Consider the following 288,358-nt stretch of genomic DNA (forward strand, 5'->3'; position numbering starts at 1 on the left):
TTGGCTTGCTCTCATGCTCGCAAACACGTCATGTTCCATTTCAGGTCTTTCTGTTAGGGCATATTAGTCATCCTAGAGACATCTGCCTGGCCTCCTTAGGATGCCAGGCTCCCTTCTGCAGTGTCAATAAGTCAGCGTTACAGAACTCAAGGCAATCCGAACCAGCTTCCTTTTCTAGACAGTGTTGCTATGCGGGGATCCTCCTGTCTCAGCCTCCCACTTGCTGCTCTTACAGCAAGAAGCAAAGCAGGCTTCAGACAGCCTTTCAGTGCCTTTAAGGCACGTGCAGGGAGGGGCTCTCTGCTTCTGAATCTCTCCATGCTTTCTTGCCTTGTGTTTTAGGCTTTGGGGTACACATTACTTTGCTTGTCATTTTTTTCTATGGGGTCTTTGGCAGTGATGAATTAAAAAAAAAAAAAAGAAGGAAAGATGGTGAAATTGGCATCACCTAAGTTTAGGAATTTTCAGTCAGCATCCCGAATACGTTTTCAGACATTTACTTTCAGTGTTGGTGGTTATTATAAATGAAAGAAGCCAGCGTTCACAGTGTGGCAGCAATGCAGACTGGTTGACCAGTTAGTTGCCATGGCTACATCTTCACTGGGGTGTCTAAGGAATGTAAGTCTTCCAGTGTTTTAAGTAGAACTTTGGGCCCCTTCCTTATCCTGTTGTTTCCATTCCATCCCTGTCCCTTAGTAAATGGCCACAAAGCTAGGGTTGACTCTCTTTCGTCTATAATACTTTAGTTTTCTCTCACTTATGGACCTCTATTCCTTAGGTAATTCATCTGGGCGAAATATGATTAGTATCATAGAGATCTATGATTAGTATCAGACTTCTTAGTTTCACTGCAACTGACTTAAGAGGCAGAATAATTATCATTTTCTGGAGTATAGCAGCCATCTCCTAAATATCTTTCTTTTCTTTTGTTTTCTTTTGTTTTCTTTTCTTTTCTTCTCTTCTCTTCTCTTCTCCTTTCTTTCTTTCTTTCTTTCTTTCTTTCTTTCTTTCTTTCTTTCTTTCTTTCTTTCTTTCTTTCTTTCTTTCTTTCTTTCTTTTTTTGTTTTTGTTTTTTCAAGATAGGGTTTCTCTGTGTAGCCCTGGCTGTCCTGGAACTCACTCTGTAGACCAGGCTGGCTTCGAACTCAGAAATCCTCCTGCCTCTGCCTCCCAAGTGCTGGGATTAAAGGTGTGCACCACCACTGCCCACCTAAATATCTTTCTTAACTCTAAACATCTGCTTATCAGCTTCTCACAGAAAGGGAAGTATAATGCAGCCTCTACCACGCCTTGTAAAAACCTTTCACCATCTGGACTCTTCTCACCTCTGATACTGTATCATACCACTTTCCCCAGCCACCTTGTCTATACTTCCATATGCCAGGTTTGCTCGAGCTGCCTCAAACACGCATACCTGTTCTCTTTGTCAGGAATCCACATCCTGTATCTCTTCGTGGAGATACAGTCATCTTATCCTTCAAATGCCAGTTCAAATGTTAGCACCTAAGAGATGTTTCCTCATCCACTGTAGCTAAGTAGCCTGCTACCCATCTTCCTGGTTCCATGGTCTGTTTAGGCTTTAGCACTTGTCACCGTAAGACAACTTATTACATATATGTTTATTGTTGGTCTCTGATTCCTAGATTATAAACCCCCTTGAGGTAGGTCTTTAGGGACAAAAATGGCAATAGTTTAGAACATAGTCCTGCTCTTTCTCAGGAAGTGATACCCACCACCATGTTATTTATAGACATCAACAAGGCTGTCATCAGATGACAATGTAGCCAGCTTGTCTGGTAAGGATGAACATATATCCTAAGGAGACACTTGTGACCCACTGTGGCAAAAAGACTATAGAAAGCATGGGCCTCTAGAAAGGAGAATCTGCTGCTGGAAGAAGAAAGGCCCAAAGCCCTGGGGCATTCAGAAGAGGAATTTGTTTCAGAGAGGAGGAACTTGTCTTCTAGAGAAAGATTTACATTTTTTTCTGATTACCTTGCAGGAGAGACTCACCTGGCTAGAGAGATTGGGAAATGAGACAAGGGTGGACTGGGGACCACACCTTGGTCAGATTGCATAGTTAAGCATAGCTTCTGCTTTCTATTTAAGCACCACCCTCCTGCCACAACCAAAGGAAGCCCTGTGTGTGTATATGGATTGCAGATCTCTTTGTCCCTCTTTCCAAAGTTGGAATAAATCTCACTTTTCCTGCTTTTCCACGGTTAGTTTGGCTCCTCGATTTGATTTAACGAGAACAGGTAACTAAGTGGCATCTTGGGGCACAGCCTGTGCCCCCATGTTCCATAATATCAGCATCAGTCTCTTGGACTTCTCACTTCCAGAACCATCTTCACAATCAACCTCCATTATAAATTATCCAGCTTGGAGTGTTTAGTCAAGGCAACAGAAAGCAGTGGGAGCCAGGACTCATGTAGTCATCTGGAAGAGGTAAAAGAATTCAGAAGCTAGCTCCCAACAAAAGGAGAAACATCCTTGAGGGCTTTGCTCTCTCGAGCATGGGAGGGAAAGGACAACTGCACAGATTAACCCACCCCAGAAGAGGCCACTTGGAACAAAAGCAGAAGCCAAACCTTGCACACAGTCCCAGATAACGTTTATCTTAGGGGTTAGTGACCACGCCTCTCAGTCTACTCAGATCTACTTCCTAGCACCCTTTACCTGTAACACTACACTCCAAAAACAAGTAAAAACACCCACTAGCACAATTTCCCCAGTATATAATTTCAGTGTAATTGTTAAAATGTATATGCTGAATAGTTTTATACCAAGAATGTATATAAAATAAATATAAAGAGATAATCATAAAGCTTATTTTTAACTTTTACGAGTTTTCATGAGTATTTTTTAACTTCCTTTTTATTTTTAAGGACCAGAAATCTTTGAGTTTGTAAGTAAAGTTTTTCCTTAACAATCAGTGTTTCTACAGATTAATAAAAGTTCTCTTGACTCTGGCTTTCATTTCTGTAACCTGAGGAGGGAGGGAGTAGAAGCAGCAGTAGATTAATCTCTCCTCTCTGTCTCTCTGTCTCTCTCTGTCTCTGTCTTCCCCCTTCTTCTCTTTTCTTTTTTCTTTTTTTTTTCTTTTTCTTTTTCCTCTGAGACAAAGGTTTCTCTCTATGGGCCTGGCTGTGCATTCTGGAGCTCAGTCTGTAGACCAAGCTGGCCTCAACTCACAAAGATCTGCTCTCCTTGGCCTCATGGCCCTCCCAAATGTTGGAGGGTGAGGCAGTGTAGGTGTGTAAAGCTATGTGCCACCAGTGCCCTGCCTGCCTTTAGTTTCTTACATAATGCTTTTTAAATCATATAACTTGGCCAGAGAACTAAAAAATAAAAAAAAAGTTAAGCATTGAGTGTTCTACATATGTAATCGCCATTTAAAAACTATCAGATGCCATCAACTAGCAAATGAAAAAGAGATTCACCTGAAGCTTACTTTTGTTTTGAATGAGCAAATGTCCCAGCCAGAGATAAGGCATTATTCTTTATGAAGAAAAAGGCTTTCAAAAATGGTTCTGTGGTATAAGTGAGGACTTGCTTCTACTTCTGGGTGCCTCTGGTAGATGGGAAAGTTCACTCTTCCATGCAGGCAATCTCAGGACTAAAATGTTCCCGGAGAGAGAGAGCTTCCTTCACAGTGCCTGCTTTACCCACAGTCTACACCTCACAGGACTATGGAGGGACCAGTTCATACAATGGTCACAAAGCATTTGGCAACGATAAAGGTAAATGTGGTAAAGCCTGTGCTTCTGGTGTATGACATGACATGGTGACTCAAATATCAAGACAAAACATGTGCTCTCACAGATCAGAAGTGGTTTTACCAGTTGGCTTGCTTGAGAAGACCACTAGATTTAAAGTTTTACTTCCAATCCTCCTATTAGGGCTCGCCGCAGATATGCAGACATGCATTACTTAAGGATTAATACCTGCTTATTCAAAGAAGTACAGCACATTTGTGTTGGAATACAGAGGTAATGAATGAGTCATGCAGTGATCAATGGCTTTATTTATGCAACCACAGAATAGGAATTAGCAGTGTTTATTGGGTAGATTTCTTGAGTGACCACATCGAGGACACAGTGTAATTACTGTGCTCAGCACACACTGGGTTGACTGCTCCTGATACATAGCTCTATCCATGAAGGAAGTGAAGTGAAGACTCGGGAAGTATCCATGTAGCAGGCTAAAAGTGCCATCTGTCCTCACTGATGCAAGAACACTGTTGTCACCTGAAGATGACAGGTGACAATCAGGTTGAGTCATGGGTCCTAACGCTTTCCTTCCCATTCTAGCCACGCCCAGCTGTCCCTGTTGGTCATCTCGAGCAGACAGCAAGAAAAGTACTCCATGGTGAACAGAGAATGGAGAGAGGTGTGTAAGACAGTGTCTTTTTCACAAAGAAAGTATATGTAATCCACGTGGAATTAAGACCTTGAGCAGACTCTTTTGTCTTCCCACAGAAGGTTACAAGCAGTTTTTTCACCCTACTAGACACCAGACAAAAGCAAGGAACTGAGGTGATGGCCATACTTTTGGCACCCAAGAGAACCCCTGGTTTTAATTTTTATCTTGTCTGATTTGTAGTAGAAAGAAACGAGGGAGGGAGCTGTCAAATCTGTCGGGCTTGTCCATCTCTTTAGTCTTCAAGGAACCTTGTGCGGTAGAATTGTGTTTTGTTCCCTTGAGTTTAATGACACATGCTACATCTCCCCATACCCCTAAGCCCGTTGTGTATGGTTATGCCTGTCATGTTTGCCTAGTGTCTGTATTTTAGGAAAGTAAAACTTGGCGATCAGGTATGTTTTTTTGGAATGTTCTTTTACATCAGGATTAGGGTTGTTTATAAAGATTCTGTTGGATCGCCAGTATCGGCTTAGACACTCTCTTCTGGATCCTTCCAGTAAACTCTAATGACCTTGCTCTTTGTATGTGATTACTCATCCTACTGAGGCATTCAATGGGTGTGAGCAGGGCTGTCACACAATGATGATATTTTATTTATGTGGAGTGTCTCGTGGGTGGGGTCAGGAGCTTGCTTCCCATGCAGTGCACAGGGTTACACAAACATTGTACTGCTTCTTGAAGATCAAGAGAGACTTTTCAGAGTCCCTGAAGAAAATTCAAGCCCTCTGATTACAATCTTCCAGTCCTACTCTCCTGCCAATAGCCTCTGCTCTTCATTTCAAGGGCTACCTGAAGTTTTCCAATGTCTGGCAGGCTGAGGAATAAAGATAAGTGTGAATTAGCAGAAGCTGGTCAGAGGTAAGATAATTTGTTTTACAACTTGGGGAAAATTGCTTGGAGAAGAGGAAAGAAAGATGTTTCGTTACATGGTTTTTGATAATACTTTTATTAAGAGCTTAACAGCAAAATAAATACAATTCATCATTTGAAATGGATTGTTATTTGCTTATGTTCAGGTTTGATAATAAAGATATCACAATTTGTCTGTGGCATTTCTGTCTCCAAACTAGAAGGTATCTTGGAATGTGGCTTTTGAATCAACACAGAAAGTAGCTTCTTGGCAAAGATACTGCTTCTTCATTCTCCCTTCTGGCTTCTCTTTCAACAGTGTACACGTTTTTGTTGAAGGAGATTTTACCTTTAGATTCAAATGTTTGATATTGCTGTAGAAGATGTAGGGAAGACTAGAAGAATGCTTTCCTTGTTAACACTATCTTAGTTAACATTAAAACTCAAGTTAAAACATTAAAAAAAAATGAGACAGGTTCTTACCATGTAGTCTGTCTGGCCTCAATCTCATAGAGAATCACATGTCTCTGCCTCCTTACTGCTGAGGTTAAAGGCACAGGCCATCATATCCAGTCAAGAAGAAATCATATTTTTAAGGATATTTTCTTAAGAAATTTGACTTGTTGGATATTTTGTTGAAAGACATTTTCTTCACACTGCATGAAGATTAGAATGTTATTAATAAATTTATCCTAAGAATATTAAGAGGAAGCCACGTAGAGCTAGATTCTAGGGCATGGCTGACTGGAATGTGCCAGCTACAGTTGAGGAGCAGGGTACCTCTAAAAACTGAATTCTAAGTTAGTTATTTGGTGTCTCTTTCTTCTTCCCAGAGGGAAGGGACTGGGAAGGCATACTCCTGCATACTAATAACATTTCACTTTGAGATAAACTGATGTGGCCCAGAGCTAGCACACGTCTCGTTAACGAATAGAGAGTCTATTACTTCCCAGCTTTAGGTTGGAGGAGAAGGATTGTCAATTTTAAAAAGAGCTGGGAAGGAACATAGGAAAGAAAAAATTGAATAGGAAGCACACTAAATGGCAGAAATAAAAACAATTTATCAACAGATATAATTGGTACTTATTCTAAGAGCCAAGCTGCTTGGACTATATTATACCTAAAGCATTAGTGTTGGAATTATTTTCTATACACCTTTGAGAGTCCTGTGTGTCTCTTTCTTCTTCTCAGAGGGAAGGGACTGGGAAGGCGTTCTCCTGCATACTAACAACATCTCACTTCGAAGGCACGAGTGCTTATCCCTGTGGTTATCCATACTTTGAGAAACAGAGGATTGAGCTCACAAGATAAACCATACTTGCACCACACTTGGGTTCTTCCACGCCACCAATGGGTAATAACGTCAGCCAGAGACCATCTGGGTGCAGCTTGAGGAAAATGGGCGCAATCAGGTATTGAAGAAAAAGCACAAACACAATGGTTTAGAAAGTTTCTATATAAAAAGATCAAAAGAGCTACACTACTACTACTACCAGGAAACCACTATCAAAACAAAACAAAACAAAACCCCAAGCCAGTCAACCAACCAACCAAGTAAAATCCCAAACAGCAACAACAAAGCATTGAAGGTAAAAAAGTCATAACATATGAGGAGTGGTTTGATTTACTAGGTAGGCTCAGTGCCCGTGAATGAGAATATCTATTATAATATAATCACAGACTACATAAAGCAAAAAATGACAGATGTGTAAGTTGAAATAGATAGCCCTATGGACACGTTAGGTATCTTAATTCACCTCTCCCTTTATTGAATCATTTTAAGGCTGACACCAGTTTAGTAATAGACATCACCACATTCATCATCAAGATCATATTTTTAGACTACCACAGTCACGAGATGAAGAATATTCTTTTCTTTTTCTTCTTCTTCTTGTGCTGGAGACCAAACCAGAACCTTGTAGATGGTAGGCAACTGCTCTACCACTAATCTATAGTCGGGTCCTGTTATGTGCTCCTTGTCAAAACAATTATAATATCTTGTTCTTGAATTACTATGGTAAGGTTATTGTCAAGTAGGAAATATTATTGTTGAAATATGATCTTGGGAAAATATAACAACCGATTTGAAATTTTGCCTTCTATAAACTTCTCTATTAGTAATGTTTTATAAGAAGCAAACATTACTAAAATTATACCATTGGTTTCAGTAGACATACCACTATGACAGGTTTATTCCAACTTCTTTTTCCAGTAATTTTTGATAAAATATGTATTTAAATCATATCTGTCTGTGTTTATTTATTAAGCCCAAATTATCACACCCTTTATTGTAGTTGACCTCAAATGTGATTGATACAGAGTAAAAATATGGCATTTTATCTTCATACTTAGTATAGCTTGAATAAGTATCAGTCTTAGACAGAGTGACTGTCCTTTTACATGATCCCAACTATGGACGGTGGAAACATTTGTTAGTGCTTTCTCACCTCAGACTAAGAGTTCAAGGCACAGCCACCCTAGGCAGGATTGTTTTCTCCGGAGAAGAATTAATTATAATGAAAGGAGGAACTCACACATTTCAGTAACACTTGGGGCAGAAGTGTGTTTTAGTTACAGAATTTATTCCAAGTCCTTAGAGTAAGCTGACTTGTTAGTCAGGCAGCAGAAAACTTTATATATATGGGAAAACCATATAAACATGGCCTAGTTGGCCCAATTGTGAAACTGAAATCCACTGATTTCTTCAAATGTCTCACACGAATCATGGTACTTTTAAACTTGAACAACACAGTCCTCATGTGATAGGTAAGTCATAATTCCCATTTTACAAATGTAGGAAGTGAGAAACTGAAGTTAAACATCCCACACCAAGCCAAGCTGTGACAACACAGTATGCACGGATAGAGCGCCTTTTTGTTTGGTTTTTCAATTACATTGGGATTTCATTTTTTTAAATAAGAGTTTTGTGGCTGTGGACTATGTCTTGCTATGTTGATGGAGCAACACCATTTTGGACAGGAAAGTTTAAGATCAAGTCTAGTCTTTATTTTCCAAGGCTCCGTGTCTGGCTTTTATGTGTCATGACTCATACCACATTCATACCACTTTGGTTTCCTCATTCTTGTACTTTCTGTGTGGATACAGTCTGAAGTAACCCTTACTGAATGACAGTCACTCCAGCCTTGTCAAGGGTGAATGTTAGCTGGGACAAAGCCTTCTCTGGTCCCTAGGGAGTCTGTGTGACTCTCCAGGCCTGGACAATGTTTTGAATGTCTACCATAAATCTTTCTAAATGTCTTCTTAGTAGATCCTGAATTTGAGACAGACGAGGCAATAAGAAGCCACAGTAAGAATTAGCAACAGCAGAGCTTGGTTAGATTCCAACTTTGCCACTGTCTTTTGCTCTGGATTAAGGTACCTATAGCTCAGGTGTCGAAAACACAAAGCCAGTGTTTATCATTGCTTACAGAAACTCATTCTCTGGAGTTCTGGAAATCAGGTTACACCTCCTCCATCCTTCGCGGTGCCCTCTCAGCTCCCCTAGAACGACACTCTAGGGGGCCTGCCACTGTGTGTTCAAAAGTTAACTCCCTGGCTGTGCTTCAGTGTCTGCGGCAGGAATGTGTTTCCCATATGTGCAGGCAACTGGAGCCTCTCCCTGCGCTGTTTTTGGCAGAGCTGGTTAGCAGGTGCATAAGCCTGAACATTCCTGAATCAGGAGGGGGCGGCTCTGGGTTTCAGAGAGCACTACCGGGGCCACCGGCAGGAGTGAAGCCCGAGCATCCACTTGAGCTCCCAATTTGCAGCGAATGGGAGTCGTGATGTGGGAACCCCGGGGCAGAAGTGCTGTTCCAGGACGGGGACTGCAGAAGCCGGTGGCCAGGACAGCAGGAGGGCAGGTCCCGCCCGGGGCCCGCGCGGCCAGGTGCAGCCGCAGGGCGCGTCCCCGTGCGCCCCCTCCCCCTCCCGCCGACTTCCTGGTTCGCCGAAGGTGGCGGAGCCGCCGCCGGCCGGGTCGCGGGAACCGAGAGGCGGGGGCAGGGGCGGGGGCGGCGTCGCCGCGGTGCTGTCCCCGCGAGGCCGCGGAGGGCGCCGTGGGCCGGCCGCCGCTCTGAGCAGCGCGTCCCGGACGGCGTGCGGGCGCGGGGCGACGGCGGCCCCGCAGCGACATGTGACCATGGACCGCAGGACCAGGTGAGCGGCGGCGGCGCCAGGCCTCCGCGGACCCCGGGTGCGGCCTGCCCGGTACGGCCCGCTGCGCGGCGGTCGGCGCTAGGCCGCAAAGCCTGCCTGCCCGCCCGGCGAGCCGGCTTCCCTGGGCCGGATCGGCCGTGCGCCGGCGGGCGGCTCGGCGAGCGGTGGTTGGGGAACCGCTCCCCTGGCGTTAGGATCGCCGTTGCTCCCTTTAGGGTGATTTTCCAGGGTGGCCTGCGTTGCTTTCTGATGTTTTCCCTTCGTTTAAATTGAAAGCGGTGTTTGTTTATGCAGCCGCTGTGTGTGTGCTGCTTGCAGAGTGGTCTATGCACTAAGGTGGCTCTTCACCATTGGCCATTTTACTTGTAGGGAGTAGGTAGAAAGCAATTTGAATAACGGTAGCGGCTATGCTTCGAGGTGTCTTAGAGATGGGTATTTGCTGCTTTTTCTCTGGAAACTTTACTTTGGGAAGAAATCTCGTCTTCTTTGACCGCCCGCCCCCTCCTCTTCCGTTCTACCTCACTTGTGTATTAGAGCCACGGTGAAAGGCCCTGTAGATTGCAGAGAAGTATAAGGGAGTATTTACCAAAGACAGTTTCCAAATAGCTTATGAAAATAGAAATGTTACACATTTTAGAATATGTCCTTTAATTATTGACACCATAGAGGGGAGGGTGATTAAAAAAATTACTCTTTGGACAATTAATTGTACTATGAGGGAACTAAAAAAAAATGTTGGAGCCTATTTTATGTTCATGAAACAAGTTAATAGCTGGTAGGATGAGGAAGGAGATGTGGATATTTATAAATTAATTTGTATGGCTTCTCTTTCCCTCCAGTTCTAAAGAATGTCATAATATGTGTGTGTGTGTGTAAATATTTAAAATCAATGTTTAGAAGTGAGAGGTAGCATTAACATCTTAAAGAAAGTATGTACTAAAAAAGCCAATATATAAAGGCACTAGACTTAACAGAAGTAATTGAAATATACATTATCACTTGTTTTCAATGTGATGTCCTTTTCTTTAACAGTTCCCCTGCCTCTCCCTCCCATTATGGTCAAACCCAAGGCTTCAAGCACTCTAGGGCAGATAGTGTGTACTGGTGAGCTACATCCCAGACTTAATCTTATACCGTCTGATGGAAAGAGACATTACAATACCGAATTTTTGTTTGCTTTGAGTATCTTAGTGTATTTCACTCTGCCTTTTGAAATGTAGCAAATAAATAGGTTAAGCATGTAGTTTAAGAAATTAGGAAGATATAGCAGGGTCCTCCGGAAGTGTCATGCACAGTTTTCTGAGGAACCGCCAGACTGATTTCCAGAGTGGTTGTACCAACTTGCAATCCCACAGCAGTGGAGGAGTATTCCTCTTCCTCCACATCCTCTCCAACACCTGCTGTCTCCTGAGTTTTTAATCTTAGCCATTCTGACTGGTATGAGGTGAAAATCATGGTTGGTTTGATTTGCATTTCCCTAATGACTAATGATGTTGAACATCTCTTAAGGTGTTTCTCAGCCATCCGAAGTTCTTCAGGTGAAAATTCTTTGTTTAGCTCTGTACCCCATTTTTTAGTATTTGGTTTTCTGGGGTCTAACTTCTTGAGTTCTTTGTATATATTGGATATTAGCCTTCTGTCGGATATAGGGTTGGTGAAGATCTTTTCCCAATTTGTTGGTTGCCGTTTTGTCCTTTTGACAGTGTCCTTTGCCTTACAGAAACTTTGTAATTTTTTTGAGGTCCCGTTTGTCAATTCTTGATCTTAGAGCATAAGCTATTGGTGTTCTACTATACCACTCCTGGGCATATACCCAGAGGATTCCCCAGCATGCAATAAGGACACATGCTCCACTATGTTCATAGCAGCCTTATTTATAATAGCCAGAAGTTGGAAAGAACCCAGATGTCCCTCAATGGAGGAATGGATGCAGAAAATGTGGTATATTTACACAATGGAATACTACTCAGCAATTAAAAACAATGAATTCATGAAATTCTTAGGCAAAAAGGTTGGAACTGGAAAATATCATCCTAAGTGTCATCCTAAAATATCATCCCAATCACAAAAGAACACAACTTGGAATGCAGTCACTGATAAGTGAATATTAATTAGCCCAGAAGCTCTGAATATCCAAGACACAACTCACATATCAAATGATTCTCAAGAAGGAAGGAAGGAGAGGGCCCTGGTCCTGGAAAGGCTTGATGCAACATTGTAGGGGATTACCAGGACAGAGAAGTGGGAGGGGGTTGATTGGGCAACTGGTGGAGGGAAGAGGGCTTATGGGACTTAGTGGGAGAGGGGAACTGGAAAAGGGAAAATCATTTGGAAAGTAACAATATAGAAAATAATAAAAAAAAAAAAAAGAAAAAAAAAAGAAATTAGGAAGAAAAAAAAAACCTCAAACTAGTACTTCTAAAGGAAGTGAAACAAACTTTCTGTTCTCTGTAGGGGATTTAATGAGGAAGCCAACGTCCAAATTCCTTAAAAAAATTGATATAAAGAAAATAGTTTTTGTTAGGTCTTGTTACTCTGGAGTGTGTGAACTTAGGAGTGTGTCTACTTTGAGCATGCCCAAGTAAAATAAAGACCTTCTCAGGAAAGCCTGTGCCAAATACCCTTATCTGTGGAGCACTCTTCTGTGAGTCTGGGATGCAGCAGGAATCAGGTTTTCATCCTCTGGGTTATGGCAGGCTCAGTGGAGAAAGCTGGACAGCATGTGCTAGATCTGTGACAGCAAGAGAAGATGCTTAAGGGCCTCCCAGCTTTCCTGTTTTGACTCAATAGGGGGGAAAGTACTGCTCTACAATGCTCTTTCCCATATTGATTTGATTTCTCTGTGTGGTGGTCAGGGCACATTAAAGGTGAGAAAGTGCTCTTACAGCTGACATACTTTGCCCCCTGATTCAGAACTCCAAAGTCTGAACTATAACTCTTATCAAACTGATAAAACATTTTCATTGATATTTCTGCTACCTAGTCAGGGAGTATCATACAATATGCTGAGGCAGGAACAGGATTAGATTTAGAGGTGGTGGTGTACTCAGGAGGCAGAGGCAGGCAGGTCTATAAGTTTGAGGTCAGCTTGGTCTACAAAGTTAGTTCCAGACAACTAAGGCAACACAGAGAAGCACTGTCCCAAACAAAAGAAGGAGGAGGAGGAAGAAGAGGAGGAGGAGGGAGGAAGAGGAGGGAGGAGGAGGAGGGAGGAAGAGGAGGGAGGAGGAGGAGGGAGGAAGAGGAGGGAGGAGAAGAAGAAAAGAAGGAGGAGGGAGGAGGAAGAGGAGGAAAAGGAGGAGGAGGAGGAGGAGGAGGAGAAGAAGAAGAAGAAGAAGAAGTAGTACTAGTAGTCAGTAAGTTATACGGATGGAGATTTTTAGCATGGATAGGCTCTGGGTTCAATCCCTAACACTACAAAAGTTCACATGTTTGGAAACATCTTTGTATAGAAGCTTTATAGATAATGGCTATTTTCTGTGCAAAGAAAATATAACAAGATTCCTTTTATTTTAGGGAAAATCCAGAAAGAACTTTTGACTTGGTATTGAAAGTGAAGTGTCATGCCTCTGAAAATGAAGGTATGTGTGTTTCTTTACTCCTAATGTAATCGAGTGTGTCAAAACAAGTGTTAATACTGTGCTCTGCTAGTGAATGATAGTATCAGGAACCTGACAGTGTCAGGTGTCTATTCCAGCATCTCAAATTGCTAGTAATAAAATAGATGCTAGGTCTTTGCTTTGGGGTTGTAGAAATCACGGATGTTATCTGTGTAGCTTGGATTTCAATGTAGAGCTCAGTTTTTTCCCCTGTTGACAAAACTGCCCTTGTTCATGGCGGGAAGGCATGCCTTTTCATTTTCTTTCATCTGTATTTGAAAACTCAGCACCATTAAACAGAAAATAATGCAGATTCTCCTGCTAGTACCAAAGGGACCTTCCCTAGTCCCGTCTGCTGTTTCTGGAGTGCAGTGTGTAAGGAGCCCCTTTGATCAGGTTTATTCTGGTTGCACAGAACTTGGGGGGGTAAACCCGGGTGACCTAACTTGGAAGGTTTTCATGGTCAGACCTACACAATTTTATGGAAAAGCAAATAGTTACTTTTTAAAGTATTGTGACTTCTGCCCATTTGTCATCACTTTTGCTATAGCATCTGTGGACATCTCCTTTTGCTTATTCTGTGCATGGTAAATCTTCACGGCTATGTAGAGTACATGGCTCATTAGCAGGATACTTAGCCCCAAATGGCAAGGCCGTTAAGTGTGGGGTTTTGTGGAAACTAGTTAGCCACCCTGAAGCTGGGAGGAAAGTTTCCAGCACTCTTAGTTCTAAGTCAGCAGTTACATACTTTTAAGTCATTTGGCTCTGCACACCTTGAAATAGAGGAGCCCAGCCCAACCCAGCTGTGGTGAAATAGGCACGGCTAACTTTAGGTAGGAAGTCACACACATTCTTGGCTCCAGGATGTCTGTGTGCTTCATTTCTGGTATGCTGGTACTACAGTTCTGATCAGGGTTGCCAGCTAACAAGAACTCCTAAGGTTCTACGGACCCTCTTCCAATTAGAGAAATCATCCTCATTGTGCTCTATGTGGTAAAATTTGTTCCCATGTGCTCTCCCTGGGCACAGCCACATCTTCTGTGCAGTTTGGGATTGTTATGGTGAACACACACAGGTGTGTGTATTAGTTTTTCAAGCCCTACTTAAACTTATGGTGTATTGATGGTCTGAGCTAGCCTTAAAAGAACTACCATGCTATTAACCTCAGGTGTGTGGAACAGTGTTCATCTGATAGGCTCTTCAACAGGAAAGGTTCTTACGGGAACCATGGGCACTTTATCATTGTAAGTGTGTGTTCTTCACGTCACAAAGCAGTCTTATAAAAGTATGAAACTGCTTCGTATAACAACCGATTTGCGCATGTGTTTGAGAATCTGAGACCTTCGTGTCAGGGCTCTGTGGTTTTGTCCTTGCTTCCTCCCTTCACTCCTTCTGCTTTTTATGACTGGTTATTCCAGGGTACAGCTGTTACTAACTTATTTTATTGCCATCTGTCCTTGTGGCTGCTGTAAAGTCAATTCTTTCCAGAGGCATCTTCATTTGTATTTTAGCAGTTTATATGGTCTGGCGAAGTTGGAGATCTCATAAATGGACAAGATAAACAATTTTAGCTCCTCTTCAAGCTGGTCAGTCCACTCCTTGTGTCTGTGATGTGTGCATGCATTAGTGTTTATGTTCCTGTGTGTGAGTGCTAGCACACACTTGCCGTGGTGTATGTGTAGAGAAGAGAATTTCAAGTGTTGACCCTTACCTTCTACCTTGTTTGTGATGGGGTCTCTGTTGTTCACAGCTATTGTGTACACCAGGCTAGCTGCCCTTGAACTCAGGGGTGGGCTTGGGGTTGTTTGTCTGCACCTCTTGTTTCCTCCTGGAGCTGGGATTATATATGCATACTACCTCACTGAACTTGAATTATGGGAATCCAAACTTTTAACATTTGTGAGGCTAGCTCTTTACCATCCATCTTCCTAGCTCAGAGAATTGTCAGGATTACCTCAAATCAACCCCTCCCCATCTCCCAACTTGGACACTGTTAGAGATTGAATTTAGTGCTGTATGTACATTCTATGAAAGTCTGGAACCTCTGAGCTGGAGCCTCTGCTCCTTGTCCATTCTAGCTTTCTACTGGACAGCAGCTCCTAAAGACTGTTTCTCACTATCTGACTACTGTAGCTCAGGTTGGCCCCAAACTTAGGATCTTTATACTTTAGCTTACTGAGTGCTGGGATTGGGGTGTGCCACTACACCTGGCTTAAAGACTTCCTTTAAAGCTGTATTCGACCACATCAAAAACATTACCTTTTCCCCCTTCACTGATGCTTTAAATACATATAAACATAATATTTTAGGTTCTATGAAGCTATGATCTTTTATGTCCTAAAAAGTCATGGTGCTCATAACTAAGTGGACTCTAGACATATAACTTTATGCCAAATTGAGAGATTGATGTGTCTATAATCTCTTATTCATTACCTTTTTTTTCTTAGTAAATATATAAAGGAAAATAAGTGGAAATTCTTTGAAAAGTATTGGAACATTTCTTTTTTTAACTGTCAATACGTGTCAGTTTTAACCAGACCCTGGGCTGTCTTTTGGCTTGTTTGGAAGTTTGTCTTGTCATTGTGATCGGCTTGGAGACTAAGCCCTGTAAATTAGGCATTTGACATCTGCATCAGAGGAATGCCATTAGGATGAGTCATCAACTCTTATTATGAAACTGCAGGTCCTAGCGTTTGAAGGCTTGGATAGTTTGTGGTTTCTAGATGACTATCCGCAGGCCTTGGAAACCCGCTTTTTTGAATATGACTACAGGTTGTGGAGGAGGGGACTTTGGCTTTTATGACTCTAAGAGCCAGAAATTTAAATCCCTCAGAAATGGTCTTGTTGGCCAGAGTTGTCATGGTTATGACATGCTTTGGAGGACATCATTGACTCTGTAGGATGGAGGGCTGTGGTCAGCGTCATTGTGATTGGCCTGCTAGTTAACAAGCAAGGAATAAATATTAGGAGACTAGCTGAAGTATTCTTGGTAAAGGGTTGTTGAGAGTATCACTTTGTTCTTTTGATGGTTTATCTCATCAAATTGAAAATGTGCCCTGGGTAAAAGTCTTTACTCTTCATGTCAAAATATTTGACATTCTCATTCATTTTTTCATCATATATATGGTCAGAAATAAGATTAAAAAATACATTTTATTTCTCTTTATGTGAGTGTATGTGAACACATATTGGTGCCTGTAGACGTCTGAAGACTGTTGGGATTCCCCTGGAGCTGGAGTTACAGGTGATTGTGAGCCAGTTGGCCTGGGTACTGGAACTGACCTTGAGTCCTGGAAGAACAGTGGCTACTCTTAGTTGGGGACTCATTTCTCCAGTTCCCAGAAATAAGTTACTGTTTTGGTTCATTTGGACTTGATTAGTTAGTGAAGTATAGCTTGACATACCATGTCTTCATCTAGTCTGTTGCCGTCTGCACTCGTTTCAAGGCATTTTATTCTGATTTCTGAACACAACACATTTTGGAATACCACAAAGTAAGTGTTTGGAGTCTCTACAGATTTGAAGCTTGCTCTGAGAGGAGCTGATGATGGTTCGCTATTCTGCCCCTGCTTTAATAGAGTTGTTTCTGGTGATGTCTTCATGTTGGCTTTGGCCTCTGTTTTTAAATGGAGATTTTCCTGGCAAGACAGTCTTCCAGTAGCTTGTATTCCAGAGCGCAGTGCCACAGTTTATATCTTAATGCTGTTCTTGGTGGCTCTCCAAGCTCACCGCCTTTGCCACCCTTCTGCTCACCCACTTTCCCACAGAGGCAGAGTCGAGAGCAGAGGCAGCCTCGCTGCAGTTCTGATACCAGAACGTACGCTACTCTGCTGGCGGCACGTTCCCCAAAGAGACTAGACAGTTCACAGAAATGAAAACAGCTCTTCCTTAGTCAAAGATGCCTTCTCTAAGACTTTCTTGACTGTGTGTTTGTAAGCAGCAGCAGCAGCAGCAGCAGCAGCAGCAGCAGCAGCAGCAGCAGCAGCAGCAAATATTTATGGAGTGTTTACTTGAAGCCAAGCACAAGTCTGTAGGTTTAAAAAAGATGTACTAGGTTCTTAAGTCTTACAAAACTCTTACGGGATAGGAAGTGCTACTCTCATGGAGAAATTAAAAGCTCAGAGAAGTGAAGAAACTTGTCTAAAGTAGCGCCCCATGCTCTGAGTTTAGTCACTTCAGTGCTGTGGCCTGTTTTTGTAACATGAGGTCACAGCGTATTAGTGATGTGTGCTACAGGGCATTTAAAACTTCAATATTGTGTTTTCTGAAGTTAATAAATTAATTATAATTCCTCTTAGAGCAATTATTTTCCTTGTCTAATTCTTTTTATAGACTGAGAAGATTGGATCTCCCCTCTTCATTTATAAGCTGATGTCTTCAAATTAAATCCCTTTGATCTAACACTTCTAGTTATTAGCAATTTCAGACACATCCTTAGCAAACTTTGTTTATTTTATTCCTGTATCATTATCTGGATTATTTCTGAGGATCAAGTTCCTTTGCTATACGGTTTTTATCTTATTTTACTTTGATAAGATCATCCAACTTGGTATTGAATAATCTACTTCTTAAATCTCCAACTCATTTTTTTAAATCAGAATCTTAAGTTGAATAATTTTTAGTTTCCCCCGTACATGTATAAAAAGGCATTTATTAACTTGCATTTCACTAATTTTTTTTCTCAGTAGTGTGATGATATAGTTTGTTGAATATAGCATTTTGGGACTTACTGTGTTCATAAAGAGTTTAATATAGTCATGTCTAACTGTAGAGGTGGCTTGATTAAATGTCTGTTTACCTTCTAGTAAATTCGTCATGAGCCACATTAGTTATTTTCCTAAGACAAAGCTCAGCACAGACTCTGACATCCTTAGAGACTACAGAATGAAAAAGTCTATCAGCTGGATCTAAGCTCATGCTGGCCACTGGGCAAGCAGCTGCCGAGTCAGCTAGTTCAGAGAGCTGTGTGCAGGAGTTATTTTAAAACAAACTGGCATGTCAGTAGCAGGAACACTAGTGAATGAGAAAAGAAAAAAAGAAATGCAAAGGAAACAAAAATGACTGTCTTGGGTTTCAGCAGCAAATGAAAAAAAGAATTAAAAAAAATACTCCTAGGTGTGGCAGAGGAGTATGCTTATTGTAGGTATGTAAGAGCGAGAGCGTCATTAACCACAGGGTGGGAGATGTTGTGTGGCTGAGTTGTACCACATGGGGAGAGAGGGGAACTAGCCCAGCAGCCAGGGGCCTCAAAGGTATCAAGAGAGCGGGCAAACAAAATGGCTGCATTGTATAGGGAAGAGCAGTCCCTTCTTCCTACTGGAAAGTTTAGGGTAGAGTATATCAGCCAGGAGTCCCCTGTAACTGGTAGGGACTGAAGAATGCAGGGACCATCTGGGGCCAGCCTCCACTTTGTTCCAAGTTTGAAACTTAACAGAAATATATATGTATATAGAGTGGGCATTGCAGTATCTCCTGCATTCTCGCATTCTACCATATAGTGAGACATATCTCAAAGTTACGTGCGCGCACCCCCCCCACACTCCCCCACCCTCCCACCCTACACACTATGGGTATACTTTCACACACACACATACACACACATACATGGTATGCATATACTTTGCACACATTATGGGTATACTTTGCACACACACTATGGGTATACTTGCACACACACATACATGCTATGCATATACTTTGTACACACACTGTGGGTATACTTTGCAAACACACTATGGGTATACTTTGCACACACACACATGCTATGCATATATTTTGCACACACATTATGGGTATACTTTGCACACACACATACACACACATGCACACACACACACACACACACACACACACACACACACACATACACACTATGGACATACCTTGATGTTCTCCGGGCTTAGGTTTCTCATATCAAGTATCATGTTTCCCTTCCTCTTCTCACAGCACAAGAATCTAGTCAGCCAAGGAAGTTAGAAGTACTTTAGGAGATTTGATGTTATTGACCATCATTGGAAATTCTGCAAGTCAAATGCATTTAGAATACCTGTCTTAGCATATTTGGTTTATGTTCATTAACATGTGTGTGCTGTGCAAATCCCTCCCATCCAGATGTACGAGGAAAAATAAGGGCAATCTGTCCCAGAAATATTTATATATTACTACGTGCTCAGGAAAATGAAACTGCTTCATTTCCCCGAAGATACTAACTGGGAACAGAATTCAATGTGATTCTTGCTGGGTGGTGGTGGTGCACGCCTTTAATCCCAGCACTTGGGAGGCAGAGGCAGGTGGATTTCTGAGTTCGAGGCCAGCCTGGTCTACAGAGTGAGTTCCAGGACAGCCAGGGCTTCAAAGAGAAACCCTGTCTTGAAAAAACAAAACAAAAAAAAATCAGTGTGATTCTTTAGAACCATATTCCAGGCCCCCTGGAGGCACTTGTGTTCATCATCTGTCCTGTGCTCTAGGGCTGGTTCAGTGCCCCAGTTTGTTAGGCTTTTCCTTGGATTGCTTTCCCTAGATTTTCAAGGTGATATGTTAGAATACTTGTGACAATAGTCTGTACCTGGGAGGTTTTCTTATGTTTTCATGCTGTTTCCCGTCTTTTCTGTAAATATGTGTATGTGATTTGTGAGTCTGAGGCAATATTTAATCTACTTAACACTTAAACACTTTAGATTTTTGTGTTGTAAGATTGAATTGATGTTTCAGGCAAAGTGGGACATTATTTGTATACAAATTCAGAATAAGCTGATTTTTTTTTCAGATAGCAATTAATTTTATCTATAGAAGAATGTGTATTGGTTCTTATTTGTGTAATGGGCCAGTCACATTGGCTTAGTGAAAAACTGTTTGGAGAGGTCTTTGTTTAGGAGGCCAGAGCTCAGCAGTAAGCTCTTGACTAGCCTGTGTGAGGCCCTGGATGGTATTAATGCTCAGGGTAGTAGAGTGAATCAGGGTTTCCTGCAGTTTCCTGAGGGGAAGTGGCTCTGTTGTTTTAACAGTTGTGAGCCTCTCTCTTCCTGTGGGGCTGTGGGGCAGTTACCTGCTGCCCAGGGCCATGCCAACCCCAAGCACTTTGTTATAAAATTACCCAGCTGCTCCCCCAACTCTTTGGATGACACATCAGGTGGGTGGGTGTTATCTGAAGGACTTAGATGAGTAAAGTCACAGTGAGGTGTGAACAACTGATAGACAACCCTCAAGGGAACACTGTACATTTAAAAAAGTCTTGTAAACTCAGACTCATCAAAAAGATACAGTCTTGGGCTGGAGATGTAGCTCTGTGGTAAGTACTTGACTAGCATGTGTGAGCCTCGGGTCAATCTCCAGCACTGCCTAACGGTGACAAAATAAGATGAAAATTGGGTGTGGTTTGTCATACAAGAACATTCTACATGGTCTCACTGTCTTTCTCCCAGCTTTATCAATGTTCGGTAACTTTTGAATGAATGGTTTTAATAAATATGTAAGTATATTTAGAATATGTGTGCAGTAAATTCATTAAATTTTGTTACGTGTATAACATTCCCAGTTAATAAAATAAAGATGTAGCATCATAGTTAAAGGCCCTTAATTATGCTTTTATTTGCCTGATTAGACTTCAAGCTAGATGTTTTATAGAAATAATAATAAAAACAATATTTGGCATTCATAATACATCAGGAAATATACCACGTGTCTATATTATATCCATATTACCTTTACTATAACTATAGAAGATAGAGACTATTCTTCTCAGGAAGATAAATGGAGGCTGAGAAAGGTTAAATCATTTCCCCAGCATATACAGCTTCAAGAGGTAGGACTGGGATTTGAACCTGTTTCTGTGCTATGGAGCCTAAGCTCTTAACCATTAGGTTTCTCTTAAATCAGTTCTTCCACACTAGTGAGATATTTCACAGTGGTGAGTATAAAGCCGTACATTTTTGAAAATCTGTAATAATCCTAGGTTTGGCTGCAATTATATTATTATTAATTACTATTTAATCTTAAAATGACATTCTTTATCCTTTAGTCATGTGGACATGCGCGCCTACACTGTGCATGGGTGTGAGGAGGTCGGAGGACCGTGTGCAAGCATGTTTGCTCACTGAGCCACCTCACTGGCCCAGAGTCACTTCTGCCATTCCTGTAAACAAGGTCTTGGGAAGATGTGCCTAAGCACCAGGCCAGTGCTTTTCCTTCCTGTCAGGGAGTCTTTCCATGTGCCAGTTAGAGTTAGGCATAGACAGAAAGATGGCCTTGTTGAGGGGGTGTCACTTTCTAATTGTAACAGTGCAGTAACGGCTGTGCTATGTAGCAGTAACTTGAATCACCCACCCCTCCACACTCGATTTTGTGTGTGAGTCAAGGACAGTGAAGCTGTGAGGTGACGGAGGGTGTGGTCATTAGACCATTCCCAGCCGGCAGGTGTGTATCAGGTGATAATCATCTTTTCCTCAAATTATTTTGAGTTTTCCTATTTAAACTCTTGTGAATGATTCTGAGGAGACAGACTGCTTTTGGTATGAAATGGTGCAGTGGTCCTCAGCTTGTGGAGTGCAAATCCTTTGGGGGATTAAATGACCCTTTCACAGGGGTCACATATCAGATATTTACATTACAATTTACAACAGCAGCAAAATTACAGTTAGGAAGTAACAACAAAATACTCTTATGACGGGTTCACTGCAGTCTGAGAAACTCTATTAAAGGGTTGCAGTATTTAGGAAGGTTGAGAACCACTGAGCTAAGGAGAATAACCAAGGACTCTGTCCTGCTGGTGTAGTTCAACCTGTTGGCTGGGTGCTACCGGCTCTTACAGGCTCATCAGTGTGCACAATGAGTTTAACACTAGGAAAGCACCTGTCGAGCCGTCTCAGGAATATTGTTATGTTCACTTATTTTTTGTAGCAGTGCTGGGCTTGAGCCCTACACTGAGCCACATGCCCAGCCTCTGGACATGGAATATTCAGCTGGTACTGAGGATTTACTAGTGGTTGGTCAGCAAACTTGTTTTCTTTAAAAACACATAGTTTGGAAAATGAAGTTATAGAATTTAAAAACAATACAAACAACTTTACAAATAATATAGGCCACTATATTATCCTGAGTGCTGTCCATTAGATTTTCAGCTGTTGAAGTCATGTGATTTTTTTACTCGAGACCTCGGGAAGGTCTATAGAAATGAATGGTGTTCAGAATTACTTGGCAAATTATCTCATGTTATTAAAGTGAAATTAGAATAAGATTGTCATGTACTCCTCAAGCCTAGTGGGGAGTCTGAAATCTTTAGAAAATGTCAATGTAAAAGACTGAAAGGTTGCAGATCTTTATCATCACGGCAAATGGGTCTCCATGTAAGACATTTGAAAACTGTTGATAAACCACAGACTGTGACTTGGTAGGCAGAGATGATAAAGATCAGACAAGGCCCTTCCTCTTTCAGTTCCTTCTTATTTGTCACTTGAACCCTTAAAAAAGCACATAGCTCTCAGTGTAGTATATTCAGTGGTCATCTGTTAGATGTGTAAGCTTCCAGTTGGTAGAAGATACACAGTCATATAAGGGTGTGTTTGGTCATCACATTTACAAGTAATTGCAATTAGGCAAGCTTAAAACTTTGTTCCCAGCCGGGCGGTGGTGGCACATGCATGTAATCCCAGGATTCTGGGAGGCAGAGGCAGGCGGATTTCTGAGTTCGAGTTCAGCCTGGTCTACAAAGTGAGTTCCAGGACAGCCAGGGCTAAACAGAGAAACCCTGTCATAAACCAACAAACAAACAAACAAAACAACAACAACAACAACAAAAAAACAAAAAACAAACCAAAATTCAAAAAAACCAACCCCCCTCCTAACCCCCCCCAAAACCCAACCAAACCAAAAAAAAAAAAAACTTTGTTCCCTGGGCAGCTGTAAAACACAGCTGACTACTATTGTTTTATGTGCATTCTAGGCCCTAACATTAGTTGGGTTTAGATTCCACCAATTTAGGTGTGTGTGCTTGTAAAGATTTATTATTTCTAATTATGTGAATATGTGTGCCTGTGTATGGGTGTGTGCACAGGAATGCAGGTGCCTGAGGGGGCACTTCATGAGGATCCTGGGACCTGAACTCTAGTCCTAGGTGATCGTTCTCAACCACTGAACAATCTGTCCAGCTTGATAGGTGTGATTTAATGCTTAGGAACAGCATATATCTTTAGGGTCTATGTATTGATGCTCCTGAGATATTATGCATAAAATGCTTTAGAAAGGAGTTAGAAATAGTTCTTGTTAGAGCCTAAGTATTTCAGGTCCCAGTTATGGAACAGGAAACTGTGTAATTATTTTGGGATTGTTTTTAAAGATCTTGAGTAACTAAATTTTTTTCTATAAATCAAATAGTATTTCTGTAATAGTTGTAAAGCAACTAATGGACTTAATTTATTTGGATTAGCAGACTATTACCACTTTTACTATGTATCTATCTATGTTGTATACATATACACACATATACATTTTTTTTTAACCACAAAGGATTAAACACTAAGATTTGGGGCCTTATTGTTTTGCTGACATATGTAGCTTCATGATGAATACCTGGAGTGCAATCTTGATGGTGAGGGGCAGCGCTTTTAATCAAGATTGTATGTTTATTGTGAACCAATCCAGATGTGTTGAAGAAATGGAGGCTGGGAATTGATAGGAAAAATTATAAAATGCTAATATTATAATGGCAGTTAGAGTATTCGTAGTAACATCGAATACTTATCCTAATAACAGTAATGTTAACATTCATTACTTGTTTGGACACAGGATTTAAATATGTAAATATTTGTCTGATTTCAGTCTCATAGTTAAAGGCATAGTTACATCCATAGTAACTATGTACTCTGTATACAGTGTGCCATTTTGCTGGATATGGTGTGTGAGACAGGTGTGGCTGTCCAGAACCCTTTGCAGCTGCCATGCCTCTGATAATGACTGCTCTACTGACTAGGAGCATGGCATTGACAAAGTCCTTTGACTTGTATTGCTTTCATTTTTGTATTTGTAAAACCTTTGCATGGCATATTCAGTTTTTAGGAGATCCAAGAACATAGTTGTGCAGAAGAATTTTGTAAGTTGTGCTGTTAAATGTTATAGAAAGAGAAATGTTTATCTGGTTTCTTAGCTCTGTGGTAGTTATCTGTGTTAAGATTCTAATCACTTGAATAAGAACTGTCAGCCTGGAAGAAGGGGCAACTTAAGGGAAGTCAGCGATTGGCTTCTTCTACCTCCCGTTTAGTGTTGTAGAAGCATTAGGAGCAGGCTGGTGAAGGCTCTGAGCTCAGAAGTTAGTTTCATGCTACAAGGGAAATTTGGCAGAGAAGTCTGCGTCATCATAGTGATAGCACCAGTTAAACTTGCCTGGGTTTCATGAGACACAAGGAAGACATTAGATGTGGCTCTGTCCTTCCCTCTTCTCTTCCCTCTTCTCCTCCTCTCCTCTCTTTGCCCCCTCTCTCATTTTCTAGCATGGGATATGGTCCTGGCCTTGCACATGTTAGGGACGTGTCTTGCCACTGCTGTGCCTCCATCAGGACATACCTTTCTTGTTCTCTCCCCCTCAAAAATATTTTCACTGGTGCACATCCTAGTAAGATGGGGGTTCCTTATGTTTGCAAGTTTTCAAACTTCTAAGAATTGACATTGAGAAGCTAAAAAGTTGTTATGAGTGCTGTTGAGATTGAAGACATAATACAAGTATAGGAGGGTACCAATTGAGGGATCTGAGGTAATCAGCTAAGTTCTATAAAAATCAAAATACTAACAAGAGGTTCTGAAATTTTTGGAAGGACTATTTTGCATTTCAGTTTTTCTAAATTTGGAATATTTTTTGTATATGTGTATAAACTTTACCTGTATGAAAAATAATTGAGTATCATTTTAGATTTTAAATATATATACATATATATAAACACACATACATGTAATATGTACATATTATGTATATACATGCATACATGTGCAGTATCTGGGAATGGTACCAAAATTTAAAATGGCTGAAATTAATTTATAATAAATTATATATGTACATATATATATATAAATGACTGAAGGTATACATATATATGTATACCTTCATCTGCACACAACACACACACACACACACACACAGCTTGTTTATACCTTTTGGTTTTTTGAGACAATGTCTCAGTCTATAGTCTGAATTGGCATGGAACTCACTATTTAAATCAGACTAGCCTCAAATTTCTGGCAATCTTTCTGTCTTAATATCCAAGTACTGGGATTAGTGGCTTGAGGTCAGATGTGGAATTTTCCATTTGTGATGTCATGCTAATGCTTATGGTGTCAGAGTTTTGAGGATTTATTCAGAGTTTTGGATTAGGAATGACAGTCTGGACTGCAGTTATATTTAGAAAGACAGTAAATGCAAGCCTATCCACTAATGATATCACTTCTACTTATCTGGATTTGTTTATAACTTTCTTGATTATGAAATTTAATTGGGGTCTAGGAATTGTCTTTGAAGTAAGATTTTGTTGAATTATTGATATACATCTTTTTTATGGGTAATTTAATAAATTTCATGGAGTTTTTATTTGCCAAACAAACAATTTGCTTAAGATTGTACATTATGTCTTGATTGTAGTGTTTCTTAATTTTATTTATTTCACAGAAAATACCAGTAGTTGTGTGGCACATCTGGGAAATAGACCTGCAATGATGGGGTCACTGGGCTGGCCTGGTCAGGGTTGCAGGCTCCTCATGGTCTCAGTCTTCTACCCCATTATTGACGTGCACTAGACTATTTCCTTCCTGGCCTTTTTGGTGAGATCCTACTTTTTTCCATTGCTTTCCTTGAGTGTACCACTGTAGAGTGGCAGAACGCTACAGTGAGAATGGACTTGGAAACATTTGGGCTAGAATGATGGCTTGATAAGCTTTTTTGAGCCTTATGTGTGTATATATGTATATATGTATGTCCATGTATGTGTGTGTGTATATATATATATATATATATATATATGCATGCATGTATGTGTGTATGTTTGCTTGTTTGTATTTATTTATTGGTTTTAAGGCCGACTTTCTTTGTGTAGTAGCCTTGGCTGTCCACCTACCTCTGGCTCCCAAGTGCTGGGATTAAAGGCAAACACTACCACTACCAAGTCTTAAAACTGAGAACAGTTAAAAGCCCCTTCTCTTTTTATCATAAAACTGTGAAGAGTAATAGAAATAGCAAAGCACACACACACACACACACACACACACACACACACATGTTTTAAACAGGAATTTTCATTATAATTTAAGTAACCACATTCCATTTAATATCCCCTTACTGCATTGTATGTATATATACATATTTAGTATATGTTGAGGTAATGATACAGTATACCAGTAAGGGCTTTTGATTTTAAATCTTGTACAGAGGAGAATTATAGGATTTAACAATGACAATAAAGATGAAGAATTATAAGGGTGCTTTGTTTGTATGGCCTTGAATCTACGAAGTAGGTGATTATATTAAATTTGCTAATCATGATTGGCAAAACATTCTATTTCTCAGTCATGTAGATGCTTTCTTCAGGATAATCCTTCATTATTTAATAAGATAACTTGCCTGATACCGTTGGTGACTAGTTTTCTGGTTTTCCTAGATGTCTGTAGAACTGCTGTGAAACCTAACAGCTGTGGTGGAGCTGGCCATGATGAAAGTGGGAATCAGGACATTTAAGTGTCTGCTACAGTTTTATCCCAACTAGAGCCTGAAAGTTTGATTGTTGAGACCTCACTTTCCCTCATGTTAGGAGGTGGTATAGTACAGTGATTGTTGTGTGTCATCAGTGAGGTCCTTTGGTAAGATGGCTGGACTATATGCTCTGTTTATCTTTTTGGGACACCATCTTGTCTACAAGTGTGAAAGAACAGCATGTTCTTTTTCTGGAAGAACTATTATTATTTCCTTAGTTCACGGAGGCACAGCATCTGTCCCCCAGAGTTCTGCTCTGCTGCTGCTGCCCAGGCGACTCAGTCCTGCTCACTCTGCTTTCGGTTTCCCTTTCTCCTCCTTGTCCTTTTCCTCTGATCCCATCTTCTCTTCCACGCTCGAGCTGGATGTATGTGCCATCTTTTGCCTGTGCTGGGAGCACAGTGCTCTTTCATCTTTAGTTAACTTCCGTATTAACTGTCATTCTGCCACTACAGGAGTGTGTCTTGTCTTCAGTGACCAGCTCAGCCTCCAGACATTCAAAGTATTATGTTCAACTCTAAGTCTCTGTGGCACATTGTTCCATTGGATGCTTGTTCGTCCACTGAACATATAGGAATGCCCCGTTATCTTTTGATAACTCTTCTTAATTATACAAATATATCAGCTCCACTGTGATGCTTCCATAGTGCTTAGATGATGTTTTGCTCCTGACCACACTGCCTGCTTGCATTTTGCTCCCTTCGCCTCTCCGGAGTCCCCTTCCCTGTTCTCTAATATTTTCTCTCTTACTGTCAAGTCGTCTGTTAAAATGTCACGGGATGCTGTAAGGAGTGCGAAGATGATCCTATGCCCAGTGACCAAAGAAGTGTGCAATTTAGTGAGGTAGAAATAAATGTAGGGCTTACTAAATTAGATTTTTTTTTAAAAGCTCCACATGAGACTGCTGCTCTCATAAAGACAGAATTCTTGAGAACCAAGTAATTACAACTAATGAACTAGTATACTTTGTTTTTGGCTGATTGAAATTCCCCTGCTATCGAAGTGTTTGCTGAACGCTGTCACTTCGTGTTTGAAGATTCCTAAGAAGGTGATGGGAAGAGGTGCTCTGAAGGAGTCAGTAACACTGGGACCACAGCTAGCCTTTGCCTTTGGTTTTTATTACATGGTTTTCGGGGTCTCTAGATTAAAAAAAATGCCTTCAACTTTTTTTTTTTTTTTTAATGCTGGATAAGGGAGAGGAGGAGGTGATAGGACATAGGACATTTATTTCCCAGTGACTTCTCTTCATTTCACTTTTGGCACTGTTTTAATAAACACTCAACACTGACTAAGTGTTACACTGAAGGACTAATTTAAGCCTAATGTATGTATGCTAGCAACATTGCATCTAGTAGCTACAGAAGGCCAGTTCTCCCTGGTTGTGACTGACAGCAGGAGGCACTCAGCCAGCGTCATTCCCACGGTCAGTGTGTGTTGGAACTTCTCATTGCTTTTATTGCGGCTCTGATACAGTTATGGTGACTCATACTGTGTATTTCTATTTTATTAACGTTTATTAAAAAGAGCAGAGAGGACAGAGTGTAGGTCCCTAGGGGTCGGGCGGAGGGAAACAAACCTTTGTGCGAGCATCTCTGGCTTGGCACGCACTTGCTGCCCTCCTTGCTCGTCTTGTCCTTGGCGGGCGTCTTGACCAGCTCCAGGCGGCAGCACGCAGTGCTTCACTGACGCCCCAGAGAGGCACAGAGCGCCTTCAGACTGGCAACTCCACCAGGCACTTGGGCTCAAGCATGTGATTCAGGCCTAAGATACCAGAAGTGAGAAAGTCCGCAAAGGTGAGTTTTCCCCATGTAAACTGTGGGAATTTCCCCAGGAGCAACGACGTTTGTTCAAGTTGTGTAGGTAGCTACCCCGAGCACTGCAGCTCCAGACTTTCAGGCCCCTGCTGTAGCAGAGCCATGCAAGCTGTGAATGGAAATCCATGGTTCACGTTTTCATGACGTCCACTCCTGTCTTCTTCAGTATCACCACACGTGTTGTGCTTACCAGTGAGGTAGCTCAAGGCTGCGTTCTTCGGGTGAGCTCATCTCATCTGTGAAGTAGGATAGTTAGGGAAACCCAGACCAAGCTTGAATTTCCTGTCCAGCTCTTGACTCTGGAGGTGGTCAGGAGCTTCCCACACATGCACATTTCTGCTCAGAGCCATCATCAGTGCACTCCTGGAGCCTACTGATGAGTGGCCAGCCCTAGGGGATTCCAGTAACCCAGAACCATAGATGACCTATGACAACAGGAAGGCTTGGGCTTTCTCTGATTCCTGGGTTATGGTATTGTCTGGCTGCTTGGCTCCATGTAAGTCCCAGTTCTGTATTGCGTTTATATTTGTGTGGTGTTCTAGTAAATTCCATAAGTCAAATTTTCAGATGCAGTAAATAATGTCCATGTAACTGAATTTCATATGCCTGGCGTGATGCTCTGTGTTTGGGAGGCATGGGGTGAGTGTGCTGATGGGTGATAGTGCTTACCTTTTACTACCTGTTCTCCAGCTCTGAAGATCAGGCCGTGTTCTCTGCTCATTGTTTTGATATTCCATATAATGTCTCCCTTATTTTTCAGTATGCTGCTCCTAAGTGTATATTACTATTACTACTACTACTTAAACTTAGAAAATATCTTTCATAATTATTCATTTGATTTTTGTCAATCATGTAATAGATATTAAGATCTTGAAGAAACTGAAGTATATAAAGATAAAGTGACCAGACTCACATAGATAACTGGGAAACTTAAGTTCTAAGACTTATTCTAATTTTAACACACATAGATTTACATATTAAAGACAAGTAAATTATGAGTGGCCTAAATGAGTCACCTTAGTGACTTTAAGTAGAAAAACTTGTTCTTACTAAGATAGGTTGGTTGTGAGTACCTTATATTGCTGGTGTGTGCATGTTGATCCATGAGTATAAATACTAACTTAGGCTCATCACATGTAATCCAAGTGAAGTAAGAAGATAATGGGAAGGAGCTAAGACCACTTTAAATGCCATCCCGTGAGAATGTCATGCTAATTATCTTATCATACCTTTACATAAATCTGTGTGAATATATGTGCCTCAGTATTTCACATTGTCATAAATGGGTTCGTCACCAACTGACAGCTTACCATAGACATCTTTGCAGTTCAGATGTGTATGTTTCTGACATAGTGTCTCACTATGTGGCTCTGGCTGCCTGGGAGCTCTGTGTAGACAGCTCTCACACTCAGAGGAAAGCCTGACTCTGCTTCCTAAGTGCCAGGCTTCCAAGTGTGCACCGTGTCTAGGCTTCCTGGTTCTGAAAACACATCTATTTGAGACTGAATTGCTCTGAGAACCCCATTGTCTCACTGCATATGTATTGTTAATTACTTTAAATAAATACTTAGGAATGTCAGTAAACTTTTAATACATGTGAGCTGCTTATCTCCTCACAGAAGATCTGCTCTTTTACTTTTGTGAATTCTCTGAGAGTTTCATACAATGTGCTTTGGTCATGTCCATCCCCCTCCTCCCACGTCTTTCAGATCCAAGTCCTTTCTTTTACCCAGCTTCCTGTCTTGCTTTTGTTTTGTTTTGACCCATTCAGTTTGTGTTGCCCAATCTTGGCTGTGTGGTCTTCACTCTAGAGAGAATGGTTGATGTTCCTGGGACTGCAGTCTCTCCCTGTCTCAGCAGCCGGCAGCTGCTGCGGGGCCCTTCATTCCACGCTGGGGTTCGGTCCAGCCTGGCTCGTTCAGGCTCTGTACGTGTGTCATCCACTCAACACTCTTTCAGCCTCTTCTTTCCCCGGGAGCCCTCAGAGGGGTGGCAAGATTATACACGGTCCCTTTAGGGCGGAGCATTCTGCAGTCTCTGCACATTGGCCAGTACTGTAAACAGTGCTTCTCAGCTGACGGTTGAGAGACGCACTGACCCTGGCTGCGGCTGTCCCTCGTTCCTAGGAGCTGCTTTCCTGTTGTGTCCAGTTCGCAAGGATGTGCCCTTTTCAGCAGTTCATAAGGGCTCTCAACCTCACCAGGTTTCACCCCTCGCTTTAAGAAATTACCAGGGGACAGGATAGGTTAGGGGGTTTTCAGAGGGGAAACCAGGAAAGAGGATAACATTTGAAATGTAAATAAAGAAAATATCTAATTAAAATAAAAAGAAATGTAAAAAAATTAGCAAAATAGTTTACTTTAGTATGTCAAAACACTTCAGTATCCCATCAGGGTTAAAGCATTACTCAAGTAGTTTAGAGTACTGGATAGTGATAATCTTTGAAATTATTTAAAAATTAGTTCTTTTAATTGTATGGACTGAACAGGTTATATTTATGAATAAGAAAAGGATGGGGGTTTGTTCTGACGAACTTTAATATTGTTACATTATTTTCTAAGTATACATTCATTCAGTAAAGTCTAATTGAGTAACATATACCATAAAATTTTTAAGTATAAATATTACTTTAAAAATAAGTTACATTTATGTGTGTGTGTTATATGCATGGATGCATGCCTGCCGTGGGTTCACAGGCAGTGACAGACAGTGGGAGTTGGTTTTCTCTTTCTGTTACAGAGGTTCTGGGATCAAACTCAAGCCATCAGGCTGATAGCAAGCAGCTCTGTCTACTAAGTCGACTCATTGGCTCAAAAATATTTTGTTTTTTAGAGAAGTTTAAAATTCATTAGGAAATGACTGTCTCATCTGCTGAATTTGAAACTCCTGGGAAGTCAGAGTCTCCATAGATTGCCCCACAGATGCAGAATGGCTGGCGTGTGACTTAGTGAAGAGCGGCTCTCGGGTGACAGAGCACCTTCTCCTCACCCAGCGTCTGTACAGACGCTATTGTTCATATTTCTGGATACGTTTAACAGATTTATAATGCTGTCTGTCCAAGGCCATAACATGATGTTCTCATTGACACACCACTGACACTCGCAGTGCACAGATGCTAACACATCAGCCTGGACAATTTTATACTGCTACATACCCTCTAGTGCAGCACCACACACAGTAGTCTCTCAGCCTGACAAGCCTGACAAGCCTGCTGCTTAGCTCCCGCCCCAACTGTGAATATTTTTACTGTTTATACAGTTTTTCAAAGATATTTATCATCTGAAAACTTATATATTATTTTTGGCTATTGTGCTAATTATAAAAGTTGATCATTTTTCTGTTGACATTTTGATATATTTCCTATTTTCATCCTCTGTACATCTGATACATTACATGTTTTTATTATATATCTACTAATGATTTTTTGTTTTTAAGTTTAGTTTTTACAGCCATGTTGAACTATGTGTATGTGTTTATATGTGAGTGTTCATGTATATGAGTGCACCAGTGTGTGGATATATGAAGGGCAGGTGATAACCTCCAGTCTTGTTACTTAAGGGTTGCTTTTTTTTTAAGACTAGAATTCTTACTGGCCCGGAACCCCTGTAGTCTACACGGCTGATAGCAAGCCCCAGGGACCCACTGGTTTCCTTCTCTCCAGCCTTGGGATTACATGTGTGCACCACTATACCCAGCCTGTTCTTAAGAATGTGGGTTCTGAGGATTTAACTCAGGTCCTTACGCTGCATAGCAGGTACTTTGCCCATCAAGTCCCTCCCCAGCCCCAAGTTAATTTCTATTTTTTTTTTTTGCTAATTACCAAAGATCTATTGAACATTAGGAAGACATCAGAAGATGTTTTGTGTGTTTCTGATAAAATTGAATCATTGCAATGATACCTTAACTGTGTAGAGAAATTCAAGTTAATTGAATTAAATGAATATAATTATTTGAGACTAAAGGTCTGTTTGCTGAATAATCTTAATTATGAATTCAATTTTTTAAAAGATAAAAAATCAATTTTTTTTGTATTTTTCTTGTGTAATTTTGATTAACTTGCATTTATTTTATGTTTTTTTGTTTGTTTTTTGTTTTTGTTTTTGTTTTTGTTTTTTTTGAGACAGGGTTTCTCTGTGTAGCCCTGGCTGTCCTGGAAATCACTCTGTAGATCAGGCTGGCCTTGAACTCAGACATTCACCTGCCTCTGCCTCCCAAGTGCTGGGATTAAAGGCCTGTGCCACCACTGCCCAGCTTAATTTGCATTTAATAAGTACTTTTCTTCTTCACTTAATTCTAAAACTAGTTGGGACAAAGCTGTTAATATAATTTCTTACTTTTAATTTTTTAAATATTTATTTAGTTTATGTATGTGAGTATCCTACATAATGTCGCTCTCTTCAGTCATACCAAACGAAGGAATCAGGTCCCATCACAGATAGTTGTGAGCCACCCTGTAGTTGCTGGGATTTGAACTCAGGACCTCTGGAAGAGCAGTCAGTGCTCTTAACTGCTGAGCCAGCTCTGTAGTTCCCTTATTTTCATTTTTTGCAGGCACTGGATCTGGAAAGATCCAGTTTTCTTCCAAGATTGATGATCTATATATATTATCTCTGTCTTTTAAAGGTATGTCCTAATTGCTAGCCAGCTTTATTGAAATTTTCAGAGAACCAATTAAAGATCTGGTTTATTAAAGCTGTTGTTTTTTAATGTTTACATTATTATTATTATTATTATATATTTTTAACAGTCTGTTTGTTATTTCCCTCCCGATCTACCCTCTGACATTTCCTCATCCCATTCCTCCTCCCAGTGTCCAAGAGGTTGACCCCATTTCATTCCACCAGACCTGCCCCCTCCCTGGAGCCTTAAGTTTTTTGAGGGTTAGGTGCATCTTCTCTCACTGAGGCCAGACCAAGCAGTCCTCTGCTGTGTATGTGTCAGGGGCCTCATATCAGCTGGTGTTTGCTGCCTGGTTGGTGGCTCAGTGTCTGAGAGATCACGGTGGGGGTGGGGTGGGGTCCAGATTAGTTGAGACCAGGTTAGCTGGTCTGCCTATGGGGTCGCCCTCCTCCTTAGCTTCTTCCAGCCTTTCCCTAACTTAACCACAGGGGTCCCAGGCTTCTGTCCACTGGTTGGTGTGAGTATCTGCATCTGACCCTTACAGCTGCTTGTTGGGCCTCTCAGAGGGCAGCCATGCTAGACTCCTGCCTGTAAGCAAAACAGTTGTTTTGATCCGTTTTGTTGTTTTCTGCTCGTTATTATTTTCTTTTTTATATTTATTTTGAGTTTAATTTCTTTAGGGCTTTTTGATTTGGAAACTGAAAGCATTGACATTAAATGTTATCTAATACAGTGGTTCTAAACCTTCCTAATGCTGTGACCTTTTAATACAGTTCCTGATATTGTGGTGACCCCACCCATAAAATATTTTTATTGCTACTTTTTAACTGTGACTTTGCTACATTACTGGATTGAAATATAAATACATGTGTTTTCTGATGGTCTTAGAGAACCCTTGTGAAGGGTATTCAATACCCCTAAAGGGGTTGCAACCCACAGGCAGTAGTTCAACTGCAACCCATAAGTTTGGGTATTTGCTTTCATAATTATATACTTATAAATATTTTCTAATTTCTGCCATGTCTTGCTTTTAATACATGCATTGTTTAGAAACGTAGCATTTAATTTTCATTTTTCTGATATATTGTTATTATTGATTATAATTTTTCTTTTAATTTGAATCAAAGCATATACTCTATATTATTAGTCCTCAAAAATGTATATTCTTCTTTATGGCCTCATAATGTGGCTTATCTCGGTGAAGATTCGCTGTGCCATAACTAGTGTTTATGTCCTGCAGTTGTGCAGATTCCCTGGTATATAATTGCCAGTTAGGTAAAGTTGATTGGTAGTATTTTTCAAATATTTTATGTCTTTTCTGACATTTTTGTGCCTTTCAGTTACCAAGAAAGGAATGTAAGAATTTCATGATTGTGTATTTGATTTTCACCTTTCAGATTCTTAGTGTTTGTTTTATGTTCTTTGAAGTTATCTGAGATGCACAGTTATGATGATGCACTTGGCCTTATGCATGCTGGCCGAGTGACTTGCCACTGAGCGCATTCCCTGTGCCTTGGCGCCTTTTGTTTCAGCGTCTCTAGGTTGGCCTGAACTTACACTGCAGCCAAGTCCTGTGTGAATTTTTGATCCTTCTGTCTCTGCCTCCTGAGTAGCAGGTATTGCAGGCTTATGTCCCAGCCTCTGCCCCAGCCCCAGCCCCAGCCCCAGCCTCTGCCTCAGCCCCAGCCCCAGCCCCAGCCCCAGCCCCAGCCCCAACCTCTGCCCCAGCCCCAGCCTCAGCCCCAGCCTCAGCCCCAGCCCCAGCCCCAGCCCCAGCCTCAGCCCCAGCCCCAGCCTCTGCCCCAGCCTCAGCCCCTTCCCCAGCCCTAGCCGCAGCCCCAGCCCCAGCCCCAGCTCTAGCCCCCACAGTTTATTTTATGAGCTAGCTCTTAATATATGCTATTTCTTTGTCTTTAGTAATACATTCTGTCTTCATTTAGTTTCATATAAATAGAATTTCTTTCTAGTGATTAGTGTTTGCATGAATTCTTTTCCTATTTCTGTTATAAAATTATATGAACTATTTATATCTGTCAGTAATATATATTGAATTTTGCTTTTAGACATAGTCTGACAGTTACTGACTATAATTAGTGTTTAGAACATTTACATTTTGATGCATTTATTGATATGATTAGGGTGAATTCTGCCATTTTGTCATTTGTTACTAGTTTTTAAAAAGTGGGTTTTAGTGGGGAAAGGAACAAGGAGCTTCCTGTGGAGCCCATCCTGGACTGATTAGAAACTCATGCTCTCCTGCCCCTGCTTCTCAAGCGCTGATTAACAGGGTGTGCTACCACACCAGCAATAGGTTTCAATGGCACCTCGGTATAAATGTTTGTCAGTACTGCCTTGTGTGATAATGTGCACCCCCTACTGCTTTCAGCATTTCCTCTGTGTGGGGAATTTTCAGAAAAGTGATTTTTCTGTGCTTGTCTAAGTTTGTTTTGTTTCCCTGTGAGGGGCTCTTGGATATGTACATTTATAGATCATAGTTTGTTTTCCAATAATTTTCCTGTACATCTTTTCATGCATGTATGTGTGTTAGGAACATACACAGCCCTTGCTTATTAGACTATCTGATGTAATTCCTCTAATCATAGAGGCCCTTTGTTCACTCCGTGTCCTTTTGCTTTGTTGCTTTAGTTTGTGCAGTTTCTCCCACTCCGTGTTCAGGTTCTCTGCTCTACACTGTAGCTGCCAATCTGCTGTTAAACCCAAAGAGTGACTTGTTTGTCTCAGAGTTATTGTTGTTATTTTTAAGTTCTACGTGTTCTATATGTTCTTTAGTTTGTTTTAGTCCACTGCCTCTTTATCTGTTCATGTATTCTTCTAATCTTTTCCTTTAATCCAATAAAGATATTTTTACTATTGTATTACAATATTTACCTTAGTTTTATATTCCTAATAGTGAGTTGGCTACGTTATATTTATCAGTGCTTGATGACTAAAAGTGTATACTCAGTATTGTGCTATCTAGGTTCTAATACTCCTAAAATTAGATACTAGTTTTTAATTCTTCAGAATAATATACAAATAGATATTCTGCAAATGTGTTATATTCCAGAGGATAGCAGAGATCTGAGAATGGAATACAAATGATGTCACCAGAATATAAAAACTCATATTACTTTTATGGTGCTGCAGAATAAGGAGGTTGTATGAAGCATTAGTTACAGGTACTTACTTCTAGGAAGTATGCTGATCAGTGAAAGGCTTTTGTTTGTGGGCTGAACCGAAGGCCTTGCGCCTGCTGAGCCAGGTTCTGCCAAAGTGCACACCTCAGCTGTCGGTGCCAGAGCTTTAGATGGACCATGCTGTGAAAGAATAAGCCTTACTATCAGTTTGTAGAAGACAGCCATATTTCCTTGTCTTTACCCACTTGAAACAGTGCAACATTATATTTTCCTGTGTAATTTAAATGTAACTTGTGGAGCAAAATGGGGTTTTACATATATAATCTTAAGTTAACTTTGAACTTTTTTTTAAAATTTTTTTTATTCGATATAATTTATTTACATTTCAAATGATTTCCCCTTTTCTAGCCCCCCACTCCCCGAAAGTCCCGCAAGCCCCCTTCTCTTCCCCTGTCCTCCCACCCACCCCTTCCCACTTCCCCGTTCTGGTTTTGCCGAATACTGCTTCACTGAGTCTTTCCAGAACCAGGGGCCACTCCTCCTTTCTTCTTGTACCTCATTTGATGTGTGGATTATGTTTTGGGTATTCCAGTTTTCTAGGTTAATATCCACTTATTAGTGAGTGTTTTTTTTTTTTTTTAAAGATTTATTATATGTAAGTACACTGTAGCTGTCTTCAGACACACCAGAAAAGGGCATCAGATCTCTTTAAGAATGGTTGTGAGCCACCATGTGGGTGCTGGGATTTGAACTCATAACCTTTGGAAGAGCAGTCGGTGCTCTTACCCACTGAGCCATCTCTCCAGCCCCAACTTTGAACTTTTTAACAACTCTATGTCATGTTTCTTAGCCGTGGCCTTTTACTGTTGGGAAACTATAGTTCCTTAAAGTTCTTTCATGCCAAGGTTTCAGAATTATGGAATGAATGGAAGAGCCAGGGCTAAAACTGTGTGCTATGTTGTGTAGATTGCCAAATAAATTTTAGTTAAGGTATTAAAAATATCTGATCTATGATTTATGTTTAAAGTTGTGAGTTGGGTAGTTAGGTTTAGAGTACTGTATTAAAATGTATTAAAAAGCTGGACATGGTGGTACATGCCTTTTATCCCAGCACTTGGTAGGCAGAAAGAAAGTGGATTATTATGTTTTAGAGATCAGCCTAGTCTGTTTAGTGAATTCCAGGAGAGTCAGAGCTACATTGAAGAGACCTTGTCTCAAAAATCCAAAAACAAGCAAGCAAGCAAGCAAGCAAGCAAGCAAGCACAATTCCCCATACTTATTAAAGGGCTGTAGAAATGGCCTGAGCAACAGAACACACATTTCTCTTCCAGAGGACCTGAGTTTGCTTCCCAGCACCCCAGTTTTAACTTCAGTAAACCTTGTGGTACACATATGTTAGTTACATGCAGACAAAACACCCATACACATAAAATAAAAAAAAAAAAACACCGTGTTGAAGATTATTCATTAATACATCTTTATATGGGATTTATTTTTATACTGCTTTAATGTTTTAACTTTAGAATCTACCTGAAAGCACTTTCTTGGAGTCTGCTTCATTGACTGTTTATCCCATTGGTAGGTGTGCGGAAGGTGGTCTCATAATCTCTTAGTGTACTCATTTGGCTCACATCTCCTTGGTTGGGTTGCAGTGCAGGTTGTATGGGGTCTGGGCCTGAATTAAGCTGGCTGCGCTAGCTCAGGGCTGGGAAGATAGTAGCGCTTAAGTGAGAGTACTTGGCAGGATATGTTATTTTGTATCAGCCAGTGGTGTTTGATCTTGACTGAAAGAAGCTAGCTCTATCCACACGTAGGATAATGATTTACTTCCCTTATCCTTTTGCCTTTGTAACTTTGAGAAATCTCAGAAAACAGAGACTTTTTGTTAGGGAGAAAATAGTCTTTATGTGTAAAGTTCTGGCCTCTTTTGTTGTCAGAACACAGAAGCTCTTTATCTTTGTGTCCATCGGGTTTATTATGCAGTAACCTAGCCATGAGCTTGGCCTTCCTTCACAGTCACAGGGAAGGGCTTTTGGACATCATAAAGTGACAATGACCAATGCTCATCTATTTTGGAGAAGTGCTTTGCAGCATTAGTCTGCAGTCTGTCCTGCATCTGTTGCTGCTGTGGACTGTGCCTGTAGAAAAGTTCACTGAGTGAGAACTACTTACATGACTTTGCAGATAGCATTTTTTAATGCCTAAACTACTTTGTAAATAAAAAAACAGTCTGTTTAATGCTCCTTTACGGTAAGCACCTCTAAGTATATTGTGCTTTCTACTACATCACAAATGATCACAGTTAAGATTTCATCTTTTAGTAATTCTTACAATACATTGTGTAGCACATTGGATGTAATAATTTGTATACAACTTCTTTCAAAACGTCTTGTTCTGCCCATAGTTCTCCTTTCCCCATTCACATATCTTTTTAAATTGGTAAATAAACAGTAAGGACTTTTCAAAGACCTATGTGGCCCTCTAGTATGCCATGCCTTGAGTCTCTCGACCACATTTTGACCTCATCTTTTGCGTCTTTCTCCTTGTTCCTCAGTTGCAGCCATCCTGGCTTGCTTGTTCAGCTTGGCACCTGCTGCCCACCCACTTGAAGCATCTTCCCTTGTGCTTCTGGTGGTCACCGCCTTGTTTGCATGGCTTGTCCTTCGCAGTCGGTCTCCAAAGGCTCTCATTCTCAGTGAACACTCATTGGACCAGTTTGATAAGGGTTCCTCACTCCCTTCTTACGGACTCTAGATCAGGTCAAGAAGCAGGCACAAGTAGACTGTGGTGATGATATAAGATTAGGCCCGAGGGCACACTGCGTCTCTTGCATGGGTACATGGCATTGCCAGCAAGATCTTAGCACACTGCTAGTCTGTGCCATGTAATGGGAGAATTGAGCATCTGTGGCTATCCATGGGGCAGACTGGAACTAATGCCACATAATGAGGAATTACTATATTAAGAAATTTCATTTATGCAGTAGTTTCAAAGAGACCAGCAATGGAGGGCTGGGCGTGGGCTCTGCATTCATTGAATGAGGAAGCTGTTTTCAGAATGGGTAACATAGCAAAGATATGGCAGTCACAAAAGGAAGGGGACAAAACCAGCAGGGCCTTGGATGTTTAAAATGCTCTTTCTGGAGCTAGGCAGAGTCTTCTGCTAATTAGAGAAACAGTGAAGCAGGTCTATTTGCAGAACATGTAGCAGAGCAGGGCCACTCTGCCCTTAGCACTGGGAGAGATACAGTTGCTATACCGAATAAGAATCAAATCTGACCTAACTTGGTGGTTTGTTTATTTATTTATTTACCTATTTATTTATCTATTTATTTATGATCATTTGTTTAAGACACAGACTTATATTTAGTCTTAGCTGATCTGGAACTTGTTATGTAGACCAGTTTTTCCTGGAACTCACAAAATCTTCCTGTCTCTGCCTCCTGAATTCTAGGAACAAAGGAATGTGCCAACCCACCTGGCTAAGATTATATATTTCGAATCTTGTGTATGCAGAGATAAGAAACTGAATTTGGGCTAGGAGATGACTGCCAGTAATGTGCTTGTGGTGCAGGCCTGGGACCTCACTTTGATTTCTAGAACTCATATAAGGTGTGTACCTGTGTCTTAGTTAGGGTTTTATTGCTGTGAAAAGACACATGACTAAGGCATCTTATAAAGGTAAACATTTAATTGGGGCTGGCATACAGTTTCAGAGGTTCAGTCCATTATCATCGTGGCAGGAAGCATGGCAGTCTGCAAGCAGACACGGTGCTCAAGAAGGAGCTGAGAGTTCTACATCTTCATCTGAAGGTAGCCATAAGAACTCTTATGCAGGCTGCCTGGAGGAGATTGGGACTCCACACTGGGTGGAGCTTAAGCCTAGGAGACCTCAAAGCTCACGCCCACAGTGACACACCCCCTCCGACAAGGCCACACCCACTTCAGCAAGGCCACACCTCCTAATAGTGTCACTCTGTGGGCCAAACATTCAAACGAGTCTTTGGGGGCCAAACCTATTCAAACCACCACAGCCTGTTACTACAGTATTGGACGAGTAGAGACAGGATAATGTTGAGGGCTAGCTGGATAGTCACTTGGTCTGAATCAGTGAACTACAGGTTTAGGGAGAGACCTTGTTGAAAAGAAAATAAGGTTAGAGAGTGATTGTGTATGACACTTCGCTTCAACTTGTAGTTTCTGTGCATGCACATATACAAGGAAGCTGAATTTTATCTTTCAGTTTTGATATGATGAAGTGATATTTCCATTTTGAAACACTGTCATGGTTTTGCTATTAAGGAGAGAACTATCTGTGTATCTTGTGCATTTTCTCATGTTGCTTTATGGAAAAGAAAGTCCATCCATCCATCCATCCATCCATCCATCCATCCATCCATATGAACTTGCAGCCTTTGTTCTAAAAGTACCAGGGGTACACAATGACATTAGAGTCCAAGTTATGCTGGTTTCTGGAGCCAGCTTTGAAGAACCATTTTTTTTTTCTGGTCCTTTCTCCACCTCCTGCGTGTTTGAAGATAATCCCTAAAGCTGTTTTTCTAAATCAGCTTTCAAAACTGTCCGTTCAGTTTTAATCTGTGTTCTAAAGAATAATGGCCAATCTGCTGGGAATGGAAATCCTCCAAACAGAAGCCTAAGAGAACGTGGAGGCTGAGAAGCAGGCGGCCATCTGGAGGGTGCTCCTCTGAAGTTTTCTAGGGCACCATGTTTCTTTCCCCTTGATTTTCTCTTATTTCTAGGCTTTTATTCTTGGCTGTTGAGTCAATGCCAAGGCACTAACTCCAAGTTCAAAGTATGACAGACAGGCCAGAGAAGCACTTAAGGAGGAGAATTCTTTGGCGTCCAGACAGGGGAATCCTTCATACTTACCTGGTCAAGGACTTGGTCCTTGACAATGCTTAGCCTCACTTAGAAGATTGGAAATTGTAGCTTTTTTTCATTGGTCAAGTGCTGAGGAAGATGGGAAGAGAACCTTTCTTTTTCTTTTTCTTTTTTCAAATTTCTATTTTTTTTATTGTTTTTTATTCGATATATTCTTTATTTATATTTCAAGTAAGTTTCCCTTTCCTGGGTCCCCCCTCCTCGAAAGTTCCATAAGCTCTCTTCCCTCCCCCTGTTCCGCAATCCACCCCTTCCCATGTTCCTGTCCTGGTATTCCCCGACACTGCTGCACTGAGCTTTTACAGGACCGGGGGCCACTCATTCCTTCTTCTTGGGCATCATTTGATATGTGCATTGTGTCTTTTCTTACGTTGACAGGCACTTAGCCATTCATGCTGTAGAATTGAACTGATGCCTGTGTGCCTTCAGGAGCTGACCCAGCGCCAGGCGTCTGACTACCTATATGGAAGCAACACAGGCTGTTCTTGGCCTAAAATTCTCCCTTCCATCCTTTCTTAATTTCAAAATGCAAGTTGCTGCATAGTTCAGGGGTTTAAAAAATTACAAGGGAGGAGGACATTACAAGGGAGGACTGGCTCAGTGGTTAAGAGCACTGGCTGCTCTTGCAGAAGATGTGAGTTTGATTGTTTGCACCCACATGGCTCACAACCATCTGTAACTCTAGCCCCAGGGGACCTAGCCCCTCTTCTGGCCTTCACAGGTCCTACATAAATGTACTGCACAGACGAAGCTGCAGGAATTCCTACCTATGCATAGAAAATAAGTAATTAAATATTACCAGGGAAAGAATGGTGGGAAGTAGCTAAATCTTCAGATTCTAGTTGAGCTTCTCAAGAATGTTCAGTTACACTTAAGTAGATAAACTATAAAGCTATGATGAGGCTTTCTGAAAATGCCAGCTGTGCCTGGTGATGTGTCCTGTTGATCCTCATCATTCTCATGCCTTGTGCTTACTGTGGTCGCTTTCCAGCTGTTTCCTTGTCTGGTGTCCACTGGGATGTGAAGTGTACTGCCAGCCTGCCATGCTGTTGCCTTCTCTGATGTCACAGTGATGGCCACTATCATGCTATTACAGTCTTTCTTGTAGACTTCCTTCATCTCATATTTCTCCTTTCACTACTTCCCTTTCTACATTTCTTCCTTTTTTTTTCTTTTTTAAATCTTAGAATGAGGGGGCTGCAGAGATGGCTCAGTGGATAAGAGCACTGACTGCTCTTCTAGAGGTCCTGTGTTCAAATCCCAGCAACCACACAGTGGCTCACAGCCATCTGTAATGAGATCTGATGCCCTATTCTGGTGTGTCTGAAAATGGCTACAATGTATTCATATACATAAAGTAAATAAATAATTTCTAAAAAAAGATTTTTTAAAAAAAATCTTAGAATGGCTTATGTGTAATGGCAAACTTAAAATTTAAAATTGGAAGATTAGTTCATGTTTATAATATACATTAATCAAATCGAGGCCACAATCACTTCTATCTCATTCATTATTTTGTGTTTGGAGCTTATTCTAGTTATTCATAAAACATAAAGGTTCCTGTCAATGGTAGTCTCCTTACCACACTGCAGAGCCCAGAAGGTATCACTCTACCAGTGTTCATTAGACCTTATGCACCCTCCGTCTATGTAGCTCAGCCCTTCCCTTCTGAGCCTCTAGGAATCACCAAGTTACACTTAGTAGATAACGTTTTCCAGCTTCCATTTATGAGAAGCAACATACTGTGTTTGTCTTTCTGTCTCCTTAGTTTATTTAACAAAATACCTTGCCGTTCCATTTGTCTTATGCAGATGTAACGCTATTGTTCTCTTCTGTGAGTGAGTCATATTTTGTTGTTCTTTCCATTTTATTTATCCGTCAACAGACGTCTAAGCTGGTGACATAGCTTATCTATCATGAATAGTGTAGCACAGCAGTAAATATGGTAGTGCATGCATCTTAGATATGTTGATATTCTTTTCTTTAAATCATATAGTAGATATTTAGATGTTGTTGTGGGAGGAGGGTTACAAGGGATTGATGTCGGGATCTCAGGTGTGATAAGCTGAGATTACTCTCAGCCCAATTTTTACTCTTTTCTTGAGAAACTTCCACACTATTCTTCATATTGGCTATAGTAATTTAACCTCCCACCAGCAGTGTTTAAGAATTCATTTTTCCTCAATATCTTCACCAACATTGTGTTTTTAGTGCATAAGTAGATATTCTTTTCTTTTCTTTTCTTTTCTTTTCTTTTCTTTTCTTTTTTTTTTTTTAAGACATGGATCTTGCCTGTGTTATTTTCCAAACTACTAGGCTCGAGCACTCATCCTGCGTGTCTCAGCAGCTGAGATGACAGGTATGCAGCACCACAGCTGTCATGGTGCTGATGGGAAAGTCAAGCCTTTCTATTGGTAAGATAATTCACAGAAGGAGAAGATATTTAGTGCTATGATGACAATCCCATTCAATTTTGTCATTTGAAACAGTTGTAGCAATCTGGAAACTTAAATAGCATTTATTTATTTTTAACATGTATGGTTGATTGCCTGCATGTATTGTTTGTGTGCCACATGCATGCAGTGACTGCAAAGGCCAGAAAAGATTGTCAGAGCTCTTGGGGCTAGAGTTACGGAAGACTGTGAGCCACCTGGAGGTCCCAGGAATCAACCCGGGGTCCTCTGCAAGAGCAGCCAGTGTTCTTAACTGCTGAACCATCTCTCCAGCCCCTGATTCTTTTTTATATTTATTATTTATATTATTCATGTATCATAGGTTTAACCAAATGCTATTTGGTTTTATTTAATATTTTCTTGTGAAATATATTCAATTTTTATAGAATTTTCCCTATTGTGGTAGAAATGAAATAGTTCACGTTTTGCCCATCGCTGTGTGCATTTGGTTCTGTACTCTTTGCCCTGAAAGCTTCTTTCCTAGGTTTAGATTTGCATGTGAACCTGAAATGAAGACATGCTTCTTTATTGTGCATAAATATTGATGATTTCCTAAGAATACATCTATCTCGTTTTTAATTATGATGCTCATTACCTTCTGAAATAATTATGGAGAAAAGTTTCTATTTTTCAAAAACATGGGGAATCAGTATATATAATTTTATATGCAGTGATTTGATTCTTAATGAATAATTGAGCTCAAATGTGTTATCTCAAACTGTTCTTATTATTCCATAAATTTTCTTATATTTTTTAAAAAAGTTAACCTACTGTGATAGACAATTTTGAAACCAGGTAAAATATTATTGTTATTGTTGTTGTTGTTGTTATTATTATTATTATTTGGGTTTTTAGATTTGTCTTTTTAGAGACAGGGTTTCTCTGTATAGCCCCGGCTGTCCTGGAACTCACTCTGTAGACCAGGCTGGCCTCGAACTCAGAAATACGCCTGCCACTGCCTCCCAGAGTGCTGAGATTACAGGCGTGCGCCACCACCATCCGGCTTCAGGTAAAATATTATTAACCACATTAAAAGCATCTACTTTTGAGCATCACCTTTATGATTGTATAACTGTAGATGTTGTTTGTTGTTGTGGATATAATGTATATGACAGTATTTGAATACGTGCAGTCCTTTTCATTCCACAGTAGGTATTTCTGAATTCATCTATGATTTGACATGGACATTTTTTTTTTACTCCCTCATATGATCTGATTTGTTCAATGTATTCACTATCTTAAAATTAAAAATAATTTATAAATCATTTTTGTATTTATGGATTGCTTACTATTTCTTTTCCAATTCTAACTTTTAGTTAATTACCTGTGTTTGTTTTTTTCACCATTGTTCAACTTTATAAATTAATATTTATGTCATAAGATAACAAAATTTGTCTTTTGACCTGTATTTTGATCAGTCCCTTCACTGATAAATATTTCAATAAAAAATTGAATCAGAAATATCTGTTCTAAAAAACTGCAAATAAAAGATAATTAACAGTAATTTTTAATGTACCTTTAGTTAGGCAGATTTTTAAATGCAGAAGAAGTGACATGATCAAGCCTCTTTAGGAGTGTATACAGATATGGGCTATACGTTAGAAAACATGTTGACTCACCCATGTGGGAATTAGTGACTGAGACTGTTAAGGCAATGAGCTCAAAGTTCTTCTCTTATCGCTATGTTAAACAGCGAAAAGTTTTACCGTATGGTGAAATCACATCTTCATCAGGTTCTCCACAGGATGCCTTAGTTAATTTTCAGCTGAGTGCCTGACAGGATTTTCTCTTTGCCTGGCTGGTTGGATGAGAGTCTAGACCCAGAGAGGCTTTCGGGCTTCTCAATTTCATAACTGTGCATGTTGAGTAGGAACAGCCTCCTCTGATGTGGGGCTCCACGCCCAAATAACAGGGACAAAGACATAGGCTTTGTTCTTGAAAGAGGAGCTAATCCGACTGCAGCACACTGGGAAAGCCCTTTATGGGAGGGGAAAAGCATCTCTTGGAAGGTGAAGGCTTAGCAGTTTAACCTCTGACCATAAAATCATGCAGAAAGCAGAAAACGTGTTCGTACAGCAGAGAGGGAAGAGAGATATTCATGCAGGTCTGTGTGCTGAGCTCCTAGAAGCAGGTCAAGTGGGTGACTGTCAGAGACTGAGCACTTGAATCTTAATAAGAAATGCAGATTCCCAAGTGTGCTTTTTGACTCAGTGTGCTCACACAGTTGTTTAACTTCTTGCGTGGAAGATCACGTGCAGCGGAGCCCAGTACAGATGCACAGAATGGAAGAGGAACCATTACTCTTCTTCTTTGTCCTGAGAGGGCTCATTGCAGACCTTTGCCATGTTCTGATTACTTACTGTTGGCCATTGTGAACAAAAGCCTTGTCACCCATTTTTCTCTTTGTTCAACACATTTTGCTTAATATGATGGAGCGTGTTTGCAGAAATAGAATCTGGTCACATTATGAGGCTTGTTTGGTCCTTGTCCCTTTGGATATTGTTTTGTTAATACAAAGATCTCCTAGAGATCACCATTGTTAAATAGGTAAAGGGAAGAGCAAGTTGCATCTTCAGCATGGAAAGAACCTAGAGCCTTCCGTTTGAACCTATATTAATATTATGAATACTGGTAATGCAGTTGTATATATAAGTTAGATTTGATAAAACTTAAGTGCTAATCCCTGCCGTCCTGACAATATGAACTAACTCTTCCACCTTTTCTTGCCAACACTGGCCCTCCTCATAGAGGAGTTTTGGCAATAATTACGATTTTGATTTGAGTCCCCAATTTGGTAATGAGAAAGTATGTAGGTTATCCTGAGAATAGCCGTGTGTAGATTACAGGTTAAGCGGATTTGACTATATTCTACAAGAACATGATCAAAGGAGATAAAGTATGTGTTGAAAGGGAGGAAGGGAGAGATGGTACTGGCTATACCTAGCAATGACAAGGAGTAATAATGGGAGAAAGAGAAAGGGGGAAGAGAGAGGGAACTATAAAGTGGACAGGCTAGGTAGGAACTTCTACTAGTGAAGCTGTAGTGTAATGCTCTGAGTTTGAATTCTACTCCAGAGAAGATTCATCAGGGATCTGAGTCTGGTGGCACATACCTGCAGTTCTAGCACTTAGGCTGAGCCAGAAAGATCAGAAATTCAAGGCTAGCCTGGGCTACATAATGTGTCCAGTCTCTTAGTCTGTTAGGGGATTGCTATGTAAAACAAGCATAAAAGCATGGTGGTATATGAAGCAAGTGGCTGGACTTTGGTGGGTTCTTGTGAGGGAGAGTGTGTATGCAGAGATGGAAAAGGCAGTCACCTGTCATTTTGGTTGGTGCATTTCTTCTCTTCAGCATGGCTAGCACTTCTTACATCATTCTTCTTGCTTTGCAGTGTATACTGCATGCTAATGATGGCAAACACAGTTACAAGACTTCCTAGGTGTTAGAGACTGTTCTGAGCAATGTGTGCTTAGAACATGTGTGCATGCTTGTGTAAAAGCCACTTTTATTCGCCTGTAGTAATTGTCTCAGAGGCCTACTGTCTGTCTGCTCACCGAGGCCTAGTCCTGGAAGCTTCTAGTCTCCACACAGCCTCGTTCAGGCATAGGATGTTTTCGACTTCCGACACTTGCTGTTGAATAAGCTCATCTCTTGCAGGTATTTCTGAACTCTCACTAGCTGGTTCAGCCCAGCTGTTTCGGTCCAAATTCCTTTCCAGGCTGACTAATTCAGTCTGGCTTTTTCTCAGTTTCTCCTGAACTGCTCTGCTTGACCTCATACTAACTCTACCAATCTGTTCTGATCTTCTGGCTCCATCTCATTCTCTGGCTTTCTCTCTTTCTCTCTCTCTGACCTGTTTCTGTACTATTATACCAGCAAACCTGTCTTCTATATTTCTCTCTCTCTGCACTGCTCTCTTAAGTAGCTTCCCTTTCCTCTTAGCTCTTCTTGTGGAGTTGGGCAGATCCTATCTTGTCAAGTCTTTCTCTGATTTTTCACTTTGTCTGCCACTCAATTAGACACAACTTTCAAACATGAGTCTTTCCTTCTACAAAATTTGCCTTCACAGTTGACATAGTTTGGCATTAAAGGTATCTACTAAGCGTGTCTATTTTCCAGCTGTAGGGATTAAAGATGTGTGCTAAGGGCTAAGCCACAGTGCAACTGGGAAAAGGTTTTTCCACAGCATACAATCTCTGGGTCACAGTGTGAACAAGTGTCCTGCCACGTGCTTGCCATCGCTGTTCATCCTACGTCCTTCAGGGAGGTTGCTCTGTCACCACAACCTTATGAGGCAGAAATCAAGTAGACTACCAAGTAACTTGAGAAGGACCACACACTACATCTGAAGTACAGTGTGATGTATCCAGATTGACTCAGCCTTCTGAACTTGGCCTTCTGTCTATCAAATTGAATTATTAAGGAATTAACTGAAGGTATAATTAAATGGCCTAAAATGTTACATTTCAGATGATTTGTCTTATTTTATAATTTTATTTCTTTAGATCATCTTGCTCAAATAGAAGCTTATTGCTCACTTCTGTAAAGAAAAGTCTGGCAAATATACAACTGAGTTCAAGAATTTTCTTTTTATTGCATCTCATGAAGTTTCTTTTATTTGCTTCCATGATTTTTAGTTGATGTTTATTTTTATACCTTTGTATTTTTTACATTTTGTATTATATATATTTTATATATTTATTTGCTTTGATATATACCTTTGTCTAGTTACTTTTGTTGTTTCATATAACAGATTCTCTTTGTTCTGATTCTTTTATGAATCCTTTTGGCTGTGGCTACTGAAGGAAGTCAATGAAATAAAGCAGAATTTGATATTCTCAGACTCCTCAGTGGCCAGTGTCCCATGGGGTACCAATTGCTCATACCACTGAATTGTTGGGTATCTTAGTTTTCTATTTCTATGAAGACATGTCATGACCATGGCAACTCTTAAAAAGGAAAACATTGCCAGGTGTGGTGGCGCACACCTGTAATCCCAGCACTTGGGAGGCAGAGGCAGGCAGATTTCTGAGTTCGAGGCCATCCTGGTCTACAGAGTGAGTTCCAGGACAGCCAGGGCTACACAGAGAAACCCTGTCTCGAAAAACCAAACCAAACCAAACCAAACCAACAACAAAAAAACCAAAAAAACCAAAAAAAAAAAAAAAAAAAAAAAAAAAAAAAAAAAAAAAAACAGTTTCAGAGGTTTAATCCATTGTCATTGTTGTGGGAAAAGTAGCTTGAGAGTTCTACATAGGCAGGAAGACAGTGACACTGGACCTGTCTTGAGCATTTGAAACCCATAGCTCACCCTCTTAACACATTTCCTTTAACAAGGCCACACCTACTCCAAGGCCATACCCTCCAATCCCCATCCAGCAGTGCCATCCTCTAATGACCTTCTTGTTCAAATGTATGCACCTATGGGGACCATTCTTATTCAAACTACCACACAGGATTACTGTACAATATCACCAGCGTTTGTGAAAGCTAGCATGTTCCTTTAAAGGTAGTATATTCTATTCAATTTGGAGATATTTTATTTACATAAAATAAATGTCTATAAAATTAAGGCATCTCAAAATGTCATTTCTATAATATGTATGTAGCAACTATAATTAAACAACTTGTTTCTGACTTTAAAAATGTAAGGTTCAAGTAAACTGGTTTGTGACCATCTGCTATATATTTATTTTTCTGAGTTTTTGAGAGAAAGTTTCTTGGTTAGTCTACACTGACCTTACATACTCTGTGCAGCAGGGTTAGACCTGGGACTTGTAGCAATCTTCCTACATAAATCTCACAAGTTTCTGGGATTATAGACATTTGCATCATTCCTGTTCCTTTCATTTGAAGCATAACCTTGGAATCAGCAAGAATTATACACATTCTCCATATTTAGTAAAGAACACTCAAATGAACTTAGAGAGCACACTGTCTTGATTCTAAAAGCCATTAGAATAAATTATAAAATTTCAAGTATGTGATTGGTTGGTTCCTTTTTGATTAATTTTTTTTTAAAGAAAAGATTTATTTGTATTTTGTGTGTTTGAGTGTTTTGTCTGCATATGTATATGTGTACTTTGCACATTACTGGCACCCAAGGAGGCCAAAGGAGGTTGTCAGATCCATGGAACTGGAATTATAGATGGTTGTAAGTAGCCATGTGGGTATTGGGAACTAAACTCAGGTCAAAGCTCTTAACTGCTGGGCAGTCTTTCCAGCTCCTCTTTAGACCTAAGGAAAGTTCATGGATGGAAAGATGACTCAACTGCCGAGTCCTTCATGCTCTGCTGCTCTCAGTTCTCAGCAACCATGGTGGCTCACGAGTGCCTGTAACTCCCGCCCTATGGCATCCTCTTCTGAACTTTGAGGGCACCTTGTACTCATGTGCACATTCTCTCAACACACACACACACACACACACACACACACACACACACACACACACCTGAAAGATAATAAAAATACTCAAATAATAATGTTTTCTTTCTAATTTAATTTTTCAGTGGTGAACCCACATTTCATATGAGTAGAACAGATAGTACCTGCTGCCCAGAGAAATGGCATGGCTCTGTCTTCTAGCACAGGTTTGCATTTTCTGTTGTGTTTGTAGATTTACTCCATTCATTCACACTATCCAAACATACCAGAACACTTACATAAGTAATCTAAATGTATTTAGCCTTGAAATAACCTCGAAATACTTTTTCTAACTATAAGGAAAGAATATATTGTTGTAGTAAATTACAGGATCTGAGAGATAGCTAGGTGGCTTAGAGCACATGCTACTTTTGCAGAGGACCCAGTTCATTTCCCAGCGTCCACATCGAGTGGTCCACAACCACCTATAACTTCAGTTTTAGGGGATCCAATATCCTCTGAATTCCTGGGACAACACACTTGGTGCATATAAATTTAGACAAATTTTCGTGTACACACACACACACACACACACACACACACACATGCACGCACAAAATAAATCTTAAAAATTATTTTCACTCTGCTTTCTAAATTCTGCATGCGGAACCTCTGTTTCTCAATGTGTGTAGTTTGGATACTATGAGTTACAGTTTTCAGTTCTTGCAGGTGAAGATTATTTTTATAATGATGCTGAAACATTATTAGTGTTTGTACGTCCATTTTTAAAAAGTTTATAGTGAACTTTTTTAGAGACTCATTTACATGATGAAGTTATTACTCCAATGATTAGTAAGATGTATGCTTGGGCTTTTCCTATTTTGCTACTTTAATAAGTTTTAAATTTTAGCATGGTAAACATTTGTTCTAATTCACAAAAATTCCAGCTCTTTGGTGACAACAGTGATATCTAAGATCTTAAAATTGATTCTGAACTTACTATGATATATGTTTCAGTTAAAAACACTTGGGACAAATTCAAGGGACAGTGTCTTCCTACTTTATATGTGTTCACCATCTCTTTCATAAAGTGTGTTGTCTTAGTAACATTGCTTTTCCTTGCTGATGTGCATGTTATTAGAAAAGCATGTCCTGATAACAGTGCAGAACAGTCTCCTCGATACCACCTGCTCATTACTGTCATAAGACACCATGGCCGAAAGCTACAGGACTTTATTTGGCTTAGACTTTCACATCCTAGTCCATCATGCAAGGAAGGCAGGGCAGGACTTCAAGGCAGGAACTGAAGTAGAGGCCATGGAGGAGTTCTGTTTACTGTTTTTTGCCTCATGGCTTGATCAGTTTGCTTTCTTGTATACCCCAGACCAACTGCCCAGAGGAGGTACTATCCCATATTAATTGAAAATATCCTACAAATTTTTCTACAGTTATTATAATATAGATATTTTTCACAATTGAGGTGTATCTTCCTAGAGTTGTATCTAGATGACCATCCTCTAGCGTACCACTATACCTGATTTAATTATATTTCATTTAAATCATAATCAATCAGATTTTATGTTAGATCACAATTGGTAATTCTCAAAATAAAATGACGAAATTTGTGTTCAATAAGTAGATATTTAGGGAGGGATTATATAAGTTCCTTGAATTGATAGAGAGTAAGAATAGAGAATAGAAACCTTTAATTAAAAAACCAAAAAGGTTCCTTTTATGCAACAACCATCTAGAGTATAAGACATGATTTTTGCCTGCAGAAGGTTTAGTTATGAGAAGATGAACTGTTTTAATTGCATAATGTAGGCTCAGGCAGTGAACGTGCCTGCAAAGGCAACAGGCTGCAGGTTAGGGTTTGGGAAGGCCTCATGGCTTAAGTTCAGAGTGGTGGTAGATCTCACACAAGTGTGCAGAAAGCCTTTCTAGAAAAGGTTTCGCTGTGTGTAGGAGTGTATACACTCGGAACTGGGAATAAATGTATGAAGGATAAGGTGCCTAGGCTGAGTAGACATTTATATTGGATAGGAAGGTTGGAATCAGGAAGTATAGAATCTTGCCACTATTAATTGGTCTTAATACATGGAACTATGTGTTGTTAAACACTGGGTCTCTGATAGAATCTTCAGTGGCAAGGTCCTTAAGGAGTTTTTGTTCATGTCAACAGCAAGGAGTCTCTGAACATTTTTTCCCCTATGGAGAACATCTTAGGATTAACTTCATGGCAGCTGTTGGGAGGAGCCACCTGTCAGGAAGACTTGTCAGGTGACGTGGTGAATTTAGTGTGGGATGGAGAGAGAAGAGGAGGAGCCACCTTAAGAAAAGGACAGTGGTGATTAGGAGCTGGTTAGACGCACAGGGTAAAGAAGGCAAGGCAGCATAAAGAACTGATTCTAGGGCTGCAGGCTTAGCTCCCTCTTCATTCCTAACGTGAGCTGAAGGGGCTGAGAGGTGCAGGCAGAGAGGGGTGGCCAACACCTGGCTCTCCCTCCGTGAGGATGTCTGCTGTGCTTAGGTCTCTGTAAACATTGCTGCTTCCTCTGTGACATGGCAGGTTCCAAGGATTTGGAACTACAAGTGTTTCTGAATTGGGAGATTTTCAGATTTTTGCATATCTGTATAGACTATTTGACTTTGCTAAATAGAAAATTAAAAGCCCAAATGTTGTCCAACCTGAAGCCTACTGAATGTGACATCGGCACTGTCTGCTGTCACTCTGGGTTTGAGTCGCAGTGTCTGTGGGTGATTGAAGTCTGAAGAGCATAAAAATCTTTCCTTTCTTTAAAACATTTATTACTTATTTACTTATTTAGATTTATTTACTTATTTAGATTTAGTATTTTTAATTTTCTATTTTATTATTTATTTTTATTATTTTAGATTTTATTTCATGTGAATGAGTGTTTCCTAGTGTGCATGTAATTGCAACATGTGTATGCCTGGCGCCAGCAGAGGTCAGAGAAGGGAATTGTATCACCTGGAAGTAGACTTACAGATAGTTGTGAGTTGGTATGAGGGTTTTGGGAACTGAACCTGGGTTCTCTAGAAGAGCACAAGTGTTCGTAACCAGCTCTCTCGCCTTGAGATTATTTTCTTTACAAGAAAATTAGGGCAGTGATTCTAAGTACAACCTGTTCATTTGGGGGAAGTAAAAATAAAATTGCAGATGCCTAATAATGTCTGCACAGGAACCAAGGGATCATTTTGGAAGTAAAGAAACCTTATTTGGGGAAGTAAACCACACCAAACCAACCAACCAGCCAAGCAACCAGCCAACCAACCAACCAACCAACCAACCCCCCAGATGCCTACTATTGTCTGCACTGGAGCCAAGGGGTCATGTTCTAGAAGTGATGTTCCTTAGGTCCTACTGTTGACAGGAGCTAAGAACACTACACTCCATGCAGGAAGTGATGTCTGAGGGAAAGGGAGTAGCTACAGAATGCAAGGCTTCCTTTAGATTACTGAGGGGAACTCCTCATTCGCCTCTTTGCCATTTCATGCAGAGAAGCAAACGATTAAATTATTTTAAGAGAGATTTAGTTTACTGTCATGCTGATTGGACAATTAGGAGGGAGGTTGGAACACCTGGAGCTACCTCTCTGTATATAGGGAAGATATATAACGTGTCTGCTTTAGTGGGACATCATGGAGCCTGACGTCTGTGGCGCCAGAGCTGTGTAAATATGCATATTTGTTCATCTGACGTGGTCAGCTGGGCTTCTAAACTGAGTGTTCTCCTGGAGTGCCTCAGAGCTAGTCCACACTCTTCCCCCCCCCCCCCCCCCAGGCAGATCCCTGGTTCCATTTGAATGCACAATTGACTCTTTTAAATTATAACCCCAATAAGTAAGAATTATGCAATAAGGAAAATGGGTTGAAAATTGCTCTAGGACTTATTAGTATGTTTGTTCAGACTATTAGTTTTTCCCTTTCTAGGAAATCAATTTTTTTTCTTTTAAAGTAGTGGCATTATATTTACTAGTCATAAAGCTGACTTCAAGGATTAAAGATCTGTGCCTATTTTTAGTTCAGGACAATTCTGAATACCTTCTAGGAAGATTTTTCCTAAGGTTATTTCATTTTATCTTTTCCTCATTTAAAAAACTGGTTCCTTTTGTGTTGGCTGATAGTTGCTTAGCCTAAGTTCTGCCCTAGAGTGTGGTTGGTTTACCCAGTGTCACTCTATTAGAGAAAATCGATCTTCCCATTCCTGTGAGGTGTCAGTGTAACCAGTTTCTTCATTAAGGACTTTTTCTTCCCCACAGTGAGGTTTTGTCTGGCGTGAGTTTGTACATATGTTGTGTATGGTGGTTCTTGAGTGAGCCTGTACTGCCGTGCCTGGAAGACACTCTGTTCTTGGAGTCATCTACAACCTCTGGCTCGTACAGTCTTTCTGTCTGCAGGAAACTTCTCTTTGCAACAAATGGAGATTGAAGTTATTTTTTTGTGTAAGGTGATAAATTTGGATCCAGTTTTATTTTTCTGTATGTAGATATCCAGTTTTCCCAGGATCATTTGTTGGAGGTTTTTTTCTCCAACATATATTTTGGCGTCTTTGTCATATGAAATTGCTGCAGTTATGTATGCTCAGTTTGGGTCTTTGATGTTGCTCATTGCTCTATGTCTGCATCTGTGCCAGTGCCAAATGTTTTTATTACTATGGCTCTATGGCTCTGTACCGTCCCTCCCTCCTTCCCTCCCTCCCTCCCTCCCTCCCTTCTTCCCTCCCTCCCTCCCTCCCTCCCTCCCACCTTCCCTCCCTCCCTCCCTCCCTCCCTCCCTCCCTCCCTCCCTCGTTCCCCTCCTCCAGGGTTTCTCTGTGTTGCCTTCTGCTGTCCTGAAACTCACTCTGTAGACCAGGTTGGCCTTGAACTCAGATCCGCCTGCCTATTTTCTATCACCTTTCCATTTTCTAGTAGTGTCTTTTTAAATATTTCTAGAGAGGGAGGTTTAAAATTTTCATTGTGGAGGTCTTTTACATTCTTGGTGAGGTTTATTCCTAGATACTCTCGTGAATGGGAAAGTGTCCATTCCTCTGTATGTTTTTGCTATTTAAAAAAGCTGTTCATTTGTGCAAGTATGTCTTTTACCAAATGTTATTCCTTTCAGTTCTGAAAGTGTATTTTGGATACATTCCTGTTCATATAGTTTTTGCGTAACTAACACATTCTTAGAGGTTTTGAGTATTTATTCCACTGTTTTGTATCTTTCATTACTTCTCTGAAGAAGTCTGCTGTCAGACCTATAAATACAATATTTTTCCTTTCTTGAAGTTTTTAGAATAGCCTGTCTTAGTTTTGTAGTGTCATTGTGATGTGTATCTAGCATCTCTCTGGAAATCCTTCTTGGCTTTGTTGTGGTTTCTCACTCTGCAGATTTGTGCCTAATCAGCTCTGGGGAAGTTTTTAATTCTTCTCATATTATTTTATTCCTTTCCCATTATACACACTTTTTTTTTTATCCAATCTTTTAGAATTCTAAGCAGATTTATGTTACTGTGCTGGTTAATGTTTATCAACTTTATACAAACTTTATCCCCACCTTGGAGGAGGGAACCTCAGTGGAGGGACTGCCTTTGTCAAACTGCCCTGCTTGCGTGTTGTGGCGTGTCTTCTCGATCACTGCTGTGGGGGAGCTGGGGTGCGATCCACTGTGGGCAGGGCCGCACTCAGGCTCCCCGAGCCAGCGGAAGACGCAGGCTGGTGATCAGCACCTGTTCCCCCAGGCCTTGCTTTCGTTCTGTCTGCTTGCCTCTGCCTCTTGCTCCTGCTCTGGGTTTTCTTGATGTTGGACCAGAGCCCGTTGATTTCATAGACTCTCCCATCTCCAAGTGGCTTTTGTTTAGTGTTTATCATAGCAACAGAGAAGCTGACTTAGAAAGTTAACATTTTGTGCTTTATTTTTCTGAGACTTCCCTTCCTCCCCTCCTTGTTTTCTTTCTTTCTTCCCTTCCTCTTCTTCCCCTATGTTTTCTCTCTCTTCCCTTCCCCTTCCCCCTTGGTCTCTTTCTCCCTCCTTTCTTTCCTTTTTTTCCTTCTTCTCCTTGGGCTCTCTCTCCTGTGCTTTCATCTCCCTGTCACTTATGTCTGTCTCAGGTCACCGTATCTCGTGTCTATTTAGCCTGCCTGCCTGCCTGCCTTCAAGTCCACTTTTTATAATTAGTATGTTTCTGATCTCTTCCTTAATTTAAAATGACTAAACACTCTGTTATGTATAGGATTTTGTTCTACTTCATTACCTCTGTGTTTAAAATGAAAGCTTTGACCAAAGTTGTGCTTCAACTCATAATATTTGGTGTAACATGAACATTACTTAAATTAATTATGAATAAAATAAATCTGCTTTGTGATAGATTAAATTTATATTTCAGAATGATAAAGTTATTTCTTGTAACTAGTTCAAAGAGTTAAATATCCTGAATATTGTGAATAATAGTATGTCTTTTAAAGTCATACCTTGTACAAAGAATCATAAACAGCTCACTGTCGTAAAGCATTACTTCTTACCTTTGAGGAAATCATGAAGGTAGGTGATGAGGCATGCTGTACTATTAGCCGGCTCTGTCAGGTTTGTGTCACAGAGCATCTTTCCATAAGCAAGCTCCTCACCTTTTCTTCTGTCTTCTTGTAAAAACTTTTGTGTTGGCTTTTAATGTTTGGTATCTGAAAAATGTCAAAACATTGATTCTCGGTTGTAGGCTCCTTGTCATAGATTAATCAAGATTGAACATCTGTGCTACAGCAATTCTTTCCCTTTTTGTTTGTTGATTTAAAAAAAGAAAAGAAAAAAAGAAACCCTCTCCTGAAGGGCCCTTGGGACAGATGGCCCCTCACTGTTGATGGTTCGATTACCATGATCACCCACAGCTTCAGAAGAGTGCGAAGAAAAGAAATTGCTTTCTTTGTCAAGGTGTTTTCAATTCAATTCTCACCCATTAGCCCTGTTTGGTTAAGTTTGGAATTACTCTATCAGGTGATTGATGAGGGTTTCATTTTATCATAATAGGTCTTGTATAAAAGGAATGGAGGAAACACAATGATGTACCTGATATGTTATGTGCTGCGTTATATTTTCATGAGGTTCTTTGAAGTTCTATTTCTATCGTCCAGTTGGAATTTGCTAATATATAAGCAAAAAGAACATTTTTATTTTGAGTTATGAAATGGATTTTATACCATTCTAGCGGAAACATTTAGAAAGGCTAGAATTAAACTTTTCTTTGTATGTTTGCAAAGCATACAGGGGTAGGTTGGTTGTCCAGATGACTGTTTAGAACGAGGCCATCAGCAAGGGGACATTGAATTGGGCTTTATGTGATAATTGCTTATGTGCATTTTTAAGATGGTGAAAAAAGCAGCACATTTAAGAATTGCTTTAAATATATGTATTACCTTTGTAAAGTGATAAATATATGTGTAATCTGGTTTTATATAGCATTAAAATAAGGTTTTCCACTCCTGCAATTATATATGATTTAAACTTATGGTTTTATATGATGACTTTATTACTGACATACTGAAATGGTGTTTGAGTGTTATTAGTGATTAATAGCCATTTCTAGGTCTCGTTACACCCTCGGGTACTGTTGATATGAAGTCTGTAGAATTTAAACTTTTTATTTGCATGAACTATTTAGTGTTTGGTTTGCTGAAAATATCTTCTCTTAGACAGTAATAAAATAATCCTACTTGTGAATGTCTTTAAGCTATGGCCCTGTGAGTGAGCAGAGAGCTGTGTTTTGTGGAGTTCAGCAGAGCAGCAGCAGAGGCAGACACCTGTGCCCCTCCATGCTGCATTAGTGCCTAGTGTGGAGACAAAGGACGCTCAGCTCTAGGTTTGCATGCAGAAAAGGCTGGGTGAGGCCTGTCCTTCATCCAGAACATTCTAGGATTCTGTCTTATCTTAGCCTGAACTTTTTCTTGAAAATATGAGTTAACAATGAAGTCAGAGCCCTTGGCTTTATTCACAGATGTTCTCTGTGGTCATCTACACTCCTGGTTATTCAGATGGAACTCACCATTTAAACAGCATGAAATAAATCATCCTAAGAGATACAGCACAAAGTACTTCCTCACACAGCTAAGAGTGTGACATACAGAGAGATCCCTCTTGACAATCTAGATAGTGGAATGCCTGTACATGTACATACACGTTAGGGACAGAGGGAATGTTAACCTAAGTGCACATATGTATACATGCAAGACTGGAGCCCTCTATGGTGGGGTGATGCCATGGAACATGTCAGGACCTAGAAATAGAATTATGATGCTAGCATTTATCATCATGTATTTATTAACTTCAAAATAATTAGTAGTGTTTTTTCTTTTTTTAATGTGGAATCATCTCCTAATGTAATTGCTGTGATTGGTGGTGGTTTTCCTAGTTCTGTGAAGACACGCATGTATATGTACATAATAAAGTACACTAGGGGTTGGAGAGATACCTCTGAGACTAAGAACACTTGCTTCACAAACAGGAGTGTTGGAGTTTGGATTTCAGCACCTGTATTACAAGCTGGGCATCCAGCAGACACCAGTGACTCCAGCACTGTGGAATCTCACCCCCTTCTTCTGGATTCTGTGTGTATATACACATAAATAGTGCTTCAAAAAATACACAGGATTCTGAATTATTGGCATAGCTTAGAGTATTTGTAGCTAATATACATTAAATTCTTCAGTGCTAACTAACACATCCTTGTAAGATGGATGTGGTCTGGTATCAGTTCTTCAGGTGTGATTCTTGTAGGATGATGATGGTCAGGGCCATATGGAGCATGCTAGATCCACGGCTTCGTGTTAGAAGTTCTGTGGATAAGACCCAGCGTCCTGGGCTGTAATAAGAGCTTTCCCCGGATTCTTATTGCACACTGATGTTAAGAGAACTGTTTGTGCTCTTACCTCTTACTCTTTTTTTTTTTGTACTTCTTTTTTTAAAAATTTTTTTTATTCGATATAATTTATTTATTTATTTTTTTTTTAATTTAAATTTTTTTTATTATTCGATATAATTTATTTACATTTCAAATGATTTCCCCTTTTCTAGCCCCCCCACTCCCCGAAAGTCCCGCAAGCCCCCTTCTCTTCCCCTATCCTCCCACCCACCCCTTCCCACTTCCCCGTTCTGGTTTTGCTGAATACTGTTTCTCACTGAGTCTTTCCAGAACCAGGGGCCATTCCTCCTTTCTTCTTGTACCTCATTTGATGTGTGGATTATGTTTTGGGTATTCCAGTTTTCTAGGTTAATATCCACTTATTAGTGAGTGCATACCATGATTCACCTTTTGAGTCTGGGTTACCTCACTTAGTATGATATTCTCTAGCTCCATCCATTTGCCTAAGAATTTCATGAATTCATTGTTTCTAATGGCTGAATAGTACTCCATTGTGTAGATATACCACATTTTTTGCATCCACTCTTCTGTTGAGGGATACCTGGGTTCTTTCCAGCATCTGGCAATTACAAATAGGGCTGCTATGAACATAGTAGAACATGTATCCTTATTACATGGTGGGGAGTCTTCTGGGTATATGCCCAGGAGTGGTATAGCAGGATCTTCTGGAAGTAAGGTGCCCAGTTTTCGGAGGAACCGCCAGACTGATTTCCAGAGTGGTTGTACCAATTTGCAACCCCACCAGCAGTGGAGGAGTGTTCCTCTTTCTCCACACCCTCTGCAACACCTGCTGTCTCCTGAATTTTTAATCTTAGCCATTCTGACTGGTGTAAGATGAAATCTTAGGGTTGTTTTGATTTGCATTTCCCTAATGACTAATGAAGTTGAGCATTTTTTAAGATGCTTCTCCGCCATCCGAAGTTCTTCAGGTGAGAATTCTTTGTTTAACTCTGTACCCCATTTTTTAATAGGGTTGTTTGGTTTTCTGGAGTCTAACTTCTTGAGTTCTTTATATATATTGGATATTAGCCCTCTATCTGATGTAGGATTGGTGAAGATCTTTTCCCAATTTGTTGGTTGCCGATTTGTCCTCTTGATGGTGTCCTTTGCCTTACAGAAACTTTGTAATTTTATGAGGTCCCATTTGTCAATTCTTGCTCTTAGAGCATACGCTATTGGTGTTCTGTTCAGAAACTTTCTCCCTGTACCGATGTCCTCAAGGGTCTTCCCCAGTTTTTTTTCTATTAGCTTCAGAGTGTCTGGCTTTATGTGGAGGTCCTTGATCCATTTGGATTTGAGCTTAGTACAAGGAGACAAGGATGGATCAATTCACATTCTTCTGCATGCTGACCTCCAGTTGAACCAGCACCATTTGTTGAAAAGGCTATCTTTTTTCCATTGGATGTTTTCAGCCTCTTTGTCGAGGATCAAGTGGCCATAGTTGTGTGGGTTCATTTCTGGATCTTCAATCCTGTTCCATTGATCCTCCTGCCTGTCACTGTACCAATACCATGCAGTTTTTAACACTATTGCTCTGTAGTATTGCTTGAGGTCAGGGATACTGATTCCCCCAGATTTCCTTTTGTTGCTGAGAATAGTTTTAGCTATCCTGGGTTTTTTGTTGTTCCAGATGAATTTGATAATTGCTCTTTCTAACTCTGTGAAGAATTGAGTTGGGATTTTGATGGGTATTGCATTGAATCTGTATAGTGCTTTAGGCAAAATGGCCATTTTAACTATATTGATTCTGCCAATCCATGAGCATGGGAGGTTTTCCCATTTTTTGAGGTCTTCTTCCATTTCCTTCTTCAGAGTCTTGAAGTTCTTGTCATACAGATCTTTCACATGTTTGGTAAGAGTCACCCCAAGATACTTTATACTGTTTGTGGCAATTGTGAAGGGGGTCATTTCCCTAATTTCTTTCTCAGCCTGCTTATCCTTTGAGTATAGGAAGGCCACTGATTTGCTTGAGTTGACTTTATAACCTGCCACTTTGCTGAAGTTGTTTATCAGCTGTAGGAGCTCTCTAGTGGAGTTCTTTGGGTCACTTAGGTAGACGATCATGTCGTCTGCAAATAATGATAGTTTGACTTCTTCCTTTCCAATTTGTATCCCTTTGACCTCCTTATGTTGTCGAATTGCCCGAGCTAGTACCTCAAGTACAATATTGAAAAGATAAGGAGAAAGGGGGCAGCCTTGTCTGGTCCCTGATTTCAGTGGGATTGCTTCAAGTTTCTCTCCATTTAGTTTGATGCTGGCTACCGGTTTGCTGTATATTGCTTTTACTATGTTTAGGTATGGGCCTTGAATTCCTGTTCTCTCCAAGACTTTAAGCATGAAGGGATGCTGAATTTTGTCAAATGCTTTTTCAGCATCCAATGAAATGACCATGTGGTTTTGTTCTTTGAGTTTGTTTATGTAGTGGATTGTATTGATGGATTTCCGTATATTGAACCAACCCTGCATTCCTGGGATAAAGCCTACTTGATCATGGTGGATGATCGTTTTGATGTGTTCTTGGATTCGGTTGGCAAGAATTTTATTGAGTATTTTTGCATCGATGTTCATAAGGGAAATTGGTCTGAAGTTCTCTTTCTTTGTTGGATCTTTGTGTGGCTTTGGTATCAGCGTAATTGTGGCTTCGTAGAAGGAATTGGGTAGTGTTCCTTCTGTTTCTATTTTGTGGAATAGTTTGAAGAGTATTGGTGTTAACTCTTCTTTGAAGGTCTGGTAGAATTCTGCACTGAAGCCATCTGGTCCTGTGCTTTTTTTGGTTGGAAGACTTTCTATGACTCCTTCTATTTCTTTAGGCATTATGGGACTGTTTAGATGGTCTAGTTGGTCCTGATTTAATTTTGGTATTTGGTATCTGTCAAGGAAATTGTCCATTTCCTCCAGATTCTCCAGTTGTGTTGAGTATAGGCTCTGTAGTAGGATCTGATGATTTTTTGGATTTCCTCAGTTTCCGTTGTTATATCTCCCTTTTCATTTCTAAGTTTGTTAATTTGGATACTTTCTCTGTGCCCTTTGGTCATTCTGGCTAAGGGTTTATCTATCTTGTTGATTTTCTCAAAGAACCAGCTCCTGGTATTGTTGATTTTTTGTATGGTTCTCTTTGTTTCTACTTGATTGATTTCGGCCCTGAGTTTGATGATTTCCTGCCTTCTACTCCTCCTGGGCGAAATAGCTTCTTTTTGTTCCAGGGCTTTCAGGTGTGTCATTAAGCTGGTAATGTATGCTCTCTCCATTTTCTTTTTGGAGGCACTCAGGGCTATGAGTTTTCCTCTTAGCACTGCTTTCATTGTGTCCCATAGATTTGGGTATGTTGTGTTTTCATTTTCATTGTGTTCTAAAAAGTCTTTAATTTCTTTCTTTATTTCTTCCTTGACCAAGGTATCATTGAGTAGAGTATTGTTCAGTTTCCACGTGTATGTGGGCTTTCTGTTGTTTCTGTTGCTATTGAAGACCACTTTTACTCCATAGTGATCAGATAGGAGGCATGGGATTAGTTCGATCTTCTTATATTTGTTGAGGTCTGTCTTGTGACCAATTATATGGTCGATTTTGGAGAAGGTACCATGAGGTGCTGAGAAAAAGGTATATTCTTTTGTTTTAGGATAGAATGTTCTATATATATCTGTTAAATCTAATTGGTCCAAAGCTTCAATTAGTTTCATTGTGTCCCTGTTTAGTTTCTGTTTTCCTGATCGGTCCATTGAGGAAAGTGCAGTGTTGAAGTCACCCACAATTATTGTGTTAGGTGCAATGTGTGCTTTTAGTTTTAATAAAGTTTCTTTTACAAAAGAGGGTGCCCTTGCATTTGGGGCATAGATGTTCAGGATTGTCAGTTCTTCTTTTTGTATTTTTCCTTTGACCAGCAAGAAGTGTCCCTCAGGGTCTCTTTTGATGACTTTGGGTTGAAAGTCAATTTTATCTGATATTAAAATTGCTACTCCAGCTTGTTTCCTGAGACCATTTGCTTGTAAAATTGTCTTCCAGCCTTTTACTCTAAGGTAGTGTTTGTCTTTGACCCTGAGGTGTGTTTCCTGTAAGCAGCAAAATGTAGGGTCCTGTTTACGTATCCAGTCAGTTAGTCTGTGTCTTTTTATTGGGGCATTAAGTCCATTGATGTTAAGAGATATTAAGGAATAGTGATTGTTACTTCCTATCATTTTTGACGTTATTTTTTAAATTTGAATGCTTAACTTCTTTTGGGTTTGATGAAAGGTTACTATCTTGCTTTTTCCAGGGTGAAGTTTCCCTCCTTGTATTGGTGTTGTCCTCCTATTATCCTTTGTAGGGCTGGCTTTGTGGATAGATATTGGGTAAACTTGGTTTTGTCATGAAATATCTTAGTTTCTCCATCTATGGTGATTGAGAGTTTTGCTGGATATAGTAGTTTTGGTTGGCATTTGTGTTCTCTTAGAGTCTGCATGAGATCTGCCCAGGACCTTCTAGCCTTCATAGTCTCAGGTGAAAAGTCTGCTGTGATTCTGATAGGTCTTCCTTTATATGTTACTTGGCCTTTTTCTCTTACTGCCTTTAGTATTCTTTCTTTGTTTAGAACATTTGGTGTTTTGATTATTATGTGACGGGAAGTATTTCTGTTCTGGTCCAGTCTGTTTGGAGTTCTGTAGGCTTCTTGTATATTCATGGGCATCTCTCTCTTTAGGTTAGGGAAGTTTTCTTCCATAATTTTATTGAAGATATTTGCTGGCCCTTTAAGTTGTAAATCTTCACTCTCCTCTATGCCTATAATCCTTAGGTTTGGTCTTCTCATTGTGTCCTGGATTTCCTGGATATTTTGGGTTACAAGCTTTTTGCATTTTGCATTTTCTTTAACTGTTGAGTCCATGGTTTCTATGGAATCTTCAGCATCTGAGATTCTTTCTTCTATCTCTTGTATTCTGTTGTTGATATTTGTATCTCTGTCCCCTGATTTCTTCCCAAGGCTTTCTATCTCCAAAGTTGTCTCCCTTTGAGTTTTCTTAGTTGTTTCTACTTCTGATTTTAGATCCTGGATGGTTTTGCTTAGCTCCTTCACTTGCATGTTTGTGTTTTCCTGTAATTCTTTAAGAGATTTTTGTGTTTTCTCTTTCATGAGCTCAGCCTGTTGACCAAAGTTCTCCTGTATTTCTTTAAGAGATTTTTGTGTTTCGTCTTTCATGACCTCAGCCTGTTGAGCAAAGTTCTCCTGTATTTCTTTAAGTGTTTTTTGCATTTCCTCCTTGTTGGCTTTTGTATTCTCCTGGATTTCTTTCAATGATTTTTGTGTTTCCCTTGCAAGGGCTTCTAACTTTTGATCCATTGTCTCCTGAATTTCTTTATGTATGACCTTCATGTGTTCCTGTACCAGCATCATGACCAGTGATTTTAAATCCAAATCTTGTTTTACTGGTGTGATGGGGTATCCAGGACATGTTGGTAGAGGAGAATTGGGTTCAGATGTTGCCATATTGCCTTGATTTCTGTTAGTGACGTTTCTGCGTTTGCCTTTTGCCATCTAGATCTCACTGGTGTTAGTTTATCTTGTCAGTGCTGGACTCACCAGCGCAAGCTGCCCCTTCCCAGTTGGCCTCAGGTGCACAGCTTACCTCCTGCACTGCTTGTAGACAGTGTGCTGCTGCCCAGGCTGTTCAGATCCCAAAGCAGGCACCCGAAGGCTCCTGCTGGGGCCCGCTGGATTCACTGGAGCACACTGACTTCTCCCAGCTGGCCGCCCGGAAGCCCAGCTAGCCACTTGCAGGACTTGGAGATGTAATGCTGCCGCCCAGACTGATCTGGATCCTGAAGCGGAGAGAGTAGAGCTAAGGGCTTCTGCCTGAGGCCTTGCCCCAGATTGTGTCTGTGGAGCAGATGGAGCCCGTGTGCACTCCCAGGGAGTGCCGACGGTGTATGCTACTGTGACCTCCCCTGTGTTCCGCTCACTCCGCTGGGCAGCCGATCTGCCAACCGGGCTGTCGCACACAAGGTTAGCCTGGCCGCCCAGTCCCTGAGTCCAGGCAAAAGCCTGGGAGGCCAAGGTCCGAGCAAAGTTCCCCTAAGGCTTTGACTGTTAATTGGGTTTGCCAGGTGACTAGGATGGCGGGCGTGTGCGCCCGCGCTCCCTGAAAGCGCCGGGAGAGTCTGCTTTGCTAACAATCACCTGGGCGGGTTAACTCACAGATGGCCCACCAAGCCGCCCAGTTCTTGGGGTCAGTCCTGTGCCTTTTGGGGCCTGGACCCCCCCTTTGTTAGCCTTAGGCTATGCCCGTTACAGGTCTGCCCGCCTGAGCTCTCTGTCGTCCTGCAGGCAAAATGGCGGCGGCGCGCTCGCAGGCCTGGGCAAAAAACCTCCTGGTTGGGTTGGCACCCCGATGGCCCCCCCGACCCGCCCAGGGCCTGGGTGCAGGCCAACGCCCGTCGGGCTCAGACCACCGCGGTGTTGGCCTCGGATTATGTTTGTGTACCTTAGTCTGTCCGATTCCTGGAGTACGGAACCAAGATGGATGCTCCTCTCCTGACTGGTGGGAGGCTGAGTTCTGAAGTGGCCTCCGTGCAGGAAAGGCGCCGCACAACTGCAGCTGCTTGCTGTCCGGCTGGTCAGCGAAGGTCAGTGGTCGTGGGCGCAGGGCCTAACTGGTCCCTGTGATGCCTTGGTTCCACTGCTGATGGCCCTTCAGCTGGAGCAGCCACTGCTGCCGCTGCTGCCGCTGCCGCCGCCTCCGCCGCCGCCTACTCGATATAATTTATTTACATTTCAAATGATTTCCCCTTTTCTAGCCCCCCACTCCCCGAAAGTCCCGTAAGCCCCCTTCTCTTCCCCTGTCCTCCCACCCACCCCTTCCCACTTCCCCGTTCTGGTTTTGCGGAGTACTGTTTCACTGAGTCTTTCCAGAACCAGGGGCCACTCCTCCTTTCTTCTTGTACCTCATTTGATGTGTGGATTATGTTTTGGGTATTCCAGTTTTCTAGGTTAATATCCACTTATTAGTGAGTGCATACCATGATTCACCTTTTGAGTCTGGGTTACCTCACTTAGTATGATGTTCTCTAGCTCCATCCATTTGCCTAAGAATTTCATGAATTCATTGTTTCTAATGGCTGAATAGTACTCCATTGTGTAGATATACCACATTTTTTGCATCCACTCTTCTGTTGAGGGATACCTGGGTTCTTTCCAGCATCTGGCAATTATAAATAGGGCTGCTATGAACATAGTAGAGCATGTATCCTTATTACATGGTGGGGAATCCTCTGGGTATATTCCCAGGAGTGGTATAGCAGGATCTTCTGGAAGTGAGGTGCCCAGTTTTCGGAGGAACCGCCAGACTGATTTCCAGAGTGGTTGTACCAATTTGCAACCCCACCAGCAGTGGAGGAGTGTTCCTCTTTCTCCACACTCTCTCCAACACCTGCTGTCTCCTGAATTTTTAATCTTAGCCATTCTGACTGGTGTAAGATGAAATTTCAGGGTTGTTTTGATTTGCATTTCCCTAATGACTAATGAAGTTGAGCATTTTTTAAGATGCTTCTCTGCCATCCGAAGTTCTTCAGGTGAGAATTCTTTGTTTAACTCTGTACCCCATTTTTTAATAGGGTTGTTGGGTTTTCTGGAGTCTAACTTCTTGAGTTCTTTATATATATTGGATATTAGCCCTCTATCTCTTGTAGGATTGGTGAAGATCTTTTCCCAATTTGTTGGTTGCCGATTTCTCCTCTTGATGGTGTCCTTTGCCTTACAGAAACTTTGTAATTTTATGAGGTCCCATTTGTCAATTCTTGCTCTTAGAGCATACGCTATTGGTGTTCTGTTCAGAAATCTTCTCCCTGTACCGATGTCCTCAAGGGTCTTCCCCAGTTTCTTTTCTATTAGCTTCAGAGTGTCTGGCTTTATGTGAAGGTCCTTGATCCATTTGGATTTGAGCTTAGTACAAGGAGACAAGGATGGATCAATTCACATTCTTCTGCATGCTGACCTCCAGTTGAACCAGCACCATTTGTTGAAAAGGCTATCTTTTCTCCATTGGATGTTTTCAGCCTCTTTGTCGAGGATCAAGTGGCCATAGGTGTGTGGGTTCATTCTGGATCTTCAATCCTGTTCCATTGATCCTCCTGCCTGTCACTGTACCAATATCATGCAGTTTTTAACACTATTGCTCTGTAGTATTGCTTGAGGTCAGGGATACTGATTCCCCCAGACTTTCTTTTGTTGCTGAGAATAGTTTTAGCTATCCTGGGTTTTTTGTTGTTCCAGATGAATTTGATAATTGCTCTTTCTTACCCTGTGAAGAATTGAGTTGGGATTTTGATGGGTATTGCATTGAATCTGTATATTGCTTTTGGCAAAATGGCCATTTTAACTATATTGATTCTACCGATCCATGAGCATGGGAGTTTTTTCCATTTTTTGAGGTCTTCTTCTATTTCCTTCTTCAAAGTCTTGAAGTTCTTGTCATACAGATCTTTCACATGTTTGGTAAGAGTCACCTCAAGATACTTTATACTGTTTGTGGCTATTGTGAAGGGGGTCATTTCCCTAATTTCTTTCTCAGCCTGCTTGTCCTTTGTGTATAGGAAGGCCACTGATTTGCTTGAGTTGATTTTATAACCTGCCACTTTGCTGAAGTTGTTTATCAGCTGTAGGAGTTCTCTAGTGGAGTTTTTTGGGTCACTTAGGTAGACTATCATATCGTCTGCAATTAATGATAGTTTGACTTCTTCCTTTCCAATTTGTATCCCTTTGACCTCCTTATGTTGTCGAATTGCCCGAGCTAGTACCTCAAGTACAATATTGAAAAGATAAGGAGAGAGGGGGCAGCCCTGTCTGGTCCCTGATTTCAGTGGCTCTTAGTCTTGTCATTCTCACCTCTCTCTTGGCCCTCTTGGGCTCTCCTCCCCTCCCCCCTCTCTCCATGTGGTCATGGCTGGCCTCCACTTCTCCTCCCCCCCCCCCCTGCTTTTCTTTGCCTCCACTACCCCACTTAACTCCCACCCTCTGTCCTAAATAAACTCTATTCTGTACAAAAAAAAAGGAGAGAACTGCTTGCCAAATCCTTAAGAAGTTAATAAAGTTTTGTATTAATGCTATGCTTTGCAATATATTTTAGTTGTCTTAGTATTTGTACACATTTATTGGGCAGCTCTGACATCTCAATAGATGTATTCAATGTGTTATGCTCAGACCTTGGTAATTGGCATGTCTGTCACCTATCATGTGTTAACTTTAAATTAACTTGTACAAACATCTGTTTATATGTTTTATTGGGATTGAAAATTCTCTTAATTTGAATCATCAGAAATAAATTTATTTTTAATATTGCTTGTGTTCTTAAGATGTCTGATGTTATATAATTCATAATACTTTTTTCTGAGTGGGTGTGTGGCTCTCAACTTTGTCTTACTGGGTCGTCAGAGTGAGTGATATCTTCTACCAGTCCTGTAAGGATATGCTTTGGTGTGGTGCCTCCTGGGGAAAATGCAAAGCAACGATTGTTCTGGTCTTCGGAGCTTCAACATGGACCCAAATAAGTGTATGGAATGATCTACTAAACCCTTTATATCCAGGTTGGATATAAAGTCATAGTAATTAGTATTTTGAAGCACTTTGGCAGATATGACAGAAATTAGAATTTTTACTTTGGTCATCTAAGTATATGCTTTTAAATATACTTATACAACAGCACTTGTACAAGAAGGGCATTTGTGTGACACACTTAGGTCAGCATATGAGGCTGTTCTTCAGTTTAGCCCATAGTGGGGAAGGTAGGTTGATTTTTGTGGATGTCAGCATGGTCGCTGATGGTGACAGAGTCATCCCAGTGCAGTGGGGCTGAGAGTCGGCCCTCCTAGGCCCACATTTGTTACGTCACTGTGCTTCCATTTGCTATCAGACTTCTCAGCCATAGTCTTCTAACAGTCATACTTCTGAAAACGCACTTGTGGATTTTAGTAAATACATAGTATTGATGGATTTTACTGAAAAAGTTTACTTCTCATTTGAAGTTAGTATGTGATAATTAATTCATAGTTATAGCAACTCACATATTTAAGTTCTCTTTTCATAAGTTATGGCTGACAAACTAGAATGGTGACTGAATCATCAGGTGTTTCTCCCACATTGGCTATTGATCATAATGGGAAATCCCATTTTGTTGGTCTTCAGTGCCAGGTTAAATTGTTACCTAAACGGAATACTGAGCATGAACAACTAGTTTGCTGCAGAGAGCTTCCTATAGCATGAAGGTATGGGGAGGAACCAGTATCTGTATACAGTCCTCCACACCAATTCCTCAATTTACTCAGAATTACGTCCCACATTCTCTTCCTAGAGCGGCAGAACACACTTGTGCTGCTGTCCCAACTCTAGGTTGTGCTGCTTAGGATTCCTCTCTCCTCTTGTTTTATTTTCTTTGTGTTTTTTGGTTTTGGTTTTTTTGAGACAGGGTTCTCTGTGTAGCCCTGGTTGTCCTGGAACTCACTCTGTAGACCAGGCTGGCCTCGAACTCAGAAATCCGCTTGCCTCTGCTTCCCAAGTGCTGGGATTACAGGCGTGCGCCACCACCACCCGGCTCCTCTTGTCGTTTTAAGGGTCTCCTGTCTCTTCTTTGCTGGCTTTCCACTATGTGACTGGTTTCTGCCAGGATGCATGAATACACATTGTTATCAAAGAAAGGGGGGTCCAGCTGACTGCTCTCTCTGCCTTCATCATGTACAGCCTTGCTTAGTTTATTTGCTTGGGCCAGTGCTCCTGCCCAGTGCTCATCCCGCAGCTTCTCTGTCTGCCTCTCTCCCTGGCCCTGCTGCTCTTTCCGTGGCTTTATGCCTGTAACTGTGCCTGTCATTCTGTGCCCATCACCTTGTGTAGCAGGCAGCACTTGGGAATTTTCTTTGATTTTTCTTTTTTGAAATTTTCTATATTCTTTGTTTTCATTACAAATGATTTCCCCTTTCCCGGTTCCCCCCTCCCCATAAGTCCCATAAACCCTCTTCCCTCTGCCTGTTCCCCAATCAACCCCCTCCCACTTCTCTGTCCTGGTAATCCCCTACATTGCTGCATCAAGCCTTTCCAGGACCAGGGTCCTCTCCTTCTTCTTGGGAATCACTTGATATGTGCATTATGTCTTGGGTATTCAGAGTTTCTGAGCTAATATCCACTTATCAGTGACTGTATTCCATGTGTGTTCTTTTGTGATTGGGTTACCTCACTTAGGATGATATTTTCCAGTTCCCACCATTTGCCTAAGAATTTCATGAATTCATTGTTTTTAATTGCCGAGTAGTATTCCATTGTATATATATGCCACATTTTCTGTATCCATTCCTCCACTGAGGGGCATCTGGGTTCTTTCCAGCTTCTGGCTATTATAATAAATAAGGCTGCTGTGAACATAGTGGAGCATATGTCCTTATTGCATGCTGGGGAATCCTCTGGGTATATGTCCAGGAGAGGTATAGCAGGGTCCTCTGGAAGTGTCATGTCTAGGTGTATTTATTCATTTATATCTCAAATGTTGACCCACTTCCCAGTCCCCTGTTGTAGAGTTCCTCCCCCATTTCTCCTCCTCTTTGCCTCTAAAAGCGCATCCCCACCCTAGTATTACCCAAACCCTGGTTTGCCCAGTCTCTGTAGGATTAGGCTTATCCTCTCCCACTGAGGCCAGACAAGGCAGCCCTCTGCTGCATATGTTTTGGGGGCCTTGGACTACCCAATGTATGGTCTTTGTTTGGTGGCTCAGTCACTAGGAGTTCTCGGGGTCCATGTTAGTTGACACTGTTGGCCTTCCTACGGGTTGCGATTCTCTTCCATTCCTTTAGTTCTTCCCCTAACTTTTTCATAGGGGTCCCCACCTCCGTCCAATGCTTGGTCTGTGGGTGTCTGCGTTTGTTTCAGTCAGCTGCTGGACAGAGCCTTTCAGAGGCTAGGCTCCTGTCTGCAAGTACAACATAGTATGATTAATAGTATGAGGGATTGGTTGCCTGCTGATGGGATGGGTCTCAAAATGGGGTGGTCACTGGTTGACCATTCCTTCAGTCTCTGCTCCATCTCTGTCTCTGTTTCTTTTAGACAGGACCAATTTTGGGTCAAAAGTTTTGTAGTTGTGTTGGTGTCTCCATCTCTCTTCTTGGGTCCTGTCTGGCTACTGGGGGTGGTCTTCAAACTGGAAAAGAAGAAGTCATAGTATCACTATTTCAGATGATTTGATAATATACATAAGTGATGGAAAAATTATATCAGAGAACTCCTTGAACTGATAAACATCATCAGCAAAGTGGCTAGATACAAAATTAACTCAAAATAATCAGTAGCCTTTATATAAGTGATAAAAGGGCTGAGATACAAGCTAGGGAAACAGTACGCTTCACAATATCCACAAATAACATAAAATACCTAGGTGTAATTCTAACTAAGCAAGTGAAAGACCAATATGACAAGAACTTCAAGTCCCTGAAGAAAGAAATTTAGGAAGATATCAGAAGATGGAAATATCTCCCTTGTTTGTGTATTGGCAGTTTTAGCGTAGTAAAAATGGCCATTTTACCCAAAGTAATTGACAGATGCAACACAATCTCCATCAAACTTCCAACACAATTCTTCACGGATCTTAAAAGGACAAGTTTCAAATTCATATAGAAAAGCAAAAAACCCAGAATAGCCAAAACGATTCTGAACAGTAACAGAACTTTAGGAGGAATCACCATCCTTGACCTAAAGCTGTGCTACAGAGAAATAATAATAAAACTGTATAGTATTGGTGCAGAGACAGACAGGTCAACCAGTGGGATAGGATCGAAGGCACAGAGGTAAAGCCACATACCTACGGACACTTGATTTTTGACAAAGAAGCCAAAACCACAGTGGAAGGAGAGAACATCTTCAACAGTTGGTGCTAGTCTAACTGGACATCTGCATGTAGAATAATGTAAATAGATCCATATTATCACCTGGCACAAAACTCAAGTCCAAATGGATCAGGATTAATGACCCCAATATAAAGCCACACACATACTTCTATCTAATAGAAGAGAAAGTGGGAAACAGCCTTGAATGCATTGGCACTGGCTGGCATGGCACAGGCACTAAGGTCGAGAATTAATAAATGGGACCTCATGAATCTGAAAAGCTTTAATAAGGCAAAGGACACTGTCAATAGGACAAAACAGCAGCCTACAGATTGGAGAAAGATCTTCACTTAGCCTTCCTGTGAAAGAGGGCTAATTCCAGAATATCTAAAGAACTCAAGGGATTCTGTTTTCTTTATTTATGTCTAAGGATATGCCATGTCCCTATGCCCAAGCATGGCAGCTGCTCTGTTCTCTCTAGATGTTCTTTCTTCTTTAGATGCTGCCACTTCTCTTGCCAATCCAGCCCCACCCCTTCCTACTTTTTTCCTGCTATATTATATTCTTTTTAAAATTTTTATTTTATTTATTTATATTCCACAAGTTGCCCCCGTCCTAATTCCACCTCCCCAAGTTCATCATCCTCCCCCCCCACAACTCCCCTTCCTCTGAGAGGGTGCTCTCCCACCTAGCCAGCATCCTTCTCTGGGGTATCCAGTTTCCACAGGATTAAGTGCTTCCTCTCCCAGTGAGGCCAGATAAGCCCGTCCTCCTACCCATGTGCTCTGGCCTGGGACTATGTTCCTTAGTTAGTGGGTTAGTCTCTGGAGGCTCCCATGGGGTCTTGGTTAGTTAACACTATTGTGCCTATGGGGTTTTAATCTCCCTCGGCTCCTTCAGTCCTTCTCCTACAGGTTCCCGACCTCAATCTAATGGTTGGTTGTAAGTATTTGCATCTGTCTCAGGCAACTGCTGGTTGAGCCTCTCACAGGACAGCCATGCCAGTCTCCTGTCTAGAAGCACAGCATGACATTAATAGTGTCTGGGCTTTGGTGTTCGCACTTGGGATAGATCCCAAGATGGGTCAGTCACTTGGTGGCCTTTCTTTTAGTCTTTGCTCCATTTTTGGCCCTGCATTTCCTTTAGACAGGAACAATTCTGGGCCAAAAACTTTGAAGATGAGTGGGTGGTTCCCTGCCTCAACTGGGGACCATGTCTATTTACTGGAGGTGTTCTGTTCAGTTTCCATCTTCCCACTGTTGGGCATTTTGACTGATGTCATTACCATTGAGTCCTGTTAGCCTCTCCCATCCCAGGTCTCTGAGATTTTCTAGAGCTTCCTCCAGGCCCCCAACCCACACCGCTGCTGCATATTTCCCCCTGACCCTCTGGGCTTCTCTCTTGGATTTGTTAGAAGCATTTTTTGAATTTATCATGTGAGGGAATCTTCAAATTGAGTCGAATTGTCCTATACTAATCTTGCTTAAAAGAATGCTTTGCAAAAAACCTAGACAGTTTTTGACATTTTGTCCAAGAATTCTATGGAGAATCATAATGGGTTTTTGAATGAAATAGGTAGACCTTAGTTAGATGGGCCACAAAGATATTTATTATTGGGAAGAATTTGAGGGTAAGTTCTCATTTACTCTCAGCCAACAACACTCCAGTCTTAATTAGCTAACTGTATAATGAGACTAAGAAGTTCTCAAGGTTGACTCCACTCTCCTTATACATATACTTCATTCTACAACACAAATGACTCAAGCATGAAAAAAGCTATAAGAAAAGAGCTAGAGAAATGGCTCAGCAGTTAGGAGCCCTGGCTGTTCTTGTAGAGGATCCCAGTTTGGTTCCCAGCACTTACTGGGTGGCTTTCGACTGTCTGTAATTCCAGTTTCAGGAAATTCATTGCTTTCTGCTAATCTCCTTGGCCACCAAGCACACATGTAGTGCACATACATACATGCAGGTAAAACATTTATATACATAAAGTAAAAATAAAAATAAATTAGTCCTCAAACAAAATACAAAGATACTATATTCTATTTTTTCCAGAAGTATACAGTGTCTGAGTTGTGGTTTTCTAAATCCTTATTTATAAAGAAACTATAAGTTTAATAATTTAATTCATCTTTGACTTCCTCAGAATTAGAGAGATTTTATTTATTTATGGAAATTAGGAATGTTTTTTAATCCTTTTGTTTTGGTAGTTTCGTGTAATCCACACTAATATATTCAGGTATTTGAATTTTTTCATTAAGGGCTAGAAAATATGAAATGTTGTATCAGAGAGTTTGTCTTATTTCCTATTTCAAAAATTATAATTTAAGAACATTGTGCTCATATACAAACTACTTTATGGCTATCTACAAGACTACTGATTTAAACAAAATCTGTGTACTTATGCTGTGATTTTGTGGGAATGAAGTTCCGTGTCCCCCCCCCTCCCCCCGCCCCTGCCACCCCCCCCTCCCCCGTCAGCAACAGTGTTTCTAGGTAGGGTGTGGTATCTCCCTGGACTGTGGCTGTGGGGAGAACAGCACGTGTCCCCCATCTCCACCACAGCCCCACCAACAGTTCTCATCCCTTCACCCACAAAATCAGCATAAAATCAGCCCTGACAGATCAGGTTGAGGATCTGAAGTTACCCTCAGGGAAGAGAAAGCTCACGCTTTGTTTGAAGTAGCAAAATTGGATTATTTTTCTCAGGTCTTTTGTTCCTTTGTAGTACTCTGAAAAGTTGCTACAAATCTGTAGCTGGACTCTAACCACGTAAGCAGTAACTAAATTAGTCCAGTTGTGGATGCACAGGACTCTAATTCTGTGTTGCATGCCTGCTAAAGGATGAGATTATGTTAATGAAAATAAATAGGATACTTTCCACTAGATGTTTAATCCAATAAACCTTTCCATATAATCATTTGTCTCACTTCTGTGAAGGTATACTGTATAGAAAAACAGCAATGGATGAACAAGGGGTGGGTGTGAGAAAGGCCAGGCAGCTAAAGCCCCCTTAGCCGTCTCAGTGACGTGCATGCCTTTGAATTAGCCGTGGGCGAAGAGGGAGTCTGAGTCTGCGCTGAAGCCAGCCGGGCGGTGCTCGGTGACGAGCCCGCTTTTCCTTGATGATCTGTTTTATTACCACCGATTGACTGTCATACTTTATTCATGAAAAGTCTCCTGCATACTTTTGTTTTAAGATATCCAAACATTGACAGCCTTCAGATTTGGTAAAAGTGCTACATAAACCTATACAATTTGGGAACTTAATTATCTATAGAATCTGCAAGACAATTCTGCCTGAGGGTCTTCAGTTGCTCTTGGATGTTTTCACAGGAACTTCAGGAATGTAAACATTTGTTTTATATGGATGAGGACGCATGATTGATGTTTGTCTTTGCAAATTTTTCACAAATTTCTGCTATGTTGTTTTATACTAGATGTTGTATATGGCTTGTTTACATTGATTTATGTGGAAAATTTTAATTACTTAGTTATTAATTTAAATTTTTTGTGGAAAGTATGGTTTGTTTGTTTGAAAGTTAAAATCTTAGAAAAACAACTTCATTCAACTTACAAGTGAAAGTATTGTATTAGTGAATGTTTAAAAGTCTTGATAGCTGCTTTATAGATTTTAGAATTAGCGGTTTTGAAATTCTGCATGCTGCTTTTTATTTTTAAAAATATACTGTGACTTTCGGGGAGTGGGGGTCCAGAAAAGGGGAAATCATTTGAAATGTAAATAAATGTATCAATAAATTAAAAAAAATATACTGTGAAATGGTGGAAACTGTGAAATAGATCTGTAGGTGTCCACTGACTGGATACAGAGCCGAGACAGTCTTTGGGCCGCCAAGTTCTTTATTTGGAGTGGAATTTAGATTTTGTCAGACTGGCAGCCTTTTCCAGAAATGTTATTAATCTATGTCAGTGACCTTTTAAAATCTCATTTGAAAAGTTTAGCTTTATTATTTTTTTTGGTCAGAATTAAGAATATGGTATTTATTAGTACTAATTAAAGCCAACAATATTATCCTTTGCCACCTTTAAAACGGGGACTTCAGAAATTTAAAAATAAAAACTTGTATGAATAAAGCTGTTGATTTTTTATTCTATGTCTAGAACTTAATATACATATAAATTATATTTTATTTCTTAAAATATATTGCAAAATCAAATTTATTTTTTAAAAAAATTGTCTTAAGTCTGCCTTGTAGCTTATGTATGATGTAAATATTACTTTAGAGTTTAAATATGAGAGTTTAAAACTGATAAAGAGCTGATCAGACATTCTTAATTGGAATGTAAATGGAATTTTTGGGCAGTTTGTTTTGGTTTAGTCTTTGGGGCTATGTTCATCATCATCATCATCATCATCATTTTACTACTTTTATAATTTTATTTTAAATCCAGTATGATGTTCTAATAAGTAGTTATATTGAAAATGTATTGTTCAGAACCTTAATATCTGAGTCATACAAGTAAATCGCTTACTAAAAGGAATGGATTTTAATAATTTGATTAAGTTGTAAATTTTATTTGACTCTATTTCTAAGATTATTTAAACCCAAATGTCAAAATATTTCATTTTGTAAAAAAGAGAAATGAATTACAGTTGTGTTTAAAAAAATCAGAATTAATCATTATAAGAATAATAGCAAAATTGTTGCCTTTAACATTTTCCAACTTTTCTTAATAATGTATGTCGATTGTTTGCAGATCCTGTGGTATTGTGGAAATTCCCAGAGGACTTTGGAGACCAGGTTGGAAACATAATATCATAATTTGAAATATGACATTATTAGTATGAAGTACTGATACTCTATATGAATAGCTGCAATTATTTTTTCTTGATCAACTTTGAGACAGAAATTGTGTCTCAAATATACAGAAGAGTTTTTAGAAGTGACCAAACGGGTATTAACTTTGTAAACGAGGCTGGCCTTGAATTCACACAGATCCCGCTTTGCCTGTCTCCAGTGTGCTGGACCTAAAGCTGCGCATGCCACACAGAGCATCCTCATGATCTGTAAAATTTATTAGTGCTTGTTCATCATGTAGGACACTAGGTTTCATTATGGCATTTCAAATCTCTGTGAATATGCTTTGATCGTCTTCAGTCCCCTGCTGCCATAGCCTGCTTCCCACATCCTCTATTCCCAGGCTGCTCCTCCTAAGACTCCTTCTATGTTCCTATGTTATTTCTGTTGTCTTTAATTACTACTGTTAGTATATACATACATGTAAACATAAACTTACTGAGTCAAGTTAGTGTTCAAATGTATGTTTTAGGGTTGACCACTTGGGATTGGAGAACAGATCAAGGGGCTCATCCCTGGGGAAGTTTGATTTTCTCTCTCATAGAGGTCAGTAGTTGCCTGTAGCTCTTAATCCAGTGGTGGGCTTTAGGAGAGTCCAGTCACCCACGCTGGCTTGCAGCCTTCACTTTCCTGGGCCATGTCTTATTTGTCTACCATATTGCTGAGGTTGCTCCTTAGTCTTAAAGCCCAGCTTGGAAGTTAGTTCTTCTAAGGCTTCCGTGAGCTTCTACAGGAACTTGTGTATGATCTGTAGCTCCTTTAGATACCCCAGTCTTCCCTGTTTCCCACCTCACTGTCTCATTTTTTCCCTGCTTTCCACATGCTACTGTGGCTGGCACATAATAAAGTGTGAATAAATGTTTGGGTTGCTGAGTGAGTGTCAGATTAAAGGAAGTTGAGTAAACTCATAATTTATCTTGACCACAGTGGGAAAATCCAGTGACTAATGTAGGAAGGCTAGTCCAGGAACTCTGTGTAAGCTTCAGCTTAGAAAGGTATCAGGGCCTATGGTAAATACGGCAGAGTTTCATTAGAGTGTGAATGAACGATGTAGCTTCTTGAGGAGATTGCAGCTTGAAGGTTAGCGTGCTCATCACTGGCTCGTGACAAGTTCCTGACAGGCTCCTCCTCCTGCCCTTAATTTCTGTTACTCTTAGAAATGCTGTTGAAAAAGGGCACACACCAGAGTCACTGTTACTGTCAATAAGTTAATAACATGCTGTTCATTAGCAAATCCTGTAGGAAGGATCTGGAAAGTTTAATTATGTTAAGTGTATCATAGGAAAAGAAATACTTCTTCGTGTTTGCACATCGGCTGCTAGGTGCCCGGCAGACTCTGGTACTTCACAGTCTTTTATGTTCAATCAAGTGCAGCTGCCGTACCGCGCGGTTTAGAAGGAGGGCTTTTTAAACACGTGACCATTGATTGTTGTAGTTATTCATTCATCTTTCTCTCCCTGTTTGATTTAAAAGGGATTTGGATAATGCAAAGATTTTCATTGATTTAAGCGGAGCAGCATTGCTACCTGGGTATTTTATAATTATTTATGAAGATTTAAATTATTCAGAAATTTATTGTTTCTAGCGTTAGAAAAATAATCAAGAACAGTTATGGACTATTAAATTAATGTTTAAAACTTTGGGTGCTTTAAAATAAATCAATTTTTGATATAAAAGGAAAGTTTATTTCACTATGCTTATGAGAATGTATATGCATACACATGCATATGTTTCTGTGTATACATATGACGAATTTGTTAAATTTTTAAGGATATAGGATTTGTAATGAGAATAGGTAGATATAAAAGGTTTTAATTGTATTTACATGCTTACTTTCTTTCATATTCAAAATATTTTGAAACTATTTTGGTAACCTTAAAATGTCAGTTCTGTCTTGTCAGTATGCTGTTGGTAGGAGTATACAGTCTTATGTTCTTCTTGTGTTGCCATGTCTCAAGAAGAGAGCCAGATTGTCAACTCTTATAAGGAGATTTATTTCCTCTGCCAGTAAAATGTTAGAGAATTTAATATAAATTATGGAACACTCTTATTTTACTATACACGTTTTATTTTGAATTGTTGAAATTAAAATTTTCATTGACAACTATAGGAAGCTAATATGGAAAGAATGATATTTTCTATATTTGGTTTTATGGATTAGGTTTTGAATTGCACTTTCATAAATTTGCAGTGAAAAAGTATTTAAGAAACGTTTGATATGATGTATGTGGAGCCCTGCAAAAATGACAGAGCCACTCTGCTGAAGGGTGCACAGTTAGTGAGCCTCTGAGAGGGAGGGGTTTATATTTACTTTTATGTCAGTGAAATTATTATATTCTAACTCTACAAATGATTTAGTTCAGATAGGAAGGCCTCACTGTGCCCTGCAGCCTATTGAAATAAAGTCATCCATGATGCAGGTGGGAATAAATACAAGTTTCTTACAGAAACAATTTTGTCAGCAAAAGTGAAGTTGGGCTTTAGTTGAACGTGTGCGAGATGCAGAGTGGGCAATGACTTTCCAGAGTCATGGAATCTCCCAGACAGATCGAGCAGTGTGCAGTCCTAGGTGGACGCTTTGCTTAGTTTGTTCAGAACTCTACATCTACGTTTTCAGTTAAAAAAAAGGTGAAGATGGTTGAATATGAAAAGATGGAAACATAGTTAGATACCTAGATGTTCTTGATGGAAATAATGACTCTTCAACTTGACATAATGACACTTCCTGGTTCACATGGACTGTCTACTGTATAGTCGAGCCTGGATGCTCTTCAGGTTTAGGGTGAACTGGGAAAGTTGAGTCCCCGCTAACTGGTTTCACCCTTCTGTATCTGATGATTGCTTGTTCCTTTCTCAGTGCACACGTAGTAGATAAGCTTTTGAAAAGAATAAGGTTGCTCATTGGTATTTAAAGTTTCTGCCTGACATGCATTTGGGGAGAGCAGGTGATGTGAAGATACTTTACTATTAAAAAAATTAGATTTAAAAATATTCTCCATCAGCGAAAGCTACTGAACGTGGTCAACATATGGTCCCAGCTAGCCTCATGCCCACCAGCTCTTTTGTTATCTTGTTATTGTTCCAGGGCTCAATGACAGTTGTAAGCCGTAGTTGGGGATACCAGGGACAGTTGTAAGCCGTAGCTGGGGATACGGGGGTTAGTCCTCCCTGGGGAGAAGAGGAGGAAACTGCAGTGTGGATTATGGAAATATGGATTGATCTCAAAAGAAACCTCCTTTTAAAGAAAGGGACTCACTCAAAGAAAAGCTCAGAGAAACTAGTGAAAAGATGATGGAATATGATGTAAAAATGATCACTTGAAATCTTCCTTTCATTCCCAGCTGCTGCATTTTGGAGAAAAGAAACACATTTGTATATTAAGGGAGAACTAAAAGATCCAGATGAATAGCATTATTTATTAGGTATATTTTCATGTTGATTCAGATAAATTATGTGCATTTTAATAGATTTTACATATGCCAGACATTCTAAATCTTGAAAAGTATAATGTTAGGATGTTTAATGTGAACATTTTAAGGAGAATACTAATTTTGGCCCCTTTTATAAAAATGTATTTGCAAAAATCAGCTTCTAGGTTCTTATATAATTAATATATTGACTTTTTTAACTGCTTGTACTAGTAAATATTTTATTTAAAATGTGAATTGTTTTCATTCTTTTAAAATTAACTATCCAAATATTATACAATTTGATGTTTATCCCATTTTGTTTTATCCATGATCATATCTTATTTTGATTTGTAATGAATAATAAAACATACCTTTTGTAAGTGACATCCTAAACCTGCTTGTAAGTGACAATAAATTCTAGCAGTCATATTTTACAAAACACAGACACAGGATTAATGTAGCTTTCATTAGTTTTTGATATACTTGGACACAAAGAAAATCGAGCTTGTGAAGTTTGAAATTCAAAACTAATGGAGAGATAGTGTTCAAGTGTAGGACAGAGGCATCTGCAAGGAAGACCACAGTTTTAAGGCCAAATGTTTTTAGTTTAACTATCCTAGATATTCTACTGCTGGTAGGAGGAGCGTGTAACTCCTCAGGCAAGGGTGGCATTATCGAATTCACTAATGTAAATAAACTTGGGAATAAGGTTTAAGGACAAAGATCTCAGAGATATTTACTTCTACAGCGCCCTCCACAGTGAAAAGGTTAGTTTGATAACCTTACTCATCATGGCTTTTTTATAGCTGTTTTTGTTCTGTAAGAGATAGGAAATATCCTGACTTCATTTATGTTTTTATGACTCCTGATGGCCATCTTGCACCATTTAATGGTTTGCATTGTAAACTGAAGAATTCACAAAGCCTTTTTTGAATTATTGATTGAATTAACTCAAGGGAAAAACTTTGACTAGATTATTGATCAGCTAAGGAATAAGAAGGGAGAAGAATCATTTTCTATAGCTCCAAGTTTTAAGATTTAGGGAATGGAAGAACTCACACGATCTGGCTTAAACAACTGCAAGAGAGTTAGTGTGAAAGAAATGAACTTGATGTTAAGACTACAAAAGTAACTGGTCTGGTTGATGAAGAACTTTGTGCCCATGCTTTCTGCTCTTGGTGTAAAAGAAATTAATACTGAAAAGGGCATTTAAGTAAGGTGTTTCCATACTCTTCATTTATGCCCTAGGAAGTGACCTAGGGCTAGGAAAAGCATTCAGACATGGTGACTTCTTTGACTGCCATTGTAGTTGTTCAAACTACACTAAGACTCATATAGACCACAGGAAGCACGTGTCTGCACTTTCCCCTGGTGTCTTGTTGTGTAGGAATAAGAACATGAGTTCTGTCCACTCTATGTGGTTCCTGATATTGTGAGCCCTGAGCAAAATGTTGCATAGACCTCTGGGACTTACTCAGCTGCACAACGGAATGTTATACTGTGTCTGGTGAGCACTGTACATTTCGTGCTTCTGTGAGCCTTGCTTATTTTAGGTGCTTCTTTGAACTTTCTGAAAGATGTTTATTTCACTTAGCGTGATTGTTCTCAGAGTCAATCTATGACTTTTTATGATACCCTTGGGCCTTTGACCTTTATAGCCATAAGCTGTTTTTGATCAGGATTATATTATCAGCCAGGAAATTCTCTTCTGTGGAGTAGGCTGATATCCAACCAAATAGCACTTAGTTATCCTATAACAGTAGTGCCAGAATTATATTAGTGAGCCCCTCGTATCTGGAAAGTCAGTGTTGCACCATGCATGTCCAGTACTTGAGAAACACCATTGATGTTTTTCTCTCTCAGAAGGTTGCACAGCATATTCCAGCCTCATGAAATCTAGCCAACAGGGAGGTGTTTCCTGGTCTGTGTAGCCTGACTTCTCTATGTCTCACAGGCAATGTGCATGGTACACATGCCTTTAAGAGTAGAGCCTTTCTGTGTGGTTATGTTGGGTAACCAAGGACAATGGCCACAACAGTGTTGCTCTGGAGGCTTGTGGGGATTCCCTATAATAACTAGTAGAAAACATTCCATTTCTGGCTCTGTGGCTTTTATTGACTAGCCTGTGTCTCCTGAGCACTATTGTTCACCCATGCAAGGTGAATCTTGTGAACCCCCTTTGTAAAAAGTTGTATTTTGAAACTGCCTTATTGTGCACAGTCTTTCTTTAATATGCCCTTAGTTTTGGTCGTCATACATAACGTCTCTTCCTTCTGCACATCCCCTTTCTCTACCCCCCCCCTCCCGTTTAACCCTGGAACTCCCATCCTTTATTTCCCATGTATTTTACTATCCCTCCAGTTATTTTTGGATTACAGTTTTTTACCTTGTCTTTTTGTTCTCCCTTTAGAGTAAACTGCCTCCTGTCTATCACACCTTGTCAATACCTCCCCCTTTTCTTTTCTCCTGTTTTTCTCTCTTCCACATACTGTTGAGTTCTGAGCATATGTGGCTTAAGATCAGTTGAGGGAAGTCAGGGTAGTATAGGTGTGAACTGATGTACTTTCTCCACCAACACAGTGCTAATTACTAATCTTGCTCTGTTTTTATTTTCTGTTTTGCTTCCCACTCATTCATAGTAACTAATGTATTATTGTATGCTTCAGTCTTATCAATGTTCCTTTGCTTCATAAATGATTAGCCTTTTTTTTGACTACTACTGTATTTTCATAATGGTCTATCCATTGATATAATTGTTTTTCAGACTGTAGTCTCTCACAATAATGCTGGCATCCCAAATAGTGTAGCAGGGAAAATGATACCTCAGTGTCACTACAATTGAGATTCTCTTGAACATTGTAAATATTTCATTATATAAGCATGATTAAAAACTATTTAGTCAGTGGCATAACCCCAAGGAAACAAGTCTCAGTGTAAATAATATAAGATATGAAAACTCAAGGCAATACTGCTCCTCTAAAAATTAATTAATCTAAAAATTAATCCCACAGTAATGGCTTCTAATAGGAATGTCAAGGTGAAATTTCAGGCAAATATTTAAGAAGCAATCAAAGAGAATACATGCAACATGGGCTAACACACACACACACACAGACACGCACAGACACACACACAGACACACACACACATATATATATAAATCAAAGAGGATACAAAAAGCAAATTCTATATAACAGCAGAACAGTTTATGTAATGAAAGTCAGTATAGGATCTGAAAAAAAAAATCAAAGCAACAGAAACATAGAAGAAAAACCAAACTGAAAAACTGGAAATGAAAACTCTAATAAGTCATGGAAAACCCAACAACAGAATGGATCACAGTGAGCACAGAACATTAAAACTGGAAGACAAAGTGAGGAATTGTAGCATACAGGTAACGACAAAAGAAAAGCTACTCAGGTGTGGAATGGCCCCACTTGATGTGTTTACTTATGGAAAAAAACAAATCTAGGTGTTATGGACATAGAAAAAGAAATATTTAATGCTAAAGAGAGACAAAACATAAATCACTGAAGAATATTTTCCAAATATAGATGCAAGGCCTGAAAACAACCTCTCCTCATTGTATTATAGTTAAAAGTTAAATACACAGAGTGAAGAAAGTATGGGGAGAATTTCAGAAAAAGTTGTCAAATGGAATGACAGGCCCAACAGGAACAGCACATTTGGCAGCAGAGATTCGTAAATGCTCGAGGTCTTAGACTGATGTATTCCAAATCCTTAGAGAAGCTGATGGCTGAGACTGCCCCACCCTCCAAAAATCCCTCTGTTATCCTTGAAGAACTAATTTTTCCTGACAATAACAGACTAAGAATTCATGACTTCTAAGCTGTATCTTCAAATATCTAAAATACATCAAGCACTCCTTTACACTGAAAAGATAACCATTCCAAGAAGCTGGAGGAGTACTAAAGCATATTAGAATAGGTTGGTGAGTTACTGAGAAAAGGCAGTGCACAAAGTCTTATAAAATCAACAGTATGGCAGGCAGTAATTTACACCTTTTAATAATATCAACAGTTTATCAACAGTTTTGGTTCCCTAATTGAAAGGTACAAACTAGTAAGGAGGTTGGTTGAGAACACAGGATCCGTCTTTCTGTTTCCCCCAAGAAGTGTGGCTCACTGTCAAAAGTGGAGGCTGCCTTACCCCGAAAAGGCCGCAAAGGTTAGTCCAGTACAGTCAGTGCAAATGGTAAGTGTTCTGCTCCTTGACAGATGCACTTCACACTAGACCGTCCAGGAGACGCGAAGACAGCTACTTCATGTTTCTTTAGAGGGGCATTTCATCTGGAGGACTTTAGAATTTTCTTTTTTAAAGTATTTATTTATATTATTTGAGTACTGTCTTTAAGTCATTTCCCACATTCTTCTTTGTCTATCCCTTCCTCCAAGTACCTCACAAATTATTTTTCTTTATTGTTACATATATTAATATAAATCTACAAATATAATCTGCTGATTCCTTTTAGTGTGGATCACATGTTATCTTTTCTTAGGGTTGACCACTTGATACTAAACAACAAATTAGAAGGCTCATCTGAAGGGAAGAGTGGTTCTTCTCTCTTATAAGTTATTTCCTGCTTGTAGCTCTTCATCTAGAATCTTACAATCATTCTGTCCCCTGTTCTATGATTTCCCTGAGCCTTAGGTGTAGGGAATGCATTGTAGATGGATCACTTGGGGCTGGCCCCCAGTGCTGGTTGTTCTCTGGGTTTTGACTAGTTGTGTTTTGACTAGTTGTGTTTTGACTAGTTGTGGATTTCTGTAATAGCCTGAGATTCTTCTCCTTCATTTTGCCTTCTCTGTAATTTGAAGATTTGGACTTTTTATGATGTCTCACAATTTCTACATGTTCCTTTCCTGTGCTTACATTTTTCATATATTTTGCTTATTGGTCAAATTCCTCTACTTTATTTCCAAGTCTTGAAGTTGTTTCTTCTACTTGATACACTCTTAAGACTTCCTCCTGAGGTTTCAGCTGGGTATTGACTTTTTCAACTCCATCTTCATCTCTGGTTGGGTTCTCATCAGCATTTCTGTCTCTACTGAATTCGAGTTCCAAAAGCTTGATTGTCCTTGTCATCTTATTTAGCCACATGTTTGTCTTTTCTTGTTCAATTTTTCAGTGTTCACGTGCTCATCGTTGGTTTTGGACTAGAGAAATGGGGGTGTGCACCCAAGCAATCCTCCCACACTCAGGCAGAGCTCCAGTAACACAGCTTGCACATGAGGCCAAACAGACCCAGCTGTTTGGACCGTAGCCATGCTTTCTCTCTTAACACACCCTGAATTGGAATCCCTATTTTCCTCTATTCCAAAATCTGTACTGAGTATGTGAAGGATTTACTGATCAGTTCTCCATACCAATTCTGAAATCAAAAGAAAATTGAACAAGACAGGATGGAGTTTATTTTTGTTCTTTATGTGACACAGTACTTAAACTCTTAGCAAGAGTAAGGACAGGAGAGAAGAAAATAGAAATGAGACAGGTATGAAAGGAAGAAGTCAAAGTGTCCTTATTTGGAAGAGATTAGCTTCTACATCAGAGCATAAAAGACTCCACTAGAAAATTCTTAGATCTGATGAGCAATGTCAGCAAAATGGAAGGACACAAAGAAAAATCAATAGTCTATATAGCATACCAATAACAGACGTGCTGAGAACGAGCCCATGCACATGTTCCATTAGCCGTAGTTATGCCAGCCAGCTAGAATACCTTGGAGTATATCTGCTTCATGAAGTGAAAGACATGTGCAATTAAAACTTACCACATCTTGCTAGACTTTGTGGCACATGTCTTTAATCCAAGCACTCTGGAGTCAGTGATGGGTGGAATTCAATGTTAGATTGGTCTACATAGTAAGACCTTATCTTAATCTAAAACCAAAACCCAAATCACTACCACAACTACCATCACCAGTAGTAGTAGCAGCAGCAGCAGCAACAAACCCTTTAAAATAAAAAGTCCAAGAACATACTAAAAATGGAAAGAGCCTCCATCCTACTGGATTGGAAAAGAGCAATTTGATGAACACAGATATCTCAGCAGAAGTAATCTAAAGATCCAATGCAAATCTGATTTTACACAGAAAATAAATCCCAAAATCATATAGTCTCATGGAAGACTCTCCATTACCGCCCCTAGTAACCCAAGTCATTGTAGAAAAATGATGATGGGGGGGGACTTCAAGTAATACTTTAGAGCCACACAACAAGAACAGTGGTACTGTCAGAAAACACAGATCAGTTGAATTCAATGGAATGTTCAAATGTAAATCCACACATCTGTAGTTGCCTGAATTTTACAAAAATTCCAGAAATGCAATGGTTTAAAGAGCCTCCTCAGCCAGCAATGCGGGGAACATTGGATACTCACACGAAGAATAAATGGGTCAATGATCTTAATGTAAACTCTAAAACACTGAAATTATTAGGGAAAAGGAAAGTATTTTAAGTTATAGGTATAGAGCAGAACTTTGTGCAAAGGACTCCAGTTGATCTGGAGTTAAGGGCAGTAGCCAATAAATGGGACCTCGTGAATTAGAAATTTTCGATCCAGCAAAGGAACTTGTTAATCCAGTGGAAAGATAGTTTATAGAATGGGAAAATATATTTATAAGCTGTACATCTGAGAACAAATTAGCATCAGAATACATAGGAAACAACTAATCAGCAAGAGGACAACTCGGAACATAGCTGATGCAATAAGCAGAGGTCACAAAGGATGCAGGGCCGGGAGAAGTTCAGCCTCACTGGAGCCTGCTAAGGGCGGCTTGGAACTCCTGTGAAATCCCATTTCGCCCCAGTCAGTATGGTCTCCAATAAGGAAGCAAATGACAACATATGTTGTTGAGAGTGTAGGGGTGTGCACAGAAGGGAAGCCTTTATGCTGTGTTTTTGGGAATATAATGTTGGTCACTATGAAAGCCAGTATGGAAGGTTTTTAAAAATGTGAAAATAAAATATTTATCCAGAGGACTCTAAGGTCACATACTGCAGAGAATGTGTGTCAGTACTTACTGCAGCAATATTCACGAGAGCTAAGTTATGGAGCCTGCCTAGGTGTGAATCTGCAGAGCACTGGATGCAGAACACATTGTACAAATACACGGTGAACTGCTTTGTCAGTCATACAGATAAATATAGCTATGTGTGATTCAGGCTCATAGATTAGACTCTAAGTAAATTTTGTGAATAAAGCTAATCTCAGATATTTGCATGTTTTTTCTCATTTGTGGATCCTAGGTTTTATATTGATGTATATAATATTTGTATATATTGATAAAAATGAAACTGCAGGAGAACAAAGGGGGCTAACGGGAGTAGGAGGGGATGAAAATGAGGATGGGCAGAATGGGGGTGCTGTAAGTCCAAGATAAACAGTATACACTTGTATGAAAAATTAAAAAATTATAAAACGCCAAACATTAAAGGTATCTTCTGATGGAATTTTTAACTAAAATCTCTAGATCCTCATTTGTTTTATATCATTTTCATACTTTTTAAAAGCTTCTCTTATTAAATGCATGGGAGGTAAAGAATTATGCCTTCTGTTGCCAAGGTACAGCACTTATCTCCTTTTGTGCGTAAGCATGTTTTGGGTTGTGAATTAGATCAATCTGAAATAACAGGAGACTTCAGAGATGTCACTGTATATGACTAACACACACACACACACAGACATACACACACAGACACACACACAGACATACACACACAGACAGACACACACACAGACATACACACACAGACAAACATACACAGACACACACACAGACATACATACACACAGACACACACACAGACAATATACACACACACACAGACACACACAGACATACACACACACACACACACACACAGACAGACAGACAGACAGTTTGGGGAGGAAAGCTTTATTTTATCTTACAGCATGCAGTCCTTCATAAATGTGGTACATTAGGGCAGAAGCAGCAGCCTGGAGGTATACACTGAAGAAGAAACCGCTCAAGAGTGCCCTTCATTGGCTCGCTCTGCTTTGTATAGCCTAGATCCACCTACCTGCCAGTGGGTGGCACTGCGGACAGTGGACTTTTTCTTCCCTTGTCAGTCGTTAATGGAGAATATACCCCCTGCCCCCATACAAGCTTTAGAGTCATTTTCTCAGTTCTGGTTCCCTTTTCCAGATGGTCCGAGTTTGTGTCAAGCTGACACAATCTTACCAGCATGGTCTCTCCTTAATACATCCCACACATCTCTTCACTGGCTGCATCTGCCTCATGAACGTTTGTACTGAAGTCTAATAGTGATAATTTATTGTGAAATCAATTAGAGTTAATAATCTAAACAATGTTAATATAAAAACACACAAATCTGTGTGACTTGAGGAAGGGTAAAGATGAGTTTCTAACTAAACAGACATACACACAGACAGACACACACACACTGACATACACACACAGACAGTCACACACAGACATACACACAGAGACAGACAAACACACACACAGACACACACATACAGACATACATACACAATTGTATGTATTCTAACTAAAAACATAAAACAAAACAGAAAAATGTGAAAACTAAGAGGAAAATTATCTTAGGAGGCTTAGCCTGTTTTCCCCCTGTTCTCTCAAGTTTTAAATAGACTGTGAGTTTAAAACATTTCTTAAAGGATATGATATTTAAATAGGCTCACTGTCATCTCCTATGCTTTCTCTGATAGTAAGGTGTGTCCCCGATTCAGTCACCACGGTGTGCCCATCGTCCCTCAGCAGAAAGTCTCCGACATTTTCCCTGGCATTCCCTCAGATGCCCTGCGCCATCTCAGTGAGCTCTGCTCAGTCTGTCACTCAACGCTCTGTGGCTGAGTTGTAGGTGATTTTATTATTGGTGTTTATTGTAGAGTTTATAGATCCCTCTTATAAAGTACAGATAGATAGAATGATTACATGTTATTATTGCATATTTGCTTGAAATTATATTCAAATATTATCTTTAGAAAACCATGCCCCTTTTTAAAACTGCCAAATAGAACTTTTTTGTTGTTGTTGTTGTGAAAGTGACTTTGGAAGTTTTTTTTTTCATAAATTACAATTATGGATATTGAGAACTATCCTCAAATAAAATAGTATTTATATTTACATTAAGAACTTTAATGTAAATTTATTATTTTATACTGTTATTATGCAGAGCCTTACAAACGCTAGTTTGCTGAAATTTCCCGTATCAAGATCATTTGAGAGCTAATGAGCCTGAGTCGTGGTAAGCATGTCTGTGGCAGGCGCGGCTCGCAGGTGCCCGCCTCCTTCCTCGCAGGTGCCCCCCTCCTTCCTCGCAGGTGCCCGCCTCTTCCATGGTGAGTTGAGGACGGGCTGGCTCGCCCAATCAGATGGCTCATAGTTGAGCTCTAGGGAAGTGAGCATAGGGCTGCTTCTTCACTGGACGCGGCTGTGTCACAGCAGCTGCTGTGTCCTTGTGTGATGCGCTGGAGCTCATGAGTCACTGTGCCAGCACATGGAAAGGACCAAAGCCAGCACGCTTACTAGAAGGGGTCAGGAGAGAAGACCCCTGGCTCCTGGGGAGATGTTAAGTTCAATAGTGACTAAATAATCTGCCTGTCTCCCCGCTTGTGTGTGTTCAACTGTTCGTTATTGTACACCCTGTTGAACCGTGTTCTAGGATCACTCATTACAGTGTTAACTGGAGGAGCAAGGATTTCTACAGGAAACCCTCAGGATTGGGCCTTTTGACCCTCAGAGGAGAGGACCCAGTCACTCTATCCTGCAGCTTCCCCAGTTGTGGGTATTTCCGTCCTAGTTGAATAAAGTCTCAGAAGTGGAGGTTTAGAGGTTAACTGAAAGAGGAACTCTGTCAAATGCGGCTATTGGGAGCAGGCTAGTTATGAAAGTGAACTAATGGTCTTGGTGAATGATTGGTTATGTATGGGAGAGAGGAGGGGTCTAGATGATGCCATATTTGTGGCTTGGGTATGTTTATAGAGGATTCTGTCATTGTGTTTCAAGGGCTGTAACTCAAGACAACTTGAGTTCTGAACAGTGTAAATGTGAGGTGTTGGACAATTCGGAAAGTGTATGTGGGTAACTATGGGCTTCATAAGAATGTCTAAGCTGCAGGACCTCACTGGTATAGAATGTCTGCTCTGCAGGGCAGGAAGGAGGGTTACGGAGCTTCAGAGCATCCCCGCCCGCGCATTCCTGAGGATGTGATGGGACCATGGAAGCAGGCTACAGAAACGATGCTTGCCACCATACAGCCTGTCCAGAGCAGATCTCGGGCTTCCTCGTGGACTTTAGAGTATTTAAGAAAAGGCTGTTTCTTAAAGGCTGTTTCAGCTTAGACCCTGCAGGGAAGCCGCCCTGCTGAGCCAGCGGACTGTCCATCTAACAGGGCGGTTTCCTTTTCACAGCAGTGGCTTCTTTCCAAGGCTCTAAGTGAGCCACATACATACACCCAATAAAGACGTTTCCATGAATTATTTCCAATCATTAATATGATAGTTAGCTGTCTTATTTTGGAACTTGTACAGACTAGCCATTATTGCACATTGGTACTTTCCTCTGGATAATTTCATATTCTAGTTCATTCTTTGTGTGATTTCTGTTTTTATCTTTGACATGTATTACCAATTATCTTTATGTGAGAAGAATATTTTTTTATTAAAACTATTCTAAAACTAAATATTTCCTTGGTTAAGGAAATTTCTGTAGAAATAAAAATTTTCAGTAGCACAGGAAAGTTGTCTCATGTTTATGGTGAGTAGTGTGGCAAACCGATGAATACGTATCTAGAAGTAACTCTCTCTCTCTGTGTGTGTGTGTGTGTGTGTGTGTGTAAAACCTCAGTTATTTCTAATATATCTAGAAGTATAATTTTCAATTATCACTATCATTAAAATGACTCAAGGAACAAAAGCTGAATCTGAATCCATATTCCTCTCCAATTCAACTCCCCCTTTGTAACTTATTTTATATTGCACCTGTAATTAAGGAAGAAATCATCGTCTTAGGAGCAGTAGGACTTCAGCTATTGATCTGTGTGTCCCCTGCTTATACTGTCAACAGCGTAGCTGCTCTGTCACTGACAGAGCTGAGAGGAGGGTTTTTTCTATACTGTTTATACACTCCTCTATAGACCTGCTGGCTGGTTGAATTTTAAAGAGTGAAGAGGTTTAAAGACTTGTCCCCTGAGGGATGCTCCTGCCAGTTGGGAAGCGAGCTATGGCTGCTTTGCAGAAGTGTGCTGCATGCATGTTGCTTATGGGAAAGAGGGACGTTTGTGAAAGATTAAGCAACCGAGTGAGAGGCTTCCTCTTTAATTTGAGCATTAAAATTGATGTGAAATATACAGCTAATATACATATATTTAGAGGCAGACACTGGCTTTGGGTGTTTTTTATTTTTCTGAATTATGTGCTTAATTTTGTAGGAGTTTATCTCACCATTATTTATAGGTGTAGTAAGTATAGTAAATGACTTTACATTACGAGATACAAGATAACGATTAAGCAACACCAGTAAAATGAAAACTTCTGTCCTCATTTGTAACAAGCCAATTTTTAGTCATTTATTTCATGTCTAGTAACTTCTTTAATTACATTTAGCAAAATATTATCAAGAGTAAAATAACTTTTTCTAGACATGGCCCTATACTCAGACTTTAATGGTACACATTCATAAGCAAGCCTGCCTACTTGCCTTAAGGCTTGAAGGCTTTGCTTTCTTCTTACTGGTCTGTGAGTGAGTGCTCTTGAAGGCATTGCTACAGTATTTATTTTTAACTGATAATTGCAATATATACATACACTGTGTATATGTGTGTGTGTATGTGTGTGTGAGAGAGAGAGACAGAGACACACACACACACACAGAGAGAGAGAGAGAGAGAGAGAGAGAGAGAGAGAGAGAGAGAGCGAGCCAGAGCCAGAGAGTATTGCTTCAAGTTAAGAAATTCTACTAGGAAATATTCAAAACTGTGATTCCATATGTTTGTGTGTTCAGATCTGTCTCATCTTACTGGGTGTTAGTTTCATTGGTAAAAGACATTTGTATAAGTGACAGCTTTGCTCAGATATTTGCTCCTTTGCTTCTTAATCGGAATTGTCTTCAGAGGCTGTTCCTTTATAAACTCTCCCACCTTTATTTGTATGATGTCTGTAAATATAGGTGGACCTTTAGATTCAGAGTTAAATTTTAATGTGTTGCTTAGATATATCAAAATACATCTTCCTTTATTTTTCCAGTTATCTGACTGTTGTTTGCATTTTGTTGTAATTTTTAATAAATATTATCTCTAAATTTTAATGAGATTATTATGTTTTAATAAAACATTGATTTTTATATTTAAATGCTTAATATTTAGCTATATTATACTAGATGCTTGTTTTAAGTTACACATTTAAGAGGGCTATTTGAAATAAATTTAGTAATAAGTGTTTTAAGATATAAATGTGTGTTTTACAATCTATACAAGATCTTTGAAATTTTTTTAGCACTTTTGTTGTGAGACATACAGAGAGTAGTCAGGCCTCTTAGTCATTCCTTCTGCTGCCAGCTCATTTCCCTTTCTCTGCCTGCATTTTAATTGAAACAACATTTATATTTCTGAGCCAGAATCTGTGGAAGGTCCCCGTGGCTAGCCTGTGGTACTAGCTGCCGCAGACGCAGCTTGCCCATATGGCGCAGTGCTCCTCGTGAGATCCATATGGCCTTGTTGAAGGGGATCCCAGCGGGATGTGAAGGGTGTTAATGCCCTTCAGGCCGGGCCTTCCCTCCTGGGGCTTCCCCGCATTGTCAGTGCAATCTGCCAAAGCACACACTTAATTCCTTTTTAATAATCAATTATTTCAGTCTGAGAACCTGTGCCTTTGTCTTAAAAATACTTCACCCGCCCCTGGAAAATGTCTCAAAAAAGTTTTAAGTGCGTGTTTAAAAACCATTCTAAAGCATCCTCTTTATTTTGAATTTGCATTTTTAGGAAGTTCTGCAGAGCGTGCCCAAGTTCTGTTTTCCCTTCGATGTGGAAAGGTATAGTATAAGTTAATGATTAAGATAATGGTATTCCTTGTTAGCACACATTTCAAAATGATTACATATACATTTTAAGAAGCAGGCATGCATCCTTGCTTTTCTTCGATGCAAATCTGGCAGGCGTGAGGGTCGGACTTAGATACTGCCTACAATGACACAGCCTTTCAGATTATTCTGCCCTTTGCTTCCTCTGCTGTGGCCAGATAGCTGTTCTTAAAGGAACCTTGGCCACAGGTTGTGTTTCTTCTCATTGTATTTCAGATATAGGTTGTAAGTACTAGCAGAGAAAAATATGTCATTGGTCTTTGTGACCTTCAGGTCTATTAAAACTAGTGTTTTACTGCTTGTTCCAGACTCATCCTGCTGGAAGAGCATCTGTGCAATGTTGTGAACTTGTTAGTTGTTTCTAAGAACAGCGTCACACAACAGTGTGCTTCTGAGGGTAGCTGTGGGAAACTTTCCCAGTAGCTTCAGCAATTTTATTGTGGTGATATTTTACTGTCAATACTAACTGAACTTGTATGAACTTGGAAGTTAGCTTAATAGATATCTTTTTGAGAATAATGACATTTATTGTTTTTCATGTGACTGATCAGTTTTATTATCAGTTTTATTTTAAGAATGTACTGTAAAAAAGTTTTAAAAATCATTTTATGAACACATCTTGCCAAATATTATTAGTAAGACTGAATTTTTAGTATATAGATTGTAAAGAGATAGTGGGTTAGTTAGTTGATACTAATAAACAAAACTGATGAAAAGTTATTTACTTACCTTATTTCTGGAGAATTAGTTGTTCTCCTGTCTAATTTCAAAATTATAGTATTAAACCAATAGTGAGAATAAAATAGAGGAAGAAAAACTGCAAGAGGATATTATAAATCTTGAAAACTAGATGACATATTAATTACTGGAGGACTTATCTGACATATATAAAACTAGAGATGTACTTGTCCTGGCTGCTTATATGAGTGCTTGTTAATAACTGTGGTTTTGTGACAAAATAATTTATAGTTTTAGAACACTGGTCATAATTTATTTAACTTCAAAATCTGATACTTTTAAAACTGCAGTTTATATCATCAATATTTTATTTTGGGGCAAATAACATGAAGTCATATTGTAGTTTTATGAACCAGTATCTAGAAGTATGTTTCTGCATTTTAAGCAGAGATAAAATATTTTTGTTTAGTTTTATGTCATCCCTTATGCTGAAGTGCAGCATGTAATTTGGTTTTATTCTACGCATTTTAAAATCAGATAAAACTCATTATAGACTGACCACTAGGAGGCTTCTTTAGCAGGAATTGTATTCTTTCAGTTGGAGTTTGATTATCCAGCTTATTGATAGTTCTAAAACTAACGCCTAGAAAACAACAGCAGTGCTTGGTGTGATGAACACTGGGTGAGAATGTCAAGAGAAGAAGCAATTCAGTATGATGGTGCCCACCTTTAGAGGATGAAGCAACAGGCAGTCAAAAATTGGGAAAAGTAGGATAATTTAGATAAGTGGGGGACTACTGGTGAGTGTAGGGACTGAGTCCCCAGAGCGAGGAGCCCTGACTGCAACCTCATGATGGATTTTATGGGAAACTTACTCTTCTGACAATTAGGATGAAATTTGACCTCCCCGGGGGTCATTTTGTGTTGCTGTGCTCCCAGTGAGCTGTTAGAACTCTCGGTATGCTCCGACTCAGGACTCAGGAGTTATTGCATATGTTCATGGCCTTTGTAGTCGCAGAACACCATTCCAGCTCCTACAACCATGTATTAGAAAGGTGAAGCCAATGCCAAATAAGTCTTGTCTTTTTATCCTCAAGGAAATCAGTACAGATTCAATACTCTGATCTTGTTCTGTCTTAGGGTGTCTCAGAATCAAATTGGACAGCACTTTACCTTCGTCCTGACAGACATGGAAAGTACGCAGCGGTTTGGGTTCTGTAGGCTCACGTCTGGAGGCAGGAGTTGTCTGTGTATTCTTAGGTGAGTAATTGTAATCAGAACATGGCTGCAGAGTAGACTGTGCCTCTGTCCTGCTTTATCATGCTTGACATCTCAAAAAATAAAAACAAAGCAACTTCACATTTTTTTAAAAAATTCTTTACTTGTTCAGTCTAAATCTAAGTAAGATGAATAATAGCCTCCCTTCTGTTCCACATGCAGAGTAAATTGTTTACGGGTAACATATTAGAATTTTTCTTAAAAGAAAGAATATTTTAAGGATAAGTTATTGTGATTTATTACTAAAAGTCAAATATTAACATGTGAGTTGTGATATGTGTAAATATGTGTGATATGTAGTAAGGTTAAGATGCTCTTTTCTGTCATTGATACACATGTGACCTTTGTGAATCATTTGAAAAGGTTTTAAGGCAAAGATTGCAAACTTGTAGTTGGGAAGAAGTTAGAGAATATTATTAGGCCACTGGGTATTTTAAAATATTTAAAAGATGTTGCTAACTTTACACATCTTAGGAAGTTTTGTGTAAAATTTATATTCCTAATTTATTTAGAGAAATAGGGAGGGATATCTGTGCATTGTAAATCTTCCCAGTCCCAGCGGGGAAGATAAGATGGAAATAAATGGGCTTTAGGAAGCGATGATCTTGCTAGATTTCATGGTGCCCTCCTGCGTGAGACTGGGATTGGACTTGTTGGCAGTTGAAATTAAAAGAATTTAAACTTAGTTCCTGTAAGATGTCATCCTAAACAAAGAATCCAAATGTAGCCTATAAAAGTATAACTCTTTATTATTATAGTATAGATACTGGTAATTCTACACTCAATAGATAATAACATTCAATTTATAGTTTAACATTTTATGAGGAAAGCCTTGTTTATTAGTTACTTTTGTATTGCTGTGATACAACACCATAAACAAACAACTTACAGAAGGAAGGGTTGGTTTTCATGTACTGGGAAATGCTATGCACACTGCCAGAGGAAAAAGTAGTCATCTGTCTCACCCAGTTGGAACCCTGTGTGCTACTAAATAACTGTCTTGGCATGAATGTCATGAGAGTAACTTCTTACTCCGTGATTGGATTTACGGCTTGCTCCAGCAGATGGAGCCCACACCTAGCACCATTATCACGCCCAAGAACCAGAGGCTGGGTCAGTCACAATGCCCTAAGAGAGAATGAGCTATACAGAGTCTGCTAAATGAACATAGCATCACCATGACTCTTTCCTAATTATTGACTACTAGACCCACAGATTAGTGCATCTCCTAGCCTTTATCAGAGAAGCTTTTTCATTCAGTAGGTGGAAATTAAAATGGGGATCCATAAGTAGTCAACGTGTAGAGAATAAGAGACGTCAGGACGTGCATATCTGAGATTTCCTGCCGCCACAGTGTTCTAGGGCCGTCATGGAAGAGGGGCTAAAAATCGTAAGAGCCAAAAGTGGTGGACGACTACAAGGAAACAATGTTTGTAAGACACAACAAGGATCTGCACATAAGAATTCATAGTGATTTTGACAGTGTGCACATGTGAGTGCAAACCCAAGCCAGATAAAAATCCCAGCGTGGAATGGGGAGGTGCAACCCTAGCCAGAGAACTATTGGCTGTTTATAGCTTTCGGAGAAATTCGGTTTTCTTGAAGAGTATGACTTCTGGGCTTGATGCCCCAGTATAAGGGAATGCTAGGACAGGGTAGTGGGAGGGGGTGGGTTGGTGAGCAGGGGGAGAGGGGGTCGAATAGAGGGTTTCAGAGGGGAGATAAGGAAAGGGGATAACATTTAAATGTAAATAAAGAAAATATCTAATAAAAAATTAAGAGTATGACTTCTGGTAAGTAGACTGACCATTCTCTCCAAGGCAGACCCTGCCCTAAAGAACATTTACACAACAAATACTGGAGTGAATAGCAAGGAAGGAAGGAAGGAAGGAAGGAAGGAAGGAAGGAAGGAAGGAAGGAAGGAAGGAAGTGAGCACAAAGTTGGGTGGGTGTGGGTGTGGATGTGAGGATGGATCTGGGACAAGTTGCAGGTGGGAGAGTGGTAAATGTGATCTCAACAAAATGATGAAATTCTCAAAGAATTAATGAAATATTATTAAAATACTTTAATAGAAATTAATAGTTTAATACATATTGGTTAAACAATTCTATATGGTCAGCCTGAAAACACATATAGACAAGTAACAATATATAGACTGATCAGTTGTTCAGGAATATAAATATATCTGTGTAACAACATTTAATTAAAAAGGAGGCAATGGAGTTTTACAAAGATCAAAGAGTTGTACATTATAGAGTTTGGAGGGAGGAAAGAGAAGGGGGCAGGGGAAACAATGTAATACTATAGTTCAAAAAAAAGAAGTATTATAAAGTTATAAAAATTATTTCATGTAGCATTTTACTGACATAAAATTCTAAGATGCCATCATTATATATGATAAAATATAATAAGAACTTTAGCCATTATGTTAGAAATTAGAGGGAATGTATCTATATCATCTGTGGTCCCGTAGATATATGTGGTGTATTTGTGGGATACACGTTATCTAACTATGCTGTAGTGAGTGGGCCCCCACAGGCAGACACTGCTCAGGGCAGTGCTGCAGAATAAGGGCCGAGATGGGGCAGTTGTGTTCCGTGCCACTGAAATTTAAGATGAGGATGTGAACTAATGAATGACCTAGGACAGAAAAGAACCAGACTGATGAGTCGACTATGACAGTTAAAAAACCAGCTGTTAATGCTTTTCTCTGATTTCCATGTAAAATGGAAATGTGTTTTCTAGGTTGAAAATGTGTTACATATTTCTAAAACTTTCCAATACCTTGAAGCAAGGTTTGTTAGATTTGTACTGTACACTGAAAATATACTAGGAAAAAGTTTGGGATAACACAAACATTATATACACATAAACATACATTATATACACATTTAAAGTTCAGAATCAATAGTAATTTTTGTTGAAAGCCAGGGAAGGACTATAAGAGTAACTACAGAGGTACTCAGAGTTTCGCAGTCTTTCCAGCTGGTGAGGGAGCAGCAATTTTGGCTGCCTAGATGCCAAGGAAGCGGTATGAAATGTCTACAGTGAGGTTGGCGGAGCCTCTGACTTGGAAGTTTGTACTTAATACAGCTGAAACTCACTGAAGAATTTGCTTTTCTCAGCAAGTCACAGAGCATACACATAGGTCTACAAAAAAACCCAGACCCTGTTTATATGTGATGCATGATGCTTTCAGTGTGCTGTTTATGTTGCGGACTTTTCCCCACATATCCAAAGTATACTTACATATTTTGTGCAGTTTATCCAGTTAAAGTATAAATTAACTGTCAGTATTTATAATTTTCAGAATGAATGGATATTTTTAATGTAGTTCCTAAGAGCTCCTGTAACTGCCATTTTCTCCTAGAACAGTCAGTCACTTTTGTTCTTGCCTGGTGATAGGTTGCAACTGTATGCAGGCTACTAAAACCATGTGTTGCTTTTCTCCTAGAATGATCGTATAATATTTGCCAGTTAATACTTTTTAAATTTCTATTTAAATTGTTTAATTTTTAGAAGAAAAATTAAAATTCAGTTCAATTTAATATTAAAATGATATTTAGTTTGAGGCCTGTGTGTCTGAGTTCTTTTTATGAAGTGTCTGTCATGGTTTAACAAGATTTCAAAGCTGTCCTCAGAGATCACTAACTTAGGTCTTATTGCTTGTGTTTAGAATTGCTTTCATATGCTAGCAAGGATTCAAGAAATACTCTTCCACCTCTAATTTCATTAACAAAAATTTACAACTATAAAAACGTCACCAAGAGTTCAAAATGAAATACTCTAATGAGGTAGGCAGATTTATGTTTAAGTCTTTTTTTGTAGTCCCCTTTGGTACCTATAACTCATACCAAACTTGAAGACTTCCCACTCTTCCTTTGGACAAATCCCCTAGAAGCAGAATGTTTCAGTTTTACACATTTTGTGTCAATTTTCTAGTGGACAAACAGCTGGTAGCCAGGAGAAGCTTTCCTGTCTCCTGAGTTTTATTTGACTACCCTGCATTAGGTTCCTGCTGACCTCTCAGACTGGTAACAGTTGCTCGACTATTTGACAAAGAGCATTTCCTTTCCTTTATTTAACCTTTGACTTTAGGATGTAAAAATTTTACTAGCACCATAGTGGAAACCCAAGCGTTGGGAAGTCTTCTGACCACCAGATGAACTCCTGATTTTGTGTATGTGTCTGTCTTTTGCCGCTTGTCTACAATGGAAATTTAAGACAGTCTTATAGTTATCCTTTAGACTCCTCCTTGTAGAAGTGTATATTTTTATGTTTATATATTTGTAAATCTATAATAGTCACACAATTTGTTGATGAGGTTATATGTTAACTTTGAAAATTTAAATGAAAAAGCAGTTTTGTTTTCTACATTTTGTTGAGTGTTTTAACTTTCTGGCATACTTATGGTTGGTTCTAAAAATGTTTGCAAGTAGGGGGAAATAGGGGAAAATGTAAATTAGTGGTAATTCGTTTAAGAATTTATATATTAGTGAAAATTAAGTTGAACATATATTACACAAGAAACAGCAAAAACTAAACAACTCAAAATTTCAAATCTATCATATTTCTTACTCTTGAAGGCATATGTAACTTATAATATTTATTTTATGTCTTACATTAAAATAGAAAAATTTAGACAAAATGTTTTTTTTTTTAAAAAAAAAGGCTGTTTTTTATTTTGCCACAAAACTGTGAAATAGAGTCTTGTTAAAACATTGGGACTATATCACTCTCTGTGAAGCATCAGAAAGTGTAGTTAGAAGTTTCTGTTAAGCACTTGCTTCCTTTATGAGTTGTGAATTAAGTTTTCTTCAGGGCTCAGTCAGGTAAAAGACCCAAATGAGAAATAGGTGTGGTGCCTCGTTGTAGGAAACTGAGGAAAATCCGTGCTCTGAACAGCACATGGCTGGCACGAAGGAGCGCCTCCCAGCTCCAAGATTTTGTTAGCGGATTATTGTGTGGCCAGATTTCAGTTATTATGATTTCTAGTGGAAAAAGAAATTAGGTTTTCCCAAGGTATTATCTGAGATTTAGACACTGACAGTTTATTACATTAAACAAAGCCATAGAACTGCTGGTATAGACAACGGAGCCCTGGGCTGGCTGGCTGCCACTGTAGATGGCCCGTCTGTAGCCGCTACTCTGCGTGGGTGCAGAATTGCAGGAAAAAAAGCCTTTGCTTTCTCAGGTTCCTAGGAGCACACCGGGTGTTTACAGACGAATTCCACTAGGTTCCGAGTGCTATTTTTATTAAAAATTGTGAATGATTTATTGCAATGAGCAGTTTGTCACTGAGAACCAGCATCTGCTTACACTTGGTCCTTTGTGGTGTTAGGATATGTTGATGTGTCAGGGAGTGATCTTGCAGAAATCTGAGTGTGTGTTAGTACTTCAAAAGTATATTATGTTCAGAGAAAACTGTTGGATGTTATTATGAGTATTATGATTAGGCTCATGCATTGACACACATGGTTCTCTGCTATCTTTACGTGTTGCAGGCTATGTCCTCTTCAAAACTTTTAGCAATACAAAGAATATTCAAGCAACCGAACCCAGAGATGGCAAGGTTTACCAAATTGTTAGACAAAATAATTAAACTGATGTGAGAAATTTTCACCTTCTGGACAAACTGTGGTTTGAAAAGTATAAAAGTAATGCTTTGAATACTAAACATACTTCGACCTTTGTTCTTGCTTCAATGGACGGAGACTACATGTTAGCTTAGTTAAGCTTAGTAAGCAGTGGCCAACCATTGTGGTGAATGCCTGCAGTCCCAGCACTTGGGAGACGGACTCAAGAGGGTTGCCACTTCAACACCAGACTAGGATATGTATCAAGAACCTGTTTCCAAAGGAATTAAAAGTTGAAAACAGATTGACTTGTTGCAATTTATTTAGCTGTTTGTAATGGACACGGACACATGATACTTGGTCAGGCTGAGCAGAGTGCCATTTGAGTTGAATATACTAAGATACGACAAACTATTCATGGTGACAAGGCTGTCAGACTTTAGAGCTTATTACTATAATGGTCGAATGAGCTAGTTCATATAAAATATATACCATTTGGTTCTCTGTATCTTTAGTGCTCTATTTTCAAGTTATAGTTCCTATAATGACAGTTTAGATTTTAGGATTCTTAGATTCTGCCCTCTACTCCCAGTGGACTTACTGTTGCTTCTGAGTTATACTCATAAATATAAATCATAGCAAGCCACAAAGCATGTGTTAGAATTACATTATAAAGATAAACCTTGTTCAATAATGTTAATCTGTTATAGACAAAGTCAACCTGGTATCAGGATGAGATACTGTGAAAGTTAGTATTCTTGGATGCTCACAAACAGTAAGATAATGTAGGTGCCAAATTCCTATCATAAATAAGAGCTTCGAAAAATTCTGATGTAATATCTCAATATGAAGATAGATTTTATTTATTAATATAATTTAACACTCAAATATAAGTCAATTGTCCTATTAGGTGCTTAATGAAAATTGAATTCTGTTTTCTCTTCACAATTTGAAAATAAATTGAGAGTGGTAGCTAGCTAATGCGAGCAATAACGCAGACGGGAGCCGGACGACAGAAAGGGCTGCGCAGGGCCGTGCAGGACCGCACAGGGCCGCACAGGCATCTTGTCCATAGAGAAGAAGGTTAACTAACTTTAAAATGGCTTATAACTAGGAAAATACAGCCTAGGAACCGGAAAGCAAACAATACCTTTCTTCTTAAGGTATTTGAGAGCAGATTAGGTCAGAGTTGTCTTACCTGGACACACATATTTGAAGCATGGGACATATTGCAATTTCCTGAAATAGTAATTTCTCCAGACTGATAAAATTGTGAATATGTGTGTGTGTGTGTGTGTGTGTGTATATATATATATATATATATATATATGCCATGTAGAGCAAGAAAGAAGAGGGGGAGGGAAAAACAGAATTAAAACCAACCAATCAACTAGGAAAATAAAAAACAAGAAGAAGAAGAGAAAAAGAAGGAGGAGGAGGATCAGGAGGAGGAGGAGGAGTAGCAGCAGCAGCACACAATATTATGAGACAAGGACCTTCCAAAGATGCTGTTGAGTACATTTTCTGTTGATCATCTACTACTGGATGTGCAGCCTACCCTTAAAGAATAAGTTTGTTTCCCTAGTACGATTCTCTTGGAGAAAACTTAAATTTTCATTTGCAGTGGTTATCACTTGGGGCTGGCTTCTGCATTAGGGACGGATGCATTTGCCTCTCCTGGGAGCTCTAGGACTCCATCTGGGGCAGCCCTAGTCATTCTGTCTCTTCTCTGGAATTCATAAGTGTGTCCATCTTGTTTTCTTGGTGTCTTCTGTTCTCTCTAACTCTCACAGTCTTTCTTTCTCTTCTTCTGATGGGCTCTTTGAGTCTGAGGATGGGGTGAGATTTGATGAAGTCTCACTCTTTGCATATTATATGGCTGTGTGTGTGTGTGTGTGTGTGTGTGTGTGTGATCTCTGAATTTATTCTCATCTGCTGCAGAAGGAAGCTTTTGTGATGAAGGGTGAGCCAGATACTGAGCTGTGAATATAAATAGCAGAAGGCTGTTAGGAGCCATTTTTATTGCTATTCTTCCTTTTTTATTTGATTCTTTTGAACAGTAATATTTGTTTTACCCTAGGTCTCTGACCTATTTAGTCTCAGGAGTTGGCTTTAAATCATATCAGATATTGGATGGTCGCTTTCATAAGCTTTGTGTCACCGCTGCTCTAACATTTTGCAAGTAGGACAGCTCAGAGGCTTTCTAGCTGGGCTGGCATTTACTTGTCTCCTTTGGTAGCATGTAGAGTACTTTCCAGTAAACTCTAGTCCACAATGGTGAAGGCTCTAGCTAGGCAGCACCTTGACTTCCTTGTGTTCACTGAATTGTGTAGGTGTTGTCTTCAGCCATAGAACCTTGCTGTCAGTTTGTGGAGGGCAGCTGTGGCAACAGCCTGGGTTCTCTGGGGGATCCCATAAAATCCCTTTGGTGTACCACTCAATTAGATGGAACTCATTCCTGGTACTGGAAGCTTCATTTGGTAACAAGAGATGTCCAGTTGGTACTCTGTCTCCCTGTTACTTGGTAATTTCATGTAGTTCACCTTTGTATGTATGTATTTTAGGACGCTTCTACTGTGGTAAGTTTTCAGGACCCTTGATCTTGGCTGTCTCTCCTCATATTCTGTCCTCTGCCTCCCTCTTCCTTCACATCTCCCTGCTTAACCCTCCCCTTCCAGTATCATTCTCTCCCCTTGCTCTCTGTCCATTCATTACTGTCTATTCTGTTTTTCTTTCCTAGGGAGATCTGTCTATACTTCCTAATCCCTCACTCTATTTGTAACCTCTGTGGTTCTATGGATTGTAGCTTACTTATTATAAATTAACAGCTAATGCACATATATAAGCAAATGCATATATTTGTCTTTCTGGGTCTGTTTTTCTAGTTCCAGCCCTTTGCTTGAGATTTCATGTTACATTCATGATATGCTCCAGAGTGGTATAGGTGGGCCTTGAGATAGGTCTGTTCCCATTTTCCTGAGGCACTGCCATACTGATTTCCATAGTGGCTGTAAATTTACATTTCAACCAGTGGTTGAATGTTCCCCTTATTCCATATCTTTGCCATCATGAACTACCATTTGGTTTATTGATCTTACCCATTCTGACAGATGTAAGATAGAATCTCAAAGTAGTTTTGACTTGCACTTTCCTGATGACTAAGGATGTTGAACATTTCTTTGTTTCTCAGTCATTTGAGTTTCTTTTGATAAAACTCTGTTTATATCTACATTTTATTTTTTAAATTAAATTGTTTTCTTGATATCCAGGCTTTTGAGTTCTTTATATATTTTGGATATTAGCCCTTTATTGGATATGTAGTTGGTAAAAATCTTTTCCCAGTCTGTAGTCTGCCATCTACTCTAAAGGACAGTGCCTTTTACTGTGAAGAAACTTTTCAGTTTCTTGTGGTCTCATTTGTTAGTTGTTAATGTCAGTATTTGTGTTAATGGTGTTATTTTCAGAATGATTTTTTTCTATGCCAACGAGTTCAAGGCTATCCCTCAGTGTCTCTCCTATCAGGTTTAGGGTATCGGGTTTTATGTTGAGGTCTTTGGAGTTAAGTTTTGTGCATGGTGGTAAGTATGGACCTCTTTGTATTCATCTAGTTTGACTAACACCATTTTTGAAGATGCCGTCTCTTCCATTGTGTTTCTTGAAGTGTCCATATGTGGACTTATACCCTCTACCACAATAAGTACCTTATTATACTCTGAAGCAGTGATTGCTTTGAGACAGGAATAAGTCATTTTGAAGAGGCTGTTGCCGTAAAATGGAAGTGGGTATGGCTAGTAGTAGGGAATGGGTAAAGAGAACCTGGGTATAGTTCTTCTCTGTTATCAGGATGAATAGCAACTCACTTTTCATTTACCTGTTTATTTATTGGTTCTAAATTTCATTTGTTTTATATATATCCATTTAAATTCTTCTTACAGTTACTTGCCATGGTTTGAAGTATATTATAAACTTCTAAATACTCTGGCAGATTACTTGGCCAAGGAACTGGTAAGCTGATTTTTTTCTCTATTGTTTTATTATGTTAAAATATGCATAGCATAGAATGAACAGTTTTTGCCACTTTAGATTATAATTTTATGGTATTTATCACAGTCATTGTTTTTAACCACCAATATAAGACACCCAAACAAACCCAAACTCTATATTCAGTGCATTATAATTTGCTATTTCATTTTCTTCTCATTCCACTCCACCCCCATGACATATATATGAATTCTTAACTGGAGGTCCTCACACAGGTGGACCTATGTCTGTCCTTGCTGACGTCACTTAACGTAGTATGTTTAAGGCCTGTGCCATCGTTGTACAGCTGGATGATTGCGTGAGTACATGAGTACACTAGAAGTTGTGTCCTCACTCATCTCCTAGTAGTCGTGCAACCAGCCTGTGTCTCTGGCGAATTAGACACTAACCTGGATGACCGTTTGGCTGCCTTGCGTCAGACCCACCTGCAGCGGCAGAGAGCTTTCCAGGCACATGTACATCCTCTAGTTCAAACCAAATGAAACAGCTTATTCTTGGAGTTACATTTGGGTTTGTTTTATGTCCCCTATATATCTGGAGGTATAACTGGAGAATTGGGATAATTGTGTGCTTCATTATTTGAGGAAAGACTATGCATATTATTGTCTGCTGTGGCTGTACCATTTTACATTCCCATTAGTAATATCCAAAGATATTCTAAATGTATTTGGTTCTTCAATATTTTAATTATTAAATGATCTTCTCTTTGTTTCAGGAAGAGGATTTGAATGAAACTCTTAAATCACTCTATAACCACCCAGTACCAAAGGCAAACACTCCTGTCAACTTGAGTGTGGTAAGTGCTTCATAATTTGTTTTCAGAGACAATTCATTCTCACTCAAGAATGCACACCTGATCCAGGAGTCATTTTCCAAATCACCCTGTTTCTATTAAAATGTCAAAGATGGTATTAGCCTTGCTTGGTGCTAATATAAAGAACTGATCCATGAATAATAAAATTTATTTAAATGCACACCCATACATGTATGCACACATACACACACACACACACACACACACACACACACTTCTAAAATAAGGCGGCTTCACAAGAGAAAGGTGGCATGTGCAGAAGAAATGTGCAGAATTTCGGCTAAAGTCCCCTTGTCTTTCTTTAAGTGCAAGCACACCTTCCAGAGTAGTTGTGATCCCTGGAACTCTGAGCAGCGTTTTTGTGAGCAGCACGCTCACTGTGCCAGTTTGCTTGGATACTCTCAGTGAACTTTACCTGTTACACCTACTTAGGTTGATATGCACAGAGTCTCCCTCTTCGTGTCTCTCTCTCTCTCTCTCTCTCTCTCTCTCTCTCTCTCTCTCTCTCTCTCTTATCCCTCTTCCTCTCAGAAACAATAACAACAGAAATGGAACCAAGGCTGTGTGCGGGCTGTGCGTGTTGTGCGGGCTGTGAGCCGGCTCATACAGTCTCTGTGGTGTCTATGTGTCAGTCACTTTGGGTCTGGAAGACATAGTTTACGTGGAGACATCCATCTTCTCTTGCTGTTAAACTCTTTCTGCTTTCTCTTCTGCAGAGATCTCTGAGTCTTGAAGGGAGCATTTTGATCAATAGGGAATTTAGGACTGAGTACTCCAGAGTCTCTCATTCTCTGCAGTGTCCAGCTTTGGGTTTCTGTGCTGGTTCCTATCTATTGTAAGAGCTGAGTGAGGCACTCATGGATGGGTATAGCGATATCTCATTAACAGTCATTTTATTACTAAGTTCCTTCAACAGAATAGTGGTATTCAGTTTTTCCTAAGAAAACCCACTCCATGAGATGGACCCCTTTCTGACACTACTAAAATGACTAATAACCTTATTTTATTTTTTATAATTTTGAGACAGTAGTGAGTGCATGGTGGCTATGAGCCTCACTATGTTGGCCTTGCTGGCATCCAATTTCCAATCCTTCCATCGTAGCCTCCTAAATATCCAGCATACCTCCATGCAACTTCCCAGTTTATATAGAACATTTCTAAACTTTTGGCTTTGACTTTCAGGGTCATCTACTTAGCATTTAGTTTTACTCCAAGTTTTTTTTTCTTCTGCCTCAGTAGTTCATGTCACACTTGTCTTATTGTCATTCTAGTTAGTATCTTAAGTGTACACCACCCTTTTACATTCCCGGCACAGCCCTTTGTAGACAGACGGGCTCTGAGCCTGCCCTGGGCCTGCCCTGTAGTCCGCACCACACACTTGACCGTGTTTGGCCTCCGCTTCGCCAGCTTCCCTCCGAGTGTTTTCATTGCTGCAAACTGCCCGAGTGGACTATGGAATGGAAAGCCCAGGAGGCTTGGGATTTTAAACTGGAATCTGAAAGTCTTCACCAGGCATAAATGTTGCTAAATATTGGAAGTATATAGGAAAAGCTAAGATCTGCTATCCCAGACAGAATATTATGAAAAAGAATAGAAATTCTGTGAGAAATAGAGAAAAAATTGAGTAAGGAGAAACTAAAGATTCCCAAGTCATTGAAATCCAAATAGTGTAGAGACCATGGTTAGTCAAAATGCAGTAGAGGGATGGGAGAAGTGAGGACAGCAGAAGAGCCCTGAAGTTCATGACAAGAAGATATCAGTCTCTTTAAACTATTGTGTTTATAGGTAATCCAAGCACTTGGTGAAAGTGATGGAGCATATTTATGCTTAATTGAATAATAGAAGCAGCAGTTGTAGAGGATTAATAAGTATTGAAGATGGACTCTGGAGCCTCAGAGATGGCTCAGCAGTTAAGACCCTTGCTACTCTTATAGGGGATAGCTTTATGCCTGGGACCCAATCAGTGGTTCATTGTTGCATCTAACTCTGGTTCCAGGTGATCTGATGCCCACCTTTGGCCTCTATAGACACCCTCACACATGTGCGCATAAATTCCAACACATCATATAAATTTAAATAAATCTTTACAAAGTGTACGCTATTCAAGGCTGTTACTGTATTTGGTTTTGGAGTGATACCCATGGCCATGTTATCCACCACTGAACTGTGTTCCAAACCCTTATTTTCTTTTTAATAAAATAACTATACCTGTTGATGTGCTATGTTGTAATATCTTGCTGATTCTATAAAGTATTTTTAGATTGAATATGTGAATAAAATCAAGGTTGTCTTGTATAATGAAACATTCTCCAATTTTTCCATATTACCAGAATTGACAAAATTTTACTCTTAATAGCTAGACAGTAGTCTGCCATGTTAGTACATGTGCATAAATAAAATTACCTTTAGAATGTATATCTGCTGGTGGAAGCTCAGGTTGATTTATTACTTGGCTGTTGTGAATAGTGCTTCTGTGAACAAGATTGTGCACTCACTGCATTGCGCATGGGCTGCAGGGTTACTGATATCCTTTCTTTTGAGTGCACACTCAAGAGTAGGATTGCAGGATCAATAGGACATTTTGACTTTACCCTTTGGAGAAGCCTCGATGTTGTTTCCCATAGTGGTTTTGCGTATTTCCCTTTCCACCAACTGTAGACCAGTGTTCTCTTTACAGTTTCCTCAGCACTTGCTCCTTTTTGTCTGCTTTAGAATATTTGCCAAGCTGAAGTGAAGTAGCACACTGCAGTTTTGGTTTGCATGCCTCTAGTGCTTGGTGATGTTAAACCGCCTTCTATATACCTAATGACCAGTTAGGCTTTTGGACTAGTAGTCTATAAGAGATTTCAAATCTTGTGTACTTGTTTTAATCTAATTTATTAGTAAAATACATCTGAAGTCCAGTGACTTATTTTGCTTTCAAGAGCAAATTGCTATGTGCCCAGTACTGTCCATTGATGGTTTGAAGAGGCAGTTCTCGGAGTAGAGTATTTGTTGTGAACTAGCCCTGGAGACTAATCTCATCTCACAGTTAAAACTGATGCTCTTCAGTGTCTTTACTGGAATTATTGGAAGTACTTATTGATCACTGGAATACTGCTGATTTCAGGAAAAGTTAATGTATATGTGATTTTTAAAAAGTACTTTAAAATGATTAAATATCCACTGCCTTTCTACACACAGTTCAAAACTTTGCACTGGACAGTTCTAGAATAGATTAGCAGGTCAGAATATAGAATTTCCTATATAATAAATGTCATTCAAACACTTTCAGTAGATAATATAGAAACATGGGTTTTCCTCAGTACGTAGGAATGTTTTTGTGCAAACTTCCCCTTTGGAGTAAAATGCTCATTTTTCTCTCATAAGAACCAAGAGCTCTTTATTGCCAGTGAGCAAGTTCTGAAAGATGACCCCTCACTAATGCCGGTGAGTGACCAGGGTGCTGACGTCTACAATCACTCTTCTGAGATCACTATGCCTTTATGATTCACTATGGTTCTTTGGAAAATGGAAATGGACTATTAACAATAATCAATTAGAATGTTTTTTGTTTATGCTTTCTTTCACCTAATTTTCTGAGGCACAATAATATGAAAGCCACAGCCAAATAAAGGTGTTTAATTGACCTAATCTTGCATTTTCTCTTTTCAGTAGTATGCTGAAATATATTCACTGCATGAAATTCCTGTCACAATTATTTCTTGTCACAAGACAATCTTGTGACTTATCTCATACTGTTCTTCCACCCTGGAAAATTATGCACTATGACTCTGTGAAATAGTTTCTGAATAGTTCCGCTCTGTTTAAAATACTGTTGAATATTTCGGATATAAGACAATATTAAATATATTCATATATAATTAAGGCATTAAAATAATTTAGCATAATATGAACAGAAAATAGAGCAGTTGGATGATTGCACTTTGATTTGGATAGATAATACGTTTTTTGGGGGGACAATGGAGTATAAAGACTCAGTATCCTTTTCATGTAAATAGTTGATGACATTGTTTTATTTATTCTGGAAGTAAATATTTATTTATTGGTGTACCCATCAGGTCATAGTTTTGGATAGCAAATACATCTTAAAATTTCAATTATTGCAAGATTATCTTTCATTGTTCTTTTCTGAAGAGTATACTTGCTACAAAATGTATTTACTATAGTTCATTATAAAAACTTAGGAGCTAGTACAGTTTATAAACTCATCAACTAGCTGGCTTTTATTTTTTAGTCTACATAAATAATATTTTGAAAATACATATTTTTAGATATCTTTATATATGTGTAATGTTTTTGTAATTTATTGTTTTTTGTCCCAATACTTGTACAGATTCTTATTATTATTCTGCTTCTGGCCAGTTTCAAAGGCTCCTATTGTGGGAGCATCACTTCTTGAATCATTCTTAAAGTTATTTAGATCTGCTGTGTCATCTAAGACAGTCTTCCATTTACCAAGTCCAGAATATTAGTCTGTCATTTTCACCAGTCAGTGTTTTTTCTTATTTTATTGCAAATTGTCTGGCCCATGCGATGTAACCTCTTCTCCTGTGCTTCATCTCTGCTGTCCAGCACTCCTGTTTCATCACACCTGACATAACTGGACTCCCAACGATACCCGAGAGTGTAAGTGTCTGCTCTCTACCTCTAGAACTGTCCCGTTACAAGTGTCTGTGACCAGGGTGGTTAGTTTAGGGACAAGCATGTATACTTAGCTCCTGAGCATGTCTGTCTGAAATGTGAGGAAGTGTCAAGGTGTGGCTTCTACCGGTGGGCTAGAATGCTAACAGGAACATTTTGCACTTTATAGTCATCCTAGTAAATGGACCATGAAATTTTAGACTTCCTCTTTGTAACTTCTTTTAAAGCATTAGTGTTCCAGTTGTTGATTGCCTGTTTTTAATTTAATGCAGTAAGCATTCTATTAGACTTGAGGATATTGTAAGAAATAATGCTGGTTACATTGTTAATTGGAGCTATATTGGAAATGCTTTGTGTATCTCAAAGATTATCCAAGTTATTTTTATAGGAGTTCTCATAGGTAAGTAGAAGTGATAGATATCCTTCCATGTTTGATAACTGTGGGAAAGGAAAAGACTCCCTTTAGTTTTTCTTAGAACATTAAAATAAATCTGTTATAACCATCAAATGGCAGGAGAATCAGCAGGAAGGGTCCTTCAGATGCCCTTGTGTTACCTCAGGTGGGTGCTGTTTGCCCTAAGTTACTTGCGTTTATCTCAGGTGGGTGCCATTTTTATACAGTTTTCAAATTCTTGTAACATTTGCTTTCTCAAACATTTGAGTAGTGAATGAAGGCAGAGAACACAAATGTAAATTCTCCTTGTGTGCATGGGTGCATGGGTTCGTGTGTGGGTACCCATGTGTACACATACATTATATGTGGGTGTATAAGGACGTGGGAAGTCTGCAGTGGGTGTTCTGTTATCACCACCTCATTTTGGGAGAAAGACCACAATCGATGCTCACCAGGCCTCCCAGGACCCACCTTCCTTCCCTCCTGCTGACTGCAGGAGTGCGCTCTGTGCTCAGGCTTGCTTGCCTGCTGAGGCTCTGAAGTCAGGTCTTCACGGCTGCATGGCAAGCATTCGACCAACTCCACCATCTCCCAAGCCCCCAAGTGCAAATTTTCTAATATCAAATCAAGACTATCAAATTCAAACTTTAAAAACGATAAGTCTTATGAATTCCATTGGAAGGGGTTTTCAAGTAAACCCTATGAAAAGCCTTTGCATGACCTTGATCTTACACTGTGGGCTCAGAATAAGCCATCCACACTCTCAGGTCTAATGATGAATCCTTGCCCTTTGTACCTGATTAGCACAGGATCATGGCTGCTTACTCTGGTCAGGCTCAGAGCCACGATCCTGTCCCTTTGTAGGTTGCAAAGGTAATGTTGTATATGGAGTTGAGTCAGAAGGTGAAGGAAACTTCAGAGAAAATGGGAACAAGGCTCCTCCCACCAGGTGACCACCACACCCTGAGCCTTTAGCTTTTGTTTATTTGAGATGCCACAGTGACAGTCTGTCTCTTAAGGCCCTTGCCTTTTACAGGTCTGAGAGATGGAGCTCTTCTCCTCTTGCTCAGAAACATTGCAGCCTTCTGGGTCTTTACCCACCATCCTCTGCACTTTCTGTGCTTTGTAATATTTGCTTCAGACAGACCCTAATAATGTAGCTCATCCCCGTTGTTCTGTTTTGTTTCATTGTTTTGTAGTGGAAGTCTAACAGGTATAATCTAACAGGTGTATTAACTTAAGGAATCAATCACAAAGTTATATTTGACTATAGTAGTAAAAAGGAAGTCAGACTCGGTGTAAAACCTACATATTTTCTTTAATAATGAAGCAAAGGACTGCATCTAAATCCACCTTCTCCATTGGGTACCTTTGGTACCAGAGAGGGAATGGTAGAAATGAAGAAATTCTGGTGTAGTCTTCCAGTGTAGTAGTTTCACAGGCATCAGTGTAGATGTGAACCACCAGGAGTAGTTGGTTAAACTGAGATCCTTGAATACATGCTCTAAAGATGATAATTCATCAGGATTTAATTATTTTTAATGAATGCCACTTCTAATAATACTGTCTTTTGGACTTAAGACTGATAAATGTATAAAATGTTTTCCCTTGCATTCATGTGTGTGGCAGCTCAAACAGTTCTCTTCCCTTGTGCAGAGAAACCTGACGGAGTACTTTGTTGCTGTGGATGTGAACAATATGCTGCGACTGTACGCCAGCATGCTGCACGAGAGACGCATCATTATTACCTCGAGCAAATTAAGCACTGTAAGTCCTTCACACTTGTGCCTTTGACTAACAGGTATTGAGTGCTTCACAAAAAGACCTAAACACATCTGCAGAATGAGAACTGTGCTCTGTGTACTTAAAAGACAATATCTACATATTTTTAATATATGATTTTAATCTGGTGCTTGAAATATAAAGGTCTGATTTGTAGAAGGCTTCTCAGATGCATTAAGTCAGGTTAATTATTTTTCTTTATCAGGAAAAGAGGTGGCCTCCCCTCCCCCTTTTAAACTCTCTGGAGTTCATTTTAGTGCCTTGATCACGTAGAGAACTCTTAAGAGCTATTATGAGATCTTTATTATTCACTTGTAGCTTTTTCCATTGGAGCTACTTGAAAGACACTGCGGGCCATGATAATAGCTGCTGTCCTAAGCAGGTAATAGCAGATTCATCTTTGTCACCTCGAGGGGCCTAGGAGGGAATCCTATAATAGTTCTGGTTTGGAGGAGCTCTTCAGGCTGATAATAACTTAAAAGTCAAAGTAGCATTTTCATCAGTCACAGGTTCTGTGGCACTCAGTCTGATGTTCTACTGGAAGCTCTTCAATACTGTGAGAAAGGCAGGCTTTTCTTAGGCTATAGAGAAGGATTCACAAGTATTTTGCTAGAGTTCATAATTTTAGTTCATATTTTTCTTCATTAAATATAAAATTGAAGTATTTTCAAATTCAAAATGTGTAAAATAAATCAAGGTATTTGAATAAATTTTGATATATTAAAAACCATCATTAAATATTTTGTTTCTTCATACATTTATTTTATAAAAAATCAAGCTACCTTCAATATTTTATTCTATAATAGAAATAAAATTCAGCGTCTATCATCGCCATTAGGTTCTGGGAGCCTCTTGCCTCCCTGACTTTCTAGTCCCAGTTCCCATCCCCTACTGCTATATATCTCCATTCAGTCTCCTAACCCTCTGTACTTCTCCCTGGCTCCTCCCACACCTGATTCTGCCCCACCTTTTTCCCTCCCTCTCCTCCATTCTTCCCAAGTCCCTCCCTCCACCTCCTGTGATTTTGTTCCTCCAAGTAGGACTTTGGTTTATCTTCTTGAGTTTCATATGATCTTTCAATTGTATCCTGGGTATTCCAAGCTTTTTTCCTAATATCCACTTATCAGTGAGTGCGTACCATGTGTATTCTTTTGTGACAGGGTTAACTTGCTCAAGATAACATTTTCTAGTTCCATCTATTTGCCTAAGAATTTCATGAATTTCAAACAATTTCATTATTTTTAATAGCTGAGTAGTACTCCATTTTGTAAATATACTACATTTTCTGTATCCATTCCTCTGTTGAAGGACATTTAGGTTCTTTCTAGCTTCTGGCTATTATGAATAAGGCTGATATGAACATAGTGGCGCATGTATCTGAGTAATATGGGAAGTTTGACTGTACACACCCCATGCCACTGCTGCCGGGCGGACCACAGGAGTCTGGGGTCCCCAGGGAACCGGTGGAAACTAGCCTGTGGGTCCCCTGGCAGAGCGGAGGCTGGGGACAAGTTCTCAGTCTAGGGTACTGCAGACACATATGAAATGCTGAGAACAGAATTAGGTCCTCAGGCTGGATCTAGCCTGGGGTGAAAGGGTGGGGAGGAGAGCTCTAGCCCGTTCCACAGGAACTGAGTGCTTGGCTTGCTTGGTCAACTGCTTGGCTTGGCAGAGATGTGGCTGGGAGCACAAGGAGGCCTCCTGCCTGAGACTGGATGCAGCTCTATAGAGGAAGGCCTGCTCCATTGTCCAGATGAGAGAAGGCAGTCTGGTGGAGAGTTGTTGATGAGGCAAACCATACCCCACTGTCTCAGGGTGGGCCTGAAGTTAGTAGAGGCAGAGAAAGGCAGGAGGTGGGGAGGAGGAGAGAGAGAGAGGGAGGGAGGGAGGGAGGAAGGGAAGGAGAGAGGGAGAGAGGGAGAGAGGGAGGAAGAGAGGGGAGAGGAGGCTGACCATGGCCATACAGAGAGAGGGGAGAAGGGACTGTGCAGAGCGGGGGAGCAAGAGGGTAAGAAAGAGAGGCAAGAGTAAGAGAGTGAGAGAGAGAGGAGGGGCAAGAAGCCCCTTTTATAGTGGGCCAGGCCTACCTGGCTATTGCCAGTCAACTGTGGGGTGGAGTCCAGACAGAATACAAGGGGCTTGTGGCATTGCCCTAAGGGATGGAAGGGTCTCATACCTCTCTGTGGGGGGAGGGGTGCGGCTGGGGGAGGCTGTAGCTGTGACAGGAACCAGGGGTGCAAGGGGCCTGGTCAAACACCTGCTGTCCCTTACAGGCGAAAGTCACCTGCTGGGTCTTTGGGGTTGTAAGCCTGAGTTTGACCAGCGACCAGGCTGCCTGTGCACAGCTCACCTCCCCACACATTTGCAGGCTGAATAAATGCAAGTGCTTTAAATTACATGCAGACTCACATAGAAAGTCAAGGTCTTAAAATTATAGGAAAACTATTTTTTAAAAAAAAAAAGTTTAGTGAAATCACTAAAACACACAAGGAAGAATAATAATTGCCTTGGTTCTAAACTTTTGCATTTTTGTATTTTCATATATTACAGGAACTTTGTCATACTTAACATTAATATATGAAGCTGTGTTTACAGCCCCCAGTTATTTTGTAGATCTGTAGTCCGCATTTGAGTTGCTGTTAAGAATGAAGACGCGCTAAAGTGCTTTAACATTCATAATTTTATTGCTACTTTGTGAGATGGTTTCCTTTGGCCATTCCTCCTTGTCCATCATAATTTTCACATAAAATAGATGTCAGCCTTGGGACTTGCTGGGGATTTTTGTTGGTGTCTGGTGGTAGTGAATCAGGTAATTTGAAGATGACTTTCCTCATATTCTGTTTGAAGTTAAGAAAATTTGTAATTTTCATAAAGGTATAAATGTTATAATTAGTTTTAAGTTATATAAACCAGTTATCAATTTCTTTATGTTTCAGAACTTTTAATGAGCCCTTTCCCATTTGTGGAAGTGTAGTATAGTGTTCGTATTACTATATGTTTATGTGCTTAAGTGTAATGAGTTAGGACATCATTGGTTCTGCTTGTATTCTTTGATGTATATTGCTAAGTACACAGAATGGCTTCTGGAAGGCCCAAACAAGCTTGCTGATTTTATGCACGCTGTAGGCAGGCCTAATGTTTTAAGTCAGAGTGAATCCTAGCAGACCAGCACAACATCATTTTATGCTCTCATATATTCAAGGCAGAGGACTAAATCATGATGCTGCACAGTTGTATCAGTTGACTTATTGCTGTTTTGTGACTGTAGATCGGGAGGACTGCTGTTTAAAGCCATGTCATGGGTTCTCAAATCAGTCAGGCGTGAAGCCTTGTCATATGCCTCTGTAATTGTACCTCACCAGACTTCCTCTAACTAGTCAGCTGGGGCTGTGCATTTTGTCTCAAACACCCAGCTGGCCAGCATCTGACAGGAGCTCTTTCTCATCATCCTGTCAGTAATATGTTAACTAGGGTGTACATTGATGGTTTGTAGAAGCAGGTAACAGCTATGTATCTCTTTAAAGCCGAGAGATATCTAAATGTTAGCAATATTTTGACCAACATATAGTTGGTAAGTATCATCCTCTTAGTGAAGTATCCACACCATTTGCAGACATTTGATTATAGATGCATACTATCTCTGGAATATTTAGAGTGAGTGGTGTGCTGTGAATTAATACGCTGTACGTTTTCTTTGTCATTGCTGCCCCCAGGCAGGCAAGCATATGCTTTTCGCCCATCTTCTCATTAATTCTATCAAGGGCATGTATAGAAAGACATCTTGTGATCAGAAAATCAGCTAGTAAAGAGTAGTTTTTGTAGGCTCTGCTAAGAGAGTCCAGAGCTTTTTAACATCATTATCTGCATTGGATATATTAATTTTTCTTTTCTTAGTGGAGATATGTGTATCTTTATTTAACTGAAACTTCAACCACAGTCTCCTTTTCTGGAGATTAAGACTGAACAGTTGTTGAGAGAACAGAATGTACCCAGCTTTGCTTCCTGATTGAAATTATTGAAGTGCTTTTGCCCTGTTTTTCAGACTGCAGTAGAGAAGAACAATGAAAACTTTGTATCTGGAATTTTCTTAGAGGTCTTCTAGGAACAATTTTAAATTTTACAGTATCCTAAAATCCCTATAATCTGAATAAGTTCCTGAAACTGTGGATAATGACTGCTTACTGTGTATTATCTACATATGCACACTGCCTCTCTGAACGGCACATTTCCATCAGAGCTTGTGAGTGTGACTAAGTGTGGAGATGAGGTTCTTGTGAAACACTTTGCAGGAAGGCATGTGTGCAGGGTGCTGCTGCTGCTGCAGGCAGTGGCAATGGTGCTAGTGGAGGAGGGGGAGGAGGAGGAGAAAGGGGAGGAGGAGGAGAAAGGGGAGGAGGAGGAAGAGGAGGAAGAGAAGGAAGAGGAGGAGGAGGAGGACCTTTAAAAACTACCAGCATCTCTATTTCCCCTTTCTCAGAGGTTCCCTGTTTTCCAGGGAACTGTGCACCTTTTTCTGGTTGAGTTTAGCAGATTTTGTCTTTTGAAAACACACAGTTGGCCTTCACTTCATACAGCAAGCAGTTTTATATGACAGCCATGGAGTCCTGTTAGCGCTGCAGTCGGTTACCGTATAGGCTCTACCATCTTTGCTCCTACAGTGCTGCTCAACACAGTATGACCTTGGAGGACTTCTGCTAGCTCAGTTTCCTTTTAGATAGAACGATGCCTTAATTTTGTGCTGTTGATGATTATAAACATGAAGTATATATGTCTGCCTATGTGTCTGTCTGTTTCTGTCTGTCTGTCTTCTCTCTCTCTCTCTCTCTCTCTCTCTCTCTCTCTCTCTCTCTCTCTCTCTCTCTCTCTCTCTTTGCCAAACTGCTGCTGAAGATAACTTGATTTCTATTTGTATGTTTTCTTCTTCTTCTTTTTTCTTTGTATGTTGGAGTTCGGCAGCATTTCTCTTTTGATGTGTGCCCTCCAGTTATAAACTGTCAAGCAACTGACTGTAGATACTGAACTCAACATTTTCAAAGAGAACTCAACTGTTTTGATAATCACATCTTACTATTTAGGGCTGATTTGGTAAATGACCTCATCTAACAGAGATCCATAGATTCTGCTTCTGTAATTCCTGTTTCTCTGATCCCTGTCTCCATCATAGCTGCCCACTATCTTAGTTAAGCTAACTATCACTTCTCACACACATTTCTTTTAGTAACATATATTGATCACTAACATCTCAATTTGCATAAGATATTATCAATATCATCTCTGTAACAATACATATTGTGTCAGTCATCCTTATGAGCAAATAATCTAAAATGATTTAGTTATCACTTACTATGTATTAAGTGCCGTTGGTGTCCAAAATGGATAGTTGTAAAAGAACTTTTGAGCCTAGCCTTTAATGGCTGCCATCTCTCTAGCCCAAAAGAGAACTTTTGAAACTCGGGCAAACTTTCCAACCTCATAAAACTAGTGTGTAGTTAAACTAATCTGTCTGACTCTCAAAGAATATATTCTCAACCTTCATGCAGTTTTGCCCTTTAATCATGACTGTCTTACAAAACCAAATATATCTTTATGCTTTTTCCTAGTATTTTGTCATTCCCACTAATGAACTTCAGAATTTCATGACTTCATTTTTTTTAAAACACTCCTTAGTATAAATGTATATTTTCTTTTCATTCATCTCTTGATGAACATTTAGGCTCTTTACAGTTTTCTGCCTACTATGAAGAGAGCAGCAATATACATGGTTGAGCTATTGTCTCTGTAGAAGAACGGAGTGTCCTGTAGTTATATTCCCAAGAGTGGAATAGCTGGATCTTGGGCCAAATGTATTCCCAACTTCCTGAGAAACTGTGGTGGACCTCTTGTCAGATGTGGTCGCTCTTGTGAAACTCTCTCTCCAGGCAGTAATCATGCACAGCAGGCTTTAACAAAAGGACAATTGAGTGAATACATGAAATTACACCTTTCATTCTTGCCCAGTTATATTTTCAGTGTTCCCTCTGCAAGATTCTGAATACTTTAAACATTCTACTTTCCCGCTCCCCTAGCCTCCTTGCTCCAGTACACTCTCTACGCTCACCGCGAGGCCGATGTTAAAACATCAGTGAAATCCCTGGGCTTTTAAAATTAAGTTTCAATTCCTTAACTTCAAAATTATGTTCTTGTGCATGAGAGGCCAATTTTCATGTAGACTTTGTGTTTTTTAAAAAAAGATTAATTAATTTATTTAATTAGCTATCTTCAGATCTTTATTTAATGTAGCTATCTTCAGACACACCAAGAGCTGTGGATCCCATCACAGATGGTGGTGAGCCACCATGTGGGTGCTGGGAATTGAACTCTGCTCTTAACTGCTGAGCCTTCTCTTCAGCCCCTAGACTTTGTTTTTGAAATGATGGGTTTTGTGTATGTGTTTTATGCTATAGAATTTTAATTTTTAAAGACTCCAGGAAAAAGTGTCAATACATCTTGAACTCTTTTTAGTTCCATTAATTTATATTGTAATATTGATTCTTATTCAGTATACGAGCTGATGTGGCTTGGGATTCTTTTGGCCTTCATATAGTAAGAAGTAGATGTAGGACTCTCTCTCAGTAAGAATAATTTTGTATTCACTGTCCATTTTCGTCTGCTCCAAAAGTGGAATTGCTGTGTGTGTTCTGTAACTGGTCCTGAGGCTATGATTGGTACATGTGGCTTCTTGCTATCCATCCTCCTTCATTTTCATACTCCCAAGAACCACAGAAGGCTGATGTTTGCAGCCACAAAGAAAACACACACTGGGTTCTTGTGGAATGCAAAGATGGTTCTTCATACTTTAGTTCATAAAAAGTTGAATTCTTAAAAGGAATTTATAGCGTGTCTAGGCTGCATTATGTGATTACTGTATGTAACTCTCCATGGTACATATGCATAACACACATGTGTAATGTGTAGAAGAGAAGACACTCAGAGGAGACAAGATATAGAATAAAATCATGTTTGCTAAAAGCAAAACGACAAAAACAGATCTGAATAAAGAGTTCTTTCTAGTCACAAACAGTAATTCTTCTATTCAGTTTTTCTTTAATAAGGGAAAATTGCATGATTGTGTTCTCTACATGGGAATCCCACCATCTTCTAAGTACAGTGTAAGTGCTTGTGAGGGAAGAAGCCAAATATGAAGATGTAAGGGAGTTTGTAGTGGAATAAAAAGAAATGTACCTTCCCTGGACCTCAAAGACAGGGTTCCCACGTTGTCCTTAAAGCAAATGTACCCAAATTACTATTGAACAGGCTTTGAAATGGGAACCAACAGGTTGGTCCTCATATAATCCTGTCTGAATGTCCCATTGGGAGTGGTACTATTAAGTGGGATCTTCTTGGAGTAGCCTTGTTGGAGGACGTGTGTCACTCTGGGGCTGGGCTTGGAGTCTCCTGTATCCAACCTCCACCCAGTGTGGAACAGTCTCCTCCTTTTGCTTATGGATCAAGATGTAGAACTCTCAGCTTCTTCTCCAGCACAGTATCTGCCCTCATGCCACCCACCGTGTGCTACCATGGTGATAGTGGAATAAAACTCTGAAACTGTAAGCCAGCCCCAGTTAAGTGTTTCCTTTATAAAAGTTGCCATGGACATATGCAGCAGAGGGCTGCCTTATCTGGCCTCAGTGGAAGAGGCTTGGTGCACCAGGGTGGGGGAATATGGGTGTGGGGGCATGGGGGAGGGGCAGATAACCTCTTAGAGGCGAAGGGAAGGGGGAATGGGAAGAGGAACCCTGGAAGAGTGGACTGGGATGGGGGAGCATTTGGGATGTAAATATATAAATAAAATTTTTAAAAAGTTAATTGAAATGAAAGAAAGAGATGAAAGAAAGAAAGGAAGAAAGAAAGGAGGAGAAAGAAAGAAGGAAAGAAAGAGCGTTAGTTGCCATGGCCATGGTGTCTCTTCAGCAATAGAAATCCTAACTAAGGCAAGAAAACTCATGAAATGATTTAGTGCTCCTAAGGGGGGGGGGGCATCCTCTCTTATATCTGCACACTTCCCTTCTGTATGATTGCAGCAAAGGTGCCATGTGTGGAGCGGAAACGTGGCTCCCACCAGACAACTTATCTACCAGCTTCCAGATCTTGACTTCTCAGTCTCCAGACCTCTGATAATGTCTTATGTTTATAAATGCTGTTTTCTAAAATATTTCCTTAGAGTAGTCCTGATGGACTATCATGACATTCTAGGGGAGTGGAGAAGGGAATGAAATGTGAAATAGTTTGTTGTTTTAACAACGATTTTTAGAAAGGAAGCAAAGCTACCCAGCTGTCCTCTGGAGTGGCCATTTCATCTGCATGCATGCCGGAAGTGACTGAAAGCTGCCGTCGCAGAGCACTTTCTCCCGTGTTGTCAGGGCTGTGGGCTTGGGCCACCAGTGGAGATAGCCTTGTGATGAGTGAGGCCGCCTGTTTGTGTCTTCCCCTCAAGAAGTGGCAGCATGCTTAGCTGCCATGGGTGTATACTCTTTGATGGAGTGTGTTCAGGTCTCAAGCCTGTGTTCATTAAGTTTTCTTATTGCTGAAAGGTCTAGAAAGACGTTTCAGCTATGTCTTTCCCTGCGGTTTACAAGTCAGGCCCTCATCTCTGCTTCCTCTCTCCTTCCCTCCCTCCTCTCCACTCCTTCTTTCCATCTGTTCCATTTTTTTTTTCTTTTTTAAAGATTTATGGGCTGGAGAGATGGCTCAGTGGTTAAGAGCACTGACTGCTCTTCCAGAGGTCATGAGTTCAAATCCCAGCAACCACATGGTGGCTCACAACCATCTGTAATGAGATCAATGCACTCTTCTGGAGTATGAAGATAGCTACAGTGTACTCATCACATATATAAAATAAATAAAAATCTTTAAAAAAAAGATTTATTTATTGTTATATGTAAGTACTCTGTATCTGTCTTTGGATGCACCTGAAGAGGACATCAGATCTCATTACGGATGGTTGTGAGCCACCTGTGGTTGCTGGGATTTGAACTCAGAACCTTCAGAAGAGCAGTCAGTGCTTTTAAACGCTGAGCCATCTGTCCAGCCCCTGTTCCATATTTTGTTTACAAATAAATCTGTAGGGTTCTGTTTGTAAGTTCCTTTTGTGACGGTAAGGACTGATTCAAGGGCCTTGCCCATGTGGGTAAATGCTCTACCACTGACTTGCATACTCAGCCCTGAGAACATACATTTGCTTTAAGTTTAGCTTCTCAGGTCTCTCTGATATGTACCATGCTTTTGGTGTCTTATCGAAACGTCAAGACCTAGGACATATAGATTTTTCTGCCATGCTACCTTTTTGATTTGCACTTTACATTGAGGCCTGTGATCTGTTTAAGTCAAATTTTGTGAAAGGCGTAAGGCTTGACTCAGTAAGTCTAGTTGTTCCAACGCTATCTGTTGAAAAAACTGCCATTACACAATGTGACTGTGTATGGGTCTTTGTCGTAGATCAGCTGATTGTATCTCTTCTGTTCAGCACAGCTGGCTGCTTTCGGTACTATAACCTGTCTTCATCTCTGTGGCATTACACTTGCATTTGAAAACCAGGTAGTCTGTGGCTTCCAACCTTGTTTTTCTCTTTTAAGAATATACTTGCTATCTTGGATTTTGCTTTTCATATAAATAGTAGTCAACTTATAGATGTACAGAAAACAGTGCTCTGGGGATTTGATTTCACTGACTCAGTAGATCAATTTTGGAAAAACTCTTATCTTCAAGATTTTGTCTTTTTATTCATGGGCAGGGCTAACCCTCCAATTAATTTAGTTATTATTTTTCTTTCATAATTGCAGTTTTGCCTCTATAGTTCTTTTGTATACTTTGGGGGCTTATGCTTAATTATTTAATATATGTCTTATGGTAATATAATATTGTTAGGAATCATTGGAAACTTGTTCACATCCTTAGAGTATAGAACAGCGGGAGAAGACTGTAGCATCAGCACTGTGTTCATATAAGCTCCCTAACAATAAATAGTGCCCTGCTAGAGATATTGATAATGGCAAAGATTATGGATGTGTGAAGATATGGGAGGACTGTATGGTTTGTGCATTTTGCTGTGAACATGTCTTTGCCATAGGTAAAATCTCTATTTGCCCAAATATTTCTTTATGATAATCTCTTGATTCTGATATTAAAGAAATAACTGATGGATTAAAGAAATTGCTAGCTAGTAGTAATGTAGATTCTTAGCATCCTTGGGTAGTAAGTATTAATCTACTGAAAGACTATTGAGCTGTGAGATTTATTAATTGTAAAGCACACAGATGATTCTTCTTCCTTGGCTTGTTACTGGTCTCAATTCACTCCCGCACAAATGTTCTGGCATATATAGTTTCCTTAGCACTCCTTTATTGTCTTTATTTTGGCAACTTAGTGCTGTATTTACATGATTCCCTCTCTTTACAATTGTGGAAGGGTTAAATGTAGACTCTTTGCCATCCTCTGCAGCTGATCCACTTCCTGCCAGATCTCATTTCTTCCCATCTTCTGCATGCTCTGTCTACTCCGAACAGCATCCCCATTGCTCTGTGCGAGACCACATATGTTCTGTGGCAGGATGTTGACTGCTGTGCTTCATTCACAGAGAATGTTCTCCCCAGGTTCACAAGACTGTTTGTTCTCTTACTTTACATGGGCCCCATTTAGTCACATCCGAGTTGTCCCACAGTCCTCTGTCTACACAAGCGTCTCTGTTATTCTGTATGTCCACTGCTTTAGATTTCTTCATAGCATTTCTGACAGGTTGAATATCCTGTGTCTGAAATATGCAATACCAGATCCTGTGTCAGAAATAATGCAGTACATTATGAAATATTTGAGTATAGCATTTGAATCTCAACAGAATTCGTTCAACTTTCATATATTCCTTGGATAGGAAACCTGAAGGTACTCTTAAACAATATTTTTAGTATACATGCACTTTGACTGGAACCTGCTACATGAGGTCAGGTGTGAAGTTTTCCACTTAATGTCATATTGGCATTTAAAAAAAAATAAAAGAATTTGGAGTCTTTTGGGGTTTGGAGATTTTAGATAAGGATGCTCAACTTGCAATGTTGTCTTACTGTTAGCCTTCCCCACATGTAAACGTCATGAAGACTGGGTCTCTGTATGTGTTTAGCATTGTGTCTTTGTCTTGTGGGATAGCATATAGAAGGTAATATTTTTTTCTGGTGTAAGCAAAGAAATGTTATGATTTTTCTTATTTCATAACTAATAGCAGGCTTCAAAACACTTAGACTTAATATTTGGATATATTTTGTTGGTAGACTATATACATACTATAAGCCATCTGGTTCAGATAAGAATCTTTGACTAAGAATATGAAATAATATAATTCATGTCATCTAAGTATAAAGGGTTTTTGACCCGTGACAAAGAGTGCTTATAGCACATCTACTGTAAACTTTTTACGTTAGTGATCAGACCCTTGAGAGCAGCCGATGTGAGCGTGAGGAGTCGTAGGCCCTGCAGCAGCTTGTCAGTAGTCCCTGAGCTCTACATTTGGTAAACTGAGTGCTAGATTTCATTCAACCTATATGTGTGTCTTTAGTTTCTTAGTGTCATTTATTTTCTTATAATTGTGATTGTATTTACTTGTAACTTTGGTGCCTTCTCTTCAATTTCATGTTATAATAATTGCTCAATTATTAAAATTTCACAGCTCTTGTGTACTGTTGGTTGAATAGTGCATGTTGGATCTCCTTTGGTTTTCTGTATTCATAAGTATGTACTCAAATGTCATACTTGAACAACTTTTAATTAATATTGCTATCATTGGGAAAGTATAATTCCTTATGGACCTACGTAAGCCTAAGTTTATGTATAGTGGATAAATAAGCCCTGTGGTATGTACATTCATTCAAGTGATGCAGTGGGGTTCACTAAAGCAGACATGAGCTGAAAAGAGATTGTCTTATGTTCTTACCTTCTCCTCTTCCCTGTTCTTTTGTCTGGAACGTTCCCAAGGGCTGTATGATAGTTCTCTGGTAGGCCTGACTAGCCGAATGCTGGACAGTGTGGGGATTTGTGACGCAGTGGTTATGGTCTTAGAAGCCATCTTCTGAGAAGCCCATCCCTCCCACAACGCAATGCCGTTGCTTGTTGGTGAACGTTGCATAGCATGTTGATGAGCCCTGGCTATGGGCAGGGTAGCTACGGGCTTGGCTGGCTGCAGCCTGTGCGCTCACTGAGACCCTGCCAGTGTGGCGGGGCCTCCTCTGTAGGTAACTTCTATCGCTTCATGCTCTTTTCTCAATAAGAAAGGAAAGCTTTCCTTTTTAAAATTTAAATGAGATGTTACAAAAGTAATGTGTTTCCACCTGAACAAAGCATATAGCTATGCTTTTCAAAGGGATGCAAACTCTGTTAGCTTAGAAAGACTTAAACTGCACAGTTTATAACCAGCGTCTGAAAGCTCTTGGAGAATGAGTGTGCAGTTCAGCCTTGTTTTCAGTCTCTAATCTGCTTTATAATCTACGCAGATCCTTGGTCTCTCCTTGTTAAATAGAAGTATTTGAATGCCTCCTAGTGGCATAGTGTTTGCTGTAATTAAGGAATTAAAAATATTATTTATTGAAAGATTGCTGTGAGAAACTAACAAAGCGTGTGTGCAAGGTACTTGTGGGCTTCTGGTTTGGTATCAGAGTCTGAGTCAGACTGCATTATTTGTCATGAAACATTGATAAAAGTCGTACTGGAAAATACCTAATATACATGAAAAAGGTGATTGAAAATTGTAACGTTTGAGATCACACTATCATAATTGATTCTTATTGAATAAAGCCATTTTACACTTACATGTAGAACAGTGGCGCTGTTAATGAGATTTTGACTGCTCTGAGTACATGTATTGTTTTAAATGTAGTTATTTTGTGTATATTTTGTCTTTCAAAAAGATGGAGCTACTTTCTCATGGAAAGCATATGGTTCATTTTCATAAAGTTTTAGAAGATTCTTACTTTCAAGTTAACTAAATGGGCTTCTTTGGGACCCTTGACATAGAGACTGTAGGAAATCACTGACACAATGAAAAGGAACACTGGATTAATTACTCCTTTAATTACCAAGAATATACTTTATAGCTGTAATCATTTTAAAAATAAAAGCCACACAGAAAATAATGTGAATGAGGATTAGTTAGAGAGAAAAAAAATGGTATCCCTTTGTTAAGCATTAAAATTCTTTTAATTAACTGCTTGCCAAAACACAACAATTAAAATGGCAATTACCTCTAAAGTAGCAACAGTGTAATTGCAGCTGCTGTGATATAAAGCTAGGAAACAAAATGTTAATCTGGAGTGAGCAGTTTAAATATGAAATTATGATATCCTCGGCTTCCTGCAGTACAGCTGCCAAGCTTGGGCAGCTTGCTGGTCAATCGTGACATTCTGTGTGTCAGAGAGCAGAGTCTCCTGATACCATAACCCACGGGTCACACGTTCCTGAAGCTCCAACTGTCGAACGCCAAGTCCCCTGGTATCAGTGCAGCTTCCAGGCTCTCCTGCCTGGCTCATGTTTCATTCTTTGGCAATTTGCCCTAATGATATCCCTCAGGAGCTTCCAGCCTCTCTTCTTCCCATATTTAATCGTGTTGTATTAATCTGAGTGATGCGCAAACTGTGCCGCACAAATTGTCATTTCCTGCAATATTTTCTAAGAGACTCACTGATTTTTTTTCAGTTCAAATTTTATTTATGGTCCAAAATTTGACCCTAACTATGTTTTCAAGTTGAATATAGCAATCTGCATATGATTCCCAAGAAACCTCTTTTCTGTTTGTGTGTTTCTCAGAGGGACCTTTGAGACACAGACGTTTACATGTAGACTTGGTACAAACAGTGTGAGCTAGGTCACTGTGGAAATGGCCCTGTGATGATCACTCATCGCTGATACTGGAACATGCCTTTGTGTTTCGAGGGTCAGCAGCTCCTCCTCACTGTTACCCTTCTGTGCATTGTAGTTAACTGCCTGTATCCACGGATCCGCTGCTCTGCTCTACCCGATGTACTGGCAACACATATATATCCCTGTGCTTCCTCCACACCTGCTGGACTACTGCTGGTAAGCTGGCCTTTGCCAGATTTCACCGTCGGAAAAGACCTTTCGATTATGGTCGGTATAGATTAAAGAAACCACAGAAACTTGACTTTCAGATTGATTGTAAGTATTAAAGAGCACTTTAGTACCTATCAGAGCATTTCCCCCCAAAGGTAAAAATTCAGATTTGACAAGCATAATTCTTTAAATTTTGTAAATTTCTTCAATAGTTATTTAGAAAACCAATGTGTAAGTAAGAAATAAAATATAATTTTGTGGCTCAAAGATTATCCAAGGGTTCTAATCTACCCATAATCCATTGTGCGCTATCAGGGTGAGCTTCCGTACCTTTCCCAGTCAGCAGCTTCTCCTTTACACCTCTCTTTAGTAGCACTCTACAACCAGCATTGTCAGAGAGGTCTGAGTCTTGTATAAGGCATAGTTCCAGCCTAAAGCAAACATGAAAACAGTGTGGAAAGTGTGAAAGCCAACTGTGAGAACCGGCTGGCTTTTGAGACAGCTCCTTATGAACTCAGTAATCTGAGTTCCCTCGGGCCAGTTGAAACTAGAACAATGGCCACTGGCCTCCTTGTTCTCTCGGACTGGAATCTAGCAAGGCTTGTATATTTTAAGGCTAGACAAGGAGTAGATAGATTGTGGAGCAGAAGCTCTGACTGTATTTGGTGAAGCAACAGAAGAGCTGGACTCCAGTGCAATAGCTTTGGTATTGGAGGGTAAAGAATTGTTTTAATCTTATAATCACTTGCAGGCAGAGCTTAATTTTAAATAAATTTGTTGAGATTTCTTTCTTCAAATGATGGCATTTGTATACATGTATGATTCATACCCCCTCCCCCCATACACACGGCAGGGCAAAGACGGAAAGAGAAGAAGAGAAATCATTTGGCATTGATAGTTTCCTTATATCTAAAAGCCCATATTAGTAAAAATCAAAGTTCTTTGGAATTGATGTAGTTATTTAAAATTTTCATGAAAGATATTATTTATTTAAGGGATGTTATTATTTAAATATACCATCTTTATACAAAGAATTGGTAGGTGCTCTATTAGGTTTCTTTGACAAGCCGGCTTCAGAACAGTGCATGTACTTTTCCAGATTGACAACACTGCTGTAGCATGTGTTTCCATAGTGTAGTAGTAGGATTGCTCATGCTGTGCAGTAGGTAGGCAGTGACTCACCGCTGCTGCTCTTTCCTTGGGGAACCTGAGAGGATAAATAGTTTGGGAGACTACAGGATGTAATTTAATTATATTGTGAAGTGCAATACACAACAAATCTCAAGTTGAAAGCCAGATCAATGAGTAAGCTTTCCTGTTATTCATTTTAGAGTTTTCCTTTGACCAACATACTTAAAATCTCTTTTCTTATTCAAAGAATGTAGTTCATTCATTTTGACCAAGACAATAGATTTTTATATACAACACTCTAAAACTACACATTCAAATATCTCTTTCCTATAAGTTTTATACAATTAAAATCATTTTGAGAACTAGTGCTAGAATTATATTTTTGCAATATTAGTTGCATCATAATTTTTTTTGCTTACGAGTTCTGGCTGCCTATGATAACACACATTTGAGGTCAATTCTTTGTAGTGTTACGTATTTAAATTTTCTAAAAGTTAATTTAAAAATATTCAGTAATGCACAAATTCTTTCCAGAACTTTTTCTTGATTCTGATCCAGCTATCAAATCTTTACTGCTGCTTCTACTATAAGTACTAAAAGCTCCTCCCCTTTTCTCTCTTGTCACTTGCTTGATTGCTTGCTTCTAATGCTTAGAAACAGTCCTGGCCTTCATGCCAGGTACTCCTTAGTTCAGAGTAGAGAGTAGTGCTCATACAAGGTATTACGTGAAACCTTCCGAATCTTAAAGTCACATGATAGTCTCAGCTTTGTGTCTACCCATCTATATAATTTCCTTCTATTATCAGAAAATATGGTAGATTGAGCAGTTGCCTAGGAAAGTGATTCTCTATTTATATTCTTGAATTAGGATTATACTGATATATGCTGAAGGAAGAAAAACTATTTCCGTGGGTCTCAAGGTCATTGAACACATATCTCACACCAAATCCCAAATGGGGCCCACATTTTCTGAGGAGTACATATATCTTGGTTAACTTTTCAGAATGATTGGGATATTGCAAATCTTGACATAGTACAAACATATCTATGTTTGTACCAGGCGTTGGTGATGTGCCCAAGACTTTGGAGGGCCATAATGCCCTCTTGTGACCATAGATGAATATCACATCTTGGTCCTTTGACAATTTTACTATATTGTTGGTCCATTCATCTATTCATCCATTTGTCTACCCACCAACCCACCCATCCACCCACCCACTCACCTATCCAACATTTAAAGACCACCTATTTGGCAAACTGTGAATATGTATTGCAATGAATAAGCTTCCTTTCTTGTTTATTCACTACAAGTACAAAATGTATATACATGGCTATGTGTACAGCTCTCTCTATACATCCAAGTATAGAATAGTCGTATAACATTCCAGAGCAGTTGTCACACAAAAGAGACACAGGTGGCAGGCATCTAGAGCAGTAGTGAACAGCACTCCTGCTATGTTGAGAAAAGCTCTTGGGAGGAAGTGTGTTTTCTTCTTAAACAAAACAACAGTACTCCACTATGGCACATCTATTGTCATATACTCAAAAACTATGAAGTGTATTGGAAGAAGTGTGGCTGCCAGACCACCAGGATTATGATAGATTTTTATTTGTTCAATTAGTTCTTAAGTTGGTCATTTAGTTGGCTTCTCTGATTATTTCTTTGAAATATTCAAATTTAGCTTCAAAGAAAAAAATTTAAAAAACCACATTCTTTCAGACTGCCTGATTGCTGCAATAGTATGTGTCAGGGCAACTTCTCTGTAAGTAAGCTTAGAAAGGGAAAAAAAAAGTAATTTTGAGTAAAGTTCTATCACAAAGAAGAATTAGTTTTGAGCCTTCTGTACTGTCTTTTCTAAATAATTCCCCAGACAGCAGACCCTGAGACAGCTTTACATGTGGATAATAGAGCATCTTGGTCAATAATCATGTACCAAAACCCTCATCAAAGTAGGACTGCACAATGACTTTCCAGGAGACTTGGCTAATGCCGTGGTAGGATGTATACCATCTAGTGGGAAAGAAACACCAATCCATCTGACTCTATCAAAACTGAACTTTGTCAATTATGATTTTAGAAAATTATACTCCAGTGTATTAGTTCAAGCATGTGTACATTGTGGATTTTGCTAAAAACTACTAAGAAAAAAAATAAACTGTACAGCGATTGAGTGATCCTACTTGTCTTAGGAACTACAAAAAGCAAAGACAACTCGTAATGTGAATTACTAGAGTAGTAATGAAATATCACATGTACATAGTAATGAGAAACTACATAGCTTATAGTTTCAGGGATCTTGCTTGTATGTATGTATGTATGTATGTATGTATACACGTATATATGTATGTATGTATGTGTATTACTGTTAAGTCATTCTTAACTTTCTGAGATGACTTGAAAAGTCTGCAGTGGTCAGGATGTCTGGTAACATCCCCTGTTACCGCTTTTCTGCAGCGAAGTGCAGATGTAGGAGACTGAGCAGTTGTGCAGTAGCAGTGATGCTCAGAACATTAGAGAAGTCCTTTAGAAACAGGGTTTGCACTAGTACAAAAGGTCAGAGGTATCTATAAAAGAATTCCCAAAAATGTGTTTTTAAAAAGTTGTTTTCAGATTTATCATTTCTATGACATTTGTCTGCCCTCATGTTTTTCTTTTTTGATAATTTAATTTGAAATTTCAAGATGAATACATTTCATCTTCTATTTCCTAACAATGATTTCTAGCATCATATTAAACTGATTTAGCATCTGTATTTTCTGCTGGCATGTAAGATCCAGGAGGAAGTGTGTCACTTTTCTCTCTGCATTCCAAGTTTCTTTCCTGGTACCTGGATCTTGTATGGCCCCAAAGTCATGACCTGAAATAGTTAATTTAAAATCATTATTAGACTTCAAATTTTTTATTACAACGATTATATTAAAAGCAGTGAAAGTCTAATGACTATGAAGGAGCACGAGGGAAAGAGCACAGAGGAATAGAAAATGTTTGCCTCACTGATCTAGAGCAGGGAGAACACACGAGGCAGAGTTGCGCCTGAGTGTCCATGACATCATAGGTCACTGACCAAGAAATATGTGTAAAAGAAATGTAGATACTTTTGATAGTTATTTAGAATTTATTTGCTATCAAGTATATGACCTACACCCTGATAGTCTTCTTAAATAAAATGTTATTTAGGTATAGAACTCTTGACTGAAAAGTAAGGGATTTAGAGATTTTTTTAATATGAACCAACCTTAAATATATTAATGGTCTAGAAGATGAAATTTAACTTTTAAACATTATGTAATTTTGAAAATCTATAATGTCTTATGGTGGGCATTTGAATGACGTTAATGTTGTTTCAGTTTTAATGAACTATATGAATCTATACACACATATATTTTTAATTTAGTGCCCCAATGCCATACCTGATTGGAATACACTCCAGTCTCATAGAGGTGAGTATCTTTTACAGTAAGATAGTTATAAAACTAATTAATTAGAAGTAATAGATGAAAGAGGTTTTTTAAAAAAAGCATTTTTGACTAATTCTAGGACATACGAGATTGGCATTATGGAAACACTCAAGGGAATACTTTGAGAAAGTATCCCTCCAATGCATTCAGTTGATGAAGTATTCTTCCCTGTGACACTGTGACACCTATGGGAATGGTTGTGCTTTAAGTCACGTGGTTAGTTTTAAATAAGAAAATCATTGTTCCCTGATGAACCAGTGATATCTTACAACTTGAGATTTTCTGAACCTTATATTTGGTACAATATTTTGAAATTAAATTTTATATGTTTATGATTCACCAAGTCAGTTTTTCTATTATACTTCATTATTTCCAGTTTAACAGTTGATTTGTAAAATGTGAGTTTAACGTGATAATAAACATATTAATCAGCCATGGTGGCTCATTCTTGTGGTTCAAGTCTTTAAGGTGCTGAGCAAGGGTCCCCTAGGCTAGGCCTGCCTGTGGGTGACAGGCAGGAGAAAGCAGAGGATAAGAATACCCTTTCCACGCTCAGAGTTTCAGTCCTACTGTGGAAGATGAAGTTAGTAGGGATTTTTCCCCCTATTTTTGTTGCTTTCTTTATCCTTAAACTGAAATTCCTTAAACTGTAAACACTTGAGTCTGTTAGATTTCTAGACAGGACTTCTTATAAGATTGGCATATTAATTACCAAAAGGCTGAAACATAAGGCTTGAGTCAGCTGAATGGCATCATTATGCTAGCTGATGTCAGTTTCACTCAAACAAATTTCTCGGTTGCCGATTGTCCAGAGTAATGTTAATAATGCAGCAGCTGCTAATGAGCACACTGACTGGTTAGGTGTGTCTTCCTACTAGTGTCTAATGCTAGGCTTTGCTTTGGTCTGGGAAGATTATGCCTAAAATAGAGCCCAATTCTTTTTTTTCCAATTATATTCTATTTTTTATTGATATATTTTTATATCCATTTCAAATGATTTCCCCTTTTCTGGGTCCCCACTCCCTGCAAGTCCCATAAGCCCTCTTCTGTCCCCCTGCTCCTCCATCTACCCCTTCCCATTTTCCTGTTCTGGAATTCCCCTATACTCTTGCACTGAGTCTTTCCAGAACCAGGGGCCACTCCTCCATTCTTTTTGGACATCATTTAATTTGTGGATTATGTCCTGGGTATTCAAAGAAAATCTTTGATTATATAATTCTATTTTCAAGTTTGGGATTTTTTTTTCAAAATCTAATAATTCTTGTTTCATTGTTACTAATGTTTAGATTTTAATGGATTTTTATTAGGTTTAACATTTTTTAGTATTGAAGTCAGAGTGGGATAAATTTGTGAATCCTTATATTTTATTAGTTTTAAGAAACTACTCTAAAACAAGGATGACGTATATGAACTGCTGCATGAACAGACAGCTGTTATTGGTGATTGGATTAGATAGCAAATAACCCCAATTTCACTACTTTGACTTTCATTTAATTAACTACTCAGATTTTTCTTATTAGTAACTAATAAAGTTTGATTTTCATCATTTGTACATTAAATGTATTAATAGCACACATAATTTTATAATGTATTTACTTAGAGATGAAAATTATTTAAAGTTGGAGAGAGTGCTTGGTGATCTTATGTTAATTTTATGTGTGGAATACATACCTATAAGACACATAATTAGTCTTTTCCAAATTATGATGGCTGAGAAAGCACATTAGATATTTAATTTATCACATACTTATTGGCTACTTATAAAGTTTAAATTTAAAATAATTTTTGAAAAATGAAGATATAATTAAATTATTTTCCCCTCAATCAATCTTTTGAAATTGATTTTTGATTTTTTTTTTTTTTAATATTTGAAAAGTACTGTTTTAAAGAAAAAGAGCATTCTAACTTTCAGCTGGTTTCGTTAATGAAGTGGGACATTTCGAGCGATAACTAGACTGCGTGGAGCTGCCACGTCTTTCCGTGCTGTGCTTCCCTTGTTTATCTGCCTGTGTTCAGCTTGGTGACGGGCAGAGAAGGTGCCTTTGAACTTCCTTTAATCGAGGTGCACGGGAACTTGAGAGTAGCTCAGTAGTTAGGAACGCTGGCTGCTCTAGTGGAGGACCCAGGTTCAGTTCCCAGCACATCCATGGCAGCTCACACACATCCGTAAAGTCAGTTCCAGAGCTTCTGACACCCTCATGCACACACACATGCAGGCAAAATGCCCGTGAACATAAAATAAAATCTCTGGGCAATTTTCTGAAACTATAAGAAGATGATACTTCACCATTCCACCATCAAACAGGTTTAAATTAACATTTTTATTTTATTTTATTTTATTAGTTTTATAAAACATGTTTGAAACTGTATATGTGTAGTTGCATAGTAAATATAAGAGACAACAATGAATAATTTTCTGCCTTTTTTTCCAATTGCAACTATATTTTAGGAAATCTAAAAAGTGCTCTCTTTTTTTTTTTTTTTTTGGTCCTAACACGTCTCAACTATTATTATTAATTGAATAAAGCCTCCAGATTCTAAAGCATGACTTTATAACGTATAAACTTAGGTTCTTTGAAACTCCCTTTCACTTGTTCTTTTTTTATATACAATTGTAAGTAAAGAATGTTGAAAAAGTATCATTTCAAATTGCAAAAATATTTCTGAAATAAGGGAAATAATTTTTATTTTTCCCTGAGCCCCAGCCTTCTGTGTGTAGGTAAGTGCTGACTAAGTCCTTGCCTGAGTAACTTGGAAGCTACAGACACAAGGGCAGCCTCCTTGTTTTCTTGGGAAGGTTCTGTGACTGCTGCCCTGTGTCATTTCAGCACACCAGTGCCCAATGTGCATAGACACAGTGTGTAAGGGGTGACTCTGCAGGACACGAGAGAGGCTTGCACACCCAAGACTTCACAGTCCTTACCAACTTCTCACTCTGCGTCCAGCATTATGCTCTTACTTTTCTGAAAAAAAAATTATTTTCATGTGTTCTTTTAAACTGCACCCCATTAAAAAATATAACGATATGAGACAGAGGAAGAGGCTCCATTTCTGACTTGCATGCCAGGTCAGAGAAGAGATAGCTAACACTTTGGAGGGAAACAAGAGAGTACCTGTCTCAGTATTTTCAAGTAGTTAAATTGCAACCTACTTTCCCCCTTTTGCTTTAATCGATTTATTTCAGTATTAAAGTTTTAGTTTATTAGTTATGAGCAGATTTTCTATGTCTTTTCAGTATTAAGTCCCTTGAATAAAATTTAATATTGTTATTATCTGCCTTAGAAACTAAAAATAATAGGAAAACTCTATATATCACATTAATACTTTTATTCAGACTTTTGTGCTAATGTCATCAAAAAGGTTTTGATGGTACACAGTCATTATATCAGAGTGTTTGGACATATCCATTTCTGACTGGAAAAAATAGATTTAGTATTATGTATTATGTCAGTTTTTGTGACATGAGACAGCCACATTGTTTTATAACATACTGAACATGTCCCAAAAGTAGCATTATATATTTTTGCTTATAAATTATTAAAGTATAGTTAATATATTCAATAATATAGTTATGTGTTTAAACCTTTTATATATCCAAACACTTGAAAGGCAAAGGAAATAAATATGCTTATAGACATGTATATATAATTTCAATTGTATCAGAAAAATGATTTTTTCATAATAACTTGGAGGCAGCTATCTCCTAACTCTGAATTTATAGTAATCATAATATCTTTTACAAGACAAATTTTAGAGCCAGTGTCCCTTGTGAACGCACGGTCTACCTTGTGGATTTCTAATCACATGGAAATTCCTCACCCCAGTCTCACTTCTGTAGGAAATTTAACACTTGAAATCCAAATGGATCAGGCACTTCAATCGGAATCAACTTGTAACCAAACAACTGGTTAAATTACTTTGAATCTGAAACACTTAAGTAGTGGAACATTCATTTAATCACAGCATTTGGAAGGCAGAGGCAAGAGGACCTCTGTGAGTTCAAGATTGGTCTGGTCTACAGAGCATTCCAGGACAGCCAGGGCTACTTAGAGAGACCTCCTTTCTTTTTCTCTCTCTCAGCAAAAAATGATGATGCGCTTAACTTAAAGGACAAAGTGCCTTGTGTAGAAGGACACATAAAGGTGCTGTATTGAAATTACTGCCTCTCTCCGGTAAGCCTACATGAATGTGGAATCCTGGATTTGTGGCTGTAGTGCATTCCTTGAGTGCATCACTTACCTCTGACGAGTGTTGTGATAACTGTAGATTCAGTAATTTAATTAGATATGTTAAACAGAGAATAAACTACAAGTATTTCCCCTTTAGGTATAATTTGATAAAATTGTTTTAGCTTGCTATTATTTGTAAACTTACTGAGATACTCTTACTAAAGTTTCAAACAACATGAAAAGGTAGGCTAATCTGATGGACTGTTAAATTTTACTCTTTACCCAGAAATTTATATGAAAACATGCTTGGGAACTTACATGATAGTAGTCTCTCCATAGTCTTCCTATTTCACTGTTAGTCCTACTCGTTGATGCATATTGGTAGAGCAGCGTAAACATTTTTTCACTTGAAATGTACGTCAGAACAGTAGTCATAGTTATTATAAATATGATTATTTATATATAGATATTATATAAATATAATCTCTCCAGTGTATTATGCTATAAGAGATGTAAACCTGGAAGCACCTGACCGTACCCTAGGACGACATTCCACTGTCACAGGCTGCAGTTTTGTACTTGATGGACCTCGATCTGTTTTACAAGTTTTTGTTGGGCTAAATTTTTGGCAGTTATATTAATTTGGTAGCAGATGAGGAAATTATCAAGTGTAAGCATTTTAAACAAATCTCTCTGAATGAATTATAGTCAGATTTTCTTTCTAAGAAAGCAAAGTTGTTTACATTATTTTATAATGTTGAATTTACCTTTTTAATTTTCCCAAGCTGAATGTACCAAGATAATATTTTTTTGTTTCCAAACTCATCTTAATTTTCTAAGAAAAATATAATAAGTTTTTTTTAATAATTGTGTTTTTTAAACAGAGAGTGAAAAGCAAATCATTGGAAGATGTGGTTGTGTTAAATGTTGACACAAACACGTTAGACTCACCGTTTAATGACCTGAACAGCCTGCCCAGTGATGTGGTAAGTCCAGGAATGTCCATGGTGAGCAAGAATCTTTGTTACTGGACCCTCAAGTTACAGTTTTTCACTTTGTATCTGAACCTTTAAAGTCTGTATATATGAGGGTTGTAAGAAAAATCAATGTAGGCTCTATTTTTAATATTTTTTCCTCTTGGCAGTTGAGATGTTAAATGGAATACCATATTCTTTATTGTAAAATGGGATCATAATTAAAAAGCTAGATGCATTCATTAGGTAGAGTTTCTTTAAACATCAAGTCTCTTCATCTCATCTTAATCATTATATTACAAAGTAGGCATTCTGTCTGCCTAGTGGCATGTCTTGCGAAGAATGAGAGAGTTTTTGAAGGCAAGAAGAAGAAGGGGCCAATTATCGGCTCTTGCTTCCCTGCCACCTGCCAGCGCTTTTCCTTTTAATTAATGATCTGATGGCACTGGTCAATATAATCAGAAATGCTTGTACAGTTGGGGTCAGAAAATTCTGGCTTTGATCTCTCTCAACTTTCTGAAACATTTATTTGTTTTCTCTAAATTATTTCAGTTTTATTTTAATCTTTCCTGTCCTGCTGAGGGCCACAAGAATGAAAACCTACAGCTCATCATCTGCTTTGGTAGAGCAAAGAATGCTTACTTAGAATTCTATTTGTAAATTAAACTGCAAACCCAGTTTGTCATAAAAGACATCTGATCCTTTTGAAATGACGAAACTGTCTTTTGTCTGTAAAGCTGATAAATTAAGTGCCAGTTCTCTGTGGGTCTTTGATCTTGCAGTGTGTGTGTGTGTGTGTGTGTGTGTGTGTGTGTGTAGTATTTGCAGTTTTTAATAGGATATATTCTGTATTTTGTATTAAATAGTATATAATTTTAGTTTTGGCTCTTAGACTCTTTAATATAGGGCAAAATTGCAAACTAGTGCTATTTCTCTATATATTTAGTGGCTATTTAAATATCTTAATAGCATCATTCTTACATTTTTGGTTGTGAGCCTAGCCTTTAACGGCTGAGCCATCTTTCCAGCCCAATAGCATCATTCTGTTTAAAATAACTCTCTTCTTTAAAAAAAAAAAACCTCAAATGCCCATTCTTTTGAAGGTTATTAAAATTTAAGAATTGAAAGTAAACTTTGCAATATTTTCTCTTTATTTTTAAGGAGTTTGAAAAAGTGAATTAAAAATAGCCAATTAAAAAAATAAACCACTTCTCACCTAGTTTGTTCTTATAGCCAGTGATAGGAAAGTGAGAATTCAATATCAAAGTAAGATTACTTATGCTTATCAATAGCCAAACCATTCTCTGATCTTTAAGTTCATTCACTGAAATGTGTCCTCATTGTAGTAAAGTTGTTCTGTGTGAACAATGCAAACTCAGAGCAGCAGACACTGAGCTGTCCTGTTAACCTAATGCAGCCAGATGCAGCTTTACGGAGTTCTGCAGACTGCTGGGAGGGATTCGCTATGCATTCAGAAATCCATCCAGTAGCTTTCCTTGGAAAATTATGAAAATAGCATTCCAGCTTTTCTAAACATTTTCCATATGCTGTGCACACTTCCTACTCTTGTGCTTGAGGAGCAAGGGTTGTTTACTGAAAAGAAAGAGAGGAACTCAGCCTTCCTCTACATGATATTAAAATCGGTGTACTGCAGTGAGCTCCATCCTTGAGACAAGCCTTTGAAGTCACAGCTCAATGGGATTTCCTTTGAACTGAGAAGTACTTCTCTTATATAATTTTTGTAATTAAGATATTGATATAAATGTATAGGGATGCTAACCGGCATTCAGAGATGTACAGATATAAATATGAGGTTCCAAAAGAGTCAGTATACAGCTTACTTAGCTCCATGTTAGGCTAACTGCCACTGTGAGCCTGCAGGTAAAAGGAGGCTTGCCAGCTCGCCCGTTCGGAGTGCAGAGAGGCTGCTGGCTGATAGCCTCAGACTTGCGGATAGCTGAGGACTCTGGTGTAAAAGCTCTGAGATCGAACGAGAGCCATTTGGTGAAAATAGGAAAATTAATAGGTGTATTAATGCCTTTCTAATGTAGGCTGCTGTTCAAAGCATCTCTAACAAGGTTCCCTTTTGCATCAGTTTTCCAGGGCTGCCCTTTTAGAGCTCTGGAGGAGACACAATAAAGTTGCAACACAGTTTAAAATGGCAAATGTTTTAAGTCAGGTCTGATAAACTCCTGAATGATAACTTAATTTTTTATGTGTGATTTACATTAATAAATAGTTTTGAAACCTGAAAGGTATTACTATTGGCATTGTTTGATTAGTTAAGAAGTTAACTGAAATTTAAAAGGAGGCCCTTTTAAAATCATCCTGCAAAGCATTTAAATGATGCTTACAGGCTGGTGACTGTGTGCATGTGCACTCTATTACTGTGTCACATTGACCAGTGGCCGTGGCTGCTCAGAGGTCAGTGGTCACAGTTGTCCTGAATTACTGCCCTTTTCTCCTGTGGACCCTCTGGTGCGGTGCATGCTGTAATCTTCTTAATGGCTTCATTCCAATATTCACACATAATATTTTAGATTTATTGACTGTTAGAAATACTACCACGCCAGTAGCACTTCCGCTGCTCTTAAGGTATTTAAAATTGGAAAAATAAATCAGGGCAGGCTTCAGGAATCCTTTGTTTTCCTTTTGGGAGGGAAAAAAAAAACCTTTCTTCCTGTTTTCTGACAAGAACACTTGTTTTTTGATTCCATCATTTCACTATAGATTTGGATCATAAAAAAAAAAAGAAGAAAGAATGAGAATAAAAAAAAGAAAAACAGTGAACTCAAATGTTGTATGTTAAGGATATTATTTCACAGAAAAACTTTTGAAGACAGTGACACACTGAAACATGTTGTTGTAGCTTATATTGTGACTTTATTTTTAATAATATTGCATGTAGACATTTTCAAACATATGTAGTTAGAATATTTTGAAATAAAGAATTAAACATTAGGATTAAGTAACCATCAATCAAAGTTAGTGTTATTGTAGTGTGTTTATGAGAGTGGGGAAAAGGCGCAATTATGTATTACAGGGGAAATTTCAAATGGGTTCATTTAATTTCAGAAAATGAACTATTGAAAACTCTCATTTCATATATTTATAGACAAATTTAGTTTAATTGTATAGCAGTTTAAAATTTTGTTTCTTAGTTTTACTGTTCATTTTCATTTTTATCATTTTTAATATTTTATAATAATTTAGAAATTTTTTCTGTTCATAAGGTAAGAACATAACCTATTTACTTGCTGGAAAATAAGGCTGATAATTAGAATTATAGTATGATTTAGGAAATATGTTTTCATAGGAGTGCTAAGACCAGCAATTGTAACCCAGGCGTTAGAGATGAGTGCTTCTGAGAAGTGACGGGACACAGCCACAGTGTGCATAAGCATCTTTAGATGCTGTAATCCACTGAGGAACATGTCCTCGCTTTAGGTAAGAGCATCGAAGCACGGACGTGCTGTTAATAGCCAGGGCGTTAGTGGGTAGGGTGGGTCTCTGTGTCTCTGTCCTGGCGGTCGACGTCAGGCACATCCGTAATGAGTAGCTGGTTTGCCGGTTCATTCAAAGGCAGCTTGCCATCCTTGCCTTGTGGAAGGAATCAGAACTTGATATATTTGATTTAAATTCTTTCAGCACCATTTTTTAGAATTTTTTTCATTTTGCAAATAGTATAGCTGGAAAATATTTTTCCTATGATAGAAATTTATAAAAGTATCTACTGCCTTTAAATGTTATGTATATAATCAGTATAATTAAAATCACAAATATCAAACATCCACTGTGTGCCTATTCAAACTTATGGGCTGCTATACTAGATAGCTATGTTTGGCATAAAACCTTTTAAATTACTAAAATATTAGGAAGTGTTTCTTATAAATTGTCTTATGTAAACTCATACTCTTGTTACACTTATATATTAGAATATCTTTTGAAGGAATATGTTAATGATTTTATTTCGATATGAAAAAGGAAAGGCATAATTTTCCAATTGTCAACAAAAATCATGAGGAATCTGAAGAACTAGAGAAAACCCCAGAACACAGAACTTATATTAAATTTTTGAGTAGCTATATTTAAGAGAGTTTATTTGTTTGGGAATCAGTTTAGAAAAGAATTGGCTATTTCAGAGGATTTCAAAATTAACTTAAAATTATAAAGTATATAAATTAGTCTCTTGTGGTCATGAATATTATCAATAAATGTTTAATTCATTGACTGGATCCTCTAATTTAACATGAAGGCTTTAACAAGTTAAATGTCACAGTCTGTTATAAAGAAGATAAGGCCCTCAAGAGTATATTAGTTCCAGGTGGGCCACTGCTCTGCTATAATCTTGAGTGTGCTGAGTGGTCAGTGAAGCCTCCAGCAAATGCTTGTGGTAGTCTATACTGGAGAGAAAATAGGACTTTCTTCAAAGGATAGCATAGCATGGAGAACGTTTAATGGCTAGAATAGAGTTGAGGAAATAAACCTGGCTCCAGTGTGTCCCTGAGGAAGTGTACGCCTACTCATCCTCAGCCCCCAGGACTCAGGCGTCAGCTATGCACCTCGGCCAGACCTGCCTCTGTATTGTGCTCTATGAATTAGTAAGCATTCGATGAGTGATTACTGATGAGAAATCCAGGTACTCTGTTTAAATTTCTTGACACAGAAGTTTGCTTCTAAAAATCTCAGTGTAGTTATTATCTATAATATTACATAAGAATACTTTTATTTGGCTTTCAGAATGGAAAAAAAGAAAGAAATCCAGAATGTATTTTTTTCCTATAATATACAACATAAGAAGAGGGTTTTTTTATTTGCTAGTAGGTAAAATATTACAGATATTGCTATTTCTCTACTCTTTTCTTCTATAGCTTAAATATTTAGGACTCAAATATAAGAAGAGGACAGGGAAAAATAGACACGTCCCCAAACTTCGATGCGCTTATGAATATTTCACGGGTCTTTGTTTTCTCTCACTTGAGTAAGAGCTAGCCCCAGCTTTAGTCAATCTCTTTATATATATGCCTCTCTTTGTCATTTATGAAGTTTCGTGTCTAGAAGTGCTCATGGATTCCATGGGCTTCATTTAAAGGATGCTAGTCCCCTGTGCTGTGTGAGTGGCACGCTTCTCTGCTTTCTTATTGCTAGTTAGGAGTGCCAATAGAATGGCAAACTTCCATTTTCATCTGTCTAAGTCTTCTCCCATTTAATCTAGTCCTATAAAGCCTTGACTCCCTGTACTGAAGACAGTGTTGTGGTGAGTAATACTGAGTACACTTCTTTGGAACTGTTCTAAACTTTGCTCATATCATACTGATTTGGTGAACTTTGAAATGAATTATGATCCTGACGCCCATCATAGATGCTCTAGTTGAGAAAAGTAGAGTTAAGATAACATCGTCTCTGGAACAGTCAGTTTTGTTTACTTCACTTGGACACATTCATTGGCTCAGCATGTATTCATCAAGCACCTACTATGCATTCATATCCTGTTGAGAGCTGATAATAAGTGGTAATGAAAAAAAACATTCAGTTTAAAGACCCTTTAAAAGATGGGGACTCTTCTAGTTTTGTAGATGCAGACAAAAGTTATAAAGAGAAGGAACAGGTGCAGTTGAAGAGATTGACATGGCAGTTCTAGTTCCTTGACACATGGAGACTAGACCTGTTCTAGGCTTAGATGCAGGGAAAATAAATTAGGTGTTAGTCTTTATGGTCCCTGAAGGCCTTGCCCTTCATAGTATTGTACAGGGTTTTGAGATGTAATGCTCAGAGTTCTTCTCTGACTTAGTATGATTGTTTCCTCCTGGCCTGGCTGGCAACTGATGATGTGTCAGTTCATTGAATGCTAAATCTCTCGGTCACCAGTGTGAGGAACTGCAGAGTTTGGTCTAACGCTCTTATCTTATGAGGAACATTCTGATGTGTAACACTGTTTCTACTTTAAGTGATAAATCAATTAGGGTACAGGTTAAGATGTTGTAGCAAAGAGAACTCATCAGTCTTGATCAAAATATTTCTTTTCTCCAGTACCAAATTGTCAGACCTGAAAACACACATACACGTAACATTATACAGACTGAGAAGGTTATATTTAGGACTATACAGATGTATACATATATGCATGTAACAACTATTAATGAAAAAGGAGGCCGTGGATTCGAAGAATGTATGGGAGGGCTCGAAGGCGGAAGGGAGCGGGCATACTATTCTAATTGTATTGTAATATCCTGAAAAAGAGCAATCACTTACAAAATGTTAAAAGTTATTTGTTGTATAATAATTAAAAGGAGCATTGTTCTGAGCCGTGAGGTAGCTTCTGTCTTTAAGACACAGACAACATCCCTTCTAGGGCTAAGGTGTGTACCCCATCATTTGTTTTCTACTTTGCTTCAGAAGAACTGAGAAGACTGGGTAAGGCACACCCACCCCAGTTCACATTCCATTGGTTTGGACCGACACTAAGTCACAAAGGAAATAGCTAGGTTATGCATGCTTTGTGGAGATTTAGGTCTGCTGCTACAAAGGACAGGGAATATGACTGGCTGGGAACTGGTATCTGTCAGCTCTACTACAACCAGGAAGCTGAAGCGGAAATAATTCTGACAAAGCTTGGATACCATTTTTATCTGCACAAAAACTTACATAAGCCTCAATACAGCTAAGCCCATTGTATTTTGTCCATTTCAGTGGCTTACATAATGATCAAAGTATTCCTCTTTTAAAAAAATTATTGTTACATGTGTGTGCATATTTTTGAATATGTAAATGCAACCTATTCGGTTACTTGTATGTGTACGTTTCCAGGGATGATTACTTGTTATTAAATAATTAATTATGCTCTTTCCACTCTTAGAATCTCTTAATTACCTGATGTTCTTTATCTAGGGTTGAGATCTTGGGATTTACTCTGTCCACATTATCCTGCCTATTGGTGTTACTTTTCTTCTGCTCATGTCTAGGCATCCATGTTGGTGAGACTTTATGGCCATACCTTCTAGCATTTGTAGGCATCACACCCTCACAGCAGGCCCCCTCATTCTCTGCCCCTCCTTAGGCAATGATTCCTGAGCCTTCGGTGCGGGTGTTCTCTTGTAGATGTGTCAGTGGGGCTGGGCTCCACACTGCCGCATTTTGGTCAGTTGTGTCTTTCTATAATCATCTCCATTTGTTGCAAGGAGAAGTTTCCTTGTGAAAGGGTGAAAATAATATTTATTAGCAAAACTTAGACTATAGTTAGGTATTTAGCTGTTTTAATGAAGTGCTGGTTTAATATCCATGACTTAACTATCTCTAGGGAATTACCCAAGGTACGCATGCCACTTACGATTCCTTGGGGTTATGCTGTGCTGATCACTGTGGCCAAACATTTTTTTTTAATATTTTATTTTCTATATTCTTTGTTTACATTCCAAATGATTTCCCCTTTCCCGGATCCCCCCTCCCCATATGTCCCATAAACCTTCTTCTCTCCATTCCTTCTCCAATCACCTCCCTCCTTTTTCTTTGTCCTTATATTCCCTTCCAATGCTAGATTAATCCTTTCCAGGATCAGGACCCTCTCCATACTTCTTCATGGGAGTCATTTGTTATGCAATTTGTGCCTTGGGTATTCAGGGCTTCTGGGCTAATTAATATCCGTTTATCAGGGATTACATTCCATGTGTATTCTTTTGTGATTGTGTTACCTCACTTAAGATGATATTTTCCAGATCAAACCATTTGCCTAAAAATTTTGTGGTAGCCAAACATTTTCATCCTTGCTCTTTACCACAATGCTGAAATTAGAATTAGAATATCTAGGTAAAGGAGTCAGTTTTCTTGATTCGAATGAAGTGAAGAGAAACAGCCACAGTTACTCTAACAGACACCCTGCTGACATGCCTGTCCAACAGACTTCTGACTTCCTTGCCCGATTGTAATGAACACGTGGCCCCACACTCTGTACCATTCGCCCTGTTCACGTGTGGACTTTTGTCTTTTTCTTCATAGTCACTTCATTGCTAAGAGGGACAATGTGGACAGTTGGTGTCAATATTATTGATTTTGCTGTAAACTCCCACTGCTAAAACCCTGCTTCTAACGCTAGGGATAGTTGCTTCAACACACCGATTCTCCTTATATATGTGGAATCTAGACATTTAAGATAAGAAATAAAATACTTATTTCTAAAGGTTTTTTTTATTCACTATTTTTTGACCTGTATATCTAACTAGACCGAAAATATACTTATAGGCAGAAAAGTATCTAAAATAAAGTGTAATAAGAGTTGTGATGTAATCTTTAGCAAGCGAGGGTTCAGTGTAGCTACTTTTCTAAGGAAAAAACCGATTCATGCTTTTTTAGTGTAACAGGATTTGTGGTAGCCTCATGACTAAAGGTCTAAATATTTTTCTGAATTCTGAGTTATATGTTAATTAAGTTTTCCAGTTATATAGGAAGATGTACATTTATTTCATACCTAAAGGTAGAAGCCTGGAACTAAAGTAGAAAATGCTATTTCCCAGAGCAGATATTACAAAGGGTTCAGAATAGACACCATCAGATTATAGATTATAAACTGCTAAAAGCTAATTAGCACCAAAGGGCAATGGTCACCAGTGTTGATTTACTTCAGTAATCTAAAGGCCAGCGAACACAGCAAGGCTCAATACAGTCGGTTTATGTTAGATTAATTCACTTATTTCTAAAATGGATTTTTAAAACAGTTTCATTTGATAGACTATTTATTGAGCATCTGTATCCTTACATAGAAATCTTGAATTCACCTGTCCCTCTGCCCCTTGGAACTGCTTATATCTAGTGACAATTGTGGCAAAGTAGAACTAGCCAAAAAAAAAAAAAAAATCTTCGTGATGTACTTGAACTAATACAGAAATAAACAATGAAAACATTAGTGTATTTCTCACTGGGAAATCTTAACTCCTACATATTTCTATGACAGAACGGTCATTTACCATAGCACTAACCAAGAGAAACACGACGAGAGCCACAGCATAAGCATCACAAGCTCTCTAGAAATCTGATTTACAAATTCACAGAAGAGGAAAAATTGATTTAGTAATGTATTTTATTTAACTCCATGCTCAAAATAGTCTTTCAAAAAGACAGTGAACATAGGATGTGTTGTGCAGTTCCCTTGTGTGCAGTTGTGCAGTCTGGGCATGGTGAAGCAAAGGCGGCAGTGTACGATGCCCGCAGCCTCCACGACTGCGACCGACTCTCCTACCCGTACTGTTTCCTTGGTCCACAAAGAACGGAAATGTCACTTTTGCTGAAAAGTATAAATCGAGGAACTTTGTTTTGCAAAGATACAAGGGATGGCTTTTGTAAATAGGTGGGAGCTTTTTTCATTATTTTTCGTAGAAAAGATGTTAAAAACCAACTATTCATTTAGCTTTCATAATGTTCTTAACCACTGGAAATATCTTCCTTGTATCATAATCTTTATGGGGAGACAAATTATTGAATCTATAGTTTGATAATTGTCTCTATTTTTCTTTAAATACAGAAAAATAACATTTAAAAGTAGAATAAAGGACATTAAGTCTAATATGTGTTTGAACTGCATTATTGTTTGAATTTGTGGATTACCTAAACTGAGGTTAGATTTTAAAATAAAAGCTTTCTCTGAAATGAATCGGGTTTAGCACTTTGTGACTAAATGAATTAGGCTCTAAACTTTCATCTAAATCTGTGGAGCTTGGATGTAAATTGAAAAGATCACAGCTATGGGGAGAAGACCTATACCACAAAGGCCTTTCTGCATAGATTATGAATACCATAACTCGATAATTTTTCAAAACTATAGTTATAATTGGACCCAATGGGGGTCTGTTTCTTTGATGAGATCACAGTAACTGTGACTTTACACTGGAAAATGTCACTACTGTGAAGGTTTATCACCTGTAGAGCTGGTCTTTCCTCTGATGCTGTGTTCATTTCTCATTAGCATTATTCAAAGTTTAGTTGTTAATTAGGTTCACCCTTCAATTACAATCAGCATCTACAAGAGTAGGAGGACTACTTGAACAAAGAAATAAAAACATGTACATAAAGGATAAATGGCATTATTGTATTACCTAGGAATCTATATGGATAATATGCTGTGTTGAGGGAGCAGTACAGTTAAATTTAACTAAATTTATTTTTTTTATTTCTATAAGAAAATAGACTTGTGATGCAATTTCACATTTTTTCTTTATCTTTATAAATTATTTTATTTATTTATATTCCAAATGCTGCCCCTGTCCGCCTCACAGAGTTCTTCCCCCCATTCCCCCTCTCCTTTACCTCAGATGGTGGCCCCCACATTTTTCCATTTAAAACATTGATAAGGAATGTATATGGAATTTTGTATTTTCAAGAGCAGAGACTTTAGTTTTCTATTTTGATTGACAGTAGTTAGTGAAATGAATAAACAGAGTTAACATCCCTAGTGTGAGCTCCCTGAAAATCAGTCCCTGAGTGTAGTTGCATTTCTAAAGTGCAGAGCACTTGAAATTAGAAGATAGAATTGGCTGAAAATATTGTAATAAACCAACAGTTTTTCAAGGTTTGCAGATTCCCAGATAAAATACCTCTGATTTCAAACCATTAGTATTTTGTTCTGATCACTGATTAATGTGACAGTGATATAGAACTCCAGTCTAGTATGTGGTAATGAGAAACAGCGGACACTGGCTTTGTATCACAACTTTGCCTCAGAGTAGCCAGTTGTGAAAAGAAAGTGGTTCCTATCATTTGTCCCACCTTTTTTCATTTAGAAATGAGAGCATAAATGTTCTTTTTAGGAAAATGTGATGAGATGTAAACGAGACAATGTATAACACATTACATGATTTTCCACTCATGATATGGTCTCTATAACTTTATCTCTTCTCTCTTGTCATCTGTTAATGGCAAAAAGTGAAAATTACTTATGCAAATGGCAGGTCCAAACTGAAAATAAAATTGTAAATGATCTTTAAGGACTCATAACAAATAACAACGCACAACAGAAATGAACGCTCATGAACCAGCTTTATCTCCAAACAAGTAGACACACGTTATAATTGCTAAAAATCTGCAGAGAAGTGCCTCACACGCAGTTTACTGTAAATAATTAAAGCTTATTTATGTCAAGAGGCCTTGGGAGAAAAAGAGAGCATAAACCAATTTGCATTAGCACATTGCTATCCTCTCCTGCTCTTGTTTCAATTAACAGAGCAGCAGGTGCTCTGTGCAGCTAAAAAGATAAGCTATCTGGGAGGAGGATGGATTTTGGCTGACCTGCAGACATTGCGCTTTGCCTGCTGATTGGGTTCGTACCTCGCTGTACCAATTTCTGAGGTGTTAATTTAACTGTTCCTCTCTGCCATGCAGGTCTCGGCCTTGAAAAATAAGCTGAAGAAGCAGTCCACTGCTACGGGAGATGGAGTGGCTCGGGCCTTTCTGAGGGCACAGGCAGCTTTGTTTGGCTCCTACAGAGACGCTCTGAGATACAAGCCTGTAAGCAATCCCCCATCACTGTTGGACCTGCTTTCCCACAGGCCGTAGGATGAGGCAAGAAAAAGGAAACATCCTAATATCACAACTGAAGGAGTCATCATGGCTCTCCTGTAAAACTCAAAACGTGCTTCCAAGACTAGTTCAGTGGCAATTCCCCAGCTTCCGCGTTAGCTGTTTTCATGGTCGCTAGCTAATATCCCCGCGATCTTGGGCCTGTCACCAACTTAGATTTCTAGAAGTGGAATATTTACTTTTGAGTGAATTGATAATTTATGTTCAAGTACTTAAAATCACTTACCGTGTCTTCTTAAAATCACCATGAAAGTCAACAAACAAATAGTAGAACTTAATTAATAGCTTAGGGCAGAAACAAAGTGGAAGGTAAGAAAATTCACACTTTAAATTGTGGCTGTTTTTGAATATTTGGTGTCTTCCTGGTTCATAATACTTTCTGAAATGGCCTTGCCTATTTAGCATATCTTGTCACATCTTGCCTTTTATTTTAATTCCCTAAACTTACTAAATTATAGCCAAGAATTTAGCTGTTCTAGAATTGTACAAGTCAAATACATTTGTTTCTCTCCAAAGGCTCTAGGCTGATTTTATAAAATAAGATCCCTAAAAGACCATTGCAGGACCAGATGCTCAGGTTGCTAATGTGCTTTTACACTTGTATTCTGTGTGCCACAGCATGCATGTGGAAGTCAGAGGACACCTTCAAGGTGTCCTCTCTTTCTCTCTATTATATAAGTCCTGCAAATTTGGCCTCAGGTTCTGGCATTTGGGGACATGCACCTTTCTCGGGCCCAAATATGTACATTTTAAGGGTTAAACACATTTGATTAATAAAAAGTAACACAAAGGCCTGCCATTGCTAGATTACTTTTAACCCTTGCTCTGTAGCAGGTTTGGAAAGTGAAACCTTTTATGTCTTCCTGCTCTGTCTTCCGCAGTTGGTATGCAAACCTGTTGGCCATAACCTGTCTTCTTAGTGGTTCTCATAGTATAGCTCTTAGGCATTTAAAGGGGTTTTGAGCTAGTAGAGAGTTTTTTAGTGGATAAATATATCTACCTTCTATCTATCTATCTATCTATCTATCTATCTATCTATCTATCTATCTATCTATGTATCTATCTATCTACCTACCTACCTACCTACCTACCTACCTACCTGTCTTTCATCTATATCTTATTTCTGTATTTGTCACTATAACAAAATACCTGCCAAATCAATTATGAAAAGAAAAGGCCTATTTCCATTGTAATTCAGGAGGTTCAAGTCTATGATGGTCCTATTGCTCTTGGGAATCAGGTATGGCCATACCAGATGACAAGGACCATACTGGGGAGTAACAGTCCACACAGAATGACCTGGACATGATGAAGATAGAGGAGGAAGAGGATAGGTTCTGTGTGTCCCCAACAAGGGCGTGACAGAATGAACAGAAACCTTCTCCTAGGTTTCCATGTCTTTTCAGTCCTCCATTTTCTTCTTGGACGAATGTCCATTCCTTTAATGTATCAGCTTTTGTGGGAGGCTTATCTCAATACTAGCACTAGTCTTTCTAAAGTATGTACATTTGAAGGTATTAAAGAATTTTAAGTATTGTACCTCATTGCTTATATAATGTGGAAAGTCTTAAAAATTCTAAGATTCTCATTCTTTGAAAGAATGGAAACAATCACCTAAATGCAGTTGAGTACATTATCAAGTAAAAGAAAGGTGAGTTTGAAAGATAAAATGATTTTTTTATTTAGAAGTTTATCAAAATCAATTTTTAAAATAGGAAGAAAGGAAGCTTGAAGAAACTACTTTGCTCTTTTTATTGTTGTTATGTTTAAATATTCAGAGTTTCTCATTGTTGTTGTTTTTAAGGATTTTTTTTAAATTTCATGTATATGAGTAAACTGTAGCTGTCTTCAGACACATCAGAAGAGGGTATCGGATCCCATTACAGATGTTTGTGAGCCACCATGTGATTGCTGGGAATTGAACTCAGGACCTCTTGAAGAACAGTCGGTGCTCTTTACAGCTGAGCCTTCCCTCCAGCCCTAAATACTTTTTTTTTTTTAATAAATGTGTACAACCATTTTTTTTTACTTTTTTTATTAGATATATTCTTCATTTACATTTCAAATGTCCCCTTTCCTGGGTCGTTCCCCCCCCCAGCCAAGAAAGAATACTTGTTTTTATAAACTAAAATCCCCCCCCCCTTTTTTTAAATATTTGTGGTAGACTTCAAGTCTACCACAAATTGAAGAAATGAATAAGTTGAAGTAAAAGATTATGTTTTTAAATGATTCAGATTGTCAGTGTGTAGGGTGCTGGATAAGATAATGCACCCTAACACTAACATGAATTGCCTTTGATTGTACAGTTCAGTATTTATCCATTAGACTTCATTGAGTACATAGAAGCATGAAGATTTCTGTGATTCAGATCCAAGTATCCCAAGAGCCGTATTCTGGTGCCTGTTGAAAAATAATTTATCACAGAGTATCATTCCTGTTAGCAAGTCAGAATTTCTTTTATATTCATTTACAAATAAATACTTAGTTCTTCCTTTGGCTTTTCTACTCTAACCTATTTTGGGACTTGGGAAACAGTATTTTTATTTTGCGTGTCTTTATGATTCTCTGACAATCTTGTTTTCTCCTTATGAGGAGTAACTTTAACTATTTTAAGGAAATCATGTTTATCAAGGAAAACAATTTTGCTAGAGAAATGATCAATAATGTTCCTTAAGTCCATGTAAAAATAGGAACCAAGACTTTAAGATTAGTACAGAATTGATTAATAGCAGTTTTAGTGGCTCTTGTTTCATTCTTATAACATAGTTAATGAATAATATTTAATTTATTTTTATATCATAACAACAAAGAGCATAGCATTAGAAAGTTGTGCTAATTTCAAAATTTGTTTTATTATATTTATATGAACTTGTTGCTTGCCTGTATGTATGTGCAGTAGGTATATGCTTGATTTCTGGAGAGGTCAGAAGAGGGCAGCAGATTCTCTGGCACTATAGTTATAAGTGGTTGAGAGCCACCATGTGGGTGCTGGAGATGGAGCAATTATTCTTAACTGCCAAGCCACCTCTCCTATCTGCAGAAAATTCAGTTTTGATAGTGATATCATTTTAGGTCAGAGTTGAGTGAGAATGGAGGTAGCTATGACTCTCATCCTTATTGAAGAAAGAAGAAATCACTCTAGTGAATAGAATCAAGGTTGAGCAGGAGGCCCAAATCTGAAGCATGCTATAGAGGTAGAAGTGGTATTTTGGTACTACTTGGAGGTAGATTTTGAGGGGATTTCCAGCAGAGTAATTTATGTATTCCTACATAAATACTAAATTTGTATACAAGCATTTCTAAATGAAACATATTTTAAAAGTTAACCACTTCAGATGTCTGAGAAGCAATTCTAACTTTCCTTTGATATTTAACTTCGGCTTTCTTATAGCATGCTTGTGTGATTGAAAGTGATTGCTGTTGCTCTTCTCTACAGAGAAAAACAGAATCAAGTGTAGTTATGGGAAGAGACACGAAATAAAAGATATTTTGTTTTTTTCTTTTAGCCAGCAACAAGTTTGTTTTCTTTTTTTAAAGAATACAAATATATGACCTCAAACTTCTCTGCTATATGACTTGAAGAAAATTGCTAAGAACAGAAGATCTGGGAACCATACAATCTGTGTTTGAATCTTGGACCGAGGAATTTTATAATGTCATGCAAACTGAACTCCCAGTGCTTTTGTTTTGAGAGGAAATTCTGTTTCCCGTGTTGTGTTGTGTGCACAGGCTGTTACTTCTCTTGCTATGACAAAATAAAGAACAGAAGCAACTTAGAAAAGAAAGATTGGGTTTAGCACATAGAGGCCTAGTAGAAGTTGTGGTGCAATTCATGACAAGAATGCATGTGGCAGAAGTTCCTTATATTTTGTAAATAAGGAAAGAGTCAGGCTTGAATCAAAATGCACCCTACAAAGCCTGTCCTGACCCATTTCTGCTAGCTGGGTCTCAGATCCCGTAGAGTTCTCAGTCTTCAAACTAAAGCACCTGAGTTGAAGACTAGCTGTTGAAACAAATGAGCCTATTGGGGCTTTATGTTAAACTATTTAATGTTGCTGGTGGCCTTCAAAGTTCACTGCTGCCTGATAAGGTTCCAAACCACTTAATATCGCCCCAGCGTTTTTATGATCTTACTAGTCCAAAGGCTGTTCCAGCCCAAATTGCAAAGTCTATAAACTGTTAGGTTTGACCCAGTGTAAAAGAAAAAAAAAAGCTCTATATTTCTAGTATACAACTAAACAGACTAATTGTTCCCATTCTCAAATGGAAGAGTAACTGTAAGGAAATTCTGGATGAAAGAAGGAAACAGCAGGGTGACCACTAAACTTGAAGCTCCACGTCTGATCCATGTAGGCTGGTGGTGCCTTTGCCTTGGCCCCACCTAGGTGGGTAGTCCCACCCAATGTGCCTGTTACCTGCAGCACACACAGTCTCACTCTTACCACGTTCAGTCAGCGCCTGGAGCTCTCTCCCTGGAAGATATTCTATTTTCATGACATCTATACCCTAGATTCTGTTGCATCTTAGGCCACAGTAAATCCAACTCACTAACAATTTGTTTTTACTTTTTTCTGACACCTTGGTGCAAGCCTTGATCCAATAATTTTTACATGTTTGTACTATCAACACCACATGGTTGACACCAGTTCTGCAGCCTGTATAAGATGTATCTGGGAACTTTGGAGCCATTGGTGTAGTCATCTCTGCATGCCTGCATAGCTGAGTCCAGCAAAACCGTTCCCTAGGTGTCTCTGAGCAAGACGCCTACACAATAGCATTCTGTGTTCAGGCATTCAGGATTTTTTTACCCCACCGACATTGTCCTTTTCTTTTATTTTGTTTTGTTTCATTTTGTTTTTCGAGACAGGGTTTCTCTGTGGAGTCCTGGCTGTTCTGGAACTCACTCTGTAGACCAGGCGGGCTTCAAACTCAGAAATCCGCCTGCCTCTGCCTCCCAAGTGCTGGGATTACAGGCGTGCACCACCACGCCTGGCTGACATTGTCCTTTTAAATGAAATTTTAAAAAATGAATTTGGATCCTTTAACGGGTGAAGTCTTGTCCTTGAGGTCCCTTTGCTATAGTCTCTGTTATCTGAAGTTCTCAAGGAATAAATATTTATAAAGTTCTACTGAATAAGTGTTTCTGAACTTTAAGTTTCTTTCACTCATTGATTCACTGACTATTAATTCTACTTCCAGTGTAAGTAGTTATGATGTGGGCTCTAGTAACTTGAATACAGTTGATACATGTTTAACAAGATTGTCTTTTGTTTTTTGATTTTTGTTTTGTTGCCCTTGTAACCTTAAGTGAAATTTTTATGGGAGCAGTAATTATGGCTGACTTCATTAACCCAGAGATTATTTGTGTAAATCCTTCCAGTTTGTATGTGTAAGATTCGGAAATCTTCCATAGCTCTGTCAAAAATCACTGTAAAGTATGAAATATCATTTTTGTGATGGGTCCTTGTCTGATGAATATTAATTTATGATAATATTTGATAGATTATTTCAACATTCCTCATAGTTTGTATTATCCCTCTTTACTACACACACATCACCAAAGACTTAGAAAAAAAAATTAAGAACACTGAGGTCCAGTAAGATGGCTCAGCTGATAAAGGGGCTCAAAGCTAGGCCTGATGACCTGAGTCCTCTCTGCCTTCCAAGTGCTGGGATTAAAGGCATGTACCACCACCTGGCCAGAAATTAAATTTTAGTAGTATAAAAATAATAATTTGAGGGCAGCATATACTACCCATGAAGTGATGGATGAACGCTTCAAATGAGGCTACTGTAGACACATCAATAGAAACTGAATCTTTGATTTCATCTAATTGTTATGTTTTATACTAATGCCTATATGTTAGCTAATTTCCTTGGAATGCTCATTGTCTGACATCATTAATTCCACCAAAAAAGGGCAGCACTTGAATCACACTGTTATTAGTCATTACTTTTATCCACATCAGAGCCAATTAGTAGCATTTTACTTACAGACTCCTATAATCAGAGCCCTGAGACTCTTTAACAATTAAATTATAATTGATAGTTTTCAAAGTGTTCTAGTAAGAATTTTAATGCCTTACTGCCACCTAAGGCTTGCTAAAAAATTTCCTTCTAGCGGGTGAATTGTCATTAGCCTCCACTCTCATTTTGAACATGAAATACAATCACTTATCTGTATTATGTCAAGTATGCCAAGTGGACTGTGGAGGTGTTGGGGAATGGGTAGTGGGAATCAGCCAGTGAGGGATGACTCTGCAGGTGATGAGGCTGACTGGGTGTGAAGCATGAGTCCAGGTAGCTGAGGGTGGAGCCTCTGGGGAGGGGAGCAGCCCTCAGACACTTCAAGGATGTCATTGACTGCATGAAGGCAGTTGTCAGTGGAACCTAACCCAGAGCAGTGAGTCAGAAATGTATTTGCAATCGTTGAGAGAAGGTAAGCATAAAAATTCCAATTATTTGAAAACCAACCAGTGATCGTGAGTAATATAAGTGGCACAAATCAGGAAGCTGGCTTTACAGCAAGAATAACCTTGGGGCTGGAGGAAAGACACGCTCAGCGGTTAGAGCACGCACTGCTCTTCTGGAGGATCCTGATTTCCAGCACGCACATGATAATTCCAACCACCCGCAACTCCAGATATAGGTTATCTCAGGCTGTCATCTGACTTCCAAAGGCATCACACATACATGCAGGCAAAATACTCAGATATCAATACAACAATGAATAAATCTGATGTGAGAAAAATGTTTAAAAATGTCTAATCAGCAAGAAAAGTAAGCAGTAGACTTTTAAGTTGTTGAAGCATACTTGATATTTTTATACTTAAAAATCAAGCTACCAGTGTTAAATATTTGCATTTAAGTGAGATTGAGCAGTCAGTTTTAAGAGCATCAGGGCTTCCGAGAGGAGGCTTGTTGCACAGGCCTTTCAGTAGAAGGCCATTCCTACAAGTGTGCGCTGCTTTGCAGGGTCCAGTTTTGATTCTGTATCTAATCTCCCCTTGACACTCAGTGTGTCTCCTAGAGACTGGTTCTCTCTGACTGGCCTTTTATTGATGTCCTGACCATCTTTACTTCTGTCTAGGGCGAGCCCATCACCTTCTGTGAGGAGAGCTTTGTAAAACACCGCTCCAGTGTGATGAAACAGTTCCTGGAGACTGCGGTTAACCTCCAGCTCTTTAAGCAGGTAAGAGTGAGCCTACATACCCTGGCTCTATACACGGAACGCTGCCGTTCAGCACATATCTGCTGCCCTAAAACTACATCCAGGTTTAAAAAAAACAACCAACCAAACAAGTCCTGAGAAATGTCTTCTCTGAATCAGAGGTTGGCTTCGTATGGGAGAAAGAAGAGTAGTGCTCCTGTGGCGAGCACTCTTGAAACATCCCTAGCTGATGGAGTCTAGGGATGGTGAGAAGGGGAGAGTGCTCCTCTATCCAGGAGGAGCACACCAATGCTTGGTCCTGAAATCAGATATCTGAGTAACAGTATATGGGCTAAGCAGGCTGTGTTTAGGGGTGTGCATGTGTGCATGAGTGTGCGTGCAATAACAATGACAAAAGAGGCCATGAATTTGAAAGAGAGCAAAAGGGGAGAGTTTGGAGGGAGGGAAGGGAAGGGAGAAATGATGCAATCATATCATAAACTCAAAAGTGAAAGAAAATTATCTGAAATGCCTCGGGAAAAGTCACTAAGCTCAGGGATGCACTGTAGAAGGCTGGATATCCACAGCAATGGACCTGCATGCGGAACACACTGAGGTCATCAAAGATCATCCAGCTCCTGAGGTAAAGTTAAGTCACAGCTCCAGTCTATGTTCTAAGTTTTGTTCAGGACATCTAATTATTATTTCAGAGTAGCCAAGATTGATATCATAATTTAGATATTTTAGTTTTCAGAGACACTAGGTCTGTTTTTTTTGAGGCAGGGTCTCACTATGTGCCTTACTCTGGTCTGGAACATCATATGCAAGCTAGGTGGTCTTTGAACTCACAGAGATCTGCCTGCCCATGTTGCCCAAGGGCTGGGATTGAAGCCATGGGCCTCGTATGTTGTTTTTGTTTTTATGTTTATAAGTATATGATGTGTAAGTTTTTATATATCAAATGTTTACAGGGATTTTGGAGGCCAGGGTAGGTCAGATGTCCTCTGGATGCTGAAAACTGAACCCTGATCCTCAGCCTTCTAACTACTGAGCCATCTGTAGCCTTGGGCACTGTGCTTTGTTTGTCTGATATGATCACAAATCTCTTAGATCAGGTTGTCTTAGTTCCTATTTGCACAATCTAAATTTCCTTATAGCTACTTGCTTATCTTGGTCCGCATAGCAGTTTCAAATATAAAACCAGCTCTGCATGCAGGATGTACTCACACTCGCACTGTGTTGTGGGCAGTTTGAAGCTAAGATCCAACATCAGTGCCTTTGAGAAGCACCAGACTAACAAAACTGTTAATGCAGAAAATGCCATCCTGTTGAAAATTACCTTCAAATTAGGTATGAATTAGGTATCAAATTAGGTATGACGATGAGTTAATGCCATTCATAATTGATGAATTAATAATTTGTGACTAAATGTACTTTGTGGTATATAATTGTCTTTTAAATAGTAAAGTTTTACCTCAAGGAGAGGCATATATGAATTTAGAACAGAAATCTTTGTATTTGCTAAGATGAAGCTGTTCCCTTGAGCTCCCTCTCTTGTTGTCTCCAAGGTGATACCAAGTTAAGTGCTAGGCCTCTGTATTTGTCAGGCCCTGGCAGGGCCTCTCAGGAGACAGCCATATCAGGCTTCCATCAGCAAGCACTTCCCTGCATCCACCATAACATCTGGGTTTGGAGGCCATCTGGGTTTGGGCCCCCTGTGGGGCAGTCTCTGTATGGCCTTTACTTCAGTCTCTGCTCCACACTTTGTCCCCATATTTCCTCCTGTGAGTAGTTTGTTCACCCTTCTAAAAAGCACTGAAGCACCACATTTTGTTCTTCCTTCTTCTTAAGTATACTATCATATTATCTGCAAATAGTGGTATTTTGACTTCTTCCTTTCCAATTTCTATCCCTTTGACCTCCTTTTGTTTAATTGTTCTATCTAGAAGTTCAAGTACTGTGTTGGATAGGGAGAGAGAGAGCAGTCTTGTCTAGTTTAGTGGGATTGCTTCAAGTTTCTTTCCATTTACTTTGATGTTGGCTACTGGTTTTCTTATGTTTAGGTATGGTCCTTGAATTCCTGATCTTTCCAAGACTTTTAACATGGTTGTTGAATTTTGTCAAATGCTTTTGCAGCATCTAATGAAATGACCATGTGGTTCTTTTCTTTGAGTTAGTTTATGTAGTGGATTACGTTGATGGATTTCCGTATATTGAATTATCCCTGCATCCCTGAGATTGTGGTGAATGATTGTTTTGATGTGTTCTTGGATTCAGTTTGTGAGAATTTTATTGAGTATTTTTGCATTGATATTCATAACGAAAATTGGCCTGAAGTTCTCTTTCTTTCTTGGGTCTTTTTAAGGTTTTTGTATCAATGTAACTGTGGCTTCATATGGATTAAGGCTGGTCTTCAATAGCAACAAAAACAACAGAAAGCCCACATACACATGGAAGCTGAACAACGCTGTACTCAATAATATCTTGGTCAAGGAAGAAATAAATTAAAGACTTTTTAGAATTTAATGAAAATGAAGGTACAGCATACCCAAACCTATGGGACACAATGAAAGCAGTGCAAAGAAGAAAACTCATAGCTCTGAATGCCTCCAAAAAGAAACCAGAGATAGCATACACTAGCAACTTAACCACACACTTGAATGCTCTAGAACAAAAAGAAGCAAATACACCCAAGAGGAGTAGACAACAGGAAATAATCAAATTCAGGGCTGAAATCAATGAAGTAGAAACAAAAAGAACCATATAAAGAATCAACCAAACCAGGAGCTGATTCTTTGAGAAAATCAACAAGATAGATAAACAATTAGCCAAACTAACCAGAGGGCACAGAGACAATATCCAAATTAACAAAATCAGAAATGAAAAGGGAGATATAACAACAGAAACTGAGGAAATTAAAAAAATCACCAGATCCTACTACAAAAACATATACTCAACACTTGTGGAAAATCTGGATGAAATGGACAATTTTCTAGACAGATACCAACTACCAAAGTTAAATCAGGATCAGATAAACCATGTAAACAGTCGCATAACCCCTAAGGAAATACAAGCAGTCATTAAAAGTCTCCCAAGCAAAAAAAGGCCCAGGACCAAATGGGTTTAATGCAGAATTCTATCAGACCTTCAAAGAAGAGCTGATACCAATACTCTTCAAACTATTCCACAAAATATAAACAGAAGGAACACTACACAATTAGTTCTATGAAGCCACAGTTATGGTGGGGTACTTTCTTAATTAGTGATTGATGTGAGTGGTCCTAGTACATTATGAATAAAGCCACCTCTGGGCTGGTGGTCCTGGGTGCTATCAGAAAGCAAGCTGAGGCAGCCATGATGAGCAAGTGGCACTTCTCCATGGCCTCTGCATCAGCTCCTGCCTACAGGGTTCTTTCTAGAATTCCTGTAGTAATTCCTAGATAATGGACTACAAGTGAAAGATGAAATAAAGTCTTTCTTCCCCAAGTTGCTTCTGCCCATCGTGTTTTATCCCAGTAAAGGAATCCCTGAGACAGAGGCATAGGAAGGGACATTTAAGTCCTTTTGGATTATTTAATTGAAGTATCTTATATTTACCTTGAAAACTTTTATTGACAAAACTAACTGTTTTAACAGTTAAGGCTTGATGCACATTTATATTGACATGTATATATCCATCGATGCAGCTTGGAGAGATCACATTCTGCTAGCTAACTCTAATCTGACATAGTTTTGGTAGTAAGCACACACAAAATTTACTCAGCAAATTGGGAGTACATAACTGAATTATCATAAACTGTGGTGACCATGTTGTAAAATAGTTCTCAGAAACATGTCTTGATTATTGACATACCCTGTGTTCAGCATCCCTGCTCTCCTAGTCTAGCCTGCAGCTAAGTGGCTTCATTAGCAAAGCGCCAGGCGCTACATGGTTTGTTTTATCGTCAGCATCGATTATTGAGTATTTAGACTCAATATTAATTTTGGTATTTTATGAAGGCATTTTTTGGCTGTGACTCCAGATTATGCTCTAATGGATTGAGTTTTTATTGACATTTGACTTGTAAATCCCTCTGAGTCTCTGTTTCCACATCTGTGACAGGAGTTGAACTGGAATACTCAGCCTCAGATGCCTTTACCTCTTATATTACATGATACCATGAAATAAACACAAAGCTTAGAGAGAAGACAGTGGGTTCCATTTACATTAATTCCTGTTTAGATAATAAATTTGAATGGAATTCCAGAAATAATTCCTCAAATCCATGATTTTGACATCACCATACTTCTCTGCATTGCAGCCTTGTGAAGAGTTAAGCCATATTTTAAGTTTCTAGCCTTTATTTAATACTATACTAATATAATGAGGAAACAATTTTTGTGTGTATTATTTACTATTAAATCTACTGGTTGAAAAAGTTTCTTTGCTTACATACTTCCCAAGGCTAGAATCATGGCTGAGTTTAGCATGTTAATCTTAAAATCTAACTTTATTCTGTGACTAAGAGCTCTCTATGACAATAGGCCCTCTTGACTTTCAGTGTAGATTACTGTTAGGATGGCTGATCTCTAATTTATAGTCAGTCTACCCCCCTCCAAAAAAGGAAAAAAAAACAATTTAGCTTATGCAAATGCTAACTCATTTGAGGAAGAAAATGGTAGGGAAGATATCAGTTAAAAATTTGTATTTTATTAATCATCTGAAATCTTCCATAAGCTAATATAAATATGTATTTACTTAATTTTTTTTTATAAAACAAGTACCTGTTCATGTACAAATGTACAAGGAGCGTACACTGTTTATCAATTCAGTTCGTTCTTAGATAGCTCTTATGTGTGAATACTGGCCCCTCTCAGCTCGCCCCTCTTCATCTGCCAGTCACTGAGGCCCACCAAGGCCACTGCTTCTCTCCACAGACGTGGTCCTGACACTCACTTCTGTGAGTTTGTGACCCTCTGAATTTAACCAATGTCATCTGTGTGATGAGGGATTTGGAGCTATCTTTGGGGGCCTGGTGGGCTCAGTCACAAATGCATAACTTTCCTGGAATCTGTCAATAGTGGGTGAGTAGTAAGGAGCCACAGGAATGCCTTCCCCTTCCAGAGCTCATTGCTTAAAGGGCCAGTATGGTGTGGGCCCAGTCCAGGAAACCACAGTCCTTTTTCAGAGTATGGGGAAGTGTCTGTATATTATGTCCACTTTTTGTTTTGCTAAATCACCTCTATAAAGTACAGCATTGTACATTTTAAAACAAAACATCTCAAAAATTACTGCTAAAATCACCATCCTTTGACTGTAATTTGTAAGGAATGTTACAAATTCAGTTAGACAGGCCCTATTTGTCTTAGTGTGTACACAAAGCCGAAAGTAAACCCACAACCTGTCCTGTGTCTAGTGACATGCCTGTCCCACTGTCAGTACCTTCAGTTTTTGTCACGGTTCTCTAGAGGACAGAGGCTAAAATGAAACTCTGTCTACACCTGTGTATCTTTATATCAGTAATAACACTTACCCTGTGTTGCTGTAATTTTTCTCTTTTGCATACCTGCCTTCACCTTTGGGACGCATCCCCTCGTTCCCTATGTTCCCTAGCTCCTATGGCATTGAATCTGCAGTATTTTTCTATGCCTATGTTTTCCCATTTTGTTAAGAATATATTGAACATTTGTTTTATGTCACGAGGAATCACTTTAAATACTTGAATTTCAGCTGCTTTCATAGGGCTGAGAATTAGTGACAGAATGGCTAACAAACAGAAGATATAAAAAATACTTAGTACTTAATAAATGGAAATCAGAGAAGGCTCCATACGGGCACCAGTTCCACTTCTCCACATTCAGTGATCTATATGGATGTTGTCCTAGGCAACAGGATTCCTCTGTCAATTTGCTGAAAGCAACCCTCAACCCTAGCATCAGCTTGCTGATGCAACCAAGGTCTGCTTCTGGGAGACTTGCCTGGCTACAAGAGATGGCTACTTCACCCTCAGTACCCTGCATTACTAGGAGTCACCACTGGGACCCTCATTATTAGATTGCAGGACTTGCCATTGCAGTGTCTGTCTGTTCACACTCCTCCTCCACATGGCTCCCTCCCCACTTTCTCCCTACATCCCATCTCTCCCTCTTCCTGTTCCTTCCCAATCCATTCCCCACTCTCCCCCACTTCACCTGCAAATCTATTCTGTTTTCCTTTCCCAAGGGAGATCCTTGCATCCTCCCTAGAGCCCTTCTCTTCACCTAACCTTGATGCATCTAGGGATTAAAGCTTGACTAGTGTTTGCTTAGTGGCTAATATCCATTTATAAGTGAATGCATGCCTTACTTGTTATTCTGGGTCTGGCTACTTCACTCAGGATGATTTTTTTTTCTAGTTCTATCCAATTCCCTGCAAATTTCATGTTATCATTTTTTTTTAATAGCTGAATGGTGAAAATGTTCCTGACTTTCTTTATCCATTTTTCTGTTGCAACATATAGAATGTTTTCCTTTATTGCTGTTATGAATAAAGCCACAGTAAGCATGGTTGAGCAAATGTCCTTGTGGTAGGAAAGAACATCCTTTGGGTATTTGCCCAAGAGTGGGAGAGCTGGGTCTTAAGGCAGATTGATTTCCAGTTTTCTTTTCTTTCTTTCTTTTTTTTTAATTTTTTTTATTCGATGTATTCTTTATTTACATTTCAAATGATTTCCCCTTTTCTGGGTCCCCACTCCCCGAAAGTCCCATAAGCCCTCTTCCCTCCCCCTGTTCCTCCATCTACTCCTTCACACTTCCCTGTTCTGGAATTCCCCTATACTGTTGCATTGAGTCTTTCCAGAACCAGGGGCCACTCCTCCGTTCTTTTTGGACATCATTTAATATGTGGGTTATTTCTTGGGTATTCCAAGTTTCTAGGTAAATATCCACTTATCAGTGAGTGAATACCATGATTGATCTTTTGAGACTGGGTTACCTAACTTAGCATGATGTTCTCCAGCTCCATCCATTTGACTACGAATTTCATGAATTCATTGTTTCTAATTGCTGAATAGTACTCCATTGTGTAAATATACTACATTTTTTGTATCCATTCCTCCGTTGAGGGACATCTGTGTTCTTTCCAGCTTCTGGCTACTACACATAGGGCTGCTATGAACATAGTGGAGCATGTGTCCTTATTACATGATGGGGAATCCTCTGGGTATATGCCCAGGAGTGGTATAGCAGGGTCCTCCGGAAGTACCATGCCCAGTTTTCTGAGGAACCGCCAGACTGATTTCCAAAGTGGTTACACCATCTTACAATCCCACCAGCAGTGGAGGAGTGTTCCTCTTTCTCCACATCCTCGCCAGCACCTGCTGTCTCCTGAGTTTTTGACCTTAGCCATTCTGACTGGTGTGAGGTGAAATCTCAGGGTTGTTTTGATTTGCATTTCTCTAATGATTAATGATGTTGAACATTTCTTAAGGTGTTTCTCAGCCCTCCGAATTTCTTCATGTGAAAATTCTTTGTTTAGCTCGGTACCCCACTTTTTAATGGGGTTATTTGGTTCTCTGGGTTCTACCTTCTTGAGTTCTTTGTATATATTAGATATTAGCCCTCTGTCAGCAAACCGGTAGCCAACATCAAACTAAATGGAGAGAAACTTGAAGCAATCCCACTAAAATCAGGGACTAGACAAGGCTGCCCCCTCTCTCCATATCTTTTCAATATAGTTCTTGAAGTCCTAGCTAGAGCAATTAGACAACATAAGGAGGTCAAAGGGATACAAATTGGAAAGGAAGAAGTCAAACAATCACTATTTGCAGATGATATGATAGTATACTTTCGTGACCCAAAAAAACTCTACTAGAGAACTCCTACAGTTGATAAGTTCAGCAAAGTGGCTGGCTACAAAATCAACTCAAGCAAATCAGTAACCTTTATATACTCAAAGGATAAGCAGACTGAGAAAGAAATTAGGGAAATGACACCCTTCACAACAGCCACAAACAGCATAAAGTATCTTGGGGTGACTCTAACCAAACAAGTGAAAGATCTGCAGGACAAGAACTTCAGATCTCTCAAGAAGGAAATCGAAGAAGATCACAGAAAATGGAAAAATCTTCCATGCTCATTGATTGGCAGGATTAATATAATTAAAATGGCCATCTTGCCAAAGGCAATCTACAGATTCAATGCAATCCCCATCAAAATCCCAACCCAGTTCTTCATAGAGCTAGAAAGAGCAATGCTCAAATTCATCTGGAATAACAAAAAACCTAGGATAGCTAAAACTATTCTCAACAGTAAAAGAACTTCAGGGGGATTCAGTATCCCAGACCTCAAACTTTACTACAGAGTAATGGTGATAAAAACTGCATGGTATTGGTACAATGTCAGGCAAGCGGATCAATGGAATAGGATTGAAGACCCAGAAATGAACCCACACACCTATGGTCACTTGATCTTCGACAAAGGAGCTGAAAGCATCCAGTGGAAAAAAGATAGTCTTTTCAACAAATGGTGCTGGTTCAATTGGAGGTCAGCATGCAGAAGAATGTGAATCGATCCATTCTTATCTCCTTGTACTAAGCTCAACTCCAAATGGATCAAGGACCTCCACATAAAACCTGACACACTGAAACTAATAGAAAAGAAACTGGGGAAGACCCTGGAGGACATGGGCACAGGGGAAAAGTTCCTGAATAGAACACCAATAGCTTATGCTCTAAGTTCAAGAATTGACAAATGGGACCTCATAAAACTACAAAGTTTCTGTAAGGCAAAGGACACTGTCAAAAGGACAAAACGTCAACCAACAAATTGGGAAAGGATTTCCAGTTTTCTAAGAAGCTGCCATTTTGATTTCCAGAGTGGCTATATGTGGTTGCACTTCCATCTCCAGCCCTCCCCCCAAAAATGAAGGAGTGTTCCCACTGGCCCATGTCCTCACCAGCATGAGCTGTCATTTGTGTTATTGATCTTACCCAGTCCAACAGATGTAAATTGGAATCTAAAAGAAGTTTTGATTTGAACTTTTCTGATGGCTAAGGATGCTGTAATTTTCTTTAAGTGTTCTTAAGCCATTTGAGATTTCTGTCCAGAATTCTCTGTTTAGATCAATACCCCATTTTAAAATTGGATTATTTGGGTTTTTTCATATGTAGTTCTTGATGTCTTTATATATTTTGGGGATTTCTATTGGATGTAGAGTTGGTGAGCATCTTCTCCCCTTCTGTGGGTGGCTGATTTCTGATTTGTCCTGCTGTCAGTGTCACTAGCCTACACAGGCAATTCGGTTTTATGAGATACCACTGGTTACTGAGTTCAGTGCCTGTGCTCTGTGATGATCAGTGTTCTGTTCAGAAAGTTATCTCCTGTGACAGTGTGTTTCTGACTGTTTTCCCACTGTCTCTTCTATCAGGTTTATGATGTCTGGTTTTATCTTTGGGTCTTTTTATTCATTTGGACTTGAGGTTTTTGCAGGATGATAAATGTGGATCTATTTGTATTCTCCATGTAGATACCCTGTTTGACTGGCACTATTCATTGAGGATGATGTCTTTTTTCCCTGTGTATTTCTGGCTTCTTTATCAAAACAGCAGGTGTCCATAGGCGTGTGTATTTATGTTTGGGTCTGCAATTTGAACCCATTAATTGACATGTCTATTTTAATGTCAGTGTGCTGCGGGTTTTATCACAGCTACTCTGTAATACAACTTGAAATCAGGGATGCTGATAACATTAGTAGTTCTGGTTTGGATTGTAGCAGTCACGATTTTTTTTTTTTTTTTTTTTTTTTTTTTTTTTTTTTTTAGCTGTCCTGGGTTTTTTGTTTTCCATATAAAGTTAAGAATTGTTCTTTGAAGGTCTGTTAAGAATTATGTTGGAATTTTGATAGGGATTGCATTGAATCTCTAAAAACCCTTGGATAGGATGACCATTTTTACTATGTGAATCCTACCAATCCATTGCATGGGAGATCTTTCCTTTTTCTGATAGCTCCTTGAGTTTCTTTCTTAAGACTTAAAGTTTTTTGTCATACAAGTATTTCACTTGTTTGGTAAGAGGTACTCCAAGATAGTGTATAGTTTTTTAGGCTATTGTGAAAGGTGTTGTTCCCCCTCCTCCCATTTCTTTCTCACTCTGTTTGTTTTTTGTATAAAGGAGGGATACAGGTTTGTTTGTTGGTTTGTTTATTTTAGTTAGTCTTTTATTTAGCTACTTCATTCAAAGTGTTTATCAATTGTAGGAGTTCCCTGTTAGAAATTTGAGGGTCACTCATGATTACTATATCACCACTATATGTGGAGAGAGTGGAACAACTTGTCTTGTTCCTTATTTTGATGGATTTTGGTTTTGAGTTTCTCTCCATTTAAAGTTAAGTTGGTTATATAGGCTTGCTGTAAGTAGCCTTTATTATGTTTAGGTATATCCTTTGTATTCCCAAGAATAGGACTTTTCCAGGACTTTTATCATGAAAGGGTGTCAGATTTTGTTAAAGGCCTTTTCTGCATCTAATGAGATGCCGTGTGGCTTTTGTCTTTCACTTTGTTTATATGGTGGGTTATATTCATGATTTTTCGTATATTGAACCATCCTTACATTTCTGTGATGAAAATAACTTGATCATGGCAGATAATTTTTTTGATGTAGTTTTGGCTTTAGATCACCATTTTATTGAGAATTTTTGTATTTTTGTTCATATGGGAAATTGGTCTATAACTCTTGGTGATTCTTTGTGTGATTTGGGTATCAGGGTAACTGTAACCTCATAAAATGAATTGGACAATATTTCTTCTGTTTCTATTTTGGGAAATAATTTGAGGACTCTTGGTGTTAACTCTTTTTTGGAAGTCTGGTAGAATTCTGTGCTAAGACTGTTTGGCCTTAGGCATTTTTATTTTTATGTGGAGACTTTTAATGGCTGCTTCTATTACCTTAGTGGTTATAGGTTTATTCATATTGTGTATCTGGCTGTGATTTAACGTTGGTAAGTGTTACTATGGTGAGAATTATTGATGTCTTTTAGATTTTCCAATTTCATGGCGTATGCAATGATTGTTTGGATTTCCTTGGTGTTTGTTGTTATATACCCCTTTTGTTTCTGATTTTGTTGATTTGGATACTCTCTTTCTGTCTTTTAGTTAGTTTGGATAAGGGTTTGCTTCTCTTGTTGATCTTCTCAACAAACCAACTCTTTGTTTCATTGATTTTTTTCATTGTTCTTTTTGTTTCTGTTTTATTTCATGCCTCAGTTTGATTGTTTCTTGTCATCTACTTCTCTTGGGTGTGCTTATTTCTTTTTGTTCTAGAGCTTATAGATGTGCTGTTAAGTTGCTAGTATGTGATTATCTAAGTTTTAATGTAGGCACTTAGTACTATGAGCTTTCTTAGTACCATTTTGATTGTGTCTCATAGGTATAGGTCTGCTGTGTATTCATCTTCATTGCGTTCTAGAAGTCTTTCTGTTTTTTCTTTATTTCTGTCTTGACCCACTTTTCATCAGGAGAGAGTTGTTCAGTTTCTATGAATTGTAAGCTTTCAGTTGTTTCTATTGTTGATAGCTTCAATGTGTGGTAGTCTTATAGGAGGCAGAGAACTATTTCAGTTTTCTTGTATTTGTTAAAACTTGTTTTGTGTTCCAGTATGTGGGCAATTCTGGAGGATGTTCTATGATGTGCAGAGAAGAAGGTATATTCTTTTGTGTTTGGGTAAAATGTCCCCTAAATATTTGTTAGGTCCATTTGGTTAGTTCCAGTATTTCTCTGTTTAGGTTTTATCTGGATGACCCAACTGTTGGTGAATATATGGTGTATTGACATTTCTAACTACCATTGTGTAAATGTCACTATATAATTTAAGCTGTAGTATATTTTCTTTTAGAAGTGTGCACCTTTGTGCTTGGGGCATAAATGTTAAGAATTGAAATGTTATCACAGTGGATTTATTTTTCTTAATATATTATGAGCTTCCCTAAAATTGAGAGCACACCTGATTAAAATATTCTCCTTGAGTTTCTTGCACAAAATGCTGCCTATGGTCAGTGCTAACTGAGCCAGAGGAAAATTTATCTATAACACTTTTTTACTTATAGGGAATTCAGATCTAAAATATTCATAAACTACTGTGTTAATGACCATAAAGGATAAATGGTGATTCTTTGATTAGTAAGGAAGATTACTATTTCAATAAGGAAAACTTTAGTATTATCTAAGGGGAAACAAAATCACAGATAATGTACACTAAATAAATATATAAATAATTGCATTGGGGAAAATTTTTGACCATCAAACCCCAAGAAAATAGTCATTCTATTTTTTTAGTAATATAACAGTTCTATCAAATTGTTATTGTTGGAGGAGCATCTATTTGTAATATTTATCTCTTTGGGGTATTTGTTTTCATTCTTTTTGGGTTTATCTCTAGAACAAAAAAGTCTTTAATTTTTTTCTTTTCATCTCTTACATTTGCCAAATACTTTTGCTCTAGCCATAATGAGATAGTTGGCATGTATTCTGTGACAACATGTCATATCTTCATGCTTCTGAGTCTAAATTGTAATAGAGGACTAAAATATTGAGTTATGACATAAGTAAATAAAACTGAGCTTTGTTAAAAGTGACTGTATAATAGGTGCTTTTCGAATGCCTCTTTTAATCTGTGTTAATATTCAAGGTAACCAAATGTAACCTGGCTGTACTTCTGAAGTTATAAAGCTAACTCCAGTGGTTAAACAACTTGGGGGTAGTCTAAGCCGTCAGTAACATGCAGTAGGTGTTTATTCTCATTCGACCATTACCCTACGGATGAGATATGCCTGCGTACTTGTTATTGTCTGCCGTGCTTATCACTCCACGTCTGCTCTAAGTACTCCTCCTGGCGGCGTCCCTGCCGAGTCCGTAGACGGGACGGTGTCTCTGTCCTGGCTGGGCCTCCTGTCCTTTCAGAATTCCTTCCCTCTTAAGATTGTTGGCCTTGTGCCATGTAACATTTCTTCTTTTGTTTGACTTTTTTGAGTTATAGACTCTTTAATGATATAGATGACAGTTTATGTCTTAAATACTTCTATATCCTAGTATCTATTTAATAGTAATGAACAAATTAAAAACAGTGGAGTAACTATCTACTTTATGGAATAGGCCTAAAAAATATTGTGACAATTTTAACATCTAAGGAATCTGAAGTTGAACATAATAAAACTCATCATAACTAGTACTGCTTTAGCATTGTAGTTTCTTGTTCTGTGTAGAAATGGAAAATCTGCAAGATTCTTACCTCACTGTATTTTGTGATATTACCCCTTTTCCCTGACTTGGTAAGCTCTTGGATAAAAGGAATGGGTCAGAAGCCAAATATGTTCCTTTGATGTTAACTAGGGATTTGGGGAGATGTTTAAAAAGCTTTTAACCTAAACAATAAATTGTTATAACTCTCCAGTTTTCTTATTGACCTTTGTCATGGTGGCTATTCCTGGTATGTGTTTTGCAGCTAAGAGCAACACTTATACGACTAGCTCTGATGGTTCCGGACTCTTGCAGCATTAGGTGGCACCTGGCATGTATTCCACAGTATTAAAACGGATAAAGCAGCAAATGAGGCAAAGGGGCACACCACTTGGGTGCAGAAGAATTCACAGGACAATAGCATAGCAGGACAAAAGATGCAATTTGAGCTCAAGTAGCACTCAAAATGGCCGTCAGAGTTCTAGAGGGTCTGCGAAACAGACACGTTATTGAATCTTACCTTTAAATTTGCCAGTTCAGATCTGCCTTTAAACTGCAGTGTCAATGAAGTCTCATTAACAAGATAGAGACAGCTAAGCCTTCTCTCCCTTCTCCATTCCACAGTATATGTGAGTAGCCGCTGAAAGGCACTGCTCTGGATGGGCTGTCTCAGAGAGCAAAGTAGGGGTGAACCTCCTTCATTCCTAAGGGGGAGGCAGTGAGGCAACAGAATGAATAGGTAGAGCTTTAAGTTGTAAGTACTGTAGAGAAATGAACAGAGCAGGACAAGACAGGGGAAATGGTACTGGCAGAAGCAATGGAATGTACACCCAGCCACAGCCACATCCTGTCTGTATCTGCGTCACTTAAAATGGTGTCATCTGAGCATAAGCAGTGCCCTCCTGTGGGGTAACCAAAGGCAGAGCCCCAAAGAGATTCAGGCAGCTTGTATAATGGGGATAGCAATGGGGGACAGATAATGGAATGTAATGATACATGATACATCTGTTTTGATGAGGAGGCAAAAGACTTAAAAAGATAATTATATGCTTTCTGAGTAGGGACTGGACTGGTGCTGGTGTCACTTTAAGTGAGCTTGGTGGGAACTGTGTTTCAGAAATGCTAAACTCAACATGTTTATGAGATATTCAAGTAAGATATTGGGTAGGCAAACAGATAACAGGGCACAGGAGAAAACTGGACTGGAGATAAAGAACCAGGGTTCCTCAGCAAATAGAAGTGTTTTTACAGCCGTTAGATTCCACCCTATGAGATGAGCAAGGTGAGAGCAGGGGAGGGTAGTGCGGCCTGTGGGAGGGAGGGTGGTCCAACAGTGAGGTGGAGCAGAAATCAGGGAGAACTTAGCAAGTAAAGAATTTCAAGGGGGCTAAACTGTCAGATGTTCATGGTGTTAATCAAATAACAGAGGCCTTGCTGGTGTGGAGGTGGAGCTGTGATTAAAGACCAGAGGGTGAGGCCATGGAGGCCAGCTGGCCAGCTCCTCTGCCTGCTTCTGTGAGGAACGTCAGAAGTGGACTTAGGGAGGTGAGGTCAGGGGATAGAATAACAACCCTTCTCCTCTCCCAAGTATACTTTCTTTTTCTACTCGATCGTTTTTTCTTTTTGTAGAAATTAGGAATCAAAATCATCTTCCTAGACTCTAGGGAGTAGGAAATGTCTGGACATTGCAGTATAAAGAAGAGAATAATTACTAAGCCATCTCTTCACACTTTTAGTATATATATATACACATATACTAAATTTCTCTTTTCTCCTTTTATTGAAAATAGATTCTTTTTTCACATAATGTATCTGGTTTTTCTTCCTTCTCCTACTCTTAGTTATCCTCCATCTCCCCTTCCATCGGGATACCTTTCTGCTGGGGGGTGGGGGAGTAAGGGAGGGAGGCAGGGAGGCAGGGAGAGAAGCGGAGAGGAGACAGACATAGAGACAGAAACAGAGAGACAGACCAAGTCTGGCATGGACTTTTGAAACCTCAAAGCCCACCCCTAGTCATATACTTCCTCTAACAAGGCCACACCTCCTAATCCTTCAGTCCTATCAAAGAGTTTTATACCCTAGAGACTATGAATTTAAGCCATTCTTATTCAAACTACCATACTTGCTAAATGACTGCATCCCTGACTGCTATCACAATGACTTTTAAGAGTTTTTTCCCCAAAAATGAAATACTATACTTTAAATATCAAAATCATGAAGTCCAATTATTGACATCTTAATTTTTATAGGTGAATTACAATGAAATATTTCTGTCCTGTATAGACCCTAAAGGCAATGGAAAGTTCCTAATAACCTATATTGGATTTTTAGATTTATTCTGGAAATAAACCAAAGCTGGGGATTGAGTAAGGGAGAGCATACATTTATTTCTTAGAGCCTATTTCAGCTGACCCTTCATTTCAACTTTAATCTGGGAATCTGACCAGAGCAATACATTAAAAAAAAAAAAATTGGACAGGGGTGGGGAGGAAGTCTGCCCTGATGTCTGTTTTCTAAAGTGTATTACATTTTCCAATTAATTGAATTTTAATTATATTTCGAAACTCAATTTTCCTTTCCTTTTTCTCCCTCCCAATCTTCCCAGATACCCACCTTGTTCTTTTGTAAATTTATGGCCTCTTTTTTTAATTAGATATTTGCTTTATTTACATTTCAAATGTTAAACCCTTTTCATGTTACACCACCAAAAACCCCCTATCCCATCTCCCCTCCCCCTGCTCACCCTCCTCCCCAATTTCCTGACTTGCATTCCCCTATTCTAGGGAATAGAGCCTTCACAGGACCAATGGCCTCTCCTCTCATAGATGTCTGAAATGGTCATCTTCTGCTACATATGCAGCTGGAGCCATGGGTCCCTCCATGTGTACTCTTTGGTTGGTGGTTTAGTTCCTGGGAGCGCTGGGGGGGGGGGATTACTGTTTGTTACATATTATTCTTCCTTCTGAGAAGATGCAAACCTCTTCAGCTCCTTGGGTCCTCTCTCTAGCTGCTCCATTGGGGACCCTATGCTCAGTCTATTGGTTGGCTGTGAGCCATGGGTGTTTTTATACATTTTCCAATAAGGATCAAAGTATCCACACTTTGGTTCCTTCATCTTGAGCTTCATGTGGTCTGTGAATTGTATCTTGGGTATTCCGAGGTTTGGGGCTAATATCCCCTTATCAGCAAATGCATACCGTATGTGTTCTTTTGTCATTGGGTTACCTCATTCTCAGGATGATAGTTTCTAGTTCCATTTATTTGCCTAAGAATTTTATGAATTCATTGTTTTTAATAGCTGAGTAGTACTCCATTGTGTAATGTACCACATTTTCTGTATCCATTCTGCTGTTGAGGGACATCTGGGTTCTTTCCAGCTTCTGGCTGCTATGAACATAGAACATAGTAGAGCATGTGTCCTTATTACATGTTAGATCATCTTCTAGGTATATGCCCAGGAGTGGTATAGTTGGGTCCTCAGGTAGTACTATGTCCAGTTTTCTGAGGGACCACCAAACTGATTTCCCCAGTGGTTTGACCAGCTTGCAGTCCCACCAGGAATGGAGGAGGCCTCTTTTTCTCTTTCTGGATTTTTAAGACTAGTTCTATTTGCTGAAGTGGCTTTAAAGCAAAGATTTCTTTACATTAAACCATTTTCCTATAAAACAACTGTGTGAAGATTAGAAATGATTAGACAGGTTTTAGTGATAGCAGGTTCAAAAGAACAGCAGGAAAGTCTTTGCTGCTTGAGAATGTTTATCTAATAAACTGCGTCACTATTTGTGTTATGCCATACGGGTTAACAAAATGTAGTTCTTGCCACTATTGAAGATGTAGAATAAAAATAGTTCCTTACATATAATCTCACTTGTCTTGAGAACTATGTGTAGTGCATCTATCAATTTGTACTCATGTGTGAGTATACTTATCTGTGTATGCATGTTTGTGGACGGAGGCCAGAGGACAATTTCAGATGTTGTTCCTCAAAAACCAGCTTCTTTTGATGATGTTGGTGTTGGTGGCGATAGCAGTGGTGGTAGGGTATGCATGTGCACATGTGTACATGCATGTGAATTTTAAAAATACTTTTCTCACCAGTTCTCTCCTCAGCCCCATGCCAATTTATCACTTTATAATTTATTTTTTAAAAATTATAGAATTCAGTATGCCATCTTTCAAAACAGACTTTAAAATTTTTTCATAAATCTACTCATTGCTTATCTGATGCTATATCTGTCACTACTGCTGAGAGCATTACTGGTTATTACTAACAGTAGAAAAGAAAACTAATTTAAAACTGTCTTTCAGTTATCTGAAAACAACATATTTGCTAAATGAAATAGTCACTATAACTCAAACAATATATTATAAACTCATTTTTTCAATAGAAATCAGTTCAGTTTTATTTGTTTAGTTTTTGGGGTTTTTTGGTTTTTTGGTGTGTGTCTGCATGTGTGCGTGTGCATGTGTGTGTGTGTTTCTGTGTGTGTATGTGTGTGTGCATGTGCATGCGTGCGTGCATGTGAGTGTGCGTGTGTGTATTTGTCTCTCTGTGTGTGTATGTCTGTGTGTGTGTTGTTTTCAAAATAGCATGCAGCTGTTTTGTCTCTTGCTTACTCTGAATGAGTGTAGAGACAGCACAGTGGGATGACCACAAGCCACATCGATTTGGGAAAAGGAAAAGCTGTTACTGAAATATACATTGTTAAAGGAGTTCAGAGAACTTCCTGTTCAGTTCTCCCCTCCATTAATACCCTTTTCCAGATATCTATACCTGGTGTCAATATTTGTATATCTGTATTTATAATCTACATATGTATTTGAAAACATGACTTACTCTGTGTACATTGAGAAGTATCTGATTCTCCCTGATGGGATGTTGGCAAAATCAGTGAGAGCACATGGCATTTCATCAAGAGATGGGTTTCTGTCAGCCCAACTCAGTGTCGTTATATAAACTAGTTCCTGATACTCAGAAGTGCACAATCCCTAGATAGGTTTGGGATTTATCTCTTTTTTTGACTCAAACTATTCCATCCATTTAATACAAATGAATGGATTATGTTCTATAAACAAAAAGGAAAACCTTTTAAAAAGTCTTAAACTCTTAATCTTATAGAACAAATTAAGTCCTTTAAAAGGATGGCTTAGTTTGTTTTCTTTGTGAGTAATATATTGCTTTAAATTTATTATTTTCCTTTCACCCTATATTTAAAAAAAATGATTCTTAGTCAATGGAATTACATCTCTTTAATGATTTATACTGTGTGTTAAAACATGTGCAAGTGAAATTTTACATGTCTTTAACTGTCTTATTTTTAAATTACTTACTTACTCTATACAGTAAAGACACCAACATCATATTACTGACTTTGATCTCCAGATAAAATGTTGATATGGCATAGTAATATAATTATTTACCTTTAAAGTCAAGTAAAAATTTATGGCCCTTAACATCTTTTGAACATTCTTTATCCCTTCAGCTGCATTCCATTTTAACTGTGTGTCTGGGACCGAGCAGAGTAAGACTGTGTGTTCCACCTAGCACTAAAGCACAGCAGTAACGAAGCGTGTGCCAGGACTCCGTGCAATACAGCGCTGTGAAGCCAGTGCTCTCCCTCCCAGCTTTCCTCTGCAGACTTGGGGCTTCATGGGCTTTCCGCATCCACGTTGGCATGCCCACTGCTATCATTTTTCTTCACTTAGTGTTTGGGCCATCATCTTGGTGAGACTTTATGGGTGGAGCTTCTAGTATTCCTAGGAGACACAGTCCCACAGCAAACTCATTGATCCTCTGGCTCTTAGAATCTTCCTGCCTCTGTTCTGCAACATTCCCTGAGCCTTAGGTGTGGGAGTATTTTGTAGATTTATTCACGGGACTGGGCTCTACAACTCTGCCTTTTGTTTGGTTGTAGTCTTCTATTGTGATCTCCATCTGTTGAAAAGAGAGGTTTCCTTGATGAGGACTGAGGACTGTGCCCACCTGTGATTATAAGGACAAATATTTATTGATTGTTGTTAGTAATTATGCTGGTTTAGTAAATTAGTGGTTGGAGGCTCTCTTCCAATTACCATGATGTTACTAGCACTGATGGTTACCTAGGTTGCCAGTACTAGGCAGAGTTTCCCTTTTATTAAGCAAGTCTTAACAATTTGAGAGCTGTTTATATGAAATGTGTGCCACTTCTGTACCCTTAGGGCTATTGTGCCATGCTCATTATTGCTGTGGTCCTAGCTGGGTAAGACTGGTTGCCTCTCTCCTCTGGAAGTTTCCATGGTGCCTTCTCATACTGTAAGAGCTAGTCCTCAGGGTGGAGGCACTCATGTTAGTGCCAACTCACGGCTCTGCTGGCTCCGTATTTGTTGTTATTATTATTGTTTGTTTGTATTTTTTAGTAGTCCATGGAATGATTTCTACCATATTATGTGTTACTTTTTCATTAATTTATTTATTCACTTTATATCCCAGTATCAGCCCCACATCTCCTCCCAGCACCCCTCCCCATAGCTCCTCCCGCCACCCCCCTCTCCTTCTCCTCTGAGAAGGGGGAACCCCCTGGATGTCACCCTCACCCCCCAGCACATCAAGTCACTGCAGAACTAGGCACATCAAGTTAACCCTGTTCTTTAAGCGCATGGTGTCTTCAGCAATAGGGACTCTCCTGTCTCTGAGTACAGTGAAAGGCAAATGCCTTAAGTTGTAGGTTTGGGGAGTCTCTGACAGCCCTGGCCAACGACTTAAGAGAAGGCTTCTATTGGTATTATGGTTTTTGTTAGGTGGTTTGGTTCTTGGATTGAACATCATCAGTCTGGAAGAAAAAAGTTTATTAAAATTATATATGTATATCTTATACAGAGAATTACATGTAGTATATGGTTTTCTTTTAGGTAAATTATTAATAACATTGCTCCTATGATTGTTATAAACATCGTTATTTTACCCATTCCCCTCATTTTTCTCTGTTTACAAGTAATTTTTAATGTTAAATTTTTAATGTTATAAAAATGAAAAATTAACATTTGAAACTTTTAAATTTCAGTTTATTGATGGTCGACTGGCAAAGCTTAATGCAGGAAGAGGTTTCTCTGATATATTCGAAGAAGAGATAACTTCGGGTGGCTTCTGTGGAGGTAAAGATAATCTTGAGAGTAATTACCTAGATATCTGATTTTTGTATCTGTCTCTGATGTCCTTTTTTGGAAGATAATTTTGTAATTATATTTGTGTACAGAAAACTTAGTGTACATTTAACCCAGGTTAGTGGCGAGTTCTTTAGCCTTTGCCCTTTCCAGCTTGGCAATGCGAACCACAGACTTAGGACCCAGGATGTTGCCTCCCCAGTGGCAGCGGATCTCGTCATATCTGTCATTATAGTTGGTCCTAATAGCTTCCACCAGCTTAGCCAGAGCACCCTTGTCTTCAGAGTTAACCTGTGTGAAGGCAACAGTGGTGCGTGCCTTCCTGGGGACCAGGTGCCCCGGCCTGGCCTTCCCCTTGATGATGCAGTCGAGCACGCCCATCTTTCCACACAGGGCAGGCAGGAAAGCCACCAGCTCAATGGGGTCTACATCATGGGCATCACCACCAGCTGAGCCTTCTTGTTCTCCACCAAGGTGGTGACTGTGTTGACTCCTGCTCGGAGGACAGGTGGTCTCTTAGTCAGGACGTTCCCTTTGCCAGCGGCTTTCTTCTCAGCACGGGCCAGGAGCCTTTGTTTCTTGTCCTGCTTTGTTTCTGGCCTGTAGTTGTGGGTAAGCAGCTGAGTAGCTGTTTGCCTGTCCAGGGCAAACTGGTTAATGGCAGGAGGTACATTGAGCCGCTTATAGAGGATGGCTCTTTGCCGCAGCAGCCTGACGTAGTGGGGCCATTTGACAAAGCATGTTAGATCTCTTTTGGGCTAGATGTCCTGCCCAATGCTGAAGTTCTTGGGCCTTTTGTCAAATAAACGATTGACCAGCTTTTTGTCCTCCTGTTTCTTGATGACGGCAGAGGGCCACCTTCTTCCCCTTGGCCTTCTTTCCTTTGGGCATCTTGCTTGACTGGAGGAGAGAGTGATATCTGTCTTTTATAAACACTTATTTTCTCCTACACACACACTGTTTTATGTACAATTTTCATCTTATATGAGCTATGCAATGGGCTTATTTTTGTGATATTATCAAAGCAGGAAGGTTGTCTCACAAATTAGTAGTTATTGGTTCTAATCATCTTGGAGTATTATTGAAAAATAAATAACAATATGAAGTAATTTATAGTCTTTACCAATTTCCCACCTAATGGTAGCTTCTGCTAGAAAGTGATGAGTGCTGTCTGCCTGAGTCTGGGTTTGGAACTGAGACTCTGGTTGAACTAGTGCACTGCAGTGTAGTGTGGCCAACAAGGCAGGAATGCCTGTGTGCATGCTGTCTGCCCAGTAAGTGCTAAGTGGGAATATGTACAGTTTTTGGATTAGAAAAGTTTTAACTTTACCATTCCAAAACTAGAATGTCTTCCAAATGGGAATATTGTGTTGTATATATCACGTAGGCAAGCAGTGAGTTCTGGGTTGACATGCTGTCGGCAGATGTTCTACTCTATAGTCCTGGCCTGCAGAGACGTTTCTATGAGTCTTCTAGTGTCTTAGTGATTCTTCCAAGCAGGATTGCTGAGTGTACACTGTGGCTGCTCTGTATGTTGTGAGAGCCACGTGGTGTGAACAGCGCATCTGCCCTCACAGTCCTGCTGTGTTCATTTTGACCTCTTTGTTGGTTTGCTTTGATAGGCAGGTTTTTAGTCCTTTGAATAGTTACTATAATTGAGAAAATTAAAAGAAATATCTGTACATATCTTCAAGTTTCACCCCTTACTTTTATTCTTAAACAATACCTATTGTCTGCCATAAGGCATAGAAGAGAAATGTCTCAAAGAAGAGCAGCTGACCCTGGCAGCTGTAGGGCTTCACCTAGTAGAAGTGCAGCACTCAGGAGATGCACTGAGCTGGGAAAGTTAGTCCCTCCGACTCAGCAACTCAGCGGGAGCTCTGCGGTGGGCTCCTTTGGCTCCGCCCCCTCACCCCTCACCCCTCACCCCTCTCCCCTCACTGGTGGACATCCAGCTTCAATGCCGCTTTTGTGTGAAAATGACGCCTTTATACTTTTCCACCCAGACAAACGAAATATTGTCAGCTTATGGACACATTGCTTGAGGCATCTACACAGTATTTACATAGCTGCTGTCTCATTATCTTTATGACCCGTGGGGCTGGTAGCTTTTGTAGAATTGAAGATGACATCTTGTGACAGTAATGGGGGAAAGCTGTGATCCTTTTACACACTTAAATTCTGTAATAACTGCTAGTCCAGAGACCACAGAAAGAAAGATGAAGGCACATAGGATGGCTGGTTCATTTTGTTTTTATTATGTATTCACTAAAAATAATAGTGTTATAGCGAATATGGTGGATATTTGTAGTCTGTCATAGAAGGATATGAAGATATGTCAGTGTCTGACTTAGAGAGTGCTCTACTTAATTCCAGTTATTTATTTTAATTAAAATTTCCAACTCCCATGTTCTAATCTGAGGGAGCAGATACTTAACTAAAAGGATAGCCCATTTTCATAGTTATCAATTTCAGTGAATAAAAAAGTACTTTTAAAAATTATGCCAATCAAGTGCTATTTTTATTTGTATTTTACATTGTCTTATAAATACATAGATTGTTGGTTGTGAAAAAATGTGTAATTCATGAAGATTTGGAATGGAAAAGAAAATAGGAGTTCTTTTTTGTTTTTTAATTTGGTACTATCTTGCATCTGCTGTTGAGAAACAACATTGCACCCCTGTATAAGGCAACTCCACCTAAACTGTTTACATTTAAGCATATTTTGGGAATCATCTGTGTTTGTAGGTTCCTGTGGTACTTTCAGAAGTGTTTAGTGTTGGTTACTCCTTCCCTGCTCTCTTCTCTACCTTGCTCTCCTATTGGTCCCCCACTTAGCCCAGCCTTCTCCATCACTCCTGCCTGCCTTCTAACCCTGAGCTTCCCTGACACCCAACATCCCAGTTCTTACTGTTTTCCTGACTGGTATTCTTTTCAGAGCCCCAACTTTGAACAACCCCCTTTCTTTAGAAACTATCTTTTTTGAAACAAGGAGGGAGTCAGTCCTGTATAACTTGATCTGTTCTATTTTGTTATTAAGCAGTCCTAGAGGTGGCATTTTGGCATTGAAGAAACAATCAGGATTTAAAATACCTGATTCTTAATTTTTGTTAGCTGCTAATGGAACTAGTCACCCATCGGGTGGCCATGCACACTAGAGGTCCAGGGCACAACCAGAAACCTTGTGTTTTTCATTGGTACTTCCTGTTTTGCATACTTTACAGTAGGAAAATACAGACCATATACAGTAGGTAAAATATCTTATGACCTATATATAACATGCTGAATATGAACTTAAACCTCATCATTTCAAGTAAGACATTTAACTTCCTCCTATAACTGCTATGCAGTTTTATCACAATTCTTTCTTTGTTTTTAATACATTAGTATTTTTTTCTGGGTTGACAATTATTCTTGAATCTTAAGTTATTATCATACTGTTCTGTTTTCCTTCTGCTTTCTAAAATTCATTCTGGAGAAATAAACACTTTAATAGTAAACAATGCGTAAGCCCTAAGTGGATAATTTCTATGTAGTCATATGTGAGGAAGAAGTAGCAGACACATGACCAGATGAGGATGTGTACACACCTGGGATTCCACACCTGGGGCTGGGGCACAGGGACTGAGGGCCAGCGGCCAGGCTCAGTTTACAATGAATTTGAGACCAGCTTGGGCTAGAAGAGACCCTATCCCCAAAAGTTTAAAAAAATGTAAAGAATAATCTAGATGAATGATGAAATTTTATTGGTAATAAATTAAAATGTATTTGAAAAATAAATTGATAGGATAACTTGAATATTTTCTATCATTTTGTAAAGGAAATATACATCTGAATCTTTGGGGGTGAAGCCAAAATGTTTTTGACCCTGGATTTTCTTGTGCAATAAAAAGGAGAAAATGCTGCAAAATATCTTTATTACAGTGAAGTTGTTTCTTGGATTTTCTTTTAAGTGAGGGAAAGATTTGAAGGGGATAAAATTAATTTAGAACCAAACACTTTCAGTGCCCAATTTTTGTTAATATTTCAAAAGTAGTAAGAAACTCCTAGGCTGAGGTCACAGTACCAGTTTTGAGCTGATTCTCCTATGTCAGGTGGGCTCCTGTTCTAGCACTGGTTCACAGTAGCAAGGTGAGAGCAGTTTTTACATCAGTTACCAATTGGGCATATGTGTGTGTTCGTGTGTGGGTGTGCGTGCGCCCATGCATGCCATTGCATGTGTGTAAGTTAGTGGACAACTCACAAACTCAGCTCATTAGTTTTAGCTATAAGCAGACTAATGCCTTTAACATCTTGCTAGTCCTGATATATTTTCTTTCATAAAACAAAAATACAACCGCAAAGAAAGGTACATGCTGTATTTTGTGAGGTCCTTAGTGCAACAGTGATTGTATAGCCATTGAGACTTTATTTTTTAATAATGAGTTTTTCACCTTTATAATTTTGGAGATTATGCATCATAAAAATTAAGAAAGTAGTTTAAAACCTAACTGAAATCAGTTGGTTTCAAAGACTGTGCCAGATGTGTGTTTCTTTTTTTCCCTAGGGGTGAGGGTTGTTTGTTTATGTGAGTGAGTGTTATAGCAACATGTGTGTATGGTACCACATTCATCTGTGGTTCCCTTAGAGACCAGAAGAGGGGGTTAGATCCCTGGATCTAGAGTCACCGACAGCTGTGAGTTACATGTGGGTGTTGGGAATTGATCCTGAGTCTTCTGCAACAACAAGGTTGGTTAACTGCTGAGCCATCTCTTCAGCACCAGATGTGTTTTTCTTTTGGCTAATAATATTTCATTGGCTAAATAATGTTATTTGTAAGTGAGAATGTTCATTAACAAGGGTTTTGGTGCATGTTTGTGTACCTCTGGTATCTACCATGCACTTGGACAAGGGGCCACAGGACAACTGTGGACGTTCCTTAGTCCTCTCTCCATATACCTTGGCTTGTGAGACAGGGTCTCAGTGGCCTGCATCTTGCAGAGGAATGTGCTTATGTCCACCGTCCAGCACTAGGATTACATGTGTGTGCCACCACACCTGGCTTCTTTACTCACATCAAACTCAGGTCCTGTTTCACAGCAAGTGTTCTACCCAGGGAGCGTCCTCCTCAGCCTGAACTGTCAGATTGTTTAGAAGTAATTCTGTGAGAGGCTCATTCTCATCACCATGACATTCGCTTTCTTCATATTTTCTTCCAATGATTTTTTTTTCTGTTAGAAAGTTAGAGACTAGTGTTAGAGATAAAAGTGTCATTTAGTCACATTAAGATACAAGTACCTATTAGTGTACATTGCTAATTAAAAAAATACAAAACCATCTCATTTGTCCTCATGGTTTTCTGCATTTCCTAATGTCCTGTTTTCCTTGATTCTCCACGCTAGTAATGTTTTAAGTGAGCCTAAGTGTATAAAACTAACATTTTTTAAAACAATGGACATAAAATGTTGAAAAAAACTTATTTTTTAGATGTATAGGCATGTTGAATTTCAGTAGGTTGTATTCTCCATTGCAAGGCAGATATTTGAATGAGAGAATATAGGGAAGCCTTGGGTCCATGTGTGTGAATGAAGAGCAGTGCCTATTGGTGTGAGTCCTGATGGCCTGGCGCACTCACTCTTAGGGCCAGGCCTGGTTTTACAACAGGCCAGGAAAGGGGCCTGCGCACTGCTGGGTGGGACGCTTCTGGGCTAGCTGGGTTTCTGGTTTTCCCTTTTTGCAGTATCCCTGGCATCTAATTCTTATGTGTTCCAGGGAGCCCGCGGTCATATCAGCAGTGGGTGTATACAGTCAAGGTAAGCATGTGCCTTTTGTTTCTGCCCTTTTCACTCTAGAAAGTGCAGTGCAATGTTGAGAAAAGGTACTTCGGATGGCGGAGAAGCATCTTAAAAAATGCTCAACTTCATTAGTCATTAGGGAAATGCAAATCAAAACAACCCTGAGATTTCACCTTACACCAGTCAGAATGGCTAAGATTAAAAATTCAGGAGACAGCAGGTGTTGGAGAGGGTGCGGAGAAAGAGGAACACTCCTCCACTGCTGGTGGGGTTGCAAATTGGTACAACCACTCTGGAAATCAGTCTGGCGGTTCCTCCGAAAACTGTGCACCTCACTTCCAGAAGATCCTGCTATACCACTCCTGGGCATATACCCAGAGGATTCCCCACCATGTAATAAGGACACTGTTTAATTTGAAATGCATATATTTTATCACACTAAGTATTTTTTGTTTATACTTTGTTGATAATTATAAACAAAATTTAAAGTGAAGGTGTTGAGTTCAGATGAAAAAGTCTTACTCAAAGCCAGCATTTGCCTGCGTATTGTGTTATAGGTCAGCACAGCCACGTGCTGCTCAGTTTCTGACAATGGGGTACTGTGGGGAACAGGGAACCTCAGTGGAGGAAAGGCACTATCCAATTGGCCTGTGGACATGGCCGTGTGACATTGCCTTCATTTATGATTGATGGGCCAGCCCACAGTGGGCAGTGCCACGGTGGGCAGGTGTCCTGGGAGGTGTAGAAAAGGCAGCTGACTAGGAGCTTGGAAGGGCACCAGTGAGCCACGCTCTCCCTTCAGGTTCCTGCTTGAGCGCCCGCCCTAGCTTCCTTTGAGGATGGACTCTGACCTGAGTGATTGTAATAAATCCTTTTCTCTTGAAGGGGATTTTCATCAGTGCCATAGCAACAGAAAGCAAACAAAGGTCGGGGGTGCAGCCGTGGGGTTTGAGGGGATTTCGTTGGATAACAGTGTTGTTAGTATGACATGTTCTAGTGAAGAACATCGCTCGCCCAGCAGCGAAGCAGCTGATCCCCATCAGCTTCTGTCTATTGAGACAGAAGCTCTAAGTGTATGTTCAGTAGTGTCATTATTACTTTTATTTCAACCTCGTGCTGAAATGACCCTGAAATGATGCTTTTACACCAACTATAAAGAACTGAGTAGAATATTTAAACTCTGTTTTAAATCACTATAAAATATAAGATATTAAAGATACTTGACATAACTTCATGGGTCTTTAACTTACAATTGTTTTTCTGTATTACTGCCCATGTTTCTTTTTTCTAGGACAATTTGCCCACAAGTCTTTAAAAATGTTTTTCTTCTTTCAGAAAGGAGGTGCACTGTTCAACACAGCAGTGACCAAAGCTACTCCTGCTATGCGGACGGCGTACAAATTTGTAAGTGTGCCTCTGACTTTCAAATTCTACTGATAAAATTACATGTTTGGTGTGTGTGTGTGTGTGTGTGTGTGTGTGTGTGTGTACGCACTTTCATACATGCATACATTTATTTTTTCGTTTCATGGCATTTTTACTTACTTAAGATCAGTGTATAATTACTTTCTATATTTTTATTTTTGAGAGTTTCATATATGAGTATTATACTTATATCACTCTGCTCCTCCTCCTCTTGTTCCTCCTCCTCCTCCTCTTCCTCCTCCTTTCCTTCCTCCTTTCCCTCCTTTTCGTTCTCCTCTTCCTTCTAGTTCCTCTGGTGTTACTTTCATTCCTCAAATTCATGTCCTGCTATCCTTAAAATATAATTGTTACATCCGGGTGTATTATGTATGCTTATTTAATCATATATGTCTATAAGTTATAAATACAACCTGCTGAGTCCGTATAATGTTTCTTGTGTGGTTAGGGCTAACCTCTTGGCCTTGGCTAACCTCATTGTGAAAAAGATAGATTCTCTTTCTCTCTCAGCTGCCAGTAACTTCTAGTAGCTCATGGTCTATGAATCAAGTCTTGTTAGGACTTTTCCATCCACCGACACATCAGTTGTTGTTTAAGCAGCCCTACTGTTGGGATTTCCTGCGTGCAGCTTCCCTGTCCTCTGCAGAGATTCTGTCCTGCAGCACACAGCCTGCCCTGGCCTCTGGCTCTTAAGAGTGTTCCCATGTTGCTTGTTGGTCCTCAGCTGTAGGGTTGTGCTGTGGATTTATCACTGGCCCTTTGATGGTGAGCTCCTGATAAGTTTCCTAAATATTACACAATTATATTGGTCTTCCAAATATGTGCTTGTCTCTACTTCTTTTCATTAAAGTAATAAGAAAGTAAACAAATTCAGTTTGTCATCCTAGAAACTGTGATCACTCAAAGCATAGACTGGTTTACTTTGAACCTTCTCTGCAAGGCTGTAATGTCTTCCCAAGCTAAAAATTTTACTCTTGAAGGATTATTTCTTCAAGTAATTCCTGGCAATTCAGGTCTTCAGAATATACTTTGTTTATCTTGTGATAATATCATGTGACTTGAATCAAGAGGTTGGAAGATATGATTAAGTCATTTTGTGTCGTATTATTTGCCCAAAGTGGATCGTTCTGGTATGTCCATATTTTGAAACTTAAATGCTGAAATGTCTTTTCTGACCATATTGCAACAAATAAAACTCTCTATTTCTTTTATTTGGATTTGACACTCTTTGTTTACCTAGCTTTTTTTTTTTTTTTTTAATAATTGGGTGTTTTTTCAAAACGTAAAGACATGTTTTTACTTTAGCTATTTATTAAACAAGCAATTTGGTTGCCCTTTTGCTAGAGTGAAGTGTAAGAGGAGCCTCAGTTGAGAACACACCCGCACCAGCCTGGCCTGTGTGCAAGCCTGGAGCGCATTTTTCTTGATTGACAGTTGCTGTGTGAGGTGATGGATCCTTGGGCAGGGAATCATGCATGCCATAAGAAATCAGACTGAAGAAGCCAGAGGAGCTAGCCAGCCATCCGCACTCCATCATGGCTTGTACACCATCCTGCCTTGCCTGAGTTCCTGTCCTGACCATGCTGCTTGATAAAGTACAAACTATAAGATGATATAAGCCCTTTCCTCCCTGGGTTGCTTTTGGTCATGGTGTTGTTCCACAGCAAAAGAAACCCCAACTCATCAACTGTGAGTTAGGCCTTCTGCTCATCTTGAGTTAGAGCAGAGACCATGAAAGGTACTGTAGGAGAGACACTGTCAGTGGTGGCCGTCGCAGCGCCATTGTTACGTCTGTGCTTTCATTTAAGTGAATATGATTTCTGTCTTTCACTTTTAAGTTTTCTTTATACTACAGCCTGCTTACATATTTTTTTAAGCTCACTGAACTTGTTCCTTTTCATGCTTATAGGAACCATAAACAAACTAAGAGACAATACACACCCAGTCATAAACAAAAGAAGTACAACCAGATGACAGGCATATTTAATCTGGCTAAATGATCAAAGTATGTTTTGATTAGATTATTTTATTAGTGAAACACAACTTTGTGTGCCTCAGCTAGCTGCAGGGTAGGTGGAAACTTTACTCCGTCTTCCAGGTTGATGTTAGAGCTAACAAGTGGACAAATTCAGACACTGCAGAAGAAGGTGACACTAGATTCAACTTTGTACACTATGGACAATAAGGAGGCTATGAGATGCACAAGCTCAGAAAGAACTGAAATACAGTACAAGGAAGGCAAAGCTGGTCTCAAATTCTAAGAGATGAGAACAACAGAATTTTTCTTTGATACTTACATACTTTATCACAACATAAGGATGGATATAGGACTCTTTTATTCAGTTGCTTAACGAATAAAATAAGGAATGAAATGTCTTTAATGATTCCCCAAAATACAAAAACAACAACAACCACAACCACAACAACAAAACCAAACAAACCAGAGGATATATTCTAATGTTAGATAGAGACTGTCTTCTGTTGTAATATTTTTCAACTGCGTTTTTAAATAATAGGAATATAATTGTTATATTCAGTTCAGAATATTGCTTGAGTGCTTAACTGTATGTCAGTGGTGTTCTGAGCTTAGACTTGCTGATGCGGAAAGGTCCTTTCCCTCAGAGAACTTGAGAGCCGTACTTTGACTCTTCTCACAAACAGCTTAGGAAGCAGCACAGGTACTAACTGTGAGTTAGACTAACAGTGGGAGCAAGGGCTTTGGGACTGACAGCCAGACTGCGTGTCTGTAGATAAGACTTATGCTGTCCTCTTTTTGGTGAGGCTTTAAGCATTGGTGTGTTTTAAAAACATTGTTTGTTCCTTACTCCGTGAAAATGGAGTAATGGAAAATAAAACCCAGATTTGAATCTAGATGATATAGACCTAATCTTCCTGGATCTCACCGTACTCTCTTATATGGTGTCTTGGGAGCAGTGTAATCTTGGAGTTGGGACAACAAACAGTGCAGTGTATCTAAGCACCCAGCACACAGTCAGAAAACAAAAAAGTAAGTGAGGCTTCCTTTTGCTGTTTTTACCTGGAGTACTCTGAGTAAAAATCTCCAGTGCAACAAAGGCCCCACCATTGTGAGCTCCCAGTTGTCTTAAGTTGGACCCCACAATTTACAGCCAGACTGGAGACATTGAATGATGAGGATAAACCTAGAGAAATATGAAGGTAATGTGAAATTGTTCAATGACTTAATTTTTGCTGGAAAAGCTATGCATGAAATAGTGAAATAGCACTCCCCTAAGATGCCTGTGCTAGTGTCTGTCTGCAACAGCACTTCAGCAGTGCTCCTTAACATGTCTTCAGGTTCGTGATGCTACAGATTTGTCCAAATAACTTGATGCTGTGATATATATACACATACACACTCTCTCCTCTCCTCTCCTCTCCTCTCCTCTCCTCTCCTCTCCTCTCCTCTCCTCTCCCCTCCCCTCCCCTCCCCTCCCCTCCCCTCCCCTCCCCCTCCCCTCCCCCTCCCCTCTCCCTCTCCCCTCCCCTCCCCCTCCCCTCTCCTCTCCCCTCCCCTCCCCTCCCCTCTCCTCTCCCCTCCCCTCCCCTCCTCTCTCCTCTCCTCCTCCCCTCCCCTCCCCTCTCCTCTCCCTTCCCCTCCCCTCCCCTCCCCTCTCCTCTCCTCTTCTCTTCTCACTCCCCTGCTCTCTCCCTCTCTCTCTCTCTCTCTCTCTCTCTCTCTCTCTCTCTCTCTCTCTCTCTCTCTCTCTCGTTGATCACAATTTTAAATTAATAATGGGGATTAGGTACCCAATTGATTCTAGGTTGAATGTTAACCTTTGTGTGTGTTTGTATGCAATACTGAATTGACCCTTTTAAACAACAGTTTAGGCTTAATAAAATGGTGGAAATAGTGTTAGGATAGAATTTGTTTCTTTTCTAAGTAATATGCATAGTTGGCAAACCTTATTAGAGATAATCTTGCATGTCTGTTTATTTAGGAAATGATAATAGAAGTATAAGAAGCATTGTTCTCATTTCCTAGGCAAAGAGTCACGCCAGACTGGGACTGAGGGAGGTGAAGAGCAGGCTGAAGCACAAGGTGCGTTTGTCTGTCGTCTGGGTCTTCAGACTTGCCCTGAGTTTGTATGAATTTCTATCCCCTGATCCTCAGACTGAGTAAGATTTGTAAGATATGCTCTTCCTTTGTTCAAGAATGTGTTGTTTTTTTGTAACAACTCCTCTGGCAACTAACCCTCAGCTATTCTAAATGCATCCACCGAATAATCTTTGTATTGTTTGCATATTTCATCCCAGAACGTAGAGTTCTTCAAAGATGCTTTTTGCAGGATGTATGTTCTCATAACATGATGCCTTTGTACTACGGTTGGAGATCTTACTTCAAGCTAATCATTCTTAAAAAATATATTTGGGTTGAAATTAATCAAAAAATGCTACCATTTGGTTTTATAGGTTCATTCCAATGGTAGTTACCACACTGAGGAATGTTCCTAATTTATAAAAGATCACATATGATAATTTGATTTTGAATCTATGGGTATTGTAGGTATCATGTGAGTGTTTATAGGTCTATATTTATGTGTTTGGCTTAATTATAAATTATATCTTTGCAATTTTATTAATAATTTGTTTTCTGAATTTTTACTTTTGAAGAAAATAAACTACTTAAAAATCTTCCATTCTAGTAATGGTGAATGTTTATCTTTATATAAATTTTATTTCAAATAGTCAAAGTATGGATTATTTTTTAATTTAATTAAATCATACCATAGAAAATCATTATTTCCTCAGCATATTCTTTAAAATTATACCTATAGTGTTTTTTTCTCATGTTTAACAGGCAACTTACTAATAAAATAACTTTGGTTTAAAAGTAGAGTATTGTGAACTAATTCTACCTTTCTTCATGTGTAGGACAATGAGGAAGATTATGGGACCTGTTCTGGCTTGGTACAGTACACACCAGTTTACACATCACACAGTGAGAAAGGAGAGAGCAGAGAGAAGCAGAAGTTTTCCCAGGTAAGGATGCTTGTCCTTTGTGTCCCTGGCCTCAGATTACACCATTTCAGCAAATTCTTTAGGAGTAATGTAAGCCGTTGATGCTTCTCTTATTCAAAAATCAGCATTGCTGGTCAAGGGGGAGAGTCGTGCACTTAGGACTTAGATGATGGAGAAACGAATAGCCCTACTCTGAAGATCCCACCCTGATGCAGGCATGAACTATCCACTCAGTCCAAACACAATTTTATTATAATATTTATTACAATATTGGCTCTGTGCTTGTCTACAGACATTGTAGCATCTAAAACAAATACAAAATATAGCACAGTGCTATTCCCAAGCCTTTTGCATATGGGTTACTTGTGTTTCATCATGTCTTCAAAGTCATATACTTCAGTAAGTCTGAGAGACAATTAAATCTGTGATTATGCACACTATGAACAGAGTAACATAGAACAACAATGATAAAATGCCTTTATTGCAAACATAAAATGCATCTTCCAGACATCCAATATTAAATCAGTATCTGGAAATCCAAGGGTGAAGCACTGTGCAAATGATCCGTATCCCGTGATGGGTGCCACTTGATGGACCCATCATAGCTGTTCATGTTGTATTTGAAAATGCTTTGAAGATGCTTCCCTGAGAATATCTTAACTAACAGCATTGTACACTGTTGGGCTGTTCCCCTTTGTGACAACATGTGTGACAGGAAGCTGAGCCCCTATGCTGCCTGAATCGAAGAATCATTTCTGTATCATTTATCACTAGCTGGGAACAACTCAAAAGTTGAAAGATCATTTTTACTTAAAGTATATTGCTTTTCTCCATAGTAAAAGCTCATGAAGCCAAACCATCATAGCATGGGGGCTATATGTATGGTTTTTCTGCACCTAGATACTTTATTTGCTATCATTATTTAAAACTTCTGTTCAAATGCTGATATCACTAGAAATATAGTGATATGCCAAGAGGCAAACTGTTTAAAAAAAATAGCAATGTAATCTCTTATTTTAGAGTAGGCTCTGAAAGGTTTTTAACCAATTAAACCTTGCACATCAGATTTCAGTTGGTTGGGCATCCTTAGAAATCAGCTTTAGAGTCAAATTCATATAGTGCCTGCAAGGCTTCTTTTACAACAGCTGCCAAGGCTGACAGCCAGGCGAGTCGGCAATGTCTGTGGCTCATATGAGTTTCAGGCCAGAAAAGGATACCTTAGGAAGGAAGGGTTCGCTTGGCCTCATTTCGGGGGTACAGTCCACTGTGAAGGAAGTCTGCATGGCAGGGGCGTAATCAGCAGGTCCCATGGCCCACGCTGTCAGCAGAACAGGACGAGAAGAGCGCTGATACTCAGTTCTGCTTTTCTTCTCTAACTCACTTTGGCCCGTGCATGGCCAAAGTCACAGCCTGTGCATGGCGTCACCCAGCACTATAGAAAACCTCGCCAACACAGAAAACCCTCACAGATCCCTCCAGAAGCTATTTCCATGGGATTCTAAACACCATCAATGGGGAAATACAGAGGAACCTTTTCAACTCAAGATTTCATCATCTTGACACCCAAATATAGTACTTTAAAACCATATCCTTCCTTTCATCTTTTGGCCTCATATAGCTATTCCATAATCTCAAATGCATTTTGCACACCACCAGAAGCCCCTATAGTCTTTAGTAGTGCCAGACTCTTAATCACATCTGAGACTCAAGGCAATCTCTCTCTCTCTCTTTCTCTCTCGCTCTCTTTTTTTTTTTTTGCAATTTTTTTTTATTGAAAAGAGAAGTAAAAACACTTTATGATAAAGATAAAGATTTACATGGAACATATTTCAGATAAACACGTTAAAATTGACAATTTTCATGGAAAATTCAAGAGTAAAGTGGTAGACATGTAAAACATTGCTAAATTAATTGAACTATGGAATAGAAATAGAAATATTTTATGATAGAATTGAAGACTTAAATGGAAATATTTCTGATAAAATTATAGAAAAATGTAGAAAAACATGTTAGAATTTAAGATTATCATGAAAATTTTATATAGATATAATAATGATAGGAATAAAAGTATTCCTAAGTTGATTGAATTAGAAGCATTTTCTGATAAACTTGAAGATTTACATGGAAAATATTTCTGATAAAATTGAAGAAATATATAGAAAAACATGTTAAAATTAAAGATTATCATGGAAATTATATAGATAAGATGATAGGCATAATGATAATTCTAAGTTGATTGAAGGTGGAATTATAAGCATTTTCAGATAAAATTGAAGATTTACATGGAAAATATTTCTGGTAAGATTCAAGAAACATAGACAAACATGTTGAAATTGACTATTTCATAGAAAATTTTACATATAAAATTAGATATAAACACTCTAAATTAATTAAAGGTGGAATTAGAAACATTTGTGATAAAATCAAAGATTTACATTGAAAACATTTCTGATAAAATAGTGGAAATATATAGAAAGACATATTAAAATTGAAGATTATCATGAAAAATAATGATAAAATGGTAGACATAAAAAATTACTAAATTAATTAAAAGGGGAATTACAAAGATTTTCTGATAAAATTGAAGATTTACATGAGAAATATTTCTGTTAGTCTATGTCTTTTTATTGGGGAGTTCAGTCCATTGTTGTTAAGACATATTAAAGAATAGTGATTGTTGCTTCCTGTTATTTTTGATGTTATTTTTATGTTTGTGTGGATATCTTCTTTTGGGTTTGTTGGAAGAAGATTACTTTCTTGCTTTTTCTAGGGTGTAACTTCCCTCCTTGTGTTGGCATTTTCCATCTATTATCCTTTGTAGGGTTGGATTTGTGGACAGATATTGTGTAAATTTGGTTTTATCATGGAATATCTTGGTTTCTCCATCTATGATGATTGAGAGTTTTGCTGGGTATAGCAGCTTGGGATGGCATTTGTGTTCTTTTAGGGTCTGTATGTAGTCTGCCCGGGATCTTCTAGCTTTCATCATCTCTGGTGAGAAGTCTGTTGTAATTCTGATAGGTCTGCCTTTTTAAGTTACTTGCCCTTTTTCCCTTACTGCTTTTAATATTCTTTCTTTGTTTAGTGAATTTGGTGTTTTGATTTTTATATGTCAAGGCAATCTCTTAACTAATATAATTCCAATATACAAAGGCACAGAATACACAGTCCATTTTTGCAACCTGGAGCTCATAGTATCTATTTTGAACCAGCTGCAGTAGGAATACTCAAATTTTCTTCATCTAGTGTTTCTTTGAAATTCAGGAATCTGCATTGTGACTTACACGAACTTATTTTCACTAAATGGCTCTGTAGGGTATCTTTTCAGGGACCGCAACCCTGTCACACATTGCCTCACCTCAGCAGCTCTCACGAACTTTGGTATTCTTTCCTGACACCCTGATTTCTCTCTCTTTTATGCCTGCACAACCAATACCGAGCAGCAAGTTGCCAAGCTCAGCTGCCAGCTGTGCATGTGCCTGGCTCCCTGGAAACAGTCTGTCTGTTGACCCTGAGAAAAAACACATCTCTGGGTAGTTCCTGTGGAGCACAGAACTCCTTCAGGAAAATTCTCAGTACAGGCCATCTTCTTCCAGATAAACTTGCATTTTCACAACCTGGAGCCTACGACAAGTTAGGTCTTGCCCTCAAAACACGTTTCTTATTGTCCCAGTGTTCAGTCTAGGTTTCCCCCTAATGTCATCCATCTCTGTAGCTATTCCAGCTGCTTTTAAATCTGCCTCATCTGTAAGGTGAAGTCTGCCCATGCTCTTTTTCTTACTGCATTGTGCTTTTTCCATGTTTGATGCCACTTTTCATTCTCACTGTGGAAGAAAGCAGTCCACAGCCTGAGTGCTCCTGCCTTGGCATTTCCCTCACATAGGAATTAGTTCAGTTCCTCCATATTCTGCCTCTCTTGAGTGTTGAGAAAATAGGCAGAATAAAGCTGATTCTTGATGTCATTACCACATGAATAGACTCGCTCAGATCCCAGGAGAGTCCTCTGTGTATACGTTCCTGTCAGCACTCCTGTCTTCCAGCTCCAGCTAGAATGGCCTGCTCTTCTCTACTTACAGCCTTCATGGGTTTTTCTGCCCCATAGTTTCAAATTCTTCCACGTTCTTCCTATGCCACTGTTGCAAAGACTATGACCCACATAGTGGGGTTGATCCCAGCAGGGTACGGCTGTCACCCCAGTGTTCTCATTAGTCACTTTGCTCATTTCTAGGACAGAGTGTTTTGAAGGAAGGAGGGAAGGAAGGGAGGGAGGGAGGGAGGGAGGGAGGGAGGAAGGGAGGGAGGGAGGGAGGGAGGGAGGGAGGGAGGGAGGGAGGGAGGGTGGATGGGTGGGTTTATGTTTGTCATGGTTTGAAGTCACTTTAAGGCAGCTGGTCACATAGCATCTGCAGTCAGGAAGGAGTGAAGTGCCCCCCCCGCCCCCCAGCTTCCTTCTTCCTTTTGACTCAGTTTGTGCCCCGACCTGTGGCATGGTGCTGCCCACATGCAGGGTGGATCTTCCAGTCTGAGTAGTTCAGTCGATCTGAAACAAGCCTCACAGACCTGCCATGATTATTTAAAAGCTCATCAAATTACCAGTCAAGATTAATAATCACAGTACTATAAAATATTTATGGTAATAAAGTGCTCTTGCATGTCTGATTTAGCCAGTGTTGTACTACTGTAATGGAAGACTTGAGCTTGAGTAATGCATAAAGAACAGAAAAACGTGTGGTAGATGTTTCAAGGCTGGAGAGCCTGGGTAAAGGCTCACATGCTCTAAAGACATAAAGATAATGCACTACATTATCACATGGCAGAAGGACTGGACAGAACAGGACATGCAAGAGGGGATGGCGGCTTTACATGGATTTGCGAAGGAACAATCACGCCTCAGCAATTTGAGGAATGAAGGAATCTGGGAGATTTTTTTTCAGAGAGGAAAGAGTTTATTTCATCTTCTTTTTTTTTTTTAATTAGGTATATTCTTTATTTACACTTCAAATGTCCCCTTTCCTGGATCCCCTTCCCCTGAAAACCCAGTAAGCCATCTCCCCTTCTCCAATCAACCCACTCATGCTTCCCTGCCCTGGTATTCCTCTACACTACAGCATCAAGTCTTTTCAGGACCAAGGGCCTCTCCCCCATTTGGTGTCCAACAAGATCATCTTCTGCTGCTGATGTGTCTGGAGCCATGGGTAACTCCAAGTATACTCTTTGGTTGATGGTTTTGTCCCTGGGAGCTCTGGGAGTACTTGGTGACTCATATTGTAGTTCCTCCTGTGGTGCTGCGAACCCCTCCAGCTCCATTGGTCCTTTTTCTATCTCATCCATTGGGGACGCTGTGCTCTGTTCAATGGCTGGCTGAGACTTTCCCCCTCTGTATTTGTCATGCATGAGCTACCCATGTCTAGTAGAGCCTCCCAGGTGACAGCTGTATCCAGCTCCTGTCAGCAAGCATTTGTGGGCATTCACATAGATGTTCAGAACTGTGAGTTCATCTTGGTAAATTTTTTTCCTTTGATGAGTATGAAGTGTCCCTCCTTATCTTTTTTGATAACTTTTGGTTGAAAGCCAATTTTATTGCATATTAGAATGGCTACTCCAGCTTGTTTCCTGGGCCCACTTGCTTGGAAATTTTTTTTCCAGCCTTTTACTCAGGGTAGTGTCTGCTTTTGTCATTGAGGTGCGTTTCCTGCATGCAGCAAAGTGCTGGGTCTGTTATTCTATGTCTTTTAATTGGGGAATTAAGTCCACTGATGTTAAGAGATATTAAGGAAAAGTGATGATTGCTTCCTGTTATTTTGGTTGTTTGAGATGAAATTGTTTGTTTGGCTATCTTCTTTTGGGTTTGTTGAAAGAAGATTCCTTTCTTGCTTTTTTCTAGCGTGTAGTTTCCCTACTTGTGTTGGAGTTTTCCATCTATTATCCTTTCTAGGGCTGGATTTGTGGAAAGATATTGTGTAAATTTTATTTTGTCGTGGAATATCTTGGTTTCTCCATCTATAGTAATTGAGAGTTTTGCTGGGTATAGTAGCCTGGGCTGGCATTTGTGTTCTCTTAGGGTCTATGTGACATCTGCCCAGGATCTTCTAGCTTTCATAATCTTTGATAAGTCTATTGTAATTCTGATAGGTCTGCCTTTAGATGTTACTGGACCCTTTTCCCTTACTGCTTTTAATGTTCTTTCTTTGTTTTGTGCATTTGGTGTTTTGACTGTTATATGTGATGGGAGGAATTTTTTTTTTCTGGTCCAGTCAATTTGGAGTTCTGTAGGCTTTTATATGTTTATGTGCATTTCTTTCTTTAGGTTAGGGAAGTTTTCTTCTATAATTTTGTTGAAGATATTTACTGGCCTTTTAAGTTGGAAATCTTTACTCTCTTCTATACCTATTATCCTTAGGTTTGGTTTTCTTGTTGTGTCCTGGATTTTCTGGATGTTTTGGGTCAGGAGCTTTTAGCATTTTGCATTTTCTTTGACTGTTGTGTCAGTGTTTTCTATGGTATCTCTTGCATCTGAGATTCTCTCCTCTATCTCTTGTATTCTGTTGGTGATACTTGCATCTATGACTCCTGATCTCTTTCCTAGGTTTTCTGTCTCCAGGGTTTTCTCCCTTTGTGATTTCTTTATTGATTCTATTTTCATTTTTAGATCCTGGATGGTTTTGTTCAATTCCTTCATCTGTTTGGTTGTATTTTCCTGTAATTCTTTAAGGGATTTTGTGTTTCCTCTTTTAGGGACTTCTAGCTTTATGTGTGCTCTCCTGTATTTCTTTAAGGGAGTTATTCTTGTCCTTTTTAAAGTCCTCTATCATCTTCATGAGATGTGACTTTAAGTCAGAGACTTGCTTTTCTGGTGTGTTGGAGTACCCAGGGCTCACTGTGGTGGGAGAACTGGGTTCTGATGATGCCAAGTAGCCTTGGTTTCTTTTGCTTATGTTCTTGCCTCTTGCCATCTGGTTATCTCTGGTGTTTGCTGGTCTTTCTGTCTCTGATTGTGTCTTGTCCCTCCTGCAAGCCAGTGTGTCCATACTTCTGGGAGACCAGTTCTTTCTAGGCGGGATTTGGGTGTGGAGAACTGTGGCACAGGGTCAGCTCCCAGTGCCTACAGAAACTGGAAGGATCCTGTCCCGTGCTGTTCCTTGGTTCCTGTGTCCTGGTGGCTGTGAGTGAGTCTCTCTTGGCCAGGAATTTGACCAGAAGTGGTGGGCTTACCTGTGCTCACAGGTGTGCCAGCACTCCTGAAGACCATCTCTCTCCTGGTGGTATTTGAGTATGGAGCGCTGTGGCACAGGATCAGCTCCCAGGCTGCTCCTCGGTTCTTGTGTCCTGAGGTCTCCAGGTCGTCCCTCAGAGCAGAAGTAGTGGTCTTCCCTGTGCTCATAGGTGTGCCAGCACTCCTGGGAGACCAGCCCTCTCTCAGCAGTTTTTGGGTACAGAGTGCTATGGCACAGGATCAGCTCCAGGCGCAGACCCTGGTAGATCTTTATGAAGAAGACTGCACATCTAATAATTCAACACCCACTGTGTCCAGAACCTTCCTAGGTACCAGCCATTAACAGAAGAAAATCATGGAAATAATTCTGAATTCATGAGACTATTTTTGTAGCAAACTAAGTGATTTCTCTATTTTTGCTTTTATTAAGTGTATTTTCATAGACTATTATTAATTTCAGATGTTATTATCAAATTCTGATTGTGCTACTAATGCACGTCTTTGAGTGAAGTCACATGTGTATAGAAAGTGGCCACTGACATTAAACCAGGTGGCATTCCCTGCTGCTTTTCTGACACCACAATGCGCTCAGGTCTTGGCTGCTCACAAGCTTCAGTGCTCTAAGTCACTCTCGTGACGTTTTCACAGCTCTGTAACAGAGCACTTAAATGATGATATTTACCATAGAGAACAGATTGTTTTGATGAGAAAAAACATTTTCAATAGAATTCCTTAAGATAAAAACATTTAAATCACAGGAATCCTTTTTCCAAATGTCTAAGTTAAAAGAATCTTCATATGCTAATTTTAAATTTTCCTTTTAAAATAGGATAAGACATTTCTATTATAATTTACTAACTTCTGTTTTTTATATTCATGCTAATTTCTAGAAATGCATTTTAAGTTGTTTATCCTAAGGTATACAAAATGGCAAGATAATTACATTTAAACAAATTAACCAATAAACAAATTCTCCTTCGCCTTCACAGGTGACTTTCTGTGGTTCCTAAAAGTACATTATACCTACACATAGCAGTTTTCCAATATAAGATACATTATCATTAACTTGGTAATCCTTCCCAAGTGCTTCTGATGGAAAAATTAGTATAAAGTTAGACTTGGTTTTAAAAAGGAAACTGCTTTTGACATTCGATAAAATAAAATATCCCTTTGTCTTGCTTTCTGCATTTTTAATTGATATATTGTTAATATCACACATTATTTCCTAGGCTGTTATAAGAATTATAGATAATGTGAATAAAATATCTTCATAAATAATAAGTACAATAGGTAGTCTACAATTAGTAGCAGTTCATGGACACACGTGTCTTAAGTGCCAAGTCCTTTATAACAATGGCCTTCTTAGAGTTTCTTCTCTTGTGAAATTCCTATCCTTAGTCACTTGACAGCACTGTGGCCACAGTAGTAGGTATTCATTTTCATTCTAAATGGGGTCCTGACTGCTGACTTTAGCATATCATTTGAAGAGCAATATACATCTTGTATCATGAATAAATCTCTTCTCTGTAACTTTGTAAGATGGTGTTGGTTTTATTGGCAGCTATATTAAAAAATGACTCTGAATAGACTTGTCTTATCCCATTCTGAGTTATTTTAATTAGACACAGACCCAACTGTGGAAAGAATGCAACTTTTCTAGTTTTCATCAAGACTTGCCAATGAAAGACTTTCTTTTTATTTAGTTTTCAGAATATTAAATGGAATTGTGATCTTTTGAATTATTAGAATGCATCTTTATTTAACACAAGCAAATAGTGTGGATGCTATAGAGAAGAATTTAAATATGTGTGTCCCATTACTTTGCTTGTCTTTGGAATAGTCTGTGAATCTATAATCTACCCCCAACAAATAGTAATTTGTGTGCTGGTCTGCTAATTAGTATGGCTATTTTCTGTTTTGTTGATGAGGCTTAAATAAATGTCAAGGGTACAGCCATGAAGAGCTCCCAATTAGGCTTCACATTTGTAAAATCCAGCCCTTCCCCTTTTGTGTGGAGATGACAGTTCTAACAGCCGCCCTAGCCTAACAGGACTCCAGGGAAAGGATCCTTCTCTGATTTTATTGAAAATAGGGCCGCTTAGTCCAGCGAGAATACTGCTATCGGTCATGGTGCAGAGCAGTTTTAATCCGATGTACTTACCTTTTGTCAATTTTTTATTAGTGGAATACTGAAGAGTTAGTGAGCAATATTAGACCAGGAAATCTAATTCTGTCATATGAAATTGTCTAAAATGTAATAGAAAATTTTAAGAATAAGAGAAAAATCCCTTTCAATAATAAATTTATAAACCTGAAGTAGGATCTGCTTTAAAGGAGAAAAACAGTTTTTGGCTTAGCACAGCACTCTCTCTCTGTTTCTGTCTCTGTCTGTCTGTCTGTCTGTCTCTGTTTCTGTTTCTGTCTATCTCTGTGTCTCTCTGCATCTCTGTCTCTCTCTCTCTCTGCCTCTTTCTCTCTGTGTCTCTGTCTCTCTCTCTCTCTCTCTCTCTCTCTCTCTCTCTCTCTCTCTCACACACACACACACACACACACACACAGTCGGCTAACAACTATCCTAGTGAACACGCAGGAGAGCTGCGCTGTAGCGTGAGTCAACCTGAACAGATGGACGACCCTAAGCAAGGCATTTCCCTGTGACAAAATCTTGTGGACGAGGCCCGAGCAAGCTTTCTGTCACTGAGCCTGATTAAAGCCCTGCACACATCCCGCTTTAACTGCTTCCTGCCTAAGGCAGCCGCCAGTCCCCGGAGCGTCTCCCTGCCTGCTGTCTACATAGCTTATATAAATCTTTGCAGGAAAGGCTGGCCTTTCCTTTGCGGTCAACAGTGTCCTTAACAATAAATATTCACTAGGAATGGAGTTGGGACTCTATACAGTGCTCACGAATGGAGCAGGTTTAAGAGCCTTGTCACTATCACATGCTGTGATACTAGTGGCCATGCTTGTATGCATAGTAGTGCTTTGAAATGAGAAGAGTTCTTGCTTCAGTAAGTGATGGAGAAACTTTCATCATAAGATATAAGTTTATAACTGATAGTGCGCTTTTATCTTTAAAAAATGTGCTCAAAAGGTAGGCGCATGTATATATACATATATGTATATATGTATACATTGCTCACAGAGAATTGTAAACAAACATTTCATAGCCACAGTAGGGTGTGTGGGGATATCAACAAAATCCCACCATATTATCATCTTCAATGAACATGATAATCAGATAGTTTATGGTTTATAGACTGTTTTAAATACTACAGATGTGTATAATGTATACTTACAAATGTAAGTAATTTAAGCAAAATTTAAAATATAAAACTTAGATACTATTAAATTGTGTAGCTTATAAAAAAAAGCAAGAAACTCATAGGAAGTTGTGTGTAGTTTATGATAACATATTAATGCCAAAGATTTGTTTATAAGAGTTAGTGGACTCTGAAGTAAAATATAACTGTAATAAATGGTAGCTTCTTGCTGAGACATAGGAAGTGTAAAAGGTTGGTATAGTTGCCACTTGTAGTGACACACATCAGGAACATCACAAGCATGATTCTGAAGGAAGTAGCCACTTACTTCTTCACAAGGAAAAAGTAATTATCAATAACAAATTAATAAAAATAATTCTGTTGGCATGGATTAGAGGATATGGCAAGTAAATATTAAGAATACTTGGTTTTGTAAAATAAGTTTTACCTAAGACATACAATTATTTTTATAGTTCGAAATTATATCATTCCCTCCAAGCCTTTCTACGTACCTGTACCTATTTTCCCTCAGATTTGGTGTCTGTTTTCACTAATTGTTCATACATATATATGTATATACATGTTCTGAATACAGTCTCCTCAGCCCGTACATTATTAGCTACACGTATGCTTTCAGGGCTGACCACTTGGTGTCCATTCCCAGCTGGCACTTTTCCGTGGAGAAGCCTGTTTCTCCCTCAGCATTGACAGTGGCCTGCTGTTCTTTGTGTGCTTTCTCCTGTCCGCATTCGACATGTCTGTTGCCCTTGTTCAGCTCCTGGCTAGGTAGTTGTAGCTTCTGATATCACTAGGAGACAGGGGACTCCCTGAACCTCTGGCTCTGCCCTCTCTTCCACAGTGTAACCCTGAGTCTTAGGTGCTGGAGTTGTTTTGTAGACGTATCCCATTGGAACTGGGCTGCACAATGCTCCATTTTGATTTGTTGTGGTTTTCTGTAGTGTTTCATCTGTGGCAAAGAGGAAGTTTCCTTGATGAGGGGTGAGGACTATACATATCTTTGGTGAAGGACAAATATTTAGAATGTAGTTAGAGTTTATGCTGGTTTAGTAAGGTCATTGTAGGCTCTCCTTCAAGACTGATGACTTCACTGGCACTGGGTCAATGGCTAGTCCCAGTACCAGGAATGGGTTCCTTCCTTCTGAACAGAACTTATGAAGACAAATAACTCCAAGAAACATGATAAGCAACCAGTTCTGATTTTATGTTTGTTTTGGCTCCATATTTAAGGCACTGTTAAGGTAAATTGCTAGTTGCAGTGATAGGGAAATGTTTTAAGACACTTTAAAGGATAAAACTTTTTGAAATACATTAAGTGAACATGACCATATAAAGTATTGTCTAAATAAAAACACATTATAACAATGTGCATTCCAGGGTCTCTTCACATGGATTTAACCTAATTTATTTTAATCTCAGTAACTTATACAGTTCATTTTCTGGTAAAAATATACAAGTAACATATTGTTAATTAGAAATAAGTTATTTTCTCCGATGGAACACTATTTCTTTCAAACATTTCATATTTGGTTATAGTTAATTATTTCAGAAAGAAAATGGGTTCTGGATTACAAGCATGCCCCCTAGTGGACGTTGTGTGAATCTTCCCTGAGAAGGTAATTTGTAGTGCCAGGCACAGAGTATTCAAGCTGTGTTCAGTAACTGGGATTTAACTTAATTTAACTCTGCAGAATAATACTCTGTATATTACAAAGTATAATGTAAAATGGTCATATTTATGTAAATATATATAATTTTTTAAAAATTTAAAGTTTAGCATTTTAATGTTACTCTTCAAATTTATTTGCTACAAATAACTATTATAAAATCCTGAAACAAACATAAAATGTGCTCAGTTTTTTCATTTAGTAAGTCTAGTTAATGAATGTTGCCATTTTAGACTTAATAAAAACATGGACACATATTTTTCCTCTGCTTTGTGTCCTTTAACTTTTTAAGGATTTTTTTTCCTCCTATTCAATCTTTCAAGGTTCCAATCAAATTAACAACAATTCTCTATTGCAAAAATACCTAATTTCTGTACATGAGTTTTTATTTTCTCTCAAGAATCTTAGGATAGGGAAATGATGCTTTGACTTTGTGGTCCCTCTCCTTCCACCGCCCATGGCTCTGCTTTGGAGTCTGTCAGAGATCAGTGTGGCATTGATGAGGACAGCCATCAGTTCACAGTAGACTAGTGTGGTATTGATGGGGGGATGGCCATTAGCTCACAGTAGACCAGTGCGGTATTGATGGGGGACGGCCGTTAGCTCACAGCAGCTATTCCCACTATAAATGCAGGATCTTCAACTAGATTGCAAAGGATCACTAATTTATTCTTCTTCACTGAGGTATTTGATGCTTAATCATATTGTTTTTGTGTTGACTAGTAATTTCTTACTGAAAAGCTAGCTGTAAAACCATTGGTCAAATTTGTGTTTTCAAATGTTAAAGACCTAAAGGGGAGTGGGATTTAAAACACAGTTGGTATCAACTGCATATGAACAGCCCTTAAAAGCTGGCTTCCTAATATCCAGCTTGAAGCCGTGTTTGTTGCATGTGCCCATGTGGGTAAGTGAGTCTGAGACTTCTGGTGCTGGCTGTCATGCTTTAGACACAGCCTCCTGGAATATTGCCATCACCAGCTTCTCATGAGAACGACCCTTAAAGTACTGTTTCTGGGATGAGTATTTTGCCAAACCAGGGGTCCGTTCTGATTTCCTGTACGCTATCTGTCAATTCTAACACTGAATGTGTTTAAGTTTTAAAAGAAAACTAGAATAGATTAAAACCAAATTAAAAGGAGACTCTGTTAATGCACTGGTGCTGTGATTTGGACAGAGTGGATGTATCAGGAAGGAGAGTCCCATATGACCATCAGGGTAAGCTACTTCCTGGCTTTGGAGGCCATGTGTCTCCTCGGAACCTCTAGAACTGTTAGTCCTGCTAATTTAGCTTTGGCGATGATCACTTGCTTCCTTTTAAGTTCTTAAGGACCACGATTTACAAATACAGGAAGACCTCTGTATTCATTCGCTGCCCCTCACCTTGTCACTTAATAGGAGGGCACAGGAATGTCTTGAGTCTTTACAGCGTGACGAGCACAGACAGTGCCGGCTCCGCCCTAAGGATGGCTTGTGAAATAAACGTCTTTCCTAACCTAAGCCTGATGAGCTGTAAAATGATGGCATGAGCTGAAAGTTAGAGTTTGTTACACACACTGCTTCCGGAGTTCACTACAGTCAGTTTCATATTAAGGTAATATTTTCCCATTTTATTTACAGTAACAATCCACTACATACGGGGGTGGGAGCAGAGAGGTGGAGTGAGAGAAGTAGGTAGGTGGGGAGAGAGGTGGGGAAGGGAGGGAGAGAAAGGGAGGGATGGAGGGAGGGAAGAAGGGAAGAAAGGAGAGCGGGGGGGGGGGGGGGGGAAGCCAGGCAGAGGGTCTCCTCTGTGGAAACGGTACGCTGGCATGTTGCTGGCAGGCCGCAGCTTCTGTGCTCCTATCTTCTTGTTAATGTTCTTCTTTGCACTTATTTTGCTTTCTTTTCTTTTTGTTTTACTCAATTATGGTCATTTCTTTTGACCTGTTTCAAAATGCAGTGTTTCTTTGTTGACTCTTCTGATGAGGTCACTGGAACTATTTTTCTTCTATTATATCATGATGCTTTGTTTTGTTTTCTGAGTTCCACTTGGCTCTTTTTTTTAAATTTCCATTTTTGCTATCATTCATTTCCTCGTGCGTTGTTTATCTATTCATTAATGTCTCATAAATCGTAATTGAATTCTGAACTTAATATGTTGAGTGTATTAATATTTGCATCTATAAATGAACACGCTTTTTCTTTTATAATGGTATTATGGTATGTGTGTCTGGAATTGAATTTAGTATTGATAAGCATATCAATGAGATGCTATGATCTTGTGTTTTTGTAGAATACTTCTGGAGAAAGTTCTAGATTCTCTCAGTTTTCTTGATTCATCCTAAGCTTTCCCTGAGCACATGGGGCCAGGGCTGACCATGGTCCAGGCTCGTGGCTTTTCTGTGTCTTCAGTCTTAGGCAAGCCGTGTCCCTTTACCTCCACTGTTGGATTTATGGCCACTCTGTCAGTTCATCCCTGTCCTCGAGGCAGATACCTCAAAGAAACAATTTAAAGGAAAGAGCTACTTTAGCGTGTGGCCTCGGAGATCCGTTCACCCTCACACCCATTGCTTCGTGAGCATACAAGGCAGAGTACCATGACAACTGAGTCTGGAAGAGATGCTCACCTCCTGGCCATCCTAGAGCTAAGAGAAAGGAAGAGGCCAAAGATAAGCTCGTCTTCCTGGAGCACTCCTGGTGACTTCCTTCCTCCCACCAAGCCTCACCAACTGAAATTCCCGACATCACCCCCACCTCTCTCCAAAAACAGCAGCGGTGTGGTCAGGTCATTATCACTTAGCCTATAGAGGACATTCCGCTTCAAATTTTGGTGTACAAGCGTCTTTATATCACTGCCATCCTTGGAGGGGGCTTTCCTGGGCCCTCCCCAGTGGAGTAGACTTGGTGTCGCTAGGGCTTGGTGTCCTTCACACCTGTAGAGAATTTGCTTCTTCACTTTCCCTAACAGTCATGGGAAGGCTCTAGTTTTCTATGAAATAAAGACGTAGAAAAGTGTGTTGAGTGTGTCTGTCTGGCAGTCACTGTCTCCTGAACCACCAGAGGCACTTGACTTTCTAGTCTGTCTCACATGCCCTTCCTTCCTTTAGCAAATAAAGTTCCCGGCATGTATTTGGGGAAAGAGCTAGAGGCTGCAAACACTCCCCCTTTTGCATGGAGATTCCTGGCTACCTTTGTTTAACAGTGCTTTAAACTTTCAGGAAGCTTATCTCCTTGTTTCCAAGGCCTTCTGATAGATGAGATTCAGTTTCCTTGATTACTGTGAATCAGGATTCAAAAGTAATTATGATATACTTTTTAGGTTATCTAGACTTGGTTATTGTTAAGATGGGAGGGACATTCTCCAGTTTTCTGCATCTAAATAGAAGTAGGAACTAAAATGTAAGATTCTCAGTCAAGCCTGGAAGATCTGAGTGCTCTTAGTAGAGTGCTGCTGACACAGGAAGCGCACAGGCAGTCGTGTTTTGCCTGCATGTATGTATGTATGTATGTATGTATGTATGTATGTATGTATATGAATCACCTGTCCACCTGGGCCTGAGGAGGTCAGAAGAAGGCTTCAGGTCTCCTGGGAGTAGAGTTTAAGTGTTGGTGACTGTGCTGGGACAGAGCCCAGGCCCTCCTCAAGAGCAGCATTATAGGTCGTAGGTAAAAGGAGGCAACAAGGCACAAAGGGCTGACAAGGAGTGTGAGATCACTGTAGGCAGCAGCTGGAGAACTTGGGTACGGTCAGTCTGACTGAGCCATTGTACGCCTTCTCAGGACTGGCCTTGTCAGGCTGCCATAGACCTTAGCTTTTTACCCAGTGACAGCAGGAATCGTTAGCTCCATCCACTTGATCTCACAGATCATGAGACTTGTCAGTCCTCCCAGCCCCCTCAGTGCACCAACAGGAGGCTGTTCCGTTGTCAGGTCTCAGCGCTAGTCCCCTGCCTCACTGTGTCCTGCCTTCCAGAGCATTAGCACTTCCATCTCGCTAGTACAGTCCCTGCTTTAGTCAGGTTGAGACTTGATTTTGTAGGCAGCCTTTCTCTCAGTGTCTCTGGACCCCTCAGGACACTGACACAGCATGGTGATAATAGAAACGGTGTGGCAGTGGGTCTACACACCTGGGACAGAGTCCTAGCTCTGTCCCTTCCGGAGTCTTACCCAAGTCATGGCTTGCCAACCTTTGCCCTGTCATACACAACATGGGACAGTGTGCAGCACAGTCTGTGGTAAAGCAAGCTTGCCAAGGAAACATCTAATACTGAAGCAGACCTTCCATAAGTCTGACTGTGCTTCAGTTACTACCTGCAAACATAAAGATGGTATTCCAAATAATAAAACCACTGTGCATGTTCAGGGCACTGCCGTTTTATGCTATGATATTTTCATATTCCACATATGGATTTTGTGCATAACATCAGGTATTTGCTATAGACTTTGGATCAGCAAAAAGTCTTTCTGGATTTAGATCGCCTCAACTCCTAGATGGGAGAGTATCAAAATGTGTTCTTACTTTTACAGTCTGGAGAGATAGCTCAGTGGTTTTGAACAGGTGCCTGTTCTGTTCCCAGCGCATAATGCAGTTAACAACGCTCAAAATCTAGTTCCAGGAAATCTGAAACTCTCTTCTGACCTTCTCAGGCTCCAGGCATACATGCAGGCAGTAACACACACACACACACACACACACACACACACACACCTGTAATCCTACCCCTGTGGAGGCAGAGACAGGACTGTGAAGCCAAGGCCAGTATGAACTTCATAGTGAGTCTGTCTTAGAAATGTTACATATATTATCAGAATCTCAATTCTGTGAAGGCCAAACAAGTTGTTTTCTGTTTCATCTGCTTAGCTCAGTCCTGTTTCTCCGCCCTTGCGCTAAGCTCCACTTTGCCATCTAGTGATCACAATGGTAACTGCATGCTTTCCGTGTTCCTTGGCTTTGGCCATTTTACAGTCTGATATGCTTCCCAGAAGGCATTGCAGGGAAGATAGCATTTATCTTGCTATTGCAACTAGCCTGAATTTGCTTCTTGAGTCCTCAAACACTCAGTTGTGTGGTTCTGTGACTTAGTCCTTTTCTGTAAGATTGTGTGTGTGTGTGTGTGTGTGTGTGTGTGTGTTTTGCTTTAAACAGCTCTTGCCTGCATCAGTCTTCTTTATTTCTTCAGTGTCTACACAGGGTCAGCTCCAAGAAGAGAAAGAACCACTAACAGTTTTCATTCCAAACTTATAGACACTCTTTTTCAATATTGTAACATTTCTTCACCATCCAAGTGAGTAACCCTTGACCTTGTGTATTTTCACATACACTAAATGTGCACTTTACATTTTCATGGAAGCTGACTTGTATTTTATAATTCTACATGTTCAGAATTTAGATTGAGATTTGTTATGATGTTCTAAGTCTCATTTTTAAATTTCTTTCTATAAGTGATAGAAGCTTTGCCTGCCTTATATTCTTTTTAAATATTTCTTTTCAATTTTTAATCATGTGTCTGTGTGTATTAGTTTGTGTGAGGGTATGTAAATGAAATCAGAGTACCAGTAGCCGCTAGAATTACAGGTAGTTGTGAGAAACCCAATATTGGTACTGGGAAATGAACTCAAGTCCTCTCCAAAAACAATACACGCTCTTAACAGAAGCCATCCAGCCCCTATTTTATACTCCCAAGGTGTGTCTTTCCTGTGTAATGCCTGGATCCTAGAAGAGGTGGTAATTGCCCACCTGTACGTAATGCTGAAGTGACTAGTGTTTATTTCCTGTCTGCAGTAGGTTTATTCGTCATGTTGAGGAAATATTTGTTGTTATTGTGTTTGTACCATGGAAGCAGTGAAATGCACAATAGTTGATGTTCACTGTGTTTGTGGAATGAAGTGCTAAGAACTAAAAGAAAACAGATGCACTCATTCCTTGAAGATCCAACTTTTAGTAAGCTCCCAGCAGACAGCCGAGCCCATGGCCTTGTGTTGCTCCATGTTATCTAGGACTGTGAATCTGGCATTGGTTCTTCCCTGCCACCCTCCCCCTCATCCCTGGCTACGTCTGTGGTGCCTCTATGTAATGCCAGGTTACATAGGTCCAGCTGTCCTTTTAATAAGTGTGTGCCACCTAGTGATCGAAAGAGTAACTGCAAATCGTAATGGCCCAGAAAGCCGCCTGAGCACTTGATAACCAACCAGGCTGTGGTGAACTTTCTGGTGTTTCCCCATTGTCCCAATGGAGGGACATTGTGTGTGTGTGTTTACATCTCACCTTCTACTTAGCACCTGTGACCTTTCAGAGCCCAGGGAATAGAGTTCCTCTGGGCTCCTAGATTGGTAGGTCAGCAGGGATAGCTTTGTAGGAGCTAATTTGAGCCACACCTTTTGTGATTGCTGACATGATTATCAGACTCTGTTTAGTTTTTGTTTACTAGACTGACATCCATAAGGACACAGACCCCAGGTTTTGCTAATTCGTGTGCCTCTGCATATAGCCTAATGCTGGGCACAAAAAGATGGCCCTTCAGTCTTCATTGAGGTAATGAATGGACATCTGCCCTCTGTGCCTCAGGAACACTGAAGAGGCTGGTGTCAGTTGCTTAAATACTCAAGAAAACTGTGGTGGATGATTTTATGTCAGCTTGACACAAACTAAAGTCATCATGGAGGACGGAGCCTGAAGTAAGAAAATGTATTCATACTATTAGGCTGTAGGCAAGCTTGTAGGGCATTTTCATAATTAGGACTGGTGGGGCCATCACCAGGCTGGTGGTCCTGGTTCTGTTAAAAGCAGACTGAGCATTCCATGAGGAGCAAGCAGGACCCACCACGGCTTCTGCCTCAGTCTCTGCCTCCAACATCCTGCCCCACTTGAAGCCCTGTCCTGACGTCCTTTATGATGAACAGTGGTGGAAGTGCCAGCCAGACAACCCTTCCTGCTGACTTGCTTGGTCACCGTGCTTCCTCACAGCACTAAGCACCCTAAGGCAAGAGTCCTCCTGCTATAGGCAAGAGTCCTCCTGCTATAGACACAAATTTTTGTTCAGGAAATACCAGCTGCATGCTTTCGAGAAAGGATAAGCCTATATTAAAGAGTAAAATCATGTACATATTTCGTTTAGCTTATTAAGTGTTCTATTTTGCTTTCAGTTGCTGTGATAAACCAAAAGCAACTTGGGGAGCAAATGGTTTATTTCCACTTAGAGGTAACAGTCTATCCTAGGGGAAGCCAAGGCAGGGGCTCAGGGAGAAGCCTGAGGCGGAGTCTTAGAGGAAGGCTGCTTACTGACTGCTTCCTAGGCATGCACCAGGGCAGCATTGGGCAGAGCCTCCTGCATCAGTTAACAATTAAGAAATTACCCCTTACTCGTGCCCGCAGGCTAATGTGAAGAAGGCAGTTCTTCTGTTCCTTCTTCCCACATGTGTCAGGTTGACAGTCAAGGTTAGCCATCACATGAAGAAATGAAGGCACCAATGAGACAGGACAACAAACAGTCCAGGGGACAGCACATAGACAGCGAGAAGCACGGGCGGCCCACAGTGCAGGTGCTAGCAATAGCTCCTGTGTTTTCCCTGGACATAGGTTAACATCTACAATAAAGGGAAAGTGGTCATTAGTTGGTTTTATATGTTTCTAAAATTCTTTTATGAATATCTTTTGTAAAGTACACTGGTTAGTAGTGGCTCTATGAAAATTGATAGAGGCCTGTGTAGGTAGGAAGTGTGAAGTAACACTCAGATTTTCTGATGAAGTTCTTTTCATGACTTAAGTATTATATAGATTGTGGAAAGAACGGTTTGGGTGAAGACTTGCGAGCTCCCATTAGGCAGGCAGCTACAGGATGAGAGCATCTTGGAGCAACCAGGATCTGCAGCACAGCAGATGATGCACTGCCTCTGCTGCTGCTGTCCCTGTTCTTCGTGTTGTATGTGACCTGGACAAATCATCCAGCGCCTCTGGACATATCTTCCATTTATTGTAGAGTTCATCAGGCTCTGAAGTGGTGAATGGAAAGAACCTGACCTTGTGTCTGTGAGAGGGCTTTGCAAGAACTTAGCAAATACATTGTTATGTGCTTACTGCTTAATAGTCTTGTCTTTTTAAATAGTGATGATATTAACAAATAGCAACCAAGTTAACCAAATTTTAGTTTCCTTGTAGTTTGCTTATTTTGTTTTAAATTGTAATTGCTTTATTAGAAAGTTGCACATGGCAACTATACAAAGCACATGTAGAGTTCAATGCACTGATAGTACAGTATCGTATTAACTTGTTTTTTTTTGTTGTTGTTGTTTTTGTTGTTGTTTTAGGAAAGAGTAAGATTAATTTTCCCTCCAAGAACTAATGTTGTGGCTGGTAGTTTTGTTCCCAGATAATTCTGAGAACTTTTGTCCAACTGAGGAAGCTTCGGTTTATGTGGCAAACTGGCATGGACTTAGCCCCTCAGAGCTTCCTCATCATCAGACTCACCGGGACTGTTGCACATTTCAGTCACAGGTGCCTGTTCTGTGTGTGTGTCCCTCGATGCTTCACCTGAGGAGCATTGGTACCAAGGAGTGAGGGGGGGCAGTTCTCGAGACCCTGGAGACTTACTTACTCTGTAGTGCAACAAATGGAGACATCTGTGGGCTAGGAGACAGGCAGTTCCTCCTTTACAGGATGGGCCGAGGCCAAATTCAAGGTTAAAGTTCCCCACCTAGAAGGATGGTTCATAATTTTGAGCACTGTATCTACAAGTTTTCACCTCTGAATGTCATTATCCACTTGAAAATCCAAAGTTCTTTTTCTGAGGTTACATCAGAGAAGACATGGCCCTGCTTCAATGGATAAAAGGCAGATGATTTAAAAGTTGTAAAACCTGATACTTAAAACATTGACGTGTGTGTAATAATAAAGAAAACATCTTAGGAATTTTCAGATACTCTTTATATAGTTTTAGGTATGTCAGTGATGCGCTCAAAGCCGGTCACCTGTACTGGATTACTTTCAAGGAAAAACCTAACAGGGAATCTTTTAACCTATGACGTTCTTAAGTTGTCTTGAAGATAAGAGCTTTTTGAGTCAAAAGCTTCTTTTTTTTTCTTTTCTTTTTTTTTTCTTTTTTTTTGTTTGGTTTTTTTTTATTTGATATATTTTTTATTTACATTTCAAATGATTTCCCCTTTACTAGACCCCCACTCCCCGAAAGTCCTATCAGCCCCCTTCCCTCCCCCTGTTTTCCCACCCGACCCTTCCCACTTCCCTGTTCTGGTTTTGCCCTATACTGCTTCACTGAGTCTTTCCAGAACAAGGGGCCACTCCTCCGTTCTTCTTGTACCTCATTTGATGTGTGGATTATGTTTTTGGTATTCCAGTTTTCTAGGTTAATATCCACTTATTAGTGAGTGCATACCATGATTCATTTTTTGAGTCTGGGTTACCTCACTTAGTATGATGTTCTCCAGCTCCATCCATTTGTCTAAGACTTTCATGAATTCATTGTTTCTAATGGCTGAATAGTACTCCACTGTGTAGATATACCACATTTTTTGCATCCACTCTTCTGTTGAGGGATACCTGTGTTCTTTCCAGCTTCTGGCTATTATAAATAGGGATGCTATGAAAATAGTGGAACATGTATCCTTATTGCATGCTGGGGAATCTTCTGGGTATATGCCCAGGAGTGGTATAGCAGGATCTTCTGGAAGTGAGGTGCCCAGTTTTCGGTGGAACCGCCAGACTGATTTCCAGAGTGTCTTAAGTTGTTCTTAAGTAGCTTGAAGATAAGAGCTTTTTGAGTCAAAATTTAAAATAGGGTATTTTGAACACTAATAATAGCTTGTGGTTTGAAATGTACTAAATATGTACAAACCATGACAATATTGAAAATAAGCTCATATTGTCATCAGTTTAGACACTACTGGTGCAATGGCACATTTTTGGGAATAAAAAAGCACATCAACAACTTTTGTGCCTTTTTAGTCTGTATTGTATTTTAATATGGTGCTAAATAATGATGGTTTTTGTTTATAAAATTCTAACAAACATAAAAGGAATACTCTATAAAATAATAATGCTAATGAAAAATGGACCTGCCAGTGGTTATGACAGGTGAATGGAATCATCACGTGAAAAATTGAGGTAAGTTGAAATGAATGTCTAAGCAAGCCACACCCAAATCCATGTTAGCAAATTGAACATCACATGCCTTCCAATGTGCAGTGTCAAAATGCACATCATCACCATGGCTTATGCTTGCCCGAACCAAACATGAGTCAACATAAACTGACACGTCTCAGGAAATGAGGGTGGAATACCATGTTAAGTCACGGCTGGCACGAAGGAAAGGGGAGACTGAAGAGTGTTCCAGGGGACTGGAGACATGGCAGCCACAGACAGCACTGACTCACAAATAAAATGTGTGGTGATAGTCTATGTGGTTCAAAAGATTAAAGGTAATTGTTAATTTGTAGATGCCACACTTTTTAAATTGTGTTTAAAAGAGATCTTGGAGCTAGAAAGAGGGCTCAGCAGCTCAAAGCCGTTTGTGGAGGACTCAGGTTTGGATCTCTGAAACTCCAAGGAGGTTCACAGCAGTCTAACTCCAGTTCAGGGATCTCACACCCTCCTGGCCTCTGCAGGCACCGGGCATGCAATGGTACACGTCCATACATACAAACAAACACTCACACACGTAAGATAAAATAGATCTTTAAAAACAAATATTTGTTAAAAATACATACCTAGGGCTGGCAGGACAGCTGAGCGGGTAAGGGTTCCTGCTGCCAATCAAGCTCGGTGACCTTCGTTCACACCCAAGAACCTACATAGAAGGACAGAGCCAGCTCTCGCAGGCTGTCGTCTGATTCCCATGTGTTTATCGTGGAGTGCATGTGCATTCAATCAAGTCAGTTAGTCAATATGAACATTTTAGGACTTACACATAATTAATATAGTATATTCAGGTACAAATGATAAATCATTACTTTTAAGATCTTGTTCTTGAGAGTGGGTTCCTCAGATCCAGCTCTGAGATCCTCTAAAAATGTTACAAATGCAGAAATTTGGGCTCCAACACTCCAGAACTACTGGATAACCAGAGCTTACATTTTTGCAACGTTATCAACCACTTAGGACTTGTAGGATAAAATTGGCAACCCTTGTTAGTTCTCTTAAAAATGTGATAGTTGCATTGTGGATGCATGCATGGTGTGACTGTTCACATGTGTATCTGTTTCCCGTTATTTGAGAGGCTAGGAAGTGTTGATTCTCTTTTAAATGCTGCTTCATTCTTTTTCTCCTTGTTCTAATTTGTCAGGTTAGTGTATAACATTCAAGGCTTTGAAAACATATATCTAAGTTATTTCTTATAAAAAATCACACTGTTCCTTTAAAATTATTGAAGAGATAATTTCAAATCAGTAACTCAACTTATTTTCTCTCCAGGCACCGTTGAGAAGGCGTCATCAGAGCCGTGATGGTGCCCTGTATGATGAGGACGATGACACTGATCGGGCAAGCAAGTGAGTGCCGCCGCGCTGCGGGGCCTATGCAGGGCATGGTGTTTGGGCGCTAGTAAAGTTAACGGCTGCTCCCTCATAGCGGTCATCGCCAAACAGAAACGGCAGTCCTTGCAGTGCTGTGGGGAAGGAGGCTTGGGACAGGGGCGGGCATCATAGACTTGAAATGTCTTCTTGGGAAGCAGAGTTATCTTCAGAGGTGTCTGAGGAGTGAAAAAAAAAATGACAGAGACAAACACTAGGTCAGGTTCTCAGCCCACACTGAAAGGAACAGGTGAAATAGGGACAGTGGTAACAGTCACACTGAGCCAAGGGAGGGCTCCAGGAGGAACCATCACAGGAGGGAGATTTAGAGCTGTTACTTGATACAAAGTATGAAACATTTATAAACTTCATTTTTTTTAGCAGTTTTAAGATACATTGTAATAAGATTGACATTATACATATGAAATAAATCTGTCTACATAGGAGAATATTCTTCTCTAAAACAAAATAAGAAAAGGACAACTGTATAAAAAATACGGAGTATACCTAGAATGGTGCAAACTTTCTAAGTGCTGAATCTAATGTTTCTAGGAAATCCCCAAATCCTAGAGCATGAGACTGATGCAAAGTGCGGCTTCAGATTACTGAGCCAGGACTTTGTGTTTATTTGCTCTTAATGTGTGTACTTAAGTTTTTCAGTATTTGAAATGGATGCATGCATAACTGTGGAGCCTTTGACTAATTTTTATTTCTGTCCTTTGTCCTGCCTGTCCTTCAACCCTCTCCTCTCCCCTTGCTCATTTCTTCTTTTTCTCCCTGTCTCCTGTTTCCCTCTCCTTTCCTCCCCCTTTTCTCCCTCTACTCCCCCTTCCTCTTCATCCTCTTAACCCTTCCCCTCCCCTTTCCCTGTTTTCTTTCTGTAACCCAGACTAGCCTCACACCTGCAATTCCCCAGCCTCAGCCTCTAGGCTGCTGGGATTAAAAGTGAACATCAGCCTGACCTTCAGTTGTTACTTTGTTGCTTCTTTGCTGAGGCGCGAGTGAGTGAGTTGAGACTCAGCCTGTGCTCAATCTCCTTTCAGGATATCTTCTGAGGATGGGGAAGAAACGTGTGCTTATTTCTACGAGAGCGACGACTCTGTCGAAGCACAGGTGAAGGCTCCTTACTCGGGTGAGATGGACTTACTGGGCGAGATCCTGGACACCCTGAGCACACACAGCTCTGACCAAGGAAAGCTGGCCCCAGCAAAGAGCCTGGATTTCTTCAGATCCATGGATGACATTGACTACAAACCTGCGGTTAGTGGAGCTTAACGTTCAGAGCTAAGTGGAAACATTCTTGCCCTTGTCGTGGTCGCCCAATCAGATAAATAAACTTACTTTATAGAAGCATTTTACCTCTAGGCAGGTACAAAAGCTTCAAACTATGGTAGAAAGTGCAATTCGTATGGATTATTTCTGCGACTACTACTGCTGCAGTGCCCACCGCCCTGGTGAACCAGGCGATGCCCCTTCCAGGCATATTGGCGTCTAATTTAATATTCATCCCTGGGAAAACATTTTTATGTGAAATATTCCTATTTTTATAAAAATTCTTGAGCTTTAAAGAAATACTGTAATTAATATGTCTTAAAATGTTTTTTTTCTATTTTCTTGTTTGAAAAGTGAGCAGTTTTAAATGAACTAAATAAGTGCTTTTTTTAAAAAAAAAAACCTTCTAGCAGAATTATGTGCAGTGGGATCCCATTCTGACTGGAGAACGGAAAGTTCTGTGTGGATTTGACTGTGAGAGGTGGCAGTCTAAACACATTGAAGCCAGAGGTTGTGGAGTCCCCACCCCACACCCCTTCATTCCTCTTTATGAGGCAGGCAGGGACTGTCAGGATTCAGCCAACGCTCCCCTGCCCCTGGGGTAGGGCTCAGGTCCCTGATGAAAACATCTTATCTTGCTTTCCAAACAGATACCAAGTTACTAAAGAGTCGCTGTAATTTTATTGTAAATATTCTGAAGTTGTTATTTCCCTTCCCAGAACAAGTCCAGCGCTCCCAGTGAGAATGATTTGGCCCTACTGTGTGCGTCTGGAGACCAGGGGGAGTGGCATCTCGGGCAGGATGACAGCGCCCTCCATGGCAAGCACCTGCCTCCGTCCCCCAGGAAACGGGTTTCCTCCAGTGGGTTGACAGATTCTCTGTTTATCCTGAAAGAGGAGAACAGTGAGAGGCCCCTCTGTGCTGACAGTGTAAGTGGCCCTACTGTAGTGGCAACGCCAGGGTTGGGTTTCCAGCCAGCTACCCCTGAAGCTTTCCAAACACACAAAGGAACAGCAGAAGTGAAGCAAACACTAAGTCAGGCTTCAGAGGATCTGCTGGTACCTGGCCCCGGGAGCCGCCAGTCCACTTTTGTCCCCTGGGAGAAAGCTGGGAAAGAGGAGAAGCCTTCAAAAGACGTTGGACTGCTCCAAGAAGTAGTGTCATTGTGTCACATGTCATGTGACTTCCAACAAGGTTTAAACATTTCAGAAGAAAGCAGAAATGAAAACCAAACCTAAGGAACCAGTAGTGGGTCAGTTGCTCGCCTCTTGGCTTCTCCAGAGACATGTGGAATTACTTCCCTGTGATGGGAACAGTAAAGAGAGTCACTGATAGGAATGACAACCCTTCGTGCTGTCTGTCTCGTTGGTTTTCCCTGTTGTTCATCTCATGGATCTATATTACCCATTGGTTTCCCGCATAAAATGAATTCTACTGTGCTGTTAAATCAGGTACTAATTTGTACATAGGCTGAAAGTGTGTTATGAAGTTAAGCTTTCCCAGTATTTGGTGCTTAATGCTGTTCGTTTTATTTAAACTAAGTGCATATATAACCCCTACATACCGCCAGTAGTTACCGTACTAATCTGGCTGAGCATGAACTGATCAAGATGTCAAAAACTGATCAAAAATAGCCTGATACTGATGAAACTGTTAACCCACTAATTGCCTTAATCTTCCAGTTATGTTAAGCATACAGAAAACATGCGATACTACATACAAAGCTTGACAGAGGAGTTATCTTGCCCTGCAGAGCAATAATGCCTTTTTCTATCATGAATTAAGCTTACCATTCTTTTCAAGATTAAATGCACTCTAACAGAAATAATTTGCTTTTTATAAAGACATGTAGCCATGTTTTCCAAACAACGTGAATGTGTATATTTTCCTTTTAGTGAACTATAATAAGTGCTGAATTACAATGTGAAGTTAAAAGCTTCTGCTTACCACGAAGCCCTTCAGACAATGTTCGATCTCCTGTACATGTTAACTATGGTCCACCTCCAGAAAGCCAAATGCCCTGCAGAGTCCAGATAGGCTGTTGTTCTGCTCTTCCTGTAACTGACATGCTGTGAAGATGCTCATAGCCTTATTGTGTGTTTGCTTTTTTAAAGAATTAACTTTGTATTTTAAATGTTCTAGATTTATAGCAAAATGCAAAGATGGTACTGAGTTCCCATCTGCCCTGGATCCCGTCTCTGCTGTTGTCAGCATCCTGTTAGAAGGTGCTGCATTTGCCATATCATTGACCCACCACATGGTATTCAGAGCTCTGGCTGTTCCCTGCTGTCCCCTCTCTGTCCCCTTATCACCTTAGAGTTCTAGATTGTGTTCTGTGATCATGTCCGCCGAGGCTCTCCTCACCCTGTCACTTCACTTCTTAGTTGTGGTGGCCTTGAAGTCTTCAGGAGTATGGATCAGCTGTCCAGCTCCTGGACTGTATATAATACTGTCCTCATTATTACACTGAGATGATTTCGGTTTGAGGGAGACGATCACAGAAGAAAAGTGCCCTTGTCAGTGTGTGAAGGGGTGTGTTGCAAGCATGTGCCATGCTGTGTTGACTTTGAGCACCTGCTGGGTCCTCCGCTCTGAATGTGTCCCCATACCTGTTCTGTGCATGCAAGCAGGAGGAATGGAGGGAAGGGAGAGAGGAAGGGCAGGCACAATAGGGTTCTTTAGGACAGACAAGTATAGGAACACATCGCTTGTAATTCTTTGTGGATCCTGCCTCCATCAGAATTACTGTTTAGCTTTGGAGTACATCTGAAAGCACATGCAGACCCCTCCCTCGTGCTAGGGGTGCAGAAAGCTTGTTTGACCATGCCATGTTTCTAATCTGTGCATCCTCAAATGTGATGGTTGCTTTGTAGAAAATGTTTGCAAAACCATTGAAGAACTCCGATAAGGCCATGCTCTAAAGTATTTACTTAAGGAATATAATTTAGCTAGAATTTTAGGACGTTTGGTTAGCATAGTCCTTAAAATATTTACACAGGTCACGTCTTAAAACTGCATTCCAAAATATAAATAGGTAGTTTTCCTTGAGGTAATGATCCCCTCACTTGTAGTGGACGATGGAGCTTGTCCTGTGAAGATGGGCTTATTATAGAAGGGTATATTTAATCCTTATTTTTACACAGTAATAATAGCAAGGTTGTGAGATTTTGCCTGTGCGTGCTCTTCATTAGTCCCAGTTTACTGAAATAACAGAAAAGGCACATATCGGAAGAGCCGATTGCTGGGAAGAGGAAAGGTTGGTGTGGTAGTTACACTGGTGGGCGAGCGTCACACAGGATTCCTGAGCAGAATGCAGAGCTTGTAATGTCATTGTTCAAGTGAAAGCTCTGTTTTCATGTCAGAATTCATTGTCTACAAAATGAGACCATCCTGACTACAGCTTAAAACCCTGGCTTCTCGTCCACACCCTCGATCACCCCATGGCCACGGGTGGTGCTTCTCTACCTTGAGTCAACTTGGGAGATACTCGGCTGTGGCACTGGGCTGTTTGGAAAGAGTTATCCACTCACACTGTCTTAAGCCAGTTAAGTGATCTGTGCCTTACTGTAACAAGCAAAAACAGCGACTTTATGTTAAAAAGAAAAAACAAAAGTGTACACATTCTTAAATGTCCAGAGAACTGGGGTCATGTGGGTGCTTCACACCATTAAAACCTTGAGCATTGGAAGTTGGCTTTTAAATGAGACTTCCCAGTATTATGATGGAGACAGTATTAAAAATAAGAGAGCATCAGGTGAACTCCGAAATTAAAACAAAACAAAACAAACAAACAAACAAACAAAACCCAGGAGTATCTTTTGCTTTGCCCAAACCAAACTAAATATGAGTTCCCTGCTATTGAGAATAAATGTTTCTGCTTGCGTTGTCATTTTAGACACTGAGCACCAACAAATTGGAGCTCCCAAAATAAATATTTCTAAGAAGCTGCTTCTGCTCTCTAGATAAGAGGCTTGAGTAAGTCACAGCGCTGGCCCCGCATCTCGTGCTTTATACACCTCTAAAGCGAACTCCAAGCTGTGACTTGTCTTGAGTCTCCCTCAGGCTTTGCATCTGTGGCAGGTCAGGGGCTAAAGATAGAAGGACAAATGCTGGAGCTGCAGTTTTGTTAAAGTGCAGATGCTGCCGGGTAAAATACATCGGTGATCACCTAGTCTCGCCTATCTTACCTATCAGATTATGGCATGCATACTTTTCCAATTCAAAGTTAGTAACTCCTTCACTGAGAAAATATTTATTGACTTTTTGTACCAGTCAACAGTAAGGTATAATAATTAAGGATGTAAGGGTACAGGAGGAAACAATTACTTAGCTCTGGGGAATCAAATTAAAAGGGAAAGGAATTGCAGGTATTAAAATAATAATTGATAATAATAATAAAATACAGTAAGGATGTATTTGCTTAGGTGGTACTCACTGAAGAATCAACACTGAGAGATGCTTTTTAAAAACAGCTGCTTTATTTAAAGTATGTTCAAACTGCCTAAATGTTAGCTCTTTTAGTAATTATGTGAGTCACTCACAAGAATGCTGCTAAGATTCCACTTTAAATGGCAGATTTAGAGGCACTGCTTGGCTGAGTCCTTGCTTTGACCACCCCACACCATGAGCCATCCCTTGGCAGTATTGATGGCCACTTCCCCCAGTTCAGGAGTAACTTAGGGTATGTAAAGGAGGAGCCCAGTCATGTTGATGGGAGTCCAGATTTTGCATTAAAAAAAAATTCTTGGTAGCAGCATTTTCTAGGTAGCCTTTTTCTTCTTAGCTAAAGGCGTGACTGTTATTAAGATCCTATGATGATATCCAATGGTGTGACCCAGGAATACCCATGAAGTAGTTGTTGGTTAAACAAAAGGAAGATTCCTGGTCAACAGCAGATGACTGCGGACATTCTCGCAATCAACAGCCCTTCATTCTCCGCTCAGATTTCCAGGGCAAGTTCATCAATTCTATGAGCAAATCACCTCCTGAGAACTCCACTGCTTGGTGTCTTTGATGTCAATAGGTCTTCAATCTGAAAAGATATTAGAAAATCAGAATAAAAATTCAAACTGTAAAATGAACCCCTAAATGTAGGATCTCCCCAAGCCTCTCTTAATGTGGTAGTCACTTTTTTAGTAGTCTAGTTCTCTGTGAGCATTTCCCCACGCTGAGCCCAGAGTCCTATTAGTGTCTGTTTTTTAAAGCTTCAAGGACTAGAAAGGCTTTGCAACAGCCTTTCTAGGATTTGTTTATAAAATAGGGGAATTATATATATTGAAACAGAAATATTTTATTTTGAAACATAGGATTTTGTGCAATATTTTTCCTGCATTGTTTAGTTTATATAAATATGCACATCTGCTTTTCTGGCAGATGCCTTAAGGTCATGTCTTTCAGTATTTGCCTAAAACTGTATGTAGCAATGTTCTATGTGATTTCAGAGAAATTACTCTTTCTATTATTAGCAGAAGTGTTCTTGTTTATTTAAAATAATTGTGGAGATTGCTTTATTGTATCATAACTAACTGCCTCAGCCACAATAAATATGCAATAAGAAAATCATGTTCCTCTGATTAGTATTGACAATACTGTTACTGCAACAGAAATGTCTATGGTACAGAGTGCTGGTTCTATCTGTGTTCATTTCACGGCTACTCTGCAGCACATGAATCTAAGCGGTATATTTATGTGATTACCATGTCTGTAGATTATGACATCCTTTGTGATGAGTCTTTGTTGAGGCTTATAAAGGGCATTGCCAATACTTTTTGACTGTAAATTAATTTTTTGTATGATGTATAGTTTGTTTAGCCTTAGAGCTTCTATAGATTTCTACCTTTATTATACTTGAATGAGGCAGAAAGCACTGTGGGCAGTTTGTAACTCTGGATGCAAAATGCAGATATACCAAAAATAAAACAAGGTACTGAGCCGCAGCGCTGGCAGATGTTTTATAATCCAGGAGTCCGTGTTTCTCAAGCCATATTTTAGTGAAATGAAGTGACTGAAGATGTACAACCTTTTATCTAGACGGTTTAGTCTCAGATGATTACCTCTTCGATGTGTCAAAGGTGTGTGTCCTTTTTAACTTCTGTATCAGTCCTTAGATGAGCCTTGAGGACCGTCCTTCCTACCTTCTCGGACCAGGTGATGTCTAGGACAGAACAAATCAACTACATTGTGCGTATTAGATGCACTGTCTGTGTGAAGTCACTATGTTTTAGATAGAGTAGCTTTCATAGGTAATTTTAAGAACTCTTTAATAATCATATACCAAAAACTAAAACCTAAATTTTTAAAATCAGTGATTACTTAGCTGTGCCTAAAAACTCTTAGACATAAAGGCCACCTGAGGGACTCAGGATTTAATGTTTCCAAAGTTTGTGTTGATTCCTTTAGCTGAAGAGTTGTTTGCTCAACATACAACCAGTAGCTCAAAAAAAAGAACCAAAAAAAAACAAAACTAAGCAAAACAAAACAAATATTCGTGAGCAGCGAGACAGTGAGACCTGCTTCACTGTCTTGCCCTTGTGGCTACAGTTGATCATCTCCAAACTTGATTACTATTGGGAGGATGTTCTGTACAAAAGGATTGCTTGGGAGTTTTTTAATATGCAAAATAAAATGTTGAATGAACTCTGCTTTGCCATAAAGTACCCAACAATGTCGTTGAAAATAAAATTGGTCACAATCAACCATTGCGTGGTGGTGATGGCTCTTCTCACTAACTCATCCCCTGTACTGCTGTCGGAGAATGGCTGTGAGACTCAGCTGTCTCCATCTGTTATCCTATAACTGCTGCAGTGTAAAGGCCACCCTCATTTTTTTCTAGTTGACTGGTGTGGGCGACGCCTGTTCTATTCGGAACCATTCATCAGCCTTCTTGTTGATGTGGCAAAAATGACTGCCACAGTAACTTGAAAGGATGAGACGAAAGGTTTACTGCAGCTCCTGGTTGCAGGGATATTAGTCTGAAGTCCTCTGCACTAAGGCAGAGTCACAGGGGTGGAATCATATGCTGGCAAGGGCTGCTCACCCAGGGCAAAGAACTCAGCATAGTAAATGCAGGAAGAGGACAAGCCTGGATATACCCTCAAGGATGCCACCCCAGCCACCCGCTTCCTCCCACACATCTCCTATTGGCAGAGGTTCTCTGTTCTCCCAATAATCTATTTGAAGCTCAAATTCAAAGGATTATTCTACCCACTAGGTTAGAGGCGTTGTGATCAAATCATTTGTGGAAACACTCTCACAGGCTCACCTTTACTTTGCAGACCTCAGCATTTTCCACCAGGTTAGCAATCATGTACTCAACAGGCTTTAAAGGTCAATGCTGGTGGGATTGCAAGCTGGTAAAACCACTCTGGAAATCAGTTTGGCAGGTCCTCAGAAAATTGGACATAGTACTGCCTGTGGACCCAGCTGTACCACTCAGGGGCATATACCCAGAAGATGCTACAACATATAAGAAGGACACATGCTCCACTATGTTCATAGCAGCCTTATTTATAATAGCCAGAAGCTGGAAAGAACCCAGATGTCCTTCAACAGAGTAATGGATACAGAAAATGTGGTACATTTACACAATGGAGTACTACTCAGCTATTAAAAACAATGAATTCATGAAATTCTTTTTTTTTTTTTTTCATTTTTTTTTATTCGATATAATTTATTTACATTTCAAATGATTTCCCCTCTTCTAGCCCCCCCCACTCCCCGAAAGTCCCGTACGCCCCCTTCTCTTCCCCTGTCCTCCCACCCACCCCTTCCCACTTCCCCGTTCTGGTTTTGCTGAATACTGTTTCACTGAGTCTTTCCAGAACCAGGGGCCACTCCTCCTTTCTTCTTGTACCTCATTTGATGTGTGGATTATGTTTTGGGTATTCCAGTTTTCTAGGTTAATATCCACTTATTAGTGAGTGCATACCATGATTCACCTTTTGAGTCTGGGTTACCTCACTTAGTATGATATTCTCTAGCTCCATCCATTTGCCTAAGAATTTCATGAATTCATTGTTTCTAATGGCTGAATAGTACTCCATTGTGTAGATATACCACATTTTTTGCATCCACTCTTCTGTTGAGGGATACCTGGGTTCTTTCCAGCATCTGGCAATTACAAATAGGGCTGCTATGAACATAGTAGAACATGTATCCTTATTACATGGTGGGGAGTCTTCTGGGTATATGCCCAGGAGTGGTATAGCAGGATCTTCTGGAAGTGAGGTGCCCAGTTTTCGGAGGAACCGCCAGACTGATTTCCAGAGTGGTTGTACCAATTTGCAACCCCACCAGCAGTGGAGGAGTGTTCCTCTTTCTCCACACCCTCTCCAACACCTGCTGTCTCCTGAATTTTTAATCTTAGCCATTCTGACTGGTGTAAGATGAAATCTTAGGGTTGTTTTGATTTGCATTTCCCTAATGACTAATGAAGTTGAACATTTTTTAAGATGCTTCTCCGCCATCCGAAGTTCTTCAGGGGAGAATTCTTTGTTTAACTCTGTACCCCATTTTTTAATAGGGTTGTATGGTTTTCTGGAGTCTAACTTCTTGAGTTCTTTATATATATTGGATATTAGCCCTCTGTCTGATGTAGGATTGGTGAAGATCTTTTCCCAATTTGTTGGTTGCCGATTTGTCCTCTTGATGGTGTCCTTTGCCTTACAGAAACTTTGTAATTTTATGAGGTCCCATTTGTCAATTCTTGCTCTTAGAGCATACGCTATTGGTGTTCTGTTCAGGAACTTTCTCCCTGTACCGATGTCCTCAAGGGTCTTCCCCAGTTTTTTTTCTATTAGCTTCAGAGTGTCTGGCTTTATGTGGAGGTCCTTGATCCATTTGGATTTGAGCTTAGTACAAGGAGACAAGGATGGATCAATTCGCATTCTTCTGCATGCTGACCTCCAGTTGAACCAGCACCATTTGTTGAAAAGGCTATCTTTTTTCCATTGGATGTTTTCAGCCTCTTTGTCGAGGATGAATTCATGAAATTCTTAAGCAAATGGGTGGAACTAGAAAATATCATCCTGAGTCAGGTAACCCAATCACAAAAGAACACACATGGTATGCTCTCACTGATAAGTGGATATTAGCCCAAAAGTTCAGAATACTCAAGATACAATTCACAGACCACATGAAGCTCAAGAAAAAGGAAGACCAAAGTATGGATACTTCGTGCCTTCTTAGAAGGGGGAACAAAATATCCAGGGGAGGAGATTTGGAGACAAGGTGTGGAGCAGAGACTGAAGGAAAGGCCATTTAGAGACTGCCCCACCAGGGGGTGCAACCCATGTACAGTTACCAAACCCAGACACTATTGTGCTAACTGACAGGAGCCTAAAATAACTGTCTCCGAGAGGCTCTGCCAGTGCCTGACAAAAACAGATGTTGATGCTCACAGCCAACCAATAGACTGAGCACAGGGTCCCCAATGGAGGAGCTAGAGAAAGAACCCAAGGAGCTGAAGGGGTTTGCAGCCCCATAGGAAGAACAACAATATGAACCAACCAGTTCCCCAGAGTTCCCAGGGACTAAACCACCAACCAAAGAGTACACATGGAGGAACCTATGGCTCCAGCCACATATGTAGCAGAGGATGGCCTTTTCAGGCATCAATGAGAGGAGAGGCCATTGTTGCTGTGAAGGCTTGATGCCTCAGTGTAGCGGAATGCCAGGGCAGGGAAGTGGGAGTGGGTGGGTTGGTGAGCAGGGGAGCGGGGATGGGATGGGGGGTTTTTGGAGGGGAAATGAGGAAGGGGGATAATATTCAAAATGTAAATAAAGCAAATATCTAATAAAAATACAAACAAAAAAATGTCAGGCCACAGTGGGCAGAGCTCCCTGGGTCTACCCAGAGCAGAGGTGAGATTTGTAGAAAAATAAGCGTGTTTCCCATTGGGCTCTGGATGTATAGGAACTATCTGTAGAACTTCTCCTATTTCAACATGGAAAGTAAAGTTCGGAGAGGGGAAGGACATACCTGGCCAGCCTGGAGCTCATCCAGCTTTTGGTGACTTTGATGTGATCCCTGGCTACCTTGGCAGCATGAGTCTCAGCACTCATTGGTGTCTTTATGTGGAAGATGGTCATATAATCGTTAGATTCAGAAACTAAACGCTCTACTTATTTTCATTGCATATTAATAAAAGAATGTACTCTCAATGTACCAAATAATGGGCCTGAGGAGCTCAGAGCCCAGTGATACCGTGACTTACAGGCCATTGAAAGTACGCGCACAAAGAGGGACACACTTATAGCATAAGGACAATATAATATGTCATCCAAGGCAAATAGAAACCTCTTGGTGTAGCCATTTATTTGGGCCTATTCATCTCTGCCACCCAGTGAGTAACCCTCAGTACATGATCCACCATCATGACTCTGCCCTAGCACACAGTTTTACAGACTAATATCCCTGCAACCACGAGCTACATACAGTAAACCTTCCATCTCACCTTTTAGTTCTCTGTTTAATACAAAAGTACCTGTTTTTAGAATTTAGTATTTCTTAGAAACTTCTATGTCCATAGCTACTGATATATGATTTAGGGGATTAAAAATATTCCTAAATATCCATTTAAGTTCAAATTTCTGGTTGTTTGCAATATTCAAGTGTAATATATAACTATAAAGTTGTAGGTTTTATCAAAATCAGACTTAAATAAAGAAAAGTACAGATGGATCTACAATCTCCGTAGTAGAGTCTATAGGCAACATGCTATAGGGATGAGGTAACTATGACAAGCACAAGCACATCGGCAACAGCAACATCCTTTTTTTTTTTTTTCTCCCTCGAGACAGGGTTTCTCTGTGTAGCCCTGGCTGTTTTGGAATTCACTCTGTAGACCAGCCTGGCCTTGAACTCAGAAATCCACCTGCCTCTGCCTCCCAAGTGCTGGGATTACAGGCGTGTGCCACCACGCCTGGCTTCAGCAACATCCTTGAAGTACCACAGCACTAAGTAACCAAGCTGGGGTATGACCCCACTGTGGTTTCAGCCCTGTGATAGTCAGAGCTGTCAACTTTCAAAACCTAGACTGTCTTGGGAGAAGGGCCTTTGGGCATGTAGGGATGTTATGATTACAGCAGGGAAGACCCACCGGATGGGCCTGGGCATAGTTCCCTGGTCAGAGGATCTTGGGCTGTGTCTGAGTCAAGAAATCCAGCTGGGCCTCAGTGTGCGGGCATTCATTGTTCTTTCTGCCTGACTCTGACATGTGACCAGATCCTGTCAGCTCCTGCTGCTCTGACTTCACTGCCATGGTGGACAATAGCCTGTCACTGTGAGCGTAAACAGACCTTTCTCCTTTAAGTTACTTTTGTCAGGATATTCTATCACAGCCCCAGGAAACAAAAGACATGCCCCAAGACTAATTACATCACAGGACACAAGGATCCTGTCTCAAGGACTGTTGAAAAACTTCTTTTCCTGTCTCAATATTCATTCGCCCTCAAGTGTTGGACAACCCTCTCATGACAGAAACACCGAACATTTTAACAAATCAGTATTGAGTTTCCTGATAGTTTTTTTAAAACTATTGTTTGGCTTTTTTCTCTTCCCTTTTCTCGCACACCCTGGCTCGTGCTACTTTTACCTTAATCTGCATGCTCCCCTATCTGTCTCTGTTTCCCTACAAGCTTGATTTTATTTAAGAATGGAAGAGAGAGGCCCCTCCTAGAGTCACTGGGATAGCTGCTGGAGAAGGTTTGCTGGCATCATTGTGATGAACAGCGCAGGTACACTTCGTCAGTTTCATAATGCAGAGCTAGCTACTGACATTTACAGCTGTTGAGAACGTCTGAGCGATCCTTCCAGAATACCCACAGATGTTACCTATCTCATGGAATTTTTATATAGTCAATCGGCAGCTCTCAAAACAAGCCCTTCTCTTCCTTTTCATTATTTTATAATTGTGCTTCCTTTGACTACAGAGAGTATTTCATATTTCTGGTGGTGTTGAAGTATCATCATGTAAACATTGTGATTTGCAGTTATTTTTAATAACTAGTTTCTAATTTAAGGAATTTTGAAATATTTAAAATTTTAACGTTTGAAACATTTAAATACAGTAATAATATTCATTTCATATTTCAGCATTTCCCCCAAACCTAATACTTAATATGTATTTAAATAAAGGACGAGTTAAGCTTTCTGAGATTTGGTAAGTATCCAAATTGCAGCCATTAGGCAATTCCCAACATTGGAAACAGATGTTAGAGAAATGCTGTCCTTTATCTCACAAACTTCCTGCAGACAAAGTATGCTTGTTAACAAACTGTTAGAAAATCATTTGAATTTCCAAGCGAATGACAACTGACACTCGGAATTGATGTGTCTTTAAACACCTTGCTAAAAAATGTTCAGAAGCTATTGTGAAAAAAATATAACTGTTGTTAAGACTGATGGTCATACACACACTATAAAAACTCATTCTCCACAAAAATCAGAGTGCCGTTCCCTGGGATGGTTTTCGGATATCAAGAGTGAATGTTTGGGCTGATAGCATGAGCCAGGACTTCCTGGATGCTTTGATTAGAAGATTCTTGAGGGCCTAAGTTTGCCCAGAACCACTCATTTCTTTCCAGCCTCCCTTTGCTCTTTAAGGATATCACTTGATGGCAAAGCGATACCACTGCTTTTCCCTTTTGGTCTTTTTTGGACAGGTTCTCAAGCTTGTGATCCTCCTGCCTCAGTTTCCTGAATGCTGGTAGGTGCGCAGTGGTTCCAAACTTTGTTTTAACTTGTGCCTCTGTCTATGGCAGCAATGCCTTTTGCAGGCAGATCGCTGTTTTAGGTCGCGTTTGTACCTGGGTGACAGTGACAGCTCATTACTTTGCCCCTCGGGTGTAGTGTGCATAAAGTACCCTCTACACGCTTGGCAGCGAGCGCCTTTGTTTGCTGAGTGATCTTGATGGCCTAATATTCTTTCTTTTATCTTTCATACTGGTAATCTGAGTCCCTTTTTACTGATTTCCTGGTCAGTCAGTGCAGCTAGGGTTTCTCAAAGCTTTTAGTGTTTTTAATCTAGATGGACACCCAGCTTCTCTCTCCAGGCGCCATGACATAAGAAGTGTGTAGAGATAGCAACAGGGCCTTGCTGTCAGGTTGTGCAGAGTAACCCATAGCCTTGGAAGTAGCTTGTGATGTTTGGGATGGTCTATGGGATCCTTCTGGCCAGTGAGTCGACAAGATGTAACCCCCTCCTAGCACTGGAGGTTGTGTTTGGTGACATGCACTGTCTAGTTTGGGCATAGTCTCTCCCACTGCGCAGCAGCTCCGTTTAAATTCTTTTTATGTGTGTATATATTTTAGAAAGTGTTAACAGTTTCCCAATGCCCCACTCCCTATGCTAGTTGCCCCTGTTTCCCTTCCTTAGAAGACCCCTCTTTCCCCCTTCATCTCTTACTGGGTACCCAACCTTTGCAGGTATTCAGGTTGAATCCCACCAATCAAAAGCATAAAAGCTACATATTAGCTTTCTCTTCTATGTAGATATCAAGCCCTTTATTTTTAAGAATAACATTAGGGCTACATTGTAGAATGTTCTTCCTATTCCTAGTTCATTGAGAGGTCTTTGCAGCAACACAGGTTAAGTATTTGAATATTGTCAAGTGTTTTTATTCATATTGGTTGAGAGGATTACCTTCTCATTTAGCCCATTAATGTTATTAAGCATGTTCTTTTTTTTCAAACTTAACACAACCTTGCATCCCTAAATTAAACTGCGCTTAACCCACTGTCTTCAAGCACACTTCACTGGATTCATTGTATTAGTGTATCTGGTTAAGACTTCCGCTGCTGAAATTCATGAGAAATGTCTCTGTCGTTTTTTACCAGCTTCTGCATAGTTTCAGTGTCAGCCTTAGCATAGGAATCCTAGAGTGAGTTGGGGATGTTTGTTGTTGTTGTTTCTTTTGGTTTTTTCTCCATTCCTAGTTTCTGAAGTGTGCTGAATGGAATGAGTTGCACTTCTTTAGTAAATGGTTGGTTTGGCTCAGCAGTGACAGGAGCAAAGTCATCTAAGTATGGAGTTGTAAAGAAATGATTAAAACTGAAATCAATTTCCGTAGACACCCAGCGCTTCAGATTGTGTGGTTTGCCGTAGGCATTGATAACTTGTGCCTCTCAAGCAGCGTATTTTTAGACTGCTAAAAATACTAAAATATTATAGCAGACTACTAAAAATATGTGTTTATGCTTCTTTTAGTGCCTACAGAACATATGATAATATTCTTTGATTTTTCAATCTTGTTCTGTACATTTCTTTGTTATTTGTGTGTGCATGTGAGCCAGTGTGTAGGAGTGAGTGTGTGACATAGCACGCATTTGGAAGCCAGGACAGCTTGCAGAAATGTGTTTCCTCCACCATGGAACACTTAGCAGCAGGTGCCTTTACCCCTAAGCCAGCTCGCTGCCCTGGACTCCTCTCATTTTTTATATTAGCGACTTGAGTCTCTTTCTTGGATCTTGGTCAGGCTGGCTAGGGTTTCTTTTTTGTTTTTGTTCTTTTTGTTTTGTTTTGCTTTGCTTTTAATTGTTTTAAGGAGCTAACTATGGATTTTATTTTTTTTCAATGTTTAAATCTATTTCTATGCCACTATTTATTCTTATTTTGTTTAATTAAGGCAAGAATCACACAACACATGAACATAACCATTTTAAATGTCCAACTCAGTCTTATTGGTGGAGTCAGTCAGACCCAACCCTGCTTAGCTTCTGAGATCAAACAGAAACTGCATGCCTTCTGGGTGCTATAGCCTTAAGTAATCACTGTATTTTTCAGAATATGTTTATTACCCCATAGAAAGCCTTAGGCACTCAGGAAACTATCACTCACTCCTTTCCTGGAGACCTATAAACCTGACATCTTTCCCTTTGCTTATTTTCTGCTTAATTTTTTTTTTCTTAAACTAGAATTTGGCATGTTGACATTTGGTACTGCCTCATTTATTAGTTGATAATACACTACTTTTTTTAAGCTCTTTTTATATTTTATATTTTTATTTTCTATATTCTTTGTTTACATTCCAAAAGCTTTCCCCTCTCCCAGTCCCCACCCCACCCCCATATGTCCTTTAAGTCCTCTTCTCTCCATCCATTCTCCTGTCTTTCCCCCTCCCTTGTCTCTGTCCTGGTACTCCCCTACAATGCTGGATCAAGCCTTTCCAGGATTAGGAGCCTCTTCTTCTTTCTTCATGGGAATCATTTGATATGCTAATTGTAGCTTCAGTATTCAAAGCTTCAGGGCTTATTAATATCCACTTATCAATGATTGCATTCCATGTATATTCTTTTGTGATTGCATTACCTCACTTAGGATGATATTTTCCAGTTCCAACCATTTGCCTAAAAAATTCATGAATTCATTGTTTTTAATTGCTGAATAGTACTCCATTGTGTATATATATATATATATATATATATATATATATATATATATATATATATACCACATTTTCTGTATCCATTCCTCCATTGAGGGATATCTGGGTTCTTTGCAGCTTCTGGCCATTATAAATAAGGCTGCTATGAACATAGTGGAGCATGTGTCCTTATTGCATGCTGGGGAATCCTCTAGGTATATGCCCAGGAGAGGTATGGTACGGTCCTCCAGAAGTGTCATGTCCAGTTTTCTTAGGAACCGCCAGACTGATTTCCATAGTGGTTGTACCATCTTACACTCCCACCAGCAGTGAAGGAGTGTTCCTCTTTGTCCACATCCTTGCCAACATCTGCTGTCTCCTGAGTTTTTAACCTTAGCCATTCTGACTGGTGGATAATACACTACTTTTAAATGTTTCTTTAACTTACATCTGGTTTCAAAAGGTGTGACTTTCTTATTATTTGAAGATTATTCCAAATGTCTTTGTTATTGACTTCTATTCTGTAAAACAAAATATTCTACGTAATTTTTGCACTTTTGTGTATCTTGACTCGTTTCTTAGTGGATGTTTTGTATGTTGTTGAAAATGTGTATTCTTTTGTGTGCTGCAAGTCTTGTGAAGTCGATTTGGTTTACAATGATGTTTAAGTTTGTGTATTTATTTGTTTCTTGCTCTAGCTGTGCTGAGCAGGCTGTTCTGGGACTCCTGAACTTCAGCATTCTTGCCCACACCCCAGCTTTCCGAGCAGCTGACACGACTGTCCCACAGCAGCACACACGGCTTCAAATCTCTTTCATTCTTTTTATTTTGTGTCTTATTTGGTCTATTAGTTACTGAAAGGAATGTGGAATTGTCCAAGTGACACTTATCGATTGTTTAAGCTTTCCTTTGGGCTCTTTCAATTTTTACCTCATGAATCACAAAGCTGTTAGTAAGTCTCTTATGCTTCGGGTTTTGTGTCTTCTTGACAAATTGCCCTATTTCACATCACCATGAAATTTCTCTGAATATGTGGGCTAATATTCCTTCTTCTGAAAATATATTTATACAATATAGTCATACACAAAATTCACCCTTAGTTTGCTTCTTGCCAGAACAGTGGATAATATTCTGAGTTTTTATGTTCAAATTATTTATGGCTGTTTAAAGACTTAAAACATTGAAATTTTTGTAAATTCTTTTATTAACTAAGAATATCATATATAGGTGCTGTTTCTCCCATCTCCAAATACTACTGTGTGCCTCTCTATCCCTTCCTTTTCAAACTCTTAATATTGTTGCACACATCCATACACACACACACTCGTACATATACATACACATACACACACACATACATACATATATACATTTATATACAGATATAAGTTAATAAACACAATCTGCTAAATCTGCTTGGTTTTGATCATATGTGTATGTGTTCAGGACTGGCCAAATGGTGTTGGATAACCAACCAAGGGGCCCTGTCCCTGGAGAAGACCATGTCCCCCCCCCCCCCAGCATCCATTAATTGCCTACAGCTCCTCATTTGAGGGTGGTGCCTCGTGAGATTTACCTCATCCATGTTGGCGTGTCATTTTTAGTACCTGTTTAGGCAGTTATATTGCTGAGATTTTGTGGGTAAAACTTACCTATCATGGGTAGAAAGGCACTGCCTTACAGCAGAAGGCCTGATCTTCTGCCTGTTAGAGCATTTCTTCCACCTCTTCCACAGTGTTCTCTTAGCCTTAAGAGGATGAGGGTTCTGTTGTAGACGTGTCCGCTGGGGTAGCTACCCCACAGTCTCTTGTTCTCTGTGTGTTAACCGGTACCTTTCTATAGCACTCTTTATCTACTATGACAAGAAGCCTCTTTGATGAGGACCGAGAACTCCATGCATAGGTGGGCATAGAAGCAAGTATTTAGGATACAGTGAGGAATGATGCTAATTTAGGGAGGTGGTAGGTTCTCTAGAATCTGTGACCTCACCCTTCATCTGTAGTATGCCTAGTTTATAGCATCAGGCATGAATCACCACTCATTAAATGACCCCTGAGTCCAATTAAATCTTTATAGATTATTGGTTACCCCCAGGATATAAATGCCACTATTGCAACTTTTGGGCCAGCTTGGAGTTCTGAGCGTTGCTGTGATTTGTAGGCTTTCCAGCTGGGTAGGGTCCTTCCTTGTCAGTTCGCAGAGCTCCTTCCCATATATGTGATCTAGAGAGGCTTTCAGGTTAGTTCTAGCTCAATGGTTCCGTTCCTGGTTTCAAACTGGGTAGAGTCTTCAACAGTATGGTTTTACCTTTAATTTGGGGAGGCAGTAAAGGACAATGGCAATAGCCTATGCTGATTTGCAGGTGTGTGTGTGTGTATCTTAAACTCCACTGACAATTTGAATGGAGGTTTCTATGCCTTTGGGCAGCAACATTGTCATCTCAAATGGTTTAATTTCATAATATATACTTATATATAATTTAAAGTAAGAATAAAATAAAATAATTCCCTGTCTTCTAAAAATATTTTCATTGCTTTTTATCCCCTCTCCTGTCTTTTTCCTCAACATTACCTTCCCTCTCTCCTGAGCCAAGTGCCCCTAACCATGTGGTAGTTTAAATAGAAATGGCTCCCATGAGTTCACGTATTTGAATGCTTAGTAACCAGGGTGTGGCGCTATTTGAAAGGATTAGGAGGTGTGGCCTCGCTGGAAGAAGTGCATCACTAGGAGTAGGCTTTGAGGCTTCAAAAGCCCAGGCCAGACCCAGTGGCTCTCTTCCTGCTGCCTGCAGCTCTAGATGTACAACTCTCAGCTACGTCTTCAGTGCCATGTCTGCCGTTGTGCTACCATGCTCCCCACCATGATGAAAATGGTGGTCAAAACTCTGAAACGGTGAACAAGCCCCAATTAAATGTTTTTTTTTTGTTTTTTTTTTTTTGTTTTTTTTTTTTTTTTTGTCCCGAGACAGGGTTTCTCTGTGTAGCCCTGGCCGTCCTGGAACTCACTTTGTAAACCAGGCTGGCCTTGAACTCAGAAATCCTCCTGCCTCTGCCTCCCAAGTGCTGGGACTAAAGGTGTACGCCACCACTGCCTGGCTGCCAAATGCTTTCTTTTATAAGAGTTGCCGTGAAGATGGTGTCTCTTCATAGCAATAGAACATTGACCAAGACAGACCCCACTTTTCCATTTCCTATTAATACTAAATTCCACTGAGTTTTCTATTCTGATCCAGCAAAGTGATGATGTTTGCCTTTCCATTCAGTGGTCAGATATTTTACATGATTGAATTACTGGTGTGAATCGGTGTAAGAGTGACTGACATAGTTGGTTTTAGTTTTTGTTTTGTTTTTTTTTCTATTATTTACTTTTCTTATTTTTGCCTAAATTTGGATTGTTTCATGATTACATTTTGTCATAACTGATAGCTTAATCCTTTTTTTCCTTCCTTTAAAATATTTTAATTGAAATAGAATGATATCACTTCTTCCTTCCAGCCGTTCCTCCACCCTTACATGTCCCCCTCATTCCCAAGTTAATAGCTCCTTTCTCTTATTATTGTTATGTACACATATGTAACATACATGTGTTTGTATGCATAAGCCCAAATATGTAAATGTAACCTGTGAGTCCACTTTTGTCTCTTTTGTGTGTGTTGTCTCAGGGATCACGACCCCTCACTGAACAACCTGTAAGTAGACTCATCCTGGGAAAGACCAATTTTCCTTTTCCCAGCAGTCATTAGTTGCCTGTAGCTCTTTGTCTAGAAGTGGGACGCTGTGAAATTTTTTCCCTTCCACTATAACTTGTCCATTGTTCTGACCTTGTTTATGTAGCTATTTATATGAGAGATGTTCACACAAGAATTCCTGGCTCTTAAAATCTTTCTGCCCCCCCCTTTCCAAAATGTTCCCTGAACCATTCAGGCAGGAACTGTGGTGTAGATGGTATCTGCTGGAGGTGGGCTCCCCATGATCCATTGATTTTTACATCCAGTTGTGGTTTTTGGATGCAGTTGTGATTTTTGTATCCAGTTGTGGTTTTCTGTGTTGGTCTCCTTTTGCTGTAAAAAAGAAGCCTCTTTGATGATGGGTAGAAAGTATAATTATCTGTGGGAATAGGATTTAGGATGTAGTAAGGAAACAGCAAGGACTATTTATGCTCCATAAGGGGGTCCTCATGCCAGTGGCAATCGACAGCTGTCTAAATGGACTCAATGCCCGCTCAACAGGAGCAAAGCATGGCTAGAAACGTAACCAACCTTTTGGGGATAGTGAGGTCATGGACATTAGAAAGAATTGCTACTACCACTTGGCTATACCAGCATAACTCCTGCCCCTTTTAAAAAATTCAGTAGGAGCTCTAGGGTTTGAAATATTCATTGTGAGTGTGTATCACAGTCTGTCTTCAAAAATATGCAACTTACTTAAATTGTAATAGTCATCCAGTTACTTGATAGTTATCTAATTATTTCATAAACTTTAAACATGCTGTTATTCTTTGCTTGAAACAGTTGCCTATGAGGCTATTAATAAAGCAGAAAACTGTGTATATATTGCATTTATTGTCACCATCTCTAGCACTCTGAGACCCTTTCTATAGGTCATTTGGCAACCGTATGCACTTCAACCTCACAAACCTCCATTATTCTTTAGACTTCAGGTTTGATGACAATAAATTATCTCACCTTCTATTATAAAAAGTCATCTTTTCTTCATTGTTCTCTCTCTTACCTTTGACTGCATTTTGAAGGCTAATTTTTTTACAGATTACTAATTATCCTTTTCCTAGTATTTATCTTGTTACTTCATAAACTTACACCCTGCATAAATTCAGATGAGACATCTATTCCACTTACACTCTAGTTTTTCATCACTGGGTGTATTTGAGGCATTCTCATGATTTTTGAGCAATTGTATCTAGTATATTTTTTGTTTCAGATATTCTACTTTTGTTCATAAGTTTGATCTGTGAATTTTATATTTTCCATTTATTTGTTTTCATTATATTATGTTTTTCAATATTTAGAGTAGTCAACTTTTTGTCCTCAAACTATATCAGCTCTCTCATGTCAGGGCCTCTTTCAATTGATTACCATGTCTGATGATGGAATAAATTTTCCATGTCTTTACAAAGTTGGTACTGTCTTGTTAGATATCACATATTCTTCAATCATAGATTTCATTATATTCTGTTGAGCAGTTTTGGATTTTATTCTGGGATGCAGCTAAGGTCTGTTCATCTGTTATTGTGGGACCCGTGATTCTTAATTGTAGCTATGATGTAGGCTTTCTTTGAAGTCAGTTCCTATAGAATAATCCTCCCTGTGTCTCTGTGTTGAGGCCTTTCTAGCTAAGGTCCTTTTATATGGGAATTTTCTGCTTACTTTTCTCTTGTAGTTCTTTACCTTTGAATATATACTTCATAGATATGTGCAGTTCTGCAGGAAAACTTCAATAGATACTTCTGTAGGTCTCTTCTCTCCACAGCTCTGTTCTACAGTTATTGATTCATTCTTTGGCTTCTTCAAATCCTATCCGTGTCTCATCAACTCAGTGAAAATGCCACTTGTTGATTAGACTGTTTTGTTGCTGCTATGGACTGTGGGCAGTGGCCTACCATGTTGTGTCTCTCTTCTGTTGTGGATTGGGGTTTTTGCTGCATTATCTATCTCACAATTGAAATTGATATTTTATATACTGTGTTTGAGTTTCTTGATGAGAATAACAGGGCACTGAACAAGGTAATAAGTCTTTTTTGGAGACGATGTCCTAGGATTTTACTGCTGTGAGCAGGTGCCATGAGTATAGTAACTCTATTTGGAAGGAAAAGCATTTATCTGGGGTTGGCTTAAAGATTTAGAGGCTTGCTACATTATTGTCATGGCACGAAGCACAGCGGCATGTAGGTAGACACGGGACTGGAGAAGGAGCTGAGAGTTCTACATCTGGATCAGTAGGTAGACACGGGACTGGAGAAGGAGCTGAGAGTTCTACATCTGGATCAGTAGGTAGACACGGGACTGGAGAAGGAGCTGAGAGTTCTACATCTGGATCAGTAGGTAGACACGGGACTGGAGAAGGAGCTGAGAGTTCTACATCTGGATCAGTAGGTAGACACGGGACTGGAGAAGGAGCTGAGAGTTCTACATCTGGATCAGTAGGCAGCAGGAAGAGAGAGTGACATTGGGCTTGAGCGTCTGAAATCTTGAAGCGCACCCCCTATGACACACTTCCTCTGGCAAGGCTACGCCTCCAATAATGCTACCCTCTATGAGTCTATGGGCTATTTTAATTCAGACCATCCCAGACATCTTATGTCCACATTTAAAAAGACAATTTTGTGTTTAGATTTTGTAGAAAAAGTGTCCTTTATATCTGTTTATATGTAGGCTAGTACTTAGCATTCTATTGGTGGGCAGTTTTCTATGAAGGCTCAGTGTTTCTGCTTGTGGACCAACTTTTCTTCCAGTACATTCCTACATGAAATTATAGTATATACCAATATATCATTCGATTTACTTTTTATTTTATCATTTGCTCATTTTCTTAACTTATTTATAGATAAGTCTATTGACTTTTAATACCAAGCATATTAAATGAAACATTTTAATCCCAATACTTGGAATAAAACAGCAGATAGATCTTTGTAAGTTTGAGGCCACCCTGGTCTCAAGTCTGAAGCCAGCTGGGGCTACAATGTGAAACACTATCTAAAAACAACAAACAAAAATCCTGAGTATCTCTTTAATGCTTCCAACATAAATGACTGATGTTTGAGACAGGAAAACAAGTATACTTAAAGCAGTTCAGCGAGATGCTGCTAGTAAAGTGCAGGTAACACATATTGGCAGACTTCATGTCTTCATGTGAATCAAATCTTTCTGAGCTCTGTAGACACAGCACTGGTCAATGAGACTTTTTTGTGACAACTCTAAACCCCTATATCAAGACTCTCAAAAAAAATAAATAAAAGAAAAACCCACTGGGACTAGAAAAAAAAAATCCACTCTGAGATGGGGAGGAGTCAACCAAGCCTCTTATCATCTGTAGATTTGGAAAGTCTGTACACAGCGCAAACCTCCAGACTTACAAATATTACAAAACATGGTACACCAGCAAGGATTCTAGAAACATCAGTGCTAAAGTCATATTGTGCTTGCTTTTCAAGAATATGTGAAATATCCAAGAGGAAATGATTTAGGAGAATTAAAATATTTAAAAAAGTTTACTCGTTAAGAACGAGTGGGGTTGCGGGAGGGAATAAAGTAATTTGAGACTGTTGACTAAATATGAAATATAAAGACTGAAAGAAAATATACTGTTTAGACACGGTAGAACTTGGGAAGACAACACTGGCAGTGGTTATGGTTCAGGTAATTGTAACGGGGCTTTAACGAATGAATTCACCGTTAACTAATGAGGAAGGCCCAGAGATTTATCATAATCACCATTGCTTGTGCTCATTCTCCTGTTTACTCCTTTTCTAGGCCATGGGGGTCAAACATGGTACATATCGCTTCTGTATTAGGAATCAGAAGGGAAGGGGAGTTAATGACTAATTTTCACAGAAATGAGTTTTATTTCTGCACTGATAGTTCACCCTATCCCGTGAAAACATAAATCTCATTTCACTCATCTTGGAATTTCCAGATTTTAATAGATCAGGTTTATGGTAGATGTGTAATAGCCTGGTCTTAAGTGGAATTAAGTAGATTATCATTAGTCCAAGATGGCGGAACATTGGGAGGCTGCTAGATCTCTAGGTTACCTCTCTATTCGTACTATCAGTCAACTTTCTCTTTTGTTGGAACAGCCCAACATTACATTATGTTATGCTACATTAGAGATGCAGAATAAAAATAAAAGGAAAGGGATTGCACTACTAACAGATCAGTAAATCTCAACTCAGAAGTTACAGTGGAAATGTGAAGGAAAAGCTCAAGCAAGAAGCCAGGAATTAATGGTTAAACAAACTCCAGAGCAAAGTAACCCTGTAATCATTTCTGTATATAATCATAGGCAAAATTCTCAGAGAACAGAAAGGTACTATTACATGTAGTTTTAGAAGATCTGAAAACTGTGCATTGGAGCAGTATTTGGTCCCTCCTTTTCCATGGTCTGAATCAGCTACATGTGGACCATTTCATCCAAGCGCTCAGACTGAAGTCTCAGTCTTTCTTTTCATACAACGTCCTCTAAAGCAGTGCTGTGCTAACACTGAACATCATTATGTACTTTGGTTTTTAACTGGAATGCTATGTACAGAGCGACTGACATTTGGTTTGTTCTAGAGATTGTTCACACATTTATTTAATGATTTTGAAAATGTTAACAGCAGAAAGGAGTTTTGAGGTCATTTAAAACTTATTTACATTTAAATTATTTGAGAGAACGCTCTACAAATTTGACCCTAAGCACATCGAAATGCAGGTTGTGATATTGTCTTAGTAGCCATTCTAAGTGGCACCATCAGCAGTGCTGAAATTTCAACCTCATTACTTGCATCTTCTTTTCTCGTTTGTCTTGAGTGCCCTATCCTCTGGATTGAACTTTTTAAAAATGTTTTTCTGCTTGTCACACTTTAAATGTCAACAGGCTAGTGCTTATATAATTGGCTTTTCCCTTCTCTTTCTTTTCAATTTATTACAACCTCCCTGAACACTTTTCCTCTGGACAGCAAGAAACAAAACCAAACCAAACTAAAACCTTTCTGGATAATAACTATTCAACTTCATTCAGAAACATCTGTCTTGTGCAATCTTTTCCTGAAAGGCAAGATTGTGTTAACAAATTTGATTTCAATCAATTGTATTGTGCTTAGGATAAAATGAAAGACGTTTCAGGATTGGTTTTCATTCTGATGTCTTTGAGATTAGCAAATACATATAAATGGGTAAAATAAACAGTTCTACTCCAAATAAATGTGAGGCATCATTATTGGTTTTTTTGTTTGTTTGTTTGTTTCTTTGACAACCATATTTTTGTGTTCCAAAAATGACAGAATGCCTTTTAAATGTACATTCTGAACTCTGTCTAGGGCAGGGATGTGTTTTAAGTCTCCAAGGTCTGAGCATCGTAGAAGCTATATGTTGTTAAAGAAGTGACTGGGGACTTTTTCATAGACCACCAAAGCCCCACAGTTGATTCAGCTTCAGCAATCTGATACACAGAACATGAGAGTTACAGAAATTGGGGGAGGTTTCCAAGGGCTGCTAGCTAGGAGTGTTTACCTGACACTTTGAAGGTGGCCATGACCTGAGACTAGATAGAACATGGGCCTATGGGGACAGTCACATGTTATTGTTCTGCTAAAGGTTTATAGCAGTAAAATTACTCTTAACAACTTTCTGCTATGCCAATAGATCTGTGCCTCACCTGCTCAACCATGATCAGAGAAGCTTCCTCTTGCAGGAGATGAGAATCAACATAGAGATCTGCAACTGGACAACATGGAGAGAGTGACAGACTTCAAAACATTCAGTCCTAAGTAGGATATCTTCACTATCCCCCCTCCCCTCAGGGATCAGGGAGCTATGTAGAAGAGAAGATAAAAAATATGTATGAGCTGAAGGGGATGGATACTATTGAAGCAGTGCTTTTCCAGACTGATACAAATATGAACTCTCAGAGACTGGCAGTCATACACAGGTTCAAGCTGGAGAGGGGTGCTAGTACTGAGACAGGGAACTGGACACTGGCTCCCAGCCTTCACAAAGGCTCCAACTGATGTCTGCTTACAAAGCAAAATTACCTTTTTTTCCAATGTAGTCTGTGTATATAAACCACACTTGATTCCAGCTTCTGGCTATTATAAATAAGGCTGCTATGAACATAGTGGAGCATGTGCCATTGCATGCTGGGGAATCCTCTGGGTATATGCCCAGGAGAGGTATAGCAGGGTCCTCCAGAAGTGTCATGTCCAGTTTTCTTAGGAACTGCCAGACTGAAAATGTGGTATATATACACAATGGAGTACTATTCAGCAATGAAAAACAATGAATTCATGAATTTTTTAGGCAAATGGATGGAACTGGAAAATATCATCCTAAGCGAGATAACGCAATCACAAAAGAATACACATGGAATGCAATCATTGATAAGTGGATATTAATTAGCCCTGAAGCTCTGAATACTGAAGCTACAATTAGCATATCAAATGATTCCCATGAAGAAGGAAGAAGAGGGCCCTAATCCTGGAAAGGCTTGATGCAGCATTGTAGGGGAGTACCAGCACAGAGAAAAGGGAGGGGGAAAGATAGGAGAATGGATGGAGAGAAGAGAACTTATGGGGCATATGCGGGGTGGGGGACTGGGAAAGGGAAAGGCTTCTAGAATGTAAACAAAGAATATAGAAAATAAATAAATAAATTAAAAAAAACACACTTGAGGATAGGCTCCAAACCCCAGGCCCAGCAGCATATGGCTAACACAAAACAAATTTAATGGTATTTTTGTAGACTTCTTATCGTATATTACTTTGTTGGAGCAGTTTTTGCATCACTGGTCTTTTGCTTGTATCTCATGGTTTCTTATTTTGTGTTTTATATGTGTGTATATGTGTCTGTGCTTCTGTATGTATGGTTTTTGTGCTGTTTTATTTTTATTGTGGTTTGGAGTTTAATGGGTAGGAAGATTGGGAGGACTTAGGCAAAGGGAATGATCAGATTATATGAAAAAAACATTTTAGTAAATAGAAATAAAAACTTAAAACTGAATACCCTGGACAGTAAATAATAAGAAAAATTTAGGATATGCTTCCTTATATATGGCAAATAGTGACCATATTAAAATAAGAGATAATTAACTGAAATACTTAACCCCCATCCAGGAAACACAGCTTCAAATGCATATAGATGTTCATATAAAGGACATATTTTTTGCTCCCCTTTCATTATTCACATACAGTGTAAGGGACCAGTTAGAGTGATGAGTGCTTATCCACCAACTGACTCCTGGGGCAGCAAGTTTATGGTGTGTCTAGAACTGTGTCCATTAGCAACATGTAGAGAACTCTTCTAGAATCTTTCCCATCATTGCCTGTCAGTGGGAAAGGCTTGTGGACCAAAGAGGATCTGAGTGTGATGTGATGTGAGGTGAGTGTGATGAAGGGGTTAAGCAAACAATGCTTAGGCAGCCTCTCATATAGTTTGTAGGATGCCTTTTTACCCTGCCCCAAAGCTGATGCCACATTTTCATCCCAGTTGGAACTGTCTCATTCACTGATACCAGTTTATTAGCCCATTTTATATTACTATCAGAAAAGTCACAGAGATAGGAAATACATAGAGGAAAGAGGTTTATTTAATTTGTGAGTTGGAGAGTATGGCTTTGAAGACTCATGACTGACGGCATTTAAATAGTAAGAACACAAACAGAAGTTATCACACCAGGAGACATGAACCCTTGAGGGGTTCGAGGCTCAACCTTTTATAAAGTCTTTCTTGTCTTGGCTCACCAACTTAGCTGGGCATGGGTTCACACTACTTTAATCCCAGCACTTGAAAGGCAGAGATAGGAGGATCTCTGAGGGCGAAACCAACGTCCTGGGCCAGCCAGGGATACATATTGGTAGCCTATTTTTAAAAAGGACACAAAGAATGAACTCAGCTCCGTGATAAGTACATTAATCCCACTTGGTCAATGGTTAAGTGTCTAACTTAAGGTCTCATTGTTTCTACACACTGGGGCTGCCTTTACAGTAGCATTGGCCTTTGGAAACAAATTATATCATGCCCTTATCACATAAATTATAACACCTAGTTGTATTAAATTTCACAGATATCAAATATACTTCTTTAGAAAGTTCATACTTATGCTTGTGTACTCTCATCAATTACTGCTTTAAAGAGTTCATTATCGCAAATACTTGAGTTTGGGGGTAAAGAACCCGACTTTAAAAACTACATTAGTTAGCTTTTTCGTTACTATAATGAAATACTGGAGACAGCTAACTTTCTATAAAAAGTGAAAATTTTAATTTGCTTAGTTTTGGGGCTTAGGCGACTGTTAAGAGTAGTGCATAGCAGCACATTATACTGTGTAGGGAAAGAACTTCCATCACCAAAGGACAAGTCAGAGCGAGACAGGGCTTCCATCCTCTCTGGGGAGTGACCCTATGTGGGCGGGTGGGAGAACACCCCCTTAGAGGCTAAGGGGAAGGGGATGGGATGGGGATGCTGAGGAGGGGGGACAACATTTGAATGTTAATAGAATTTTCTGCTATAAGAAGGTCTTAATGTATCAATTGTCTGTATTAGTTTCTGTGACCAAAGGGGCCTCCTTACCTAACAAGTTCACAGGTGCTATCTTATCCATGGCACTAGGAACTTTTTTGAAAACCTATGGATTCTAGGACCATCTTTATCCATCTATACAGGGTAACTCTTTTTAAACCTCTTTTTAAAATGAGTTTTTGCTAGTTTATGAATCATCATATTTCCTATGGCTTTTTCATATACTATTAGTTTGGGATGACTTTCTAAGATTATAATATGTGTTAAGTAAGACACCATAATTGTAATTTCTATCAGTGATCCATTCTTCAGATTAAATATCCATAAATAGTAGTTATCCTTATCTCTGTTCTATTTGAGACACTAAAATCATATTACTTAAGATTTAGTTATTCAATTAGTATTTGTCAGTAGAAGGACACTGAATTAAAACTTATATATTATTCTAATCACCAACCAAGATAGATTCCCATTTTTCTCTTTCCCAGAAGTAAATATCAATGAATTTGAAAAATTACGTCAAATACTTTTTAGGAAAAATTGAGCCTGGCTTCACATGGGAACATTGATACCTATATATTTTTTTTTTTACCTAAAAATCATTCATTAAGATTTTATCCCTTAATTAAAGTTAAGTTAGACTTAACTGGAGCTTTATTTATAAAAAATTTTCAAATTAAACCTACCCCTGGTGGTTTTAAATGTGTCCTGAACATTTGAATGTAGAGACATTTCCTTGTAAAGAATTCAGGCAGGGGGACAAATAACAAGAAATCAAACAACCCAATCAGTCAATGAGCTAATGAAACAGTTCTCAAAACATGAAATCCAAATGGGCGGTAAACATGTGAAAAATGTTAAATGTCACTAGCCACCAGAGAAATGAGAATCTGGGCTACACTGGAATGCGAACTCACACCAGTCAGAAAAGCGATCATCAAGAAAAATAGCAACAAATTCTGGTAATGACATAGGCAAAAGGGAGCTTCTTTATTCTGATAGTGGAATATAAATAAACTAGTCAGTCAGTATAGAATCTACCATGGAAGCTACTTACAAAAGAGCCCTACCATATAGTCGCATACCCCATTATTAGATGTTAACCCCAAAGACTCCAGTTAACATTTCACAGAGATACTTATTAAATATCAATACATATTGCAGAACTAGTCACTCTAGCTAAGTTACAGACCCAACCCCTCTGCAGAGTATTCAATAAAGAAAATGTGGCTTGTGCATAGGATGCATTTTTTTCAGCTATAAAGAGGAGGAATGTTTTGATTTTTACAAGAAAATGAACACAATTGGAGAGAACCCCATTAAGTGAATTATGTCAGTCTCAAAAAGACAAGTGTTATACATTTTATGTTACTTATGGTCCTAGATTTCTTTTTTTATTATATATTTTTATTTTCTAAATTCTTTGTTTACATTCCAAATGATTTTCCCTTTCCCAGTTCCCCTCTCCCCATATGTCCCATAAACCCTCTTCTCTTCACCCATTCTCCAATCACCTCCCTCCTTTTTCTCTGTCCTGGTACTCCCCTCCAATGCTAGATCAAGCCTTTCCAGGATCAAGGCCCTCTCCTTACTTCTTCATGGGAGTCATTTGTTATGTTAATTGTAGCTTGGGTATTGAGAGTTTCTGGACTAATTAATATCCACTTATCAGAGATTGCATTCCATGTGTATTCTTTTGTGATTGGGTTACCTCATTTAGGATATTTTCCAGATCAAACCATTTGCCTAAAAATTTCATGAATTCATTGTTTTTAATTGATGAGTAGTATTCCATTGTGTATATATACCACATTTTCTGTATCCATTCCTCCATTGAGGGACATCTGGGTTCTTTTCAGCTTCTGGCTATTATAAATAAGGCTGCTATGAACATAATGGAGCATGTGTCTTTACTGCATGCCGGGGAATCCTCTGGGTATATGCCCAGGAGAGGTATAGCAGGGTCCTCCAGAAGTGTCATGTCCAGTTTTCCAGACTGATTTCCAAAGTGGTTGTACCATCTTACAACCCCACCAGCAGTGGAGGAGTGTTCCTCTTTCTCCACATCCTCATCAACTCCTGCTGTCTCCTGAGTTTTTAACCTTAGCCATTCTGACTGGTGTGAGGTGAAATCTCAGGGTTGTTTTGATTTGCATTTCCCTAATGACTAATGATGTTGAACATTTCTTAAGGTGCTTCTTGGCCATCCGAATTTCTTCAGGTGAAAATTCTTTGTTTAGATCCGTACCCCATTTTTAATAGGGTTATTTGGTTCCCTGGGGTCTAACTTCTTGAGTTCTTTGTATATATTGGATATTAGCCCTCTATCAGATGTAGGGTTGGTGAAGATTTTTTCCCAATTTGTTGGTTGCCGTTTTGTCCTTTTGACAGTGTTCTTTGCCTTACAGAAACTTTGTAATTTTATGAGGTCCCATTTGTCAATTCTTGATCTTAGAGCATAAGCTATTGGAGTTCTGTTCAGGAACTTTTCCCCTGTGCCCATGTCCTCAAGGGTTTTCCACAGTTTCTTTTCTATTAGTTTCAGTGTGTCTGGTTTTACATGGAGGTCCTTGATCCACTTGGAGTTGAGTTTAGTACAAGGAGATAAGAATGGATCAATTCTCATTCTTCTGCATGCTGACCTCCAATTGAACCAGCACCATTTGTTGAAAAGGCTCTTTTTTTTTCCCCCTGGATGTTTTCCACTCCTTTGTCAAAGATCAAGTGACCATAGGTGTGTGGATTCATTTCTGGATCTTCAATTCTATTCCATTGGTCCACTTGCCTGTCACTGTGCCAATACCATGCAGTTTTTAACACTATTGCTCTGTAGTATTGCTTGAAGTCAGGGATACTGATTCCCCCAGAATTTCTTTTGTTGTTGAGAATAGTTTTAGCTATCCTGGGTTTCTTGTTATTCCAGATGAATTTGAGAATTGCTTTTTCTAACTCTGTGAAGAACTGAGTTGGGATTTTGATGGGGATTGCATTGAATCTGTAGATTACTTTTGGCAAGACAGCCATTTTAACATATTAATCCTGCCAATCCACGAGCATGGAAGATTTTTCCATTTTCTGAGGTCTTCTTAGATTTCCTTCTTCAGAGACCTGAAGTTTTTGTCATATAGATCTTTCACTTGTTTGGTTAGAGTCACACCAAGATACTTTATATTGTTTGTGGCTATTGAGAAGGGCATCAGTATAGGAAGGTAACTGATTTGCTTGAGTTGATTTTATAACCAGCCACTTTGCTGAAGTTGTTTATCAGCTGTAGGAGTTCTCTGGTAGAGGTTTTCGGGTCACTTAAGTAGACTATCGTGTCATCTGCAAATAGTGATAATTTGACTTCTTCCTTTCCAATTTGTATCCCTTTGACCTCCTTATGTTGTCTAATTGCTCTAGCTAGAACTTCAAGTGCTATATTGAAAAGATATGGGGAGAGAGGGCCCCCTTGTCTAGTCCCTGATTTTGGTGGGATTGCTTCAAGTTTCTCCATTTAGTTTGATGTTGGCTACTGGTTTGCTGTATTTTGCTTTAACTCTGTTTAGGTATGGGCCTTGAATTCCTGTTCTTTTCAAGACTTTTAGCATGAAAGGATGCTGAATTTTGTCAAATGCTTTTTCAGCATCTAATGAAATGATCATATGGTTTTTTTCTTTGAGTTTGTTTATGTAATGGATTGCATTGATGGATTTCCTTATATTGAACCATCCCTGCATCCCTGGGATGAAGCCCACTTGATCATGGTGGATGATCATTTTGATGTGTTCTTGGATTTGGTTGACAAGAATTTTATTAAATATTTTTGCATCGATATTCATAAGGGAAATGAACACAATTGGAGAGAACCCCATTAAGTGAATTATATCAGTCTCAGAAAGACAAGTGTCACACATTTTATGTCACTTATGGTCCTAGATTTCATATATAAATGGCATGAAATTATAAGTGAGCCTTTCCAGGGAGACCAAGAAGACTTCCAGAAAGGCAGAAGGGCAAGAAAGTGGAGGTACAAAGGCATCGGGAACATGCTTAAAGAGTATTACGTACTTGCATAAAGATGGCATTAGGTAGCCTGGTAAAATAAACAACGTAGTGACAATAGAAATAAATAATTAAAGCATTCACATGGTTTTATGCTCTGTAGGTGTTTGATTCAAACAAAATGTTCTGGATTCTAGGGTTAGTATTACTTGTAGCTTCTTCTTAAAAGAGTAAACATCCACCAATAATTCAAATGCTGGGCATTCTCAGTTAGCTCTGCTGTAGAAAAGCTAGCCTGGTCATTCTCCAGTGGCCCGTGAGCAGGCAGCTGAGGGAATGGAGCCATGTTGTATGCAAATGTGTGACCCAGAGGGCAAGGTTGAAACTGAGTTCTGGAAAATGTTTTTGGAGACTCTTAACCCCACATGAATGTTTCTATTTAGGGTCTGTCTTATTTTAGTCATTTTGAGCAGGGAGCTTCAAGATGCAAACCATGAACAGCTCCAAGACATTTTCATTTAGAGCTGGAAGACACAGACTGGAAAGCAGCTTTGGAAGGGAGGCTGTTGCCCAACTCAAGGAGATCCCTGTGACTGTTTCCCAAAGCAGCTGGCCTCAGGCAAGCCCTGCCAAGTACGTTTGACAGGTGTTGGTCCCAGGCTTCTGGGAACACATAAAGTGTTCCAGCCTGGGTGTCAAGTCACAGAAGAATGGGCTAAAATTAAAACCATGCATTCTTCGTCATCACTGTTCAATATAATTCAAAACATTGAAAAATTTCACTTTTACTAGAAGTAGGTTGAAATTAGAGGTCATAGTTACTTCAGAATTGCAAACTTCAGTGCTTGAATCAAACACCACAGAGCATAAATCTAGTCAGAAATTGAATAAACACGAGAAAGATCAAGAAAGTGTGTGTGTGTGTGTGTGTGTGTGTATGTCTGGTGATGCTTACAGAAATCCTAAAGCCCTAATAGTCACTGTTGGCAACAGCAGATGGCATCTATAAGACAACCAAACCTAATGTTCTCAGGGAAACAGTTCAAAGCATAGGAATAGATAAGACTTTTCTGAAAAGGGCTCCAATACTCCAAGAAATAACTCAACAGTGAACAAATGAGGTTTACACAAAATTAAAAAGCTTCTGTACAGCAAAGGAGACTGTCAGTAGAGTGCATGAATAGCCTGCAAAATAGGAGAAATCTAGCAAATACACTTAACACATGTATTAATATCAAGAATGTCTAAAGAACTACAAAAGTTGAACATGGAAATGCCACAGCCAACAAATGCAGTAGTGAACGGACTTGAAGGTTTACTAAAGAAAAAATGGAAATGGAGAATAAATATGTTTAGAAGTGTTCAATATTCTTAGGGGACAACAGGTCCCCTGTTTGCAGGGGACAACAGGTACTCAATCTATATTTGTGTGCTTACTGTGCTTGGGCACATTTCAGTTATAATCATTGCGATGTGCTTGTGCAATGGAGACTTGGTTTTCATTTTACAGATTAGTTCAGTTCACCTGGGTAGGACCCATCATCAATTGAAACCTGTTTCTTAAACCCCTAAACTGTCCAAAATAATGGTCAAAATCTACTTTTCAATGTTGTTCTCTGCTTTGATGAGACATAATGCATTTTATTTAGCAACGTTTGTTAACACAGGCCTGGCATTACACTCACCAGCCAGGATCTCTTCCTGTCCTCAAAATCCTCATCACAATCCTGATGCCTTCCAGTTTTCCCTCTGTGCACCATGACTGCTATTCTTCAATTACTGCAGCTGATACTGATTCTAATGATGATAACAGTGACTGAACAGAGTTGGCCCCTGGGACCATTTCCCTCTCTGTGTAATAGGGAAGAGGACATGCTGAACAGTAGTCATGTATGGAGTTTAGGAAGGGCAAGCTTGACAGCTGATTTAAGTGCCGGTCACTTGTCATTTCCGGATGGCCTTTGTCCTCGTGGTGATTATAAAAGCCACATGAGAGGCCTCTGGCAGGAGCTTTTCTGTCACTCCTTGTAAACACACACCAGATGTGTCTTTTACATGGGCTGTCCCAGGGCCACAGTTCCTCTGGACAGGAAGTAGACTGCTAGGGTTCACTTTATCCCAGAGACCAATGCCTGCACATATCTGTACTGGAGCCTCTGTGACCTTTAGCGTCACCTGGACCTGATAGGAAATTCTCCACTTAGAGGGAAATTGAGCCTAATTAGGTGGCCCTTTAATAATATACTAACTGTTCTCGATATGCAAATAAATACAGACTCCTCAAAACAAATCCATCACTGAAGCACGTACATTTGTCTTAGTTACTTCATTGATAGGAGTGGTTGTGTCGCAGTTATCTATTACTGCACAACGCACCCCTGGAACCCTTCCTGTTGTTGCTTTAAACAATGACTGCCTCTTAGGAATCTGCAATGACAGGTTCATTGTCTGACTTAGCACGGCAGGCGGCAGGCTCTGCCTGCGTGGCTCGATGACCCCAGCCTCCACCTCTGCTTTTCCTTTCTCTCTCTCCAGACTTCTTTGCCACATGGCAGCCTTTGGGACACCTTCCATGAGCTGCAAGGTGGTACGGGACCACAGCATCATTTCCAGGGTATTCTGTTGGCTAGAGCAGGAGGACAGATCACGGACCCAGCGTAAATTCAGGAGGATGACAGGCTCTTACCCCTCAGGGTGAGGAGGAGATGAGTGAAGAGAACCCAGCGTCCTAATTACGAATTGCAAAAGAGGCCATGTGAGCTGAAGGGTCCACCATTTGTGATGCCAGTGTTAGATGTCTGGGTTTAAGGTGAGGGCTTAAAGACCATTTAGGGCAAATACAAGACTGTTTAGCTCTGCCAGCCTTGAGTATTTTTACTAATTTGCTTGTGTCAGATACAAATATTTGGTGAGCTAGGGCAGCTTGTGAGAAATCATTATACTATGTGTTGGGACATTTTCAATATTGAATCACTCATAATTTATGGCCATTTGCATGTTTGTGGGTATGTATGAATGTATGTATGTATATATGTATGTACATATGTAGACATTGCACTGCTGACATTACGCTATTCTAAAGGAAAGTTAAAACTGGGTTTTAACTTTAAAGCTACCTCTATTTTTCCATACTAATACCAATCAGACCAATTTATATCCTGTATTTTTAAAATCTCAGAAACTTGATTTTTTTAAAGTAAGAGTTCCTTTTGCCTTTTGTTCATGAACCTTCTATTAAGAGGTTATAGCCCTAGTGAGATACAAAAATAAATGTGCCTGTTTGGCATACTTCTCATGTAGAGCTCTACAGACATCTGTCTTCTGGAATTTTTTGCTTAACACAGCCTTGACTATTGAGGGGAAGTCAGAGATTAGGACCCTAGATCAGCTATAGAGCTAGAAAGCGCGCATCTTGAGGGAGTTCACTGACCCAGAAGGCACGCATCTTGGGTTCACTGGGACTTTGCTCGAGACACGACAAACGTAACCAAATTGACACTGTCACTTCTCCATGTATTCAAAAAACACTGAGTTAAATCTCTTCAAGATGATGCATGATGCTGTGACAACAGACCCCCATAAAATGAAAAGTATTTCTCAAATCAACTACAATCTAATGAGAGGAAACAGAGTGAAAAGTGTTACGAAGTGTCTGGCAGTGGGAAGGAGATGCAAGACCCTGAGTGTGAGAAGGAAGAAAGAAAAAGACAGGAAACAGGAAGACTCTTCTGTAGCTACTCAGCTGACAGCAGAAGCTGCAGAACAGGAGCTTTTAAAGGAAGCAATAGCTCATGGGAGAGAAGCCAATGATTGATCAATCATTGATGCCACATTTGAAGTTACAGAACTTCCTGTATTGTGGGAAAACTGCTAATATTTTAAAAAAAAAGCTCAGTGATTGTCTGCACTGATAGTAGTTGGGAAGGAGGATAGATTTCTTCTTTTAGATTTAAAGTTTATTAGATTGTGTCATATATATATATATATATATATATATATATATATATATATATATATCCATTGCTACTTTATTTATTTCATACTATAACAGTGTTACATGCATTTCAAAAACATTTATAAGATACAGCCATCACAGAATAGACAATATATAAACAGAAGGTATTTTCTCCTTGGGATGCACAAATGCCCATCTCACTATGGGGTCTTCTCTAGATGCCATCTCTGTTGGGCATTATCAAAAGTCCCTGAAAGAGTGTCTTTCATGCTTGACAAACAATTTTCTTCCTGCCTTAAATTCTGTCTAGGAAATGTCCTTACTGGAAGCAAATCTACACAAAGAATAATGACTCTAAATGACTTAGGCAAAAGATATACTTCATAACAAAGTTCATTGATGGTTCTTACACATTAGTTTTCTTACATGTAATATCCCAGACAAACAAAAGACAACAAACACAGAAACCATCCACCAACCAACCAAGCAGCCAACTTACAGAATGAGCAACTCTAGAGGCAAGCTTGGACAGGAGAACAGCTCGGTTTCAGTTTAACTTGTTATGGTCGGGTCACGTTTTAAACTGTGCGTGCTTCTCATGGCTTTCACTAAATCTCCATTGAAGGAGGAAAGTATACTCTCATTGCTACACACAATTAGACTGTGTGTGTGTGTGTGTGTCTCGCATCTATGTGTGGCATGTGTGTGTGCCTGTCCTCATGTTTGAGCACACGTGTACGTGTGTGTATATGCATGTATAGGTGAGAGGTTGACATACATGGTCATCTTGACTCACTGTCTTTCATATTGCATCAGGGTCTCTCACATGAAGCCAGAACTTTCCTACCCTAACAGTTTAACCGGCTTGCTCCAGTGAGCCCTGATGGATAGTCTCCTCAGGCCTAGGATGACAGGCAGGGGCCACACTCACCTGACACTTACGTGAATAATGACACAAACTCCAGTTCTGACACTTACACGGCCCTTGCTTTACCTAGCTAGTCATCTCCTCAGGTCCCACTGGAATCTTTTACCATATGTCAGAAGATTCAAAAGTAAGACAAACATGGTTGGACACATGGAATCCTGAGGGTGCATGTGATTTTGAGGCCAGCTTGGTCTATATAATGAGCCACTGTCCAAAAAAACAACAACAACAACAACAACAAAACAAAACATAAAACCTTTCCTGCAAAACAAGAAGTGAATGTTGTATTCTAATCTTCTTGGTTCTGTATAATTAATAGCACTTGGCTACTATGCATTTTAGGTGGATTATGTGTAGAGTTTAAGGGGAAGCCTCTGGAGTTTTTCTAAAATACTGTGTTCTCTGTCTGGAAGATGTTTTGCTAATTCTGAGGCTGACAGGCACGACACAGGGACACTCTTCTGTGAATGGGTGATATAACTAAAGAGTGGTGTAAGGTGAATCCCCGTGAAGGTCTATGAGGTGTCTATGGAAATCCTTCCCACAGTCCCAGCTGTAAGGATCTCCAGTGATGCAAAACCGTCTTCACCCAGGCACAACCCGTGGTGCTCATCATGCTCTTCTCTGTTCTGAGAGAAGCAGCAGGCTCCTAGATGAGCCTTTCCAGTGCCGGGGGTGGCATCCTGCTCCACATTTCCACTCGGGGGCCAGCCTTCTCCTGACCGCTGGGGCTGTAGGTTCCTTGAGTCGCCCTTTTGTTGGAGGCAATAAGAGAAGCAACGGCAGCCAGTAAGACGATGAAGAACAGGGCCAAAGTTCCAGAGCCAACAGCAGTGAAAATGCCCACGAGCCTGTCGTCAGCCATCTGTAAGGATTGAAGGGATGATTATGTGAGTTCTAGAGGAAAGGTTCGTGCTAGGACGGTGGTACTTTGGCATGAGTACCAAGGAAATGGAGTTGGTATCTCCTTTCAGCAGTGTAACCAGACTTTGGTGATTTCCAAGTCATGTGCAAATGGTCCGCTACTGAGGCTCTAAGGTCTGCTGGGAGAAAATGTGTGTGAAATATTTACTGTATTGACTCAGCGCTTTTGTCTCAATGGCTAAGATCCTTCATTTAAAAAGAAAAAGATGGAGCCATATACGTGCAAAATCATCCTAAATTTACTGGACTGTGACATTCATGATTTGTTCCCTTCCTCGTTCAAGCTCATGATTTTGAACCAGCCATATGATTGCTTTAAAGCTCTTGGGAGAAAGATTAAATTAGCTGGGTCTGACGAACACATCCCTAGAGAAGGAAGACTGATGGGCTACTTTTAACGTTAGTTTCTGGGTCATCATTTTGACTAAGATACTATGTAACAACTGATGTTTGTTAAAGCGACTTTGTTTCTTGGCGAGCCCAGACACTACTTAGCAGCACACATCAGGAAGAACCCTCCTGGAAAGCAATGGGGCTTTTCTATACACAGAAGTTCATATAATGACCACTGCTGTGTGTTTGTCTCTTTAGCAAAGCAGCAACCTTTTGGTTTAGCAATAGGCTACAGGAATATGCATAGAAATATTAAGGAGAGAGCCAGTACTGTGTGAATTGTTTAAGTGATGTGTTCAGAGTACTATTTCTGACAGCATAAAAGGAATAAGCTGTTTTGCCTTCTCACTTCTCATTTAGCCCTCTGTATGATCCCTGTTTCATTACTAAGTCAACAGAATGTTACATATGAAAACACTGTTTTAACATTCCAGGCAATCTAATATCCTTACTGTCTTTAATCATTTTTATTGTTCCTTCAGAGTTCAGTTCAAATAATCGTACAATTAATACCACACAGTAAAGTCCCCATAATGTTATCTTTGACCTAATTACTATAAACCATGCTCATATGTGGTTTACCATATTTTTACCCACTCATCAGTTTATATCAATTATGTAGGCATCTATAAGCTAGTATATAAAAATAAAAATATATCAAAGTTGAATCTAGATCTTCCTCTGTGAGGATAGGAAAAAAGAATGACATTCACTCACATGAACATATGATTACAGTACATTACAAATGCATATTATTGAGTGTCATGAATATTAAGTGTAGCCTACCTGGGGTTTTTTTTTAACTTAAAAAGAAGCATATGATTGTTCTTTGAAGGATAAGGAAATATTCCACTATTCTAAGTGAAGAAATGTAGAATTGAGGGGACTCCAAGGGAGCAAAGGGTACACACACAGGTACATGTCAGACAGGAGAGATGAGAAAACTACAAGGAGATAGTCTCAAGCAATCGAAATGCTGCCCAAAGTCAGTATTTGTCCTATGAGGAGCCACCGATTAATGGTCTTCAAGCAAGAGCTTGGCATGTGTGGGTCTGTCTTACAAGTTTGGCTCCTATGATGAGGGAGGGGAGGTTGGGGAGGGAGAAAGAGTAAAGGCAGGGAAGAAGCAACATAGGAAAAAGAATTGCATGACCTTGATCCAAACTTAGGGGGGAAATAAGATATAAAGATGGGAGGGGGAGAAAGGGAGAGGGAGAGGGAGAGGAAGAGGGAGAAGGAAGGAGAGGAAGAGGGGGGAGGGAGAGAGAGGGGGCAGGGAGGGGGGAGAGAAAAAGGGAGAGGGGAGAAGGGGACAGGGAGATGGAGGGGGAGGGTAGGGAGAGGGACAGGAAGAGGGAGAGAGGGAGAGAGAGAGAGAGAGAGAAAGAAAGGGAGAGGGAGAGGGAGAGGGGGAGAAGGAGGGGAAGAAGGAGGGGGAGGGAGAGGGGGAGAGAGAGAAAGGGGAGAGAGAGAGAGGGAGAGGGAGAAGGAAGGAGAGGGAGAGAGAGGGAGAAAGAGAGGAAGGGAGAGGGGGAGGGGGAGAGGAGACAGAAAGAGAGGGGGGTGGTTGGAGGTAGAGGGTGGAGGAGTTTAGATTGAAAATCAGCAGCACCTGTAGACCAGCATGCACCCAGCCCTTGGCAGCATTTCCTGGGGGCTTTAAGACAAAGCATTCTTCTTCAAAGATGTGTTGCTGTTACTGTCTCCACCCAGTTGTGTCCTTTCGGGAGTAAATAGCTGTTGCCTGGATGAATGAGATAGAATGCTCATATCCACACAGGCAGGAGACAAATCAATTTTTTTCCAGTTTTTGAACATTCCTGGATTTTTTTTTCTTTTTGTCACTACAGAGTCTGATTATACTGGCGAAGCAGGACCCCTACACCCTAGTACAGTATAGCTGGAGAGGCCACAGGGAACAAGGGCTGAGACCTCGGTGGTGCCCGCAGGGACCTGCTTCCCTTACTTTGTAGCCCGTGAGAATTCAGGGCCTTGTCTGCAGCTCTCTCACTAGCCTGAGAAAAGAGGTAGGAACCCGAGAGCTGAATTCTGGCTGCACCTCTGTCACCCTAAGCTGGACACTGACATGGTTAGGAGGAAGAGGCTGGGCTCAGATTCCTGGCTCTGCCCCTTATTTATGTGGATATCAGCAACTTATTTCACAGTTGGAGAGACGCTTATTCCCCTCTCAGAATGGGTGTTGCCAGTGACTTAAAAGGACCATATTAAATGACATCCAGCAAGCCTAGACTATACAAAACATGTCTGCGTGTTCCCACTAGTGACCAGGAGACAGGATATTAGTGGCCATGATCTCCAGCTCTATTGATTTGTAAAGGAGCACCGTGCCTCTTGACCATGAAGACTGAACCTGAGCTGTCAGTCTCGGCCTCCTGTTAAGGTTTTTAATGAAGCAATCCCCTGACTCTCTCACATCTCGGCATTAAGCATGGGGCTGAGGGAATGGCATTTTTCACATTGCTTCGATGACTTTTGACTTTTGAGTTTCCACGACTGAAGGTCTACTTTTTGCTCTCTTATTCTTCAACAATTCTTTACCAATATAGAACCCAGTTGATCTTATTGTAACTCAAACTGCATGGACACAGGGGCTCATGATAGAGTTGTCAAATGATATGACTGGAATGGTGGGGACGGGGTATGCTCTAACACGGGCTTGTCAACTTTTCCTTGAAATAGTATGTACAAGTTAGTAATCCTTTTTTAAAATGACTATATAATAAAGATGACTTTTCTAAAATATTGTCACCAACCTATAGTCCATTCTCGTGCTGGTATCTTAAAAATGCACATGTGCTTGTTATTTATGAGAAAACTGATTATATGTAACTCTCCACCTTCACAACGAAGTGGAGAAATGTTTTGTTTTGATTCTTAATGTTCTGGCTTAGTTGTAGCCAAAGCCTTTGGAAGAATGTGAGACAATAAATATATTAGAAACAGCCTTGAAAAACTGTGAAGCCACGAGGATTTATATGAAGATTTACCTCACGCGTTCAAGACACTGGAAGTCAAAACTTGCCAGTGTTTATTTAAAGTGAAGAGACACAGATGGATGCTGTTACCATGTAGGCTGTTCTCCCAAATGTAGAACTTTAAAAAAAAAAAAAAAAAAGCAATTGCGAGTTCCAGCTTCTCCCTGGCCTTCTTTATATTCACCTCTAACCTGACCTCTGTCACATGGAACAGGGACTGCTTGTGAATTTGTCCCTGCCCCTATGCACTGCCACCGAATGATGACGTTGCTTTTGTTTTCTGTTTTTTTTTTTTAAATAAACATTTGTGATTAAAAATAGTGGTGCTATTTGGCTTCTGGAAAAGGCTAAAGTGGATTTAATTCACTCAGATTGTTTTCGAAACTCAGTTACTTGTCAGGTAAGTAGGAACATGCAGAGACAAGTGGATGAGGGAATGGGGTTTGTGTATTAAAACAGGAGCCTGTCACTCGACAGCAGTTCTATGGTACAGCCTCTTCTTGTGAGTTTTGGTGTGTGAGATGTATGTATTTAAATGTTACATAAATAACCATAAAATATTATTATGTGAATCGGTGATTAGGAAAAATTACTTTCGGCTAGTGTTTTCAAACACCACTTAGAACATTCGAATCTGCATATAAAAAGCAATATAAAGGTATCACTCCAACTCTCCCGCTGAATTAAAGGAAGAGCTAAGAATCCAGCTTTAAGACGCGAGAGAGCAGCTCCTGGGAATCCCTACTGTAACAATTAGGTCCTCACTTTATGGATGGTAAACCACTCCCACGCAGGCCTGAATCCTTGAACTGCATCTTATCAGTGAGTTGCTAAAAACAGGCGTTCCCATAGTGATGCTGATTGTGCCAGAGCTTTGCTTTTAAAATTATTATTATTGTGACAGCTGCCAATTTTCAACCATAAATATACTCTTCACTTTACAGTTTGGGGGTTGGCGGGGAATAAGACACTGAAAATTTAAAGGAAGAGACTTGGGAACTGTCCTCAAACAGCAAGGAGAGGATTTAGTCAGATGTTCCTTCTATAGAATGTAAAACTTAGGAAAGAGAAGAAAGAGTGGCCTCAGAGAGCTCATATGCCTCTCCCTAGGAGCAGCCATGGCGGACAGTAGGCAGCTGTGGAGGGAAGACATTTAAACTCTACCCCTCTCTTCATCAGGTGGGATGCTGCTCCCTAAAACAGAGCTCTCTGGGGGATTGTCGAGGACATCTAAACAGTGACATTCACCCCCATTCCCCACAGAACTGTCAAAGAATGCAATTGACAGCCTTCAAAGTTCCTCACGGAATATAAAGTCTTTCTCATAAACTCTCACCACAGAGTTGAAAAGTCTTTACAGCTCTGCTGTTTGGAATCAGGATTACTCAGGGTGGGGGTGGGGTGAATACAAGGCTGAAATAGTACAGTGTAGAGAGAAACGAGCCGGAAGGGTTTCCATGGGTGCCCATGCTAGGCAATACTGATGGGTCTATATTGGAGGCTGTATCGAAACACTGAGAATGAGGAGAAATGCACTGATTCAGCATAAAGTTAACTCACTCACTCATTCGCCCAACTGTGGCCTGTTTAGTCTTGTGAACTTTTGTGGAAAAAAAAAGCTCACACTAGCTGATTTGAGATGTGCTGTGACGGTGGCCAGAAAGGGACACAATTCTTCCTGAATTTAGCAAACTGAGATTATACATGAGCTCCCTGGAAGCACAGGACTGTGTGGAGTTTCGGGGCTAATTACCATGACTGAGGTGCTCGTGCTGTTTCCTGCCTCTTTTCAACTTTAGAAACAGAAATTGGGCAAAAGCTTAAAGCAGTCTGAAGAACATGGCTTTCCTGTTTTACTTTCTGGAAACAGGTGGCATGAGCAATATCATTGTTTGCCTTGGAACACAAGACCTCAAGAATAAAAATTATCTTTCCTTCTCTCATGCAAAAACCAAGTTCCAGCCCTATAAAGCACACTTAGCTTGCAATATGCTTTATAAATTCATTGGCCAGAGATAATACCTCGCCATTTCTTTTGACCTTGGGTTGGGGGCTTGCCAGATGTTTCCTCCACAAAAGCAGCCTTAATTCTCCCAATATGGCAATGAATGATGGAGGTATGACTATTTTCTGTCTCCCTCCAATGAAGGCCTTTCCTGGGGTCATCGGCTTTACCTGAAGTAAGTTTTAATCTCTCAAGTGCACTGTCCACATTTCCTGCTGCCTCAGGAACTCTACTGAGGTACAGATGCGTGTCCTACTTCACTCTCCTTCCCTTTCATCGTCTCTTCTCTCTTTTATGCTCTTGGAACAGTGTCTATCCCACGCTCCAATGATGGTCACGTGACAGAGAAAACCAGGTACCTGTCCAGCAGGACTTCTTGAGCTACTCATTTCCCAAACACAGAACCTCTTTCTCTTGAGATTTAAATCGAACCAAAACCTCAGCACATGCTCAACAGGAGGAGGAGACAGTTTGTTTTGGCTTTCAGTGAAGATTGCAGGTAATTAATTCCTGGGGGTGCTGGTGGCAGGGGGGTGGCCAAAAAGGAAGGAGATGACAAAGATGGCTAAGCTGCCAAGAGGACTTGAATACGGTTGTCTTTGTGAAAGCACAAGCTTTCTATTTAACTTTATTTTTCCTGTCCCTCACCTTCTGGGAACTCCTACTGAAGACTGAAAAATAAGGAAGCTGCCACCAGCAACACTTTCTGAGATCTGAGATCTGCATATTTCTTTTCATCTCCATTAGGAGATCTCTTAAACCATTATCACATTGGTCCTTGTTGGCCTCTGGAAAGCCTTCCTCTCCTGTCTCTCCTCTGTGGGTCCTTTGAGAAATCAGTGTGTGCTGATGGATGGTCCAGTGTGTGGGAGACGCAGCTCCTGGTGCTGCTAATGCTTAGTGCTCTCTACCCCAATTCCTTCTCTTTAGTCTTGGTGGTCAGGCCCATCCATAGCCAACTTCTCCCCGCTCTGCTTCTGTCTCTACTTCATTCCGATCAATCATCATAGACCCAGCGTAGTAAATGCTATCCTCAACCTAGCTGAGCAGTTTATCCTCTAGCCGCTTTCTCTTCCACAAGAATTGCCATCCCTATAGCCCAAAGAAAGAAAAAAAAAGAAACAAAACACTGAAAGAAAAAAACAACACCAGACCTCACCAGACTTGAGCACCTGTGAGAATTAACCCACATCACACCTTAGCGTAGCAAATCTAAATTGCTAATTTTAAAGTCTAGTTTCTCCGTATATAAGTCTTGTTTTAGTTTTTTGGGGGGGGAGGTTGCTGGCTCTGGCTACAGCGTAGATGGCACCCTCTTTCACAGCAAAGCAACTCTAGAGTTGTCACATCAGAATCAGGAGTCATGTGCTGGCACCATTTCCAGTTTACTGGAGAGCACAGCATGACATGATTTCAATCAATCCCTCTCCACTTTTAGAACATTACTCATTTGTTCTACTGCTCACAGGAAAATCCTGCCCCAGACGACTATGCGGAAAGGGTACTTATTTACGCTGGAACTTTCCAATAATATGAAATGCAGAGCTTTGCACAAAGCAGTTGATCACTCAATATTAACTCACAGCTGTAACGCTCATCACTCTGCTTGATGCATTATTAAATTATTCTTTACATGTAAGAAAATTTCTACAGTGCTCATAAGAGTGGGGTCATTTCCTCATCTGGCCATATAGCCACTCTTTTGCATTTTTACTGAACATCTCATAAGCTGCAGAGATCGTGTCAGATATTGGATGCGGGAAATAAAGTTGTAATAACCATTTTCTAAAAAAGGTCCTCACTGTTCAATAGGTGTGTGTGTGTGTGTGTGTGTGTGTGTGTTGGGGGTTGGGGGACAACTCCACAAGCATTGGTGTTCTGCTTGGCAAATGCTAGGCTGGAGGTAGGTATAAAAGAGGGCAGATGCTGAGCTCCTGGCATGGCTTTGGCTTCTCAGAGGCAGTTGCTGAGAGAATGAGGAAAATGCCATTAAGCAGAGAGAAATACCATGATCCTGTTCCGTTAAGGAGAACAAGGAACAAGGAACCAGGACATTTCTTTCTTTTCGGTGAAAATGTGCCAAACTGAGGCAACTCCCTCTGTAGAGCCACAAATGTGGAATGGAGCAGAGTGGTCCCTTATTTGCTAGAAAGACTTTTACCCATCCTAGGCATAGAACAACGTGTAGATATTACAGGAAGCTCTATTTGTTCTTCCTCAGTGAAGTAGAAAGTAACTTCCTATACATTTTCCCCTGTTTTATTTCCTAATCTATACTGTCTATACCAGTTATTTGAAACACTGGCTTCATTATTCTGGTTGGGTTTTTTTTTTGTGTGTGTGTGTCTGTGTATGCCAAGCAGTCTTCTCTTAAAGTTGATTTTCTTTATAAACTACATCTGCCATAGTAAATAAATTTTAGGAGGTAATAATAATTATGCCAATATATTTTATACATAAAGCTCAAGAGTTAGGACATATTCAGTGGCAAATGAATTTAAAAGGTAGAGATTAAGTAATCTTTGAAATTAAGTAATCCTGAGGTGCTTGAGAACTGACAGCTGAGTGCAGGTCATTTTACTCTGGATTATGAGGGGGAGGAGACTTTAAAAAGCCTTTATTAGGCAACTGCAGAAATCAAAATATGAAGTGTGTATGAAAACCTAAATTTCTTGGGTGAAATACCAGCGTTGTAGTTGAAGAAGGAAGCCCTCCGTCATGGCAGATACTTGCTGAAATTCCAGGTGGAAAGTGTGAAGCCTGCATCTTCCACTGATTGAACAAAGGATGGATGCACGCAGAGAAAGCGTAAGGAAAGTAGCAAAATCCCAACAACTTGGTCGATCTCAGTGAAGGCTATTCTGCCTTCTGCCCCCCTCCCCCCCATTTCCTTCTGAGTTTCTTTAGATCCTGTTTTCTGCTCACACTCCCAAATTGGAAATGTCATGTTTTAAAAATTAATTTTAAAATGGCGGCGACTGTGCCTCCTGCTTGCCGTTCATGTTTCTCCCATGGCCCTGCTCCCAGCCGTTCTAGCCCTTGTCCTTGCTCGATGCCCTGCCTTGTGCTTTCATTCCACAGGAAACGTTGGTCCCACTGATGGACAATCCTCCTCTGGGCAGTCCTGTGTGGACAACCTTGCATGTCAGCTGCCCTTCTGAGAATAAAACCTGTACCTCATTCTTTTCTCATACATCGTTCTTTCTTCTAACTTTCTTCAGCAGGGTGAAAGCTGCTATTAATTCATTTTGGGTTTTTTTTTTTAATATAATTATTACTATGCACACAAAGAGAGAAAAAAAAGAGCCAAATCCCTGGTATCCTCGTGGCTTATCACATATTCCTTCCGCAAAGGTAATCTAGTCTGTGTCATTGTATTTATTGCCCCCAAATCAAAACCAGTCGCCAAAGTAATGAAGGTCTATTGGTTTGTGTTGACTTAATCCATGTCAGAGGAGCTGTAGGAGCATATAAGGATAATTTGACCAGTAAAAGGAAAGCCATAAAAATGATCAAAAAGCCAACAGATACGCCGAGAACACCAAGCTTATTTTACTGAGGATTTATGACCAACTTATCAGAAAATTATTTGGTCCAAGTCTACATTCAAATAAGTCTCTCAGTAATTCAGCAAAGATTCCAACCTCTGGGGTGGGGGGGTGACAGCCTCCTATAATGAGATAGCCTGGTAACCCCTAACTTGCAGCACATGTAGTTTAATTTTCAACAGTTGTGAGACTGCAGTAAATTCAGCTTTGGGATCACTAGTCCCACTTACACTCAGACCTGCAGTAAATTATCGGGGCCATGAATGGCATTGGTGCACAGGCAGCTGCATCGCCCCCTTGACGTAACTAAGAGTTTATGAATCAAATTGGACTTAACTATGGGACACACCCCAGATGGCAGCGAGTGCCAATTCCTGTTGTGTCCCCTCCCAGAATAAGTGGATGTCAGATAGTCAGAATCTGCCCCCCCCCCCTCGGCTTGTCCCCAGCTCAGCTCTTGGGGTTGTATTTTATTGACCAGAATCAAATTGGCTTCCCCTGTGTAGGTGATAAAGTATGCTGTCAAGTCACCCATGTACAATGTATAACTGTAACTTTGACAGCCTGTCGTTGAAGTCCTTGTTTATATAATCTATTGTGCCATTTAGTCTATTCTTATTTTAAAGAGAAGACATAGAACTAAAACCCATTCTGCATCTGTATCATTGATGGATGTCTGTGCATTGCACTTCCCTTTAAATAATCTCGGGCGTGGTTGGTGGTGGTGGTGGTGGTGGTGGTGGTGGTGGCTATTTTTAGTATCACTGTCGACTTTAGCTCTGCCTTGTGGAAGATGAGGGAGGGGCATGATGCTATAATGGGGCGCTCTCTATAGCACAGACATTGCTTTTCCAAGCTTGAGACTGGGTACGTTTGAACAGAGGGCACTGTGCTCCTGAAGGTGGGGCAGGCCTGCATTCCCCTGCAAAGATAGAAATCTTCACATTGTGAGGAGTTCTTAAAGTTGGACTTAGTATGAGAACTAAAGAGTCCTTCCCAGAGTTGGTATTTCAAATTGGTAAAAGTCTAAAATTAGCAGAATTGGGGAAAAATTACGTTTAACTTTACTAACAGTTTACTTCAATGTCCAAATGCCCAATTGGGTAAATGATTTGTTTATATTAGTACTGAGGAGTCTTAAGCATTTCTTCTTAGATGAGAGCAAATGCAAAAATCTAACAGCATTTCCTATGAACTTAAAAATATTGTAAAATTACAACAGATCTTTCTTTTTCTGTAAGCTTAAATTATAATACCCTACTAAAAATTAGATCTGATAATGTAGCTGAAATTACACTTGACATTTCTGAGTTACTAAGTCTATCTGATATGTACAGTAATTATAGTGTTTAAAGTGCCACCATCATCTTTTGAAATAATATATCTGACACTTGGTCATTAGAGGATGGGGAACAGAAGAACTTTATCCCTTTGCGACAAAGTATCAAGTACAAGTTACAAAAACATCTTTTTACCAATGGTTAATTTTCAAAGGCTGCTTTAATAAAATGAAGATCAGAGTCATTATTTTCTATTCAACTGAGACCTATTTAAGAGAATTAAATAATGCACCCAAAGCACTTCATATTTTGCTTGTCCAGTTTGCTAATAATATTCTCAAAACAGGATTTTCTATCTAGACATTTTTATTGCTAAGGGCATTTTTCTCCTATCTGCAGAATGCCAATATTTGACACTCTTCCTGTATCCCCCCAGAATTTTGAAGTAATTGTTAAAAAACAATATTACCTTTCCTATGCTAAACGCTCTGAAATCTGGGGAAGCTCTTATTATCTTAAGTCCCTGCAAAGGGATTTAGAATTAATTCACGCTCTGAATGCTTACATCACACCCATTTATCCCTTTAGAGCGGTTTCCCTGGGTCCTGTAATTGTTCAATTCAGTCACCATTTAGATTGTTCTTCTCTGGGATGTGGCTGGCCTGGGAACCCCAGGGAGAAATCCATGATTAGTCACCACCTTGAGAAATCCTCCCCATCCTGTTTACCAGGATCCGGGCCAACTCTCCAAACATGCTGGGAGCTGGTGTTCTTTTCAGGGTCGCTCTGCCTGCACAGCGCAGATTAAACACACAGCCTTGGTGTTTTCAGTGTTGTGAGGAGACACATTTACATTCCACTGACAGCACTGGGTGTAAAAGGAAGCCATCTGCTGTGATTTAACAACAGTGGGATGGGATAGCTGCAGAGTACACAGGAGGAAGCGAGGAGCCGCAGCCTAACTCAGTTCAAGTCCTCTTCTTTGTGTGGTCCACATGATGAAACCACCGCCACGTAAAAAGAAGTTTTCATACTTTGGCGGATTTTACTCGCTGGTCCCCAGTCACTCCAGTGTCACTGCCCACTTTCACTAATACTCAGTTGTTACTATTTTAAGGGTCGTTTTCCTAGTTTCCAGAGCCTAGAATAAGTGTGTACTTTCTGCTACAAAAATGACATCTACATCTTTGGTTTCTAGTGCATTCGGTCCCGGTGATTCATCTTTCTGACATACAGCTCATTTTTGACAATGGAGTTACCCATGAAGTGCTTCAGAACTAAAGGGTGGTATAAGGAAAAGGGAAAATTAATTACACACTAAAGATTTAATATGTTCTGGCATTTTCGCATGCCATCGCATCTAAATTTTCACAATTTAATAATGTAGACTCTGTTTAAAGGTTATTTAAACAGTTTATCCAGAGTCACACAGCTGGCAATCTGGAAACTTCGTATTCAAATTACAGAGTGTGTTCAAGCACTCACAGCTGCATCCTCTGTAGGAAACCAAATGAGTATAAGCCCAAATCTACCCTGTAACTTCAGTTGTTAGCAGTGCACGGCATGGTTGTTCAAGTTTCTTCTTATGTGGAATACTTTCACAGTTAGTCATGCTTCCTGGCTTGTCCATGCTTCCTTAATTCTTTTAGGGTTTTACATAGGAGAGCAAGCTTCAAGAGAACAGGCTAGTGGGTGGGGAGGCTTTCTTTATGAGTGCTAAGAAGGTGCCTAGTATACAGTTGTGACTGGGAAGGAACGTGTCTACTCTGTGTTTGTGTATCTGTTCGTGTGTGTTGCAGACAGAAATAATCATCAGAAGAACAAAGAAAGAGACAAAACAATTCACAAGTTTCAGTCCTCTGTTTTTAACACCCAGTATGTCTATCAAGAAACAAAACAACTAAACGATGCAGAAAATCTTCCAGGGATGCTGCTCGTAGACAACAGCTCCGTGCTGCTCGCAGTCTTAACACAGCATAGCAGGCAGTGGTTAAGAACGTAGCTATTCACAGTGTCAGGAAACAAAGTATCAAGCCATCAGCTCGCTGGTTAGGTGCAGCACTTAGATTGCAGCCATGTCTTGCTTCCAACTGTAAATACTAACTGGGAAGCGAAGAAAAGAGATCTTCACTCGCCATGGCTGTCTGAGCTCAGCAGATTACATGCCACTCTGGCACTATTTGCTGAGCTGCAGATAATTGTACCTCTTGTTAACAAGTTTCTGTGTATTTTCACTCCATCAGCAGGTTCTTGAATCAATGCCGATAGTAGCTTTGACTAACATCAGCATAATTTGACTTTGATGGAAAGTTTGAAATTTATGCATAATCAAAAATTATACATCCATTTCCTAATGTTCCCGGGAAAGGCAATTAATCCTCTTGGATGTCATAGCATTTATATCTGATTCCTCAAAACACATGGTTCCTTTGCCTCTGACTGACTAACAGTGCTTTACTATGGTTTTAGGACAAAGAGGCACATTTAGGGTAAACCAGGAATGCCTTTGACACTTGACCCAATGTGGAAAAGATTTAAGGTTTCCAAGATCATGGGAGAAGGGCAATGCTGTTATATTCCCTTTGAGACACTCACTAGAGTTTCAAAACCATTATATAGGAGCCCCCATTTTCTTATAAGTGGAATGTTAGAAAGGAGACTGGAATATTATTTATGGGAAAACATGAACACATTTCATTACATGTAAAATATATGTCTTGTTATTTAGAAAGTATGTAAAGTATACCGGTGTTATTAAGTATATAAAGTCTAGAAGCATTATTATCCGTCAAGTATATAAAAATGGTGAATTCATTTGATAAGGATGCTGGCACAGCGCTCCCTACAATATACTTAAATGGCCTTACTGCAACAGTAATGGTGTTGCCATGGAATGATAAAGTTATTCTACATTGTCCTTTACAAAATCAAGGAAGAAAGGATCAAATGTATAAAATCTTTAAGGCTCTGTTTAATTCAAAACAAAGCACTTAAATGTCTGTAGCAAAACAATTTGAATTCTATCCTCGAGATTCTACAATCCATGCCACAGAACACGCTTGATAATGTATTTTCAAGATCTGTATGCAGCTATGTTTGGCAACATATTGCAAACAACATACTTTTTAAGCTTTTACGTTCATATTACACTCCAGGCTGGCCTTGAATTCTTGACCCTCCCGAAGCGGAGGCTGCAGACACCCACCATATTTGACTGTCCCGCCCTTTAATTCCTTCTCATGTCCAGAGGAGTCATGCCTCGTGTGCTGCTTTGCAGTCATTCAAGTTACTTCGAACTGAGCTGGCTTTGTAAACTCAAGTGGAAGGTCCCGGCATCAACACAGAGCAGTTCCTGATATGTGGGGAGAAACTCTCTGCTGGCCAGGTAGAGGAGAGGGCTTGTCTGATCTCTGTATAGGACCTGATCTATTGCTACTTCTGAACCAAGACTAGGATTAAAATCTGCAGTCCTGCAGTGAACAAATCTTGAAGAGGGAGTGGGATAGATGAGGGTGTCTTTGTCAAACTCTGGATTACCAACAGTACTGTGTACACTGACATCCAGGCATGGGCCAATTCTTCACTGAGAGAATTCATACACGTGGACAGCACCCATGTGATACTCTTTCCACCCATGTGAGAATGCCTCTTCCTTCATTAGTTTTCCCATCAGAAGGAGGCTGACTGTCCTCCCTAGCTGTGGTGGGATCCTGTGAAATGCTCCAGTTTTGCTTCCAGTAAGGTCACCAACTAAGCAATCACACACTCACCTCGAATCACTCAATCCTGCTCACCTCAAAAGGTGACTCTGCTCTAGTATCAATACTAAGGATTCTGAAAATAGCATTTTAAATTAAGGTGCCTATGTTAGTTTCTACAATTTGTGAGTATTTATAATTTGTAACTAAGTGGTAAAGCAGCCAAACAAACAAAACCTTAAACCTTAAGAAACTGCAAATTAGGATAATTTACATACCGCCAATGGTAATTAGCTATTGCATACACAGGTCTTAATGGTAAAAATAAATAGATACCAGATCCCAGTAGGGCACAGAGCAAACTCTGCAATCTCTTTCACATTTATGTTGCCTCTCAAGTTCTTCTTCAAAAGATTCCACAGACTTCCCTGCACAGTTGGCCTCTTGAAATACACGTTTATATATATATATATAAGACATATACTTAAAAACTCCTCTGCACTTAAGAACTGTTAACTCTTTGAAAATTTTCTACTATGGCACTTTTCTTGAAACAACCTCTAAATGTTTCATTGTATACTAGAAGCCCAGAACTACATATTGGGGGAATATAAGCAAGTTTAGGGTTAGATGTGCTATATGAGTTGGAGAAAATTACTCAAGTTTTTTGAACCTTGGTTTTGCATATAACTCTGAAAGGACATCGGAACCCACCCCATGGCTAGTATTAACGGAAAGATCAAACAGGGGACACTTCTTGGCACCAACAAAGCATCATGCACATCTCTTTGCAGGAAAAGACACCAAGAAGAACCCAAGACCTCTGGTTCTGGAGCTGGCAGGGTCTCCTGTGCCTAGGTTAACTCTCCTAGGGCAGCCAGGGCTTGGCTTCATGATCTCTGGTTCTCTAGGTTCTGAAAACAGATGTGTTCTCACCACCCTATGCTCAGTACCCAACAAGGCCATTTTCTCAAGCAAGTACACACACAGTCTCACTGTTGTGCTCTTTGGGGTGATGGGTAAAAAGTGCATTAGTTTATTACTCCTGAGACAATATTTAGTGGTTGGGTACAGGAAATTTGCTCATTTATTTTTTTTTCCTGAAGACTTAATCTGATTATATTTAAAACTTCCCAAGCCAAAATTGGTTTGGGTCCTTTGAGAAAAATAGATAAGCTCATGTCCTAAAACATTAATGAACAATAACTTTATAAAGTGCTCAAATGAAACTTTTAAAAGAAAGTTTAAAGCATGACATAGTAACAAAACTATGGCAAGAAAAATTTTCGTCAGCAAAATTAAAATTTGGGCTGGGAAGGTCCTGTTGTGATATGGGTTCACCTCCCCTTAAAGCTTAAACCTGAACAAAACCTAAGGTTATGGTATGAGATGGGGCCTTTGGCAGACAGTTACATTTTGGTGTGCAGACTGCCTGGAGGCTCCTTTCATGATGTGTCACAAGGGATAAGACTGTCAGGTATGACAAGAAAGCAGAACTTTGTCAGACACTGAAGTTTCCGATGCCCTGACCTTGGACTCTCTACCTGACAGAACTCTAGGGAACAGCTCTCCATAGTAAGAAAATAGCAGAGACCAAGAAAGACCCCTTCTGGAGTATCTATCTATCTATCTATCTATCTATCTATCTATCTATCTATCTATCTATCCATCTATCTACCTATCTACCTATCTATTAGATATGGCTGTTTTACTTGCTGTGCTTTAATTCACCATGCATGCTCTGGTGCTAGAGGAAGCTAGAAAAGGGCATCAGATTGCCTGGAACTGCAGTTACAGATGGTCCAGAGGCACCATGTGGGTGCTGGGAATCAAACCCAGGTATTCTGCAAGAACAGCCCATGCTCTTAACTGATGAGCCATCTCTCCAGCACAGAGGGATCCCTTCTAATTGGAAAGTTATTGGCAGCTAGCCAAATGTCACAGGCTGAAGGACTATTTATAGGAAGACAAGGCCCCAGCCTAAATGGCAGGGGTATGTGAAGATCCTCCTTTGGGGACACACCTCAAGAAGTTACAGCCTCGATCTGGTCTGACCAATCATTTATTTGAGTTTACATCCACTTATTTCTCAACTCTGCTGTTCCACTCATGCCTCTCCACCCCTGCTCCTCACATTATCCCCAAGATCTCTTTACCAAGAGATTTCCCCCCTTCTCTTGAATGTGATCCTACTTTCTATCCTGTAAAGTTCTTTCTCACAGTTCATGCTGTAACTTAATTCCCAGATCCACTATGAAAACATCTCCCAATGCAGTCTTTCTCATTGGTTGGGCTTTTGCAAATTTATATTGTGCTTTGACTCAGAAACACAAATTAGGCATTGTTTGGAGGTATGTTGCATAGTTACCTTTTTTTCTCTGAAAAGAGATTGTACTTTCCTTGAAACTACTGTGATAAAAATTGTGTATTATATTTCACTCTCTCTGTCTTTCTTTCTCTCTCCCCATGTGATTCCCATTACCAGAGGGACTGAAGAGACAAACATGCTGGAATGGTTACTTTGGGAAGATGCTTCATTCTTTAGGTTGTAGGGGAAATAGAAAAGGCGCAGACTCCAGCCACTCACAGCTTTGTCATGGGCCATATGAAAGGACAGGGCATTGGACTTCCTGCCTTGCAGCCCAGAATGTCAGTGAGTCCCCCAGGGAACAGTAAATGTGGACAAAGGCCGCTAAGAATGAGGACAGTTTGGAGGGTGGAGATGGGAGCGGGTGGCATCTTGCCTTGCAGATTTGCTGAATCTGGAAAGGAGAGAGCACTTGGGAAAGATTGTGTGGGGCTTTTCTGACCAGGAGATTAGCAAAACATGGGCAGTGTCGAACTTACTAAGGCACATTAGTGCAAAGGCAGAAGTCCCCAGCCACAGGCCCCAGATCTGGATACTCAGATGCTCTTTCTGCCCATGAAGACAACCAGCTTTTTCTGGTTTTGTCCCACAGTCACTTGCTTTTCCTTGGCGCCTCTCTCTGTCCTGTTGCTGAGGGAGTTCAGCCTAGTGCTGTAAAGTTCAGCCCTTCACTCCACTCTATAAAGCCTGACCAGGATCCCTAAGGAAGTCAATGGCTTTAATGGTTGTCTCCCAGGCTCTCCCTTCCCTAAACTTGGAAATAAAACACAGTTATAGAGAGAACTAAACCATCAATCATGGCAAAGTCCCATTATAAACATGAGACTCCAGTACTGTAGGCATTCTGAGTTCTCTCCGATAACAGGAGCAGGATTTTATTTGCAACTTAATTTTTCCAGTGAAAAACAATTTAAATCCACACTTTGAAAACAGAGAATCATACCAGACAAAAAATGCATATCAAGGGAAAATGTGCTTTTATTTTGTAAAGAAAATGCCTCTTCATTATCGAAATCTTGGATTAAATATCCTCCATGTAAGGTTTTTCTGCCCTCCTGCCCTAGCAAGATTACACGTTCTTCTTCCAAGATACCACATTCCTGCCATCCCTTTATTCATTCCTGCAACAAACACTGATATGCTGTTTTGCAGGTGTGATTGATGGATCTGAGTTTGTCCGTTGTCCTAAGACTTTCATAGATAATAAAATAAATGTACATAATGGTTCAGAGTAAGCACTCTTCAAAATTTGAGGCTGTAAAATGCGCAACAGCAGAGTGTTTAAGTTGCTTGAGGAACAGACACTACAAATGGGATGGCAGGAACTGAGCAGAGAATTCTGTATTGAAAGGATTTGAGGACAAATATGTTTCACTAGGCAGAGATGAATGAAACAAAGATTTTATGAACAGCAATGGGCACCATGTGCTCTCAAAGGTAACTAGTTGGCTCTTACTGGTTTGCAGGAGGTGGATTAAAGGGCTACATATGTATATTAATGATCTATATGTATGTATTTATGTATTACTATGAAGAGAAATTCCTTTCTCTTTTCAAATTCCCAAGATTTAGAGCAAGCCCATCTACTGACATAATGAAATGCTCTTATAAATGTAGAGAAAATTGAGTCAAATGTCTGAAGGATCTTGGATATCTGTAATTATGACACAAGCTATGCCTTATAGATCTAAACTTCCTATGGGATTGGTTCTGGGAAGAAAAAAAAAGCATCAGTAAGAAATTTCAGTTCATCAAGAACAATGAAATTTCCAAGAACTTAAATCTCTGGTCACAATGATACTCTTATGGGCAGTGTTGTTTCATTGATTCCCAAGGCACTATGATAGTACAGTGGTCATTCCTAATCAAGCCTTGCCTTTCTCTGGGAAGAAAAGTGGATCACTGTTCTACATATATTACACATTATTATTTCTACTTTAATTTCATAACAGTGAGGGATCTCAACACAAAGAAAGGGATGTTGAGGCTAGAAACTGATGTTTGAACTACAAAAGTGCTTGCTCACTTGTTTTATCAATGAGCTAATACTTATTAGCATTTACTATGTTCCCAATCTGAGGTTGATTGTTGAAAATTCAAAGGAACATATTGGTGTTTTTTGTTTGTTTGCTCTTTTACTTCTCTACAAGTAAATGTGTGTGTTTGTGAGCATGATTGTGTATATGCCTGTTTATGTATGTGGGCACATGTATGTGTGTGAGTGTGCAGGCCAAAAGTTGATGCTGGAATCTTCTTTAGTTGAGTATGGCCTTGTTATATGAGGCAACATCTCTCAGCCAAACCCAGAGCTTGTTAAATGTGTATGGCTACTCTTGCTAGTTTGTTCCATAGATACCCCCCGACCCTGCCCTTCTGAGGCCAGAGTACAGGCAGGTGACCAAGCAAGTACTGGGGTACTGGGGATCCAAAGCCCTCATCTCTTGCTTGCATGCCAAGCAATTTAGTCACTGAGCCATCTCACCAGCCCTAGTTCCAAAACACATTTCCCTAAATGTTAGGTATCAACTAGAATTGATCTTAACTAGAATGATCCTGATAAAATTATCATTTATCAGGCATCACTATGAGCTTTGTCAAATTGGAACTGTCATGAGTAGACTTCTCAAATAAACACATTAAATGCAACTTCTGTAAGAAGAACCCAATCTGTTCTTAACAAAAATAATAAGAACAGAATTTAATACAAAAGTCTCTTGTGTGTTTAGTTGTTATACTTCTATATATTGCTCCTTCTCTGCATAAATGTGGCCTTTTAATGCTTTTTTATCTTTTCTTTGGCTTTTTTTCTCTTACTATTTTTATTCTTTTTTTGCTAACACTTTGGATGGTCTTGCTCTATACCCTGAGCTGATCCGGAACCGCCTGTAGTTCCATGGTCTTAAGCTTGTGATTCTTCAGATTCAGTCTCTAGTGCCACAATTATAAGGCATAAATAGAACTTCTAATTTATTTTAAATAGATTAAAGCAATTCAAATGAAACTACTCTGCACTTAACAATTGAGTGGACAAGAGAATCATCACAGCATGATTGACCTTTTAAAGATTTCTTTCGAAGTTTATGAAGATTAAGAAGATCACATATACAAACACTTATTTTATTCCATAAATAATTATTATGCATATAAAGGTTTTAAGTGATTATAATAAAGCAAATACCAATCTTAAATCAGTTGTATTTAAAATTATTTTACTTTAGAATATGTTCATTTACATGTGTGTGTGTGTGCACGAATGCACGTGCACACATTTAAGTGTAGATGCCAGTGGTGGCCAAAGCTGAATGTCAGATACCCCGGAGCTTGGGTTACATTAAGTTTTAGAAATTGAATTTAGGATCTCTGGAGAACAAAGGAGTAAACGTCTTAATTACTGAACCTTTTTCCACTCCCAGAAATCAGTTCTTTTGGTATTTATAATTGTTGAAATGCTAAATGCCTACCATATATCTAGTTTTCTATCCAATTTGTACTTAGAAAAAATGATCAAAGCAGTATTTAATATCTTTGGCTTCATTTCCTAAAATCAATATAAGTTAATTTTTAAAGTTCACACTGCATAACATTAATGGCTCCCAGAGACGCATCAAAAATTCTACCAAACAATGTTGAAGCTATGCCCATTGCTCTTGGTTGCCCACCAACCTTGATAATACTCACCAACCTAATGCTGAAGATACTACACTGGTGCTAAGACATAGATAAATCAGTTGGTACTATGATGGAAATTCTTTCTTCGCTGCAGGCTAACGTTCATGGTACCAGAGAGTGCCGTGCAGGTCGCTGGGGGAAAAAGTTATCAATGGTCACATCCGACTCTAATCCCTAAGAGCTATGAGGGTTTAGAATTGTATAAGGCCAAACTCAAGCCAGGAAAACTGTGTCTTAGGTATAGAGCGACATGCCTATTATGGAGACAGTCAACTTCTTTCTGATTCCATTGGAGACCTGCTCCAAAGGAAGGATTTCATGCTTGATACTGTAAATTTTGTTGACAGTCTGTGGTTAGTGGGATCATAGGGCCCAGGATAATCAACTCTTATTGTTTTTCTAAATGCTCGTCTTTACCTTAAGAATACTCATATTTATGTTCATAGATTAGCGCTGCACTTGGTCTTCATTATGAAAGCTCCTTTTCTTAGCAAGTGGTGGTTCATGTGGAGGTCATTACTTGTCAAAGTGTCAAAGTTTAAGTGATGGAGAAATGCCCAGAGGGGACATTTATGTCTTTCCCTCCAAGGCACAGGGAACATCACAGAAGAAAGAGTGGGAAGAATTATTAACCAGAGAATGGGAGACATCAACTAGACATCTGTTAAATAGGACAAACCTGTTGTACTCATGGAGGAGTTACATGTTACAAACAAGGCTGGCACAGACTGAGCCTTTCAGCACATTGTCATGGATGGAGGAGGAGCTATGAGGCTCCAGTGCTCCCCGAGGATCCACTGGAAGTTATAATTTGCTGGGAGGAATGGTGTATATCTTTCTTTGGTGGGAGAGCCAACTGATCAGTTGTCCACACTCCAGCAAATAACCTCTCACTCATGCTCATTCAAGTAACCCGCTCAGTGGGTCACCACAATAACAATACGTGAGAGGAGGAAGCGCTTTGTTGGGAAGTAGGGTTTCAGCGGGAGAGAAAAGCAGTGTAAGAGAGGGGAAGGGGTGTAAAAAAGACTAAAATTCTCTATATACATGTATAAAACTGACAAAGAAAAATTATAGCTCCCTTTTGAAACTTAAAATTAAGGTAAGCAAAGGCCATTCTGTGTCCATTATATAAAACCATGGCGTTAATCTGTTGCATACTAGTAAGGTTTCAGGTTCATTGATCACAGCTCTATTTTTCAGTGATAATACCAAATGTCAACATTTCTCATGAAGCAACAAATAAGGGAATAGGATTGGAAAGATGGCGAGCAGGTAATGACACTTGCTACCTATTCTGACAACTTGGGTTCAATCCCTGGAATCCACATGATAAATAGAAAGAACAGTCTCCTGTAAGTTGTCTCATGACCTTCACGTGTAAACTCATGTCTGGCATTGTTAACTAGGCACCAGACCTCTATTTGTCTAGGTCATAGGCATTGGGAGAGAACATAGTACTTTTATTCTCCTAAATGGGCATAGCAATAAACTCTATCATAAATTATTATTATATGTATAACCATATATTAGTGAATCCCTTAATCTTCATCAAAGCTTATTTTTGCAGTAGATGTTGATTAATAGAGATACCCACATCTGTCAACATACTGAAAATAAAAGATTGTGGAGTATTTATCTCTAAATGGGACATTTATGTTTTGCCATCTTCCCATAAGGCTCAGGGATGGTTGAGGAAGAGCACGCAGATAGACTGTAAAAGCCAGAGGGAGTAGACATCTGCAGCAACATAGAATTTTCCAGATAAGACAGTGCTGTTGTAATGAACGCATAGTGATTGAGACTGTATGCACAAGACCTGCACAAGATCAAGCCACCCGAAATACCAGTTTGAATAGAGGAGGGACTTATGATGTCCCACCCCTACCTGAGGAGCTACCGGCAAGTGGTGACTGCTTAGGGAAGAGTTAGTTTTCTTAAAAGATGCAGGCCTTGAGAGACTGACTAACCATACCCTGATAGGTTGACAGACAGGTTACACTCAATGGATTCACTGGGTTTGAAACACAAATGCCTGAAGTTATGAGGAAAAGGTGTTGGTGGGGATAAAGGCAGAATTATAGGGAAACATTCCTTTAATAATTTAATTAATAAGTAATAACAATTATGTTTTTGATGTTTTGTGGTGGCTGTACCATTTTATATTCTCAGAAGTACAAGTTCAAGGGTTGCAGTTTCTTTCCATTCTAAATAGCGCATGCTATCCATTGTTTGGTTATTAATAGCCAACTTAACATGTATAAGGTGATATCCCGCTGTGGTACTGATTTATACTCTTCTTATGGTTAGTGATACCAAACATCTTGTGATGTACCTGCTGGCCATTTATCCTCTGTGGACAAATATATAGTGCTATATTTACTTTCTCCTGAATACTAAATAGTGAAAACTCTGAGATAAGTGACAGTGCCTCTTTTAAATTATAATTTGAAGGGAATGTCATTCTGGGTGTTTCTTTCTGCGGGCCAAATTTAGAGCGCAAGACATTGCCATATAGCCTCAGATCGCGGCGCCACTGGCCAGGGCTCTGTTTGCAGGAAGAGCCTGAGGATGTGGGCCAGTCAGCATTGCCCTTGACATCAGCCATAGCAATTAAGCACAACTCTACCCTCTCAGAAGCAATTTATGATTCTGTCAGTCATAAATGGTTCTGTGTCCTTGCTGCATTTATTTTTATTTTCTGCCGCATTCTCGTGGGTTAATGTCCTCTATAAGCTTATTTTTACTATGTGAAAGAGATTTTCCTACCATTTGCTGTGCTTCTTTGGTCCCCATGAGGCCCACACCCTCAAATTCTGAGGCTTCCAAAGTTTCCTCTGATTAACCCGTTCATTAATTTCAAAGTATCCTTTCCCTTTGCGCAGCTAAGATAAAGATGGACTTTGTCATTAGATACGTCTGTTCACTTATATTTCTTAATTTTTTTTAACTTGTCCCTTCTAGAAATCTGGCAACAGATACCACAGGGACAAAGATTTGGAGCTGAACTGAAAAGGGCTGGCATTGCCACCCTGTCTTGTTTACAGTGTCAGGGGAATCTATACTCATCCTACTGTGCTCTGATTCCTGGGTCTCCGCTCAGAGATCACAGTTCTTTCTTGAATATGAAATTTGGAAATGAAAAGTTTGACTACCCCACAGGAATATGTTCTCTAATCGCACAAATGTGAGTAAGGTAACATTCCCCTTATATTCCATTTGTTCATTGCAAGATGAGTATAATAACCACTCTCGGGATGATGGTAAGAGGGAAAAATTTGGGGAGTTACAAATTCAATCTTTCTTAAACTGAAAAGTTTGTTGTAGGTGTATATATTGGTTATTTCAAATTTCAACAGAATCTCTCCCATTTCTACATTTTTTGCAGCATGTTTTAGTGGAAGAAAGTGGAATACTTCAAAATCTTTCCATATACAATCCCCATTTACGCCTTTCTAAATTCCAAGTTATAAAGTTTGTGGCTAACTACTCTTTCTTCTTTTATGCTTCACTTATTTAATACAAATTAATGGTAAACGAACAAGTTTATAGGAGTAATTTTCCTAGAAATCAATCTATAGGGTTGTGTGGCAAAGCCAGCCTAGTGGTTTAGGTCTGGGTCTCAGAAACTTACAGGCCAAGAGGATCACAAATTGAATGAGGATTGTAAGTTCAAGGTCTGAGCTACAGAGTAAATTAAAGGCCAATCTGAGAAACTTAGTGAGACCCTCTTTCAGAAGAAATTAAAACTTGGAAAGGATTATGGGATATATCTGAGAGATTGAGTGCTTGCTTAGCAGGTGTGGGACCTGCGATAAGTGACAGTGCCTCTTTTAAATTATAATTTGAAGGGAATGTCATTCTGGGTGTTTCTTTCTGCTCAGTTTTATGTACATAGATATGTACACCCTCCAAAATATTATATAATAGTCGAAAATCTTCATGATATAAACCTTCAGGATATTTTGACATTTTTAGACTGGCTATATTTTTGTGGACATAGATTTAATGTTGATTGGGTTTTATGCATTTTTATAGTTTATTTATTTATTTATTTATTTATTCATTCATTCATTTATTTATTTATGTTTTTTCAAGACAGGGTTTCTCAGTGTCACCCTGGCTGTCCTGGAACTCACTCTGTAGATGAGGCTGGCCTCGAACTCAGAAATCTGCCTGCCTCTGTCTCCCAAGTGCTGGCATTAAAGGCGTGTGCTGCCATGGAGCTGTGGTTATAAGCCACCAGATGTAGGTCATGGGACATGACTCTTGCCCCTGAAAGAGCAGGAACTGTTTTTAACCATGTGCCAACTCCTCAGTCTTACTACTTGATATTTTATAATTTAATCCAGGCACTCCCTCTCCTTACTTAGTTTCTTTTATATAAAAATGGGTTGGATTTGATAGTTGCTAAAATCCTTTTAAACTGTGCCACCACTGCCCGGCTTATCTTTCAAGATTAGTCCTGTATGTAGAGACAGTGCAGTGTCCTAGACTATAAGGAGAACCCCATTTTGCAACCTGCCTGTAAGAAATGATTTATTGTGTCAGCATAGGGAAGGAAATATTGAATAGTGCGTTGGGAAACCCGATATTATAAAGTGTGTGTGTGTGTGCGCGCGCGTGTGTGTGCGTGTGCATGTGCGTGTGTGTGTGTGTGTGTGTGTGTGTGCACGTGTGCATGTGCATGTGTGTGCACACATGCTTACCTATGTTGGGGTCCTGATAGAAGCCAGAAAAAACCACCTGCTGCCATGGAGCTGTGGTTATAAGCCACCAGATGTAGGTCATGGGACATGACTCTTGCCCCTGAAAGAGCAGGAACTGTTTTTAACCATGTACCAACTCCTCAGTCTTACTACTTGATATTTTATAATTTAATCCAGGCACTCCCTCTCCTTACTTAGTTTCTTTTATATAAAAATGGGTTGGATTTGATAGTTGCTAAAATCCTTTTAAACTCGTTAATACAATATTTCTCATTAATAACTCAAAATTCAGGAGAAACCAGCAGCATCCTAGCAGATATCAGAAACATATGTAGTAGACTGGGCCATATGAAATGTTCATATACCATATTTATGATGTCAATATTTTAGAGATATGTATTTCAATAATGGTTGAATGAGCATTAACTTAGTCTTCCAATAGGGACTCTCCTACAGTTTACAATGGAATATCTTCCTATCAGCATTATTTTACCTACTCATTTAAGAAAGAAAGAACATTCAAGTAAACTTTCCCAATGGCTCTATACATTCCTGGCCCCAGGCCCCTGGTCCTATTGCAGACCCTGCCTGAAAATTATTGTGGAACAGTGCAGACCTCAAGCCTTGCTCAGAAAACCTTCTCTGTGCATATGAAGCATCACAGCTCAGTCTGGCTTTCCTCTGAATAAAGGTGCCTTTGGGGGTGCTAAATGGACAAAGCCGGTGGTTTTCAATTTCAAAGAAACCAGCATAATAAATCAGTGTACCTAAAAATACATTCTAAAGCAGATTCCTCATTCTCAAACATTTCTTCACTATAACCTGATCCATTGTGTTAATGATCTGAAATTCACAGATGCATCTCTCCCAATCCTCCCTTTTCCCTGAGGGTCAGGAGATTTGGGTCAGCTATTTGGCCTGACAAGCTATACATTTCTTCAAGTTTTAGTTGAATAAAATTTTCTGTTCTCATCCAACTACACCATTTTGCTGTCATAGATAACACACAATGCACCCTTAACAGATATTTAAGATGCAAATGCATTAATTGTGCTGAATTGGTTTGTGGTTGGTGCTTATGAACCTGCCAAGTCTATGCAGCTCTCGCAGTCAGTGCACAAGTATTCTCGACAAGACCCCTGGCCTCATTACTCACTTTCTATTTGACGGTTTCTAGGGTGGGAGTTCACTTTGCTGCAAATCAGTTTGGAACACTGCTGAAGAATTCTAACATTTATTCATTTTTGTGCATGCTGACTCCACGTCTTCCTATGAATGATATCGCCATGCGTTTTTTTCTTCTGTTTAGATGTACTGCAAGCCTACTGTTTATACTTGAATGGTAACAACTAGAAGCTGAATGAGATGTTTGTGTTTCCCTCCAGCCGGTGCTTTCTGGACAAACTATTCCTTTATACTTCTGTTATTTCTAAGATTCCCTTGGCTCAGTCCTAGACATCCCTGATGCTTTCCTTTGAGCGATACCCAAAAGGAAAACCTGGACCTCAGAGGTGACCTGACAGCATAGACAGGGGGGGAATTAATATGACCTACTAAAATTTCAGTTTCCACTTAGGTGATGATAAAAATCATTTCTATTATACCAAGCTGTGGGCACTAACTATTAAGATGTGGGCAGAATGACAAAGCGCAACCCTGTAGAGCACTGTTAGAAGACGTATGCATGGGCTATAGGAGAGCTGAGCGCAGAGGGCAGAGGACACCGGTAGCTTTCATTTTGTTCAGCTTCTTTCCCGGATATAGTCATAGGTTCACTAAAACTGAAGTGATGTTGCAGCCTTAACAGCTTAGAGAATAAGATTAAAGAGGCGTATGACAGAAACTGGAAACGGAATCAGAAAATTCTGGAAAGAGGAGAGCCATGGAGATACAGTCAATTCTGGAAAAAGTTGCTTCCTCTCACATTGCCAGACAGACTATGGAAAGTGTGCATGTAATCAGACTCCAAGCTGTCCTGTTACAAGGAGAGATGAGCTGAGATTTGTACTGGACCTCAAAGACAGCACGACCCCAGTACTGGGACTTTGATTTAGCTAGCTGACTGCTTGCTAAATCAAAACATTGTTTCTGGAGGAGTATAAAAACAATTCTTAGTCTCTTACACCATGAGTTAGAACACTCAAGGTTAGAATACTCAAGATGTAACCCCAAATTACAAGGCAAAAAACAAAAACAAAAGCAAACAAACAAACCCCCCAAAACAGAACAACCATATAGCTGTGTATAGGAGGACATATAACTGAGGGAGACCAAGTTTAGTATGACTCAGGTATGAGAATCAGCCAAGCTCTGGGGCAGCTATTATAATATAAAAGTAAAGGATAAGCGAGCACAAACTGACAAAATTACTGCCCTTGTGACATTGTTAAGCCGTTAAACAAAGCTCCTTACTTCCATTATCAAAGCTTTCACATGTTCTCGCTTGTTACAGTTTCATGGCAACGTTCATTTCAGAAAAAAGCCTTTATCCACATTAAAAATCAAACTATCAAGAAAAGAAAGTAATATTACTTCTCGAGATCCATGGTTACTGTAAAGTGATAATTCTCTTATCGTCGTGGCAGATGTGTTAGATAGTCCTTGACCTACAGAAGTCTATTGCTAAGTGTTTGTGTGTGTGTGTGTGTGTGTGTGTGTGTATTTGTGTGTGTGTAGAGCATATGCTTAGATGACCACATTATGGTTACTAAAAAGAAGCTCAAAGTGAAGTGACAAAGATGTGAAGATTACAAGAATGTTTGCTGGAGGAGTTACTCCAAGTTTCAGGAAGGGTAGGAATTTGTCAGAGAAAGAGAAGGAACAAAGAGTGTAAAGAGAGAACTGATCAAACGCCAGAAAGCTGAAGACAAGGATCCCTGCCTTGCTACAACGTAGTTATGAGAAAGTGACACAGAAGTGTAGCTCAAGAGACAGCTGAGTAATAATTTATGAAGAGTTCCCACCAAAATCATTTGTGGAATCCAAATATGTGACCCTGATGCATCAAGACTATCTAAACCGAAGATATGAACTTAGTCTAGGTTAGAGTTATGGAACTCAAGTTCCCAGCAAAAGGTCCAGATTAAGACCTGTGCATGACTTACTGTGTAAGACTCACTCCGGGATAGGGGTGAAGGGAACTCCCATGAGCCGTCGTTCACCAATAATTCACAATTTCAAGCCACCAGAAGACAGATTCTGTCATGTGTAAAATTCAACAGAAACAAAAACAAGCGGACAAACACTTAAGGAGAGTATAATGTTTGAAGAGCCTATAACAGAGTAACACGCAGGTTCATAATCATTATAAAGTAAAACGAACAGTAATAATACAGTGAAAACATTAAAACATTGACAGGAGAAACAGTTGATTTGTAAGAAAGTAAAATGTATAGAAATGGCAGACATAATTAAAATATAGGAAACCACCAGTTTTTTTTTTATTTTGTTTTTAAATAAATGGATCATCAGTATACAAAGACCTTACTAATGCAGATGTGGATGCTCTCAGCCAAACATCAAACTGAGCTCAGGGACCCCAGTGGGGGAGCCGGCCAAAGGACTGGAGGAGCTGAGGGGGATTGAAACCCTATAGGAAGAACAATGTTGGCTGGCTGGACCACCCAGAGCTCCCAGGGACTAGACCACCAACAAAGGAGTGTACAGGGAGGGATCCATGGCTCCAGATACATATGTAGCAGAAGATGGCCTTGTCTGACATCAATGGGATGTGTGACCCTTCATCCTCTGGAGGTTTGATGCCCCAGTGTAGGGGGATGCTGGAACAGGGAGGCAGGAAAGGGTGGGCTGGTGGGGGTGCATCCTCATAGAGGCAAAGAGGAGAGGGGAGAGGGCGGATGCGAAGGTTGTGAAGGGGTAACAGGGAAAGGGGGTATCATCTGAGATGTAAATGAATGGGATGATCAATAAAAAAGTATTTAAAAAAAGAAAAAGAAAAATATGCAGATTGTAGCTCAGTGCTAGTGACCAATGGGGGCCTGGCAGATTAACTCTTGAGTTACACCCAGTGCTCTACCCCTTGCATGCATTCTTTGGTCTATTCCCTCTGTGTGGAGATGATAGCTCTCAGGCTTCTAATCCATTGAATATAGCGAAGGTCAGAGAATGAGACCCAGAACATAGCATCTGGGTGACAAGTATGTACTGCTTTTACTTTAAGGTAGTACTATTGTAGAGCAACAGACAAATGCTACACGTGGCTTGTACACGGGCATCCACAAAACCATAAAATTCAATATATCTATATATGATTCATATATGATATATATTAATCCTTTATTAATTAAATCTTATTTCTGATATCAAGTCTAAAACAGTGACACATATAAATCATTGTACACGTGGCTTGTACACGGGCATCCACAAAACCATAAAATTCAATATATCTATATATGATCTATATATGATATATATTAATCCTTTATTAATTAAATCTTATTTCTGATATCAAGTCTAAAACAGTGACACATATAAATCATTCTACAGTTGTCTACCACATCTTTATACTCATTCATTTATTCAGTGGATCAATCTTTCTTTTTCAGGGTTTTTTTTTTTTTTTTTTTTTTTTTTTTTTGGTTTTTTTTGGATTTGGTTTTTTCGAGACAGGGTTTCTCTGTATAGCCATGGCTGTTCTGGAACTCACTCTGTAGATCAGGCTGGCCTCGAACTCAGAAATCCGCCTGCCTCTGCCTCCCAGAGTGCTGGGATTACAGGCGTGTGCTACCACCACCCGGCTTGGATCAATCTTTCAAATAGCTTTCACCATATTGAACTAACCGTCACTTTAGAACGATGCTATGCTGCAGTCATTAGGTCAGACAACGTCAGACTTTGCTCATGGACACCCTTCTTTGAATTTGTACTACACTTGGTGATCCAAATATCTCCTTTCTTTTGTCTGTGTTACTGTAGTAGCCTCTTGGTTACATATTCATTAGTGCAGTCTTGTCTGTCCTTAATCTACTTCTATATAAAAGTTCAAGTCATCTTTGAGAGTATAACTGTAACTGTTACTTTTATGTCGAAGCATTTAAAGGCTCTCAGTATCCTTAGGATGGAAATCCATAGTCTCTTTATGACTTCCACACATTCTCCTGCTTACTTCTACAGCATAGGCACACCATGCTGCTCCTCTGTTTTCCAGCCATACCAGGCAAACTTCACAGCTCTTCCTGCCTGGAATACTGTACCTTCCCCATCTCTCCTTTCCAACCAGGTTTCCACTTACCTTCAGATCTCAGCAGAGTCTTAGTAAAGCTTGCATTCTTGACCCTCTAGATCCAGTTTTAATTTTGGAGGCAAAGAAAATCCCTTGTTTCCCAGGCTGCACAGTGGACACCTACTTCTATCACAACACTGACTGAAGAATTGCCCATCTTGATTTGTCTTCCTTCTTTCCCTACTGTTCCACTTGGCTTTATGTGGGTAAGCATCATGTTTAGTTCATGGCTGTTGGCCCAAGAATTACCAAGGAGTGGACTATCATAAGTCCTCTTTACATCATTTGCTGAGTAAGTCCTAAAGGTCATGCTGAGCAGTAAGCTATACGTATTGGAAAGGACATTAGTAGTTAAAACAGAATTCTTCTCTGAATCACTAAACTCAAATAGTATATAACCCTACTTTCAGAAAGAGCTTTAATTTGGAAGTATTGAACTAAATAACTTCTACTTCTAGAAAGACTTAGTTAAAAAAAAGTTGGGATGGGAAGAACTTTTATTGATGTAGTATTGAAAAAATTGAAGTTGGAAAAAAAAATGATGTTCTTAAAATGGCTCCTCACAATCCTGACCCAGATATTTGAACCAGCATTAACTGAATTTACTTTTTTCTTCACAATCAAAACATGGCATTTCTCCAAGTTTCTCTGTTTTCTCTACCTCTTTTTTTTCTTCAGCAGAGAGAGGATGCTTAAATCCACTCTTGTGTATATACTCACAAAGGAAGAAGATGGTCAACCCTGATCACAATCCTGTGTGATACAGATGTTAAAGATGAAACATCAGCAAAGGGAAGAGTTTTTATTCATGTAAATGTAGCCTATTACAGAGGTTTGATAAATAAGAATGTGTGTGAATTATGAAAAACTGACTGTGTGAATTTCTATCCCTTAGGTGTGATGGTCTTTCCTCATGACTAGGTCAAACTAAGACCAGCTTTTTCAGAGATGATGTAAGTCAACAGTAAAAAAAAAAAAAAAAAAGTGGGGTTGTTGGAGTCTGTTCTCAAAGGTCAAAGGTCAGCTACAGAATCACCTGTCTAAGAAGGAAAGTCCATGGAACCTGGCCCTTGCTGTCATGGTGCTTACATGCAATAATATGTATGGGGAAGGAGTAACCAAGAGATGAGTACTCATACTTGTTTCTGGTGGTGGTGGTGGTGATGGTGGTGGTGGAGCTGCTGCTGCTGTGTCTGTGCCTGTGCCTGTGTTTGTGTCTGTGCCTGTGCCTGTGTCTGTGTCTGTGTGAATGAGCCTGCTTGAGTATCACTTACCGTATAACCCTCAGTCCAGGTAAGCAAAGACAAAGGTCACCAGAGAATGACAAACAGAACATAAAGAAGAAACGATTTTATTTTTCTGTGAAAATGAGGAGAATCCTTAGTCACACAGAAACACTTGAACTATGGACAAATAAGGAGAATGGAAAGAGGACATTTAGCAAGATGCTGTTAAATGATAAGACAGTTGGAAAACAGAATGATTGACAATGTAAAAAACAATTACAGTGGCAATAGAAGCATTCGAACTGTACAGAGAACCATACTGTGGATTAATACTCCCTAAATATATTCTGTATGGAGTATGTCACATTTAGAATGGTCAGTAAGTACACAGTTGAAGATATGTGTAGAAGGGAGTGAACCTTAAACCCTATATATTGTCTCTGACTATAATCTACTTACTGCAGATACTTAGGAATCCGAATATTTTGGGAACGTTTTCCCTACCTTTCTGACTACAGCAATCTCACTTTAGAAGGGATCTGAAACAGTGGTGTGGACACAATACTTTGGATGCAAGGAAGATGATAAGAAGGAAGGCTAGAGCTCCCCAGTGCTACTTGTGTGGGAAGGGTTGTCACGGGCTGGAGCCTGCTATGTAAAATCTGTAAGGACTGTGGAGTAAATCAGTGCGGGACTTTACTTTGAAAGTACATCATCTTGTCCTTTGTCTGACTGGCATATCTGGATTCACCTTGGTCATTGCCACAGCCAAAGCTCTTTTTTAAAACAGTCATGACTCAGTGAGCATTGATAACCCACAAATGGAAAGTTACCCACATGCTTTCAAACCAGGGTGGCACCTGGAGACACAGACATTCACAGAAGGGCATCTTTCAGGCCACTGCTATTTGAGCGGTGTCGTGAATTCAGGCAAAGTATTTCCTCCTCAGTGAACACTAATGACACCTCTGTTGGATTGATATACCCCCTCCCCCCCGCTGATGCTTAGCATAAATAGTGAACCAGAGAAAACTTGATGGAAAAGTCAAACCCCCTACAAATGAATAACTAACGGAAAGTGTTCACTTATAATAGAAAAGGGGGGGGGGAAATGTAAGAGAAACAAACAGGAAAAGGACTCTCTGCTATTTGCCAGTGGAAAGAAGGGCCCATGGAATCAGAAATGATGCTGGTGAAGGGCACTGTGAGCTCTGGCCCCAACTCATCTTTTTCTCATGTTCCTGGGGAGAAGCTCATCTCCTTTTCATGTAGAAAAGAACTGTCCATGGTTCATTTGTATAGCTTTGCAGAAAGACACACATGACTATAAAAATGTTCATAGATATTTTTAAATGTTCATGTTACATATAACTGATGAGAAGGAGGACCACACACCAAACTAGAGTCATGGTAAAAGGAGCAAACTATCAACAGGAAAATAGGAACATGCAGAGGTAGAGTAGAGGGAAAAGGTTTTCTAAATGTAATCACAATCATTCGGCATGTGTTCAGGATAACAGTGCCCCAGGGCTCTCAGTACACTGGGTAATGAGATCTTTCTGGATGTATTAAGAATATTCTTAGGGGCTGGAAAGAGCACTGACTGCTCTTCCAAAAGTCCTGAGTTCAATTCTCAGGAAACACATGGTGACTCACAACCATCTGTAATGGGATCTGATGCCCTCTTCTGGTGTGTCTAACGAAGTAGAATAGGAAAATATCTTCTATAGACCCAAACTACTTGTGGTATGCTTAAATGCATTTTCAGCCTCTAGATCGGCATTTCTCAACCTGTGGGTTTCCACCCCTTTGGGGGTCAATGATCTTTTTATACATGTTGCTTAAGACCATAAGAAAACACAAATATTTGCATTATGATTCATAGCAGTAGAAGGATTACAGTTATGAAGTAGCAATAAAAATAATATTAGGATTGGGGTCACTACAACAGGAAGAACTGTGCTAAAGGGTCGTGGCATTAGGAAAGTTGAGAGTCACTGCTATAGATGGATTCTATTCCTTAATTTTCCCTTTGTCTTTCCCAGAGACTTACACTGAGACAGATGTTTCTTGCAAGTCAATGTTTTACACTTGGGAATGCTTCGTGCACATTAATAATTTTCCTCTGCACCCCACTCTACAACTGGCTCATTGTTCATACGCAGAACGAGATAGGAGAGGAGCTGAAAGAGGTTTTGCCACAGTAAGAGGGACACATAGAAGGAAAGACCGCTTACATCCAGCTCACAGCGCTCGCCAGCGAAAGCCACATCACAGATGCACAGGAATCTGTTGACCAAGTCCCTGCACAGGCCTCCGTTGATGCAGGGATCAGAGGCACACTCATTGATGTCCTCTTCACACCTTGAAAATGAATGGAAAAGAAGATACCCCGGGGTGGGTAAATGCTCTATTAGCTGGAGTGATGACTTGTCTTTCTTTCTAACATGGCACAGAGTTATCACCAAGTCTACCCAACTAAATGCACTGGATAATTTCAGAGATTCCCTAAGAGCCCTTTAATACATTTTGAGTTTTGTGTAAATTTGTGCACAAATGCATACACATGGGTTTATACACTGAATTAATTTGAATAAGGAAATGAGTGCAAATATTTAGAAGTCCTGATCATCCCTTAGGAGCAAGGGTATGTTTGCCATCTTATAAACACCAGCTTTCTTGGCTAGACACTGGTGGTATGACTTTGCCAGCCTGGAATCTACAAGGCAGAAAAAGCAGAGGCTGTGAAGGTTCTAGAGTCTCTCTGCCTCAGGTTAGACTTAGTTAATTCTAGGAGATGTTGAATTATTTTTCCTTGAAATTCAATATTTTTTTGGGGGGGGGTTCTTCTTTGTTTCTTTGTTTCTTTCTCTCTTTCTTTCTTTCTTGCTTGCTTGTTTTGTTTCTAGACAGGGTTTCTCTGTGTAGCCCTGGCTGTCCTGGAACTTACTCCGTAGACCAGGCTGACCTCGAACTCAGAAATATGCCTGCCTCTGCCTCCCAAGTGCTGGGATTAAACATGTGCACCACCACTGCCCGACTCAAATTTTTTCAACACTAACAAGAGTAAATAAGAAACAAGTTTAATAAATCTGTGATTTAGTAGTGACAAGGAACTCTAAACATACTAGTAAGTGTTTTCCTAAATGACTTTTTTGAAAAAAGCAACATCCACTCTTGATGGTACTTGAGTAGTGCCCACCTCCTTTTCTACCAGTTTTTTCCTTTCGATTTTTTAAAAACTGATATAAACACACACACACACACACACACACACACACATACACACAAATGACAGACTGGTGTGGAGAGAGAGTGTGTGAGTGCATGTGTACTGTGTGATGTTGATACTTTGTATGCAATGGTGTAATGTGCAAATGAGGTTGAATTAATCAAAAGGCAGATCCTTCTATCAATGCTCTCAAATCAGTTCTAGGTTTCTGGAATATTATTACGTATCATCTCAACTCCTTGTTCAGGCCCTCCACGGATTAGTTCAGTCATTTTATCTACCTTGTGTACTGTGTAGTCATTTTATCTATTTATCTTAGATACTCTGCTAAGGCCTTGGGGGCAGAGCAGTAGTTAAGGCATTTGTACTACTTTAGGAAACTCTACAGAACCATTTGTGATATAAACTGTTTTAAATATCCACTTGCCCCAAAGTAGAACTTCTCTGTGTGTAGAGATTTCTCTCCAGGCTCTGGTGCAAGGGCTTTGGTGGAGGAGCTGTGAGATCCCCGGTGTGGTGGGAAATGGAGATTCATTCCAAGGGAAACAGCTCTTTATCCATGGGATGCCAAGCATAGCTGAGGCTCTGTTTTCCTTTTATGGCCCTGGCTTCTGGGCTGCAAAGGAGGCTTCTCTGATTAGATCCCAGCCAAACTTGACAGCTCTCAGGAGCTTGCCAGGCATCCAGTGTCCTGGGTGGCTGGCGTTCACGCCAGCCATCCATCACCTGAACTCTTGGACTGACAGCATGAAGCTGGAAGCTTAAGCAGGCGCAATAGCTTCTCGGTATTTTCCACTGTGTGGAAATCTCGCTGCTCTAGGCCTTGGGAGAGGCCTAAACATTTCCAGCCTTTTCCTCCTGCCTTTTTTCATTTCCTTACCAATCTCTATTTTGAGCAAAACAGTGGATACTCTATGTGCATAGCAAACAACACAGGAGCTCTTATTAGAAAATAATAGGACTGAATGTAGTGCCTCATTCCCCAGATCCCAGCCGTGAGACACATCAGACGGAAGAAGGACAGCACGTTCGAGGCCAGCCTGCTCTACACAGAAAGTTCTAGCCAGGCCAGGGCTACAATTTTCTTTGTCCCTAAAGAAAAACAAGGTAAAAACAAATGAAAAAGATGATAATTAATATACAGATAGTCAAAGTAAAGCCACTAGGCTCTCCTGAATTAATGATGCTTAATCTGTTCTCAAAACCAGAATATTTTTAAACACACATTCACTGTCTGAAATACTGAAGTCTATTTGGAGAAAAATTTCCCTGGGAAGAAAAGAAAATTAGTAACCCCACCTCCATCTTAATCAATAATTTAAATGGCAAGTATGACTTTCAAAACTGATACATATCAGAGGAAGTGGAAATGTTTGCTGCAAAGAAAAATAATTGAAGGTAATGGATGAATACTATTATTTGTGCTAGTAATGGGAGATGATATTAAGTTAAGGAGGCAAGGAGCATTTAAAGATAGTAAAGAGTTATCTAGATTTAGGCCAAAGGTCTATTTATAGCATTTATTTTGAAGATAAGGAATCAGAGGCATGTCATAGTGTGATAAACTGGAACAAGGACGTGACTCTTCTAATTCCTTTTGCACACATATGTATCTCAACTGCCTGCACCTTATTCTAGGAGGTGGAGAAACACATTTCCTGTTTTGTTTTAATTGTGCTGAGCAAACACTTACTCACGAATTCATGGCAGCTTTCCCAGTAGAGCAACACCAGCTCTGATGGCAGCCCAACCTTCATGGTTGCATACATCTAACTCAGCATCCATCTGTTGCTTAACCTTCATTCACACACACACACACACACACACACACACACACACACACACACACATACTCACATATACAAAACAACAAAATCTTGCTTACTGAGCTCTGAGATGTAGGTATGTGGGTAGATGAGTACTAAACAAATGATTACATTTTATCTGTGTACATAATGCCCGTGTTAAAGAAATTCTCTGTGAAAGAAACAGTTCCTTTGGGCTGAAGTTAATGATAGAAGGTAACTTTTAGGTGTGTTTCATTTTACTTCAAAAGCAACCATATTGAAATCATATATTCGAGTTAGTGTGGGGGGAGGGAAAGCCTCCGTGAATCCAGGAGTACTTATAGGAGAGAATAAATACGACATTATGTATTTTAAAAATCATATTTCCTTATATGAAGTCTTGGCTGGTAAAATATTCTATACTTTGACCTACAGTGTAATTTTTCTTCTTTTTTATTGCTTGATTCTGTCTGGACCTATATTTCAACATAGATTTTTCCTGTGGGAACTGAGATGAAAAATTGGAGGAGAAAATGAACTCTGGGCAATCCCTCTGTTCTTTAGCTCAGAACTTTTATCCATAAAGTTCCAGTGTAACTCACCACTCTCCAGTGAAACCTGGCCGGCACATACATTTCCAGGCCTCCTGGAACACAGAGCAGCTGCCTCCATTGTAGCAAGTGAAGTTTGTCTTCTCGTTCCCACAGACTGTTGAGGGTAATCTGCTGTGTCTAGAGAGATAAAAGTAATGGCCACAGCTGTTTATCTTGTTCATTCCGTTCAAGAAAAAAGAATTCTTTTTGAAAAGTTCATGTATGTAGTCAATGTTAGGCTAATTAAGCTCTGAGGCTGAGGAACAATTAATGCTGAATTTTTCTGCATTGTACAAACACCATGTTCTTCAGCAAAAAGCCCCTGCTGGAGCCACCACAACCAACATAGTCATCCATCTTCTGTTCTCCACAGCTTTTGTGCATGAGATAAGATCTATGCCATAGGGTGGCAGTAAATTTAAGGCTGGGAAGGAGCTCGCTATAGCGAGGACGGCAGCTGCTTTTCTAATAAATCAACAGAGGCCATAGGAAAATTGCATCTCTATAAAGGGCAGGAAAACAAGGAGTCCACTCTGGTACTCAGGCCTGCGTGTGATTTCTCGGTTGGCTTTCAGAGCTGAACTACAGTTGCCCTGCCAAGACTTGCCTGCTCCCTCTGTCATAATTCATAGCTTTTCACAGTGTAAGCCAAGTACTGCCCAGGCAGTTTGTGTATAATGCTCAATGTGACTACATGTTGAGTTCAGCATGGGGCTCTTTGTACAGCGGCAAAGCTGGACACACTGCAGAATCCTTATAAAAGGCGGAACAGATTGTCAAAAGCTAAGAAAACATGGCTACACAAAAATTCCTAGACTTGAAAAGGCTGATCTCAAAGCAGATTTTAAAATTGATGCTCGGGACCTCCGGTCGTGTGTGTGTGTGTGTGTGTGTGTGTGTGTGTGTGTAATCAGATACAGAATGAGTATTCTGGATGTGGAGAGCAAATTCACACTTGGCCTGCCATGCCCTGAAGCCAACACAGCGAAGCCCACCTGAATGATGGTATACAGGTGTGTCTTTTCAAAAGAGCCGAATGACTCCTTCAAGAAGAATACGTTATCAAAACAAACAAACAAACAAACAAAACAAAAGCATTAAGAATGTCAACTGAAAAGAGTCATTCTCTAAAAAGAGTCATTCGCAAGGCAAATCTCCAGCTTTATACACACCTTGGCTTAATAAATAGCATCTGAAAAGTTCATTAGAAGGGATTTCTGAAAACTATTCTTTAAAACTTGACCTCGATGAATCAGACAGAAAAAGGTTTCAGAGAATTCATTACTAGGGCATATGTATTTTCTTATCTATGGTCATGGTATAAAACTCCTAATTTGTACCCCAAATTTTGGTTTTAACCAGTTGGGCTACTCATTGACAAAGGATTCTGTTATCTTGCAAGAAATGACATCTATTAAATAACCTGATCACTTAGCACTTCTCACTGTGCCCTGTCAGTGGAGCTCTCAACAATATTAGATGCTGCGGAAGGTGAGCACAACTCCTTACAGGCAGGGCTGCACATGTCTGCGAAAACACTCTACCTCTGAATTAAAGTGATTTTTACAGGTGGCCAATTTACTTCACTCTAGGTATTCTTACCCACGTCCTGGACTATAGTATTCATTAATAATAACATCTCACCTCCCTATAATGATTCAATTACTTAATAAGTGGAGGGAAAACCAATGCCAGTAACATTAAAAGATTCTTTTTTTAAATCTCTGTTTTCATAACATAAAAGTGAGGTAGTCACAAGAGCATTTTTAGAAAAAAAATGTGAAATTCTTTAAAATGGGTAAGTTGAACAGATACTCTTTTAGTGGCATGCTAAGTATTATATAAAGACCACTTGGAATTGGTATATGCCCAAAATGTTCTTTATTATGCTGTGTTATAACTCTGTAAGCTATACAAAAACACACATTGTAGGATATTCCGCAATATCGTTGCA

The 288,358-nt window shown here is 39.6% G+C and overlaps 2 protein-coding genes and 1 pseudogene across 3 annotated transcripts in view; 1 reads left to right on the forward strand and 2 right to left on the reverse strand.

Moving 5' to 3' along the window:
* The first annotated feature begins 9,223 nt into the window (after positions 1-9,223).
* Positions 9,224-218,967, forward strand: Dennd1b (DENN domain containing 1B). Of its 2 annotated transcripts, XM_052199824.1 has the most exons (23): positions 9,224-9,429; positions 12,946-13,010; positions 76,493-76,536; positions 93,008-93,057; positions 94,924-95,043; positions 104,574-104,643; positions 105,395-105,475; positions 108,863-108,922; positions 110,069-110,122; positions 112,188-112,298; positions 126,304-126,404; positions 130,925-130,970; positions 136,042-136,143; positions 147,496-147,621; positions 154,784-154,885; positions 175,071-175,161; positions 180,922-180,962; positions 182,280-182,348; positions 186,370-186,426; positions 187,260-187,367; positions 210,903-210,979; positions 212,044-212,260; positions 212,992-218,967. In XM_052199824.1, the coding sequence occupies exons 1-23, from the start codon at positions 9,413-9,415 to the stop codon at positions 213,508-213,510; spliced, it is 2,328 nt and encodes a 775-aa protein (XP_052055784.1). In that variant the 5' UTR covers positions 9,224-9,412; the 3' UTR covers positions 213,511-218,967. The 2 variants fall into 2 exon arrangements, with proteins under 2 accessions (XP_052055784.1, XP_052055785.1); XM_052199825.1 differs by lacking the exon at positions 108,863-108,922.
* On the reverse strand, positions 175,230-176,076 carry LOC127696998 (60S ribosomal protein L7a-like; annotated as a pseudogene).
* Positions 218,968-249,383: 30,416 nt separating the features above from the next.
* Positions 249,384-288,358, reverse strand: part of Crb1 (crumbs cell polarity complex component 1) — a 139,679-nt gene continuing 100,704 nt past the window's right edge. The window contains exons 10-12 of the mRNA XM_052199917.1: positions 286,414-286,542; positions 283,030-283,156; positions 249,384-249,599 (exon numbers count right to left, since the gene is read on the reverse strand). Coding sequence (XP_052055877.1) covers positions 249,384-249,599; positions 283,030-283,156; positions 286,414-286,542 — 472 coding nt within the window. The remainder of the gene's footprint in view (positions 249,600-283,029; positions 283,157-286,413; positions 286,543-288,358) is intronic.

This window comes from Apodemus sylvaticus, chromosome 12, assembly GCF_947179515.1.
Source record: "Apodemus sylvaticus chromosome 12, mApoSyl1.1, whole genome shotgun sequence".
Lineage (NCBI taxonomy): Eukaryota > Metazoa > Chordata > Mammalia > Rodentia > Muridae > Apodemus > Apodemus sylvaticus.

Bases quoted from the DNA above. Each gene is read 5' to 3' on its own strand.
- Dennd1b (XM_052199824.1), top strand. The intron at 180,963-182,279 runs GTAAGCATGTGC...TTCTTCTTTCAG, and splicing joins AGTGGGTGTATACAGTCAAG to AAAGGAGGTGCACTGTTCAA. The intron at 182,349-186,369 runs GTAAGTGTGCCT...CTCATTTCCTAG, and splicing joins TGCGGACGGCGTACAAATTT to GCAAAGAGTCACGCCAGACT.